The sequence below is a fragment of the Jaculus jaculus genome, chromosome 1, assembly GCF_020740685.1.
Source record: "Jaculus jaculus isolate mJacJac1 chromosome 1, mJacJac1.mat.Y.cur, whole genome shotgun sequence".
Lineage (NCBI taxonomy): Eukaryota > Metazoa > Chordata > Mammalia > Rodentia > Dipodidae > Jaculus > Jaculus jaculus.
The window spans coordinates 116178290-116417559 of NC_059102.1; the positions used below are offsets into that span (position 1 = coordinate 116178290).

The following is a 239270-nucleotide window of genomic DNA, read 5'->3' on the forward strand; positions in this document are numbered from 1 at the left end:
AGCCAATATCTGACATCAACTGACAGACAGATGAGTGAATAAACTCCAAGTTCTGTCCCATCCACTATCAGATGCAGCTCCTTGAGAGCTGTCCAAGTGGAAACTGCCTAGCTCACTGCCTAGCTCCCCAGGATTGTGAGGCATGATAAAAATTATTGTTGTTTTTTTCTATCAACATTTAGTTTGGTCTGTGATACAGTAGATAACTGGAACATCTTAAATAGGTGTTTCTTAGCTTGAATCTTTGCTTAAGTTATTTTGCACCTAAGAGTTCTCTTTTCTACCACTTCTCCATTTTCCCTTTACAAGAGCTACCTGTTGTTGAAGGACCAGCTGAAATGCTACTTCTTCCAAAAGGCTTTTCCTCCTCAGTGAATTCAATTGTGATCTCTTTTTTTCTCTGCTCTCAGGACACTTACACCCCTGCCCATGGTCAATGGGGTGATTCAAGAAGATCTTTTATCTTTCACAGTCATTTTATCAAATACTCTTTATATAGTTTGAAGATACAGCAGATCTTTTGTCAAAAGTATAGTCAAGCTGGGTGTGGTGGCACACGCTTTTAATCCTTGCACTTTGAAGGCAGAGGTAGGAGGAGCGCCATGAGTTTGAGGTCACCCTGAGAATAGAGTGAATTCCAGGTCAGCCTGAACTAGAGTGAGACCCTACCTGGAAAAAAAAAAAAAAGTATTACTACAGAAGTTTATAATTCAGAAAGTATTGGTCTCTCTTCTGTCTTGCTCTACCTTGCTCAAATTTGCACCTATATGCTTTAAAATGTGTCTTCCTAAATTCTCATGCTGGAAATGTAATCCTCAGTGGAACAGAGTTGGGAGATGGGTCTTTTGGGAGTTAGGTCATGAGAGCTGTTGCCTTATGAGTGGATTAATGCCATCACAGACTGGGCCTTGTGGGAGTGGGTTCACCCTCTTTACCATTTTGCCTTCCACCATAGTAAGATACAGCAAGAAAACCCTCACCAGATGCCAGTGTCTTGATCTTGGACATCCTAGAATTTCTGTTTTTTATAAATTAGCCTAATGTTTTGTATTGTGAGTGCAAGCCACACTAATAGAAACCTCATCCCATCTCCAAAGGCACCTGCTAATAAGAGATTGGTATATTCCTTATAACCTCTTCTACACACATGCACTAACATTACAGGATTGCATCCTAATACTGTTTTAAGCTATTTTTTGGTTAATGATATATTGTAATCATATGGTGTACTGTTTTTATGCTTGGTCCATGGCAGTGAATACAGAAAAACTCATTTAAAAAAACAGGTAAAACATCCCCTAGCTTTATAGTATTTCCTATTATTTTAGCAATTACCAATCTTCTATGTATGAAAGTTTAAGGGTTTTTTTCTTCATTGAAAACTATACTGTATTGCTATTGGACATTCCCCAGGGAGCAACTACTTGGTTAAACAAATGCAGCTTTTAAATTTCAATACAGATTCTTAAATTTCTCCCCAGAAAGAAGGAAACTATTTATGGCCCCATCAGTACTGTATAGAGTGCTGTGATCTTCCCCCGATGCTGGTTATTATTAAGCTTTTAAATCGTTGTCAATTCATTACGTGAGGAATGATACCCCCTAATTTTGTAATGTACAGTTTTATGACCAGTGAGGTTGAGCAGCATTTCAAATTTTATGAGTCCTTATATTTTTCTCACTGGGGAGTGCTTTTAAAAAATAGGATCTTCATCTGTATTTTATAAATCTCTTATACAGACCTTGCAAATATTATTTGTTTGTCATTTGCATTGACTTGTGTTATACACTGCATCAAGAGGTCCTTAAATATTGATGCAGTTAATTCTTAACCTGTCTTTAGCTAAAGTGTTGCCCAAAGAAAAATTCCTATTTAAAAACAGACATTATTTTGTCAAACTATTTTTATTGACAACTTCCATAAATATAGACAATAAAGCATAATTCCCTCTCCTCCCCAACTTTCCCCTTTACAAATCCACTCTCTATCATATCACCTCCCCCTCTCAATTAGTCGTTCTTTTATTTTGATGTCTTCTTTTCCTTTGTTATGAGGGTCTTGTGTAGGTTGTACCAGGCCCTCTGAGGTCATGGATATCCAGGCCATTTTGTATCTGGAAGATTGCATTCTAAGTAGTCCTACCCTTTCATTGGCTTTTTACATTCTTTCTGCCACCTCTTCTGCAATAGACCCTGAGCCTTGGAAGGTGCGATAGAGATATAAAAACAGACATATTATTTAAGGATAGGTGTTGTATGTATTTGCATATGTGTAAGTATGTGGAGGCCAGAGACTGACAATGGTGTTCTCCTTAATTGCTTTTCCATCTTTTTTTTCTTCTCTCCTCTCCTCTCTTCTCTTCATTTTTCTTGCTTGCCTGCTTGCTTGCTTGCTTGCTTGCTTCTCTCAAGACAGGGTCTATCACTGAACCAGTAACTCACAGATTTGGCTAGTCAGCGAGTCTTGGGGTCCCTCGCCAGTATAGGGATTACAGGTGTGCACCACCACCCATAGCTTTTATATGGATTCTTGGATCTGAACTCAGGTCCTTATGCTTGTATAACAAGCACTTTATCTACTAAGCCATTTCAGACATTTTATAGCAAAAACAACAATAACAACAAAAATACATTAAATAAGATAATTAAGCCAGGCATGGAGGTATATGCCTTCAATCTCAGCACTTAGGAAGCAGAAGTTGAAGGATCACAGTGAATTCAAGGCCAGCCTGGAACTACAGTGAGTTCCATGAAAGCCTGGGCTAGAATGTGACCCTGCCTCAAAAAAATCAAAACAATAAAATGAAAAGTAATTATGTAACATTTCAGAACACTTTCATTTGAGTCATGTTAGCTATATTCAAATCTATATATTTGTTGAAGAAACTTCCACCAATCTCTTTTCTTGGCATTTGGCACATGGTGATAACTCGTATGGTGAAGGTAAGAACATAAGGGTTGTTGCAGTTTTCTTCTCATTGCTGGGACACTTGACCAGAAGCAGCTTATGGGAGGAGAGAGTTTATATCAGGGTTACAGATTCAAGAGGAAGCTTCATCATGGTGGAAAAAGCTGGCTCATTCCATCATACACTCATAGCAGAAAGAGAAAAAATAATCACCAGCACCAGTTGGTATGAGCTGACTCAAGATCCACTCCCAGTGAGACACATCTTCTCCACCAGAGCTCTGACTACTGAAGACTAAGTAGAAAGCTCAATTTTTATCAAAAATAACTAAGGTTGGGGTGGGAGAGATGGCTTAGCGGTTAAGTGCTTGCCTGTGAAGCCTAAGGACCCCAGTTCGAGGCTCGATTCCCCAGGACACACGTTATCCAGATGCACATGGGGGCACACGCATCTGGAATTCATTTGCCGTGGCTGGAGGCCCTGGCGTGCCCCTTCTCTCTCTTTCTCTATCTGCCTCTTTCTCTGTCTGTCATTCTCAAATAAATAAAGAAAAATAAACAAAGAATTTTTTTTAAATACCTAAGGCTATGGTGACATTACATTCAAGCCACCAAAAGGGTAAAACAGCACAAATAGTAATGTAGCCTTTTGTGTACATGTATGTATAGTATGTGCAGATATATATGTTCATGTGTATGTGGGGGTGTCAGAAGACAACTCAAGTGTCATCCTGCCACCTCTTTTTAAGACCCAGCATTTTTCATGGTTACTGGGAATCACAATTGGGTCCTCATGAATGGCAAATGTTTTACCCATGAGGTATTTCTCCAGTTTTGTACATTTTTAACAAACAAAATCCATCCGGTTCCATGGCCCTTGTTTAAGCATATGTTGCATATGGACTCATTTTATTACATTTAATCTATAATTTTTTAATTTTAAATTTTTATTACATTTAATCTACAATTCTTGGTTTAATTTTTTCCCCTACTATACTAGAATGCAAGTGACTTAAAGGCAAGAATGTGCTTTTCTTATATTTGAATCACTGACTGCTGGATCAGGATTTCACTCATTATATTGGTTCAAGAAATATATTGGGGCTGGAGAGATGGCTTAGCAGATAAGGTGCTTGCCTGTGAAGCCTAAGGACCTGTGTCTGACTCTCCAAATCCCATATAAGCCAGACACACAAGGTGATGCAAGTGCACAAGGTCACACACGCACACAAGGTCACACACACACACACACACACACACACACATCTGGAGTTCGATGGCAGTGGCTGGAGGCCCTGGTGTTCCAATTTTCTCTTCCACTGTCTCTCATAAAAAAAGAAATATACTGACAACTTTATGTTCTTCCCACTTTTCAAACTGCTTCGTTCCTTTTCAACTTACTATTCCTGTCCATTTCCATTTTCTCACAATACCACCGCAAAATAAAACTAAAGGTAGTCCTATGTTGGCAGCAACTCCAGTTTCTGAGGACTAATGCTTGAGCATGTGGTACTTAATCATAATTGATGAAGTTTAGCTCACAGGAAGGAGGCAATTAAAAAATTACAGAATGAACTGAATGACTTAAAAAAAATTAAGTCATTTAGAAAAGTAATAGCGGAAATGCCATAGCCTTCTAAACACAAGTTCACAGCAAGCAGGTTTTAGAGATCTTATTCCTAAGTTATCTGATCTTGCAATAAAAATCCAAGTGAAAAAATAAATAAAAGACTTATTAGTTTCATGTGGAATAAACATCAATTTACAAATGTGGACAGACAGAAAGTTACAGAACTGAGGAATTAAGAATCTCTTAAAGCCTTGCTGGTAACAATGTTGTCTTTTTCTGTGAGCAATTCTGAATTTAGGGCAGGTATTTTCTGGAGGGTCTTTAACTTCTGAGCTTAACTGGGAGGCTGAGATATATTTCTAATTCTCAAATAGAAAACCACTCTTGCCTTTCTGGTAATGAATGAGCAGTTACAGCCCATGGTTACAATTAGTTTTCACATTTGGATCATCTCCCAGGGGTGATCTGTGAATGCTCTATGGAGATTGTGAGACAGATCTGGAAGCTGGGGCTCTGATGAAGTGAATGTGTTCTTTTTGGATGTGGCTGTGAACACAGTATGTGATAAAATGTAAATAACACAGTGATGCACCAAATGCCACATTTTCTTTTAAAATTAGAGGGTTGTTCTGAGCAGTGACTGATACACATAGATGCATTTATATCTCTGTCCCCCCAAAAGCCTGGAATGATATGAGCAATCAGTCAGGCTTTATTAAAACCGCTAGAAAGACCATTAGTTCCATATTTTCCCTCAGTGAGTGACCAGCACCAAGCTCTTTATCGGAAGCTGAAAGCTGTAGAATTCACATGGCCAATTATGCAATACTAGACTACTGGGAAGCATTTCCGGCTGGTTCTGCTGGTGATCTGATTTCACCCTGCAGCACCAAGACTGATAGACCTTATAATTTTATCCTGGATAAAACAGACACTACTCTTACATAATAATAATTTAAAAATACTATTTTTTTGACAAAAGAAAGGCTAAGTCCTTCCTAAAAGTCTTGCCCTGATGACATCTCAAAGTGATTAACATCAGTACCCTAATCATTGGATAGGGTAAAAAAAAAGAATGTTTCATTATTTCTGAATTTGCTACAGGTTAATTTCATTGAATACTGTGTACTTGTTTATGAAAAAGTGAAAAGGAAAAGCAGTAATTTGCCTGGGGGTTGAGAGAGGAGGTAATGGGGATTAAACCTGGACCATGATTGAGCTACACATCCTATAGTGACAGCATTTGGGGGCATGATGGGGATGGGAGATATGTTCTTAGAAGGCACAGAACATCTATTCAGGAGTCGTCAGTTTCTCTCAGGCTAATGATGAGGCATACTTTCAAAACATCACATCCGTACATTACATGATGCACACATGCATAATTAGTATGTTTACAAAGCACCTCACAGAACCTTAGAACTCTTAGTTCTATGAACTCTTAAAGGGAAATCTAGAGAAGATTAAGCACAATGGATGTACTTGGAATGAACTATTCATCCATCATCCACAGCTAGGAAAGAGAACTCAAAAAAAAAATCATTTTTATGAAGCACTGTCACAGCCTGCTACATATTTAACCGTTTCCACAGTTCCAATGACAAAATAAGCACTAGTTACTACATGGAACAACTGTGCTAGCCAAAAAGATTTTTATAATCTGAGAGAAAAGCTCCCATATTGACTCTGCTAAGGGAAACAACTCCTTTCCTTGATTATAAAGAAGGAAGACAGATGGCTTCTTGTTTAAGACTGTAATTTTACTTTCAGCATCCTCCCTCAGTTAAAAACAAGATGTCCTTTTCTGGCTTTGAAAAAAAATCTCAAGGGAATTTTTTTCTTTTTTTCCCTTAATTCGTAGCTGTATTGAATAATTCAACAAATATTCCAGAGAGTACAGGGAGATACAAAGGAGAAATATTTTCTCTTGTTCTCAGGGAGTTTACAATCTTACCGTGGAGTTTATAATCAGAACTGTGACCAGAGCAATGGATGTTTCATTTCTTCACTCCCACTTAATAGTCTAATTGTTACCACTAGGACACACTTTGGATATATTAGCACTGTGATATGTTGGGGACTCTTGTCATTAGAACACAGAAGAATTTCAAGTGGCACTTGCTAAATTTTTACTGACCTATCAGCTGTTCTCCCACGTTGTTTAATCTTCACAACCTTTTGCAGTCCTGGTTATCAGCACTTCACACTGAGGAGAATGAGGCTCAAAGACGCTCTTCCATACTCAACAGACCCAGGACATGGTAACAGAGCACACCAACTAGGAATTCTTCTACCTTGGTCTTGGTTTCCAGGCTCCCATTCCTTTTTTCCTTTCTTTTCTTTTTCCTTTTCTGTGCTTAGATTTTTTCTTTCAATTTACATATTGTCAACTTCTTTACTCTTTTCTTCCAACTAGACTGCGATATCTTGAAACCTGGTTGGTTGTTATTTAGCAAGTCCCCTCCTCTGGTCTACTCCTTGTATCTTTGCAAACAACTCTTTTCTCTTACAAGTGATTCTGCCTTTGAGATACTCTTGGGCAATATGAAATGAGACATGAAGGTTTACAATAGTGTTGCATATCTGGTTCTGTTATAACTATGATCTTTAATTCTAGTCCTGCCACCTTTTAACCGATTTGAAGCCCCTGGGGGATGGGGCATTTTTTTCCCCCCCAAGGTAGGGTCTCATTCTAGCCCAGGCTGACCTGGAATTCACTATGTAGTCTCAGGGTGGCCTTGAACTCACAGTGATCCTCCTACCTCTGCCCCCCAAGTGCTGGGATCAAAGGCGTGCACCACCACTACCGGCATGGAAATTTCTTAGTCTACTCTTGTTTCTACCCACAGCATGTATTAGTTGCAGTGACTTGTATGAGAGCAACTTTGCCTCTTTGGTTCACTTCTTTACGCCCTGTACCTATGTCATTAGAATGTAACTTCTCTGTAGACATTTTAAATAGAAATTGATGCTCTCCCCTTTCTGTGGACTATGTTATATAAGGAACTTTAGTGTAGCTCAAACACAGCTTTGTCATGAGGAACCTGGTATACTTTTTCCTTTCCCCTCATTTTCGGCTCTTTAAGTGCAATGTCCACTTGGGTGCTTATCGTTCTTGGACTTCTTCAAGGCTTAGTTTCCTCATCAGCACAATGGGGGCAGTAGCAACAGATGATGGTTTCTCCTCGTCTTCCATCGCCTACTCTTTCTTCAAGAAATGTAAGCTTTCTTCTGGATAGGAAATGCTGCCTAGCAAGCACTGAAACAAAACAAAACAAAACAAAACAAAAAGAACCACCAGTGACCTCGGCTGCAAGTCCAGCGGGGGGGAAGAGAAAGCCCCGGCGCCCGGCCCGAGCCTCGCGGGTCCGGAAGCGAGCCGGCTCCATTTCGAGGGCGAGCTGGCCGGGCGCTGCGGAGCCTCGGCCCCAGACGGCCTCTCGCCCCGAGGCAGCGCTCGGCTCCGGTGCCACCGCGAAATGGGCCCGGCGCCGCGCAGGCCCCGCCGCGCACCCAAGGGCCCGGCCTCGTTCGGGCTGCCGCCGCCCTGGCGTCCGCGCGGCGCGGCACTGGGGGCGGGGAGTCTGATGGGAGACGCGCGCGGCGCGGAGGAGGAGGAGGAGGAGGAGGAGGAGGCGGAGGCGACGGCAGCCCGGGAGAGGGAGCGGGAGAGGGACTGGGCGCGGGTGGTGGGAGGCGGGGGCCAGGGGGAGGTGCCGCCGCCGCCGCCCGCCCCTTTCCGCTGGGGAGCAGCTGCAGCAGCAGGAGCGGAGCCCGAGCCGCGCAGCCGCCGCCGCCGCCGCCGCCGCCGCCGCCGCCGGGGGATGTGGCCGGCGCCTGCCCCGAGCCGCGCCGCCTCCTGAGGACCGACTCGCCGCCTCCACCGCTGTCGCCGCCGCCGCCGCCCCGGAGTCGTGCGGGGCCAGGCCGCGCCCTCCCCGGGCGCTCGCCGGCTCGCATGCCGAGGGGCTCCGGGGCGTAGCTGCGCGCCCGGCGCCGCCTCCGGGCTCCTCCGGCCCCGCCATGGGCTGCTGCAGCTCCGCCTCCGCCGCGCAGGTGAGGGGCGCCCGCCTCCCGGCCGCCCGCCCGGATGCCTCCCCCGCGTCCCGAGCCGTCCGCAGCCCGCAGCCGCCCCGCACCCGCGGCCGGCCCCGGGGCGCCCGCGCGCTCTCCGTTCCCGTGCCCGACTTGGCCTCTTCTCCTCCTCGGGTCGCACCTGAGCGTCCCGTCCTGCCCGCCTGCAGGTAGACGGCCACGCTGGCGCCTCCCGTGCCCCAGGTGGCATCGTCTTGCTCGCCTCCCGGGCCTTGCTGCTCTTTTCCCACCTCCTTGGAGGTCCCCTCGCCACCCACCGACTCTCTTCCGTGTCACCAGACGGTGCACCCCAGCCCTTCACCTCTCTCCCACCTTCGTCCAGTTTCTGTTCCATTCGCTGTTGCTGTCCTTCCCCCCACCCCCCCTCTTGCCGTCCCCCGGGCCGGGATCTAGTGCTTCCCGCGGGTCGTCCCTGAGCTTTTTCCGTAACCCATTTCCCGGATCCCACTCCCTCGCTTCCCATCCCATCCCCCCCCGTTCGTGCCTTGACCCCGGGCACCGCGGCCTCTTGGCACACCGAGGCCCCTGCGGGAGCGCGGGGACCGGGCTGGCAAGGAGATTGGGCACCTGGTGGGTGACGGGTGCATTACGGAAACTCCCTCTTTGTTGCTAGTGTAACAGGAGGAAGAGGTGCCGAATTTAGTTTTTCTGTGGGCACTGGCTGGATGTTGTCGCTGAGGGCTGAGATGCAGAGATTTCTCGCAGCTGCCACCCTGCCCCCATCCGAATTTCTCCTTCTCGCTTTCCGATCGGAGGAGCCCTTAACCTGGGAGGCAATGTTTGGACAACTGTGTAGGGATCAAACGTAATAGAACTTGACTGTTGGCCACTAATGACTGAGAGGACCTGTTTGTAAATTACCTAATTTAGTGGATTAGTGAGTGTATTTACAAATACGATAAAAAGCAATCAGGAATACTGCATCAAACTGTCTGCTGGTGGTGTATGAAAAATAGGCTCTGACAACGCCTGGGATGTTTCTCTACAGTTTCATTAGCGTAGAATTTAACAGTGGACTGTGATTTGTTTTCTTTGGGGGCGGGAGGGGGAAGAGAAGAACTAGGCTCTTTTAGAAAAAAGGCTGTTTGATTCTTGGTGAAGAAAAATGCTAGTTTTGGGAAAATAATTCCTCCGGAGATGTGGCATCTGTGATACTGCCAGAAGTGTTTTGCTGCTGCTAAACGACTATATATAACTCAGTTTTAAATAACCTACATACTTGTTCCGAAAAAATCTGAGATCTGTCACAGAGAAAAATGACTAGAATTGGAGATGAGTGGAGGACATTTATTGCTTATGTTAGGCATCTGGCCTGTTGGTCCTGTTCATAGGCTGATTGGTTTCTTTAGTTAAACCTTCCTGTTCAGTTAGAATAACAAAGAAAAACTATGTGGTTGGTGTTAAGGAAGGCTTGATTGGGGTTTTCATAAAACCATAAAGAGCTGTAGAAAAATCACATCCTTTTCAACCAGTTAAGGGCTTGGGGGGAGGGGTACATCTAGTTGGATACTGTTTATCTAATATTTAAATTCAGTTTTCACCTGAAAGGTACCTTTCACTTTGCCTTTCTTTTCAGAACTGGATTACTTTACATTCCCTTTTGCTGACGAAATGTCTTTAAGACAGGAAACTATTGATAGTTTATTGATAGTTTATGGATGGCTTGCTCAGTGAATCAAAGACTGAATTTGGTAGGGATGGATTCTGCGCCAGAACTCTGCTAAATAGGCAGTTGGTCAAGCATATATCTAGCTCCACGTTGTAGTGTTCAGAATGCTGTCACACATATATATTCTTTTTAGCTTTTTCTTCCCCTCACAGCCAGTTTTCCTTCATGCTGTGTTCTACAGACAAGATGCATGTCATGCCTCCAAGGGCTGTATGCCCCCCCCCCCTTTCCTATAACCAATCAGTAGTTGTCACCTGCCTTTGAGTTTGGAGCATTAAGGAAGCAGGTTTTATACCACATGGCTCATCATTGCTGGTTTTTTTTTTTCCTTATTTAAGATTTTTGGCATCATTCTGCATTTGTGAAAAGTTCCTAATCTATTGGCTTTTAAAACACTTCTCTTTAGTATACTGTTATACGCATATGAATTGTGCTGAGACAAAATAGAGACACAACTTGAAATCTCTAGATGTAAACCTCCACATTACTGAGCCTCTCCTAGGGGTTCCAGGTGATTTCCATGCAGAATGTTTGATGTATCCTTTCTACTGGATTGTAAGTTTCTTGAGTACAGAAACTGCTTTTGCTTTCCTATCTTTTTATTTACAGTAGTGCCTCACTGAATGGAATGCATGCACACAAAACCTGTGTGTCAGGCTAGCCAGTGACACTGAATATGAACCCATAGTCTGGTAGGCTAATTCCAAGCCATCCTTTTCTCAACAGTGTAAGTTAAGATTCACCTGCCTCTGCTGCCTTCATTCTTGTTCTATCAATAGTGTCACTTGTTTGTAATCCAGAGCAGAACCCCCCTCTTATGGATGCCTCCTGCTCAGTGTCTACTTCAATTGGTGCAGTGGCTATAACATCTTAAAAGAACTTGTCTGCAAACTCTCATAATAACCTGCATAACATATCAAAACTACATGCTTTGAGGTAATCTGCAGCCCAGTTTAGCTTGTCTCAGCGGTATCACCAGCAACTTTGAAGCCCTGGTAGGCTGTAACAATGCATGTAAATTGCATTTTCTTTTTGTACCAGGGGTCATTGTTGAAGTATCATTTATTTCTCCTTTAGTCTCTCACCATGTTGTAGATGCCTCATACAAGAGTTTATGGGCTTCCAAACTTTGATCTTTTGTAATTTATCCTGGTGTTATTTTCCTTTTCTTGGCAGTGTTTGGATATCATTATTTCTCATCAAATAATTATCTTGTTTTGGGATTTAAATTTTAAAAGTGTCATTTTTCTATGCTGGTATTTCATTACTAAAAGTGAAAATTATTGGCAAAACAGTTTGTGCTGTATCAGATATGTACATCTAAGAATGGTGTGTGTGTGTGTGTGTGTGTGTGTGTGTGTGTAGAGGCCAGAAGAGGACCTTACTGGGTGTTCTGTGTCATTCTTCTACCTTATTTCCTTGAGATGGATCTTGAAGCTTACTGTGTTTGTTTGTTTGTTTATTCATTTATTTATTCATTGTCAGACTGGCTGACCAGTGATTCTTCTGTCTCTACCCTTTTTAGCCCCAGGGTTACAAGCATGCAAGATGATGCCTGGCTTTTTATGTGGGAACTGGGATGACTCAAGTCATCATGCTTGTGTAACAAGCACTCTTACCTACACAGTTGTCTCCCAGCCCCTGTGTCTAAGAATCTTGAGTCTACTGAGTCTGACTATTATACCAAATTCTTTGGGTTTTGTTCTTTTTAACTCACCCCTTTAATAACCATTACACAGTGTGTGTAATTACTCAAAGCAAGCCAATATATTATATAGCCCTTGCCTGAAAGTTTTTCTGAAGATGGCATGAAAGTAACAATGTTAAGTTTCTTTTTACAGGATGAACCCTCTTCATAACTCTTAAAATTTATTCTCATCCTTTCATAATTCGTTTCTTCTGCTATAACCTGACATAATTTCTATTCTTGTAATGTTAAACTTCAGAGTTCTCTTGTAAATCTTCAGATTTATTAAATGTTCTTTCCCACTGACAAATCTGTTCAAATGAAGGAGGCCTTTGAAAGATTACTTAGCAAATTGCTGAAAGTCTTTGTCCTTAATGGCTATATCATTATTTCTCACAGCAGCATTTTGCAGGCCAGGACATTTTGCAAGTGCTCTGAAGTTCTGTGTCCTTCAGTTCTAACCCTAAAAATTAACAGAGATATAGGAGAGTCTTTGCAGTTGAACAAACTGCCCCTTGTTAGTTTGAAGACTTGAGACACTATCTTGTCCAAAGGTCTTCAAATTGATGGCTCTATATTTTACTACCTTTTCTTAGCTGTCATATCTTGAGAGTAATGAAAAACAATCAGAAATAGTTCACAAATACTGGTGATCAATTAAATATGTAACAGAATTATACCTGCTGTGTAGAATTTGAAATCAGATGGTAAAATGGCAATTTGAAGAGGATAGTGTGAATCATCAGAAGAGGCAAAGTTGTTCAATTAAAAATATGACCTGTGAAGGTAACTTTGTATAGGAGAAAAAAAAAAAGAAAGAAAGAAAAATCATGGCATAAAAAAGCTTTTCTTCTTTTGAGTACTCTGCTTTTATCATAAAAAGTCTACTCTTTATTTTATTTTATTTTTATTTGAAGGAGAATGGTCATACAAGGCCTTCAACCGCTGCGAACAAACTCCAGATGCATGTGACATCTTGTGCATTTGGCTTACATGGGTGGTGGGGAATCTAACCTGGTTAGACTTCACAGGTAAGCGGTTTAACTGCTAAGCCATCTCTCCTAGCCCATTCTTTCTGTGTGTATCTCTTAAATAAATAAAGTTAAAAAAAAAAAAGAAGTAACTCAAGCTGGGCATGGTGTTTAGACATGTAATCCCAGCACATGGGAGACAGAAGCTAGAGGACCATTATAAATTCAAGGCAAGCCTGATCTACATAGGGAGTTTCAGTCAGTCCTACAAGTTAGTAAGATCTTGTCTCCAGAAAACAAAGACAAATTGACATAAAAGGAAATAAAAACATGTCTAACTGGCTGGGAAATAATATAGAAATGACAATAGTATTATATAGCTACTTTCAGAGACATTTTATGTTTTAATTTCTACAGTAATTTAGGTTGATTTTTTTTGTTTTAAGGATGAAGTTGAGGCTCAGATTAAGAAACTGGGTTGAAAAATTCGGGTGTGGTAGTACACGCCTTAATCCCAGCACTTGGGAGGCAGAGGTAGGAGGAGCGCCATGATTTCGAGGCCACCCTGAGACTACATAGTGAATTCAGGTCAGCCTGAGTTTGAATGAGACCCTACCTCAAAAAAAAAAAAAAAAAGGAAAGAAACCAGTTGAAACCACAGAAGGATTAAACCTGCTCAGGGAGTCTGTATCTTCATTGTGCGCTGCTTTTTCTATGATCACATGCATTGTTGCTAAATCTTAAGTTTCTGCTCACTTAAAAAAAAAAAACCACAACTTTATAGAAGGTCAGTTTTGAACCAAAGATGTTCCAAGTTAAATTTTATGCCACCATTGCTTACCAGCTTCAGGTGAGGTACCATTGTATAATTCAGCAGTTTTTCTAGTTAGAATGCTCCAGGCTTAACAGAAATTATGTGATATGGTCACTTTATTATTTAAAAATGCCATTTACGTGGGAGGAAACTTATAAAAACATATTTGGTCACTGGTGATGGGTTGATAGCTCTTCTTCTGTGCTGTTCTCCCCAAATTACCAAGAAAAGTAAAATATTTCATTTTTGTAGGATTAGACTGTATTCTGGACTCTTCAGGAGACCTTAGAGCTAAACCTATGTTGATCCGAACTACAACTTAGAATATGTGAAGCGGTCAGGTCAAAGATATCTATTCTGAGGCAGCTGGGACTAGAGTCTTCCTACTTAGTTTTATAATCCTACCTTTCCTTTTGCATGTATGTGTATGCCAGGGTCCTCTTGCTGCTGTAAATGAACACCAGATGCTTGCACCACATTTTGTACCTGTCTTACATGGGTGGCTTGGGAATTCTATATGTCTATCAGGTTTTGCAAGCAAGTGCTTTTAATTGCCGAACAATCTTTCTAGCCCTATGGTTGATTTTCAGTATTTTCTTCTCAACCTTGACTACACATTAGAATCACTTGAATGACTTTAAAAGAGCAGGGATTGCCTGGGTCTCACTCTCAGGTTCTGGTGTAATTGGTCCAGTGGAGCTGCCTGGGCATCAGAAGTTTTTAAAAGTTCCACTGTGATTCTCTGAGAAAGCCATTGTTCCTTACCCTTTGTGTAGGTGATTTTATCTCCAGTGGTTTCAATTACAGTCTCTGCTGACAATACCCAAACTGAATCACTGAATTGAAGCAAACCTCTCCCAGCCTCTATACAAGCAACCGATTGACACTAGAACATTGTATTGGTATTCAACTAAGCATGCCTAAAACTGAAATTGAACCCAACATTTGCACCCCATTTCCATCCCCCATGGTTTCCTGACCCTGGAAATATGGCTGGCTTACTGAATGATAGCAATGTCTTGGTTGTGGAAATGTGTATCCTAAATCATGGAGGGAATCTGCCTTCCTGTCTCCCATCCTGGTCCCCATCACATCTTGCCTTCTCAGTGTCTGCCATCTCCACCCAGCACCTTGGTTTGGTTCCAGAGCTCTTTGTATCTATTCATGCTTCCTTCTAATCTTTTTTTAAAAAAAAAATCTTTTTCCATATTGTAGCCTTAATGACCTTTGAAAAGCTGATTAACTGTTGTCTCTACTTCAAGCAGTTTAGTGGTTCAGATTGCTTGGCAGATAAAGACCATCATTCCCTAACCTAGCCAACAAGACCAGGTGGGGCTGGTCCCTTCTCTACACAGTGCCATCTTTCCATGTTTCCCTTCATTCTTTGGGATTCAGCCTCGCCCCATAGTCAATCTTGTGCCTTCCTCATTTTGGGCTTTTCCACAGGCTGCTTACTTGTTTAGAAGGCTGTTTGCTTTTCTCTCTCTGGCCTTTGGCTACTTACCTAAATGTGCAGCCTAAAATTTATTTCCTTGGAAGACTTGTCTGACCCTTCAAACTAGGCCATGTCTTTTCATTGAAGTTCCCATAGTGTTAAGTATTTTCTTTTTGAGCACTTAATAACAATAAGCATATAATTAAGAGTTACTATTGATGTCTAGACAGTCTGCCTACTATACCCATGAATAAAATCTGACCTGCTAACCTGTTTTTATGTGGTTTGCAAGCCAAGAATGTTGTATTTTTAAATGGTTGAGACAAATCAAAAGAAAAATATTATTTCATGAAAATCATATAAAATTTGATTAGCATTATCCATAAGTAAAGCGGACACAGCCATACTACTTCCTGTCCATAGCGGCTCTCCTGTTCCATTGCTTTCCAGGGCAGAGCATAGAGGTTCTGTCAGAGACCTCATGGCCTATAAGCATCAGTGTCTACTCAGTAGCCGTTTATAGAGAATGTGTGCCACCCCTGTTCTAGACTGGGTGGAGGAAGATCAGACCTAGTCTGCATTGCTTACTGTGCTATTTGCTATGCTTAGCTGGCCCTGGCACATACTAATTACTAATGAAGTATTTGAACAAATTAGTAAGTATTTCCTTGCCTTCTACCAGTGGATGTAGGTAAACTATCTTAGCAATTCTGGTGCTTTGAAGTTTAATATAGAATTTCTTCTAAAGGACAAATTGTTATGCAGAATAATCTCAACAAATATTTTAGTTAGTAGCATTCTTAATCAGATTGCAGTTGAATTTTTTTTTTTTTTTTTTTTTTTTTTTTGGTTTTTCGAGGTAGGGTCTCACTGTAGCCCAAGCTGACCTGGAATTCACTATGGAGTCTCAGGGTGGCCTCGAACTCACTGCAATCCTCCTACCTCTGCCTCCCGAGTGCTGGGATTAAAGACATGTGTCACCATGCCCGGCTTGCAGTTGAAGTTTTTAAAAAACACTTTCTTTCTATTTTTTAATTTTCTTTTAAAAAAATTTTTATTTATTTATTTGCAAGCAGAGAGAGAAGAGAGACAGATAGAGAGAGAATAGGCACGCCAGGGCCTCTAGCCACTGGAAACGAATTTAAGACATAATGTGCCCCTTATGCATCTGGATTACGTGAGCCCTGGGGAATTGAAACTGGGTCCTTTGGCTTCACAGGCAAACATTTTAACCACTGAGCCATCTCTCTAGCCCAACACTTTCTTTTTAAAAAAATGTTTTTTGGAGCAAATGAACACAAGATGCTTATACCACTTTGTAAATCTGGCTCTGTGTGTGTGCTGGATAATCGAACTTTGGTTGCCAGGCTTTGCTGGCAAGTGTCTTAACCACTGAGCCCCTGAAACATATTTTATTTTGATGCTTTTTATTTTCTCATTTATTTGAAATAGAACAATTCATTGTGTTCCAAATTTACATTACACTTTGTATCAACTTTAGTATTTTCAAAAAATAGATTGGTATTTTTCATCATGTCTTAATATACTTAATTGGGAGAATGTCAGCTTTTCTTCTCTTGCTAGACTCCTTGCTAGTTTCATAATATAGCAATCATTTAATAGATCTTAACAAACATTTGTTTAATAAACTATTGGAAATCACTGTGTGTTTAGCTAAAACAGTATTGGTACTCCTTTTAGGTAGTCACCATGACAATCCACAACCAAATATTTAGATACTTATTTAGTCAGGAAGATTAAAAATTATATTTATTCTATTTTTTAAGGTTCCTTGGTATGCTAAGAATATGTTAAATAGAAGTGTTTTATTTCTGGATACATTTATGTAGTGTCAAGGAAGGAAAACAGGTAGCAAATTTGACAAAAGATGACCATTTGAGATGTTAAAGTAGCACTGAGGGTATTAGAGTTCATTTTATTATTTATTATGTAGCATTGTGATAATATACAGATGAACAAAATCTTGTAGGATTCTGCCAGCTAGGATGTTGCATCCATACAAAGTAAAACACACTTCAAATACTGGAAACAAGGCAATATTGTTATCTCCTATTAAGTTCTGGAGGTAGGGAGGTTCCAGGTAGCTAACACATGTCTTCATTTCTCTGGTTGTTTTTGTTTCTGCTTTATGCGTGCGTTCATGCTTGCTTGCTTCTTTCTTTCTTTTTTGATGTAGGATTGCATTCTGTACTCCAGACTGGATTGGAACTCACTGTGTAGCCCATGCTGGCCTCAAACTCATAACAATTGTCCTTTCCCAGCCTCCTGAGTTCTTTTTTCTTTTTCTTTCTTTTTTTTTTTTTTGGTGTGGATTTTCCAGGTAGGGTCTCACTCTAGCCCAGGCTGACCTAGAATTCACTGTGTAGTCCCAGGGTGGCCTTGACCTCACAGTGATCCTCCTACCTCCGCCTCCCAAATTCTGGGATTAATGGCATGCGCCATTATGCCCTGTGAGCTCCTGAGTGTGAAATCATTGGCATGAGCCACTAAGCCCTGTGTTCTCACCCCATCTGGGTTTTTCTTCCTGATCCCTAGATAGCTGTGGCTTTTCTGACCTGCTCTTGCTGAACTGACCTGTTCTACTGGTTTTCCTTTAATGTGAAGTAGGGAGGGCTGTATAGACATTGCCTAACAAGGTGAATGCAAAGGACATAGTAACTGGTTTAGATTAACCAGCTTTTCCCTCTGAGTCAGGTATGGGGTGGAGCATACCAGAATCAAAGTGGAACTTTGCCAGTAAGGTACAAATTGTAGGGTTCTATAGAGGGTTGGATGGCTGGGTAGAGCAGCCAAAAGTGTTCCTACTTTTGCTATTTTCTTCTGTCTGTAAAACCAAGCTTCTATAGTATTTACTAATATTGTGCTTATAACCTTTCACAGTTCCTAGTTCATTCACGTGATGATTGTAACCTCCTTACCCAGAGCTTTAGCCACTGCATAAGCCCCTACTTTCTTTGCCACTTGCACTGACCCAATGACAGCTTCAGATAAGAAGCATCCGAGGTTGGAGTAATGAATGATTAAATAGTTAATTAATATTCCTCCCAACAGTGGTCCCCAAAAGATTCTTGACAGTTCAGAGAACCTCTTCCATCTTTGGTTCTCAATTTCCCATTTTTCCTCCTCTAAATAATTCTCACTTCCACTTGTGTTTATCTATTTTACTGATAGCCATTTTCTCTTTACCGCTTCCCTAAATATTTTTATTTTTCTTCCCCTTTTTCTTACCACAGGCTCTTAAGGAGCTACAGCTGTTGAATAAAGTATATTAGAACTGAATGAAGTAAAAGGAGATTGTCTGTATTCTTTTTGTATTTACCTGTTTAATTTTTAGTTTTTTCTCTTCTAAGCAATAATGGAGTGAAGATGCACCTCATTATTTAGACTATTTCTGTTATCAAGCGGTCTTACAGTATGCCAAATGCATCTCTGTAATAAATAGATTTAGAGGAATGGAAATAAACAAGTAATGTGTAAAAGTGGTCAATTTTGTTAAGCATGGAGGCACCCCCTTTATACCATACATTTAGTGAAAGTTAACAGAATATTGCCTCTGTGGTTTTGACTCAAATATGCTTTATTGATTTGCTGAATAAATTGAAATGACCCTCTTGGGATACTGCTTGACAACAGATACTAAAAGGCATTTTTTCAAAAAAAGTTGACATCCTTTATTTAGTACTCTGAAAGTACTAAATAAGTGCTTTATTTAGTACTCTGAAAGTAATGCTATATATAGTAAATTTCATATTATAATATTATTTATAATAGAGTAGTTCAAATTTAAATATTGTATTTCTGGCATAAGACATTCTATTTTAATGCAAAATTTATTTTAATTTAGCCTGTTGCATTTGCCCATCTTCCACTAAATGATACTCTTAATAGGTGAATGATCTTTTTCCTCCTTTGTAAGGGTTGGACACCATTATCTACTGGCAAGAGTAAGGGTTCTAGCCAGACTGAGGGTGTAAATCTCAGTCCTGTCATGTGCTGTGTTATGCCTCAGTTTCACCAGCAGAAATGGAACAAGAATAAACCTACTTCATAGGCTTATATGAACCTGTACAGACCATGACATCTCAGAAATTACCATATTAATTGTGATGGTTAATCTCTGGTTGTCAACTTGACAGGATTTATAATCACCATGAAAACAAATCTGTCATATCTGTGAAGGATTTTCTAGATTGGGTTAGTTGAGGTGGGAGGATCCATCCTAACTCTGTGTGGTACCATCCCATGGGCTGGGTTCTTGGACTGTAGAAAAAGGAGAAAACTAGCAGAGCCAGCATCATTCATTGCTCTGTTTCTCCGCTGCAAAATGTAATGATATGACTGTTTTCCTCTCCTACCATGTTTACCCCATCATGATGGACCAAAGGCTGAGGACCACCAGGTGTTGCAATACATGGGTCTGTGGGGGCCATTTCAGATCCAAACCATAACAGACACCAAGTTTGAGAGCAGACAGCTATGTAGAGAGCATAGGAACCAGTGCTGGTTAGTCATTACTGTGAATTTACTGTTTCAAAGGCCAAGTTAAATGCTTTATGTACATTTCTTGTTCTATTCTCACAGCTCTGAGGTACATATCTGTGCCAGCCAATTTTACAGATGAGAAAACCAAGGCTCAGAAAGGATAAATAACTAGCCCGTTGTCATCCACATTTGTAAAGCCCAAAGTAGTTCTGAGTTAGGGCACTCTTGCTACCCTGTCTTTTCTCTGCTTCACTACTATATTTAGGTTGATGTATTGAATGCACCTTAGATATGTCATTTTTGTTGCTTAACGGTTGTGTGTTCCACTGATTCTCTTTAAAGTGTGTGTATAGTTTGTTCTTTTTCCTCTTTTGAGGCAAGCCAATAGACTGCCCCCCCAACCCCCTGTTTAGTGAGGGAGAGTCAATTGGTGTGCCAGGGCCCCTAGCCACTGAAAATGAACTCTAGATGCACATGCACCCCTTTGTGTATCACTGTACATCTGGCTTACATAGGACCTAGAGAGTCAAACATGGGTGCCTAGGCTTTACAGGCAAGTGCCTTAACTGCTAAGCCATCTCTCCAGCCCGAATACGTTAGTTTTAATGCACTGTAAACTAGTGGCCAGTGTATGATGATTTGGAGTAGAGAGTAAGTTGAGACTCCTGAGAATGCATGCATTTTCTCCCAGGCCTTCCCACATTTTCTTCCAAGAGGGAAATGCAGAAGGTGTCTCATAACTCACTGACTTGTAATAAAAGATTTATTTTTGGTATTTTGAAATAGGATCTCACTGTGTAGCTGAGATTGGCCTAGCTTGAAACTTGCTATACTGCCCAGGCTGGCCTTGAATTTGTGATCTTCTTCCTTCTGCCTCCCGAGTGCTGGGATTACATATCGTATACATGATGCCTGACTGAGAATACAGTGTTCAATGTGGAGTATCCATTGGCAAGCCAGTTACTCTTTGCAGATCCATGACTCTGAAGGGTTAATGTAATTGATGCTTCTGTTATTTAATACTGAGTGTCACCAAGGCTGTGGAGAGCAGTAGAAAGGAACAGGTAAAGAAAATGACCACAATAAAGTTGACTGTAGCACATATGATTAGCATGCTCATTAAAATCAAGTTACAGAGGCAAAAAATATCAAAATCTGAGTATGTTTAAAAAGGTTTTATTCCTGCTTGCTGGGCTCAGAAGTTTTCTCAGCTATTTGTGGTGTTACAACATTTTTGTGACATTTCTGAACATATTGGGTATCAAAAAACAATTTCCAGACAGGTTTTTAATGCCTCTGTGTGTGCATATGAACATGTGTCTGGGTGTGCATGCGTGTGTGTGGGCATGTGCATGGAGGACAGTCTCAGCCTCAGGAACACCATTCAGTGCTTTTATTTATTTATTTTTATTTATTTGAGAGAGAGAGTGAATGAGAGAGAGAGAATGGGTTTACCAGGGCCTCCAGCCACTGCAGATGAACTCCGGATGCATGTACCACCTTGTGTATCTGGCTTATGTGGGTCCTGAGGAAGCAAACCTGGGGCCTTTGGCTTTGCAGGCAAGTGCCTTAACCACTAAGTCATCTCCCCAGACTCCACTCACTGTTTTTTGAGACATGGATGGGGAGCTCACCAATTCAGGTAGCCTGGCTGGCCAGCAAGCCCCAGGAGAAAGGGATCCTCTATTCTTCATCGCCCAGCACTGGGATTGCAGGCCAGTACCACCACGCCCAGCACTTGTACATAGGTACTGGGATCAGGTCCTCTTGCAAGTACTTTACTAACCAAGCTATATTCTGAGTCCCAAGACAAGTTTTAATTAAAGTCTGCCATATTAAGCATTTTTTTCACAAAAAAGCAACATTGTAGAATATATTTTGACAGTTGAAACATTTTTTGTTCTGAAGGAAACAAAGCGCTGGGAAAAGCTTTAATAAAGTACTTCATTTAAAAAGTGAATATGGAGCCGGGTGTGGTGTTGCATGCCTTTAATTCCAGCACTCGAGAGGCAGAGGTAGGAGGATCGCTGTGAGTTCAAGGCCACCCTGAGACTACAGAGTGAATTCCAGGTCAGCCTGGGCTAGAGTGAGACCCTATCTCAAAAAACAAAAAAAAGTGAATACTGTTCTAGTTTTGGTGATACTTTTTAGAAAACTTTACAGTGTATTTTAATTTGAGAAAGTAAATCAAGACTAGATAGGAATGTTTGTTTCTCAAATATCTTTGCAGTTCAAGCAAAACAGGCAGGGAGGCTAGGAGGTCCTTATCTTTCCCACTTAACGATACGATAGGGATGTTTCTTCTGCGAGAACACCTTAATCAGAGTGTCCCCAGGTATGTATGTGCTTGGGAAGCATAGAGCTTGGAAAATGTTTCTCTGTAACAGGGTTCTTTAATCAGCAAAGTTTGAGAACTTACTCTATACCACTTTTCAACCTTCCTACTTTGAATAATCATAATGCCTGTTAGTATTTCCTTTACCTCTACCCCCAAGAAGTAATTTCAACTTTGCTCACCTTGTTTTCATTGGACTTACCCATCCTTTTAATTGGTCGCCATTATATCTTAAAGACTGTAGAAGTCACCTTGAGAAACCTGGTTAAGATGTTGTATCTTGGGCTGGAGAAGATGGCTTAACGGTTAAAGCACCTGTTTGCAAAGCCAAAGGACCCGGTTCAATTCCTCAGGACCCATGTAAGCCTGATGAACAAGGAGGTGCATGTGTCTGAGTTTATTTGCAGTGGCTGGAGGCCCTGGTGCACCATTCTGTCTCTCTCAAATAAATAAAATTTATTTAAAAAATGTTGTTTCTCAATTCCATTATCTCCTCTGACAAGAAAAGTGATGTGGTAAAAGGCACAAGAAGGCTTCTGGGTCAGGGAACTCTTGCCCCTTCCCCTCTCCACACACAAAGATTTTTAAAGTCTGAGCACATTAAACTTTATCATGATTCTAAGTATCTCATAACCTAATTCTCTCCCATTCTCCCTATTTTTAAAAATATTTATGCATGTATGTATGCATACACATATCATGCTCCATTTTTTTGTGTATGCCTTTACTTGCTGAGGAATTGAACCTGGACCAGCAGTCTTTGCTTTGATTGATGCCTCTCTTGTATAGTGCAAGTGGGTCTAGTCCCCATTTCAGCCTCTTGAGCACTTAGATTACTAGCATGGGCCACCGTGCCTGGCCTTTTAAAAGCCTTTGTTTCATGTCATTCTTTCTCATTTGGGTGGCTTGAGATTTCCAACTGTGTTACTTCTTTTTCTTTTTCTTTTTTTTTTAATTAATTATTTATTTATTTGAGAGTGACAGACACAGAGAGAAAGACAGATAGAGGGAGAGAGAGAGAATGGGCGCGCCAGGGCTTCCAGCCTCTGCAAACGAACTCCAGACGCGTGCGCCCCCTTGTGCATCTGGCTAACGTGGGACCTGGGGAACCGAGCCTCGAACCGGGGTCCTTAGGCTTCACAGGCAAGCGCTTAAGCACTAAGCCATCTCTCCAGCCCAACTTATTTTTCTTCATTGTGACCAAAACTTACTGTGCACACATTAATGGAGGAAGGAAGGACTTCTGTTTTAGCTCTTGGTTTAAGAGGATTAGGTCCATCATGGCAAGGAGGGCAAGACTGAAGCAGAGAAGGTTTGGGGTTAGGCTGTCACTCTGCTTTCTCCTTTGCCTCTTTATTGCATCTGGACTCCCAACCCATGTGATGGGGCTATCCTTGTCCATGGTGAGTCTTTTGCATTCAGTTAATCCTCTCTAGAAACACAGACACACCCAGAGCTGTGTCTCACCAAATTCCTGGTGATTCTAGATCCTCCTGAGTTGCCAATGAAGATAAACCATCACATCAGGGAAATTAGAGCAGGGTAAATGGTTTACAGAAAGGCAGCATGAAGCCTCAGAATCTGAGCAGCTATCGGGTAGCTGCCCTGAGGCCCTCACTTAAATCTGAGTTAATTCTTTTGCTTTTCCCTCTCTGTATTCCTGACTTGCTTGTATGGCTAATTCCTTACTCTTCCATTTTCAACACTAATTTCCAGTCTGGAAGATGAACATTGAGCCCTTCTAACACTATGCATTGACCCTACCCTGTGCCTATATTTCCTGTGGGTTGTCTTTGTCTAGAGGTGTGTCATGACTGTGTGAATCAGTGTTCAGATATTTTCATTATGACTGAATCCTGGTATTTTATGGCTTATTGCCCTCAGAGATACAAGTTCATTTTTTCTTCTCTTTACCTAGTTTTCTTGCACTAATCAGTTTCCAGACTCTTCAACTAGTTGATTTAATCCCCCCTAATTAAGCTTAGGTATCAGAGATCTTTCTGTTTCCGTTTCTTCAACATTTCCCATACTTCCAGTCTGAGCTAGCCACTCTGCAGGCCTATGACAAAACTGTCAGAGATCTATCCTCATCTCATACCTGGAATACCCTTAGTCATTTTTGTATTGAAGCACCAAAAGTCTGTATCTATGTACTTTTACACCTTTGTTTTTCAATTCACATACATATTTTATTGTTGCCCATTTTTCTGAGCTTTGAGCAATGAGGTAAGGAGATCTCCACCACCATCAAAATGAAACTGTCACATTTTTCTAGGCTGTCATTTAAATGGAATCATACAATATGATATGCTTTGAGATTGGTTTCTTCTGCATAATGCATTAAGGACACATTCATGTTATCACATGTATCAGACATTTGTCTTTATTGCTGAGTTATATTCTAATATATGAATATGCCACAGGTTATTATCTGTTCATTAGTAGATAGATGTTTTTTTTCTAGTTTGGAGTTATTAGTAAAGTAACTAGAGTTATATGTTAGTTTTTATATCACCCTAAGTTTTATTTCTCTTAACCATCTAGTGTAGCCTAGCTGAGTCATAGGGTAGGTTAGTCAGCTATCTGTCATTATAACCTATGCAAATTGTAACCAAAAAGGAAAAGCAAATTGTAAAATCAATAACAGCAACAACAAAGACATATATTTTGACTTAGAATAGTGTGTTAGAGGTCCAGGCCATGATTGGTTGGCCTTGTTGCTTATAGGCCTGGGATAAGGCATGTTATCATGGCTAAATTGTGTGGTGGAGTAGAACCCCTCATGTCATGGCCCATAAGGAAAAGAGGAGAAGAGGAAGGGACCAAGGTGGGGTGCCACTATTTAAAGGGCACACTCTGAAATGACCTAAAGACTTCCCACTGGATCTATTCTCCTAAAATCACCACTACCCCCTGATAGCACCTAATGCCATTACCACATAGACCTTTATTGCACATTTAAGATACAAATGATGACAGAATAGGGTGTAGGAATATTTAGAAGAAACTGCCAAGCTGTTTTCCAGTGGTTGTACTATTTTGCATTTCCTTGAGCAATGTGTTATGCTGTAGTTGCTCCCCATTCCTGGCCAACACTTGTTGTCAGTTTATTTTTTACGTTGTTAACCATATTGGATTGAATTTGCTTTTTTCTAGTGACCAGTGATATTGAACATTGTTTCCTGTGTTTACTTAATACCTGCGCATTTACCTCATTGTCTTTCAAATCATTTTCTTTTTATTAGGGCTATTCAATTTCTTACTGTTTAGTTTGAGAGTTCTGTATTTATTTTGTATGTAAATCTTATGCACATTTGTACTATGTGTATTATCTTTTCATGCATCTTTCTCTTAACTTTTGCTTGAGTTTGTGGGTATCCTGTGCATGCATATGCACATATGCATGTGGGAACCTGTGTGCATGCATCTGCTTATATGTACATATACATATAGAGGCCAGAGGTTGACATTGGGTGTGTTATTTTTTTTAAAAAAATATTAGAGAGAGAGAGACAGAGGGCATGGCAGGGCCTCCTGCCACTGCAAACAAACTCCGGATGTGTGCACCCTGTTGTGCAATCTGACTTACATGGGTCCCAGAGAATCAATCCAGGATCCTTTGGCTTTGCATGCAAACGTCTTAACTGCTAAGCCATCTCTCCAGCCCTGGGTGTGTTATGTTTTGAGATAGGGTTCTTGCACTGAATTTACAGCTCACCTATTTGTCTGACTAGCCAGGAAGCCTCAGAGATTACCTGAATAAGCCTTGTCAGCTCTGGTATTACAGATCCCTGCCACCATAACTGGCTTTTATGTATATGCTAAGTAACCAAACTCAGGTCCTTATGCACTTTGCTGACTGAGCCACTTCCTCAGTTCTCTTTTCCTTCTTTTCTTAATTAATTAATTTATTTATTTGAGAGAGCATACGTGCTACAGTGTATCCACTGCAAATTAACTCCAGATGAATGTGCCAATTTGTGCATCTGGCTTATGTGGATACTGGGGAATTGAGCCTGGGTCCTTAGGTTTTGCAAGCAAGCACCTTAATCACTAAGCCATCTCTCCAGACCTCTCTCTTCATCCTTTTAACAGCAGTTTTCAATGAGCAAATATTTTAAATTGTGATGAAGTTCATGTTACCACTTTTTGTTCCCAATAAATGCTGAGAATTGAACCTAGGGCCTTGCTCAGGAGATACAAATGCTTTGCCATTAAGTTGCACTCCAGCCCTATGCTAAGAACTTTTTGCTTTTCCCAAGGTCATGCATATTTTCATCTAAAAATTTTTAGTTTGTAGGGCTGGAGAGATGACTCAGCAGTTAAAGGCTCTTGCTTGCCAAGCCTAATGGCCCAGGTCCTATTCCCCAGTACCTATGTAAAACCAGATGCACAAAGTGGTGCATGCATTTGGAGTTTATTTGTATGGTTCCCCATCCCTTTTGCTTACAAATAAATAAATAAAACTTTTCTAGTTTGTAGTTTAGAGTTTATACTTGGGGCTAAGATCCATTTCAAGTTAATTTTTGTACGTGGATGTCTAGTATAGTTTGTTGAAATGGACTAATTTTTACAGTGAATTGATTTGGTAACTTTTTCAAATATCAGCCACATATATGGCTTTATTTCTGAGCTTTCTATCATTGATTTTTGTATGATTTCTGTCTTTGATCTGTTTTTGACTTTACTCTGAACACTATTATCATGTAGGCTTTATTGTGGCTCTGTGGCAATTCAGGTGAGTCTAATGTTCTTCACCTTTTTCAGAGCTATTTTGAGTTTGTCTTTATCTTTATCTTTCCTTATTATTTTAAAGTCAGCTTATCATTATCCACAAAAATTGCACTGGGATTTTGACTTAGCCCATGTGAAACTGAATCACCTAGGGAAGAATTGCCAAAGAATATTCAGTCTGCTAGTCTGAGTGTAGCACTGTTCTCCCTTGAGTTAAGACTCAGCATGTTTCTTGGTGTATTCCTTTATTTTGGTAGAGAACCTCCTCCAGCAGCTTCCTGAGAAAGGGCACATGAAATAGATATCAAAAGATTTCTTCACATTAGCCTGTATTGTATGAAAGAAGGGCTTTTTCTGTGGCATTTTTGTGCATGCATAAGATGTACTTTAAGGATATTCACCTCCTTCTTACCCTCTCTTGGCTCCCACTAGTTCCCTTCTTTCCAAATAATCCTGTTACTTTCATGTCTCTTTCTTTTCTATACTTTTTCTTTTTTTCTTTCATTCTTTCTTCCTTTTAGATCTTGCATATGAAAGAAAACACGTGGTGTTTCTCTGAGTCTCATTTATCTAGTAGTTGGAATACTTTTCATTCTCTCCAGTAATGTAGAAGGGTTCCTTTTTTCCAGCTCTAATCAGTTTTTGTCATTTTTTTAAACATTATAGCCATTTTCATGATTGAGATGGAATCTCCATGTAGTTAGATTGTCTTTTCTCTGATAGCTTAGGATATTTAACATGGTTTCTTGTATATGTTGGCCATTTGTATTTCTTTTGAGATCTATCCAATACACTTACTCATTTATTGATTGGATCATGTGTTCTTTTCCTTTTGTCTTGAGTGCTTATGTATTGTGGATATTAATTAGGTGAGTAGCTAGTGAAGATTTGCTTGCCTTTTGTAGATTGTATCTTCATTCTGATTGTGTTTTTTTGCTGTGAAGAAGCTGTTTTAATTTTTTGCCAACTCATTTGCCCACTCATTATTATTTTCTGAATGATTGGAGTCACATTCAAAAAAGTTGTTACTTGTGGCCATACCTTGAGGTATTTTGCTATAGTAGTTTCAGAGTTTTAGGTCTTGAATATATATTGAATATATTAAGTTCCTGAATCCATTTTGATTTTCAGGGTGAGATATAGAGATCTAGTTTCATTCTTTTATATGTGGCCATCCAGTTTTCCCTGTACATTTGTCAGAGAGGCTGTCTTTTCTTGAATATATCTTTTGTGTGTGTGTGTGTGTGTGTGTGTGTGTGTGTGTGCGGTAAACATGCACATGTGTGTATAGGTGTGTGTATGTAGGCCAGAAGTAGACATAAGGTGTCTTCCTCAATTGCTGTCCACCTAAAGTTAAAAAAATATTTTGAATGTGTATGAATGAGTGCAAGCATGTATGTGCCAGAGCACATGTGGAGATCAGAGGACAATTTTTGGGTGTTAGTCCTTGCATTCCACCTCTTTTGAGGCAGAGTTTTTCATTTTGTTTCACAGCTGCATCTTGCTGACTGTGGGCTTCTGGGAAATTATCCTGTTGTGCCTCCCATCTGACAGAGGGCATGGTGGGATTACAGAAGCTTGTTATCTATGACTTCCAGCTTTTACATGGGTGCTGGGGATCTTAACTCAGGGACAAGCATTTTACCCCTGAGCCATCTTCCCAGCCCCTACCCTATGACAAACATATGTTTTAGCACTGTTGTTGAGAATCAGATGGCTAGAGCTGGAGGGGTTTATTTCTGGGTCCTCTGTTCTATAATGCTATTGTATACATCTGTTCTTGTGCCAGTGCTCTGCTGTTTTTGTTACATGGCTCTGCAGCCTAATATGAAACCAGGTATCATTAGTCCTTTAGTATTACTCTTTTTGCCCAGGATTGATTTGGCTACTCCTGGTATTTTGTTCTTCCATATGACTTTTTAGATTTTTTTCTATATCTTATGAAGATTTTTTGGATTATTTTTCTATATTTTTATAAAGCTTGTTGGAATTTTGATGGGGATTGCACTGAAGCTATAAATTGCTTTTGGTAATACAGCCATTTTCACAATATTAATTCTGAGGATTCATGGCCATGAAAGTCTTTCTATCTTCTAGCATCTGCTTTAGCGTTTTTCTTTAATACCTTAGAGTTTTCATTGTTATGGTTTTTGACGTGTAAGTTTATTCCTAAAATTTATCTTTTCTTTTTGATACTATTGTGAATGGGATAATTTGTCCTCCCGATTTTTTTTTTCTCAGCATGTTTGTTATTGGTGTATCAAAATGACACTGAGTTTTGTGTGTGGACTTTGTATCCTGTTACTTTGCTGAAAGTGATTTCCATATCTAAATGTTTTCTGGTGGGATATTTGGGTCTTTTAAATAGATCATATTTTCTGTTACCAAATAATTCCTTTCATTTCACTCTCTTGCCTTATTCCCTTTAAAAATTCAAGCACCGTAAGAGTGCACAGAATGGATACCCTCTCTCATTCTTTTTTTTTTTTTTTTCTTTTTGGCTTTTTGAAGTAGCCCAGGCTGACCTAGAATTGACTGTGTCCTCTCGGGGTAGCCTTGAATTCATGGAGATCCTCCTGCCTGTGCCTCCAGAGTGCTGGGATTAAAGGCTTGTGTCACTACATGCGACATCTTTTCTTGATTTTAGGCTTTAGGGTGATAACTTTTAAAGTCTTTTTTTTTACCTTTGTTTTTTAGAATTGTTGGAGGTGCCTCAGTGTTTGTTCTCTAGGTTATGGGAAAATTAGCAATGTCCCTGGCCTTTTATTTGTTGGGCGTTTCTCTGTTTTGTTTTTGTTTCTCCTTATTCAGTATCATTGTTCTTGATCATTTAGGCAGCCTTTATCTTTTTATTTCAATTTTGATAATGCCATATGAAATTTATTCTGTTTTCAAAATATTCCCCAATAGTCCTCTAGATTTCTGTGGTATCTGTTAAAGTAATTCCCCCCTTTTTCATTTCTATTAATTAGGTCTTCTCTCTTTTAGTTAGTTTTGTTAAGGGATTATTGATTTTGTTTATTTTCTCAAAAAGTCAACTTTTGTTTTTGGTCCTTGTATTCCTTTAGTTTCTGTTGTGGGATTTTTTTGTTTTTTTTTCTGGTGAAATGTAAAGAAACTTCTATTCACCCCTAATGGGAAGGGCACCATCAGACTAAATAAAGGATTTTGTTCAAGTCCAGATTGCTGAGCCAATGAGTTTATTGATGTGCATGGTTGATGTAAAGATAGCTGTGGCACTAGAAGTCCCTTGGGCAACTTTTGGGCAGGACACTTACAGTACTAAAGAGTACCATACACAACATGGATGTCTCACAAGGAATTACACCACTAAAAAGTCCCACCATATGAGTGATTGGCATTTGTCTAACTATCAAAGACTCCCCTGGGCAGCTGGACAGTCAGTGTCCCACCTAGTCATTTGGGAGGGGAGGGGTCTGCTAACCATCTCTGAAGTCTTGTGAGCTGCCTAAGCCTTGATACCTGTTCTTTCCCTCCTTCAAAGGAGTTTAGTGTGTCTGGGTCGCGTGAGGATTTGAGTCAAGATGGCAATGTGTCTGTCAACTACAGAGGAAACAGCCAGGCACCACTCTCCGTTTCATTAATTTCTGCCCTGATATTTATTATTTCTACCATCTTGGTTTCAGTTTATCCTGTTCTTTTTCTAAGACCTTGAGGTTATATTAGATTACTCTCTTTAACAGGTAAGCATTTATAGCTATAAACCTCTCTTTTAGAATTGTCTTTGTATATTCCAAAGGCCCTGATAATTTTTGTTTTGATTTTCATTTGATTCTAGGAATTACAATATTTCTTTGCTGATTAATGACTGATCTATCATTCAAGAGTGTGTTATTTATTCAATCTTCATGTGATTGTATAATTTCTATTTTTATCTTGCCATTGATTTGTAGTTTTATTTTATGATCAGGTTAAATGTAAGCAGTGATTTTCTTTCAATTTTTCTCTATTTGTTGATACTGCTTTATGGCTTAAAGTATGATTTATTTAGAGAAAGATCCATAGGTTGCTGAGAAGAATGTGTATTCCATAGCTTCTAAATAGAATATTCTGTAATTATCTATTAAGTCCATTTGATCTATGGTTCAGATTAACTCTAAAGTTTCTTTCTTGACTTTTTTTGGGGGGGGGATAATCTATTAATAGTGTGATACTGTAGTAATCCATTATTATTGTATCTGGATCTCTCTGTTCCTATATGTCTAATAGTATTTGTTTTATAATAGTGTGTTTTGAACCTGGGTTGTTAGGCTTTGCAATCAAGTACCTTAATCACTGAACAATCTCTCCAGCCCACTAATGAGTTTTTTTAGACATTCATTCAGTAACCAAAGCTGGCTTTGAACTTACTGTGTGGCCTTGGAGATGTTTCTCCTGAATTGGCTTCAGAGAAGCTGAGATTATAGGCATGTGCCACCATGCCCAGCTTGTTAAACATCTTCTTGATGGGCTGTTCTCTTTGTTGCTATGTAGTGACATTTTTTAAAATCTCTTTGACTAATTTCAGCTTGAAATCTGCTTTGTCTGTTAGACAGGAGTATAGTTATTCCGCTTGCTTAGAATATCATTTCCCAGTCTTCCCCTTTCAGTCTGTATAAGTGTGTCTTTGCCAGTAGAGGTGAGTTTCTTGTAAAGCGCAAGCAGTTGGATCTCAATTCATTTAGCCAGTATTTGTGTTTTAATGGGGGAGTTAAGACCATTTCTATTTAGGTCTGATATTGAGAGATGTGTGCTAATTTCTCCCTTATTTATCTTAGAGGTTTTCTGCTTTACTGAATTAATAATAGTGCTTGATTCTTTCCCAATTCTCATTTGCATATATATTTTTCTCATGTGACTTATTCTTTCTTTATTTTTTCTTGATATTTTGAGGTTGGATGTCTCTCTAGCCCAGGCTGACCGCAAATTCAGTATGTAATCTCAGGCCGGCCTTGAACTCTCAGCAATCCTCCTACTTCTGCCTCCTGAGTACTGAGATTAAAGGCATGCACCACTATACCCAGCTTGAGACTTATTCTGATAATGCAAAAATTGCAACAGCTTGCATGTTTTTATTCTTCTCATAGATACACAATATTTGAGTGGTTATAGAATTCTAGGTTGGAAGTTTTTTTTTCCTCAAAATTTTTATTGATTAAATTTTAGTTCTAGGGATTAAACCTAAGGTTTCACACATGCTAAACAAGCAGTGTACCACTGACCTACATTCTAGTCCTTCCCTCAGAATTTTAAATTTTTATTTCTTTTTTTAATTCTAGGGTGTCTGATGAGGCCTTCCATTCTGATTCTTTATTCTTTGTGCCCAGCTTGTTCTCTCTGAAACCTTGTAGTGTCTGGTTTTGTTACACATGATCTTACATCCTTCATTGATGTGCCCCATGTAACTCTGCTTCATCCATTGTCATGGTCTCTGTATGTGCTCTTTCAATCTGAAAAGCTTATGTTGGGAATTTTTTTACTGACTTCTCATTTGTTTCTGTTCCTTAATTTTCTCATGTTTTCTTTAACTCTTGCATACTTATTTTTTACTCAATATCAAAATAAGATTTTCTCAGTATCTTTGGTGTTCCTATTTCTGCAAGCTTTTCTTAATGTCCTAGGGGTTTTTAAAAGGTTATTGTTTTTAATACTTTTTTTCTGTTCTTAAATCCTCTATTTAAAGTATAACTTCATTATTTTGTTAACCTAGCCATAGTATGGAAAATGAAAAATTAAAAGTGAAGCATTCAGATGGCATAACTATATCATTTCTGATATACAGAGGAGTCAGAATCAGCTTACTCTGAGATACCTGAATACCCATGTATTTATGGTACTGCTCACAGTTGCCATTCAATGCAGTCAGCCTATGTGCTCAGCAATGGATGATTAATAATATAAATGTGGTATGTATACAAAATGGAGTTTTATTTAGCCACAAAAATGAAATTATGTCATCTCTAGGAAAATGGAACTAGAGCCCAGCATGTTAAGTGAAATAATTTATTCCATAAAGACAAGTAGCACATGTTTTCTCTAACATGTGGAATCTAGTCAGTGGATAAAGATCATGAAACTTAAAGAAGGAATGTTAGGGACATGGAAGGGATAAAAGGAAGGGGTGGTAATAAAGGGTAATTGATTGGGTGAGTACAACCACCCAATTATTGTATGTACATTGTATGTATTATGGATATGTCATTATGAAACTCCTTTGTACTATTAAAGTTTTATTTGGGCTGGGCATGGTGACACATGCCTGTAATCTCAGCATTTGGGAGACCAAGGTAGTAGGAGCTCTGTGAGTTCGAGGCCAGCCTGAGACTACAGAATGAATTCCAGGTCAGCCTGGGCTAGAGTGATATCCTACCTCAAAAAAACAATCACACACATACACATATTTGGAAAATTGTAATTATGAGGTGGATAGCAGTGAGTAATTTATGGAGTAAATTGTGTAATATAGGAAAATTAATAAACCTGAGGAAAAAAGAACAAACATGTCTGGTAACCGTATTGTTTACAGCTGAGAAAGCAGATTCTTAGAGGTTGGAGGGCCAAGATTATTTAGTAAGCAGATGAGCTGGAATTATAGTGCAGATCTTATGTGATTTTCTCCTTTTTATATGTTTTTATTTATTTATTTATTTGCAAGGAGAGAGAGAATGACAGTGAGACGGAATGGGCACACCAGGGCCTTTTGGCCACTGCAAATGAAACCAGGTGCAAGTGCCACGTTGTGCATTTTACTTTACATGGGTACTGAGGAATTGAACCCAGGCCATCTGGCTTTGCAAGCAAGTCCTTTTAACCAGCCCAATTTCCTATTATTTTTTAAATATCCCAAGTTCTATTTTGATGAATAGCTTGCTGACCAATTTGGAAAAAAAAAAAAAAAAAAGGAGTTTGTGAAATGAAGTGGGCCTTTTCCATCTGCTGAGAGATAAAAGCAAATTCAAAGCTTCTATATTTTCTTGTGGTGCTTGCATGTAAGTAAATAGTAAAATGAAAAATACTATGTTATCCCACATTACATGGGTTAATTTTGTTTAACTTTTTCAAATTTTCAAGCACTTTCAACAGTGACATTGTTATTCTCAAAGTGGATTTCTCCATGTTGCAGACACTTACTCTTAACTGTTATTGTGATTAGAGTTAGATTTCATTTTGACTGGAGTTACTAAATTTTCTTTCAGAATACACATTGTTGGTAAATTAAGTAGGGTGGCTATAACTCTAATGTGAACTATAGAGATAAATGGAGTGCATTTTGCTTTTATAAATTCTTGTGAGTTGTGTTTCTTCTCTTTTGCTTTTCCAATTCTGACTGAACAGGTGCCCATTAGTTTGAAAAACATCTTTATGTAAATTACACTCATCATTTCATGTAGATGACTGATGGGAAATGACATCTGAGTGATAGATTCATTCAAGCAGTAACTTCAGAGATCTGAGTCCCTTGCTAGTGCAAGTTATGTTCTGAATATATCTAGTTCTTCACCTGTAGTTCCTGAGCAGGGGTAGTCATATCATTATGTACATCCTTACAGTTAGTTACCAGTTGGGCTGATTGCTCTAAAATCACTGCTTTTAGTTTTTCATCAGTAGAATGTGGCTAATTCTTTTGCTCTAAGAAATATTAATAACAAATTACTTTGCTCGCTTCAAAATTATTTAGGGAACAAACACCATATTTATTTATTATTTATTTTTATTTGGCATACAGAGATTTAGGTATCATTCATTTGTCATTTCCAAATATAATTTTTAATTTTGCTAATTCTGCCCCCCATTTCAGTTCCCTACTGTAAGTAATCCTCAGTCCTGTTTTCTCCCACATATTTTCCATACCTGGGCAATTACATAGTAATGACTGTGACAGTTCTGTAAGTTGACATTTCCTTCTGTATGCACACATGTATGTTTCTCTGTACTTTAAAGACAGGTTAGGATAGGAACGCAGACAATGTCAGAATTGCAAATGGTGAATAAGCTAAGAGAAATAAATATAGGTATCAGCAAGATTAGTTTTTCAGTATACCACTAGATAAAATGATGTTCATTTTACTGGATTTTTTTTTCTTAACCAATATGTATTTTCTCCTTTTCCATTTTTGTTCAGTAACATATTTTTTTATTAGTTATGTATACAGTGTGTATATAGTCATGTTGATACCATCATTAGCCTCCTCCGTGTCCTTTCCCCTCTGCAAGGTCCTCCTCATTGGGGAATGTATGTCGTGCATTGTGGGGTTAGCTATCAGTTGTGGGTAAGAGGCAATGTCTCTGTGCATAATACCCAACGTGTGGCTCTAACATTCTTTCTGACCCCTCTTCCACAAATTTCCCTGAGCCATGTTGGGTTCATTTTAGGTCTACTTCAGTGATGAGGTCTTGGAAGCCTCTGTGTCTCTGGATATCTGGTTTGGTAGGAGTTGAGTGTTCTCTGTGTCTATCTCCTTCACCCTTGTACCAGGTTCACCAAGAAAGCAGCTCTCTTGCTCATTTCCCCAATTACTCTATGGTTTCAGCTGGGGCCCTTTTGAGATGTGATGGACTGGTGCTGTCCTTAGGATCTGTGTCCATCTGAAAAAGAGAATTTTATGCTAGCATTGTACTTAAAATTCCCTCTGCATTCTGCCCTCATCTGCCTTTCTTACTGAGCAAGAATTGTTCTGGAGGCACACTGGCCTTTCTGAATAGGCATCAACACCACAGTCATAAGCTTTTAGTTATGTTTGTCCTTATTTCGAATTTTTCTCCCTTCTGTTTAAATGCTATTCTCATGAGTCAGCTCATGTTCCTTCCTTTTAGGAAATCTTTCTGTTTAGTCCACACTGATATTAAACACATGCTTACGCCCAGAATTGAATGACATATTATTACACTGTATAGAATATACTTTAGTAATACTGTGTAGACTACTATATTAGTGTACATAATAAAGTACAGCATTACTATAGCATTTAGCAAATATTTACCTTGCTATATATAGTGCTATGTCTTTATGCATATTATGGTTGTTCTTACAGCTCTTGCAGGTGAGGAAATTAAGGCAGACGTGGATGAAATGAATTGCCTGGTGGTCATGCAGTAGCTTCTTGGTAGTAGAGCTAGGCTTAGTAAGCATGGTTACCAAGCTCCTCTTTGTACTATGCCTCGGTAAGTAATGAAATTCCTTGCATTTCTAGTTCAGACTTTTTTTAAAAAACAATTAGGAAAATTAAGTATCAGCCTGAATTCCCTGAATGTGGTAGTCTTTGTTAACATTCATTTGTACTGTTACCCATGATACCCACAAGGCATTGTCATGGGTCTATATTATACATGGTAATAATTTAGCTTTTCTTGTCCTCAAAACTTTTGAATATAATAGGTAATACGTATATACTGTCACATACATACAAGGATGAAATGAGATCTATAGAAGAAAATTAAATAATCATTTGGTCCATGGAAGAAATGATTATTTCCAAGGAGAGGAATTAGGAATGGTACTAGAGATTAGCATTTCTTCTGAGACTTGATTGAAGGATTGAACTTGGAAAGAAGGTTTAAAGTTTGAATTTTGGAGATTGGAGTTCAAGTTCTTACATCACCATGGGAAATTTGCTAATGTTTCTGATCTTTCCTCAACTAATAGCATGTATTCCTAAGGGTCAGTAAGAAAACTATGGAAAAAATTGCGAACAAATCCTTTGAAATTGTGCCTAAAATTAATCAGTAAATGTTAGCCAAAATGATATTAATGAGGAAAGCATTTAAAGGCATTGAGGGTAGGTATTGTGTTTATGGAAAGGTTTACTTCTTGTGGAGTAGTATGGTGGGCTAAGCCTTGAAAAGTCAATGGGAACTGGCTTCAGTGAATTCTTTCTGCTTTGAGTTATTATTCTCTCATCCTTAGACAATGTAGAGTTCTTTCTTAGACTTAATTTTGTTTTGACAGAAAAGTGATATGTTATAGCCTGAGTTTCAGGAAAAAAACATTAGAAAGGAAAAAATAGAGTGAAAATGAGTGAAGGGTTCTGGGACCCTAGGAGGTGATGCAGTAGGCAGGGAAGAACTGTTCTGAGTCCGACTGGATGGGGACAGGGGGAGGCAAGAGTGTAGAAGCCTGCAGGGACTAGTGACCTCCTGTTAATTCAGTTCGAGGTCTCATACACCAATACCAAAGTATATTTATGTTCAAGCTACAAAGTCTTATATGCTCACCATGAAGTATAAGCAAAATAGTTACTCATAATTCTGACCAATAGAGATAACCACTTTATCCTTTCAATCTCTTTTATGCCCGAATGTGGTAGTTCCCAGCATTTGAGAGATTGAGGAAGAAAAATACCTTGAGTTCAAGGTCAGCCTGGGTTACATAGTGAGTTCCAAGCTTGCCTTGTTATAGAGTGAGACCCTGTCTCAACAAAGTGTAACAAAATCAACCATCTTCTATAGTTCAAAAGTTCCTCATACCCGACATTAGTTGAAATAATGGTTTATTCTAATACTTATCTCGCTTAAAGCCTATGAGATGGGATCATTTTTACAACTTTTAGGTGAGCTTCCTTTATTTATGTTGTGAGTATGTCTATTTTGTTGTGATAGGTAGAAGATTTTGTACTTTAGTTATATCTGTTTTTTTTATTTTTGGCAATTAACATATAAAGAGAATCTTTGTTAACAGATTTTTGCATTCTGTATTTTTTATTTAAAGATTTTTTAAATTTAATTTTATTTATTTGTTTGAGAATGACAGACAGAGAAAGAGGCAGAGAGAGAGGGAGAGAGGGGGCAGATTAGGGCCTCCAGACACTGCAAACAAACTCCAGATGCATGCACTACTTTGTGTATCTGGCTTACATGGGTACTGGGCAGTCAAGCCTCGAACTGGTGTCCTTAGGCTCCACAGGCAAGTGCTTAACTGCTAAGCCATCTCTCCATCCCTCATTCTGTATTTTTTAAAAAATATTTTATTATTTATTTATTTGACAGAGAGAGAAAGTGAGAGAGAGTGGGCACACCAGGACCTCCAGCCATTGCAGACGAACTCCAAATGCATGCACCCCCTTGTGCATCTGGCTTACGTGGGTCCTAGGACATTGAACCTGGATTCTTAGGCTTCCCAGGCAAGCACTTTAGCCACTAAGCCATCCCTCCAGCCCCCACATTCTGTATTTTGTATTAATAACTTTAAATGAACCTTCTGTAACATTGGTTTTGCATTAATGTATCATCCCAAAGACACTTAAAATTTTGTTTCGATTTGAGAATTAGAATCATCTATTAATTTTTGTTTTGAAATAATTTTAGACATACCAAGAAAATGATAGAGTGCACAGTGTTTCTTATATCCTTTCTTGTTGTCTGTGGTATATTTATTAAAAGTAAGAAGTTAACATTGGTAGAATACCTTTCATAAAACTGGCCTGAGCCGGGCATGGTGGCACACACCTTTAATCCCAGCACTCGGGAGGCAGAGGAAGGAGGATCACTGTGAGTTTGAGGCCACCCTGAGAGTACATAGTGAATTCCAGGTCAGCCTGGGCTAGAGTGAGACCCTGCCTCAAAAATAAAAAATTAAAATATATAAAAAATAAACTGGCCTGGAACATGCTATGTAGCTTAGGCTGGTCTCAAACTCATGATATTCCTGCCTTAGGTTCCTGGATGCAGAGATCACAGCAGTATGCCAATGTGCCTGACATTTAATTTCTTTATTTTTTATTTTTTTATTTTTATTTATTTATTTGAGAGCGACAGACAGAGAACGAGGCAGAGAGAAAGAGAGAGAGAGAATGGGTGCACCAGGGCCTCCAGCCACTGCAGACAAATTCCAGATGCTTGCGCCCCCTTGTGCATCTGGCTAACGTGAGTCCTAGGGAATCAAGCCTCGAACCGGGGTCCTTAGGCTTCACAGGCAAGTGCTTAACCGCTAAGCCATCTCTCCAGCCCTAATTTCCTTATAATGATATAAAAATGATTGATGATATTATGGTGTCCAAATTAATTAGAAATTATGGGGCTAGGAAGATAGCTCAGTGGAAAAGTTATAAGTGTGCAAGTGTGAGTGCTCTAGTTCATAAGCTCAGAGCCCACATAAAAGCCAGAGGCCATGCTAGGCTTCTGTAACTCCAGCATCCAGCCAGCAAGAAGGAAGTTGGAGGCAGGAGAATATCCTGGAAGTTTGTAGACCAGCAGTGGGCAACAATGAACACCAATGACTCTGACTCACATGAGGCAGAAGGTGTGGACTAACACCTGAAAGTTGTCCCCTGACCACATGTGCCATGGTGTACATACACCCTCATGTACAAATAGACCAAAAAAATAGAAATCTTAGAAATAGTCTAATCTTGTCCCTCAAAAGTACAAAGTTGAAGGCCTGGGAACTACTCATAAAGCATTATTGGTCTAATGACAGGAAAGTGGCATTTTGTAAAACTTAACATCATCCCAAAATAAACTCAGATAATCATAACTCTAGGTTCATCCTGCAGATGATGTTCCCACTTTGATTTTAGCCCTTTCGTGAAAAAGGATGTGTTCTACAGCATCAAGGAGTATAAACACATTTGAAAGTTGGACACATGTCAGAAGTTTTAGGATAGCTGTGAGCTTCATAAATTCATCTTCAGAATGTCACAAATATTGACTTTTTCTTGGGTAGATTTTACTTTCAGCTCTTGCTTTTTTTTGGTCATGAAAATGTGAGGCATGCCAATGAGGTAAGTGCTTGATAATTCAGCCTGTTCCTTGGAGACATAATGCAGAGGCAAACACTGACAATGAAAGTGTGAGCCTTTTAATAAAAGCTAGGGACCTTTAGAAATTGATTGCTTAGAAATAGTCTCTAAGTTTTAAATTCCATGGGCCCAATGAATCTGGGGGCTGGTCAGCTGTAGAAAGCAAATGCAGTGTCCATTTGCTCCAGTCACATGTCTAGTGTGAATCAGAACACTGCTGTTTCCTTCTTGATCCTTTCCCACAGTGCTCCTGCACCTCCGTCCCCTGCAGCTTCAGTTGTGGTGTGTTCACATGTCTGTCTCATGTGGAAGAACAATCTTGTGAGCCACCAGGGGTCTGTCATCTTGTGCTGCTCAAAGCCCTTTAATTCCAAGTGTCCTTGATTTGAGGAGGCAGCTTCAGACAGCTATTGAACAAGTTTGCAGTACTTAGCCATATGACTGCATTAAAGTCAGCTTCTTGTTCCGCTTCATCTTCTTCCAAATGTTTCTGGAATTTGTGATGATTAAGGTGACAGCCTCAAGAATCACAGTTTCAAGCTGTTGATTCCTTCGTCACCTCATGGTAAACCTGAGTCATTCATTCAGTGAGTAGAAATTGAGCAATTTTATGTGCCAGAAACTATTCTGGGTACTGGGGATACAACAGAGAATATCACGCATGCTTGATAGTAGACCAGAAGGATATACATGTGGGTACAATGCATAGTTTATCTGATGAGATCTGTACTGCTTTGGAGAAAAGTAAAGGAAGGAGGATAAGGAGTGTGTCTTTGTGTTTGTATTTGACAGTAGGCTGTTCTGAAAAAAGTCTCTAACATGAAAGGACAAGCCAGGCTGATATCTAGGAAAGGAACATTACAGGCAGATGGAACAAGTAAAAAATTTAGGAGGTAGAAGTAAGTTTGAGAGGAAGAAAGGGAAGTAAAAAAGTCAGAGTGGCTGGGCAACTGGAAGGAGGGGACTAGATCATAGTGGTGGGTGTCAGGCAACCTAGGATACTATAAATCATTATAAAAATACTGACTTTCGTGGGGCATAGTGGCACATGCCTTTAATCTTAGCTGTTGGGAAGCAGAGCTAAGAGGATTGCTGTGAGTTTGAGGCCAGCCTGGGACTCCTTTATGGGCTCCAGGTCAGCCTTGGCTAGAATGAGACCTTCAAAAAAAAAACAAAACCAACAACACTGAAAACTTTATTGTTATTATTATTTTTGCTCTGAGTGAGGTAGAAAATATTCAACAAGAAAACAACACACTGGCTTCCCGATCATGGACTTGTCAGTTTATTGAAACTAATATTGAAGGGTCCTAGGTATGAGCAAATAGAAGACTATTTCAGTGATCCAGGTTAGAAAATGGAGACTTGCACCAGGGTGGTCATAATGGAGAGGTGGCAAGAAGTGGTCAGGTTCTCATATTTAGAAGATAGAGTCATTTGGGTTTTCTTGTGAATTGGATATTTGCTGTGAGAACATGCTGATAAGATGTTCACTGTGAACATAGCAGTTCACACCTGAAAAGGTCGAGTTACTATTGACCTGATGGAGTAAGCGGTGCAGGAGGATATTGGGGGTTTGGTGGTAGGAAGTTGCATGTGGTTGGCCATGACTGGAATATGCTTCAGCTATTCACACCCCCATCCCTTCACTACATCTACTCCAGCTTGATTGATTGATAATATAAACGTTTTAGTATTTATTTAAATCAAGCACATTAAGTTTCTTGCTGCCAGGTGCTCATGCCTATTACCTAACTGATGCATGTATATATCATATCATATATGTATATATGATCTCAAGCAGACTTACTCTGTTAAGCAGTAGGTGGCAATTTCCCAAATTGGTTCTTTGACAAATACAAATGTTACTGCTGCTTTACCATGTCAGGGAACGTAGAATACTCCCATGTTGGCAGAATCAAGTGGTGGAAATAGTAGGGCTGAGGGGGAATACAGAGTTAGAATAGAGTGCTCAAAACTGAGGAAGCTTAAACAAGTAGTCCAACAGCAGTACTTAAAAAAAAAAAAAAAGCCTCATACAGTTTGTTGGTGTTTTCCAACTCAAACACATACTCATGAAGATCTGGGCAGCCTGGGCCTCCTGCTGCCCCTTTGAACAGGAGGTCCTGCTTCTGATACATCATTTTCATGAGAAGCCAAAGGCTAGTCCAGCATCCAGCCTTGTTTCAATCCAAGGAGGAAGGCTTATGGCCTCTGTTTCACCTGCATTTGCTATCTTGCCTCATAACTTAAAAGAAGGAAAGTATCCTGCCTGAAGCCAATGACTCAGATGCCACTTAGGCTGTCTGCTGTTGTGAAGGCTTTCTCATTAGCAGTCATAAAGAAATTTGGAAACTTGGCTCTGCTTGAAATATTACCCTGCTGGGAAAAATCACATGGGAGCCAACATGACCTCTCCATTATACTGGTACAACTCATATGTGAGGTGGTGTGTGGTCAGGAAACACTGGCAGAGCATATGGCACTGCTGCCCTCTGGCTTCTTAAGTGTCACATGTGACTAGGACCAAGCTCAGATCTACTTCTCTTTTCTTAAATATTTGATTTATTTGCAAGCAGAGAGAAATAAAGAAGAGAGACAGAGATTGAGAATGAGTGTGCCAGGGCCTCAACCCACTGCAAATGAACTCCAGATGCATGCACCACCTTGTGCATCTGGCTTGTATAGGTACTGGAGAATAGAACCTGGGTCTTAGGTTTTGCAGGCAAGTGCATTAACCACTAGACCATCTCTCCAGCCCTCAGATCTACTTGTTTATAAAGAGTGCACTATATTTTGTGTGTATGTGCATGCGTGCACTCAGGCATGTTCATGTGTGTAATGTGGTCTCTCTGTGTGTGTATTGCATATGTACATCTGTGCCCATGTGGCCCCCTGCACTGGTCTGCAGTGGGGCATGCTTGCATGTGGTGGTCAGAATGGAATGTCTGGTGTCCCTTCCACCTGTTCTTAATTGAGCAGGAGTCTCCTAGTGATTCTGGAGCTTGCTGTGTTTTTGTGAGCACCAACAATTTGCAGGTTTCTGCTCCCCACAGGGCTGGGTTTACAGATAATCATGGCAATGCCCAGCACTTAAATGGGTCCTAGGATTCAAATTTGAATGGTCTGTTAGGCCTCCTCAGGCCCTCATGTTTATATAGGAAGTGCTTTCAGCCACTGATCCATCTAACCAGCCCTGAGTTTACTATTTTTGTTGATGTTTAAGATATTCAGGGGCTGTAGTTATACAGTGGTCAAGCACTTGCAAAGTCTTGGGTTTGCTTTTGAGTACTGCATGAATAAATAAGTAAGTCGATAAGTAGAGGCACAGTAAAAAAGACCCTGAAATTTATTTAGTACTATGTTCTAAAACATATGAAGCCAGGTGTGTTGGTTCATACCTCTACTACTACTTCTTGGGAGGCTGAGGCAGGAAGGGTCACATAATGGGGTAGTATCTCAAGAAACAAAAGTGAAAAAAATTCAACATCTACTTTTTAAAATTAAAATATTTTATTTATTTATTTGAGAAAGAGAGAGAATAGATGCACCAGGTCCTGCAACCATTGCAAACAAACTCCGGATGCATGTGCCACCTTGTGCATCTGGCTTATGTGGGTACTGGAGAATCAAACTTGGGTCCTTTGGCTTCACAAGCAAGCTTTTTAACTGCTAAGCCATCTCTCCAGTCCCATCATCTACTTCTTTAAGAAGTCATTTAAAAACTACATTTTTAACAAGACCCGTTTATTGAGAAGCCAATGTCATCCTTGACAATGAAGACTTAGTTTACATCAGAAATTTGCACCTATCTGATCTTGGAACTAAGCAGGGTCAAGGCTTGTTAGTCCTTGGATGGGAGAAATGTACACCTAAGCGTTCTGTCACCACTGACATTGCTCTAGATTGAAGATTAGTTAGCGCAAGAAAATATGAAACCAAGATAATAAATTCCACAATACATATGTCATAATAATAATAATAATAATAAAGTATAAAGATTACAAGGGAAATAAATTATAAATAGATGAGCCAAAATTAATAGGTCTATGAAAAATAGTAGTCTATGCATATAGTATAAATAAAAACTATTAAAGGAGCTATTATGGATCAACTAATCATTTATTATGTTTTACATTTAGTTAAAAGTTTTGAATAACATGCTATGAATCACAATAAATTCTATGCAACTATAAACAAATAGATGAGAACAATATTGCTTAGGTAAAGAGCTTAAAAGCAACAAGAAAAGATTGAAGATCAAATTGATCTGACTCTACAAAACAATATTTCTAGCTAAGTGGAGAACTCACAGCTTGATTGGCAAAGTAAGTCATAAGTAGTGATGTATTGGTGTTTAGCAGTGAAGGCTCCAAGGGAGGAAAATGTACCCAGATTTAAGTGGAGTGTGGTTGCTCATATCTATCATTCTGGCACCCAGGGGATGGAGGCAGGAGGATCAAGAGTTTCAAATCAGCCTGGCTGCACACACTCTTATTGAAAAAAAACAAACCAAGATATGCTGATTTCTGTGAAATTCTGCTGCTACAACTGTATGATTTCAAGGATCAATTTAAAGTCCCCAAGCAGGCATTAGGAGGAGGTGCACCCAGTGGGCACTCAAGATCTAGTTGCCACATGAGTGGTGCAGGCATGGTAGAGCATGCTGGCCAGCTGTCTCGCTATCATCTAGACACACAGGCATGATCTGTCTTCCAGGACACAGCATATTCCTGCATGACACTGCCATCCCCAGAAAGTATGGGTAGAGTTTATTGAGAATGAAAACCTACTGTGTTATGTCATAGAGAGTGCTGACGGAAAGCTAGACCTGTATCTCAGGGTGAAGAGCCCTGTAGAGTGACTTGGACCCACCTTGCTTAGGGACAGAAATCATGTAGTAGCTGAGGATTCAGGGGAGCGGTGTTGCCAGGCAGATGTCTAGCCTAGAAAAAGTGGTGGGATCAGGGTAGAAGGAAGTTCTTCCATGATTTCTGCTGAACCCTGTACTCCTGGCACCTGTGTATGTCTATCTCACTATCTTCCCCATTTTATTTGCATCCCCAATCTCAGTTTTTAACTCTTCTTTAGAAGCAATTCAATTATTTCCTACATTAGTGTTCAGAAGTGTGGCCAGTAGAACTCTCAGTCTTGGGAAGAGTGGTTATGAAGGAGCAGGAAAAAGGGGGGATTGCCTGGTCACTGATGAGGTCGCCAGGTGTTGGCCTGTAGCAAAAGATCCATCTCACAGCAGCAAGGCAGTCATTATATTGTCAGGAGGAGAGATTTCTAGGTTGTTGTGTGTGTTGGCAAAGTGCTTCTGCCAGAGGCTTACACTTTTTGGTGTGTATGTTTGTGTGTTCATAGGTGTGTTGGTGTGTGGGGCTCTGTGTATAGTCCAGAGGTTGACACTGAATGTCTTCTATTGCTCTCCACTATATTTACTGAGACAGGGTATCTCACCTGAAGCCAGAGCTCAGTGATTTGGCTAGTGTACCTAACTGGCTTGTCCTGGGAATCACCTGTCTCTTCCTCCTGAGTGCTGGGATTACAAAAGAATATTTAGGTGGGTGCTGGGGTCCAACATGGGTCCACACTCACATGGCAAGTACTTTACCGACTGAGCCATTTCCTCAGCAAGCCTAGGAAACAACATTTCATGACTGTGAGCTGGCTTTGTGATAATCCTGTCCTGTACATGCCATCTGAGAATGTTTTTTCTTTATTATGTTACCTTTCAATTCTAATGGGAGAGTGTGGTTTTAGGTCAAGAAGGAAGCAAGATACAGTTGAATTTCAGAGAAGTGAAGATTTATGAATATGGGAATGATACCTTTATGTTCTATAATTATTTGAAAGCTGTGACTGGGTATTATTTCTTTGTAGGTGGTAATAAAAAGAACCATCTAACATGGGATGAGATAGACATGCAGAGAAGAAAGAGTAAAAGAAAATGTATTTGTCTTTAAGGGACTAAAGTAGATGAGTCTTATAATACAAAAGTACTTGTAATAGACACAGAGAGGACTGACTGGCAGGTGAGAGGAGCCATTAGAATTGAATATGAAGCAAGCAAGAGCTCTCTGGGCTTGAGAGCTTTGACTTCTCATGAGTGGGCTGGACATTGGGTATAGAGATTTACAGATGCCTGTGTTTTTATTTTATCTATTTGTGTACAAATTTATTGTGTATATCTGTGCATGTGTAGGTGCATGTGTGTACACATACACATGTGTGAATGTGGAGGCCAGAGAACAACCTTGGTTGTCATTTGTCAGGTGCTGTCCACCTTTTGAAACAGAGGCTTTCCTGGTCTACGAGTGACTGGCCAGCAAGCTCCAAGGATCTACCTGGCTTGGCCTCCTGCACACTGGGATTATAAGCATGTGCTAACATGCTCAGCTTTTTTTTTTTTTTTTTACATGAAATATGGGTTCTAGGGATCAAGCAGCGGTCTTCCCGCTTACAAAGCAAGTGCTTTACTGAGTGAGTTATCTTCCCAACCCTAGATGCTTTTGTTTTATATATATATGTTTTTCGAGGTAGGGTCTTACTGTAGCCCAGGCTGACCTGGAACTCACTATGTAGTCTCAGGGTGGCCTTGAACTCAAGGTGAACCTCCTACCTCTGCCTCCCAAGTGCTGGGATTAAAGGCATGTGCCACCATGCCTGGCTTGATGTTTCTGGTTTCAATGCTTCACTTTGGTCCATTAACATTCCTTTGTTATGTGTTGTAAGTTTTCTTTAGTGCTGAGCTCTCTTCATCATCTGAGTTTCTGCTTTGGTGAGTTTTGAGTCTCCACAGCCATCTCCCTAGAGGAGATTTTCAGGCTAGCCATGAAAGAAGCACTCATATTTAATGTGTAACTTATTCTGTAATGTTTCCTGGACCCTGCTAGATGTGATAAAGATCACTCATCTCATGCTAGGAGACAACTTTCTTTTCTTGTTGTACTGATGCTCTTAAATCTCCCTGGCATTTGCCTGTATCTGTAAAAAACAGATTCTCCAACTAAGAGTGAGAGCAGTGTGGATCAAAGGGAATATGCATGGTCATTTAAAAGGTTTTTTAACAGGCATACCCTCCCATCTTATCCAAAGCACAGTAGGAGCTTCTGTCTAGAATCTATGACCTTCCTATCCATAGCCTTTTAACCTAATTCTCAGTAGTAGGTATAAGTTCCCTCTCACTAAGTGGGCTTCATATTCAACTGGAGAGCAGCTGATTACCCCTGTAGTCAGTGTGCCACTATTGCACTGGTATGTACATCTTGTCTGGCTGGTTGATTTTGTAGCTTGCAGGATCCACTGCTTGTTCACAGTGCTGGCAACTGTTATCTCCCAGCAGCTTGCTAGCCAATAGGGAGCTGGCTACCATCTTAGTTCCAGCATGGCCTCTTGATGTCCTGTGGTCACAATCTGGTGTCTTTTCTTCATTAGGGTTTTACTATTTATATCTGGTGGCCAGCCCTAACTTTTCATATTTATTTATTTATTTACTTAAGAGAAGGGGGAGCAGATAGGGAGAGAGAATGGGCAAACTAGGGCCTCTAGTCACTGCCAATGAACTCCAGACACATATGCCACCTTGTGCATCTGGCTTAGGTGGGTACTGGGGAATTGAAGTGCCTTAACCACTAAGCCATCTACCCAGCTCCCAGCCCCCACTTTTAATAACAGATTTAGTATCTATCATTTGCAGGGCTGTTAATTTGATGATTCAGTGCTCCTCCTGACTCATCAGTATGTTTGTAGTCTTTCCTGTTTTGCTTTGTTTTTAAGTCATTTCATAGATTTTTAGCTGGTTTTCATTAATTCAGCTTCTGAATATTTATTTTTCTGGAAACCCTCACTGATTGGAACTGTTGACTCTTGAGATTAGAAAGAACTTTAATAATATTCTAATCAGACTGACAATTTGACATTTGAATCCTGTGTATTTCTTTTCTATTTCAAAGTTAAATAATTGATTGGGTCTGGATTTTTAATAGTTGGGTTTTACCAAGAAGTAGGATTTGCAGGTTTTGACATGCTTTGTCACCCACAAATTCAACAGTTACTTGGGCATAACCAGTAGTTATCTTTTGGGGTGACTGTAGGCTAGATAGCAGGTTATCTTATATTGAAATGTTAGCTTACCAGTCAAACATCCCTGGTGAAGGGCACTCTATCCTTTAGCTCGTACTTGGAAGGTTAGCCCCGCAGCTGGACTTGGATCCAAATGTTAGGGCAGGCTGAGCTCAGCACTTGCTCTTTCCTAGAGGCTTCCTCTCTGCTTCCAGTCTGTTTGCATTCAGGAATGAATATTGAAGGTTGAAGGTTGATGGCTTCTACTTTCAGAGCTAGCCTTCAGGTCAAGGAGCTGCCTCTGTACAGATGCTAGGAGAGGTTTCCAAGTTAGAGATCTGATATTCTCTGCCTCCAGAGTTTGAATAGAAATTACTGCATGAGGTGCACATTTTAGTATGGAAGGCTATCTGATGACTGCCCATAGCTTTGATAGGTATTATGAAGCCCTGGGCATTGGTGGTTTCTGGTTTTACCAGTACATTTCATGTGTGCCTCTTCCTGTCAACAGCAGTAGCTTCTTGTGAGCGAGCATCATACAGCTGTGTCAACACTGAAGGCTAACCTACTAAAGATTTCACTGACATGCAAAATTAGCATGAAATAAGGCCAAATTACTCAAAGAATTGTTTTATTTACTCTTAATTGAAAAGGAATGTATATTTTAAATCCAATAAAATAAAATCCTTTCTAATATCACCTTATATGATAATGAAGATTAATAGCTTATTCCTTCAGATTGTCTGTACATGTAATAACCTATTTCTCTATGGCTTCATTTTTCTGTAGCTTCTAGTTTTGCTGTGCATACCTCTTGTCAACTTGGGGGAAGCCAGAGGGTGGACAGAAGGCTGCTTTACGTGGTATCAGATAAAGGGGAGTATGCTTCATCCTGCCACGCTGCAGCAGCTCAGTGGCCTCATTGTCCAGTAGGCCATCACGACTTGTTGGCACGAGAGCCTGCTGCCTTGTTCTGCCCATCCCAGGCAGTTTGCGAGCACGGCATCTCTCAGGCTTTAGTTTTCAGTATCCCTGACCACGTACAAGTCCCAGCCCTCTGTGGGTACTCATAGTAGCTATTTGTGTAGCATCCTGCTCAGTCCTGCCCCCACCCTTTGTTTTCCATCACTGTTTATACAATATGATTTTGCGCTCGCATTTGTCTTTTCCTCTTAAGATCACCTTTCTAACTATTCTGATTTATTTTATATTTTAGTTCTCTGTAACTTCATTCATGTTTTTCTTTGTCTTGTATACAGAGAGATTGAACTATTTCTATGATAAATTGCAACCGATCTAGTAGTTCCACTTTCTGAGGTTTTAGGAAAAACTGCTTTTGTTCATTAAGTTTCATTATTACCCAACTCTTTAATAAAGCTCTTCTGCTTTTATCTTATGTAACTGATGTTGTAGGTGTCCACATGAAGCTGTCATGAAGTAAGAACTCCAAATGTGACGTGGTAGTGTACCCTTTAAGGGGTTTTATGAAATTTATTTTGTACTTATAATGCTCTACTGAAATGATTCTTGTTCCATACAATTCATTCATCTCAAACTAACCATTCAATAATTCTTAGTACTTCCACATAGTTACATTAATCATCACTATGGCCATTTTTAGAACATTTTTATCACACCCTCTCTGCTTGCAAAGCCCTAGTCCATTAGCTACCACTCCCCATTTCTCTATAACTGCCACTCAGCCCCTAGGCTAGTACTATTCTGTTTGCCATCTCTATAGATACACCTATTTAAAATTTTATATAGACAGAATCATATGATAAGTAGACTTTTATGTCTGGGTTCCTTCACTTACAATGATTTCAAGGTTAGTGTATGTTTCATTCTATATAACTAGCTTCATTTTTGTTGCACAGTTATATTCCCCAACATGGGCTGACCACATCATTTATATCACTCATTGTTGATGGGTATTGGCATGTGATTTCTTCATAGCAAAGTAACTCTTTTCTAAATGCAAACAAGCATTTTATAGTATGTAGGTAGAAGTTACAGATGGTTAGGAGGAAACAGTTTGTTTCTACCTATTAAGCATTATTGTGGTGTTTCTTTCAAATATTAAGAGTAGTATTTTGGCATTTGGAAATTACCTATGAAATCAAAACACAAAATGTGTTATTTTTGATTATAGTATATAATTCTCCTATAAAAACATTGAACATGTAAGAAGGTATTTTCGGTCATTTTTTTTTTCTGTGATTCTTATACATCTCATTCCCACCCCTCATTTGCATTGTGTATCAGATTGTCCACATGGGTAAGACTAGCAATAGTTTTCTCCACTGAACACAGTGATGGTGGGTCCTGGAACCCAGATGCTGACTTCATCTCTGTTGTAGAGTTAACCGGCTGTGTTATCACATAAGCATATTACTTAACCTTTCTTAGGCATAGTTTTCTCATCAGTAAAGTAGGAATAATAGTATAAACTTATGGATTGGTTGTGCAGGTTAAACGTGTTTATATAAGTGAAGTGTCTGGCATGTGGATTATGTTCATCAATACTGGCTATAATCCATATTCTTTTTGGTAATACAAGGCACTTTATATATGTGTATATATAAACATTGTAGTAATGTAATATCCTAGTTACACTTGGTCTATGACTTTTCCCACCTTCAGTAATAATAATGCATTCAGTTCTCAGTACTACAAAAGTAATTTTGTGCAGTTTTGCCTATCATCTCCTGACCTTCATGTGTAAACTCAAATGGATTGCCTCCTAGAAGGGAGAAGAAGATAGAATCCACGGATAAAGAAAGTGGATTAGCAAGAGGAGAATGGGCCAAAAGGTGAAAATAAACTGAGTGAGTCTCTTAAACCTTAACTTACTTCTTATATGGCAATAATTAATTACTGAAGGAATGGAGTTTTAAAAATTAGTTCATTGAGTCTGCACTTCAGAGTTGGAGGGTTCTTCAACTTTCATTAAAAATTTAAGACTTGGGGGCTGGAGAGATGGCTTAGCAGTTAAGCACCTGCCTGTGAAGCCTAAGGACCCTTGTTTGAGGCTCGATTCCCCAGGACCCACTTAACCAGATGCACAAGGGGGCGCACGCGTCTGGAGTTCGTTTGCAATGGCTGGAAGCCCTGGTGCGACCATTCTCTCTCCTTCTCTCTCTTTCTCTCCCTCCCTCTTTCTCTCTCTCTCAAATAAATAAAATAAATAAATAAAATTTAAGACTTGGGCTGGAGGGATGACTTAGCAGTTAAGGTGCTGGCCTGTGAAGCCAAAGGGCTCAGGTTTGATTCCCAGGAGCCACGTAAGCCAGATGCACAAGGGGGCGTGTGTGTCTGGAGTTTGTTTGCAGTGGCTAGAGGCTTGGCTCACCCATCTTCTCTCTCTATCTACACCTCTCTCTTCCTCTCTCTCTCTCTCTCTAATAAGTAATTAAAATAAATTTAAGACTTAATATATACATATATCAGTGTATCACATTGTATACTTGAAATATATACATTCTTTTATTACTCTGTTAACTTTCAGTAAAGATGGAAATTCAAGATAAAAACGGCATTTCAATTGTCCATAGTGACATTTGAGAGATACGGTTTATTTGCTTCTTTACTTGTCTGTATTTGTAGGCACACATCACAGATTATATTGCATTGGGGGACAACTGGAAGGTGTTTGAGTATTTGTGGGAATTCACTTGCTTTCACACATCATAGGAAACTTTCCCTGTAGCTGGAAACATTAGGTCTCTTCATAGGTACAGTTACCTTTATCTAGTGAATAGGGAGGTCAAATTAGCTCATTGCACTCTTAAGAAGAGGATCTCAATTCAAGCCTGTTTTGTTCTTTTTCCTTGTGGTATCAGTGTACTGTCTGTCCTGTATTTTGAACAGAAATTTTGTTTCACCAGTGTTATGCTTAGCATACAGCTTTCTGTGAACTTGAAGCATTCTCATCTCCCATCAATAAATGTCAGGTAGATGGCGTACACACTTTTTTCTGGTAGCTTTTTATTTTTATTTTGAAATATTTTATTTATTTATATATTCATTTCTATGTGTGAGAGAGGGGCAGATAATGAGAGAAACAGAGAATGTGGGCACACCAGGGCCTCTAGCCACTTCAAACAAACTCCAGACACATAAGCCACCTTGCACATCTGGCTTATGTGGGTACTGGGGAATCGAACCTGGGTCCTTAGACTTCACAGTCAAGCACTTTAACCACTAAGACAGCCCTCTAGTAGTTTTAGTGCTGTCTGTCTTTGTAGCTGGTATTTATAGTGAGGAACTATAAAGAGAATAAATCTGAATAAATTAGAGCCAATAGTCTCTCTTTTATATTGCTTTCATGATTAAATAACATTAATAAAAATCAAATGGGGAAAAATGCATTATAAATAAAAATATTTAAAAATTACACCCCATCCAGAACTGTCACATTTGCATGTACTGTTTTATTTAGCTAAATAACCACAGTACAGATATAAGTTCATCCTATTTTTTTTTTTTTTTTCGAGGTAGGGTCTCACTCTGGCTCAGGCTGACCTGGAATTCACTATGTAGTCTCAGGGTGGCCTCGAACTCACGGTGATCCTCCTACCTCTGCCTCCCGAGTGCTGGGATTAAAGGTGTGCGCCACCACACCCGGCTCATCCTATTTTTTATACAACTTTTTATCATCATTTTATATATTACTATGCAGTTTTTATAATTGTTTAACATACCATTCTCATATTTAACAATTTTCTATTACCTAGTTAATTTCTAATTATTTCTAATAACACTGTGTTGAACACATTATGTGCAGCTGTTAATACTGTATATTATTTTCACGGGGTTTTCAAACATATTGCCAAGTTAATTTCCAAAAATGACTATTTTTTATTTAGTTTTAGCATAGTTTTAATGAGTGTCACTAGCTTTTGGTGGTGAATGTTTTCCAGAGGGAGTGTCTACCTAATTGTAAGTCCTTATATCATGGTTATTTGAAATATACTAAGAGAAATTGCATTGTCTACATCTTCCAATGAGTGTATGGCTGTATGACTCATTTTTGGAGAGTCTAAAGAAAAGCTCAAAAACATTGTGCACAAAACACTAGACTTATTAACCAGCATTTCCAAAAATTGGAATTTATTCTCATATAACCCTATTAGTGACAGGAAATGCCATCCTATATTTTATCTGGGAAAAGCAGCAAATTTATGACCTAGCAGAGTACTCCATAGGTGAATTATCTCCTGAAGGAGAGGCAGTAAGGATGTTTGCTCTACCTCATTCCACCTCAGTAGTAAGAGACTTAGATAGATGTTTCATTCATTAAATAGTGACTGAGAGCTTACTATGTGATATTCATTGCTCTACCAATAGGTTTATAGCAGTGAACAAACTCAGAACATTGGAGCTGGGAAATCATTCAGTAAACTGCTCGTTATGTAAATATGAGGTCTTGAGTTCAGATCCTTAGTCCTCCATAAAAGCCAGGTCTGGTAGTATACTCCTGTAATCCTAGCACTGGGGAAACGGATCCCTAGGGCTTGCTGGTTAGTTAGTCTGGCAGAATCAGTGAGTTCCAGATTACAATGAGAGACCCTGTCTCAAAAAAATAAGATGTAGGGAAGGAGAGATGGCTTAGTGGTTAAGGCGCTTTCCTGCAAAGCCAAAGGACCTCAGTTTGATTCCCATAACCCACGTAAGCCAGATGCACAAGGTGGCGCATGCATCTGGAGTTCATTTGCAGTGGCTGGAAGCCATGGTGCACCCATTTTCTCTCTCTCTCTCTTTGTCCCCCCTCTCTCTTTCCCTTTCTCAAATAAATAAATAAAATATTTTTAAAAAGATGTAGATTGAATGAGAATAATACCCTATGATGACCTCCACATGACCCATGTATACTTATGCACACATACCCCTCCAAAAAACAAAATTAGGTAAAACTAGTCCTTGACCCCACTCCCCATTCACCAAGCAATAGGGAAAAATGAATATGGGTGTAGCCATTTAAGAGAAGATTTTATCCACTATTTTGCATAAAATACATAGACTTTTCATTTATATCTATAATAAGTGCTGATCTTTGATTTCAACAAAAAATTAGACACATTGTGTTTACCTTCAACAAGCTCATAATGTATGGGGAAAATATGGAATGTTAGCTACTGTGATGATGTATACAAGTGTGCACAAGGGAACTTAAGTCCATATTCCATGAGTTCACGTGTTTTTCAACTATAAGAGAGACTTGATACACACAAGAACTTGTAGGCCACTATTACAGAACTGAATCATATTTCTGTGTGTGACTACCATGGATTGAAAACAACTTAATTGACTAAGACATCTTCTAACTTTTGTTTAGAATATGAATTTATTCATTTCTAGTCATTTGCCTACTATCCTGTGATCACTGTAATTTTTGTGTAGCCACTTATAGGTGACTGGAGTATTCATACATCAGTTCCATCATGGAAAAGAAGCAAGATTGGAGTAAGAATATTAATGGGCACCCCTGAAATTAAAAGAAAAAAGGTACAGCATAATACAAAAAAAACCAGGATATCCATTAACAGAATGGAAACTGGCTGTGATGTGGCAGCTGGGTGGTGTAGAGCAAAGGTGTCATCCTCTCTGTCTCCCCTGGGAGTTATCAGGTACTGAAGAAGTTCTGACATTTGTAGACTGTGATGAGAAAAAAAAAAAAAGGAGCTCATAAAACATAATTTTAGAAAATTACCAGTAATTTTACATTTAAAAAGATTTCCTAAGATTGATTCAGGAGAAAGACAGACTGGAAATACTACCTAGGGATTATAGCAAGGCTTGTCTATATGATTTTGATGGTGTTTCATTGCTTATGTAAGAAGATGTTATTAGCTTTGTTGCAGAGCAGGATTAACTTGGCTTCTGCCCAGTGATTATCCTGTCCTCATATGCAAGAAAGATAGTCACTGTGAAGCTGAGGAACAGACACACAATTATTTTTGAAGGAGATGGAGGAAGAATGAAGTCACTGGCGACATGTCTTTTTGTAATCCTGTCACTATACAGAAGCCATAAAGCAGCTGTGAGTTGCTTTCCCCCCATTTTCCTTAAATGGATGAGTGTTTTTGATTTAGCATAAAGTTCATGAACTAAGAAAAGTATTGGGACACAGATGCCTGTATCTTTCCACTCAATGTATCTTACTACCTTTAACAGCCTGTTAAAACTGTGCTTTTATTTTCCCCTTCCCAATATAAATTGTCATCACCAGGCTTAGCAAATGAAACGGATTACTTACAGTAACTGTAAGTGGTTATGTACTCTAGGTCTTTGACAGAGCTTTCCCAAAGGACAAGCAATGTCTTTCAAAAAATCCTATTACGGGATTTTATTTGCAGATACAGTGAAGGCAAGGCTGAAAGCCTCCATGTTTTATTATCACCCAACTTCATCATGTCTGCTCACTCTACTGAAAACTGGGAAGAATGATACACATCAGCTCTTTTATTCTTTTGTTACTACTCTGTGCAAATAAAAGCATACTGAGGAGTTTAATGAAGCAGTATGTCCTTGGAGGGAGCTTTGAAGAATTTAAATGTCTTTAATACTGCATGTTTTTGTAAAAAACATAGGCAGGAACAGAATTCAGTTTTGATGGACAGGTCAGTGTTTGCCACACATGTTCTTGAATGTAGCAATGACCTTTGAGGCAGGTGCATTCAGTGACTGTTACAATGTGTTTTTGAATGTGCTGGCCAGTAGTTGGAACAGTGGAAACCATAATAGAGCTGTGGAACAATGAGTGTTAGGAATGACCTGGTTAGCAAAAAAATGGAGACTGTGATGTTCAAGGGACAAATGAATGAGTTGAGGATGTTTGGTGAGAAGCCACGTCTCAACGTGCCTTGGCCTTCGTAAGCAGAAAGGCAAAGCTGTGGATCTGTGCTGCAGGTACTCAGCAAACAGGCAGGATGGATGGCATTCGGGTGTTTGTCACTAGATGTTGGCTTCAGGTTCAGTGTCATTCCTAGCATGAGCTCTCCTTACAGCTGAGCTATGAGAATACAAGTACATGTTGATGATTATCAAAAGGATAATCTTGATTCTGCTTTACACTTCAAAGTCTTGGTGCTTTGTTATCACTTCATGAGCATGTGTATACCTCCTGATTGACCATGACACAGAAGCATGGATAATGCTGGGTTATGGACGATCAGCCCCAGATTAGGTTGGAATCGATGCTGGTGTGCCCTTTACTTCTTTACGGGCTTATCTCTGCTGCACTACTTCTCATCATCCCAGGATGGGTGTTTTCAATGCAGAAGGAAACAATCCTCTAACTTCCTTCGGGGAAGTAACAAGGGAATTGTTTAGCATGTCAGAAAATTCAAATTGCAGAATTCTTGTGTGTATACATATGTACACATGGGTGTTGAGGCTACAGGACAACCTCATGTGTTATCTTCAAGATTGCTACCCACCGTTTTTTTTGTTGTTGTTGTTTTGAGACAGGGTCTCTTACTCGCCTGGAGCTCACCAGTTAGGCTAGACTGGCTGGCCAGTGAGGTCCAGAGATCCTTATGTCTCCATCTCCCCAGCATTGGGATTACAGATGCACACCACTAGATAATGGCATTTTCACATTGGTTCTGAAGATCAGATTCAGGGTCTTATGCTTAGCAAGCACTTTACCAAGTGAGCTATCTTCCAGCCCCACAGCAACTCTTGATAGGTGTGAACAGATAGTACTTAAATAAGGGTTAGTAGGCACCTCACCAATGACACGTGAAAATATTCAGGTAGCTTAGCAAATATATTCCTGAACTGTTAGAAAACAAAGGCAGCTATTTTTCCTCATTTCCATGATCTCTTCCTAAGTGAAACTGTTAAAACGTTCAGTGTGTAACAAAATCTTAAGAAATGGCTGATTTTTTTAAAGCCAATTTTGTATTTCTATTTGTTTACTACTAAACATTTCAGAGTTGAAAAACTCCTCTATTTGGCAGTCACATTTCCCTTACACAGCCAGCAAGGTTTTTAGTGTGTTTGGGGCACGCAGCACATTCTATTTTAGACTCTGAAGGATCGTTTCAGTGTTTGCTTCGGAGTATAAGCTATGGAAGTTTATGAGGTAATTTGCAGCAGATCCACAAATGTTTACTCAGAGGTTCACCATCTCTGTTTCTGCAGTACCTCTTATATATTTATTCTGGCCTCATTCACAATGCCACAGTGCTTGGTTTGTGTCTTTTCCATTAAGCTGGAGCTCAGTAATGACAGAGCCATCACATCTGAATCCCAGGTATTTTGTATAATCCACAGTACTAGTTTGAAGAACTAAGGAAAGGCTGAAGAATATTATTTGTTAATTATGTGACAGTATAACTGACCATCACAAATTTGTAGACATTTTTCATTTTTAATATATTTTAGTTATTTATTTGAGAGAGAAAGAGGCAGAGAGAGGGAGAGGTTGGGTGTGCCAGTGTATCCAGCCATTGCAAACGAACTCCAGACACATGTGCCCCCTTGTGCATCTGGCTTATGTGGGTCCTGGAGAATTGAACCAGGATCCTTTGGCTTTGTAGGCAAGTGCCTTAACTGCTAAGCCATCTCTCCATCCCCTGACAATTTTCCATTTTTGAAACCATGTTCAAAAGCCTGGCATATAAAGGAAAGACTTAGAGCCTAAGGTAATAACATTACCCTAAGAATCTTTAGGGAAGCTTCTCATATCTGTGTCAATGAGGATAAAGTCTACATGCAGTAAGCACATGGAACAAGAAGAGACATGGAGCGTTTGGTCTTTCTCTTCAGGTACAACTTGGGTACTTCTGACTTCTAGGTTTTGTTCCTTCTCTGCCTCCTAATTTGAGAACTAGTTGGCTCTCTTTGCATCCTTAATCTGGATTGTTGTCATTGCCTGTTGATCTTTGTATATCTTCCTAATCCTTTCTGTCCTGCTTAATTCTGTGCTGTAGATTCATATCCACTGGAGCTTTTCCTTGGCATTTGCCTGTCCTGTCACTGCCAGTGCTCTCCAGGGACAGCTGACTTAGTTGCATCCTGCCACTTATCAAAGCTCTGTGTTGGTGTTAGCTACTTATAAACTGACTAAATAACTGTATCTGCATTTGAAATAAGACATAAAAATTTAGGTTGGAACTATTTACTGTAGATATATATATATATATATATTTTAATTTTTATTAACATTTTCCATGATTACAAAATATATCCCATGGTAATTATTTATATATTTATATAAAATCTCCTTACTCGAGCATACTTCTACAGGATGTGTTGCAGGCAATAAAAGTTTGATAACCTCACTGTGTAAAATGTAGAAACTGTTAAGATCTTAAATATGGTTCTTGCCTAACTTTAAGGATATGAATATAATAAAAATAACAGGCGAAAGCCAGTCCTAATCTCATTTAGACGAGCTTTAAAATTGTGTAGTAGTAAACTGGGCATTGTGGTGCACCCCTTTAATCCCAGCACTCGGGAGGCAGAGGTAGGAGGATCAAGGCCACCCTGAGACTACATAATGAATTCCAGGTCAGCCTGGGCTAGAGTAAGACCCTACCTCAAAAAAAAAAAAAAAAAAAAAAAAAATTGTGTTGTAGTAGTGGAGGTTGTGAATCCTGTATCCCAAATCTTTGGATCATACGTGCTTAGGATGTATATGTATGTACATAGTATATGAATGTATGTGTATCCTAAGCATATATATGTATCATATATATATAGATATAGATATAGATACACACACACACACACAATCCCCCAAGACTATTTTACATATTTTAAACAATTTTGTATGTGAAATGAGGTTTTATGATATGAAATTTTTCATTTGCAAAATCATGTCAGTGCTCAAAAAGATTCAGATTTAGGGCTGGAGAGATGGCTTAGCGGTTAAGCGCTTGCCTGTGAAGCCTAAGGACCCCGGTTCGAGGCTCGGTTCCCCAGGTCCCACGTTAGCCAGATGCACAAGGGGGCACACGTGTCTGGAGTTCGTTTGCAGAGGCTGGAGGCCCTGGCATGCCCATTCTCTCCCTCTATCTGTCTTTCTCTCTGTGTCTGTCACTCTCAAATAAATAAATAAATAAATAATTTTAAAAAAGATTCAGATTTAGAGCATTGGGGATTCTTAACCTGTGTCACAGATTATCTGATTTATAGAATATTAACTCTGTATAAGTGTGTGAAAGGACCATGCATTGTGGGTGTTTTATACATAAACTTGCACACCCTTTTAAATATCAAAAACAAGAGAACTTAGTTATAAAAAACTTCAATTTTTTGACTCATTTCTAAAAGTCTTTATTTCTTTTTGAACCTTGACTTTTTTAATGTTGAGTATTTTATGGATTATTTTTAGTTTGAGGGCTCTGATTCTAGACATATTTTCTCTGAACCTTGGCTTCCTCTTAAAAATAGAAAAATTGAGAATATATAATGACACAAACATTTTCATAATGAAAGCTGTTAGGATGATACAAGTACTTCCTTGGACAGGCTCCTTTTCTCTCCTTAGGAAGGTCTTCAACTGCATGGTTACTTTGGTTTGATTTTGTTGCTAAGTTGTAAGACTTTGTGAAGGGAGAGAGCCATAAAATTTATTGACAGTTTGTATTAGTCTCATGTAGAGTCTGTGAAAAGGATAAAATCATATTTTAAAAGTGCCTTTGTGACATATTTTACTTCTGCTCAGTCTGTGGGATTTTAATTGGAAGAAACATAGCATTAAATCCAGTTGTCACTTGGTTAAATCTATTAAAGAATCATTTAAAATTTTCAATGTTGAGTTTCCCGACTCACTTGAGAAATTTCATGGCTCATAACATATCTCACTCAGCTTCTTTGCACTCATGGATTTCAACTTATCAGCTTGGCTTCCATATTTTGTAATGTGAACAAATATTAATGAAGTTTGCTCTTTACCAACTAGTGCAAATATATAACAGTCTTATTGGAGTTGGCTTTGGAGTCAAGTCCTGGGTGCACACTGTGAAACCTTAGGCTGATTATTGAATTACTAGGCCTGGGTTTGTTCCCCTGTGATGCAGGGATGGTACCCATTTTGGAGAGCTGTTTGCTAGGCAGAAGACATTTTATGTAAAGCCTTAGGTCTAATTATGTCTGGTTAATAGCAACCAGTCATTGAAAGCATTACAAATGTAGCTATAATGAAATTTCATGCTATCAAAAGAAAAAAAAAACTTAGTATTTTTTAAAATTTAAATTAAGTTGTGAGCAAAAGCACCTGATCATCAGGTATAGTCTGATCCATAATGATCTAATAGGATGTCATAGCTCCTTTTGAAAGTACTTTCATGCTGTTTATAGGAGACATTCTACATGGAACATCAGCTGAACACGTGTCAAAATAAGAAAAAATAATAAAGCCATCTAAGGAGACTGTGATAAAATATCTGATGACCATGATATAGTAATACTCACTATGTTAGTATTTTAACACATTTTTACAGAAAAGGTCCCCAAGTAAAAAGATACTTTAATGATGAGGACAGGGTCAACACGAAAGTGTATATTGATGCTTAATTATAATAACCAATAATCGAGTGCTTATGAGGTGATGGTTGCCACGTTTTAGTCCTTCAGCACAGCCCTGTGAAGTAAGCCGCTGCTCCTCTGAGAAGCCTTACTGGGTTCCAGGGAAGGGACCACACTTCCCTTTTGCCTGTCCAGTCTGCCTGCATTCTGTCATTATTTTTGAAACGTGACTTCCTTCACCTTATCTTCAGTAGAGATTTTATATGTACTTGGCACAGCAGTGCCCCGCAGCAAGCTAAACAGCATTGTTGAGGTGTTGTGTTTTTGTATTGGTCCTGTGGAGAGTGCAATTCTTCTTTCTACCTTTATGTTATTCATGAAAATTTAACCATTAACAAGCTGAATGTTGGTGTGAGGTAAACGTTCCAACAAAATAGATGTGGGTAATGAAATAGTATCAACCTGAAGCCCCCTCCCTACATACTGATTGTAAAAACAAACAGATTTATTATTTTATAGTAGCTATTGCTTTATAAATTACAGCAGAGTAAATACAATAAACTTCAAAGAGGTGTCCAAATTTTGTGTTCCCAAGTTATCGTAACTGTAATGGACATTTTTCAATACTGAAATTATTTAATACAAAGAAACATTCTTTGGTCCCACTGTGAACATCTATCTGTTAAAATGCAGGCCACAATACAGGTATTCTTATTTGAATAACACAGGGAATAACATCAAGTTATTTTGCAGTCATTTTTCTCATCATCCCAAAAGTTTTACCAATGTACAATCCTAAGCATAGATTTTTTGAGTTGGAAGAACCTAAGAGATCCAATCTAACTCCTTCCTGCCACCCAGCGAGGTGAGGCGATTTATCTGAAGTCTGTGTGTGAATAAGAGAACCAGGGAAAAAAGTCCCCATTCATTATGCCACAGTGCTGCATTCCTCTGGGGGGAAAATGCCTACTCTTTCCTGGGCTTTCATACAAGTTAGAGTCTTGGGATGGTTTTTTTCCATGACTAACTAGTGTTCTTTTGTTTGCTTGTGTGGGTGTCTGGGAATAAGCTGAGTATGTTTGTTGTAACAATTGAACAGTATAAGGTGATAGGGTGACATTTGTCTAGTTAACACTTTAGCAGTCAAAAACTGGTTGTACCCAAAATTCTATGCCCTCATTTTTGATAGCTATTTTGATGGAGCTTCCTAATTTTGAAGTCTGAATTCCCTGAACTTTTATGAAAATTGTATGAATGTGTGTGTGTGTGTGTGTGTGTGTGTGTGTGTGTGTGTGTGTGTGTGTATTCCAAGAAAAGATTTGTAGCTTTCACCAAAGCATACATAGTTATAAAGTACTGTTTGAGAAGACAAGAACTAAGCCTGATTGCACTCAATGTGCGAGTTATATTAGAGGGCTCAATTATCTCCACCATTTTCTGTGGGAGCCCTTCCTACTGAGAAGTCTTCCTGAAGCTTCTTGGATCTTGCCTTGGAAGCCACAGCAGGTGGGGGGAGCTCAGCCTTTTTGTTCCTGGATTTCTTGGGGCTGCCTTCTTCTCTTTTACTGCTCTTTCTTTAGGAGGGATTTTGAAACTTGGGCATGTATATTCATTAGAAAAGCTCAAGAGAGTTATTTCAGTTTTAGCTTGATTGAAAAGGGTGTATGAGCTGACCTGATAACCTAAGACTATTGCAGTAAGAAAAAAGATCGAATTGGAATTCCAATCAATACTAAACAAATTAACTTTTAGAATACCTCTAGTTTTTTACTTAGAAAATCTTTGTGTTTGGTGTTGAAATGTTCACATTTAAGAGCAGAAGGAAAATCCATGGATAGTGGTTTACGATTTGCTCAGCTCTCTCTAGAAAAATTGAATATTTCCGTCTTGATTCTCTTTGACTGAGAAGACTCTATCCTTTCATAAGAATTCATTTTTGATGGGCATCCTTCCCAGAAGAAAACAGATACAAAGCATTTTCTATTTATTGCCTGTTACTTTTTAAATTTTTATTTTTATTTATTTATTTTTTTTTTTGAGGCAGGGTCTCATTCTAGCTCACGCTGACCTAGAACTCATTTTGTAGTCCAGGCTAGCCTTGGAACTCATGGCAATCTTTCTACTTCAGCCTCCTAAGAGTCTGGATTAAAGGCATGAGCCACACTCTGCTCTAGTTGGGGTGTGTGTGGGGGTCACCAACAAACAAAAACTCTAGCATTTAGACATAAAAAAGAGCTAGCACCAAGACTGAGACAGTTCATTTATTTTAAAATATTTTAAACTTTCATTAAAAAATTATTTATTTACTTTTATTTATTTGAGTGAGAGAGAGAAAAGGGGGGAGAGAGAGAATGGGTGCACCAGGACCTCTAGCCACTGCAAACAAACTCCAGATGCATGTGCCACCTTGTGCATCTGGCTTACATGGGTCCTGGAAAATCAAACCTGGGTCCTTTGGCTTTGTAGACAAATGCCTTAGCCATTAAGCCATCTCTCCAGCCCATTTATTTGTTTTTGAGAGCTCTTACTGATATCATATAAACCTTAGGCATCTTCTTAGATAATAGGGAAAGAGACTGGCCTCATCCTTGCAAAACTCACAATCTGCTGGGGACATAGCCTGACAACTAAGAACAATTCAGCATGCTAAATACTCACTGGAGGTACAAGAGAAAAAAAAAAAATCATTGATCTCAGTCTGGAGTCTAGCTAGGAGGAGGAGTGGGTGTGGAGCCAGCAGAGGTTGGGCAAGTGTGCACTTTACCAATGATATAACATATATTTGAGTTAATTCTTAAAGGTTCAACACAAACTTGTCTGGCCAAAAAAAAAGAAAAAAGAAAAAAAGAAAAGGATTGAATTTTAAATAGGAGGTGACATTTCCTGTTCTCTTTGTTTTGAATTAGAGCTCCAAACGAGAGTGGAAGCCCCTGGAGGACCGTAGCTGCACAGATATCCCATGGCTACTGCTCTTCATCCTCTTCTGTGTTGGGATGGTAAGGACAGGCACAGGTGACTGGACCTGAGCTCATGATGCAAGGGGATGATGGATGGGGAGTAGTAATATACATGTGAAAGTATATTTTACCCTCTGTTATTACTCACTTAGACTAATTAGAGGACCTAAGATAACACTGAGGTGTTTTATTTTCCCTTCAGTTCAATTCAGTGTATTTGGTATGCCCTATTATTTTGCTTTCTTCTGTTTTTATGTTTGTTTTTTTTTAACATGGAAATTGAGATGAAAAATTAAGGAACCACTGGAAGTTCTTATTTTGTTTACTAGATCATTTCAGAAACCCAGGTCTTATGATGTGAGTTTTTGTGAACTCTGATCCTGAACTATTAGGAAGCAGAACACTTCCTTGAAGTCCAGAATCCTGAGTAATGACTTGCCAAGTTCACTCAAGCCAGTCAGTTATCTTTGGGCCAGGCAGTTCTCTTAGATAGTTGGTGTCCTTTGTATGGAAGTAAATGTTTTTCTAGCTAGTATCAACCGTACTTCCAGTTCTAACATCTTTTAGTGCTTCCTCCTTGGTAGAAGGGTATTTACCCACTTCATCCTCCTGCCCATAGTAGATGCCTACAGAAGGCTTTCACTGTAATGAGTGGCACTTCTCTGCTGGAGATCATTTCATGGTGTGATTTTCCACACAGTGTAGATGAGGAGCAGAGTTCTTGCACAAGGTGCTAGGTATGTACTAATTCAGAGGTATCCCCACTCTGTCTTGCTAGAGTTTTGGACACAGCTTTGGGGTCATTGCCAGTGTGCTGGGCCCCAAACAGATAGACAGCAGTTTTAGAGATGGCTGATGTTTAGAGCTACAAAGGTCTTAGAAATCCTCATCTCGTCCACCACTCTCGGTTTACACAATAAAACATCTAGCCCAGGGATGGAGATGTCATCCCGTGCCATGCTGCTACTTAGTGGAAGAGCTGCCGCAGCCTCTTCATCTAAGCCAATGTTGCTTCCTACCACACTTTCTACTTTGTCTGGGGAAAGCACAATAGCACCACAATCTCTCTCTCATTCTTTTGCAGTTCAAAAGACAATAACACCACCTTAGGTGGCCTTTGTCTTACTCAGGTATGAGTGGTTGTGTCTTATACTTTTATTGAGGTTCTTTAGGAAAGTCATTATCTGTAGCGCTGTAAGAAAAATCTTTGGAAAATTCTTATTGTATGTCTCTGCCCCCTCATAGATGTTATCTGTGAATCACAAAACAACCATATCTTGGCCTATGGGCATAATTGTAGGTATAAGTTCTATCCCTGAGCCAAAGAAAAGAAATTAATAAATTTTAAGTTTGGTTCTCTTAAAAAAATTTTATTTATTTGAAAGCAACAGACAGAGAGAGAAGGAGATAGAGAGAGAGAATGGGCACGCCAGGGCTTCCAGCCACTGCAAACGAACTCTAGATGCATGTGACCCCTTGTGCATCTGGCTAATGTGGGTCCTGGGGAATTGAGCCTTGAACCGAGGTCCTTATGCTTCACAGGCAAGCTCTTAACCGCTAAGCCATCTCTCCAGCCCAAAATCAATAAATTTTAATGAGATGTAATAAATCCAATAAAATCAGGAATATTTGTTTCAAAAATGAAAGTGCAGCTTTGCCAAAGTTAAGATATTTAGAAAAGGTCAACAATGCCCATTTTCTAACTTAGCCCTTGTAAGATACAGTTACAGAGTTTACCTAATAAAAAGGGAATGGCAGCTGAAAAGTACCACACATGAATATTCATGAAGATTTTGGAAAAGACTGGTAACAGAAGTCGTCCATACCCATTGAGTATAACTCTGGGGCAAATAGCAACTGACCTTTCAAAATTATGTTTATAAAAACATGTGCCATGCCACCCAAGGTGCTTTTGATTTTCTGTGCTAAAATAGCTCAGGAAAGTACAATCATTAATGTTAATAGACTGACCTGGGAGTGACTTGAGCATAAGGAGTTGTTGACTGAAACGTTTTAATGCAGTGGTAATTAATATAATGTTGATTTCAGTGTGTTGGTAATTAAGACCCACTGTGTGTGCTTTTAAATGCAGACTTAGCATTATTTGTTTTGGAATTATTCTTTTAATAGCTAACTGTCATGGTATTGAGCTAATGCCCATCACATTGGCATAGCAGAGGTTCAGTTGATTTTAGTTTGAGTATTTGTTTTTATGTGGACTCTTTTTAACCCCTTTGGATCCCATTCTGTGGCATCTCACATCCCAAGTGTTCAGAATTAGAAGTGCTACGAATCTCAGCTTAAAAAAATTTTTTTGGACTGTTTGCATTTACATGATGAGGTGTCTTGGCAGTGAGACCTGAGTCTAAACATAAAATTCACTTCTGTTTACAGTGTCCTCTATAACATACCCTGAAGGTAACTATATGTACTGTTTTTAGTGCACTTGCATTTGGGCTGCAACTCATCACAGCTCCGTTGTGGGACTTCCCACTTTTGGCTCATCTTGGTGCTCAAAACATTTTGGAGCATTTCACATTTTCAGATTAGGAGTGCTTAGTCTGTACTTTTAAAAAGGAATACTCAGCTAACACTTGTTGAACATCATTATTCTATATTCCACACTTTCCTGTTTCTTGGGAACTCTTGTCTGTGTTCTCTTAAGCTCATTGTATAGACAATTTGTCAGAGTGCTTACAGCCAGTGCTCATACTGCGCTTTCTTCCTGTGTTTCCCAGTGTTCTTGACACCTGTGCTCTAGTTCTTATATATTTTAAGATGTCATTTTTCACTTGTCTTCACCATTAAATCTTTACTTACATGTGTCCATCTCTCTGTCATTATTTATACCTTTCTTTTTTCTCCTCTCATTTCAAGGTTTTATGTGCTTGAATTGTCTACAACCTAACATATTTTCAAAGTAAATTGGTATCAACACTCCTGAAAGCTGTCGTCTGAGTTTGAACTTTTTAAGAGACAGGGTTTTGTGTAGCCCAGCCTGAAAGGCTTGCCCAACTTGACACTTGAGTTTTCTGAGTGTTGGAATTACAGATACATGTCATCGTGCCTGGCTAATGTTGGGCTAGAATTTGGAATCCCCCTGCCTCCACTTTCTAAGTGCTAGGGTCACAGTTGTGTAACCACCATGTCTGGTGTAGCATTATACTTAAATGTTCCATTTTCATAAAGTAGTAGACAAGTAGTTTTCAATGCTAGCTGTACATTACAGTCAGCTGGATTTTAAAATATCATTCCTGAACCCCACTTCAGTGATTATGTTAAAACTCTCAGGGACTCTGATGAACAGCCAAGGTTGACACCCTGTGGTGTGTGCTAATGAACCACAGAAAAGTTTTGAGCAAGAAGTATCATGCCTGGGTTTAGAAAGATGGCCCTAGCAGCCAGTATTGAAGATAGTTTGGAAAAGACTCTAGGCTGACCACTCTGGAGAGGCTGAGGCCACAGAGTAGATAAGTGTTGAGGCTAGGGATATGGCTCAGTGGATAAAGCACACCGCACAAGTGTGAGGACCTGAGCTCAGATCCCTAGCAGCCATGTACATGCCAGGTAGTGATTGGAGCCTGCCCTGTAATCAGGAGGCAGAGACAAACTGGTTATAGACCAAGTCATTATGTAAACTAGCTGTATCAGTGGGCTTTGGGTTTAACAGACCCTGTCTCAGTAAGGTAGAGAGAGATTAAGGAAAAACCCTCTGGTCTCCACATGCTCACAGTGTGTACTATACACACATGTGCACCCATACATATGAACACATATATACATGCTAAAAATAACTTGCAGTCAAATAATGATAAAAGAAAGGAACAAAGAGAGTAAAGTAGGGTCAGTAACATTTAGTAGAGGTTATTCACAGTGTAGGCAGATGAAAAATCAGCAGTGACTTGTTATGGAGGTTCAGGATAGTTTTTCAGCTCAAGTTCCATCTCCTTCTGCTTCTGCATAGAAAGGCAGGACCAACTGGAGACTGGTTGACCCTATCAGAGTTGCCCACCATGGAAGAGAGTTATCCCTGCTTACTGTGAGCTAGGAGCTAGGTACCATGAAAGGCAGACATATAGAAACTTACTGAATTTTTACAATTACTCAAGGAATTATGCACTATAGTTATTATCTTTCTCCTTTTACAGTTAAGAAAACCACACAGAGATATGTTCAATATCTTGTCCAAGATTTCACAGTGGTAGAATTGAGCCATAAGAAGAGAGGAAGAAAGTTTCTAGGGTTAGACTCTACTTTGTTGCCTGGACTCTAGAGCAACAGAAGATTTTATTTAGGACATGTATCTTTGGGACACAGTCATCTCATTTGACAGTAAAACGTGGTCTCAATCAAAGTCTGAGATTGGCCAAACAGATTAGCAATGCTTCTTCATCTAGCGTGAAGACAGAAGCTAGGCAAGGATGGAATGCAGAACAAAGGTCCGAAGACTACCTCCACCCTGTATCTTGTGTGGGCAGTCTGCTAGGCACTGCTGCTCTTGACAGGGATTGAACATAAGTAGGAAAGGGCAATGGCTTGGGGAACTATTGAATAAGAGCATGCACTTTTAGATATGCAGCAATTGGAGAGTGTGCCAAACACTTGCAAGAGGAAGCTGGTTATAACACCCATAAGCCTGCCCCCAACAATACACTGCCTCCAAGAGGTGTTAATTCCCAAATCTCCATCAGCTGAGAACTCTAGCATTTAGAACACCTAAGTTTATGAGGAACACCTGAATCAAACCATCACAGTGTCCCTTTAGACCGCTTTCAAGAACCTTTTATATCTTAAAGCATTATTCTAGCTCCTGGGGCATGTTATTTCTACCTTGTTAACTGTGGTTGAACATACAGCACAAAGTGAGAGGGTCACTGCAGTATTGAGTTACCTGTTTGATCGTCTCTTTTTCCCAGGATCATAGAATAGAAAGAACAGCATGCCAGAAATTATTGGAAGCTCACTTGGCCCAAGTAACTACCATTTGTTAAGTCCATTTAATTTTTTTTCTATTGCTTTTATTTTAAATAATAGCAGTAAAAAGTATATAGCATATATTTTGCTACATTTTTGGTTTTTGGATTTTTGAGGCAAGGTTTTATTAGGTAGTCAGACTGGCCTGGAACTCAGTCTTCCTGCCTCAACTTTCTGAGTGCTGGAACTATAGATTGTGCCATTATGTCAAGTCCCATTTTAATCATCTTCAAGTAAAATAGTTTAATTATACTTGTCTTTAATCTCACTTTTTCTATCATTGTGGTAAATCAAATAATGTATACTTTCTCTCTGCAATTTTACTCATTTTTTTCCTCTGTGTTTGCTTTCCCTTGGAATCAGTATTCTGGACAAAGAACTTAATGGATGAAATTAGTTCAGTCCTTAGACTGGAAAGAAAAAGGGCTCAGAATGTTCAGTTTATTAAGCATGTTAGTGGCAAAGCCAGATTCAGTCCTGTTATATTCTGTCTGTGGTTGGTTGGCTTATTTATTTCTAGGTATCCATGAAACTAAGTTTCAGATTCTGTTCTTTCATGTCCTATTATTTTCTTTTTATGAACTTTCTGGTTCTAGAGTCTCATGATAAACTTTGATTTTTTTTCAGGCTAATAAATCCTTAATGAATAGATGTTTCCTAGACTTCAATTAGCCGTTTTTTCCTGCTTCCTCTTATAGCAGTGTGTTCTTAAACTTTAAAGGAATCTGTGAATTTAGCTACTAGCCAAAGGTGTAAATTTATCATTTATCTATTTTTGTACATTTAATGTACATTTTCAAAGACCATTCTTTATGATTCACAAGACCAAGGAGTTTAGATTTAAGCTCTTTATGAAATCCTCTTCTGTTCCATCATTTATCTATTGATTGGTTTCTTTGCATGAGTTGGTGCCAGTCCTTTAGGTTCTTCCTTCCTCATCTGCTAGAACCTATCCTTCCTGGTCTCAAGATTCTTAGAAGAGGAACAGAGGGCTGGAGAGATGGCTTAGCGGTTAAGGGCTTGCCTGTGAAGCCTAAGGACCCCGGTTCGAGGCTCGGTTCCCCAGGTCCCACGTTAGCCAGATGCACAAGGGGGGCGCATGTGTCTGGAGTTCGTTTGCAGAGGCTGGAGGCCCTGGCGCGCCCATTCTCTCTCTCTCCCTCTATCTGTCTTTCTCTCTGTGTTTGTCGCTCTCAAATAAATAAATAAATAATTTAAAAAAAAAAAAGAAGAGGAACAGAAGCCAAGTATTACTGCTGGTCTTAAAAATCAGTTACTAGGAGACAGAACTCAAGCTATGATTATAATACAGGATATTCTGTACAGGTAAATGACATAGTGTTTGGGAAGGAGCTAGTCTGTGTGTTTTCATTAACTCCCAGGACACAGCTATACCCAACTCATTTTCCCCCATTTATTATTTCACAGTGTTTCAGCATGTCCTTATCTTGCTTCCTGTACCCTCCCCTCATGTTTTGTTGCTTTCTCTCCATCCTCAGCAAGACCATCTGCTCTGCCCAGTTGCTTAGTAAAACGTTCTAGGTGTGAAAGTCAAACAAGCTTGTAAAATAAACATGTATCTCTTTTTTTGACCAATAGTAAATGGCACTAAGCAAAAGTCCTTACTTAAGTAGAGCTAGACCTTATGACATAAAGGGAATTGAGCACAGCTTACCATTAGCAAGTGGCCTTTCTCCACAAAGGCAGTAAACACTGTCAGGTTGCCTGTGCCCACTGTCCCTTTATGCCTTTATCTGATCTGAGTCACCTCAGTTGTGAGCAGGTTTTTCTGCTCCTCTTCTGTCCCTCACAATAGCAACTCAGAAAACAGTAGATCAGTCATTTAAGATTTTAGCCATGTTTCTCTTTCTCAGTAACAGGCTTGCTCTCTCTCTCCAGTGATTGCTTCTTGCTCCATGCTTATAGTGGCTCTCCTCATTCTCTGTATCATTTCCTTCATTAATGTGATTTCCTTCTGCTGAACACCTTTTCTCTCCCCTCCATGAAGCCATTAAATTACTGAATGTATTCTGTAAAATTTCTCTCACCCTGTTTAAATTTCATGTATGATACTTTTTTACTTCTGAAAATGTATTGCTTCCTGCCTTTGGACTTTAGCATTTGTCTTTTTTAAAAAAAACATTTATTTATTTATTTATTTGAGAGTAATAGAGAGAGAAAGAGTCAGATAGAGAAAGATAGTGAATGGGCGCAACAGGGCCTCCAGCCACAACCTCCAGACGCGTGCGCCCCCTTATGCATGTGGCTAATGTGGGTCTTGGGGACTCAGCCTCAAATTGGGGTCCTTAGGCTTCACAGGCAAGTGCTTAACCACTAAGCCATCTCTCCAGCCCAGCATTTTTCTTTTTAAGGAGATTGTGATTCCAGTTAGATTTGGCCTACTTCTGTATTGTCAGTGCTTGTACCATGGGGGAAGTCCCTGGGAAAATAGGCATGGTCTTTTCCTACCTTATTAACTTGCTGTCCTCCCTCTTTCCCTATGGTAGCTTCTTATACTACCCTATAACAATTCTGGAAGTTTAAATGACCTATATGAAAATACATCAATGTCTCATTTTAGCACACATATGTAACATTTGTAATTTAAATCCTTCCACATCCCAGAAGAATTGGAGGTAGTTTAGGATAAAGGAAAATAAATGTTACACCACAGGGCCAGGTATGGTGGCACACACCTTTAATCCCAGCACTTGGGAGACAGTAGTACATGGATTGTCATGAGTTCAAGGACACCCTGAGACTACCTAGAGAATTCCAGGTTAGCCTGGGCTAGAGTGAGACCCTATCAAAAAAAAAAAAAAAAAAGCAAGTGATACCACATATCCAACAGTACTGTTAAAAAACAGTCAGGAAGGGAAATCAAAACTGTTTAAAGGAATCTGTAACACAAACACCAAACATAAGAAAAAAATCCCTATAAACAGTGAAGGAGGAGCATAACCTTTTAATTATGTAACCATTTTGCTCTTCTAAACTAGTAGGGAAAGACGATAACTGTGGCATGAAAATATTTTGGTGTGATAGCAAAATTACTGACATTATTACTCAGCTCTTGCCCCCTAGGAAATTATGTTATGAAGTAGAGAACTGTAGGGGGTTTTGTTAGTTTCCAGTTTCTGTTGTTAACCTCTTTAGAGTGAGTTTCCCATTCCAATTTACTATTAACAGCTGCCATTTATCGATCACCTGCCATGTAGCAGGCTCTTAGCCAGGGATTGGATCAGCATTGTCTCATTTAGTTCTCATCATTATGCTGTGAGATAGGTGGTATTACTCTGCTAGAGAGAAAGAGAAAGCACTTTCTATGTAGGTAATTGGGTCTATTTTGCACAGGTAATAAGTGGTAGAGAGTTTAAATCCAGATCTTTCTGAATACTAATCCCATTCACTCCTTTTATTACTCTATGATGTTTCTTGTTAAAGAAATAGATTGGAACAAGTGTTGGTAAGACTTCTGTTACTATAGTGAGTACCCGGGACAATCAGTTACAAATGAAAAGGTTAATTTCTGCTCATAGTTTTGGATTTTGTAGTCAGTGATTGGTTGGCCCTATTGCTTTGGAGCCTGAGGATATAAGACCATGTAGCAGAGCAAAGCCATTCACTTCAGGCCAAGGGAGTAAAAAACATGAAGAGGAAGGAGCTAGGGTCCTACAGTTCCCTCCAAGGCACACATTCAATGACCTGAAGGCATCCTAGGTTCACTTGTTAAAGACACATTACCCAGTATCATCATGTTCTGGGGAATAGGGCTTTTACCATAGAGAGTCATTCCAGAGGAACCCAGTAATAGCAGAACGATTCATCATGAAACTTTCTATATTTACCCTTCCTTTGGGCGTTTTTGCTCAGTACATGATTTCCTAATCTGGGCTTGAAGGATATTCTTAAAATGGTGTGCTTTTTCTCATGCCTTAGCCTGAGAAAAGATGGGCCTGGTCCTCCGGAGAGAAAGGCAATAGGGAAGTGAGAATGAGTAACTCCTGACCGGCTATGCCTAGGCTTGGTGCTGACTGCTGAGCCATTGCATTAATGTAGCAGAGTACCAACATTTAGTGAGACGTACGTGTTACATGTATTATGTCATAAAACAGCCTTTGGGTTAAGTGGGCTTTAGTCCCAATTTGTAGATGGGTATAAACAGAGACATAGAGTTAAGCAAGTTTGTCCAAGATTGCCCAAGTAGAAAATGGAGTCTCCAGAACCCCATTGATAACAGATTTAAGTGAACCTGAAGCTCACAGTCTCTTCCTTATAGACATTCTTATTTCTAATGTTAACAGTAGCTATTTATTAAGCTCTTACTAGAGTGTCTAGTAGATTTCTCGCCATCAGAAAATTTGTCATATAATCCTTACTACAGCCTCATGAACTATATACTCTTTATCTCCACTTTACAGGTGAATAAATTAAGATAGAAAGTTGAAATCATGTGGCCAGGATTAGTCAGAAAATAGGAAATTGGTCATAGCCTCTTTATTTAGTCATCTTTCTTACAAAATGTAGTGTTTAGAGGTTTCTATTGAATAGAGCTCTGCCCATATGTCTCACCTCTCTACCTCCACAATGAAATGTAAAAAGCTACTTAGAATAATATTTTTGGTAAGTATACTTGAGGAGGAAATACTGTTGCATGTGCATGGAGTATTACCCATGTAGCCCGAGACCCAACAGCATGATTTAGGTTAAGAACTGATGCTAGTTGGCTAGGATGAGCTAAGCAGTGATCATCTTTGCCTCATTCACTACTATAGATAACAAGAGCTCATGTTCTTTTAATAACCAGGTGGCCCATTGTTACTTTTTTTTTTTTAAATATTTTTTGTTCATTTTTTATTTATTTGAGAGCGACAGACACAGGGAGAAAGACAGATAGAGGGAGAGAGATAGAATGGGCACGCCAGGGCTTCCAGCCACTGCAAACGAACTCCAGACGCGTGCGCCCCCTTGTGCATCTGGCTAACGTGGGACCTGGGGAACTGAGCCTTGAACCGGGGTCCTTAGGCTTCACAGGCAAGCACTTAACCGCTAAGCCATCTCTCCAGCCCCCATTGTTTCTTAATCCAAGTCTTGCCCCTATGTACGCAATTTATCAGTGGTGATGTATGGTACTTGGGGTCCTTTTGCCTAGTATAGTACATCTGAGGGTAGACTTTCATGGTTTTGTCAGCCTATGTCTGACTTAGCAAGTGCCATGTGGTCCTGAGGTGCCTTTGGTACTGGAATGAAGAACATTCCCATGAAACAATGGCTTGTGCAGAACATGAAGCCAGCACTTCATTTACTCCCCCCAGTGTCCAGTATTAAGAACATGTCAGAGCCTCCCCATGTAATTCTTTGACTGGTAAACACCTTTATTGCAGGAAAGACACGTGTTGTGTGCACTGAAGGGATGATGATTTGAACACCACATATTTACTCTTCTTGGCTGTTGTTTCCTTTTCTCCTTTGTTGTTTATTTAACAATACCCTTTCCAACCAAATAAAACTCAAGAATGAAGAGAGCTGAGTTTGATTCTATACTTTGCTCTCTTTTAGCTTCAGTGGCCTCAGGTAACTTGTTTAACTTATCTGGGCCTCAGTTTCTACATCATGAAGATTAGAGATAGTGCATGATAAATACCTTGTACACAGCCTGGCACAGAGTAGATGTCTGATACAGAGAAGCTGCTATTATTATTATTATTGGTGGTGGTGGTGGTGGTGGTGGTAGTAGTATTTATTATTATTAAGCACAAAGGCCATCTTATAATGTGGAAGCTTAGGATTGTTTTGTCATGGTAGTAAAAAGTATTTCCCTGTGGATGTCTTTGTGCTCTTCGTAAGCAGTCCAGAGAAAACAGTGGAGTAGTGTTTGCTATAAGGAAAGATAGCTCTTTGTTCCCTTCAGCAGACAAAAAACCTCATTATTGTATCAAGTAGTGACTGTTGCTATTGAAATGGTTTATTTGTGTGTTCTTTTTTTCTGTTTCTTTCCTAGGGATTTATTTGTGGCTTTTCAGTAGCAACAGGTGCAGCAGCAAGACTAGTGTCAGGATACGACAGCTATGGAAATATCTGTGGGCAAAGAAATGCAAAGTTGGAAGCAGTACCAAACAGTGGCATGGACCACACCCACCGGAAGTGAGTAGACTATTGCAATGCTGAACACTGAACACTTTGAAGGAAGCACAGAGAAAATCCTGCTTTTCTTACTGCCTTAAAGATAATACCTATTTTTGCGTACCTTCTGTTGTGGACTTGAATCATTCCTACTTTTTTTGGACAAATGTATTCTCTGGCAATCAGAACTGGCCATGTTAGCTGGGCTACTTTTAGGGTATAGTGGGCACAAAAAGTCATGGATTGAAATGTTCACCCTACATGTTGTCTTCCCATTAGCCTTTAGATTATGTACAAGTTTTTCTCCTGAAAACAACATCATATTTTCTTTCTTACGATTATACTTGCTGGGAGACAGAGGGATGGTAATAGATATTATTAAAGTTATAAAGTAATAGTTTGTAATGCAGCATTTATAAGTATACAGTACTTTTCAGTTTTATAAAAGATACATTTTTCTTCTCAGATTAGAACATTTGTTTTGGGTTCTCAATATTCATCCTTTGGATTTCATGCAATTCCTGATTTAATTGCCTTTTTTCTTCAAAAAAGCTATTCCTAGCCGGGCGTGGTGGCGCACGCCTTTAATCCCAGCACTCGGGAGGCAGAGGTAGGAGGATCACCGTGAGTTCGAGGCCACCCTGAGACTCCGTAGTGAATTCCAGGTCAGTCTGAGCTAGAGTGAGACCCTACCTCGGAAAACTGGGGAAAAACAAAAAGCTATTCCTTCTTAATGTCTGTGTATAAAATACATTTCATCTAAAACCGATTTTATGTATGATGCCAATAGTTCAGATTGCATATTTATACTACATCAAAACTCATTGGATGATTTCAAGTATCAAACCAGGCCTTCAAAATTAACAAAACTAATTTTAAGGTAACAATGCTCATCAGTCTAATATACTCTATAGGAAAAGATAGCAAATAAGAGTAGTTTAGATTATAGGAAGTATCTTTCAGGAAGAAAATTAGCAATAATTATACAGTAGTAATTATATTAGCCTGTTGGTTGAACCTTGGCCCTTCTATATAAGGTTAAGTTGAGGATTTCACAGACTAAGAAATTCAGTCATTTCTCAGAGCCATTCCTCCCTTTAAGGAAGATGAGATAATGCAGATCAAGTAAAGCAGATTTTAAATAGTGAAATTTTAAACAGTGGACTTTTGTTCAGCATGCCACAGTTAACAAGCATCCAGCCCTCCTTGATGCAGGAGTAACAGAGGCTCCAAGATACAGAAGTGGTTCTGTCACAGTCATGGGGCAAGTGGGCAGCCAGGCCTCTGGTGTAGTTGTAGTGCTCTCTTGGAGTGCACCCACATCCTTTACAGAAGGGGAAATTGTACTCTGAGCAATTTGGAACATTGTTACATTCAAGGGCCTTTAAAATTGCCTCATGGAATTAATGCAATTTTAGACCTTATGTTATTACTTATACAAGAGTATCCATCTTTGCTATTTACTTTTTGCTTTGAATTAATTTTGGACTCATGGAGGTTTTAAAACTTATGTTAATTTTGTTTAAGTTTTCCTTTTTAAAAATTTATTATTTTATTTTTATGTATTTGATAGAGAGAGAATATATGTATTATATCTATGGAGAGAGAGAGAGAGATTATATATATGTAGAGAGAGAGAAAAAAGAAACAGCATGCCAGGATCTTCGATCACTGTAGACAAACTCCAGATGCATGTGCCACCTTGTGCATCTGGCTTATGTGGGTCCTTGGGAATCGAACCTGGGTCCTTTGGCTTTGCAGGCAAGTGCTTAACCTCTAAGCTATCTCTTCAGCTCCAAGTTTTCCCTTTTATTTTTTAAGTACCATTTGTGCTGTAAGATGTTGTTTGACTCTGATACAGTTATATACCAAGTGTAATACTGGCATTGAGATAACCAAGGCCACTGGAGGAACAGTGCTGTCCTCCTTCAGGTCCACTGTTTGTAGGGATCTTGATCATTTCATTGCTGTCTCCATCACTTGCTAATGTCTCCAACCATTTACTTATCATAAGGTTTGTGTAAATGCCACTCTCTATACTTCATCTTATGATGGGCTATCAGACTAGTAGGACAGATTTCAGACCCTTGGATTATTCTGTTTATAATGCGTCCACTTGCAAAGAAAAGTTGTAACTTACTCAGAGAAAGAGCCACTACCTCGCATAGTCGAAGATGTATCCATGGTTCCCAGGGACAGCTTATCCTTAACTCATGTACACATATTTATGTTCAACCTCCACTTCGTCTTCTCTGCATTATAACCCTTTCTTTTTATATAACCTTTTTGTGTTAATCCATCTTAAATATTTTTGTGTATAAGTGGTAATTCTTTCTAGTGACTGATAAAGTTTTGAACGTATCTTCTCAGGCAAGTCTACACTGTGTTTGGACTTAGAAAGTGAGAGGAAGGCAGCAGTCTTTGTGTTTGTTAACTGTGCTCCATCTTCTTCTTTTCCTGCCACAAGCATTGGCTTCTTTCCATCTATATTGGCATCATTGTGAATGCCAGGTCCTTCCACAGTTAGTGGAGTGCTTTTATATCTGTGTTGTCTGCTGTTACCTTGATTGCTTTCTCCCTTCCTCATTCACATCCCCTGTTGCAGTACCTAGTCGTCAATTGACACTCATGCATATTTGTTGAATAAGTCAACAAACAAGTCCTTGAAAATCTTGAATACAACTGATTCTCTCTTCTAAGGTTATTGTTGCTTTTGTTAGAAAATAATTCCTCCCAGTTTTCATGTGGCCAAATTCTACTCCTCCTCAGCCACACACAACTTCTTAAGAGAAGTAATTTTTGATCTCACAACGTAAACCAAGCATTTAAAAGAAATTTCTCACTGTGACCTGCAATATATATAATTATACTTCTGTATTTATTAAGTAGAAACTATGTATGTACAAATCATGTGTTGGTACCATTCTCTTCCTCCCTACTCCGTTTTTACTGGGGACCCTCCTCAGTGCGGTTACTGGTACTCACCATGGGGTTGATACTATCATATTTTTTGATAATTATTCGAATGTGTGTCTACCTTAAGTGCCTGGAATGGAGCAGGCACTTCATTCAGTGCTTGTTACATAAGTAAATAAATTAACTCTAAGGAGTGAATTACGGAGGTTGAGGATCTGAATATTTTCAGATTGTTAATGTATTGCAGAATGGCTTTTTGTAAAGATTGCTCCATTTACATCCCCACCAACAGTGCCTGAGATTGCCTTATCTTTGCTAGTATTATTAGTTTTATTCTTTACTAATTTGATAAACTGGAAGAATAGTGCTTTATGGTTTTAATTTGCATGTCTTTGATTATTAATGAATGTGAACCTTTCCCCCACTTGTTTGTTAGCCTCTCTTGAAGACTATTGTGCTTAGCATATCTATTCTTGGTCTCCTTATCTCTAATCACCTCCACCTTTTATGCTGTGATAGGATTAAGTTCTTTAGAAACAGACCTATTAGTTGTCATTTCCCTGTTCAAGAACCTTTGCCATCCTGGTGTGGTATACACTATCAAAGATGAGCCCATTCAGCCCCTGCCCTTCCAGGCTTCTTGAGAACTGGACCCATTTCACCTATCCAGTCTGCTCTCAAAGTTCTTCAATGTGGTGATATTATTGTTCATGACACTCAGTTGATTCCACTTTAGTGCTGGTTCTTCCTCCTGTCTGCTAATCTGAATCTTTGAACACACTGGATCTCATAGTTGACCTTTTTTTGGAGTGTTTGCAAATAACCTTATCCCATACTAAGCTTCCCTTGACTTTGATTGCCTGACCTTTCCTATCTTGTACTCATTATTCTATTGCCTTCATTTCACTCTCTAATCATGTTGTTTCTGTCCACTAATTATCAGTTGCTAGTTAACAATATTACCATAAACTTAGATTTTAAAGCAAGATACACTTGTCAATGTCTGTAGGTTCAGGGATCTAGATGTGAATTGCCTGGTCTGCAGCCTCAGTTGTGCAGAAAGGCTGTGATTCTGCTGTTCATCTGAGGCTCAGGGGTGGGAGGCTTTCCTTCCAGGCTTCTATTGTGGTTCCCTGAGCACTGTTGGACTGAGGGCTCTAGCTCCTTCCTGGTTACCGCTGGAGATGACTCAGGCCACGGAGGTCTTTCCATATAGCAGTCTACTCCTTCAGAATGAATGAGAGAATCAATAGAGAACATCTCAAGTCTCCCAGAAACATGGAAGTTACACCCCTAGTACTAACTGTAATAAAGATGGAAGTTATACACCTAGTAAAAATGGAAGCTGTACCTATTTGTAGTGTAATCATAGAAGTGATGTCCATAATAGTTTCCTAGAAGTATGACACTTATACCTCTATGTAGTACAATCATGAAATTATAGCCATAAGTCTCCTAAAAAGATGGAAACTACGCCAGTGATGTCTCTAGTAGTCATCTGGAAAGATGGGATGTTTCACCCCTAAGTAGTATAATCATGGAGGTGATGTCTGTGTAGTCTCTTAGAAGGATGGAAGTTACATGAATGTTTAAGATGACTATAAGAATTCCATTATTAGTAAAGACAAAAAGCAATGTTATATTTGCTTATTTGTCATGTCTTTCTACAAGTAGTACTTTTGACTCATAATATGTTAGTTGTAGTAATAAGGTTACAAAGGAAACAGACAGTATTTTATGAGATATGGGAAAGCCTCAACTTTACATGGATTAAAATGTTTTAAGTTGTTTCGTTTCTACACTGAGAATAAAGAAAGGTCCAGCCGGGCGTGGTGGCGCACGCCTTTAATCCCAGCACTCGGGAGGCAGAGGTAGGAGGATCGCCGTGAGTTCGAGGCCACCCTGAGACTACATAGTGAATTCCAGGTCAGCTTGAGCCAGAGTGAGACCCTACCTTGAAAAACCAAAAAAAAAAAAAAGAAAGGTCCAGATAAGGGTAGATACAGATACAGATATTTATGGGTAGGTAAGCTGGGTCAACTCAGAAAAGTTCCTTGTCTTAGGACTTTGAAGTGCCAGAGACTAAAGGAACTTAGAATATTTAAACATACTTCCACTGTAAAGCATCCTATCAAATACTGTGAAGGCCAACTAAAGCCCAACCTGGGGAATGACTTGCTTTGTCCTAGCTGAGCAGTAGTAGTAATGATACTACCAAACATGGCTAGGACTTAGAGCCAGATATTTGGTGGTGGGAAAGGGTAGTCATAATATATTTAAACCCTGATTGGCATCTCCCAAATACGATCTCTTCTACGATGGTCTAAATTGTCTGCAATTTCTGATCTATAATATGTAAGCATCTGTAGAATATATGTGTACATTATCACTTTCCTTAATATAAAGAAAAGAACTCACTAGCTCCAAGTTTTGGAAGTCCATGGCCTGAGATCTGGTAGCACTGTTGATTAGGGCTCAGTGAGAGCCTAATGATCGTTGGGGTCACGTAATGGTAGAGTGTATGCTGGGAGCATTCCCATCTCAGAACAGGAGTCTTCAAATTGAGGAGGCAGGCCCCTGTCTTCAGTATCAGTTTGGGCAGAGCAGGGATGTACCTTTTCAGTGCTTAGATACCTGAACTGGCTGAGGAAAATGGGGCAGGAATGGGTGGGGGAGGGGTGGCGTGGGGTGGGGTGGCCTTTGGGGGAAGGGTGGCATGAGGTGCTTCTACTGAGACATGGTGAGGCCTTGTGGACTCATGGGAGAGGCTATGGAGAGGTGGCAATGACTCTTAACCATAAGTGTGGGAGAGTACAGGTAAGAAACTGCTTTTAATTTTTGGGATGTGTGTGTATTTCTGTGATAAATGGGGAGATGTGTTTCTATGGTGTGTGTATGTTTGCATGGCACATGCACAGGTCAGAGGACAATATTGAATTTGAGTCCTCACCTTCTACCTTGTTCATCACTGTGTTCATCTTGCTAGCTGTCCCACAAACTTTGACTTGTTTCTCCTTTCTCTGCCTTCTTTCTTGCCATAGGCACATAGCAATTACAGATGCAGGCCCTATAGTGGCCAGCTTTACCTAGGTTTTTACCAGGCTCAGGTGCTCACACTTGCTTGGCAAACATTTTATCCACCAAACCATCTTCCAGGCTCTTAATTGTTTTGATTTAGGTATTAAATCATTGGAACTCAGTTCTTTTTCCTGCAAATAGTCTTACTTAGTGTCTACTTTCTTTGATACTCCAAGAAAATTTCAAAGTGCATCTTACTTACCAGAATTGATTTTTCATATAGGTTCTGAAGATACGTTGGCACAAGGCTCATTTTCTTTTTAAACTATTTTCTCCCCTCTAAGGAAGTCTTTTAAAGTCCCAGTCAATGATGAAAGCTCCATACCCCCTAACTTGCCTCTCAGACTTGAGATGTTTGTTAATAAGGTGTAAAGGAACTAGAGGGCCAAGGGGCATGATAGCATCCATGTATGAGTAAGGTGTATAAGGGGGAAATCTTACTTGACATCCTTTTTTGCATTTTCTGCATAATCTTAAGCAGGGCATTGAGTAAAAAACAGAACTAGAATGTGTTGCATTTCTTTTCTCTTAATGATGCTCATTAATTTTGTAAGCTAGTGGCTTACAGTATTTACACTGGAAGGAAACTTGAAATCACTGGGTCCCTTTATTATATGAGTAAAGAACTTGGAACCTGAGAAATGTGAGGGACTTGAAGACAAGCACAGTCATCCCTCTGTGTCCTAGGAGGAATGGTTTCAAGACACACACTTACAATGCTCAAGCCCGTATTATAGATGGCATGGTATTTTCATATAACTCATGTACACCCTCCTTTAAATCATCTCTAGATTACTTATGATGCCTTATACAAAGTTAATTATCTACTATACTATAGTCTTTAGGGAATAGTAAGCATTTTTTTTTCCTAATCTTTTCAGCCCTTGGTTAGATAAATGCATGGGTGCAGAAACCTGCTCTGGCATGGTGACTGTGACAGCAGGCTAATTCTCTACTCTCACTCAGTCTAGAGCCCTTTGCATTATGTTCTGATACACACCATCTCTGTTGAGCTATGCAGTGATTCTAGTTTTGTACCTTTTTCATTTTGGGGATTCCTCCCATCATTTAAAAGGGAAAAATGTCCAGGGGAACATGCAGGAGAAAAGACGAGGGTTAAGTAGAAACTAAAAGGAACCAAAGCACCTATCCCATGTAATCTGTGAGGACTTTGAATAATTTGAAGGCAAAAATTTGTCTATTTCTATCTTTCAGATTAAAAAAATGTAAACTGTGATAATGAACTACATTGTTCTCATTTCATAGTTAATTTTTTTAAAAAACTGTGTGTGTTTTCTGTATTTACAGAAACATACCTACTTCCAGACTGATAGCTTTTAAGTAACACTACCCCATGAACAGTGGTCTTATTTTAGAGAAACTCCTTTGTCATAATCTCTTCATGGATACAAAATAGGACATCAGTGGCCACTGATTGATCACCCTTAAAGGTCAGAGTTCTGTGGGTCTGGTGTGTCTGATCCAGTCTATCCACAATCTTCACTTAGCTTATATAGGTTATATAGGTTATATAGGTTAGTGATTAGATTTTATACGTAGTGATACTATACCAATATGAAGAGTCTATTTGCTCTTTAAAATGATTATCAGCTTCCTTATCCCATATTGTCACATAACCATTTATGTTATAGAGAACATTTTCCTTTAATCAATATTAAAACATGCATTTTTATTTTTTTTTGGAGCAGGCCATTCAATTCAGATAAGGCTGGTTTGGATGTCACTGTGTAGCCTAGGTTGTCACTATGTAGCCTAGGTTGGTGTTATACTCATAATCCTCCTGTCTCAGCCTCTTGAGTATGGGTTACCACCCTGCTTGATATAACCTCTATGGAAGACTTTTCAAAGAGTTATCAAGTCTTATTGACTGCATATAGTTGTTCCTGTTTGAAAAAGAACTAGAAAATACAGACAAAGTTTACTAGAATAATTTTTTGAGTGTCCATTTACTTAATTCTTTGTGCCTATGTAAGTAGGACTTCCTCCTCCTCCTTTTGATGTGACTTAAATTGCTGTATACTGAAGGGCTTCTTTCTGTGTCACATCTCTCTGCTAACACCAGTCCATTTCTACACAATGCAACCCTGCTCAAGTTCTCAGGACACGGGCATAACAGCAAGCTTCTCACACAAATTGCTTCTAGCCCAGTGCAGGCAAAGCTCTTCCTCACCCTCACAAGCCAAACCTCACAGTCCATATACTGCATTCATGTCATTCAACTCTGACAAGAATGGCCCATCAAGCTGTACTTACTGAACTGTAAGGAGTCTCTTAGGCCAAGGTTTAAAAATCTACCCACATTCTTCCCACAAATCAGTTCCAAAAGGCTAAAATCCACATAGGTTTCCAGCATCAATGATAACACTTCTCAGTACCAGTTTTACTGTTGCTGTGACAAGCATACAACCAGAAGCAGCGTGTGGAAGGAAAGGGTTTATTTTGGCTTACAGACTTGAGGTAAAGCTCCATGATGACAGGAGAAATTGATGGCATGAGCAGAGGGTGGACATTACCTTCTGGCCAACACTAACCAATATCAGGTCGACAACAGCAGCTGTAGAGTGTGTCAAACTTTGGCAAAGGGAAGCTGGTTATAATACCCATAAGCCTGTCTCCCAAAATTTATCACCTCCAGGAGGCTGCAATTTATAAATGGCCACCAGCTGGGTACCTGGTATTCAGAGCATGTAAGTGTATAGGGGAAACCTGAATCAAACCACCACAGTGTATGTACAATGATTTTATTGACATGTAAAATGTCCATGTAGTAATTAAAATAGAATGAAGTGAAAATCTTAATAGTATTGTTGTTGAACTATGGGTTGATTTTTATCTCCTATCTTTTTTTAAAGTTTTCTACAAGTAATATATAGTACTTATATTAATGAAATATATTGCGAAGAAAAATAGACATTCATGCTTTCTGTCCTTAAAGAGTTTGCATTCTAGTAAGAAAGACAATCTGCAAAGAGAAATGACAGCACATTGTGGAACATCTTATATGTTGTTATCTATTGGATACTGTGTAACTGGTTTCTTAGGTTCCTATCAACATCTGGTAGAGAGAGAAAAAAAATAATGCAATTTAATGGTAGGACTAGAACTACCATTATATTAGCTTTGTACTGCCACTGGAACAAATTACTGTAAACTTAGTGGTTGAAAACAGCACAATTCTATAAATCAGAGGTCTGTAGGTAGAGCATGTTGTAGCTGGTTCTCATGTCCAGGTTTCATAAGGCCACAAGTATTGGCAGGGCTGCAGTACTTTGTTGTGGGGAATGAATAGTTTCCCTAGTGCATTTAAGCTTCAAACTTTTAGTTCCATGGCAGGGAAAATGGCTCAGTAGTTCAATGCTTGCTGCTTAAACCTGGGGGCCTTTTAGACTAGAGACCACCAAGTTCAGTTTGCCAGTACCCATGTAAAAGGGCTGGGCTTGGCCATGAGCGTCTATAACCCCAATTGGTGGGGGCTTTGGGGGAGGAAGAGAAAGAGTCACTAGGGTTCCCTGAAAGGCATTAGCTCTAGGTTCAGAGAGAGACCCTACCTCAAAGAAAGAAATATATGAATGAATGATAAAAGGATACCCAGTTTTCTCCTGGTCTCTGTGCATTTGCACACACATGTGCATGCAGTACATACCACACACACCTGCAAAAACAAGTGAAAAAATTAAGCTTCCTGTGACTTTAGGACTAAGGTGTTTCCTTGCTGACTGACATGTAGTCTGTATCTATGGCTTATGACTCCTTTCCTCCAGTAACACTGGACCAGTCCTTCTCATTATGAATCTCTGAGCAGCCTTTTGAGTCTTAGTTGAGTGTGTCTTTCAAGAGCCTCGTCCAATGACTGAGATCTCAAGGGCTATGTAATTGTTGGCATATTTGAAGTTCCAGGTAGGCAGTTGGGGTTTAGTACAAGACTTGCATTCTACCAGGTTGGAATTGTTGAAGGCTAGCTGGGTGAAGACAGGCACACACAGGCAGGAGCCCTCGACTGTCATGTGGAGTTGGCACTTAGAAGACGAGACATAGTATGCTTATCCATTTAGCTAGTGCATGAGTTCCACAGTGTTGTTCAGAGCAGCCCAGTAGCTCACCACTTATCCCCACACTTCCCACACTTAGGAACAAGTGTGAACAGATGGACATGTTCTCAGTCTGAGGATTTTGGCTTTGCTTTGAGGGAAAACAGTCCTCATTTCCTATGAAACGCTTTCCTTTCTTGACTTAGTTTAGCATATCATGAGAAAGAACAGGGATAGAGACCTCACATGAACCATTATTGATAGACTTGCCATTCACAGATTTATAAGTATTCAGAAATAAATGACATTTGTGGTTAAATTGAAAGTTACCATGTTATGTAATTTTCTAAAACTCTTTTTCTTCATGGAAAGAAGTAGAAATTGTAAAATCTAAATTTTCAGAAGGCATATTTATAGAGACATCTTTAGAAAATGTTTTTGTTACACTTTGTGACTATTACTTCTTAGCTTGAATTTTTTATAACCTCTTCACAGGTAATATCTGTAATTATTGGTGAGATTCTACCTGTCGGATAAATACCTGCTGTGGCTAATACTAAACAGCCGTCTAACTACATACTTTCGAAAATGCAGGAGTTGCAAGTGAAATGTTTTACACATTCTAAATTAGGAAGTGAAAAGCTGCTTAACAGAATTAGACCACATGATTGCAGCTAAGCAAGGACAGGGTGACTGGTTTTTCTTTTTGTTGCGGGACTAGCTGCATATGTTTGTCACATCTAAGCTAGACAGTGGGGACACTTGCCCAGTCTAGAATCTCACTGTGGGAACTGGTTGCAAGTTAACCTTAATAATTTAACAAGTTTTTCTCCTGGTGCATGAGCTCAGAGTTGATGACCTTTGTAATATACTTGAGGTAATTATTAACCACTTGCTGTGAGTTTTGTAGGCAGCCAGTAGTCACCTGTTTGTGTGTATGCCTGGGTGTGTGAGTTGAGGGCACCTGTGAAGTGAAAAGGCTTAGAGTTTGCTTCTGACACAGCTGCAGGTTCAGAGCTTAGTTGTTATTTGCTGGAAGGACTCACAAGGATTGCTGAAAGCTACTGTCCCCAGGTGTGGTATATTTCAGGGAAAGGACAGAAGTTTCAATCAGCCAGCAAAAAAATGTACATTGTTCTTATCCATGAAGAGGGTGAGCAATATACAGTTGGAGACATAACTTGTAGATCAGTTATGTGGAAAAATACAAACAGAATATGGCCAACTAGAGATGCTCACGTGAGCCCCATTGTTCACAATTTTATTGGAACTTTGTCATATGACTGGCTTACTCATTAGCTCCCCACCCCATAAGCCAGACTGATACTACGTGATATGAAACTAGTAGTTTACATGATGTGGTTAACTCCTACCCTGTATATTTTATCTGATGGTACCTGCACTTGCCCTAAATCATATGATGATCTGGATAGGGTTAAGTTCTTACCTAAGAAAGTTAATCTAAATTAAGGTGGATTTTACAAATTGCATTTTCAAGAAGAAAATTTAAGTATTATTTTCATTGTTTTATTGAGATATAACTTTTACATATCATAAAATATTTTCACTTTGAACTGTATCCTATACTCCTTTCACTGCTCAGAACTTGGCTTGTGCCTCTTTGTAGTCAGTCCTTCCCCATTCTTCTCCCCAGGCAACCACTAATTGAATTTTTGTTAATAAAAATTGTTGGGTTTTTTTTTTTTTTGGTAGGGTATCATCTGTAATCACTATGTAGTGTTATGTCTCTGCCTTTTTTTAAACCATTATACCATTTGAATTTTATTACTTTAACATTTCTGATGTAGCATGAAATAGGTAAATATTAATAAATTTGGTTGAGAATTAAGAACAGGACTTAGACATGACCAATATAAAAGAAATTGTCTCTAGGCTGTCTTTTTTATTCACACATCATCAGCATTTAATCCCTTATTGATTCATCCCCTTCATGTGGTCCTTTAGATGCTACCCTAACTAGTTTAGGTGGGAAACAAAGATGCAGATAGTATGAACAAGTCATTGGATTAGAACATGATTTTAATGCTGCATGGCAAAAGATAATATAGCAATATTTCATGTCTATTAAGAATAGCTCATGTGTCACTGCTACCTAGTAAAGAATTATGACATATCCTTGGACCTACACATGACTTTCAATAAAAAGTAAAATACTAAAAATATATAAAAAAAGAAAAAATAAAATTTACCTTTTACATTAACATAATAACCAGAATAAAATCTGCAGGAATATAAAAACTTCTATGAATATAGTCAATATAGTAGTAGTAGTAGCTTTTTATTTCTTCTAATTTAAAAATGATAACTTTGAATTTATTATAAAAGATTATATTCATTTTCTGTTAGTTTTCAATTATCTATAAAATGCTAAATTAAGAGAGCCTTGATTTTTTTTCTTTTTCTTCATTTTTTTGAGTTAAAATGCATCTTTTTAAAAATTAGTTTTGTACTCAGTAAATACAGTCAAGTTGGTACCATTGTTAGCCTCCTTTTCTGTCTTCCCCTTCCTCCTGGCTCCTCCTTGTTGGGGTATATTGGTCATGCATTGTGAGGTTAGCCCTCAGTTATGGGTAGGAGGAAATGTCTCTGTTTATCATGCATGATCCAAAGTGTGGCTCTGACATTCTTTCTGTCTTTACTTACGCAAATTTCCCTGAGCCATGTTGGGTTCATTTTAGGTCTGCTTCAGTGATGAGGTCTTGGGAGCCTCTGTGTCTCTGGATATCTGATTTGGTAGGAGTTGATTGTTCTTTGTGTTGACCTCCTTCACCCTTGTGCTTGTACCAGATTCACCAAGAAAACAGTAGCCTTGCTTATTTCTCCAATTATTCATAGTTTCAGCTGGTACCCTTTTGAGGTATGATGGGGTGGTTCTCTCCTTAGGATCTGTGTCTGTCTGAAAAAGAGAAACAGATTCTCTAATGGAGAGTAAAGTTAGCACCAGATAAACGAGATAACCATTATTTTTTTAGAAAGAATTTACTAGGTGTAGGCCCACTTGTAGCCCACAGTTGGTGGTAGCTTGATAGTGGAGAGTGGGCTCATTTTTGGATCTAGTTCTGACTTGTTTCCCAGCTCCACTGAGCGAATCATTTAGCCAAGTCAAGAGCAGTTGGTTTCCCACCGTGGCTGTGCACCACTGTTGCACTTGTGTGAGCATCATGACAGGTTACTTGCTGCTAAGTAGGGTAGACTGTGAATTGCTTGGACAGATATTGGTCATTTTTCCCCAGTCACCCATATAGCACCTTCTGGCACTAGACACGCTGACTGTCTGGGCACTGACTCTCTTCCAGCTTCAAGCCATGTTACTCCATGTTATGTGTCAAACACATCTGGTGTCTTCAGCAGTAGGGTCTTACTGCTAACCTTTGGTGGGTCATCAAGTATTCTGACAGAAATCTGTCATTCTTTTAGGAAACCTTGTAGGTCTCTCTGATCAAAAGCTCATTGTGGATGATAGCTACCTGCTGGTACTGGGAGTTATAGGTCAGTGCCCATGAAGAGAAGGTAGAAAAAGATAAGTAATGTAAAAGAGTTAGAAAGAAGAGGGAAAGAGAGAGAGAGAGAGAGAGAGAGACAGACAGACAGACAGACAGACAGACAGACAGACAGATAGAGAAGCAGTAGAAGATTAAGGTCAGTCTTCATCATACCCTCTCCAGGGCTTTGTGGCTCAGGTGTTCCCTCTAAGGGCCTGGTGAAGGTTCAACCATTTGGTCTGTGTTTTAGAATGTAGAATTTTACGGTATCATTGCCGTTTGGGTCCAAATTTGTGCCTCCTCCTCTCCTTCCCCTTCTTTCCCTCCCCACTCACTTTATTGTCCAGTCCTCAAGATTCTTGCTGGGTATGTCAGCATCTTGGGTAGATTCAGGTTAGGTGCTGTAGATGAGTGAGACTATGTGGCAATTATCTTTCTGTGATTGGGTGAGTTCACTGAGAATGATCTCTTCCAGGTTCAACCATTTTTCTTCACATTTCATTGTGTCATTTTTTTCTTACTGCTGTGTAGAATTCCATCATGTAGATATACCACATCTTAGTTATCCATCCTTCTAGTGATGGACATCTGGGTTGATTCCAGCTCTTAGGTATTACAAATTGAGCCTCTATAAACAGGGTTGAGCAAATCTCTCTGGACTGAGGCTTGGAGGTTTTAGGCTACATGGCCAGTAAGGGAATTACTGGGCCTGTTGGTAACTCTATAATCAGCTTTTTCAAGAGTCTCCATATTGATTTCCAAAGTGGTTGTACCATCTTACATTCCCACCAGCAGTGGATAAGGGTTCCTATTTCTCCACATCCTTACCAGCATTTATTTTCATTTGATTTTTTCTTAAGGTTTGCTATTTTTACTGGGGTAAGGTGAAATCTCATACTTGTTTTAATTTGCATTTCCCTGATGATTAGGGATGATGGGCATTTTCTTAAGTGTGTGTTTGCTATTTGTATTGCTTCCTCTGTGAACTGCCTTTTCAGCTCTTTGCCCCATTTTGTGAATGGGTTGTTTGACTTTTTATCATTTAGGTTTTTGAGTTCTTTGTAGATTCTAGAGATTAGGCCTCTGTCAGTTGGATATTCTGCAAATACTTTCTCTCATTCTGTGGGTAATCTATTGGCTTTGCTTATTGTATGTTTGTCTGTGAAAAAAACTCTTCACCTTCATGTGATTCCATTGGTTGAATGATTGTTTAGGATCCTATGCTACTGGGGTTTTGTTCAGGAAGTCTTTTTCCATTCCTATATCATGGAATGTTCTTCCTATATTTTCTTCCTATAGTAGCCAAGTTTCTGGTCTTATATTGAGGTCTTTGATCCATTGGGAGCTGAGTGTTGTGCATGCCGAAATGTGTGGATCAAGTTTCAATTTCCTGCATATGGTTATCCAGTTTTGTCCAGCACCATTTGTTGAAGATGCTGTCTTTTTTCCAGCCTCTATTGTTAGGGCCTTTGTCAAATATCAAGTAGCTGTAGTTGCTTGACTCGAAGTCTGGGTCCTCAATTCTATTCCATTGGTCTATACCTGTTTTCATGCCAATACCATGCTTTTTTTTTAATTACTATGGCTTTGTAATACAGCTTTAGATCAGGTATGGTGATGCCTCCAGAGGTATTTCTTTTGCTGAGGATATGCTTCAATATGCGTGGCCTTCTGCCGTGCCATATGAATTTTGAGATCAATTTTTCTGTCTCTGTAAAGAATGATGTTGGGATTTTGATGGGAATTGCATTAAATCTGTAGATTGCCTTTGGTAGGATTTTCATTTTCACAATGTTAATTCTGCCTATCCAGGAGCATGGGAGGTCTTTCCATTTTCTCAAATCCTCATCAATTTCTTTTTTGAGTGTTTTTATGTTTTTGTTGTATACATCTTTCAATTCCTTGGTTATTCCAAGGTATTTTATTTTTTTGTTGCTATTGAAAGTGGGACAATGTCCTTTATTTCTTTCTCTGTAGCTTTGTAATTTGCACATAGAAAAGCTATTGATTTTGTAGCCTGCTTCTTTGCTGAAGGAGTTAATCACCTTCAAGAGTTTTGGGATGGAGTCTCTGGGTCTCTTACATATAGAAACATGTCTACTGCGAATAGAGCTAACTTAACTTCTTCCTTTCCAAATTGTATCTCTTTTATTTCTTTCTCCTGTCTTATTGCTTGAGCTAGGACTTCCAGTAGTATATTGAAAAGCAGAGGTAAAAGAGGACATCTGTGTCTTGTTCCTGATCTCAATGGGAAGTCATCCAGTCTCTCTCCATTAAGTATTATTTGGGCCTTAAGAGCTTTATTATGCTAAGATATGAACTGATCATGCCAGTTCTCTCCAATTTTTTAATCATGATGTGATGTTGTATTTTGTCAAAGGCCTTTTCTGCATCTATTGAAATAATCATGTGGTTTTTGTGTTTAAGCTTGTGTATTACATTGACAGATTTCCATATTTTGAACCACTCCTGAATTCCTGGGATGCATCCTACATGATCAAGGTGGATAATGCTTTTTTAAAATTTTTTGTTTTTATTTTTACTTATTTATTTGAAAGCAACAGACAGAGAGAGAAAGAGGCAGATAGAGAGAGAGAGAGGGAGAATGGGTGCGCCAGGGCCTCCAGCCACTGCAAACGAACTCCAGATGTGTGCGCCTCCTTGTGCATCTGGCTAACATGGGTCCTGGGGAATCGATCCTCGAACCGGGGTCCTTAGGCTTCACAGGCAAGCGCTTAACCGCTAAGCCATCTCTCCAGCCCGCATAATGCTTTTGATGTGGTGTTGGATTTGGTTTGCAAGGATTTTCTTGAGGATGTTTGTGTCTAAGTTCATCAGGAAAATAGGCCGATAGTTTTATTTACTTGTGGCATCTCTGCCTGATTTTGGAATTAGGGTGATACTATCTTCATAGAAGGAGTTGGGGAGCTTTCCCTATTCTACAGTTGTGTGGCACAGTTTGAGAAAGATTCATTTGAGTTCTTCCATAAAGGTTTTATAGAATTCAGCTGAGAAACCATCTGGTCCTGGACTCTTCTTTTGGGGGAGGTTTTAAATTCTCTTTTCAATCTCAATGAGTGGGATAGGTTTGTTTAGGAGATTAATCTGCTCTGAATTTAGCTTAGTTAGGTGGTATGTATCCAGGAATTTATCCATTTCCTCCATATTATCCAGTATGGAGTAGAGGTTTTTGAAATAAGTCCTGATGATTCTGCCAGTTTCACTTATGTCTATTGTGATCTCTCCTTTTTCATTTCTAATTTTGTTAATTTGATGCATCTTTTTTTTTTTCTTGATCAAATTGGCCAGGGGTTTGCCAACCTTTTTTGTTTTTTAAAGAACCAGCTCTTTGTTTCATCAATTTTCTTAATTGTTTTCTTAGTTTCTAATTCATTAATTTCTGCTCTCATATTAATTACTTCTTTCCATCTGGAGCTTTTTGGGTTGGATTCTTCTTGCTTTTCCAGTGCCTTTATGTGGATGGTTAGGTTATTGATTTGGGATCTCTCTGTCTTTGTTATGAAGGCATTTAGTGCTATGAATTTTCCCCTGAGGTCTGCCTTCATTGTGTCCCATAAGTTTTGGTACCATGTGTTCTCACTGTCATTCATTTCTAGAAATTTCACAATTTCATTTTTTATTTCGTGTACTACCCGTTTATTGTTTAAAAGTGTGCTCTTTAGTTTCCAGGAGCTGATGGGATTCTTGGTGGGTCTTTTGTTGGTAATTTCTAGCAATTTAGCATTGTGATCTGATGTCATGCAGGGAATTGTGTCAATCTTCCTAAATATATGGAGGCAGGCTTTGTGACCCAGTATATGGTCTATTTTGGAGAATGTTCCATGGACTGCTGAGAAGAATGTATAATCTGTTGATTTGGGGATGGAATTTCTGTACATGTCCATTAAGGCCAAGTGATCTATGGTTTTGTTGAGCTCTCTTACTTCCCTGTTGCGTTGCTGTGTGGATGGTCTGTCTATTATTGATAATAGTGTATTGAAGTCCCCAAGTATGATGGTGTTGGTGGTTATTTCTGTTTTATTGTCACGTAGGTTTTGTTTTATGAACTGCGGTGCCCCTGTGTTTGGTGCGTAAAGATTTATGATTGTGATAGCCTCTTGATGGATCGTTCCCTTGATAAGTAGGAAGTGGCCTGTGTCTTTTTTGATTATTTTTTTGAAGTCTATTTTATCCGATATTAGTACAGCTATGCCTGCTTGTTTCTTATTCCCATTTGCTTAGAATATCATTTTTTACCCTTTCACCCAAAGGGGGTGTCTGTCTTTAGTGGTGAGGTGGGTTTCTTGAAGACAACAGATTGAGGGGTCTAGTTTTCTGATCCACCCTGTTAGCTTGTGTCTCTGATGGTGAATTAAGGCCATTAATATTTAGGGTAATGACTGTGAGGTTTGATTTGATCCCTGCCATATTGTGTTGGTATATGTGGTTTGGTGTTTTCATGGACTTTGAAGTTTTTTGTGTCTTCTCTGAGTTTGGTTATTATGATCTGCTTCTTGTAGACATTTGAGGTTGATTATTTGGTTCTTCTGTGTGGAGAATTTTCTGACATACTCTCTAGGTTTGGTTTGGTGTTCATATAATTGTAAAGCTGAATTTTGTCATGGAAAGTTTTTCTTTCACCATCTATTATGTCAGGGAAACTTTTGCTGAGTAAAGTAGTTTGGGTTGGAAGCCATAGGTTCTTAGACTTTTCAGTGTTCCTTCTGGCTTTCAGGGTTTCCATTGATAAGTCTGAAGTAATTCTGATGGGCTTACCTTTAAAAGCGATGTGCTGTTTTTCCCTACTGCTTTTAGGATCTTCTCTTTGGTGTCAGTATTTAGAGTCTTAATGACAGTATGTCTTGGAGAGTTTCTCCTTTGGTCCAATCCATTTGGAGTTTTGTTAGCTTCTTGTATCTTGATGGGCTTTTCTTTTGAGAGAGTGGGGAAGTTTTCTTCGATTATTTTGTTAAATAAGTTCTCCATGCCTTTGGTCTGAATTTCTTCTCTTTCTGGTATTCCCATGATCCAGATGTTAGGATGCTTAAGGGTATCCCACAATTCCCTCACAGAAATTCTTGAACTTACTGAAATTTTTGAACTCTCGAATTGTTTCTAGTGTCTTGTCTTCCAGGTTGGAGTTTCTATCATCCACATGGCTGACTCTATTCTTGAGAGCCTCTAAAGAGTTTTGGGTTTGTTTTAGGTTTGCATTTTCTACTACTTTTCTATGTATAGTTTCCATCCCTCTGTCAAGTTCCTTTTTCATATTATTTTCTGATTTTCTTGATGCTTCTTGAAATTCATCCTTGCATTTCTTTATGTCTTCATTTAACATCACCAGCTGATTTTTGAGGTCTTCTTTTTTTCACTCTCCTTCATATCTCTTAACTGTCTTTGAACTCATTCCATTTTCTTATCTATTAGGTCTAGTCTAGTGAAGGCAGCATCCACACGATTATCAGTCCTTTGTTGTTTTTCTGCAAGTTCTACCAGTAGCTTGGTCAGGGTTGCATTGCTCCTAGCTTCATTTTGGTGTTCTGATCCTAATGTCTCTTCTGTGTTTTGATTAGAGGCATTCATTGTAGGACTGGGTGATCTTACTGGATTTACTTGCATTTGATTTTTTCATGTTTTATTTATTTATTTATTTATTTATTTTGTGCTGTGGTCTGCCCATCACAGTTTATGGGCAGGGAGAGTAGGACTGTGGTCTCGATGGACAGGGAAAGTGGTGCCTCTTGGGGGAGCGGGCCTGAGCTCACACTTGGGAAAGCAGATGGGCAGAGTGGTCCTGAGCTCATGCGTGGGTGGGAAGATCAGCTTGAGCTCACTTGCAGGGTGGGCACATGTGGGTGTTGGGTCCGAGCTTGCACGGGCAAACTGGCAAAGCTGGCCTGATCTTGCATGGAGGATGGGCAGAGAGGGCCTGAGCTCATGCATGGGCAAGTGGAAGGGGCCTGAGCTCATGTGTGGGCAGGTGGAAGGGGCATGAGCTCATGTGTGGGTGGGCGGTTGGAGCGTCTGAGCTCATGCACTGCGGGCAGATGGGCAGGCGGCTGCTGCAGCCTGAGCTCGCATGCATGTGGCAGGCAGACAGGAGGTTGGGCCTTCGCTGGCACGTGTGGATGGGCAGAACGAGCCTGAGCTCACACGTGGGCAGGTGGAATGGGCTGAGCTCGCACGTGGATGGGCGGCAGGTGCAGCAAGTGGGCAGGTAGGTGGAGCAGAATGAGCTCACAGGGGTGCATGGGTGGCGTGGGTTGGCAGATGGACAGATCAAGCCTGAGCTTGCGCATGCCAGCAGGTGGAGCTGGCCCGAGGTCATGCGTGGGCAGGGGTAGCTGGGTGATCACCTCTGTGCAGTGAGGCAAGTGGAACTCGGCTGGCCTGGGTTCCCTTTCCTGCAGTAAGTGTGGGAGTATCCTGAGGCTGGGTCTATGGATAGTGCAGCTGCTTGGGAGTATTGGAGGACTGGTGGGCTACCTGAGAGTGAGCAAATCAGCTGATTCCCTTTTTATTCCCCTCTGTGCCCTCTCACTGGTGATCTATTCAAGATTGCTCTCCCCTAAAAGACCTAGTGAACCCTTAATGCCTTGCCTTGCCTTCCCAGGGAGGTGCAGCCCTGTTAGGTGGATGCCATCTTTTTCTGGAAGGCCCCCCTTTTTTTTAACATAGTGTAATAATGTCAGTAGATTTATTCATATTGGTTATATCAGTAGTTCCTTCCTTTTATATTACTGAGTAATAATATCCTTTATGTGACTATACCATTCTATCTGTTTATTTGCTGACTAAAATGTTTGTCATCAAGTTTAACACTTCTTTCAAAACTTATAGACATGATTTTATGTGGACATGAAGTTTGCTATTTGTGGGTGGTGTCCCAGGATTAGTTTTGCTAACAGACAGTGATTGGTGTTTTTCATTTCCAGTAGAAACGTGGAAGGGTCTTCATTGCACTCACTCCTCATAACCTTTTTTGTTGTCTGTCTTGTTATGTTTAGATATTCTGGTGGACTCAGCTTCTCATCATAGTTTTAAGGCACATATTTCTTTATATTATGTGAGAGAATGAAAGAGGAAGGAAAGAGACATTAGTGCCTTTAGCCACTGCAATCAAACTCTAGACTTGTGTACCCTCTTGTGCACATATGCGACCTTGTGTGTTTAGCTAGTGTGGGATCAGGTCCTTAGGCTTTGCTGGCAAGTGTCTTATCTCCTAAGCCACCTCTCTAAATTTTTTTTTAATTTTATTTATTTATTTATTTATTTGAGAACGACAGACACAGAGAGAAAGACAGATAGAGGGAGAGGGAGAGAATGGGCGCGCCAGGGCTTCCAGCCTCTGCAAATGAACTCCAGACGCGTGCGCCCCCTTGTGCATCCGGCTAATGTGGGACCTGGGGAACTGAGCCTCGAACCGGGGTCCTTAGGCTTCACAGGCAAGTGCTTAACCGCTAAGCCATCTCTCCAGCCCCTCTAAATTTTTAATTTAAGCCATCTCAGTAAATTTTTATTTATTTTTATTTATTTATTTTTATTAGTTTTGTATTCAGCAAATACAGGCAGTTTGGTACCATTATTAGGCTCATCCATGACCTACCCCCTCCCCATTGGCCCCTCCTTGTTCAGGTATATGGGTCTTGCATTGTGGGGTTAGCCCACAGTTATTGGTATGATAAATGTCTCTGCATATCATGACCCAACATGTGGCCCTGCCATTTTTTTCCACCCCGTCTTCCTTAAAATTTCCCTGAGCCATGTTGGTCTCATTTTTGGTCTGCTTCAGTGCTGAGGTGTTGGGGGCCTCTGAGGCTCTGGCTCTCTGAGTTGGTAGGAGTTGATTTTTCTCTGTGTTGGTCTCCTTGCCCATTGTGCTGGTATCCGGTTCATCAGGAAAACAGCACCCTTGCTCCTTTCACCAATTTTCAGCCGTGGCCCTTTTGAGGTATGACAGGGTGGCTCTCTCCTTAGGATCTGCATCTATCAGAAAAAGGGAAGCAGATTCTCCAATGGAGAGTAAGTTAGCACCAGGACAAATGAGATAACTTTTGTTTACTTTTTTTATAGAGAGTTTAATAGGTGTAGGCCCTCTTGTAGCCCACGATTGATGGTAGCTTGATATTGGAGAGAGGGCTTATGTTTGGATGTGGTTCTGACTTGTTTCCCAGCTCCAGCTATGGGTCCCGTACCACTGAGGGGATCAGTTAGCCAAATCAAGAGCAGTTGGTTCCCCACCACGACTGTGTGCCACTATTGCACTCGTGTGGGCATCACAACAGGTTATTTGCTGCTAAGTAGGTTAGACAATGAGTTGCTTGGACCTATATTGGTCATTTCCCCCAGTCGCCCATGTAGCACCTTCTGGCACTAGACACGCTGACTGTCTGGGGACTGACTCTCTCGTGGCTTCCAGGCATGCCGTTCCATTTTACATGTCAGCTGAATATGGTGTCTTCAGCAATAGGGTCTTATCACTAACCTTTAGTGAGTCATCAAGTACTCTGACAGAAATCTGTCATTCTTTTAGGAAACCTTGTAGGTTTCTCTGATCAAAAGCTCATTGTGGATGATAGCCCCATGGTGGTACTGGGAGTTACAGCCAACTCAGTAAATTTTTAAATGCCTTCTTCTAGAAGGTTTTTTTTTTTTTTTTTTTTAAATGAAAACGGGAGGCAGTGGGAGAGAATTGGCATGTTAGAGCCTCCAGCCACTGCAGTTGAACTTCAGATGCATGCACCATGATGTGCACATGTGTGACCTTGCACACTTGCATTGACTAATGTTGTCTAGAGAAGGTAAGTGTTTACCTCAAATTAAACCAACAAGAATGTTACCTGCTTTTTGTTTTGTTTTTTTGTAATTTTTTTTTTTTTTTTGAGAGAAAGAGAGACAGAGAGCAAATGAATTGGTGCACCAGGACCTCCAGCCATTGCAATAGAACTCCAGACATGTGCACTACCTTATATGTCTGGCTTACGCTGGACCTGGAAAGTTGAACATGTATCCTTAGGCTTCGCAGGCAAGTGCCTTAACCACTAAGCCATCTGTCTAGCCCACCTGCTTTGTTTTTTGATACAAGGTCTCATATAGCTCATGGTGGCTTCAAACTCACTATGAAGCACATGCTTGCTTTGGCTCATGATTCTCCTATCTCTACCTGTGCTGGGATGACAGGCATGTGCTACTATATCTGGCAGTGTCATCATTGTTTTGAATAATTAATTGTAGCAAATTATATGAAAGACATTATTGGAATGTTCATAGATCATTAGAAAGAAAAATATTACTGTTTGCCAATGACAAGGGACTACAACATGGACTATTTAGGAGATACAACAAAAATATATTTTAAAATGAGGTACTTAAATTATGTCATAAAACTTGTAATTATGTAAGCTTAATCATTTATCACTATACAGAAAATATAATGAAAAAGATACTTAATGTTTGACATAGTAAAATGAACCTGCCTTATCTGTTTACCCATCCATGCATGCTTCCTTGCATGTGTGTGTGTGGGGGGACACTTATTATCAAATGCAGAGAACTATACTATTTTAGTAGAAAGAAAACAAAACAATAATAGAAATATAAAAATATAATCTACTCCTTGGGGAGTCTTGATGTTGTAAATATAACAGTACTAACAAAGTTAACTTATATATATAATACCATACCAATTTAGATCCTAATTGGATGTGGAATTAAATTTGATCGATAGTATAAATCAAGTAAACAAGAATTCTAGAGGGACTTTTTAAAAAAAAAATACTCTTAATCACAAAATAATTTGAAATAATTAAAATTAGATGCATCTGTTATAAGCCAGTGAATATGCACTTCAGCAGGAAAGGTCAAGAGTCACACAATGGATATTCAGAAGAGATTAGAACTCCCTACTAAGTATAGTTACTGGAGTTGAATGCCAAATTAGCTTTAAAGGCAGAACGAGACACTTGAGGGTTTCACCAGAGGGTACAAATTCCAAAGCCTCTAGACAGACACTGTGAAGCACATACATGAGCTAGACGAAGACCACAGAAGACGCTGGACACTTAGACTTGTGTGTTCCTCATACAGCAGTACTTGCATTTAGTTGAAGTCTGAAATATAGTTGGAGGAGTTAATGTTGCTAATTTTTAAGTGAGGCCAGATATCTGTTGGTAGGAAGAAGAGTTTGCATGTATCAGAGTGCAAGGGGCACGTAAAACCTGTGAATCTGATTTGTAAATGTTGGCATTTGAAGAGGTGGGAAGAGATGATTCAGTGATTGAGCACTTGCCTCAGGTATGCAAGGCCCTAAGTTCATCCCCATTACTGTTAAACAAAACAAAATGATGACAAAGACAATAAACTGTTAGTAGTTGGTGTACTGGCCAGACATGACATGTGGGAATTAAGGATTCCTCACTGCCTAAGGTTACTTATTTATAGTTACATGCCATTGCTTTTCTTTGTAGAGAGAAACAAAGGGAGTTTTGCCATTCTCAGCCAAAGCATGTTCAAAAATATGTTAGAAAGATGATATAAGTTAGTGACAGTGATGGAAACAAAATAGAAGTAGAAAAAAATCAATTTAATAAATGAGAAATCAAGAAATTTAGTAAAATCAAAACCTTAACAAAAAATGCTGGGTAAATGATAATATGAAGAAAGCTACATTTAGATCTATTTTATTCTCACACCATACAAACTGAATTCAGGCTGAAATAAATGTTTTGAAGTGAATATTGTACTAATCTTTAGGGGAAGATAATTTATATATTGTTAAAGCAATAAATTAAGTAGAGCGAAGGTTGGCATGTTTGATTATGAAAATTTGATTTTCTAATAAAAATGGTAAAAGCAATATAGTTGAAACAATTTGAATTTTGATATGATAGGTAAGATTTTTCATTCAATTGGGGATATATCTGTAAAGATGGACCCAATAGACAGATAACCAAAAAAATTTTGCATTATGGAATATAGCAGCTGTCAGATTTGGTCCAAAGAGCTTCATTTTGTACTCCGGACAGTTCTTAGGTACTCGAATGCTAGGGTGTTTTGGAAGAATAAAAGTGGTAGTGAGGTGTATTCAGCATAGTACCTGGCCTGTGAGCATGACCTGCTGTTCAGTCATTGTGGTCATCATCTTTCCAAACAAATTTCAGTTACTTGGCAAAGCTTCTTCCTTTTTCAATCTAGAAAACATTGCATGGCAACCAATTTTATATGTATATTGTTTATGCAACATTTTCCCATGTATTCTTTCTCTCTCTCTCTCATTGATTCTGGCTCTGACCCCAGGAAGTATTTGTATTTTTCTCAGTGGAGGCTTCATGACTCTTCAGTAATCACAGGCTGGTCATTGTCATCATGTGCAGTTATTCTGCCTAGAAAATCACCTCTGATAACTGAAATATTCCCCTTTCTGGCTACACACTTATCTTTGCAGCTTGAATGGTTTGCTTTTACTTCTCTTGTTCTTCAATCTCTCACTTTTTGCCTCCTCTTATGACAGTGTCTAGTGCCTCATGTTGTATTTTGCAAAATTTGTAAAAAAAAAAAAAAGTGTGTGTGTGTGTGTGTGTGTGTGTGTGTGTGTGTGTGTGTGTGATAGAAGGTTTGAGTGGTCATTTCCCCAAATGACATACATGAATGATGAGGTACATAGGCATGTGAAAAGATGTTTAACATCATTAGGCATCAAAGAAATGCAAATCAAAACCACTTTCACACCCATTAGAAGAGCAATAATAAAGAGTACCACGTGTTCATATAGAAGTAGGAGCTTCTCCTCCTCTTTGCTGTGGGAATCTAGAATGGTACGGCTGCTGTGGGAAACATTCTGGCTATCATGCGACCTACCAAGTCCATTTCTTGGTGTCAACCTAAAAAAAATAATAAAAATAGCCTGTCAACACAGAGATATGTACATGAAATTTGATAGCAGCATGATTCATAATTCAAAATAGATAGCATAGATGTATATCAACTGATAAACAGATAAGTAAACTCTACTGATGTGTACTACAGCATGCTGAACTTTGAACTCACTTTGCTATATAAAAAAAGCCAGTGGCAAGAAAAAAAAAAAGAAAGGAAAAAGTACAAGCAGTGTCTTTCTATTTTTATGAAATGCCCAGAACAGGCCAATTTATGTATTTTTTTAAAGTATGTCACTAATTGCCTAAGCTATGGGTAAGTAATATAGTAAAATAGGGGATGACTGCTAATAGATATTGTTTTCATTTATTTATTTTTTTTTTTTTGGAGGGATGAAAGTGCTCTAAATTAAATTTTAGAGATGGGTAAGCAATTCAGTAATACATACTCGAGAATGGTTAATTGCTTGGGGACAGTGGCAGATGTGGTACTTGGGCCTACCTGTAGTCCCAGCTGTGATGCTGAGGACAGAGGACGACTTGAGCCTAGGAATTTGAGACCAGCCTGGGCAAGTTAGTGAGAACATGTCAAAACAACAAAAGAAAACACATGTTAAAATACTTGTTGAGGTCTGGAGCGATGGATCAGTGGTTAAAGCATTTGCCTGCCAAGCCTAATGACCCAAGTTCTATTCCCCAGTACTCACGTGTAAGCCAGATGCACAGAGTGGTGCTTGCGTCTGGACTTCCTTTGCAGAGGCTGGATGTCCAGGTACACCCATTCTCTCTCTGTTTGTATCTCTCTGCTTGCCATATATATATATATATAAAATCTCAGTTTGCACAGGCAAATGTTACAGTATTTTAACTGTGTGTCAATAAAATTGTTAAGCTTGGAAGAAAATAAAGTCTTTGTCATTGGCCCATGGAACATACTTCTCAGTGTGGTCAGTTAGGAAGTTGGTTTGGGAATACTCCTGACTATACACTATTGACAGTAGAATTGGTCTGGGTCATTCTCTTCCAGGTAACTTGACTGAATAAACTGTTTATTTTCTTGTAGCTCTTGTGAAATGTTTTTACAAGGTATTTTATTTATTTTCCTGTCTCAGTTTAGTATAAGAAGCACATTTTATAGTCAGTCAGTGACTCTTGGATTTATTCTGGCAAGCATTTCTCCTCTTTTAGTATATGCATTAGGAGAAGACAAGTGTGTAGATTACATAGGAGAGTTGATTCTTCTCCCACACTTGTCCTTGGTTTTTCAACACTAGTATAGAACCTCAAACGCAAAGTTTAACAGCTTCATTACCTTTCCATACTCTACTCTGAATCTCGTGGCTTTTTTTACTTTATTAATTTTATTTTATTTTTTGAACCAGAATCTTGGTGTTTTATTTGGGCTGTTTCTCCTGCTCCCTGGCTTTGTTCTAAAATGTTGTGGGCTGAAAAACTTTCAGGTAATTGGGTTGCCTTAGTTTGGGTTTTACCAAGGTTGGTGTTCTGGCTCCATGGTTCTGTGGCCTGTTGAGTCCCACCCAGGTTGAGATGCCTGGACTTGCCTAGTAGCTTCCTCCACCTCCACCAGGAAAAGGTTTCTTTGGGGCAGCACTGCGTTGTGGGTGGAGTCTAGATCTTCAGGCTCTCTGCAGCCTATGGTTAGTATTAGTCAAGGCTCTCTGCTCAGCTATCATGTTTTTCCTTTTTGTGATTCACTAATGACAACACACCACAGAAAGGGACCTATTAATTGTAAATAGAGACGAGGTAATAATTGAAAAAATGATCAGACTCCATTTTTATTCCTCTATGAGGAAGACACGCGTTGGGAATCATGAAAACAGAAGGCTATGGTGGTGGCAGGATTTTTTAGCTGCTCTCCAGCTTTCATGCTGCAGTGCCTGATTAGGGAGGAGAGAAGCCAAATTTGGCAGGAGGCGGCCAGCAGACCTAGTAGCTGCTTGCCACCCCTTGCTCCAAAAAGCCTTTCTACAGAGAGTTGCTATGGCAGCAGGAGGCAGTTTAATGGCAAAGGCTCATCTTTGGGGTAGCATGCTGTGCCCCAGCCATTCCCTCTGGCCTTCCAACCCAAGGGGCTGGTTAGACCAGGGCCTCACTGTGAGGTGGCTGTGACTGCACGTGGCCTCAAGCAATGGAGTGTAAGCTCCTCCAGACTCAGAGGAGAGCTGTGTCTTATCCCTGCTTCTCCTCGGTGCATTCCTCTTTGATGTCCCATCCTGTAGCCAGCCTTATCCGGTTGTTTGCAGTTCCTTAACTATGTTCTTTCATGCTTTTAGGCGTACCATTTCCTCTGCTCCTTTCTCCATCTGTCTGGAAAATTCCTACTTGGATTGGAAATGTGACTTAAATACTGCTTCCTCCTCAGTGCTTCCTCCAGCCTCTTTCCTTCACACAGAATATGCTTTTCCCCTCACCATGCCTTCCATGACAGTGATGGGACTGGTTGTAGTTTTGTCTTTTGTGGTTTTCTGACTTATTTGCATTAAAAATTGTGTTTTTTGGATTTTGTCCCTAAAAGGCCCACCTCAGAGTTAAATACCTAAGACTGTAGATTGAATGAATTATCTTTTCTATCATATCATTCTGTTTAATCTTTTCACTATTGCTTCTGGTACTCTGCTGTGACTAAACAGACTGTTGTCTGCTGAGAGGATGGGCTAGGTAATACCAGATCTTCCCAGCCAGCATCAGTCTTACTAACTCTCCATGTCTTCTCACTTCCAGCTTAATGGAAAAGAATAGCACTTGCCAGTCTTCCCTGGGTTCACATCAATGTGACCTCAGATTAGCTACCCACCTTCTAGGTCAGTTCCCTTAGTCATTTAATTAGGATATTGTGAGGATCCAGCCTAAGACGCTTTGTGACTTGAACTGAATTCTTGATAAATCTTATTTTCTTTTCTTTGGTGAATAAAGTAAAAGCACAATAGAGATTTAAACTACCTTTAAACCTTCCCTGACATCAGGTAATTAGGTTCTATCTTCTTGCTATGAACATTGCTTTTAAAGTCTTCTTTCCCTCTTTCTTTCTCCTTTTTCTTCTCCCTTTTCCTGACCTTCTGTGATTTAGTGTCTCTCAGGGCTCCATGGCCCTGTTTTCATCTTTGACGCTCCTATCCTCTTATTCGCTGTGAAGACTAGACATTTTACTTAGGTATTCTTCCTTTTCCTGCCTTTTGGACATAATTTGTTATTGTATCTCACAACTTTCAACTTATAGTGAATTTACTTCATATTTTCCTCAAATAATCCCAAAGCCACCAGAATGGTAGTGCATGCATACCTTACTTTCTGGCCTCTCTGATACTTGCTTTGCAACGTGGGCCGAGTGTTATTTTTTTTTCCATTTCATCTCAGTTTTAAGTTCAAAGCTCACTTGTTTTGTAATTGCCTTTGCAACTGTGATCTCTGTGCCTACGATCATGCTGTGTCCATGTGGTATGTGCTCGTGCCTGCAGGGCCCAGGCTGTTTAGGTTCCGGGGTATTTTTCTCATAATATTTCTTAACCTTCTTTCATTCCCATTTTTGGTATTTAATTCATTCCAGTTCCTCTAAAGAGTGTGAAATGTAAAGCTGTTTTGAAGTTATTAATAGAACTGATCCAAGCTTCACTGAGGATAGTGGCACAAAACTTGCTTCTGGGCTACAGTGATGGTAAAGCTCCGGCCCTGCAAGTATGAAGACCTGAGTTTGAGTCCCCAGCACCCACATAAGTGCCATGCAGGTGTGGCAGCCCACCTGTGATTCCAGTACTAGGAAGGTAGAAAGAAGGTTTCCCTGGGGCAAACTGGCTAGCTACTTTAGCTAGGATCAAATGAGAGAACCCATCTCAAAAAATAAAGTGGAGGGTTGGAGAAATGGCTTATCAGTTAAGGTGCATGCCTGTGAAACCTAAGGACCCAAGTTCGATTCTCCAGGTTCCACATAAGCCAGATACACATAGTGGTACAGGCGTTTGGAGTTCATTTGCAATGGCTAGAAGCCCTGGCACGCCCATTCTCTCCCTTCTTCTCCCCCAACCCTGTAATAAATAAACAAAAATAAAATCTTTAAAGAAAATAAATAAAGTGGCAAGTGATTGAGGAAGACTCCTGACATCAACCTCTGGCCTCAACTCATATGTGTTTGGGCACACATGTGCAAGTGCAGGTATGAGTTATTTTTAAAATTTTTCTCCTAATACTTTTCAATTTTGGTTGCTTATGGGTAATTGAAACCACAGAGAGATAAATCACACATATAGGGAGGCTGTGATAAAACTGTACTAACGCTGGGCTTTTTCTGTAGGGAAAGAGAGAGAGGTGTGTGTGTGCGTGTGTGTTTAATAGTAGTAGCAGCAGCAGCAGAATGGGCTGTGAGTGGTGTGTGTGTATGTGCAGATGTATACACTCCTTATGCAAGAGTACAGAGGCCAGAGGAAGACATAGAGTGTCACTGTCATTGTTTCACCTTATTCCTTGAGAGAGAGTGTCTCACTGAACCTAAAGCTTCCCATTTTCTCAACTAGTTCAACGAGGTGAGCAGGGTGCTCTAGAAGTTCTCAATCTCTCCCTCCCTCAGTGCTAGGGTCAGGTATGTGCAGTTATGCCCAGCTTTTTATGTCAGGGCTGGAACTCGAACACAGGTGCTCATACTTGTCCAGCATGTGATTTTACTGGCTAAGCCATTTCTTCTGCCTCTGAGCTTATTCTTAACTTGAGTTGATTACTTATCTCATTATCAAAAGGAGAGGAGACCTGTCATCCAAAAAACATTAAGATCCTTGGGCTTCTAGGTTGCCTTAAAAAATATCTATTTATCTATTTATTTATTTATTTATGAGAGACAGAGAGTGAACATGAGAATGACAGGATCTCCTGCCACTGCAAACAAACTCTAGATACATGTAGCACTCTATGCATCTGGCTTTACATGAGTCCTGGGGAAATGAACCTAGGGCGTTGGACTTTGCAAGCACATGCTTTTACTGAGCCATTTCTCCAGCCCTCTAAGTTGCTTTGCCATTGTGTGTTTGTATGTATGTGCATGTACATGTACAGAGAATTGGATCTACTACATTCTTAAACTGTGGAAGTAGGGAAGGTGTGGACTGTAAGCATACATTGTGAGTATAAATTTCTGAAGATACTACTTAAAATTATATTTTCATTCAGTTGGTTTGATATGCAAGCTAAAACCAGCAGGCCTATTTGGACAGTAATGTGAAGTCATTGTAGAATTTGTCTCACCATCTTGTCTTTATTTTCATTGCGCTAAACTTGTTCTAGAGGCTACCATTGTTCATGTCAAGGCCAATGATCAAACAGTCACAAACATTCCTATGCAGATTTTTCTTCCAAATGAAAAATCAGATATTTGCATTGTGGTCCTATTTTATGCTCACACCAGAAGGCGTTTAGTGCCTACTATTAAATGTAAAATATGAAAGGCACATCATTTTCCTGATGATGTAAATCACTGAGTGCCTATAATGTATGTTAAGTGCTTCATATATGTCATCAGTGGTCGTACCACAAACTGTAGAATAAGTGATATGTAGTTTTATAAAACCTAAAGTTAAGGAAACTGAGGCTCACAATAAGTACGTTCCTTAAAGTCAGAGAACTGTTAGAGAACCAGAAGCTGGGTGTGGTGTACATCCTAGCTACTTGGGAGGCTGACGCAGGATGAGTGTACTTTGGGAGTGAAGGAGATACTGAGTCATAAGAAAAAGACAAGGAACAGGTTCACGTTGGTCTGACTAAAACGCACTGTAAGGTTGCTGTCTAGTCAATGGGTAAATAACAGAAATATGTCTTGAGGTATAAAATAAATACAGTGGGGACACATGGAGTGCAAGAGGCAGAAGGTTGCAGGACAACCCTGCAAGCAAAGCATTGGTTTTCAGGAGGTGGTCCTTGATCCAGCCTGCACCCAGCGGCAAGGCCCTGACAGCCTAAGCCTGTTTTTCACAGTCATGAGATTGCACCACATACTTCTGAACATGTTGCTGGTCGTGAAGAACTGTGCTGTCAGCTTCTCTCCCTCACCCAGTTCCCCTGCTTGCTTCCCATCATTCCAAACAGTATACTGCACTATTGTGAGGATAGAATAAGTTGATCTGTGTAAAAGTCAGTAAGTGTTGGCTCCATTTATCATTGATATTGTTAGCAGTACTAATCATACTGTGGGCAGTGGTAGCAGTAGTTGATTCATACTCTTCCAGGACCTGCCTATTCCCTGTCCAGAATCTGTTTTTGTACCATTCATTGCATGGGGTCCAGGCACATGCATGTTCAGTCAGATGTACAGGACAGATGGAGGGAGGATTAGTAAGGGAGTGCTTGTTTTGTCCCAAAGGTTGCCAGAAACAGTTTTCTCAATGCCTGCCTGTACAAACTGCCTCCTTGTGATCAGCCATGGAAACTGTCTGTGAATCCCATCTTTATCACTTCTGTTTGCTTCTTTGAACTCCTTTTCTCAGAGTGCAGTATTAACGGCTTTGAATTCACTAGGAGGATGACTGTTTGATTAATTTGTACTGTACCTTACACCTCCCTTCCTACCAGTTCCTGGTCCCCTCACTCACTATACTGTAGTGTGCAGCGTTATTCCATCTACAAAGACCTCTCTGCAATGTTCCCCATCTTTTTTCTACTTAATCTTTGTTTTTAAAAAAGAATACTATCTTTTATATGTATTGGCTTTCCTTTTTTTTTTTTTTTCATTTTCATAGTCTATCCCTTGATTAAATCTGAAAGGCTGAGAAGAGATCACCTGATTCTTAAATTTAGTTATATTTCTGGTGTAGATTTGAGTGGCTAGTGAAAAAACTATTGATAGATAAGTGACTTTAAGAAACATAGTTGACGTGAACTCAGAATTACACCGTTCCTTATATTCTCTCTCTCTCACTTCCTCTCTTTCTATAACATTATACTTTGCTTATCACTTGAGAATATTTGGACCTCACTTTCTCTTTGGGCAGGTGATAACATTAGCTGTCTTTGTCCTCTTTTTGATCTTATCACATTGCTTTTTTCTCTTGGTTTTACCTGTTGAAATTTGTGATTTCTAATTAATTTTCCCTCATTAAGAGTATACATATACAAGATACAAAGGGGTAATTTAGGATCTGAGTATTGTTTTATATATCTTTTATGGAAGTTTTTAATAAGTAGTAATTGTTGTGGTTATCTCAATTTAAATGCAACTTCCATTTTTTAGAAAGTAAGTATTCTGAAAATAAAAGAAAATTATTCTAACACCCATAGATGACTGAAATGTTGGTATATTACTAGTTTTCATTCAACTTTCCGTTCATTACAATATATAATTACTCAGATATATATTTATTTTGATAATTATTTATTAACTAAAGTTTATAGCTTACATAAAAGCTATAATACATGCTATTGGGATATTGCAATAAATTTTGGTACCAGTTTAACAAGGCAAGAGGCTAAAACATGATTTTCTGGTGATAAAATCTGCATGCACACATTATAAAATGTAAATATTAGAAAAATATGAAACTGTAGTTTTCAGTTACCCAATTCTCCTTGTTATTATAAATATTTTCTAAAAATTCACTTATAGTTTTACTTGCGAGATGTTTATTTTGAAACTATATAGAATAGCTATTCTTTGCCTTTTGACCTTATTAGATATGCAGTGAACCAGAATGTGTCTTACAAAATAATGTCTCAGTTCTTTTCTTCATGCTTTAGGTATGTATTCTTTTTGGATCCATGCAATCTGGACTTGATAAACCGGAAGATCAAGTCTATAGCACTGTGTGTAGCAGCATGTCCAAGACAAGAACTGAAAACCTTGAGTGATGTCCAGAAGTTTGCAGATATCAATGGTGAGATTTTAGGCTGTCCAAATCCACACACCACACTCTGGTCACCTGTTCTCTCTGTGAAATATTATATGCTTGCATTTTAGTGTAAACTTTTCCTAGCCAAACATGTCAGGAAAAAAAAAAAAAAAAAACCTTAAGGAGGAAAAAGAATTAAATTAATTTTGGATTTTCTAATTTGGAAATACTAGAGTCAACTTGGGGAGCTTGTTAAAGCTCTAGATTTGTTGGGCATTTGGTCCATGCCGGTGATCTCAATCACTTAGGAGGCTGGAGGCCAGCCTGGGCAGCATAGCAAACAACAAAAGCAGATGTTTTTATACCTTTCCTGAGAAACAAAAGAAAAGAATGTAGGTTTTTTTGGCCCTTCCCAGGAAGATTATAACCAAGTTGGTGTTTAGGCTCTGGAAATTTGTATTTTTAATAAATGCCTCAATTGATTTTAATATAGCCAATTGAATATTTGTTTGAAAACATGGTGATTCTTTGTAGCCCAGGCTGGTCTTAAACTTAGTCAGGATCTTCCTAGCTGAGCCTCCTGGTGCTGAGTACTGGGATTAGATACATGTGCTACCATACCTAGTTGTGCTATTGAATATTTACTAGTCTACTCTATGTAAAATTTAGGTTTTTACCCATCTTCCCAAATATTGATTAAAAATATTTGAGGTAGTGTGTGTGTCTTTAATCTGTGGCTAACTGCTTAAAATATATATGTATTACAGGAAACAGTAAAAGTTCAGAAAAAGAAGGAAGTAGGTTAAAAATTGCATCATCAGTTCTTCCTCAGTATATTGTGTGCATATAATTTTATGTTCCACGTTCTACATGGCTGTTTTCCTAAGAATTTTTTAAAATTTATTTATTTGAGAAAGAGGAAGATAGAATAGGTGTACCAGGGCCTACAGCTGCTGCAAACTAACTTGACACATGCATTACCTTGTACGTCTGGCTTACATAGGTCCTGGGGAATTGAACCTTGATCCTTTGGCTTTGCAGGCAAGTGCCTTAACTGCTGAGTCATCTTTCCAGCCCCATAAAAACATTTTTAATATTTTTAAAATATTTTTTAACTTCTTTTTTTGCAAGCTGAGAGATACAGAGAAAGAGAGACAGAGTATGTGTGCATGCGTGTGCATGTGTGCGTGTGTGGGTGGGCATGCCAAGGTCTCTGGCCACCATGAATGAACTCCAGACATATGTGCCACTTTGGGCATCTGACTTACATGGGTACTGGGGAATCAAACTCAGGTCATTAGGCTTTGTAGGCAAGCAACTAACCACTGAGTAATCCCTCCAGCCTAAGGTTTTTTTTTTTCTTTCTTTTTAACACTCATTGAGGAAGGCCACATTCTGATGGTCCCTGAAACCCATGTTTGTAAACTGCCTGAGGTTTCATGTTTATATTTTGTGCATATGACTCCTTGGGCCTACCTCTTTCCTGCCCAAATTCAAGGCTAGTTCTGCTTCATTTGAACTAGTTGATTCAGGTATCCCTTTGGTATAACATCTAGCTAAGGTAGAGAAAAGACTGAGGCATTGCTATCTTCATAGTAGTCTGGATCTAGAGTCTTTCACATGGAGCACTGGTCTTCGGAGGGTAGGAGAAGGCAGTGTCGCTGATCTGCCACTCCATGCACTCCACATAGACAGTGGAGAGATATGACTGATAGGGATCTGGATTCTAGTTTTTAGTCCTTCACTGGATGGCTCAGTAATGAGGGATAAAAGACTTTGTGAACCCAGATTGCCTTCTTTAAATAAATGTGAATTAAAAATAATACCACCTTCATAGATTGTGAAAATTAAATGAGAGAATGCATGAAGAATGCCAGACATGTGGCCACTGAATGAGGAGGTTCCAGGCACCGCTGTCCAAATCCTGTTGTCTATTACCACAGGGTACCCCCATTTGGGCCTTGCTAAGTCTTGTACCATAATCATCAACCTTGTCATTATTATACTTCTTAGGGAGGAGCAAGTTGTTCCTTCAGGCTTTTTCCAATGCCTTAGACATGAGTAGACATGATAGGTGGTTTAGTTCAGTGGTTCAGGGAACAGGCTCTAGGGTGAGTTGTTTGGTTTCAACTGTTGCTTCTACTTAATAGCTATGAGATTCTAGGCAAGTTACCTGACCTCTCCATGCCTCATGTAAATATATAACATACCTTGTTAGGATTTGTGTAAGTCAATACATGAAAAATGCTTAATATAGTGTTTGGGAAAAATAGTTAAATCGCTACACATTAACATTGGCTGCTGCTGTTGTTATTCACCAATGGAATGTGACATAGTCTTCCCATTTCCAATTTCTCTTCTTCTGGTTCCTTTAGGTACAACTGCTGCATAACAACCCTAACAGCTCTCAAAATTTTCAATCAGTACTAAATCTTTGCTCAGAAATTATCAGTGATTATAAAACACAAGTCTCCATGTCTTAGATTGGCATTCAAAGCTATGATGTAGCTTTGGATTATCTTCTAACAGGTCCTCTCAGATGTCTTAGATGTGAGCACTAGTACCTTGAATCTGAGCTGTCATCTGAATGCTTGGTGAAGGTTAAATTCTTGTTTGGTATGTAATATGTTCTCATGATCCTTTGAGGAGAAATAGCCCATGCTTGCTTTCTGGCATGCTATGTTTCTAGACCAGTATTCCTCTAAATGTGTGTGATACTGGGTGTAGTCTATTCAGGTGTAGCTTAAAAAGACCCTTATGGTGTGTTTCATAGCTTTGTGTTTTCCACAGTGCCTTGCACAAGGTAGGTGCTCAAGTATGAATTAATAAATATTTTAGAAAATACTTTTTAAACTGGTGACTAGCTACAACATGTGTGGGCTTTAGATTCAGCTGTGTGTGCATCAGTAAGTCAAAAACAATAAGCTGGGCATGTTGGTGCACACCTATAATGCCAGTACTTGAGGGAATAGGCAAGAAGATGGTGAGTTTGAAGACAGCTTGGGGCACAAAGTGAAGACCTGCCACAAAAGACCCAATATAATGGTAATACATAATATAATAACAATAAAAATGTCTTCAAGAAGTAGAGGAAGGCAAAGTAATGTGTTAAAAGGAAAGCATAAAAACTGTGCTAAAATTTTAATAGGCAGCTTTCAGCATAGGAATCTAAATACCTTTTTGGATAACAAACTTTCACTGGGGTTCCTGAGTTTCTTAGTAGAACTTAGACGGTTCTTCAGGGTGGTGAACTAAACTGAATCTGATAAAACTTATTCCAGTTACCAGTATCAGTGAAAGAACTCTTTCTCCAGTTCTTGCCTTAGCACTCCTCTCAGTTTCTGTCTTTGTAACTTACCCTTTCTAGCTTTTAAAATTCAAATAGATTTAAAAGTACCAGATAATTTTTTGGTGTCTCTGTTAGGATGTAGAGGTTATTTGATGTCAAATATATAGACCTCAGTTATTACTTGTAGAGAGGAAAGTGATGACTCAGGTTTAAGTGAGAAATTTTCAGATTTAGAGAGTAATTAAGAGTCCATGAAGACTCCTAAACAAAAGAACTATAGCTAATGAAACAATTAGAAGAAAACAGAGGAACACTTCATATCATTAGATTGGACAATTTCTTTTTTAAAAAATTCATTTATTTGAGAGTGAGCTAGAAAGAGGCAGAGAGAGCGAGAGAGAATAGGTACACTAGGGCCTTTAGCCACTGCAGATGAACTCCAGATGCATGCGCCTGTGTATCTGGCCTACATGGGTCCTGGGAAGTCGAACCTCTGTCCTTTGGCTTTGCAAGCAACACCTTAACCACTAAACCATCTCTCTAGCCTGTGGACAGTTTCTTGAATGACAATAACACCAGAAGCATAGAAAATGCAACAAAAAGTAGAATTGCATTATGTCAAAACTAAAAAACTTCCATGGCAAAATAAATAAAATATGCATTTAAACCTTTATGTAGCAAATGATAAAATCAAGAGAACAAAAATCAACTCATAGGATGGGAGAAAATATTTGTGAATATTAAATCATGGAAGGAGTTAAATCAAACCACAGGAATATCTAATTTAAAAAAAAATTACAAGTGTTTGTGGGGCTATAGGGAAATTTGAACCTTTGTGTACCATTGATGGGAATGTAAAATAGTGTGGCTGCTATGGAAACACCATGAAAGTTCCTTTACAACCCAGCAATATCCCTTCTAGAAATCTGCTTAAAAGAATTGAAAACATGATCTGAAATAATATCTGCACACTTACGTTTACTGCAGCTTTATTCACAGTCGCCAAGAAGTAGGAAAAGCCTAAATGCCCAAGGACAGACAAATTTTTTTAAAAAAATGCCAGTTAAGCATGATAGCTCATGCCTGTGCCCTTGGGATGCTGAGGCAGGAGAATTACCACAAGTTCAAGGGTAGTTGGCTAGTCTAGACCAGGAGTGAAACCTTGTCTCATTAAAGAGAGAAAGAAAAAAAATGAGAATATGTTATATACACAAATGATATTATTTATCTTTAAAGAATGAAACCTAGTCACGTGCTAAAACATAGGTAAAACTTAGGATATTGTGCTAAGTGAAATAAGTCACATGAAAGGACAAACACTGTAAGAGTCCACATATATGAAGTTCCCAGAGCAGTCATCGAGAGACAAAGTACTTTGGTAGATGGCAGGGGCTATAAGGAGTGTGAAATAAGGAAGTACCATTTAATGGGTCAAGTTTCAGTTTTTCAAGAAGAGATGATGGTATGTTGTAAGCAGTACTTAGTGGCATGGTACTGTACATTTACAAATGATTAACACAGTAACGTGCATATCGTGTGTATTTTATCACAATTTAAAAGAAATTAATTAAAAGACAAGGCTGTTGAGTGAGTTGTTTTCTACATGCTAAATCTAAATAAAAGACAAGGCTCTTGAGTGAGTTGCTTTCTACATGCTAAATCTAAATAAAAGACAAGGCTCTTGAGTGAGTTGCTTTTTACATGCTAAATCTAAATAAAAGACAAAGCTCTTGAGTGAGTTGCTTTCTACATGCTAAATCTAAAGTGCATGGTCAAATATAATGTTTTGTTCCAGAATGAAAAGATAGCATGAATCCTTTTCAAAGAATTTTAAGTTTCCATGACAACATTGGAAAGTACTTTCTAGCCCTTATAGCCATCCATTCACATAAAATTTTATTATCTTTAGAAGTTATTTAAAAATTTTATAAAGGGAAGAGCTTTGGCTCTGAAGTAGTATTTGTAAGAGATACATTTATTAAGCAAATAAAATAATACCTCAAATCTTTCTTTTAGACAAGAAAGAGGAATTGCTTTCTTAGATACTTGTTGAAAGCCTTTGCCTGGCTAAAAGGGAGATTTTCTAGAAATACCTGGGAATTAGACTGGTAATGTGGAGATGTTGCCTTACTAAAAGAGCTTTGAAAGTAGGCAGGAGAATTTAAATGAATGTAAAAGTTTACATACATTCTAATAATGTGAATTGAATGATTGGCTATACTACATACATACATACTTACATATATATGTACTATATTTCACAGTTAATATATGCATGGCTATCATAAATACATGTTACTAGAAAAGAAGACATTTTTAAATATCTTTTACAGTTTGAAGTTGCTAAGTGTCATAAGGACTCAGTATCAAGCTTCTTTCTGTTCTTCATTCATCTTCCTATAGTCATGTGTGAATTTCCTGGGGGCAGGATCAAGCTATGTGTATCTCCAAATATCCAGGCCATAATATAGGAGCTCAGTAGTACATTTCAACTTCAGTAATACTTTGTGAAAGAATAATGGACTGGATTTTCCTCTCCATCTCTATTATATCAACTTAATAATCTGTTATTCTCTTGATACTCCTGGGAATGCTGCACACATTGTAGCTGCCACCAGCAGGTAAATTGTTTAGCTTCCATATATCCACAAGTGCTCTGAAATCAGTTCTTTTTACTCATCTCCAAATAATTTATCTTACTTATTTATCTCTCTTATGCATCACCTCCGAGTGATTATTCATACCTTTTCTTTGCTTATGCTCTCTTGTTCCATCTCTTTTCTAACCTTTATGCCCTACAGAGAAAACTGAAGCCATCTGGTTAGAGCTGCCATCTGAGTTCTTATTTTCAGCAGGGCATGAGTTGCATCTTATTGCCAGTTGCCTTCTCTCCAGTTTCTGATGAACATGTTTCTTTCCTTATTATCATTACTTTTGAAAGCTTAAATAATGCATATATTGTAGGGGGCCCTCCTTCTGAAGCTAACTTTGGTTTTCAGTGAGATTTTCATCTGAATCCAAGCCGACCATGGCAGGTGTTAAAGAAAGGGGATGGCAGTGCCTGCTCAGGCAATTTCAGCTTACTACCTCTGGCTTGTAGTCCATCCCTTACCTGACTGTTTCTTTGTTCAGCATAAGCACCTGCATCTTAGTGGATAACTGAAGCCAAGTTTTGTCACAACATACTTTCATTGGATTCTACTATGAGACCGGTGCTTTGCATATAGTTTTGTTCTTTCCATTTGCTGACTAAATTCCACCCCCAGCAGTTTAAGTGAAGTCTTCTCATATGAGAGAATAAAAAAATCTCATGTAAATACTTACAACCTGTAAATTGCACACAGACATCATGTTCTCAATTGATGCTATTTCAGTGGGAATTTTTTTATTGTTTCCTTTATTTTTCCAAACTATTTTACAATAAATATTTTGTCTTCTCAAACACAATGGTAAACTATGCCAGAAATCTCATTTTGCTTTTGTTTGCATCTTTTTATTAGCACGTGGAAAAACACAATTTCTTCAATGCATTGTATTTCATATAATTCTGAGAGTAGCAGGTCCTGACATTTGGAGCATGTACCTAATCTTAAGTACAGGTGTGTAGTGTGGTATTTTCTCAGTGATCACTCTTTTGCCATTTAAAACTGACAAATTATGTGACCCACTGAGATAAAATTTACTACTTATAAATACTAATAAGCCTTTTGATTATCTCTAGTCACTGGATTTAGAGTCATTACCAGCAGCTCGTTGGTATGATCCCCTTCCAGTCAGTAACAATAGAACATAAGCCACAGTTGGTATGGATACTTTTTTGAAACAGTGAATTAAAAGGTTAGATCTGATTAATAAATTAACAAAATGACCTACTCTAGCAACTGATTTAATTGCTTCCAAGTCAGAGACTAGCAAGGAGATTGTCTAGAAAGGGTAAAAAAATGCTTACATTTGATCATATAATTAAATTACTCAACAATTAACCAGTACCATACACCCTGCAGTCCCTGTGTTAAAACTAGCAACATAGTAGAGTCTCTTTGTTCTCCATAGCATTTCAAAGTCTTGCATATAAATATAAAAATTAATCCACTTAGCACATGGTTTACTGTGTACATCGTATATTTACTAGTGGTTGACAGGTGACAAATTTGTACAGATGGATGCTTCTTGGGAATTATAAATACACCCATAATTTTTAAAAAATGGTTGTCTTTTATTTTTACTTATTTATTCACTTGAGAGAGAGAAAGAGGCAAAGAGAGAGAGAAAGGAAGAGAATGGGCACTCCAAGGCCTCAAGCCACTGCAAATGAACTCCAGACACATGTGCCCCCTTGTGCATCTGGCTTATGTGGGTCCTGGGGAATCAAACCAGGGTCCTTTGGCTTTGCGGGCACATACCTTAACTGCCAAGCCATCTCTCTAGCCCACATCCATAATTTTTATGAGTTATGCAGAATTAAATTTGGAACGATAGCTACCATTTTACTAGGATATAAATATGTTGCACTTTCCTAATTATAAAAAGGAGATTAAATTTGTTGAACTCCATAAAGAAATATTTTTCACATATGTATAATGAAAATAGACCTGCATTGAAAGGATTTTTTTCTGTTTACTACAAATTTCTAAATGATATTTGTTTTTTTATTTTTGAGACAGGGTCTCACTCTAGTCCAGGCTAACCTGGAACTCACTCTATAGTTCAGGACGGCTTCAAACTCACATCAGTTCTCCAACAGTTCAGCCTCCTAAGTGCTGGGATTAAAGGCATGTGCCACCATACCTAAATCATATTTTGAGGTGTCTATTTTTTCTTATTTTTATTGCTTTTTACATGTGTAGTATGTGTACCATATGTTTGATATGTGCACATCTGTGTGCAGATGCACATGCCCTGTGTGCATGTATGTGGAGGCCAGAGGAAATCACTAGATGTCCTTCCATCTTCATGCTTACTTGAGGCAGATTCTTATACTGCTTCTGGAGTTTGCCATTTTCACAAACCCCAGCAATTTTCCATTTCTATGCTACCACAGGACTGGGGTTACAGATGTGCTTTGACATACACAGTTATTATGTGAGTGCTGGGGAATGACTCAAGCCCTCATTCTTGTATGCAAGCACTCTTACAAGCTGAGCCATCTCCCCAGTGTCAATTATTTCTTATTTTTAGTGAATAAATATTACTGTGATGATAAATTAGTTTTAAAGCATTAAAAATTCAGTTCTTAACATAAACTTTGTGTTTTGTATCTTAATTTCAAGTAACTTGGTGTTTTAAACCACTGGGTCCCAACTAAGAGTGCTTTTAGCTAGCAATGTTTGGAGACTTTTGGATTGTTACTGGGCAAGGGCTTAGGGGATGACTGCTACAATCTAATGGGTAACAGCCAGTGATGCTGTCAGACAGTGCATAGAGTAGCCCTTCATAACCCCAATTATCTGTCACAAAATGTCACAATACCAAGACTGAGAAACTTTAGTTCTGTAGTAAATATTGAAAAGCATGTGTGTGATATGGAATACTGAAAAAGATAAATAATAGCTGCTTCATTATTTTCCCAATTTGGATGTCTGTTTCTTTCAACTGAAGGTTTCTAGATATAACTATCTACTAGGAGGTTATAGATATTAATATTTAAAAACCATAAGGTCTCAATTTTCCGAAAGCTTATATTCTAAAAATGGAGATAAGTTAAATTTAAAAATATTATACTATGATTTGTAATAGAGCTAAATTGTGTAAACCTGTGTTGAGTGGGTCAGAAAAAGCTTGACAGAAGGTGAAGTTTGAGTAGTTGGAAGTTATTTGCAAACTCTAGCATACAACTCAGATGCTAGTCTGAAAAAGACAGTTGAACAGAAAAAAAACAGCATGTGGAAAAAGACCCAAAGCTAGTTAAGTAGCATGAATTGATTATTAGTTCATTATGTTGAGATGAGGCTGGAATTACGGGTAGAATCTTGCTTTAGAAGGGCTTCATCCAAGATGTATGAACTTTAAGAATAAAAATGAGGGCTCTGTGTTTTACAAAGACTTCTGAGGTTATTTGTGACGTGGAGATAAGAATCCCTGTGGGAAAGGGTTTAAACCAACCCAGGATAACATGAAGGTCTGTGATAACATAGGAAGGTCTGACTGAAAGGACTTTTTATTTTCTCCATTTCCATCTGTGTGGGGAACAATTGTGTAAAGACAATAATAATGTAAGATGACTTGCGTGTTCTGTCTTGGGGTTTTCATGCATGTTAAAGCCATTCATCAGGACAGAAAATGCACAGGAGTGGACATTAGAAATCATTTTTCTTCCTAGATGTTTTTTGGGGCATCTGTATAATATATATTCCATGTATATGCATATGTGCATATACTTGAATGGATGTGTGTTGAATATTTAACTATTGTTATTAGGAATGACAGGAAAAAAAGCCTAGTGGCTCAAGAGTAGAGAATTTCACCTCAATATACCAGTGATTTTCTTGGAAGTCCTTGGAAGATTTTTTTTTCCACTTTTAACTTTTGCAGTATAGCCATGGGGAAAAAAAGTCTCTTGGCTGATATAACTGATATTGAGCTAAGGAATAAATAATTGATATTATAAGACATTTGAAAAATTATAGGAGTTAAACATTCTGGGGTGATAGCAAACATGTACCATGATGAATGTTTGTATGCCCAGGTTAGGTTTCTAAGATTATTTTGATCATCTTTGAATAACACTGGCAGAGCTTCATGGATTGCCTTGGGTATGCTGTAGATTATATTTGCTTTTAGCTTTTTCTTTTCATTACTCAAATATGATCCCCCCCCCACCCTTGATCTTAATCTGAAGGGAAAGCTGTATGTCTTAGTCTTCAGGCTCAAACTATAAACAGTGGTGGTAATAAATTTTAAATGCCACTGAAATGCTTTCATTATGTTTCATTAAAAACACGAAATGTTATTATCAAATGTTTCATTAATAGTACGAAAAGTGCAACAACTGTAAAATATTTGCTATTCTAGGATTGTTTTCTTGGACTTTATTGAGCCTCCTCTGTCCACCATCTCTGATCAGGATGCAGTATTAAGTTTCTTATGATTGTTCTACTTAAATCTCTGCAGTACTGGATCTACTTAGTACTGGCCCATGTCCCAGAAAAACAACAGAGATAAGGCTATTATCTTCTTGGAGCATTTTTCTGAGAAAGTTCTTAGAAAATTGAATTCTCTTGCACCTGCCAACTTCCTTTTTAGATTCAGCAAGGGAGGGGCAGAGGTTGTGCACTGACTTCAGAGGGAGCAGTTTTCTAAGCAGCAGTGACATCAGGCTTTACTTATGCCTGTTTATGCTGTGTGCATTGATTGCTCGTGTGCTCCAAGGGAATATGTTAAGAGTTCAGATCTTCAAGAAGTACACAGTCATGGTGGGCATTTTACAGTTGTCGGCAGAGTTGCTTTTTTAAGAATTAATTAAAAGGCTGGAGAGATGGCTTAATGGTTAAGGCACTTGCCTGCTAAGCATAAGGACCCAGGTTTGATTCCCCAGTACCCACATGAGCGAGACGCACATGGTGGTTAATGCACCTGAAGTTCATTTGCATTGGCTAGAGGTCCTGGCAGACCCACTTATTTTTTCTCTATCTCCCTTAAAATAAAATAAACAAAATATTTTTTAAAAGCCAAGCGTGGTGGTGCACGCCTTTAATCCCAGCACTTGGGAGGCAGAGGTAGGAGGATTGCTGTGAGTTTGAGGCCACCCTGAGACTCCAGTAATTCTAAATAGGACTTCCAGCTGCTTTAGGATTAATCTAAAATGTTTGATCACTGGCCCTCCAAAGTTACTATAAATAGAATTTTGTGGCATTCTCTTCAAACATAACAAACAGTGCTGTTTATATGCATGATTGTATTCCCCCCCCCCCCCCTTGTACTCAGGATCATTCTAGTACTGCAGACATGCTAGGCAAGTGTACTGTCATTCAGCCTTGGTCTCAGTGTATATACTTAACTTTTTAAATACTTCATTAAGATGAAAAATAATAGTCCCAAATCACATTTAAAATGTAATCCTCTGTTAAGTATCAAAAATGGAAAAAAAATGCTTGGAGAACAGTGTCATATAACTTTCAAGTATCTCTGAAAATATCTTTGCATTATCAAATTACCTGAATTAACTTGACATGGAGTGATGTAGTGCTTATGTTTAGGTAGGCATGCTATTATGGGTCACATATCTAAACATTTAGCAGGTAGCTTGCTTGTTTGGGGCAGCATTGCTATAGTAACTTGTGGTCTGTGGCTTTTCAAAACCTTTTTTGTTTTTGTTTTTGTTTTTTGAGGTAGGGTGTCACTCTAGCTCAGGCTGACCTGGAATTCAGTATGTAGTCTCAGGGTGACCTCGAACTCATGGTGATCCTCCTACCTCTGCCTCCCAAGTGCTGGGATTAAAGGGGTGTGCCACCACGCCCGGCTAAAGCCTTTTTTTTTTTTTTTAATCAATCAGATAAAATACAAAATGAATAAACTGCCAGTTTTCTCCCAAACAAACCAAGGTAGATTTTTTTTATATTTCCCTCCATATCCTTCTCATACAATGATCAAAGGCCTTTTCTGTAGTCAGCCCAGTGTTGAAGTTTGTCAATTTAGCCCCATACTATACTTTTTAACTTTTACCACGGTAGTGTTATGTAAAGCCTGATATCACTGTATCTTAAAAGCAAAGCTGTTGTGTTTACATTTAATAATAAAATACTTTTTCTAAATTAGAAATGTGATAGGAATTTCAGTTAATCAAACATGAGCAGTTCATGAATATTGTACACTGTACTGTGTATAAAGTGAAACTTCTAAGATTTGAGGTACTATATCTTAACTCAGCAGATCAGTAAGATACTATTCCTAGATTTAATAGACTATATACAATCAGCATTATTGAGCTAAGTATTAGTTATATAATCAGAAAAATAGATGGTGCTTTGTATAACCCACCTAAGATTTCAGCTATTTTAAGCTCCCTGAAAATTGAGAATCACTTGTTTCTCTAATTTGTTCAATATATTTGCAGTAGGTAGTTTCTTGCTTTTTAAATAAGGAAAAAGTAATATACTATATGGATGAAACATTATATGCAATATTTTGAATATTTAGTAGTAGAGAATATGGAGAGAAGATGTTCCATAGAGAACAGGCTTTGTGTCAGAGATACAGTGTCTAATCCAGGCTGCTACTGACTACTTCAGTGTTACTGAGAAGGTTATTTAACTGACCTCTTTGCTTGTATTTCTCCTCTGAGGTAAGCTCACTAATGCTTGCCTTGTACAGTAAATGTTGAATACACTCATGTCATTTCGCATAGAACCTGACATACTCAGTAACAGTAGTTTTCTTTTGCTTGATTTTGCATATAAAATGCAATAACATCATTTCAGAGAAGAATTAGTTTTAAATGATTATGGATTCATATATAAATCAAATTCAGATTCTTAAGAATTCCATGTCTGAAAGCTATATATAATAATAACAACATCTCAAACAGCCAGTAAGAGAATTTGTTCCAACTCTGCTCTGCCAAATAACTTTCTTTGCAACTTTTCTTTCATCAGGTTCAGCACTTTGCACCTACAACCTGAAGCCTTCTGAATACACAACATCTTCAAAGTCTTCTGTGCTTTGCCCCAAACTACCAGTTCCAGCAAGGTAAATTTTGCTTTGCCTTTTGTTTTCATAGGTAAACTTTACACTATGTTATTCTGAGAAAATTGTCATTTGATGACACATATTACCAGGTCCAGTACTTTTACAGTAGCTTTTTAAAAATTGGAATAAATGAGACAGCATGTACCTTTTTAATAAAATGCATGCACACAGAACACGCAGCTTTTCTTGTTCTCAGATACCTCGAATTTGTTTTAGGGGCTTATTTTGGGAGTTTTTATTTTCATGTCATAATTTGTAAGTACACAAAAAATGCAGAATCATTGTCATAACTACAACAAATTAGAAAGCTAGTTCTCATGGTCCCATAGATCCTTTGAAGTTGAGCCTAGTAATGCTTACTGGGATTTGCTTTTAATTTACTCCATAAATTTTAAAAGTTTGCCAGTGATTATTCTCTAGTGATTGTTGGAGGTTATTTCCTTTAGCTATATTCTTAGTATTAGGCAATTTTCTATGTCTTATCCAAAGTCTTAATCAACAAATATGTATTATTAATTACTGACTTCACATAAGATACAAAGATAAAACAAATATTCTTTGGCAGGAACTCCCAGTACTTACAAGTAAAGCAAACATTAATATTATTAGTATGCTTCTTAAAATATTAAAATTCTATCCTTAAAATTATGTATATGTATGCATTTGTATGTATTTATGTAGGTGTGTGCACATACATGCATACTTTGGGGTATGTCTTAAGAACCTTGTGTATTGTTAACTATATGACATGGAGAAAACTTCTGAGAAAACTGACTGTAAGCCACTTTTATTATATTGATATGTTATAGTGAGCTATTAGGTAAACTTTTGAGATATGAGAACATGAAACAGATCATGTCTACTTCAGTAATACTTCTGACTATAACATGCTTTATTGATTTGAGTTTGAAATTTTCTGTGGATGGAAGTAGAAAAAGGATGTATCAGTTAAATTGATTTTTAAAGCTTATAAACATAAAAGTAAAAGGACTATTTTCAAAGATTTTCAGTAAGACAGACCTAAAAGTGATAGCCTTAGGACAATTACATTCATGAAAATACTAGGAAAAAGGTAAAGCAAAGGGAGTCCTGTGAATGTAATCTTTGCAGATAGTTCATTAATATATAAAAACCAGTAGCCAGCTTGATGGTGCAGATCTGTAATCTCAGCTGCTCAGGAGGTTGAGGCAGGAAGATCACAAGCTTCGGGCCTGTCTGAGGTTCATAGTGAGTCAAGGCCAACCTGGGCAACTTAGTGAAACACTGCCTCAAACTAACATTTAAAAAGTGCTAGGGGATATAGCTTAGTGGTAAAGCATTTTCCTAGCATGCATGAGGCCATGGGTTTGATCCCCAGTATCACAAACAATAAAGAAAAGGGTTGTGTATTGAGTATATAGTCAGCAATTCAAGACTAAAACATATTATGAAAGATTAGCCAGAGAGTCTTGGTTATGTGAATGAAGTTTCTTGCATCTATATAATTAAGGATGAAGGCTTAGCTCATACCACAGATCCTCTCCCCTCCCACCCTGACTCCACCATATTCAATACTGCCTGTCCCTGGCTATCTTGGGTGCCTCAGCTTTGGCTATGCACACAGACAAAAGACAGAGCATAATATTGAGGACAGTGTTGTAGATGGACAGACCTGGCTCAACACAGTCATCAGCCTCAACAATCTAAGGTGAAATGCAAAACCTCTCCATCAGAAAGCTGACTCTACAGTGGGTTCGACTTTTAAAAGTACCTCCCTATCTAAGAATACTGTCCTTTTTGTCTGAACCAACCCTATTGGAAAGCAAATGAGAAGAAACAATTTATAGAAAGAAGGCCAACGAGAAGCTGGTATCATCCAAAATATATAACATTGGGCAAGCAAAGTGAAAGGTATGAGAACAAGAATAAATCAGCTTAAAAAAATACATGGGTTCACTACCCCATCCACATATCATGTTAGATACTGTCTCCAAAAAGAAAGACCTAGTCTCTGCCCTAAAGCTAATAGTTTACCGTAACTATTTTTTTTTAATATTTCTACTTATTTATTAGACAGAGAGAGAAAGAGAAGGGTACTCCAGGGCCTCCAGTCACTGCAAACAAACTGCAGATGCATGTTGCCACCTTATGCATTTGGATTCTGGGGAGTCAAACCTAGGTCCTTAGACTTTATAGCAAGCATCTTAACCACTAAGCCGTCTCTACAGTCCTGCTGTAACTATTTTTATGTTAACTTTTTTTCAGTGCCGTGAAAAATGTGGTTACAGACCACTTTGACATCTCCTTTTTGTATCCTCCCAGGGACAACCTAGTAGGACATGTGAGCACAAACTTTGAGTTCAGATTAATCTAAGCATGATCGTGTACCATGTTCTCTTTTCCAGCTTGAACAAGTCTCTTGACCTATGTGCAAGCCAAGTTTCTTTTCATATAAAATGGGAATGTTCATACTTACAGAATTTTTTAAGACCTAAGTAAGGTACTAGATACTAAGTTTCCATTATTCTCCTTGGCATCTAGCTTAGGAAGTACTATTTCTCCCTAGAGCCCTTCCCTTTGCCCTAACTTTCCTGGATACCCAGAGACATGTAGCCAAAGCTAGTGCCTTTTTTAGAGACAGCAATTGTAAACAGACTTGCAGTAAAATACTGATGACGTGTAAAAGCCACATGGTTACTGTTCCTGTGAGCTTTTAAATTTTAAAAGCAAATGCCTAGAAAGGGCAGCAATTGATCCAGATTCACAGCTCTGTTGGAGAAATGCCAGGTATGAATGCAACATGGAGAATAGCAATCCTGTGTGCTTACAGTGCTGTTATGTGTAGCCAGAAATAGCAGGAGGTGATAGAAACAGATAATTCACATTCCCTTTACACATTTATTTAGACACTTCTAGTTGCCAGAAAGGTTGGTAGCTGCTAAGGAATTAATAATGTGATAATAGGGTGAAAATAACCAAGTATAGAATTTTCAAGTATAGAATCCAAGGATGAATTATCATTTACAATTATCTACTGGGAATGAGCCAACATACTAAGTCTTCTGTATGTATTATCTCATTTAGTCCTCATAAAGCCTGTTTAGATATAGATATTGCCCCCAGTTTATAGATGAGGAAAATGGAAGATGAGAGAGGATAATTAGTTACCTTCTCATTGCTGGGACGAAGCATCAGACCAAAAGCTGTTTTCTTTTTTTATTTTTATTTTTTATTTTTTTATTGACGATTTCCATAATTGTAAACAATATCCCATGGTAATTCCCTCTCTTCCCCCACTTTCCTCTTTGAAACTCCACTCTCCATCACCCCTCCCCTCTCAATCAGTCTCTCTTTTATTTTGATGTCATGATCTTTTCCTCCAGTTATGGTCTTGTGTAGGTAGTGTCAGGCAGTGTGAGGTCATGGATATCCAGGCCATTTTGTGTCTGGAGGAGCACCTTTTCAATGGGAGGAAAGTTTTTATTTTGTCTCATAGTCTTAAGGGAAAGCTCCAAGATGACAGGGGACAGCATGGCATGAGCAGAGGCTGCACATCACCTCTGCCCCAGCAGATGGAAAACATCAGCAGGAGGGTGAGCCTAACTCTAGCAAGGGGGAGCTGATTACAGCACCCGTAAGCCTGCTCCTCAGTAGCATACCTCCTCTAGCAAGCGTCCATCTCCAAAATTGCCATCAGCTGGGAACCAAGCATTCAAAACATGTAAGTTTATGGGGACATGTAGTTCAAATGTCCACGTACACCTACTTATTGTAAGTCAAAATTTGAATCTAAGCTCTTACAGAATCTATATGCCAGGGTTTTGTTGTTAGGGTTGTTTGGTTTACTTATCTGTTTGTTTCTAAAGGTGTACAGAAATGAAATAAGAGAAAAATATATAAAGAGAGATATGAAAATGGCTCTACATTCTTGTTTTCTTGGCTTACTTTCTTCCTGCCATTTCTAGACTGTAGGGTCCTTACTAGGATTCTTCCTTGGTGTTCTTTTCTGAAGTACAACTTGAAATACAACTAGAAGCTTTACTTTCCGAAGTAAAGCTTGACATCATGTATAGTTGTTTATTTTTAATCTGCAGTTGTAAAATTATATGAGATGTAGATTCCTTTCTTCCTTTTGAAGGCACATGGACAAGGAATATTTTATATTCTATGCTTTGGGGAGCTCATTTACTGTGAATTTCTGGGCTCAAAGGCAAATAGGCAGTGTGTTTGCCAAGCAAACATAGAGTTTGCCTAAGAATAGTTAATGTTTTAGATTCTTTAAAGACTCATCACAGATTCATTTTGTTCTTGTTAACTAATGTTGCAGTTGTGTGAAACTGAATCAGTTTCTAAAGGAACCACATTGACTTCTTTAGAATTCAAGTCTGTGGGTTTTTTTTTATTTTTATTTATTTATTTGAGAGAGAGAGAGAGAGAGAGGCATAGAGAGACTGAGAGAGGGAGAATGGGTGTGCCAGGGCCTTCAGCCACTGCAAACGAACTTGTACTATCTTGTGCATTTGGCTTACATGGGTCCTGGGGAATCGAACCAAGATCCATTGGCTTTGCAGGCAAGCACCTTAACCACTAAGCCATCTCCAGCCCAAGTATGTGGGTTTTGAAGGCACAAAAACATACACTATAAACAGAATAAATACTCTGTGCTTCCCATCTTATAAACACACAGTGTCATTTAGGTTAGACACTAAAGTAGACATGATCACATAGTAGGTTCTCAGAGGCATATGAAATTAGGTAATTTACCTTGAATTTGTTATGTGAAATGGGATTTAAGTATTAAACATAAAGCAAACATTTTAATGTCAGAATTACTCAATTTATTTTTAAAATAAGAAAAGAATTCATAGCTGGGCATGGTGGCCTGCATTGGAATCCCAGTACTGAGGAAGCTCTGGCAGGAGAATTGCCATGAGTTTGAGGCCGGCCTGGGGCCTTAGAATGAGACCCTGTATTATAAAACACTCAAGCAACTACAATAGCGACAACACAAAAGAATTCAAGGGGCTAGGGGTGCAGTTGAGTAGAGTGCATGGTGCAAGGACTTGAGTTCAGCCAGGCAAGTGAATGGATAAATGACGAGTGAAAATTCAAATATTAAAAAACTGGTAAAATTGTTCTTGCTTAGGGATGTTGAAAAAAAATGATAGGCAAGACAATACTTTGACACAGTGTTAACTTTTATTTTTAAATAATGTAATCATATATTATCTCTTATTTGCCTTTTATTTGTGTTATTTAATGTAACTAATTTGACTGTTAACTAGAGAGCACAGGTAATCAGCTTGTGATAACTTGATACCTTTAAACTTAGAGCTGTCAAGACTTTTGTTTTAATTGACAGAGTAAATTATAGGGTAAAAGATTATTATTTTGCCCAAATTCTTTGAAGGATACTTTCAGAAGTACAGAAGTTTCTATGTGGCCAAATGTGTGGAAAGGGTAAGTGAAGAGCAGATCTCACTTGGCATTTGTTCCCAGACATGCAGGAAGGTGTAGGCCTTCCTTCTTTCCTGTTCTAACCAACTACATAAGTTTGGAAGGGAGTGCTGAACATAATGATTGTGCTGCTGCTGCCGCCGCCACCACCGCTGCTGCCGCTCTTGCTACGTGGTTTGGGGTCACTGGCTTCTGGGTGGGTTCTTGGGTGATGGTGTTGGTGTGTTGGATCTGAGGAAGATCATAATTCTTGGCCCTACCCTTAGCTAAAGGACAGAATGAGAAAGACAGTAACATACAGCTGTTCAGTTTCAGGAGCATTAGGCCTTTTACTGACTGATTGCTAGCAGGAAGAAGGGAATGAATGTGTAAGACCAAGAAGATGAGTGGGCACTGTAAACACGGAGCACCTGGTTTATGTTAAGCACAGCCTCCACCAGAAATAAGAGGCTAATACACAGAGAGGTAACTGTGGAACTATGGTCAGAAGAGTACTTCAAGAGAGATGGTAACTTGGCAGAGAAGCATCTCCAGAACATTAAGAAAGAAAACTGTAAGCTACAAGATTTGTCACCATCAAAGACATCTGCTACAAATCAGCCTCCTCTGGCTTAGAAATATATAATTAATCTTTATTGATCTTTGTAATGTTTTTAAAGAAATTCACACTTAAATGTTCTGTAATTTGAGGCCTTTTCCCATCACTAATGACATAATGCTTATTTAGAAAACAATTACTGAGAATGCTTTCACTTCCTGAAACTTAACTAGAATATCAGATTTTTTGGCATTAATTCTAGGGAGTTCATTTAACAAATACGCAAGGAAGTACACACACATTCAGGTATACAGATAATTTTCAAAACACATTCATGTTATATTAGCACACCATTTTGGGTCCATTTGACTGGAAAATAAGTAAGGTAAGCCCACATATTTAAAAGTATTTTGTGTCATATAGTATAGCAGTATGAAGATGTTTCTTACTAACATATAATGACAGCTGGTACACAATTCACTCATTCTTATTTGAAAGGAAATTTTTTTGAGGAAGGAAAACAGTGTTTTACTTCAGGTCATACAAAGTTGTTTTACTGAGATTAAAAACTTTGGAATTTGATGCCTACCTTTGTAATTGTGCCCACTAACAAGACCAAAATACAAGGTTGACAACATATTTACATCCTGCTCATCAAAAATCTCAATGTTAGACTTATGACAGATAATCCCATAAGCAATTCTGACAATGGGAGTTTATGTTAATGATGGTAAATTTTAACAATTAACACATCAGTGCATATTTATATATTGATTTACATACAAGCTCTCTTAAAATCTTAACATGTCCGTGTTCCTTGGTTAGAAGTTAACTGAATATGGTGGTGCATGCCTTTAATCCCAGTACTCAGGAGCTGAGATAGGAGGAATCCTGTGAGTTTGAGGCCATCCTGAGACTACATAGTGAATTCTAGGTGAGCCTAGGCTAGAGTAAGACACTATCTTGAGAAACAAAGCAAAACAAACAAACCAACAAAGAAGAACAGAAAGAAAGAAGGGAGAGAGGTGAGGTGGGAGGGAGGGAGGGAGGGAGGGAGGGAGGGAGGGAGGGAGGGAAGGAAGGAAGGAAGGAAGGAAGGAAGGAAGGAAGGAAGGAAGGAAGGAAGGAAGGAAGGAAGATAGGTCAATCAATCATTGGCTCAATATGCATTGTCCTACACCGTAATACAAGTCAGATTTATGGCACAGCATAAACTCATACATAGCTGTGTTCCTTCACATGTCAAACCTGAAATACATGTAGCATGTATCACGTAATTGGTTTGGGGCATATATAATTTTGGACTGTTAGTAATTATAAAAATAAAAAAGCAGGGGTATAGCTCAATGCACTTGCCTAGAATGCCTAAGGCCCAGGGTTTGATCCTAAGCACTTAAGAAAAAAAAATGAGAATTTTATGACCCTAATAAGTCATATTTTTCACTTATTAAAATCTCTTTGTGCTCCCATTCTTAGCATAATCTTCACAGACACATCACCATTACATTATATATTTTTCCTTCTTTGTATCATTACATTATAACATTTCCATATATTAGTTCTCATGGCTATTATTGTTCTAAGTTACCACATATTATGCAATATGTTGAGGTCTTGTCATGCCTTTGTTTGTAAGAGTGATATTAAGCTTTTACCCTAAACAATTTATTAATCTGAGGTTTCCTGTGCTGTTTTGTTAGAGGAAGCACATTCTATGTAAATGCATGTGTGTTTTTACTTTTAACTTGCTTATGGCAAAAAATTCATTTTCAGTTCAATGGAGTCCTATTTGTAAGCTTTGCCATCTGCCTCTTGACTGGTAGATGTGCATTGAGGAGACTCAAGTATTTGGTTTTGCTTCTGGTAGAGGTGTGTGTGTGTGTGTGTGTGTGTGAGAGAGAGAGAGAGAGAGAGAGAGAGAGAGAGTGTGTGTGTGTGTGTGTGTGTGTGTGTGTGTGTTTCTTTTCAGAAGGGGAGGGTAACATCTTCTGTTTGGGAGCATGCATTCCAACCTCTTTGGTAAGCTTGAAAGATTTGCATCACTACCCATAGCAGTCACCTCCACAGCATTAAGCACACAGCCTTTAGCTCCATAATGACATGTGGAGGGTGGAGTGTATAGCAGCCATATTCACCTTTCATTTGTGTGTTTGATGTGGCATTTATATTAAGTAGGAGTAATTTTTTTTCTGATTTTTTTTTTCTTGTGTCACCAGTGCACCTATTCCATTCTTCCATCGCTGTGCTCCTGTGAACATTTCCTGCTATGCCAAGTTTGCAGAGGCCCTGATCACCTTTGTCAGTGACAATAGTGTCTTACACAGGCTGATTAGTGGAGTAATGACCAGCAAAGAAATTATATTGGGACTTTGCTTGTTATCACTAGGTAATTGTTTTTCTCATTATTAGCTATTGCATCGTACTACAAAAGACTGTTTTGTCTTTAACCAAAATATGAATACAACTGGGGATACTTGTAAAATGTTTAACTTCCCATAGCCAGAATAATTGTTTCAGATTATATATAGTTATATATACATAAGAGTATGTGTGTATATATATATACATATATATCTGAAACTCATTTCCTCCTTTTTTTCTGTCATTGAAGAAAATATTGTTTCCCCAAACCTTGGTTACTAAGTGAATGGTTACCATTAATATGACAGAAGGAGGCTTCTTTTAATTAACAGTTTTCTTGTTTTTAGTTACAATGCCAAAAATATTTTTACATATAAATGAAGTCATGTATTCTCTTATATATTTCTATGTAAGAACATAGATTTCTAGTAGGTTACTTTTGAAGTATGTAATTTTCTTTTCACTGACACAGTTCATAGTACCACTGTCTTGCTGGAAAAACTAGGAAATCTCCACTTGTTAGCCAGTTAACTTTTTAGCTGATAGTTAATCTTATTTTCAAGACGGAAAGAAAATCCCCTTTGTTATTCTAGAATGATATAAGTGCCTGTTATCAGAGTTTACAGGCCTCCTTAGTTGGGAGAAGTAAACCAGTGTGAACAAAACAACTATTTCATGACATAGTGAATTCATTTCTGTGCCTGTTAACAGCAATAGAGTCCTTCGAGAAGACAAGGCTGGTTAGCACCTTTCCTGTCTAATATTCGAGTATTTTCCTTTTGCACAGCTAGTACTTCACTCAAAGGAAGTCATGCTTTCCATACGAAAATGTAGTTTTATGATATTTGACAGGTCCCCATCTGGTTTTTTGCTCCTGCACATTTATTGCACAAGTTAGTACTTTAATAATGCTCCTAAATACAATTTCTAACCATTTATTTGACTTTACAAGTGGCCCAAAGAAACTTTACTACTACTACTTTACTGACCTTATGTAAAAATCACTTGGTTTCTGAAATGCTTGAATGCTTTAACAAAAGTAACTTCCAGACCTTAAGAATAGTAATAATGCTGTAAATTCATTGGAATTCTACTTTCATTAGAATGATTCTCTTTTGAGGCTTGATAATATAAACACAAGATATCTTTGTTCAATCATTTGGAAAAAAGATTTGTAAAACATATTAGAAATCTTTTTCACACAAGGGTAAACTTCTCTCGTTTTTGAGAATTTTACTCATGGTTAAGTCTGGGATATGTAAGTAAGTTGGCTAATAATTCAAACCAATTTTTACTTGGTTTTGAGGAAGAGCTGTTCAGTCAGTTGAGGTCAGGGGATTTGGGCCCTATTATGATTGAGGATATAGACTGGGTTAGACCCTCCCCTGGAGTTCTAGTGTTAATGATAAAATTCTATCTAGATTGTTGAATGCCCATTAAGGAAGTTGGTCCTGAAATGTATAGATTAGATTATTCAAGGAGATATAGCACTAATTGATCTCGTCTGTGTGTGATACTTTTTTTGGTCACCAGCATGACATCATTCCCTCTACATCTCATATGCTAGCATGTATGTCTGCATGTCTGATGTCTTCCTGGTGGTGAATCCACCAGTCTTGGCTGTTTTTGAGTTACCATGCACATTTGCATCTATTCTTATTTGTACTTTACAGACCTGCAGAGTTAAGTGCCCTTTGTTTTAAGAGATACTATTTAAGTGGTCCAAGAACACAATCAGGCTGAAAGAACAGGTTGTTTCTTTTCTTACCTGAATAGTGGCCATAAACTGGTACATAGCAACAAACTATTTCCCTAGGAAAAAACAACAGTAGAAAGGTTTTCTCTTTATATCTGCTGTGTTTTCAAATAATATTCTCTGTGTCCTCTTTTTATCTTTCCTGCAGTTCTGTCCATGATTTTAATGGTGATCATCAGGTATATATCAAGAGTGCTTGTATGGATCCTGACAATTCTTGTCATACTGGGCTCACTTGGTAAGCCATTCTCTTCTTTGTTTTCATGGTATCTGACTAATTCTATGGTGGCTAATAGAAATAAAGTAAAAACAAAAATCATATGCTTGATTTTCTGCTTAAAAAGTGCTTTCTTTTTTTAGCCTTGATGCATGTTTTAAATTTTTTGTTTATTTTTATTTATTTATTTGAGAGTGACAGAGAGAGAGAGAAAAAAAGAAAGAGGCAGATAGAGAGAGAGAGAAAAAGAGAGAGAGAAGGGGTGTGCCAGGGCCTCCAGCCACTGCAAACGAACTCCAGATGTGTGCGCCCCCTTGTGCATCTAGCTAATGTGGGTCCTGAGGAATTGTGCCTCGAACCGAGGTCCTTAGGCTTCACAGGCAAGCGCTTAACCACTAAGTCATCTCTCCAGCCCACCTTGATATTTTTAAAGTTATATTCTCCCTCCTCACATCACCCTGGTTAGTATTTGAAGTCTATACCATTTTTCTATACATGTATATTTATATATTATTCAGTTAAATTTTTACGTTTCTATGAAATTCTTTTAGTAATGGTATCTGTCACCACTTACATTTATAATCCTGATAAGCTTTCTTGTACGGGTGCCTTCTTTATGTCTTCCTGAAATGTATGACTTCAAATTTTGTTTTCTCTGTCTTTCTGTATAAATTGTGTTTTCTCTGAAAACTTCACCATTGGTTTGAATGACATCTGCTATATATTTACTTCTACACTAGTTACTTACATGCATTCATAAATGCTGTTTAATCTGGACTCTATTGATTATAAAAGACAGATGGTATACTTTGGGTTTTCCCTATTTTTTTAAATGTAGTATTAACTTTGATTCCTTTTTGTTCTTTGCTTCATTCTGCTCATTCCTGCTTTTTAGAACTGTTAAATAAACTAAGGTTTTGTGTTCAGGTTATTATTAAAATCAAAATATTATTTTCAAAGCCAGGTGTTGTGGTGCACACCTTTAATCCCAGCTCTTGGGTGGCAGATGTATGAGGATCACTGTGAGGTTGAGGCTACCCTAAGACTACATAGTGAACTCCAGGTCAGCCTGGGCTAGATCGAGACCCTGTCTTCAAAAACCAAAGAAAAATTTTTTTTTTCACATGGTGGCAGTTATATTCTTGGTGCTGGGACAAAATACCCAACCAGAAACAGCTCACAGGAGGAAAGGGTTTGTTTCACCTAACAGTTTTGTGCGGAAATTCCATCATGGCAGAGAAAGTATAGCAGGCCTGAGCAAGAAGCTTTGGTCACATCAGATATCAGTGGGGTGGAAGCAGCAAACGTGAGCTTTCTTTGCACACCATTGGGCTGGACTAATAAACTTCAAGGTCTACCCAGTGACACCTCCTCCAACAAGTGTCCGCTTCGCAAAGGATTCACCAGCTAGGGATTAAGTATGAAGCTTAATTACAAACACTTCAGACTATGGGGGACATTTTACATTCAAACACACACATATTATATATTTTTTAAAGAATTTGTTTGCCTTAAAAAGTTTCAGGCTTATATTTAGGTTTAGGTTTTCTTGAACTAATTGTAGTAGAAATGACTACTAATACTTTGCCCATAAACCTTCATTCTTGAATTCTTTTTTTTTTTTACTTTTTTTTTAATTTAATTTATTATTTTCTTTTCAGTAAATACAGGCAGTTTGGTACCATTATTTAGGCTCATCTGTGATCTACCCCCTCCCATTAGACCCTCCTTGTTAATGAAAATGGGTCGTGCATTGTGGAGTTAGCCCCCAGTTATTGGTATGATAAATGTCTCTGCAAATCATGACCCAACATGTGACTCTGACATTCTTTCCGCCCCTCTTCCGCAAAATTTCCCTGAGCCATGTTGGGTTCATTTTTGGTCTGCTTCAGTGCTGAGGTTCTTAATTTGGCTCACCTTTATATTAACTGTTATTCAAGTGATGTATTCATGAAGGACTTACGACTTGCATATTTTCTAACTTTTGCTTATGGGGAATCATTCTTGCCTTCACTTGGGAGTTTGGGATTCACTAGGTGTAGGTTCATGCAGGCACACTGTGATTCCTTGTGCCTGTACTTTTACTTTGGAGAAGAACTCAAGAAAAATGACTAAGTTTTCATAATCTTCCATTTGCCTTCAGGAAGAGTTCACCAGGTGATACCCATTCAGTGTCAATTTTAGTTTTCCTCACTGTGGGTCTGTGTCTAACTGCTTGAAGAGTGCCATTCCAGTTTCATTGTGTCTGCAGTTTTCCCTTCTCTCGACTATTCTTTCCATTTCAAATTATAAACTTAATGTCTAACTCTGAGATGGGTTGTATAGTTTTTATAGTAAACCTAAATTTGAATCACAGCTCTGCTGCTTTGCTATATATTCTTTAACTTTCCTAATTTCAGATTAATACTTGTGAAGTTTACAACAGCCACTTAATAGTGTTGTCCTATTTAGGTCATGACTGTAAATGAATTCACACAGATTCTAGCACAAATTTGGATGCTTAAGCTCTTAGTTGTTTTATTTATCTTCAACAACATCAAGAAAGTTTTTGCTTGGTATTCATCAACAAACAAGATGTGGAATTTCCCTTTCACCTAGTCACGGAGGTCAGGTTAATATGCATAGATCTTAGTCTACTTTGCTTTTTTTAGTCTCTTAGAGATACTTAATCAGCCCCCAAATATAACTGCACCTGAGTGTCCCTACAGTCCCTTACAGGAGAGTCAGGTGATTCTTTACCCACATCTCTTACCACTTGTGCCTTGCTCACCATCTCTAGAGATGCTGCTGTCTTTCTCTCCTGCTAGGCACAGTCTCAGCTCACTCAGCCTTCTGGAACTTTGCCTAGAGTGCCTCTTCATTCTTTTTATTCTTTTACTAAGACAACATCTCAGTCAGACATCATCATGTGAAATTGGACATGCCTTCATAACCAAGCACTGTTCTTACTAGGTTGCCCTTTAGGTTCAGTGCCTTGCATTTTTACTCAGTGAGTGGAGAAAGTGAGTACTTCGTTTTGCTTTCTGCCCCATTCCTGATGGATGGGTGTTATAGGTAGTCAGAATAGTTCCCGGAAGTATACACTGAGAGAAAATTCAGCTGTTATGTGGAATCAGGCTTATCTCCCTCTTCAGTCGGGTTACTCTCTGAACCAGCTTTAGAAATAAAAGTGGTTCTTTCTAGAACCCACTGATATAAGAGATTTCCTGCCTTTCTTCCCACCATTGTTGAGAATGGCTTCTCTGTATTCCTCATTCATTCATTTATTATAAGTTGTTCAGATATTCAGTCAATTGCATGATGGTGTCAGCATAGGCATCAGGTTACTAATTCTTTTCAGAGGTATGCATTGCTATGGGCTCTCTTTTGGCTTTATAGTCAATAATGAATGCATTTGAAGGAAGTCTTTTTGATATTACTGAAGGATTTCTCAATACTCAATATGAAAGAAGATAATGTAGTAATTTCCCGTTCACTTGCATTATGGTTCCAAAAAATTATACCCACATGCAACTCAGCTAATGAATTATTACTGTTTAAGTTCCGTGGTGATATGAAGTATAGGTCCAGAAAATTGAGTGTTTTTCAATGTCACATATTGTACTGATTTTTGCAAAAACAATTGTTATCTATCTCCAGGTGGCACGGGTGTCTTATGGTGGCTCTATGCAAAGCAAAGAAGGTCTCCCAAAGAAACTGTGATTCCTGAACAGCTTCAGATAGCTGAAGACAATCTCCGGGCCCTTCTCATCTATGCCATTTCAGCTACAGTGTTCACTGTGAGTCCAGGCTCATGGGTTTCTCAGGTCTCTCTGTGTATTTGCAGATCACTAAGGGACTAAACACTTGATTCTGGCTTTTGTTTTCCTCCAACTGATCTACATTAGATACAGTCTCTGTCCCATTACAAAGTCTGCTAGAGGCCTTTCCAGTCATGGGGTGCTCTTTGATGCAATGGTTTATTCTACCATCTACTTTTTGAGAAGATTTTCACCTAGAATATTTATATTATCATTTGCTGACAATATAGTATAATAACATCACTTTTTAAGAAACAGTCTTTCTGGGCTAGAGGGATGGCTTAGTGGTTAATTCGTTTGCCTGCAAAGCCAAAGGACCCAGGTTTGATTCTCCAGGATCCATGTTAGCCAGATGTACAAGGGGGCTCACACATCTGGAGTTTGTCTGCAGTGGCTGGAGGCCCTGGATTATTTTCCATATTTTTCTTTAAACTGTGCCTTTAAACAATATATATTCTATCAAAAATACCGGTGAGATCTACTACATAGGTGTTTTACAGTTTTTTTTTTTTAATTGCTGGTCAGCATATGGTCAGTCTCCTCATATTTTCAATTCTTCACTAGCTCCTCTCTGAAGAAAGAAAGAAAAAAAACATTTCACGGAGTAAACTCAAGCTTTTTTTTTAGCATCAGTGATGATGATTTTGATGATGCCACTGTAAAGCTGTTGACCCCAAAGATACTTGTTAATCATCCTTAAGTACTGGAGGTGGGGAGGGGAAGCAAGGAAGCAAAGGGCAATGTGCCATGGACTTCACTTTTCAGGAGTTCTTGGTCCAACGGAGATGAGATCTCTGCCTCCTATAGAACTGGGGTTACATGGCCATGCCCAGATGTTGACATGAGTGTTATAAAATTGAACTGAGGCCCTCTCAGGCCCTCATGCTTGCACAGCAAGCACAGTCACACACTGAGCCATGTTCCCACCCTAGCCCAAATTCTGTGTCTTAATAAAGAAATTCTCTTAACTTTAAATGACATTTAGTAACCATACTACAATTAAAATGACAAATATTGCAATAAAGGTACAGACTCAAAGCATTATTTATATATAGAACAATGCTTCTAGATATGGGGGGTTGAAGGGCCAAGTTAGAAATTTCTACCACTTTGTAGTTTCTGTTTTCACCACTTAAAAGAAATAACTGGACCCTTTCTTTTCCTCCTCCCTATTCAGGTTATCTTATTCCTGATAATGCTGGTAATGCGCAAACGTGTTGCTCTCACCATCGCGTTGTTCCATGTGGCTGGCAAGGTCTTCATACACTTGCCACTACTGGTCTTCCAACCCTTCTGGACTTTCTTTGCTCTTGTCCTGTTTTGGGTATACTGGATCATGACACTTCTTTTTCTTGGCACCACTGGTAATAAAATACATAGCTTCTTTCTCTTTGTGATAAATCTAATTTGCATTTAAATGTTTTAAGATATCAGAGAGGATCTGGGCATGAAGCTCACTGGCAAAGCATTTGTCTAGCATGTGTGAAGGTTATGAGTTTGATCTCCAACATCATAAACCCCACACCACACACCACACACACACAGTCATTGAGATACATAATTCTTCATACATTTGTTAATAAGGAGCCAGTCACCACCATCAGATCTAACAGTGGAACTGCCTTTTCCATAATTTGCACCCTATTCATAATTTCTAGAGGATCTTAGTGATGTGATCTGTACCATATTAAGACCCAGAATCGCTTGCTAATTTTGAAATAATTTCAAGCAAGTTTTAGACTGATTCAGACATTAGATACATTCTGGAATAACCTGATGATTTTAGAACCTCTCTAGAGCTGTTTTACAGCCCACTTACAGTCTAGGATTAACTTCTCCAGATTTTCTAGTTATGAATATCCTTGACTACTGTCCTATAGACAATGCAGCTTGTTGTTAGGTCTGATTTGCTGATAGTGGACACAACATCAGATGTTAGCCTCAGGCAGTATCTGTGACTAGTGCGTGTAGTGATACTATATGTATGTGAAAATTTTCTGTCCAATCAGCCTATACTTACTTACAGCCTACACTTACAACATTTCTGTGTTTAGCGATACTTTTGATCTATAATTACAGAGTAAATAAACTGAAAAATGCTTGTTTGAAATTTTATGCATAAATAGCTGATAATGTAATTAGAACTGTATTCAAATAAAGTAGCTTAAATGCTTTCTTTGGTGCCTTTGAAGAAATCACAATGCATAATTACATAATGTTTGCTTTCACAGCTTTTTTTCTTTTTAATTTTTAAAATTTTTATTTACTTATTTGAGAGTGACAGACAGACTCAGAGATAAAGAGGCAGATGGAGAGAGAGAGAGAATGGACACACGAGGGCGTCCAGCCACCGCAGATAAACTCCAGATGCGTGCACCACCTTGTGCATCTGGCTTACATGGGTCCTGGGGAATCAAGCCTCAAATCGGGGTCCTTAGGCTTCACAGGCAAGCATTTAACCACTAAGCCATCTCTCCAGCCTTATTTTCACAACTTTTTAAGTCCCATAATGAAATAGTACTAAAATAGCATGGCAAATTTGTGGTTTAGGTGGGAAACTGCCTGCTCTCTTAATGTCTGAAAGCCATATTTCTTGGAGTTTTTACACTGCTTCTTTCTTTTCTTAACATTCTCCTAGGCAGTGCTGTTCAGAATGACCAGGGTTTTGTGGAGTACAAAATTTCTGGGCCTCTGCAGTACATGTGGTGGTACCATGTGGTTGGCCTGATTTGGATCAGTGAATTTATTCTAGCATGTCAGCAGATGACTGTGGCAGGAGCTGTGGTAACGTACTATTTTACTAGGTGAGACTTTGTACCTATGAAAAAATCTGAGTTCACCTAAGTGGTCATATGTTCAGGGTGGAGGGGAAGAGAATAGGACTGAGGCTAGTGGAACTGTTTTATTTCTTGCAAAACAATAGTTACAAATGAATAGGACAAAATGCTATAGTTGATAATTCTGGGAGGGTGCACAATAAGAGGCTATTATTCTTTATACTTTTCTATAATTTTCTCCAAAGTTTTTCAGAACAACAGGCAGTGTTATAATTCAGATTATATTTAGTAAAGAAATAAGGATGTAGAAGTGCCATACATACTTCATTCTACAGACCAGCCCATCAAAGGGCAGCAGCCTTGTTTGCTTGGATCAGAAGAACTATTATGAAACCCTTTTGCTAACTTCTGGTCTCAGTGTTAAAGGAATAAGCTGCATAGTTTTCTGTATATGAGGTACCCTGTGTAGATTAAACATTTATTCAATTTATAGTTGCAGAACATAAGGAAACTATGATGTCACCATAAGAACTGAAATAATTAACCGTATGAAACAGCTCCCTAATATTTGTATTAGTGACCTGTTACTTTGGCATTTTATCATCAAGCTAGAATAAGAACACAATCCCCTTCCCTTTTTTTCTGCATTGTACTCCAAATTGTACTTGTTCTCATCCTGATCTAGGCTTTATTTTAATTACCTTTTTGATCATTTTAAAAATAGGGATAAAAGGAACTTGCCCTTCACACCTATTTTGGCATCTGTGAATCGCCTTATTCGTTATCACCTTGGTACTGTGGCAAAAGGATCTTTCATTATCACGTTAGTCAAGATTCCACGAATGATCCTAATGTACATTCACAGTCAGCTTAAAGGAAAGGTAAGGGGAGATGCTTCGCTGGGCTTCCACTGGGCATAATCCTGGTCTTGTTTCAACATATAGTGAAGCAATGCAAGGTCACAATTGTTTTCTTCAGTCTGAACACAGTGAAATCCAGGCCTTCTTCCCTGTCACTCACTCATACGCTCCATATGCTCTGGCAAGACCTATCTAGTCTCTGGACGCCAACTGTCCTGTACTTCCTGTGCTGACTTAGAACTTCTTCCTGATCCTTTTCTTCTTTGTAATATTTTTCATTGACACATAATAATCATGCATGTGTGGAGTACAGTGTATTGTTTTACTATGTGTATACATTGGACAGTAGTCAAGTACACATCCAAACCCATATGTTCATAATTTCTTTGTGGTGAGAGTATTCAGTCTCCCTATCATGAACCAAAAGTTAGTCATGTCTAACAGGAGCTTGTGAGCCACTAACTGGAAGGTAATGGGAAATGTTTCATGACCTTGATGTGGGAAAGGTTGTTGCCAAGAGCCTGCTTGTGCAGAGAGAGAGAGAGAGAGAGAGAGAGAGAGAGGGAGGGAGGGAGGGATTACATCCACCTAAAAGGTTTCTCTGCAGCAAAGGAAACAATTGACATACTGAAGAGACAAGAAAACACATGTAAACTGTGCTTCTTACAGAGGGCTACCTAAAATATATAAGGAATTTCCTACCCTTGACTGTGGAAAAAGCATGGATTTGAATATAGTTTACCTCTAAGACCACCTCTTCCTACAAACCTTTCCTGTTACCTCCCATTTTCCAAACAGCACTATTTTCATGCTTTTCACTCTGAGCACATAGTAGCTACTCCACATTTTGATTCTAACCTTTTTGGGGCTTAATATTTTTCTCTTTTACACATTGTAAGTTCTTCACTAGTTTTATGTGGCTTCCTATATCCTATATGCATTAGTTACTAAATAGATGTTGATTTGAATAGATTAAAAATAATGTGGCCATTATATTATAAGGAGGAAAGAAGTGGAGGCTTACTTTAAAGCTTGGGTTGTGACTTTTAAATTTTTATTTTTCTGGCATTTGAAGTCTTATATGATTTGATATTTATGTTGATTGTTTTACTCTTTTCTTTTGACCAGGAAAATGCTTGTGCACGCTGTGTGCTGAAATCTTGCATTTGTTGCCTTTGGTGTCTTGAAAAGTGCCTAAATTATTTAAATCAGGTAAAGTATTTCAAAACTACCTATTTCACTTAGAAGCACAGGTTTAGTATTTTTTCAATGAGAAAATAATTGAACTTAATTGAAAGGGTTATATTTTCTATGGCATTACACATTGAATCTTGATCAAATGTGTCTATTTTAATACTTTTCATATATATATATGTGTGTGTGTGTGTGTGTGTATGTATGTATGTATATACACACATACACTCATGCACAAGTGCACGCGCGTGCTCACTAACATCATTATTATGTTACATTTAATTTTAAAACATGGATTAAACATCATTGGGGTCATCTTTTTAGACATTTATTACTTTACTCTTAATTCCCCTTTTTTTTTTTCATTTTCCCTAAAGGTCTATATGCTTTGACTGTCATTCTTGAATTATTTTACATGTTTGAAAGCTTTAATTTAGTACAACCTTGATAATACTTCTTCCATTTTTACTGTTTTCTTACTGTCTGAAATTCTGCTCTATGCAGATGATTTGTTGTTGCTGTTTTGTTTTGCTAAGTACTATGATACTGGCCTGAGACTTCTTATCAAAGGAAATGCTATTTCTCAGTTAGGCCTCTGTCTTTGTCTAGATACTAGGAATTACTGTGAAGTACTCTTCTCATCTTTTTATTTTTTAACTACATTTCCATCCCCTAAAAATCAATGTTAATGCATTGAAGCTCTCATCTAATGGGCCAAAGATGGAATTGACATTCTCTCCATTTACCTCTAAGTGATTGACTTTGTCTATACTTACCTTTGCACATTACACTTTCTATTCACTCCACTAGTGAAAAGATGACAGTCTATGGCCATGGCACTGAGCATGCCTGGAGTTTACTTTATTGGGCTCCATGGCTAGTAACAGAAAGTGGGTATGATATTTTGTTACCAAAATGCAGTTTGTAATATTCTCTCAGTGGATGTATAATTATTTGAAAGCTCATTTCAAGAGAATTAGTAATACCCATAGCAACCAGAAAGTTTTTTTTCTTTAAAATTGGGTTTGGATCTAAGCCACTTTTACATAAAAATGTGAGGAGTGGGTATAAACACCCTAAAGGTCCTTGTCTTTAAGTCTTATACCCATCACCACCTTTCCAGATACCTTTTACATTTGCAATTTCCCACTTTCGCCTGTAATGACTCCCTTCTAGCACTCTGCTAGCTCCCACCAAGCCTTACTGATTCTGTTTGAGCATCACCTTCATGGAGTCTTCCCTGAGCTACCATGACACTTCTTACCTCTGTGAAAACACTCAAGTTGAAACCGTCTGTATCTTCTTTATCATCTTAAGAGCAAGATTCTTGTTTCTCTTTGTCTTTCAAGAGAATAGCAAAGCTCCTGGTACACATTAGGTGGTCTGTCAGTGTTTTCAGAATGAATATCAGTTATATCAGTGATGATTTGACATTTAAAAGACCCATAGGGGAATATGAAGTTACAAGTAAGAATCCCTTCAAGAGCTCTTCAGCTACCGTGAAGGAAGAAATAAGACAGTCAATAAGGTGAAAAGAAGTAATTTTTATTTCCAGCATATCTACACTATTTACTCTTACATCATTGTCATCAAAATGCCTGACAGAAACAACTTCAAAGGGGGAAGATTTATTTTGGCTCAAGGTTTCCATCCATCATAGCAGAGTTTATGATAGTGGTATATGGCAGAAGCTTCATTTCACACAGTGGACCAGGAAGCAGAGAACAAGGCAGGAACTGGGGACTAGGTGTAACCTTCAACTTCCTTCATCTAGCTAAGCCCCACCTCCTGGAGATTCCATAACTTCCCAAAATATCAGACCATCTGAAATTTTCCTTGGAATGTTCAAGTTGCCATGAAAGAGTAACATTGATAAGGCTAAGGAGCATTACCATAGTGCCTAACACAAGGCTTCATACTTTACATATGCAGTATTTCACATGGGGTTCTGTTTTGTCCAGTACTCTTTATTTAGAAAGTAATTAACTGTGAGTCCATTATGCCCCACTGTGTTGATTTTTCCTGTTTCTTCACTCTGTCCTGAGATCTGCATTCAGTCTGTGGAAAACCTTGAGCAGGACTGGAAATCTCAAATGCATCAAGGGCCAGTTTAAGAAGTGTACATGATTGCAGGGAGGGGGGTTCCTCAAGAGTATGGAGGCTATAAATTGGAGAGGTCATGTAAAGAAAGCAGTCACTGTTTATATTTCACAATCTATTGTTGTATAAGTTAACAGACAATTTCTAGCTGTCCAAATTTTCCAAGAAACACAAATTTTTAAAGGTCTGTATTTTTTTTTCCCCCTGCTATGAAATAAAGATACTGCTGAGTGAACTAAGGGTGAATAGATCTTTGGGCTACACCGTGTCAGATGTCCACAGGCCACCAGTTTGCTGGCACTACTGTAGAGAATTTATAGGGCAGTAGTAGAATTGATAAGCCATTTATTATTTATGTCAGGAGTGACAATTTTACAAATAAACAGTGAGCTGTGAACTCTCCTTGTTCTCCAAGTATTTAATGTGACATGAAGGGGATGGTGCATCTAGTCTAACAGAATTCACTTTTGATGGAGAGATTGTTACAAGCAGAACATGTTTTCCTTTGGGCATTGGATCACACAGGTCTTGTTCTTCTCTGAAACCATTTGGAGATAGTTATTTAATACTGTTTGCTGACTGATGAGTTCTTAAAGTCACAAAGCTTTTCTTTACATGTAAACAGTTTAAAGAGAATTTTTTTCAGCATATTTCATTCTTCTGCACATTGTCAATTTATGTCTACAGCATGATACACAGAGGTATTATTTCCCAGGTTTTAGAGATAGGAAAATCAAGACTGACATCTTGTAGTAGATCACATGCCTTAGATTGAGGAAGTTTATAAACATAACTTTTCCCAGCAACTCTTTCCATTATTATCACAGTGCCCTTATTTATAAGTATGTGTACATTTTTGTGTGACTTAAAGAAAACAAAAGCTGGGCTTGGTGGTGCATGCCTTTCCAGCACTTGGGACACAGAGGTAGGAGGATCTCTGTTAGTTCAAGGCCAGCCTGAAACTACATAGTGAATTCCAAGCCAGACTGGGCTAGAGCAAGACCCTACCTTGGGGAAAAAAGAAAACAAAATACAGTTTTATAAAAAACATTCTAATGGCTCACATCTTTAGTTTTAGGCTATAAACTAGGGCAATTAATGATGTTAATTTTTTAAAGCATCATTTTGGTTAAGATTTACCTCACATTAATTCTAATGACCTCTTAAACATCTTTGGGTGGGGGGAACAACTAGATTAAGCCTATTGTGCCAATTTGACATTCTGCTTTGCTCTAATCCATTTGGGATACTCTAACAAAATTGCATAAATTGGGTAGTTATGGACAGAAATTTGTTCAAGAGGCTGAGATGTCTAGGACCAAGGCACTGGTCGTTTTGGGATTTTGGAGGCTTATTTCCTGTTTCACAGATGTTGCTTTCTATGTGTTTATGTGATAGGAGAAATAAAGCAGTTCTTTGGGGCCTCTTTTATAAAGGCTAATATTCCACTCATTTATCTCCCCCTTCTAGTCCTATCATTTTGATAATTAGGTTTTAAACTATAAGTTCGGAGGGAATTGAGCATTCAGACCATAGTGTGGCCCTTTATTCCTCACCTAAAATAAGGAAGCAATAATTATAATTACATTTTTCTTTATTCAGTGTATAAAGGCCCACACATAGTATTGCTCATATCTTATTACATTTCTCCTGCAATTGCTTCCTAGCTTGCCCATGTTGAGTCATTATGTGAGGTACAGGCTAATATTAATTGGTGATGTTCTCTATGGGCAGTTTTGCTTAGCTCAGGATAAGAAAGGCTGACTGCACAGGTGATGGACTCTTCAAATTATCCACTAAGGCCTGGGGAGATGGTTCAATGGGTAAAACTCTTGATATGCAAGCACAAGGACCTCTGTTCAAATCTCCAGCACCTTTTTAAAATGCTGGACATGGCAGCATGGTCCTGTGATTCCAGTGGCGCTCTCTGGCTTCCTACTCTAACCACATTGGTGAACTCCATCTTCAATGAGAGGCATTGTCTCAAAAACTAAGATGGGGGTCTGGAGGAATGGCTTAGCAGATAAGCATTTGCCTCAAAGCCAAAGGACCCAGGTTCCATTCCCCAGCACCCACGTTAGCCATATGCACAAGGGGATGCATGCATTTGGAGTTCATTTGCAGTGGCTGGAGGCCCTTATGTGCCCATTCTCTCTCCTTTCTCTCTCTTCCTCTTTCTCTGTCAAATAAATAAAATATTTTTTTAAAAAACTAAGGTGGGACTGGAGGGGTGAGTTAAAGGTTAAGGCACTTTCCTGCAGAGCCAAAGGACCCAGGTTTGATTCCTCAGGACCCATGTAAGCCAGATATACAAGGTGGTACAGGCATCTGGAGTTTGCAGCAGGTGGAGGCCCTGGTGTGCCCATTTTCTCCCTCCCTCCCTCCCTCTCTCTCTCTCTCTCTCTCTCTCTCTCTCTCTCTCTCCTTATCTCACTTTCTGTTTCTCTCTGTCAAATAAATAAATAAAAATAAAATATTTTAAAAACTAAGGTGGAGCAGGATTGAAGAAGAGAGCTCCCTAACTAACATCAGCTTCTACCCTCCACAGGCATGTGCACCAGCACATCCATGTGTACCCATTCATATATGAACATACAAACATACAAACACACATGTAAAAATATACCAAGTGCAACTAAGGGAAACAACAGAGGACTCAGAACCTCTTTAGAACTCTAGACCAGGAGATACAGAAACAGGTTTCTTTCACCTACTGGAATCCTTTGCACACTTTCTTCATGAAGAGATTGGTCAGCTTGACCTTTGCATACCTCATGCAGGTCCTCTTCTTTCCTGGGATCAGTTGAGAGAGCGTCAGCAAAGTGATTCAGATTAGAAGGACTATTGCCCAGAAGGATGGATTTTTAGGAGGTTATGCAGCTGGGGGATGGAAAATGGGAAATTTTGCTATTTCATCCTTGGCTCCTAATATATAGGCTTCTGTAGGATGGGGCTAGAAGATTCAAGAGGAGTAATCTGAGCTTTGTGGCATTTATAATGTATAATTAAATATAATATAATGTTGGGTTCTCTGCTAGAGGCATGATGATGACAGAGGATAGGGGGGTATGTGGAGCTTCTCTCAATCTGTCTCGAAGACAGGGCTTAAAGCCTATTTGATTTAAATAGGTTGTCTGCCTGGGTGATGTGGCACATGCCTGTTGTCCCAGCCATCTTCATGTGCTGGGATGAACTTCCAAACCAGGCACAAGTTATGGGAGTACAGGAATTTATTGGAACTTGTAGATCAAGGGGAATTTCCATAATGGCAGAAGTTGGCCCCCTTTCACAGATCCAAGAAGAGAATAGCCACCACCACCACCATAAGCAAGCGCTCTCCATGAACTGTATCATGGCAGAGCTCATGCACTCTGCATGTCTTTTTTGCAGAAAACAGATCTGGCCCCAAACACACCTTGGGGCTGGACCCTAGGATCCACCCACAGTGACACCTCCTTCAACCAGGAGGCTGGAGATCTAAATTACAAGCTTTAATAAACTGAATCAATTCAGGGACATCCATTCAAATCACCACAGCTGTAAGCTTAGAACTCAGGAAGCTGAGGCAAAAGGATTACAAGTCCAAGGCTAACTTGATCTGCATAATGAGTGCCTAGCCAACTTGGGATACACAGCAAGAACCTTTTTTTTTTTTTTTCCAAAAATAAAGTTCTTAATAGGTTTCCCAATTTCCTTGATTCTGGACATTATAATGCTTTTGAAATCAGGATGTATCTTATAGTCTCACAGTCAGTATAAGTCATGAGTATAGGAGGGGAGAACGGTGCAGGGACAGGGGAATTCACAGGCTAGCCTAGAGATCCAGCCTCAAAAAAGTAGAAGGTGAAGACCAGGGCTCAGAAGTTATCCTGTCCTCTCCACAAACGCACACACAAACAAACAAAAGAGCTAGACAGGCCTGGTGGCTCACACCTCTATTCCCAACACTAAAAGATGGAGTCAGAAGGACCAGAAGTCCAGAGCTGTCTATCCTCAGCTACATAGTGAATTCCAGGCCAGCCTGAGCTATGAGATTCCCTGTCATTAAAAAATGAAGAGTGGGGGCTATTAGTGAGAGCATTTGTATAGCATGTTTGAGGCCCCTAAGTTTGATCCCCACCAGCATGGAAGGGAGGAATGAATTATAATAAAAGATGCTAAAGACTTGGTATTGTGGACAAAATTCTTAAAACTTGATGTGAGCACATATGGTTTGTGTTTCAACAAGGATAAGTGGACACCACAAACCACATGCAGATTAATGCTGATCTTCAGCAATATAGAGGAACAGAGACAAACAGGTTGGTTTTGTTCTTATTTTGTAAAAGACAAGTAAGAATCTTGGCTTCATGGACCATGGAGTTTCTGTCACAAATGCTCAATTCTGCCAAGTGAGCATGGCTACGTTTCAGTGAAACTTGATTTACAAAAGCAGTCAGCAGGCCAGAGATGGCCATGGCCTTAGGTGGTAATTTAACCATCCCTACTCTGCCATGAAAGGCTAAATGAGTATTTTTGTGAGTACTTGGGGAGTTATTGAGAACTGGGAGCTATTCGGTGTTCTTTGAGAATAGGTCTGACTGGAGATATGCCTGTGTATTGTTTTCCAGCAGAGTTACTGTTACACAAGTTCAAAAGTACAATTCACTGAGGGATTTTACAAAATGTGTCCACAGAATTTTCTGTGGAAGATGGAGGAAAATGTGAAGCACTGCACTGAGGCAGTGAATTCTTTGTTTCCTGCTATGACACTGGCAGATGACAACCTAAGGGGCAAATAATGAAGGAATGGATGCTAACAGAGAAACTTAGTAGTATGCTTTCTTTATATATTAGCTTTTGAGGTAAGCAGGGCAGTAAATTCTGGTAGTAAAGTACCCTAGTTTTTGTAATGAAATTCTATATATCAGAATCATGCTGTGGCTGGGAGATAGCTCAGTGGGCAAGAGTGTTTCCCATGCAAGCATGAGTCCCTCAGGAAAACTGAGACCACCTGAGTCTGATTCCTCAGTGCCCACATGAACAGCTGAATGTGGCAACACACATCTGTAATCTCAGTCTTGAGAGTGGAGCATTGACTGGACACTTGAAGCTGTGAAAAGGGTAAGCCCTGGAGTCATGAGAGACTGTCTCAAGGAAACGTGGGTGAGAGATGGAGGGGGACATTCAATGTTACCCTTCGGTCTCCATACATGCACAGGGTGTTAAGCTTCTCACGTGCGCATGTGCATGCACACATACACACAACATACTACTGAATTCTGACGTATCAAAATTTCCTTTTGATCCATTATTGAAGATAGTTAAGAACTTTGGTAGTGACCTATATCACACAGTTCCTCAGCTCTGCAATGTTAGAAATGATACAGTTAACAATGTATCACTGATCCTCATAGCCATGAATTTGTGACACCTGGGAAAATGTTATGTTATTGAAATTATATAATTCTTGAATTATTACAGATGTTAGAAAAGTTTGCATGTGTATGATAAGTAATAGTCTTTACAGAGCCCAAACTAAGCCAACTGGAAAGTTGTTTTTGTTTTTTAGTATATCAGATTTTTCTTTTCCTTGCCTTTTTTTTTTTTTTTACTGTCTCATATTTCCTGTGCTCAGTCTGTTTGAACTCATAAAAGCCATGGGTCTCACTGATGTCTTCCTAGGAAGCTATGTTACAATCATGCATGGTTGATGCCTTTAAAGAATGCATTTCTAAAATCAACTCCTACCAAATCAGAGAGCCAGAGCCTCAGAGGCCCCCAACACCTCATCACTGAAGCAGACCAAAAATGAACCCAACATAGCTCAGGGAAATTTTGTGGAAGAGGGGGTGGAAAGTATGTCAGAGCCACATGTTGGGTCATGATATGCAGAGACATTTATCATACCAATAACTGTGGGCTAACTCTACAATGCACGACCCATATACATCAACAAGGAGGGGCCATTGGAGAGGGGGTAGGGCACGGATGAGCCTAATAATGGTACCAAACTGCCTGTATTTGCTGAATAGAAAACTAATAAAAAAAATTTTTTTAAGAATGCATTTCTATTCACTGATGGAAATCTGTTTTTCTTTGTCCAGAATGCATACACAGCCACAGCCATCAACAGCACCAACTTCTGCACCTCAGCAAAGGATGCCTTCATCATCCTGGTGGAGAATGCCCTGCGAGTGGCTGCTATCAATACAGTGGGAGACTTCATGTTATTCCTAGGCAAGGTGTGGCCAGTTATATTCTTGAGAAAGTATACTTTATGAGATTTTTTCTTGCAAAATTTTGCTCTTTGTTTTTGAAATTGTCTAGCCTAAAACAAAACTAAAAGTAATTTACAAGCCAAAGAGATTTCTCAGTGGTTACGGTACTTGCCTGCAAAGCCTAACTACCCAGGTTCAATTTCCCAGTATTCACATAAAGCCAGATGCACAAGGTGGCACATTCTTCTGGAATTTTGTTTTCAGCGGTTTAGAGCCCTGGAACGCCCATTCTCTGTCTTTCTCTGTCTCTCTCTGCTTGCAAATAAATAATCTTTTTTTTTTTACAAAAAGTATTTTACAGTGTAGCAGTCACTCATCCCTTTGCCTTTAATGTGCAGTATATCCTTTTTCTGTTTATATGTATTATGTTTATTTCATCCTGACAACCAATTCACCAGGGTGAGTTCTGTTAATCTCACTTAACATATGGAAAACCTGTCGAACAGCAAGACTGAGTTATAACCTATGTTAGCCTTTAACTCTAAGGCATTAGGAGGGGCCTGGAGAGATGGCTCAGCAGTTAAGGAGCTTGTCTGCAAAGCCTAATGACCCAGGTTCAGTACCCATCTAAAACCAGATGCATAAAGGGGCACATGGATCTGAAGTACATTTGTAGCAACTGGAGGCCCTGTCATGCCCATTCTTAATGTCTTGTCTCTCTTCTCTGTATCTCTTTCTGCTTGTAAATAATAAAACATTAGGAGGGCCTAGGATATCAAGGGTATAGCTCAGTAGAGCACTGTCCTATCATGTGCAAGGCCATAGGTTCAATCCCTAGCATCAGACCAAAAAGGAAAGAAAGAAAAAGTCTATGTAGTTTTTTGTTTGGTTCTCTCACCCCCACCCCCACCCCCCAAGGTAGGGTCTCACTCTGGTCCAGGCTGACCTGGAATTAACTATGTAGTCTCAGGGTGGCTTCAAACTCACAGTGACCCTCCTACCTCTGTATCCCAAGTGCTGGGATTAATGGCATGTGCCACCATGCCTGGTTTAAAAGGCTGTGTAGTTCTTAAGAGAGTTGTGTTTGGAGCCTAACTTCCTGAATTGAAATCTGGTTTGATAAGGATTCAAGTGACTAATACACATATGTAGGTTATCCAGAACAATGCCAGACACATTTTAATTTTTGGCTAATACTAGCAGTAATGTTAGTTGTTGATATTATATATAAACTTTTAAAGTAGAGCTATTAGGAAATAAAACCCACTTTCCTCAGAAATGCTTGAGAAGTCAGTGGCCACATCACCCTGAACACGTCTGGTCTCTTATGGTTTCAGCAGTGTTTGTTAAGAGTTTATTCCATTCTATCACAATCTACAAAATACTAAATAGCATTATATGTGAATTTCATTGAGTGTACACTTCAAGTCATAAAATACTGAGAAAATGTGAAAAATGAGGAAAGGAGTAGTTTTAGCATGTTCATTATAATGTACTCCATATTTCTGTGTGGTCCCTCCCAGTGTTGCTTCATAGGCTCTGGTTCTGTAGTACAAGTCACAGCAGGCAGACCTGCTTATTCTGTTCTTTCTACTTGAATGTCATGCACTTTTTCCATCTTGCTTAACAGTCTTCATGAGTCATTATCTCAGTGGTCAATGCCTCACTAAACAACATTCTTAAACTGTCTTTTCCTAATACCACTGACGTTTCTTAAGCCACTGTTTTTTAAATGTCTTTAAAATGAAACTTGTTCTTTGGTATGATAGAAGTATAGCACTGTGTAATTTGGAGATAGGTTTGTAGGCAACTGTCATCTGAAAAAAAATTAGCCATTATAATAAATAGACTCTTGTGTTTTTTATAGGGAAGTGTGTGTGTGTGTGTGTGTGTGTGTGTGTGTGTGTGTGTGTGTGTAGGTACACGTGTATATACACACATGTGAAAGCTAGAGGATGACCTTAGATGTTGTTTCTCAAGAATGCTGCCCACCTTTTGTTTTGAGACAGGGTCTCTCATTGGTCTGAAAGTTACTAATTAGACTACACTGGCTGGCCTGTGAGCTCTTCTTGTCTCCACCTCCCCAGCACTGATATTACAGTAGGCATGCATCATGCCTAACATTTTCATATGGGTTCTGGGGATTATGTAGGTTCATGGGAACTTAGGTCTGTATGCTTACAAGGCAAGTACTTTGCCATCTGAGCCATCTGCTCAGTCTGTAAAGATTTTATATTAAAAGTGGAATGCATTAGACTTCAGTATCTGACACTGTCACTACCTATTGCTGTGTATGCTATATCACTGGTTCAGGAAGACATTCACTTCTGGGTGTGTGTGTGTTACTTTGGTTTATGAGTTTATAACTTATCCCTAGAGCTAAAAAGGAAATGAAGCAATATATAATAAACAGAGAGAGATGGAACAAATTTTAATGAAAAAAAGCCATTTAGAAGAAAAAGGAAGAAAATTATACTAAACAACAATTGTAGTCCTCCCCTGTAAACTGAGATACTACTGGTATCTTCATCATAGCAGTGGAAACCAAAGGGAAGAAAGTTAATTAAGTTGACCATATTTTGAAAGCTAGTACTTGGCAACAGGTAGAGTTCACACTTGGGCCTCCCTGATTGCTAAGAGGAATCAATTTGTGCTGTTGTTTTCTCAACTAACATTAAATTTGTTCTTGGGCCTGTATGTAAAAAGCCTTTTCATTCAGTTCTAATAATGGCAAGCCAACCCTAAGAATAGTTCTAAGTACAACATTCTCTATAAAGTGACCAATTGTATACAGCACAACGCTGAGCAGTAGAGAAGCAGCCAGCCTATGAACCCGTGCTGCTGCTGTTTTAATTTGTGTGTGTGCAGTGTATGGGCACGGATGCCACAGCGGGCACGAGGGTGTCAGAGGATGACCTTGTGCATTCTTTCCACCTTCTTTCTGAGACAGAGTCTCGATATTTTTGCCACTGCATGTGCACCAGTCTGTCTGAACTGTGAACTTCCAGATTCTTTGATTCTAGTCTTCCACTGTCATAGGCACAGTGGGATCACAGACATGTGCCACTTTGTATCCACCTTTTTAAAAAAAATTTTGTTTATTTATTTGTTTTGACAGTGACAGACAAAGAGAGAAGAGAGAGAGAAGGAATGGGTGCACCAGGGCCTCTAGCCACTGCAAACGAACTCCAGACACATGTGCCCCCTTGTGCATCTAGCTAACATGGGTCCTGGGGAATCGGTCTTCAAACCGGGGTCCTTAGGCTTCACAGGCAAGCGCTTAACCGCTAAGCCATCTCTCCAGCTCTGTGTCCACCTTTTGATGTATTTGGGACTTGAACTTGGGCCAGCAAGCTTACAAGCCTGAGCCATCTTCCCAGTCTCTAAACCATGTGTTTAATTGTGAGTTTGTCATATGCTAACTAAATATAAATAATACCATCTAGAAAAGCTCTACCTCCAGAAGAATCCGTTTCCATTTATGTAAAGTTACTGAAATGGCAGCATTATGGAAGATCCATAATGAAAGGGTGTTGTGTTCATCTCATTACAGGTGGGGCTGGGGGAAATGGGGAGACTCATCCTTTGAAGATGGTTATGCTCTGTGTCTTCACTGTCATTCCCTACATCTTGGTTGTGATACTGAACTACAGGTTTTTTGGTTTGTTTTTTTTTTGGTTTTTCGAGGTAGGGTCTCACTCTGGTCCAGGCTGACCTGGAATTAACTCTGTCATCTCAGGGTGGCCTTGAACTCATGGCAATCCTCCTACCTCTGCCTCCCGAGTGCTGGGATTAAAGGCATGCATCACCATGCCCGGCCTGATCTACAGTTTTACAACGTGTTACCTTTGTAGGAAACTGGGTAAAGGGAACATGGATTTGATATGGGTTATTTCTTGCACCTGCATGTACAATTACCTCAAAATTTAAAATTCATTTATAAAACCCTCAAACTTCAAAAGAAAACAAAAAGAAATCTCATCACAGGTTTCATTTCTCTGGAAATTCAATATTGTTTTATTTATAAAATGAGAATAAATAGTATGTATTTGGAAGGAACAGTAGCTTCTCTAGGTTAAGTCTAAAAGTACTGATATTTGCCTCAATAAAAATATGTCCCCCCTTGGGCTGGATAGATTGCTCAGTGGTTAAGGCACTTGCCTTAAAGCCTACCAGCCCATATTTGATTCCCCAGTACTTATGGAAAGCCAGATGTACAAAGTGGCATATGTATCTGGAGTTTGTTTGCAGTGGCTGGATGCCCTGATGTGCCATTTTTTCTGTCTCTTTTCTGTCTTTCTCTGCTGGAAAATATAAAATATCCTCCCTAAAATAACTAAACTTTTAAAATTTATTTTTAAAAAGATTATCTGTAGTAGCCCCTCTCCCCCACCCCTATTCCATTGAGGGCTTTCCTCAGAGGGGCTACTGGTATTCACTGTGGGGTCTTGAAGGCTTCACACATTGTCTCTTGGAGAGGACCAGGTCTCAGCATGTTCTTAACCATGCTGTGGCTCTTAAAATCTTTCTGCACTTTATTTCATAATGTTCCCTGAACCTTACTTAGTAGGCTGTTACAAGGCAGATTTAGTGTTGAGTTCTCTGTGGCCTCTGAATTTTTGCTTGGATAAGTTTTGAGTGACCACAATGTCTGTTGACATCTCCCTGTAGCTGGTTGTCAGGCTAGCAGTAAGACTAGTACTCATGTCACCACAACCTCTGCAGTGACTCCTGGGTCCCCTGTCTCTTCGTAGGCAGCTGACTATTGCTTCTTGTACTGATGGATCCTGGATCTCCCTAGTATTCTCTGTAATCCATAAAGTAAAACAGATTGCCCAGCCAAGACTGGGAACAGCTTGGATTAAAGGTGGTAAGCATAGTTATTTGAGAGACTTTTTGATGTGTCCATCCACTCTTAACCAAAGAGTAGTTGAAGTTCTCTTTGGAGTGTGTGAGTTTCCTATGCGTGAGATTCTGACTTGGCTCCCTATATGGGTTCTCTCCCACTGAACAGGCCTATGTACAATCTGAGAACAGCTGGTCACCCTCATAGGCTGTGTGCAACTATTGCACAGGTGTGTACGTCTTTCCTGGCTGGTTGATTTCATAGCTTACAGGATCTCCTGCTTATTCATGCTGTTGATAACTGTTATCCTCCAGCAGCTCCCATAGCACTTTCCAGTGCAATGAGAGAAGATAGTCAGGAGGGAACTGGTTTCCTTCTCAGTTCACTATGATTTCTCAATTTCCTGTGACCTCACTCTGTGGTGTCTTCAGCAATAATGTCTTACCATTTAGCTCCGGCAAGTAGTTAAGTGCTTTGGCAAAAGCCTGCATTGTTTTGGGAACCTGGTGGGTCTCCCTGACCAACAGCTCACTGTAGTGGGTAACTTAATTCTGACCCTGGGATTTACCAACCAGAGCCCATAGAAGACATTAAGATTTTAATGTTTCTATGAAATTACTTTGCCTCTGAGTAGTAATAACTTTTCTCACATTGGTTATATCCTATAATTGGCAATGTATTTGAAGTTATGTATTACTACTTAAATGCTATTTTAGGGGTGAACAAAATCTCTTAAAATACAGTTTCTAAGGCAAAGGAATATTTTAAATGCATGAGTTAAGATGGCAACAAAGTATGCAAAAGAAAGAAATAAAGAAAGGGAGGAACATAGCCAGGCTTGTATTTCAAAATGCTTATTTTAATATTGTAAAATGCATGAATTTTATGTCTATTTCAGAGAGAAAAATTCTCAGAAAGGCTAAATGAATTCGTTTAGGGTCACAAAGTTAAGTACTAACTGTAATTCTAATCTCCACATTTCTGACTCCAAAACTAGTGTCCTTTACTTCCTTCCTAACTTCTCACATTGCTACCCTATGTTTGAATTTCTTCTACTGTGCTTGAGTCTTATCTTCTAGAATAGAAATATCTAAACTTTTTTTTAAAAAGTTTTGTTTTCATTTATTTATTTACTTGAGAGCGACAGACAGAGAGAGAAAGAGGCAGATAGATAGATAGAGAATGGGCATGTCAGGGCCTCTTGCCACTGCAAAGGCTCCAGACGCATGCGCCCCTTGTGCATCTGGCTAATGTGGGTCCTGAGGAATGGAGCCTCGAACCAGGGTCCTTAGACCTGACAGGCAAGCATTTAACCACTAAGCCGTCTCTCCAGCCCTATCTAAACTTTCAAAAGCATATACACTATTAGAAAGCAAAGGCAGAGTACAATCTCCCAGGATATTTATTCTTTGTTGTTGTTTGTTTTGTTTTTCTTGCAGTGCTAGGAATTGAACCCAAGGCCTTATGCATACTAGGCAAACACTTTACCACTGAGCTCCATTCTAGGCTCCTATACTTACCTTCATTTATTAATGAGTATTATCGCAATTACTTTCTCATTGCTGAGACAAAAGACTTGACCAGAAACAGCTTATGGAAGAAAGGGATTACTTCAGCTTACAGTTCTGAGGGTAAGTTTCATAATGGCAGAGGAAAGGATAACAGGAGCATACAGTAAGGCATCACATCTTCACAGCAGGGGAGAGGTAACAAGAGTGAGCTCAGTGCAGCAACAGGGCAGGGCTGTTACACTCTAAGCCCACCCCTAGTGACACACCTCCTCCAGTAAGGCTGCCCTTCACAAGGGCTCCACAGCCTTCCCAAACAAACACCAGCTGGGGATTAAGCATTCAAACACATGAGACAAAGGGGGGTGGTAGATATATACAGTTTTTAGTAATCTATACACTGCAAAGCATAGTAAAGAAAGAAAATGTCAGTGTATGAGAACTGTAACTAAAAGTCCCAGGTGCTTTTCAGGTGTGTATGTACACCCAGCCTGAAGATCACTGTGGCACACCAATGCTACTTGATGTAGGTTGTGCTCTCATTTGGCACATAGGATATTTTCAGGATGCATTTTGCTGGGCTTCCTGTTTGGTTCAACCAATCAGACAGAGCTCAGTAGTCTGCATTCCTGGCCACTGTATACTTTGAGCACCTTTAATGTTATGTCTGTTTGAATAAATGTATAGTGTACTTTCATTATATTTTGGAGTGGTCATTATACTTGTTAGACATTTTAAGGCAACCATTAGTAGTTCTTGAAGTTATTTCTCATCTGATGTAATAATATCCAGACTTCCATCTCTGTAGTTTTGTTTTTGTTTTTTTTTTTGTCTCAAATCCACATTGTTTGAGTCACACTTTCTTCTTATAATTGACCTTAACATTTCAAAAGTGATTTAATTTTAGGCCTATGGTGAGAGCATAAAGAATCCACAGGATAGAGGGAATATTCAAAATCTCTAGAGCATATAAAAAATAACTCATTCTAAAATTGAATTCCCATAAGTGAAAGAAATAATATAATGAACAACCTATAGGAGTCACCCTAATGTCCTAAAGGTGTGACTGATAAGTCTCTGCCACAGCAGTGGTGTGAGAAGTCGTCTAAGGCTGGACAGACCTAGATTTTCTCTATAAGAGCATCTGAGAGTGATTGATTTATAGATGAACCAGTATGTCATCTCATGCATTATAACTTATGGTTCAGATAATGGTGAAGGAGAGATGCTTTGATGTTGATCTATATGGAGAAGACATAAACATATGTGCAGCCTCAGCAACAGGTAGGAAGAGGCTGCTGTGACCCTTGAGGGCTCTCTTTTTTCTTGAAGGCCTGGTGCTAAGCTAAGCAGAGATCCAAAGAAAAGTGTTTAGAATTCAGTACAGTCTGTGACTGCTGTGTGTTAATACCAAAGGATTTGTTGAGTTTTCACCTGGAAAGAGCCCTGGGTTTGGCATCATGAGGTCATTCTTTAAGTAGACTATTCTTTACTAGGTGACCTTGGGCAGGTTGTTCAACATTTCTGAGTACACTTCCCAATCTATAAAATGACATTGACAATGTCTGCCACAGACTACTCACAGTTTATTATAATAAATATATAAAAATAATTCATTCAAAGTTCAATAGAAGGTGAAATAAAATATATTAAAAGAATCAAAAAATACAAGGTTTTGACTATGAGATGATTAAGCATCCAAGTAGATAGTTCTTTACAATAAAAAAAAATATGCTGTTTCTTTTATTATTTTAGATCAGATATTTTTGACAACCTTCACTTCACAGATAGCCCAAACCTAAACTTCATGGAAAGTACATTGAATTTACCATATATTCTAGATCACAATTTGAAACGTAGGACAAGTTCAAAGATTAGCAATGTTTGTTGCAGTTTCTTTTATATCTGAAAACAATATAAATCTCCAGTAGTAGGAAAACAGATAAGTTTTAAACCATTAATAAGATAACATTATAAAGTTAACTATGATATATTTATAATGTTATGAATTGTAATGCAGAATTTTTCATTATTTGTATATAATATGATTTCAGATATATAAGAATGATTATAAAAAATGTACCAGGGCTGCAGAGATGGTTTATCAGTTAAGGTATTTGCCTGCAAAGCCAAAGGATCCAGGTTCGATTCCCCAGGACCCTATAAACCAGATGTACAAGGGGCACATGTGTCTGGTGTTCGTTTGCAGCAGCTACAGGCCCTGGCACACCCATTCACTCTCTGTCCGTCTCTCTTCACTCTCTCTCTGCTTACAAATAAATAAATAATTTTTTAAAAATATATACCAGTTTCACTGCCAGTAGGGTTTTCCTGAGTGCACAGCATTTGTGAGTTTTTTTCTAAAGTATGCATATGTTATTTTTTAAATTATCAGATTCTGGGCTAGGCATGGTGGCACACATCTTTAATCCCAGTACTTGGGAGGCTGATGTAGGAGGGTTGTCATTCAAGGCCACCCTGATACTATGTAGCAAATTCCAGGTCAGCCTGGGCTAGAGTGATACCCTACCTGGGGGGGGGGGGGGGGAATAAAGAATTAATCAGATTCTAAATGGGTAAAGTTATGGGGACCAACAACCTTTGGAAAACTTGATAATCTTAAAACAAGAAGCACTTTAGGCATGATTTTTAAGTTCTATTCTATGACATATATGTGTAACTGTCTCTGTGAGAATAGATTATACCTCATAATTTGAGATGAAATGGTCTTATACAGCCTGACCACAAGAGAGAGGATGCAAGTCTGCAAGCACAGGTTTCTCATGTGTGTCTGCTCTCTCTCCAGGTGCTGATAGTCTGTAGCACAGGGCTGGCTGGGATCATGCTGCTCAACTACCAGCAGGACTACACGGTGTGGGTGCTGCCTCTGATCATCGTCTGCCTCTTTGCTTTCCTAGTCGCTCATTGCTTCCTGTCCATTTACGAAATGGTAGTGGATGTATTATTCTTATGTTTTGCCATTGATACAAAATACAATGATGGGAGCCCTGGCCGAGAATTCTATATGGATAAAGTACTGATGGTGAGTTTTTCAAATATTCTCTAATGATCATGAGATAAAAGTAATAAGAAAAATATTTTGCAAAATATACTTAGTTAATCCCCATTATATGCAGTGGAGTGATTCAGTATTTAAAGTGAAGCACTCATAAGTGAATGAAGTTCATCTCAGGGAAGTCAAGAGAAGGTGTTCTTGGCATGGAAGAGACTATGTCAGACCCACCTGGAACAGTACTCATAGAGTCCTAAATGCACACTATTCCACTCGGCTGCCTGTCTCTGTAGCTAGACAGATTTGAATGGACTTTTAATAAACATGCCTTGTAGCCCTTGAATTGGAACATTCCAAGTTCCTGAACTGGGTCCAGAATGTCTTGTTCTCAGATCTTAATGCCTGTCTGTCTGTTTCCACTAACACTTTTCCAAATGCAATTGCTGTCAACCCTAGTTAAAACTCATCATTTTAAATGTGGCAGGCTAAATTGAATGAATCCAGAGAGTCAATTCATGACTGGCAGCATTTATATTTTTATATTTGTCAGGATGTGAATCTTTATATGGATAATGCATCCAGATTTTCATAGTCATCTGCCCTCTGTAATTCTCCTGTCTTAGAAACTCAATTAAAATTTTAAACAATTTGAAAGGCAGATTAAAATGCATTTTCAGATATAATTTTCATCAGTGTTAAATGGTACCAAATTAAAGATGCTTTTTAATAATGGCATTTTTCTATTAAGCTGTGAAATAGTCCTATCTAGAAAATGGAAAATATTGAAGATTGGATATTTATAATACATTGAAATACTGTCATTTTCCAAAAGTGTAATTTATCCAGTTAAATCTGAAATAAATATATGAATAAATTATCTAGATTTTTTTCTATAGTAGAAATTCAAGGTAACTTAGCTAGCCTGTTTGTTACTGATTATTGCTTTTTTGAACACTTTCATGATCTCTAAATTAATCCTAACTAATTATTTTCATAATTAAATCCATAAACACTATGTCTCTCATGACCAAAGCAGTTAGTGATTTTGTTTTATAAACCACTGGTCAAAGTATCTCATGACATAGCTCGGGCTGGCTTTGAACTTGTACTTCTCTGGCTTCATCCACTGTGGTGTTAGGATTATAGGCATGAACCACCATGCTCTACAAAAAATAAAAGTTTTTCTCTTTTCAGTTTTTTCTGTAAGAATGATGGGAGAATTTAATGACAACATGCAAGAAGTCCTTTATAAACTTTTAGAAGAATAGAACATTTCCTTTACGGAATATTCCTATTTTAACTACTGCTGACCATAAATTGTTATTGATGCTTTCTGTCTTCCTGCTCTTTGGAGTAATTGGCAAGACTAGATAGACATTTTTTAAATAGTTAAACTTTGGTTTAGTAAGAGAAGTATTTCATACTTAAAAGTGTAATGTTTTTACTTTGTAGGTCACTCTTAAGTGCAAGCTTATAAGGGCAGGCATGGTTGTGATCATTGTAGTCTTAGCACTTGGGAGGTTGATGCAGGAGAATTGTCACTAGTTTGAGACCAACCTGGGCTACAAAGACCTTGTCTCAAGAAACAACAATAATAATAATAACAAATGAACTTCAGGCTTATTAGGTAAATTGTTTGTGTAAAACTTAAGCAATCTTCTAAGTGGGAAGTCTCTTTAAAATGTTTGGTCCTTTTTCTTCTGGAGAGAATTAACATTATTAGAGTCATAGTGAGATTGTCACAATGAGTAAGGAAAGATCAGTGAGTTGCAGTCTGTCCTCAGAGATTTAGCAGATATCATGCTGAGAATATTATAACTATCAAGGTTACCTCAAAGATACACAGGTTTAGAATTCATCTACTGAATAAAATCTGAAAAGACCTAAAAATTAATGTGGTATGGTCTATATTTTGCAGGAATTTGTGGAGAACAGTAGGAAAGCAATGAAAGAAGCTGGTAAGGGAGGCGCTGCTGATGCCCGAGAGCTGAAGCCGATGGTAGGTGGAGATGAGGAGGCGGCCACCCTCCAAGAATTTCACTTTCACTTCTTCTCTCTCTCTGTCTTCACTGACTGCACTTCTTCGGGAGAAGCGTTTGTTATCTGTATCACACAGGACATGCTGCTCTTTCTGTTTGTCTGCTTACCCATCACTTGGATGGCCGAAATCCTGTCACAGCTGAGACCACCTTCTGTGAAAGCAAGCTGAAAGGAACAGCATTTTCAGCAGTGTTCTCAGGGCCAGAACATGAAAGTCTGGTCCCTACATTGAAACTGCTGGTACTCATGATTTCTTTTGAATAGTCAGTGTTTAGTTTTCATCTGACTGATCATTTTATAGTTTGATTTTTATCATTTTAGAAAGTGATAATACAGTTCCTTTCAACTTGCTAAACTTCATATTCCTTAAAAAAAAATAATGTTCTGTTTACATTACTGTCTTTTCCTCTTTGCAGACTTTTTCTTCTGTTGCCTAATTGTACTTTCTTTGTTTTATTATTGTTTTGTTTTGAGCTATTTTTCTCTAGCCAACAAGGCAATTTCCATCAACACTTACATTCCCTCTCAGAAATACTGACACCTTCCCCTTCTCACAAGTTAGTTGTGAAAAGGATTGGTTTCTCGAGTCAGTATAGTAACTAGGAGCTGATAGATGATACACATACATACATAGATGAGAAATGGCATGGAGGTCTTTGTTTGAATAAAAGCAGATTCTTAATCATTGTAGGAGAACCCAAAGTTGCTTCTCCTATAGATATATTCTCACTGCAATATGATAACAGATGTGTCAAGCCCATATTGATCTAATTAGGACAGGAGTGATAATGCTACCCACTCCATGGTGACATGGAGAAACAAGACACACTTCCTTCTGCCTGGTTGTTCTCCTTGCTCAGGAAATAAAGATTTCAAGCCTAAAACTTAAAAGAAAAAAATATATAAGATCTTTAGGTAATAAGCTTGGATTTCCCTCCTTTTCTGTCTTTCCAGTGACTGAAACTTTGATTAAATCAATCTTCAGTAAAAAGCAGTTAAAGAAATGTAGAAATATGTGAAGTTGAGGACTAGCCAATCTAGTCATGCTCTTGGCATGTATTTCCATGTTATTCTTTAGTAAATAATAGGTGAATTGTTGTAGATGAAAATATGAATATCACTTCTTGACCTGAAACCCTAATTTATATACAATAATTTTGTTAAAGAATGAGCCAGGTTATATGTCATTCTGCCAGAAGCCAAGACTTTTAGCGTTGTTTTTTTCCTAATAGTATTTTACATATTGAGTATCTCTTATCATGAACAGGGCCTTAATATCTTTGTCCAGTTTTTGCTTTCATTTCATGCTGTTCATCAATTCATTGCTTCCCGATGAGTGGCAGCCACCTGTGCTCTGTCCCCAGGTACATCTTCTATGGGCATTGCTCTTCTGGAGCTGTAGACATTGTAGCCTTTGGTCACTAAGAATGATGTTTTGAGAGGTTAAAAATTCCCCAGCAGAGAAGTGTGGATTGTTGCTCACTAGTGGCTTTATTTTTAAGCACATTAGTATCTTTGCTTCTGTTTCCCAGTGTGCTTGATTAGAGTTGACTCCTACTGTAACCAATCCCTGCGTCATAAAGAATCATCTGAGGGAATCCCTGCTAGTGCTTGAAGATCCACAGAATCTAGACTTGTTTGTCTGTGTCTGCTGTGTTACTGCTCAGTGGAAGATCTGCACCAAGGCCCTACACCTTTCTGCTGTGTGTCCAGACTACAGATGCTCATGGCCCCTCCTTAATAGGGTATCTTCATCTAAGATTTACTTTTAGCCTACAAAATAATGCCCAGGAAGTGAGCTTTTTAAATTTGCTGTTTGACAGGAGACCATTGAACTGAATAGGAGAACTGTCAGTTTTCCTCTTGAACATTTTAAAAGAGTCTCACAAGTTGAGAAAATGTTTTAAGAGTTATGAGGTCTTTCTATAGTTCTTTGAAAGTCATTTTAGAAAAGTTGAGCCAATGTGATGAAGAGGTTTAGGAAAATCTCATTGTGTACTTATTTGCATAGAGGAAAGAGATTTCAGAGGGAAAGGATGGGAAACCTGATCTCTAGGGACATGGGAGGAAAAGGGTGCTTTTGCGGCTCAGAGGTGATCCAAAAGGAATGCAAGCAGCTTTCCACATTCAGAGAAAATTTGCGCCCCCCCACCCATACAATTCAGGAGAGAAGGAGACTTAATGTGTTCTGCCCTGTTACTGTTTGTGACCATGTGTGTGTTTGTAACATCATTCATGATCTCCTTTTAATGGTAATTGTCTAAGATTATACTCTGTATGACTTTGTTTTCTAGGCTTCGGGAGCAAGTTCTGCTTGAACGTAGCCGACGGTTATGGAACCCATTGACATTCCAAAACAATATATACACATAACTATGTATTTGTGTGTGTGGGTGTGTGTATATATATATGTATGTGTGTATATATATGTATATGTATATATACACACACACACATAATCAGCCAAAATTAGAGAAAAGGAACAGGGATTTAATACCTTTTTTATGCTTATTTTTGTCAAACATGTACTCCTTTCATACGGGTGGCTTTTACAAGGCAACTTCCGTCATTTAATGTTTTCAATTGTAATTGTCTTAATGGAAATGTTAGATTCATATCTGATTAACATTTTTAATAACTAAAGGAAATTTTAACTTTAGTTAAGTAAAATTATTGTACAAATTCTGATCTAAAGTTTTTCAGGGGTGATTTCCCTAATGTGTGTATAAAACCAAGGTCTTATTTTCCTGATGCATAAGACCTAGTACATCAAAACTAGGCATGTGCTGTCAGATAAATAAGAGATTTCTTCAATCAGTTTCCCCCAATCAAAAAAGCCATGTCATTTTGCTTTCCAAAATATATAAGTGGACCCATTATGGGAATTTTCATAATAGCTCATGCATTTGTCAGCCAACATTAAAAAGTAACCAACTCCTCAGGTATTTGTAGTTTACCCTAATGCTTCGATAAAAGAAAGTAGGAAACAAAGGAAGGGGTAGAAAATCTTTCTTATGCAAACTTTTTTCTTCCATTTTGTCTTGCTTTCCTGTTTAACTTCAATAGCATACTCCATACATATGTGTGCCTGATTTGAAAGGAAGCTGGGGCACCCAGCAAGTTTAGCCTTTAAGTTTCTGTGTATTGATTTGCAGCTTAAGTAATGCTTGGAGGAACTTAAAAAGGGACAGAAATGTGAAGCATAAAGCATTGAAAATCCCAGTGCTTGGGCTTCTGTTTCAGAAGAAAGTTAGTAGCTTAGGGTTAAATGGCCATTTTATCCAAATGCTTGCTATAAAATCTGAAAATATACTGGCAGGTGCTCCACTCCTTGGCGATTCATTGAATATCCAGAGTTCTACAATGTTTAACTGAAGAATTGCTTAGTGTGTTGATCCTCAAGTGTGAATGTTCTTTATGTTTGGGGGTAGGTTTGGGGTTTTTTTTTTTAATTTTTTAATTCTTGAAGCTTACCAGATATGAATGGCTAATGTTCCATTGTTCTGCTTATTGTAATGGTGAATGCTTTAAGAAAAAATGTGTAATTTGCTAAGAATAATTCATGATCTGTTTATGCGATAACTTTTTGTTACAATTTTTTTAAAAAAAAGCTATTTTTGTTAATGTAAAGCAAATATTTCAGAGCAAATTTTTTAAACTTATTGCACTAAATACAGGCTCTGTAAAAAGAAAAAAAAAAGCCTCAGCATTTATCATTCCATGGAAGGAGAATCTTTTGAAAGAAAGCATTGCCTCCAACCAGAATTAGATGGTGAATTAGGCTGTGTTATGGAAATGCATACAGTTAGTGTTACTAGGGATTAATAAGCAGCTGTTTGCTAATGTGCTTCCTTTCAAAGGGTTGGACCTTTAAATTGCTGCAAAAGGTAAATTGTATTTTTTTTTAAGTATTGGTGTTCTTTACTCTTGCTAGGCTAAAAATTTGCTAAATGCCTTGGTTTCTTTTCAAAGCTAATGTAATTCTGAATTTTCAGAATACTGCAATAAGAGTTGCAATTCAAAAAGAAAAATACACACACACACAGTTAAGAGTTCATATCTTAGCAAGATCTGGGAAACCAACATTGTGAGCATAGCTACTTTGAAACAGTAATTCTCCAGAAGTTAACATCTGACATCTAGTGTTGCCCAATAGTGTCACTGTACTTTTCTGTCATTTGAAATGGAATATAATCATGTTACTAACAACTGTCCTAATAGGTGAGAAAATCATGCAGCAGAACCCCAAATACCACCTGTTTTGTAGCCATACAGGTTTGGACATTCAGAAACATTGGGAACTAAATTTAAAATTAGCAAAAGGCCTGGAAGATGGGTATCAAACAAGAAGACATTCCAGGAGCTAGCTATTTAAGGAGGTGTGCCTCCAAAGTGATCTGATGGAAGTTTTGGACTTGGAAATCAGGTTCTGCTCACTTGGAGATCCCTACATCATGGACTTTTGCTGCCCCTGCTCCATGTGCTCACAATTTCAACTACTGAAAACACCAGGAATGCTTTCTAATTATCATTTGCCACTAGAACTGTAATCAGAAAAAAAAATTGTATTTTTGTATAACTTGATTGTGTGCCATTTTATATAACAGGTCCTGTTTTACAAATAAATTTTGTTTTACTAACATTGTGTTTAGAAATTATGATCTATGTGTAACCATGTCATTTGAGTTAAATTAATCCCCAGGCTGTTTCCCTAAGTAAGTTGGTGTGCCATATAGATATATGCAAATATGCATATATGCAAGTATGTGTGTATATATGTGTATATATATATTTACATATGTATACACATATATATGATTTAGGCACCCACAGAGAGATAGTTGATATATGAAATATCACTCTCCTGTGAGCTTTATGCCTTAGTTGTTTTGATAAATCCTCCTAGAGGCTTCTTAGCAATATTTAGACATTATGTTTGGTATTCCTGCTGCCTCTTTCATTCATTGCCAGTCATCCTCCAACTAGCTATTGGCTGCCTTACTGCTACTTGCTTACTGCTTTTTTCTCCTTCCAAGTGAGAAGAATAGAGAACAAAACTATCTGGGAAATTTTGGGTCCCTGAATTAGTTTATAAACCATAGTTCTGAATTGTGACGTTTGCCATTTTCTTTGATGGTTCTTCAAAACTATATTGAGGAGTTCCATCTCTACAGTTGGTCTCCTTTTATAAATGGTATTGGTGTCCATAATGTTTTTATAGTTTTTTTCCCATCAGATAATTAAGAGCCTGGTGCATGATTTAGACACTCTGAGGTCCTGCCTCAAGAATAAGCTGTGCTATAATATGAAAGGGCAAGGATTGAATTCATTTCAGTGTAAATCCATGAGCCCCATCTTCATTAAAGAGAGGCTTACCCATGCACTAATAATAAAACATTAATAATTTAGCAAGGGCACTAAGATTGTATAATCCCTGCATGGATGAGCAGAACACAAAGCAGGTTATTCCTCGAGACCCTTTAATGCAGTGGTTAATGTTTAGGATTAAAGTTTTTATCCCTTCCTACACATAATTAAGTCCTAACTCACTACAACAGAAGTAGCTTAGCTGGGTTGGTTTCCAAATGTTTTCCCTATCAGAGGCACTTATCGAGTCCATTTAAAAATTGTTTGAAATAAATTTTCTTTAGTAGAGATGCTCTTTCCCCTTTTTTTCAGTGAAAGAAATTAAGCTGCTAGTTATAATCTCTCCCCAACACCTCTTGGTATCTGCTGAGGGCGGCCTGGCCTCCCCAGTGCAGCTTCAGGTCCACTCCACGAGTGGGTGGTGCTGGTGAGGCCCTGATGCTTTATCATGCTCCTGGGCTGCTTTATCCTCTGTCTCTCTCTTCTGAATAGCTACAAGAAATGCATTCACCCAATGTCTGCAGGGCCAAAGTACCATCCCCCTCCCACCCTCAGCCTCAGACATGTCCACCATACACAAATCACAGAGGCCCTCCTACATGCAAACTACCACCTGGGAATCAGTTCCAAAACCAGATCTATCAGCTATAGTGACTTCAATGTTTCATTGTCTTAATTTTGTTGTCATTTGAAGTTCCAGTTTCCTTCCCACAGCTTCTGAGAAGTTTCCTTCTAAGTGGAATGTAAGCTTTCACCTTCCAGTAAGTTCCTGGGCTGGGGATATAACTCAGCCCAGGAGCTCTTGCCTAACATGCACAGTCCTGGGTTTAATCCCCGATACCATCCTTTTCTCCCAGAAATACCAGTAAGTCAGTTCTCTTCTGCTTTCCTACAGCTAATTTGGAGAGGGGAATCCTCCGATCCAGAGGCTTATCAGAACATCTGACACAGCTCATCTCTGTATTCTTTTCATGCATTCCATCTGACAGATAGAAGTGCTTGCCTACAGTTGTTACGATGTGGTCTGTGAATGTACATTAGAGAGTTGTGGGATCATAAGTAAATGCAAAAAGCAGAGATTTGTGTGTTCTATATTGATGGCTTATAATGCCTTTTGCTTTAAATGCATATTCATGTTGCTCAGCATACTGAGGAATATGTTAAGCCTTTTGCAAAGTGGGCACCTTTCATACAAAGTAGCTGCTTGTGGAATCCGTGCATCTTCACTTAGTGGCATAGCCCAATTTCTGAAAAAGCAGGACCCTTGAGTATGTCAAGAACAAAATCCAAAGCTAGCAAACTTAAAAATCAAACCTAAAGCTAGACATTCTGTATATAGTGATAGATTTAAAATAGCACAGTATTCCCATTTGAATTTCATAAATTTGAGCCAAATTCTTATATTTCATGTTTTAATTAACAGAACAATTTTCATTCCAGATTACAATCTATAAAAATATATTTCTTACAGAAAACTTAAATGCAGTTTTTAAACTTGTGAGTTTCTGTAGAAAACCTTTCTTGTGTGCAGAAAAAAAATAATATCCTTTCCTCCCCATCTTGATTTTTATATGTGTAAAAATAGACAATGATTCAGTTTCAATTTTGCATGAGCAATTACTACTTTTGTAAATTATATAGACAAGACTTAAGTTTGATATTTCCTAGGGGAATTCATTAGTAAATTGGTTCAAAAGAGATAAGACTGTTAGAAACCCAAATATTAGAATGTTGTTTAGTATTCATTTTCACAACCTAAATGGTTTTATCCAGACCAGGAAGCTCAGAATAATAAAGATTTTATTCATGGTCTAGTCAAGATTTAGATGAATATGAGAACCTTAACTTATAAATGTTCTAGATATTTTTCACTCATACTTGCTGAGGTCTGAATTTAATACTTGATATTCAAAAGTAGGCTTATGTCAGTGGTCATGGGTCTCTGTAACTTATGGAAGCTACGGACTGTGTCCCAAACACTCATAGCCCATCAGATACCCCGCAGCGCTCCTAGAAGTGGTGAGAACCCACAGAGGATCCTATGAGGATGATACTTACCACCTGTAACCTGGAATCGTTTTGATAATTTAAAGATAGTCTGTGATTGGGCTGGAGAGATGGTTTAGTGGTTAAGTGCTTGCCTGTGAAGCCTAAGGACCCCCAGTTTGAGGCTCAATTCCCCAGTACCCACGTTAGCCAGATGCACAAGGAAGCGCATGTCTGGAGTTCGTTTGCAGTGGCTAGAAGCCCTGGTGCACCCATTCTCTCTATATATCTGCCTCTTTCTCTGTCTCTCTGTCTGTCACTCTCAACTAAATAAATAAAAATAAACAAAATTTTTAAAAAAGATAGTCTGTGATTTAGTACTAGGTTATAAATAGAAGTCACACTAATCTTAGTGGTCATCATCAAATCTTTGCAATAATAAAATTCCTTTCCTTGGGGATGTGAGGTGATATATTTCCTAGAGAAAACTTCTGACAAAGAGCCAAATTATTTGCACTAGACCACCAAAAGTAAAAAATCCTAAAACAAATGAAAAGAGAATCCTTACAGTTACCAATCTGCCAAGAGGCTTGGTTGTTTTTGATGTAGCTCAGATATGGCATGGTACCAGTGAATTTCTGTTTAAAATTTATCAACAAGTTAAACAATGGAAGATTATGTAAATTAGCTAAGTCAAGTATGTACTTGATTTCTTAAAATAATAGAACATTAAAGGAGCTGATGGTGAGGGTAAAAATTCATAAGGTGTTTACTTCCCACATAAATTAGGGAGGCATTGCCTGTCTTGAATCTTTTCCACCATAGAAAGCAGCCTCGCACCACTCTGGCAATAGCACCCTGCCTCCATTCCCCATGTTCGCTCCACCCTCCTGCTTTTAGGGAGCATGAGCTTGCTTCCACAATATGGTATATGGCATCTTTCAGGGAAGGCTCCCTGGGCCCTTGAAAAACAGGCAGTAATCCTCAGAGGAGTTTTAAGGTTTTTAAAGATTCGATTCTGGCAAATTGTGATTTATATAGTCAAACACAAAGCCACTACCTATATTTCCAGACTGAACAATGTAATGGAAATCTCGTAGTTGGCCAATCAATGAAAAAACAAGACAGATCAGCTCCCTGCCCACTCTAACCCCAAAGAAGGCTCTAGTGAACCTTCCAACATACAATACACATCTCCCAATACAATACAAACCTTCCATCAATACAGTTCTCTATATCAGGAGGACAGGGCCCAACATTCAAGCTAAATTTGCTAGGTCCATTTGTCATAGAAATGTAGGACTTAATGAGAATGTTCTGGTTTGGGGGTATGAATGTAACCTACCCATCCTGCCAGGGAGGAATTTTTAGTTGAGTTCTTGCTTGAGAAATGGATTTTACAGCACTTAATGTGACTAAAAGTGAATGTTGAAAAGACTTGTATAAATGGGCAGATAGATATGATCCCATGTACTATTCTACCTACCACTAAGAAATTGTGAAAGCCCTCATCATTTACTATGTTGATTAACAGGAAGGGCCTCCTGCTCCCCTATAAATCTGTTAAAATGGGAATATATCAATAATAGAATAGTTTTGATGGCTGTTGGTTGGTGACAGGGACTATTAGACAAATTTTCCCTGCCCTTTGAGTTCCAGTACATTATATTCAGAACTTTTTTCTTTAAGGGAGGGCCTCGCTCTATCCCATACTGATCTAGAATTCACACTTTATCCCAAACTGGACCCCAGGCTGGCCTTGAACTCATAGCAATTCTCCTACCTCAGCCTCCCGAGTGCTGGGATTAAAGGTGTGTACCGCCACGCCCGGCCAGTTAACTGTTTTCTATGTTTCCCTAGTACTACTGGATCTGTGATGATGCTTTCTGATTTCTTCTTTCCTCTGTCAGAGTACTGAATCCCACAGTGAAAGGAAGTTTCAACCTGACCATCTCAGAGTATTCATAACCACTATATTTACTTCTAATAGATTTGTGTGTAATGAAATAAGTCCAAGCAGGTTGTTAGTCTGACATGATTATAAAAGGAAAGGACTTTATAGATAGCGTATAAGAAGGCAGGAAGAAAATCATAAAGGGAATCTTAACAAAGTGACAAAGGTTTTGGAAAAACAGACAAAGGCAAAGCCTGTCATTTGAAGACCAAAGGTGCAACTCACTATCCGTACTATCTGACGGTCTTCCTGAGCTTTAGTTTAAGAAACAACTCCTAGAGTAAGACAGCTAAAGTTTGACCTGCTCAGGCACAGACTTCACACTCAGTATCCAGCCTACCCTGTCATACTGGGTGCCAACACAAAACAGCACATCTGTGAGTCTCTGTTTCTCACTGCTGTGTGATCCAGTGAAAAGTATGTTGTACCACGTGTTCCTATTCCATCCATCCTTCCCTCCCTCCACCCTTTCCATTCGCATCTGATTCCAGAGAGTCAAAGTAATTTTTCCATCATGTCTTGTCTTTGTCTATTACAAACTGGAGGATCACGGTTAAGCCTTCCATGAATTCCACAGTCTGGATCCCTTACTGCACTATTCTTTTGGGTTCTTTCTTATGACAGTGTCACTACACTATGCATGTGGGGAAACACATGTAGGTGCTTGAACATGCCCCACAGATGCAACTGTAGCTCTGGTATTGGTGACTGTCATTACTGACATATTGCAGACATTGCAAGAGAGCATTCTGCTCTCAGAGGACATAAGAAATATGTATATTAAGCAATTAACTTTCTGGAGTTATCAAGACTTGCTGGAAAATTAACCTCCAAGAGCTCTGAATTGGATGGCATTCCATCTGGTTTTAAAGTACACAATGGTCTTAAATGAAACGGAGCTTTGAAATGTTTTACCTGTGCCGAAATATGACTAGAAAAAAAAAAGTGCTGAACTAATGCTAAGTTTTCTGTGTACTGACTCAGTTGCCAGAATTATAATGAGAACTGTATTTTAGTCTAAGAAATGTATAGAATTTTTTATGTAATAAATAAAATTTTATAGGAAAGAATGTTATTGTCTACTGTGTCATAAGACTTTTCTGTGTTCACAGTGGTGGTTGACAGAAAGTGATCAGTTTCACATTAGGTCAGGGACCTGCAGGATACCAGAGATCTTCCCAACTATTTATTTCTTTCATCTCAGCAAGTTCCAGGGTGTTGGAGTGTGCATGTACTAAAACCATTTTCTAAAGTACAAAGTTCATCCTCTGCCCAGCCAGATTCATCTTGGAGGCCAAGTGGCCATGCAAATGCTAAGGTGACAACTGAATTAGATCCTCATGGAAAGGCCTCCATGATGCTAAGTTCACTGCAGGGAACACGCATGGCACCAGTGTGGTGTCCTGTGTGAACTGCAGCCTCCGTCTGTACTGTGTTAGTGGGAGTATGTGACAGGTGTGTCAGAGCTGAGCCCAGTGTGAACTGGAGCCTCCATCTGTACTGAGTGTGCAGTGGGTGTGCCATCATTTAGACAGCAGCTGTACTCATTAGTTTGGAAAAACCAAACTTGCTTAAAATTGACCGTTTTAGCCGAGCGTGGTGATGCACGCCTTTAATCCCAGTACTTGGGAGGCAGAGGCAGGAGGAGCATTGTGATTTTGAGGCCACCCTGAGACTACATAGTTAATTCCAGGACAGCCTGGAACAGAGTGAGACCCTACCTCAAAAACAACAACAAAAAAAAAATTGACCATTTTAAGTGATATTAGAAGTTTGTGAGAGAGAGAGGATTCACCAGGGCCTTTTGCTACTCCAAACGAACTGCAGACACATGCACCACTTTGTGCGTTTGGCTTTATTTGGGTACTGGAAAATCAAACCCAGGCTGTCAGGTTTTACAAGCAAGCATTTTTAACCACTGAGCCATCTCTTCAGCCCACCTCTCCTACTTTGTAATTTTGCATTTTTCTTAAAGCCTCATCTGCCGACTGCCCTTCGTTCTTTGATGTGAGCAATGCCCAGTTGATAACCATGATTGAATATCCCCATTCTGCTAAAAGGAATTGATATAGACCACTTGTGAGGAGTCTTCACACACTGTGATAGGGTGGAAACACTGAAGAATCCTAACCCATTGGGACTCTTCAATCTCTTTCAGCATGATTTTGATAACAAAAATTAAATAATTTCTCTCATATAAGCCACCTAGTGATTAAATAGCTTATGGAAAATCTCACATTTCCTGAATAGTACCCAGAAGTCATTCTGTTTGGTGATGAAAAGTATACTCTGTATTTTAACCTGAATTTTTAATTTCAGGGGGGAGAAATAAAGAAAAATCCAAGTGGCTCTTTGCCATATATCACTCATGACCAGCAACCTAGTCGGAAAAGTGAATCGATAGTTTGTCACTGTTGAAGGAATACTTAGAGTATATTTGCACACACATAGATGGCTGCAAAAGTATGACATGGCAGACTCATGAGACCACCGTCATGTATGCAAACCATCACTGACTGAAATGCTATGACTGTCCACGTGAATTCCAGCCAAATGGACAAGTAGGGATTGAGGTTTCAGCAGCCTCACAGAGCTGTACAGCTCAAAGCTCTTGTTGATATTGAATGGCTCTGTAAGAAGCCAATGTCTGATGAGGCTCTTTGGCTCACATCTTTGGTCAGGTGCTACAAAACTAACCCACAGGGTTATACCTCTTCATGTTGATATTTTAGTCATGGCAAGTACTAATAAAAAAGTAAGACATGCCCTGTGCCTTTAGTTACATATCATGCTTTATTTGTTGTCCAGAGTCTGAGAAACAACCTTAGAAGATACAACTTCATTGATTTTAGGATTCAGGATGGGGGGTAGAGTTAGCCATCAAGCCATTTCATGGGCTTATCAAAATTTCAATGGAAATCTTAAAACTGGGACTAGAGAGATGGCTTAGCAATTAAAGGCACTTGCTTGCAATGCTTGTTGGCCTAGGTTTGATGCCCCAGTACTTAACATAAAGCCAGATGCACAAAGTTGGCACATGCATCTGCAGTTTGTTTACAGTGGCAAGAGGCCTTGGTGTACCCATTCATTCATATCTTCTCTCTCTCTCTCTCTCTCTCTCTCTCTCTCTCTCTCTCTCTCTCTCTCTCTCCTCTTCCTCTTGCAAATAAATTTTTAAAAAAACGTAAAGCTTTTACATCTTAAGCATCCCATGGCCAAATCTGTCACTAAAGCAGCCAACAGCTCAGAAGAATTCCCTTTAAGACAAAACAGTTGTTTTCAGTAAGCCTCAACTGAGTTCTATATCCTGCAACATCACAGGATGTCAGGGGGGTTGTAGTTGATCCACTTACTTGGTCTCTCATAAAAGATTCTTGCTGCTTACAGCAACACAATTTAACACACAAAATAATCTCCACCCACCAAAAGAGAGGCCAGTGGAAACTGAGAAAATTAGCTGTAAGAAATCCTAGGCTGGGCATATGGCTAAACTATACTCTTATAGTCCTGGCAAAGAGAAACCAAAACAGGGACATAAATTCCCAATTTTTTTAGAGAGAGGGTTCGAAGGAGGGTTTCACTCTAGCCCAGGCTGACCTGGAATTCACTTTGTAGTTTCAGGGTGGCCTCAAACTCACGGTAATCTTCCTACCTCTGCCTCCCAAATGCTGGGTATAAATTCCCAATTTAATAGGAGGGACTAGCCAGGCATGGTTAGTGATAAAGATAGGAGTTACAGGCTTGGAATAACATTCACAGCATAGTTAGTGAAAAATCAAGGGGATACACCAATCTTTAAACATGACCTTACCTAAAATAAATGGTACATGTCAAATTTAAGGTATAGTAAATGCTTTAACAATTCTGTCAACACTGAATGTTGATACATTAATTGAAAATTTTGGTTATAATAAAATCATTAAAAATGAATTTTTTGAGCTATAAGATGAAAACGTTTAATATCTTCTTTTCGGTTTTGTTTTTGTTTTTTTGTTTTTTTTTTTTTTTTTTTTTTTTTTTGGTTTTTCGAGGTAGGGTCTCACTCTAGCCCAGGCTGACCTGGAATTCACTATGGAGTCTCAGGGTGGCCTCAAACTCACAGCAATCCTCCTACCTCTGCCTCCCGAGTGCTGGGATTAAAGGCGTGCACCACCATGCCCAGCTTATATCTTCATTTTTTGAGACAGTGTCTCATTATGTAGTCCAGGCTGGTCTTGAACTTACGATCCTCCTGCCTTAGCCTTCTTGAATGCTAGGATTATAGGCATGAGTCATTACACATGACAGTTGGTCAGTGTTTATATTGTTTTTACTTTTTTGTTTTTTTTAAGGTAGGGTCTTGCTCTAGCCCAGACTGACCTGGAATTCACTATGGAGTCTCAGGGTTGCTTCAAACTCACAGCAATCCTCCTACCTCTGCCTCCTGAGTGCTGGGATCAAAGGCATGCACCATCGTGCCAGGATTATATTAATTTTTTTTAAGATTCTTGAACTCAGTTGTCTACTGTCTCTTTTTGCATTAGTAATATCAACAATGAAACCATCCAAAGATGTAAAACTATGAAGTATTGAAATGGTTCAGCAGTTAAAGACACTAAGCCCACAGATGGTAGACTCAAAGATTTTTGTAATTCTTCCCCAAGGTTATATTTCTCATACATATCTATGAATATTAATTTTTGCATTTTACCTTTATTGAATCTTTCCAATGCATTTTGTCAAAGCATTAGTTTTCCTACAACTAGTCTCATCATCTTCATTGTTTTTATCAAATACATAATAAAGAAACACACCATTGAGTAACACCTCACCTGGAATACCACACATTAATAAACACTCCTGATTTCTGCCAGGTACAATCCACTGATATTAGAACAGCCACAGGCCCCCTAAATGAGGTCTCTCCCCAGGAACATTGAGCGCCCTCTACCCATCAGCCAGTACCTTCTACACAAGGCCAGAGAATGGTAGAAACCTGGTAAGATGGTTAAGTAGAAGTCAGCTAAGAGAGCCAACCTGTTTAAATCAAAATGATAATTACACATACTGCATGTTAGCAGCTTATGGATAATTTTAGTTGGGTTTTTTTCCCCTCTGCTTATCTGTATATTTGAAATGTTCCTCTGCGGTTTTTTAATATGAATACATTAAGTTATATTAAAAACAAATAGCCAGGTGAGATAATAAAATCACAATAAATAAACTAGTGGGGTGATAGGCCAGTAGAGTAGAAAAGATAAATCCCAAAACACATCCTATTATTGATAAGGATTTAATAAAGTTAAAAATATACCTCAAATGAAAACTGAAGGAAAGAATTTTTAATAAATGGTGTTTGGGACAACTGACTCTCAGTTTAAAAACAAATTTAGTCAGATGCAAATGGATTAGCTATGTTTGGTAATTAGAAAAGTGAGAGGCCAAGAGCAAGAGTGGGGAGGAGTTGAGAGGTTGACAATGATTACAAAATTATAGTGATAGAATGATACACTTTTGGGATCTGATGTGATCTGCATCTCACATTGGTAGAATATGATGGTGAGGTCTATTTCAGATACTTTTCTTAAATCAGCTCCACTTAAATGCTTCAAGTTCAGCTACTTTGTAAACAAGCATTTCCTGAGGCCGCCTCTGTCCAGGCAGTTACATTCCTGGAGCTCAATGATAAATACCCCCTGATCCTAAGGACCTCCCAGTCTGATGAAGAAACAGCAACCCAACTATGAGGAAAGGAGGGTGCTTGGGAGTATGAGGGAGATGCTGAGGTCATGGGAAGAAGAAGCTACCTGAGTCTTGAAGGATGAACAGAAATTACCCGGATGGCAAAGGGGCAGAGCCAACTGCATACTGAGCTGGTATGGTATTAAAAAAAAAAAACAAAAAACAGTGGAACAGAGAAAACAATATTCTGGGCAACTATATTAGTTACTTCACTACAAAAAAATAATAACCTGACTGAAGCAACTTAAGGAAGGATTTATTTTGGCTCACAGTTGCAGGCTTTGGTCCACTGTGGTAGCAGAAGCATCAATCAGCTTGGTCACATTGCATCTGCCATCAGGAAGGAGTGAGACATGTTGCTGGTGCTCCTCCAGCTTCTTTTTATGAAGACCTGGGCCCCCATGGAATGGAACTTCCCACATTTAGGGTGAGACTTCCTACCCCATTTCACTCTAACTAGAAAGTCTCACCCAAAGGTTTATTTCGATTGTGATTCTAAATACCATCTAATTGACAAAATTAACCAGAACACCAATACAACAGTCTATCAGGGCGTGTCTAGAGAAGAGAATGTTTGGATGTCCCACTAGAACTGACTTTGGTGAAGATACAGCAGATGTATGTGGGGGGAGGGATTGTGCTCCAACCTAAAGTGAACTGTGAGATGCCTATGACAGATTATAAGCCGAGGAGTTACCCAGGTGTGTGGAGCTGGGCATGGAGGTGGAAATTTAAAAGGAGATTTGGGAGAAAGAGGCTTGGAGTCAGGACCTGAGGAGAATGGAAGAGGAGGATGCCAGAGGGAAATGCAGTAGGTTGGAAGGCTAATCAAATTTGGGTTGGGGAGACGGAAAATGAATCACAGAGGCATAAATTCAGGATGGTATGTGCCACCTCTGAGTCTAAGTTCAAGGGCTGGACCAGATTGTCAAATTCACCCAGGCTGTGATTGTCTAGCCCACTGGATATTGAATACGTCTAATTTTTCTGCTCAATGCTGTCTGTTATAAAATCTCTGTAATGTGTAGAGGAGCCAGTTTGAGAAGAACTGGAAGACCTATAAATATTTCTGTGGCCAGCACAAAGTTTTTCCACTTTTTTTTTCTTTTTTTGGTTTTTCAAGGTAGGGTCTCACTCTGGCTCAGGCTGACCTGGAATTCACTATGTAGTCTCAGGGTGGCATTGAACTCTTGGTGATCCTCCTACCTCTGCCTCCCAAATGCTGGGATTAAAGGCATGTGCCACCACGCCCAGTTTTCACTTTTTGGTGATAAATAAACCTCCATAATTTCTGGGTTTTAGTTGAGAGTTCCAACACCGCAGTGACTTAGGAGCTGCAGGTAAACGTCCCAATAGGCACTGCTTTGCTCTTGTCACCTTAGCATATAAATATATTAAGATTAAAAATATAAAAGCATGTATAGCTAGAAAGGAACAAGTAGGCTAGACTCCAGACCTTTTATGACCAACTTCCGGTGAATTACTAATACTTTGCACTTCCTAGCAATCTGGAAAAAAAAGAAAAAGAAAAACATTAAGATTTGCAGAATTTAATTCACTGGTGGAAGAAAGTATATGCGTATTCTTCAAAATACTGCAAATGCAAAAGTAGTCTACATATGCTCATTGAAGCAAAGTTTGGAGGTGTGCATGATCCCAACATGAAACCTCTGTAGGCCTTCACAGAATCTGTTCCTCAAGTATGTCACTATTGGTGGTTCCTGAGTAAAGCAGAGTTAATCTTTGTTATTCCAAGACACTTACTTAGTCCTTTATAGCTAAGGATATAGAAATGAGAGATCTGGAGCTGGAGAGATGGCTTAGTGGTTAAAGCACTTGCCTGCAAAACCAGGGGATCCTGGTTTGACTCTCCAGGACATAAGCCAGATGCACAAGGGGGTGCATATATCTGGAGTTTGTTTGCAGTAGCTGGAGGCCCTGGCATGACCATTCTCTGCTTCTTTCTCCCTCTTAATAAAGAAATAAGTAAAGTATATTTTTTTAAAAAAAGAAATGAGAGATCTGATCTCTGCCTTCCAAAATCTCAGTCTCTTTAGGAAGACAGTGGTGTAAGTAGGTGGTTGTAACAGAGTGTACCCGCTGCTCTAGCAGAGCTAGTGCAAGGAGATAATACTTCAGGTGGATATAGGGGTATAATAAGTAAATAAACCTGTTAGAGGTAGTGTATTCCAAGCAAAAGCAATGGTATCTGTGAAGAAACGTGTGAGTTCGTACTGAAGGGTGTGTATAGAGATAACATTTAGAGAAGTCAAAAGAGATCAGAGTTCAAAGATCTTGTAGACCATAGCAAAGGACTTGATTTTAGGCTGAAAACGAAATAGGAACTCACTGAAGGGTTATAAGCAAGGCAGTGTTTGATGGTATTTGCATTTTAGGGGAAGAAATTCCTCTTAGGAGGGAGTATAGTGTAGAATGGGTTGGTCAGGAAAGCCAATGAGGAGACTCATTTTATAGGCCAAATGAGCAAAAGTAGGTAGGTATAAAAGGCCTTAGGCAGCACGCAGCAACAGAAGGGAGGGAAGGGGATATATCCAAGATAATGAATGGGTATAATAATCAGAACTAGATGAATGATTGGTTGATTGATTGATTTAAGGACCAAGGTGAAGATAGCAGTCAAGTGAATCTCCAGGTCCTATTTTACATGCAATACTGCATTGGAAGATGATTTACTTTTCTCCTAGGAAGAGCCACGTTAAATGGAAAGTCCTATTTACACTAGTAGGGAGAGGTGACAGAAAATACAGAACATAACCAAGTAATAAATCCAATGAATGACAGTCGGAACATCTGGATTCATCTCCAGTTACATGTTCATTTTTCTCTGTGTCTAATTTACCTTATGGATGAGATATATTAATTAGTCTGTGCTGTGGGAGTATTGCATTAATTAAGTGAAGTGATATGTATGTGCTTAGAAACAAGTTATATGTGCAAGAGTTGGCATCTCATTGTCTGATGCATGAAGGAGCCTGCACAGTATAAAAAAGAAAAATGTCTTCAGTCAGAAATATGGGTTTGGATATCTTTCTACCATTTGTACAAGCTGCATACTTAGGAAACACTATGAAACCTTTCTGGGACTCAGGACCTTCCTTTGTCAAATGAGAATAATGATGTCTTATAGGGATTTTATAAAGTTAAATGATAATTTTTCCATCTGATCAATAATTACCCAACAGATAGAGTGCCTTGAATCCATTAGAAACTGAGAAAGTAGAACGGAACAAGTTAATGTTGAGTTCGTTTTTCCATAGCAAAGCTAACGGTGATATGGGGTGACCAAGGTGGTCAATGAGGGAAGTCAAAGGTCCCCTCTCCCTTGAAGAAATGGTAAAGGTGGCAGAAACTAGTAAATCAGACTTGGCAGACACTTTATCAAATAATGGACTTATAAACCAAGCATAAGGACAGTCATTTCAATACAAGAACATCGATGCATTTTAACACGTATGCATACCATCCCCATTCACGCATCGGCAGTATCTGTGGAGTTGGCATAGCTCATGTCCCTCATGTGTCTTCAAGAGTATGGATCTGTTTCAAATATTTTATTTTATTATTTACTTGTGTGAGTGAGAGTGGAGTGGGGGTGGAGCATGCCAAGGCCTATGAGGGGAGGTCAGAGGACAACTTTCAGGTTGCTTCTCCACCTTCTCTGAGGCAGGGTTTCTTGCCCTGGACTCTCGCTCTGCTGCGCTTTGCTGCACTTGGCATAAGCTTCCAGGAAATTCCCTGTCTCCGCCTTCCAGCTCACTATCAATGTCGGCATCGCCATTCCTACTGCTCCTGGCTTCTGGCTTTTGATGTAGGGTCTGGGGATGGAACTCAGGCACTCCAGCTCAAGTGGTGAATGCTTTGAAAGCAGAGCCATCTCCCCAGACAAGGTCAGATCTTGCTCTCGAAAACATTGTTTTGACCTATGTGGTGTCTGCTGCGGGGATCAACTCAGCGGTTTGTCTTTGTCTCACTCTCCTTAGAACCTTCTTAAGGCTGATAGAAACCTCTTTACTGATGTCTGTCAAAAACACTGAAAGGCAGATTTTCCAGCCAAAGCAACCTGGGTGTGTAATAAGGACTTTGAAAATCTCCTGCATATGGCCGAAAATTTGCACTGCAGCCTGTCTGCCTAGTCTGGGTGGAGAGAGGATCTTGAATATTCATTCACCTCTGGTGACCTGACCATGAAGCTGCAAGCGGAAAGTGAATACAGACCACAGCAGAATTGGAAACAGCTTTGCCAAGTTAAGGAATGTCCACACACAAAATGAATGAATCTGTAAGAATTGGGAAATAATTTTTTTTATACCAGACACTAAGAAAATTCACCAGCTTACTAGCTGAACAGAGACTTCAATGGCCTAACACAGCAAATATTAGGTAGAATACCACCTTTACCAAAAAAAAAAAAAAAAAAAGTTTAAAAAACTCACTAAGAACTGTAACCTACAACAAACAGCAATTTAAAAAAAAATTAAAGTTTAAAAATAGCCCATTTTAAAAAATAGCCTTGGGGGAAGGAAAAAAAATCTGTTTTCTAAAGTTGCCATTTTATAATATTCAAATTTTCCACCTGTCAGCAACAACAAAAGAATACAAGGCACACACACACATAAAAGTATAAATTATTAAATGGAGAAAGTAATGGAAACTCCCTGACAAAATTTAGCTATTGGACTTAGAGATTTTAAATCAACTGACCTAAATATGACCAAAGGGATAAAGAAAACCATGTACAAAGAATTAAATAAAACTCAGAGAATAAATCTCACCAAATAGACAATATCGTTAGAAATAGAAATTATTATAAAAAGAAACCAAATAGAAATTCTGGAGTAAAAGTAAACTATCATTTTTTTTAAAAAAAATTACTGGAATTAGAGAGATGGCTCAGTGGGTAAAGCATTTGCCATGAAATAGAGGATGCCTGAGTGACCCCACATAAAAACCAGAAACTGCTGTGGCCTTCTGTAATCCCAAAATGCCTATGGCCAGGTGGAGATAGACCAGGAAGTGTAGCAAATAGAGCAGCGAACAACAAAAGTCCCTGCCTCAAATGAGGTGAAAGCAGAAGACCAACACCTGAAGTTGTCACCTGACTTACACACACACACACACACTCTCACACACACACACACACACACACACACACACACACACACCATTACACACAGTTGGTCACATGCACACAGACCAAAAGATCACTAAGGCTTAGTAGAATATTTGAGTAAGTAGAAAAAAAGACTCACTGAATTAAAATTAAAAAAACAAGTCAACAGATGATTCAGCTTCAGGAGAAAGAAAAGTATGAAGGAAAAAAAGAAGCCTTGGAGACAGGTGGGATACCATCAAACATACTAGCATATACATCATGAGAATCCCAGGGAAGAAGGAGAAAAGAGTAGAAGCAAAAAGAGTATTTAAAATAATAAAAACTTCTCAACATTGATGAAAAACTTATGCCTACACATCCAAGAAACTCCATGTAGGATACTTTCAAGGACAGCAACACCAAGACAGCATAATCAAATTGTTGACAGAGATCAAGACAGAGTGTACCGCACACAGCAAGAGGGAAACAACTGATTTCATACAAGCGAATCTTCATAAAACTATTCTCTGCTTCTTATGAAACGATGAATATTATAGGAACAGGAGATGACATATTTGTAGTTCTGAAAGAAAAACTACTATCAAGAGTTCTTCACCATCAAAAGCATTCTTCAGAACTAAAGGAGAAATCAGGATGTTCCCAAATAAACAAAAGCTGAGGACACGTGTTCAGTACATGTCCCCTTCCAAAACCTGCAGAAAGGAAAGGAAAATAGTGAACTGTAGCCATGCCCTCCTCCCCCGCAAAAAAAACAGTAAAGTAACTGTAGGTAAATATAAAAGCTAGTATAATTATATTTTTGTCACACAACTTTTTTCTGATTTAAAAAGCAAACGCATAAACAATAATTATAATCTATGTAAATAGGCATCCAGTGTATAAAGATGTAATATGTGCTGCTTCCAAGGCAGCCTGCAATCCGAGGTCCAAGTTTAACTCAAGTGAGATGCACAACAGTAAGTAGCTAGATGAACTCAAATGCAGTACCTCAGGCACTTCTGGAGCTGAAGATAAACCTCATCCTCCAGTCTTAGCTAGGGGAGCTGAACTTCATAGCAGCTAAGGAAATTAAGTTGTTGGTGATGATAAACATTATCATAATCTTTCTCATATATCATTATCATATATACTAAGTACGGTCACATCTGAAAATTCAAGTCTCTCCAGTATGCAAATTGGGGGAGGACAACTAGGAGAAAGCAAATGGTCTTTATTGTTCAGAGAAGAATTCTGCCCAAACTAATTCAAAAACATCTATAAAAAATGAAGTGTCCTGAGAGCTGCATGCTGAGAGCCATGCACAGTGCCATCCTTGATAATGTGACCTTTCCAAATGACATTAAGGATAAAAGAGTCTGCATGCAACTGGATGGATCCCACTCAAAAGGTTTATTTGGATAAAGCACAACAGTATAATCAGGAACACATTTCCTGACATCTGTAAGAAAGTCATAGATAAAGATGCTATTTTTGGAATTTCCTGAATTTCAGTTGTAGATGAAAAATGACTGTCATCCACAGTTTTAAAAAAGTAACATGAAAACAAAATGGGGGGATGGTAGAGCAGCAAAGGGAGTTTTGTATATTGGCATTAATTTCAAATTAACCTGTTATTAATTTGAGGTCCTCACTGTAACATCCGGGTAGCAAAAAGAAAAGAATTGAGAATATATTCAGAAAAGGAAATGAGAAAAGAACAAAGTAATAATATACAAGAAAAACATTGATCAGTCATTTATGGTAGCACGTGGCAGGAGCCCCAGCACTAGGGAGGGTGAGGCAAGAGGAGTGTGAATTTGAGGCAAGCATGGGCTACATTAGCAAGACCATGTGGCTACACACAAAAGAAGCAGTAATAGAGAAGTTAGGAACATGAAAGATACAGCATATGGAACGGAAGTAGCAGAGAAGCTGGAGGAAAACTTTGTGGTCAGCAATTGCTTCAAATGCAAATGGATCGTGCTTCCAGGTGAAAGGCAAAGTTAGCAGGATGTGTTTAAAAACAAAGTAGCAGCTGGGAAAGGGTTCAACTATTAGAGGCACTTACTTACCAAGCCTGCCAACCCAAATTCAGTCTTCCTCACACCCCTATAAAACCAGACACAGGGCTGGAGAGATGGCTTAGCTGTTAAGGCATTTGCCTACAAAGCCAAAGGCCCCGGGGTTTGATTCCTCAGGACCCATGTTAGCCAGATGTACAAGCAGGCGCATGTGTCTCAAGTTCATTTGCGGCCCTGGCACGTCTGTTGTTTTTTCTCTCTCTCTCCCTCTCCCTCTTTCTCTGCCAAATAAATAAATAAATATAAATAAAATATTAAGGAAATTGAGAAATCTTAAAAAAAAAAAAAACAGACGCAAAGGGGCAATGTGTCTGTGATCCATCAGTAGGCCTCTAACAATGGGAGGCAAGCCAGGACAACCCAAAGCTTTTAAGCCAACCTCATTTGCAGCTGCAAAAAGCCTAAGGAAGAAGATCACAGACACCTTCTGGTTGGCCTCTGACCTTCACATACACGTGCTATGGCATTGCCGTGCCTGTACACACATGTACATACACACATGCATCCAAATAAGGAAGTAAAATTTTTAAACATACTATAATTATATAGCATCTTTAAGTGATTCAATTTACAGCCAAAGACACAACAGATTGAAAGTAAGAGGATGGAAAAGAATATCCTGTGCAAACATTAACCAAAAGCAAACTAGAGTAGCTATGAAAACATCGAGAAAACAAGCATTAAGACCAAAAAAAAAAAAAAAAAATGCTACTAGAGAAGAAGGACATTTTATAATGGCGAAATAAATGACCCATTGAAAATATATAGCAATTATAAACATGTTCACTTAATAAGAGAATCCAAAATAAATAAAACAGAAACTGACAGAATTAAAATTAACAATACTAGTTGGGAGTTCATTATTCCAGTTTCAATGTGGATGAAACACCTAGAGAAGGTCAAGAAGGAAATACAGACTTGACTACCCAGCAGAGGGAGACTACCCAGTAGAGATGTCTGCAGAGGTAGAGTGCTCTACCCTATCCACAACACTTCCTCCATGGCACATGGTGCACTCTCTAGGTTAAGCCATGCATTAAGACATAAAACATAGCTAGGTGTGGTGGCACATACCTTTAATCCCAGCACTTGGGAGGCAGAGGTAGGAGGATTGCTGTGAGTTCAAGGCCACCCTGAAAATACAGAGTTAATTCCAGGTCAGCCTTGGCTAGAGTGAAACCCTACCTCAAAAAAAAAAAAAAAAAAAAAAAAAAAAAAAAAAAAGGACATAAAACAATCCCCAGTACATTTTAAAAGATTTTATTATAGAAGATACACTCTAGGTCAAAATTAAATGGAATTAGAATTCACTAAAAATAAGTCACCCAAATCTGTGGCAATTTAAAAACATACTCTTAAATAAACACTAGGTCATAAATGAATCACAAAGGGGCTGGGGAGATTGCTAAGTGGTTAGGGCACTTGTTAGCAAAGCCTGATGGTCTGGGTTCAATCTCCCAGTGTGCAAGTAAAGACAGATGCACAAAATTATGTGTGCATCTGAAGTTCATTTGCCATGGCAAGAGGCCCTGGTACCCATTCTCATTCTCTCTCTCTCTCTCGTTAATAAGTAAAAATATAAAAAAATGAATCACGGGACTGGAGAGATTGCTTAGTGGTTAAGGCACTTGCCTGTGAAGCCTAAGTAAGTGCCAACATTCAAAAAGAAATACTTCATGGGCTGGAGAGATGGCTTAGTAGTTAAGGCACTCTCTGCAAAGCCTAAGGACCCAAGTTCAATTCCCCCATACCTATGTAAGCCAGATGCATATGGTAGTGCATGCATCTGGAGTTCGTTTGCAGTGGCTAGAGGTCCTGGTATACCTGTTTTTTCTCTCTCTCTAATAATAAAATATTTTTTTAAAAGCATTTTAAAACCTTAACCTAAAGTTCCACCTTAATAAACCAATAGACCCAAAGCAACTTAAATGTAAAGTGAGGAAAAGGAAGAAAATAAAAAGTAAAGTGTGGGGCTGGAGTTCAGTGGTTAAAGGACTTGTCTTCAAGTTAAGGGACTGTTGATTCCTTAGCACCCAGGTAAACCCAGATGGTCAAAGTGGCATATGCATCTGGAGTTTGTTTGCAGCTGCGAGAGGCCCTGATGCACCCTTTCTCTCTCTAAAAGGTCAGTTCTTTAAAAAAGATCAAGAAAACTGACAAATTTTGAAATAAATTGACCAAGAACAATGACAACTGAAATTGTTAAATCAGAAATGAAAGTGGGGACAATATCACTAATTTTAAGAATTTTTTTTCCTTTTCTTATGAGGTTAAGAGAATGCTATCTACAAATAATTTCTCTTTATAAGGTATAAAGTGTAAACCAGATCTAGATGGAACAAACTCCTACACACATCAACTACAGCTGAAACTCAAAGCAGACTTACAGGAAATTAGTGATCCAAATCCCAGCACTGCACAGATGAATCCCATCAAGTGTTTAAAAAAAAAACTAACACCAATATTGTTAGTCTTTCAAAAAAAAAAAAAAAAAAGAACCAGGCATGGTAGCATACATCTTTAATCCCAGCACTCAGATAGCAGAAGTAGGAGGATCTCTGTAAATTTGAGGTCACTTTGAGACTACATAGTGAATTTCAGGTCAACCTGGACCAGAGCAAGACCTTGCCTTGAAAACATATTAGAAGAGGAAGATATACTTTTTAGTTCCTTGTATGAGTTCAACATTATACAGGTAAAGACTACACAAGAAAAGTAACTACAGATCATCTCTTATTAATATAGATAAAAATTTCAATAAAATACAAGCAAACTAAACCTTTTTTTTTTAAAAAAAAAACACTTTTTAGAAAAGTATATACTATACCAAATGAGAATGAGATTTATCCAAGGAAATGCAAAAGTGATACATTACATGAAAATCAGTTAATATGATATACATATATGTAGAGTGGGAAACATCATCTCAATTGATTCAGAAAAAGCTGCTGACAAAATCCAGAACTGTTCATCATTTAAAAAAAAAGCTCCGGGCTGGAGAGATGGCTTAGCGGTTAAGTGCTTGCCTGTGAAGCCTAAGGGCCCCGGTTCGAGGCTCGATTCCCCAGGACCCACGTTAGCACAAGGGGGCGCATGTGTCTGGAGTTCGTTTGCAGTGGCTGGAAGCCCTGGCGCGCCCATTCTCTCTCCATCTGTCTCTCTCCCTCTCTCTGTCACTCTCAAATAAATAAACAAAAATGAACAAAATAAAATAATTTTAAAAAAGGCCCAACAAACTAGGAATTAGTGGAAACTTGGTCAGTCTGTTATAGGGCGTTTGTGAAAAACCCATATGTAGCATTGTATTTAATGATAAAAGGTGAACAGTATTCCCCCTCAGGTCAGAAATGAAAAATTGATGTCTTTTTATACTCTACATTGTATTGAGGGCTCTAGCTAGGACAATTAGATGAAATAGTAAATAAATAAGTTTGAAAATCACTCAAACTTAAAGAATGAATTAATGTTATATAATGTCCTAAAGAATTCACAGAGAAACTATTAAAAATTAATAAATGGATTAAATATTGTTGGAAGAAGCAAGGTCAACACATGTAAACCATCTTTGTTTTTGTATACTACCAATGAACAAAATATAAAAGGAAATGAAAACAGTTTCATTATAAGAGCTTATTGAAAAGAGTAAGGCATGGGTTGCGGAGATGGCTTATAGGATAAAGCTCTCGCTGGGCAGCTCTGAGGACCCAAGTTTCAATCCCAGAGCGCATGTAAACACTGGAAGCTATGATAGGCCTCTGTAATCCCAGTGCACCCATGGAAGATGGGAGGCAAAGACAGAACAGCAGTTTCTATCAAATTCCCATTACTTGTTATAGAAATGAAAATAGTGATTAAAAATTCATGTGAAACTGCATGAGAAATATCACTTTATGATTTCAAAACCCTCTATAAGGCTGAAATAATCAAGCAGTCAGGGGCTGACATAAGAATAGTGATAAAAATCAATAGAATAGAGTCCAAGCATGGAGATAAAGCCATGTGTCAGTGTGTGTCAAGACCATTCAATGGGGAAAGAATAGTCTGTAATGTCAGTAAATGATGCTTGTACAACTTGGTGGCCATATGCAAAAACATCAGGTTGGATCTCTACCTCATAAGACCTACAAATTTTAAGCCAAGTGGTAGTGCACACTTATAATCCTAGCACCTGCGAGGTGGAGGCAGGAGGATCAGGAATTCAAGGACAGCCTCAGCTACATGGCAACTTCAAGACTAGCCTGGGTTACATATGACCCTATCTCAAGAAACAAACAAAAAATAACTAAAACTTAAACAAATATATAACTTTAAGAGTTAAAACTAAAAAACTGTTAGAAGAGAAAAACAGGAGTAATTCTTTAAATTTTGAATTTGGCCATGGTTTCTGGATTCTGAAACCAAAAACATAAGCAACAAAAGAAAAATACATAAGTTAGACTTCATAAAACTGAGTTTCCATTTGAAAAGACAATTAAAAATATGAAAAGACAACCCACATAATGGAAGAAAAATACCTGCTCTTCATGTATCTGTTAAGGGCCTAGTAGCCACATATAAAAAGAACTCTTGCTGCTTGACAGCAAAAAGATAAATAATCTGAAATAAACAAAAGGGCTCAAGTCTACATTTCAACAAAGAAGAATTTTTTTTAATATGGAAGGAAAACTGTCAAGAGATGCTAAATGTCATTAGGCAAATACAGGTCAAAATACTAATGAGATTTACAACTTCATACCAACCAGAATGGGTATAATCAAATAGACCATAACAAGGGCTGACAAGAATGTAAAGCAATTAGAGCTCTCGCAGTGCTGATGGGAATATAGTACTGCAGTCATTGTGGGAAACAGTTTGGCAGTTCTCAGCTACAGTGAATTATCAAGTCACCCGACAATCACATACCTAAGTATAGACACAAGATAGTTAAAACCAGGTGTCCCTCCTTCCCACTCTGGCTATTCCCCTCTCCCTCACCCCCCACATTGTACAGATCTTGACTTTTTGTAATTATCTCACTAATGCCCGTTATGGTGAGAGAATAAGATTGTTCAAGTCAAGAGTCCAATGTGGGATCACACACTGTACTCAGTTTTCATGTCTCACTCATTCCCTTTACTTTGGTCCAATTCCTCACTATTTGTCACACATGACCTCAACATTTTTGAAGAGTTGGGTCACTTATTTTATTAAAAGTTCTTCAATTTGGTTTGTCTTGAGTTTTCTTATAATTAGATTGAAACAATGCATGTTTGGTAGAGGAACATCAGTGCCCATGCTGTCCTCAGGACAGTACCGCTTATTTCCCTCATGGGCTTTTCTACCTCCAATCCTTCACATTTCTTTCTTCTTTGCAGATGCCTGGAGCTCCAACAGTGGGTTGGAATTCCACTGGTCATCATCAAAGCAGTAAAGCGACAGATACCTGCCATGTGCCAGAGTCTGTGCTGTGTGGTGCATGTGTGCGTGGCTTGTCCACACGCATACTTACTTCAGTCCCGCAAGTGCACACAGCAGCCTTGCCTGAGAAAGTTAGAGGTTAAGGCCAGTGTCCAGTGGCTAATGGCTGTTCCACAACTCGGCCTGCAGTCTTCACTGCTGCAAAGCTTTGTCACCTTGCCTATGCTAAGTGCTTCCATGCTTGACCCCTGATGCATTTCCCGTTCTTCTGCAGCTTAAGCCTCCTTCTTGGACTTCACCTTGTTTATTCTGGTTATAAATGATGAGGCTGAGCTGCGAACCAGACCTAAGGAAACAATGCACATCCACAGTCAAACACATGGACATGCACATACATACACATGGGTGGCCATGGCACATGTACATCTACACCCATACACATGAAAGTGCACACACATACACACAAATGACCATGGCACATGCACACTTGTACATGTGACCATGTACACACATACACACATGTGGCCATGGCACATGTACATTCACACTCATACATGAATATGCATACACATGCACATGATACCGTGGTGCATGCATATGTACACTTGTCCACATGAACATGCACATACATACACACATGATGCCATGGTGCATGCACATCCACACTGTACACATGAACATACACATACATTCACACATCTGAACATGGTGAATGCACATCCCACTCATACACATGAATGTGCACAAACATACACATGTGACCATGGTACATGCATTTGTACACATGAATATGCACACACATGCACATTTGTGACCATGGTACATGCACATTCACACTCATACACATGCCCACACATATGCACATATGCGGCCATGGCACTTGCACATCCATATGCATGAACATGCACACACATACATATGTATGCATAACATGCACATCCACACTTGTGCACATGAATGTGCACACACATATACACGTGACCATGGCACATGCACATCCACCCTCATAAACATGAACACACATACACACATGTGACCATGGTGCATGCCTATCTGCACTTGTACACATTCATGTACACACACATATGCACATGATACCACAGCACATCCACACTTGTAGACATGAACATGCACACACATTCACATGAACAGGCATACATTTCTATGGAACATGCCATCCACACTTATGCACATACATGCAAAAGCCAAAAAAATAAGGTGGAGAGCAATTGAGGAAGACAGCCAATATCACATGTATATACATATGTGCATGTGCACTTGTATACACACATGCACATACTCATGAATACATATACACACATATACCAGGCACAGAAAAGAAAGAATTCTATGAGGAGTGACTACATATCACATTCAACATGCCTAGAGCAGAGTTTGGCACATGGTAAATGAATAATAGTTTATAATAAATATATATAAATCCATAAATATAATAATGTATAATAAATATTGTGGATGGAGAAGCAGAGTGGCCAAGACTACAAGCTCTCTCCTGATAGTCTTTCTCCCAGTGTTTGATGGTATAGTCACCTGATTTTTAAGAGGACCCAGTCACCCTGAACAAGGCTACCTTTCTCAGCCCCACCCCCTCTTGCAGGTAAGTGTGATCATGTAACTCGATTCTGGCCAAGAGATGCACGTGACAGTCCTTCCCAGCTGCTGGGATTCCGAGGTAATGGTAGAAACCGAACAGAGCAACAGCAGAGAGGGGGCCTGCTTCTCCTAGTCTGGTCTATGACATCAACTCTGGTCTGCTGACTTCCATCCAGACTTCTGGAAGAAATTTCTGTCTATGGTATCAACTGTTGTTTGTTGAATTTCATTATAGCTGAAAACACAATGCTTACAAATACCCAGAATTTAACCTATTTTTAAGGTGCAGTAGAGATATAAATGCTGGTCATATAGTTCACTAAATGACAAGGTAGGGAGCAATGGACTAAAACTGGCAGTGATTATGTAAAGTGATTCCTTGGATCCATAGAACCAGTGTCATAATGGGCAAATGAAGGTGATATTAATGGGGATATTCTGGATAGGGTATGGTTTCTTTTTTTATTTTTTTTTTTTTGTTTTTATTTATTTATTCGAGATCAACAGATGGAGAGAGAAAAAGGCAGAGAGGGAGAAAATGGGCTCGCCAGGGCCTCCGGCCACTGCAGATGAACTCCAGATGCATGTGCCACCTTGTGCATCTGGCTTATGTGGGTCCTGGGGAATCAAGCTTCGAACCAGGGTGCTTAGGCTTCACAGGCAAGTGCTCAACTGCTATCTCTCCAGCCCCAGGGTATGGTTTTTTAAGGAGAAGACAGAATTATGATCACAGGGTAGGAGCTCAGTGCTGTGTGCCTGTGCTCCCTCCTGCTTTCCTGTCCTCCACTTTTTCCATTAACAATATAAATTCAAGACATACTTTGTATGACTTGACAGTGAGATGTTTTAGCTTGACTTTAAGCTCAGTTAACACGGGGAGATGACTCTGCATTACTTTTTATAGGTCAGTCTGTACCAGGAACCTTAATGAATGGAATGTTTTCAGAGCATGCCTGGGAAAGACATTTAGTTGAGAAAGGAGGCATGTTGAAATGGGAGAAAAGGAAATGACCAGTGCATTTAATAATATTTTTGTTGTTGTTTTCTTTGTTTTTCAAGGTTGGGTCTAACTCTCGCTCAGGCTGACCTAGAATTCACTACGTAGTCTCAGTGTGGCCTCGAACTCTTGGCGATCCTACTACCTCTGCTTCCTGAGTACTGGGATTAAAGGTGTACACCACCACACCTGGCTTAATAGAATTTTTTTTTAAATAGCTGCTGAATCCTGAGTTAGTAAAAGGCTCTTATGGTTGTGAAGATTGCTTTATCTGTTGATTCATGTTGATGATCTCTTGCTATTTGGCTGTGGCCGGGGCTGCTAACTGACCTACTCAATGTCGATTCTACCTTCTTCTTCATGAAAATTACCCAGATGCTATTGTGAACAGCAAAGTGCCCAGCTTAAATCTTACCAGGCTCCCTGAGGCTTGAGGTGGCCATCTGGCCCATAGGATGTAGGCTAAAGTATACTTCTAAGAAAGTTCTGCCCTCTGACATAGGTGCCTCCCATTCTCTTGGGTTTCCCCTTCTTTGGCCTGTCTGGCTTGCAGATGTGATATTGGAGGAACAGCAGTGATTTTACAAGCATGGACGAAATCCAGGCTCTAACAATAACAGAACCAAAAGGCAGAGGAGCTGGTTTCCAGGGGATAGCCTTACAGAGCCTTTCAGATTTGGCCTTGCCTTGTTCTTTTCTGGCTTGTTTCAGGAGGGGAATTATCCTCCTCCTCCTCCTGCTGCTGCTGCTGCTGCTGCTGCTGTTCCTCCTCCTCCTCTTCCTCCTCCTCCTCCTCTTCCTCCTCCTCCTCTTCCTCCTTTTTCTTCTTCTTTTCTCCCTCTCTCTCTCTCTCCATTCATATGTGTGTTAGGTGCATGTTGAGGCCAGAGGTTAGGCTTGGGTGTCATTCCTAGGAATGCTATTCTTCCACCACTTTTCTTTCCTGGAGACATGTTTCTCATTGGCCTGGAATGCACCAATTAGACAGCATGGATTCTGGGGATCAAAGTCAGATCCTCTCACGCATGCACAGTAAGCACTTTACCAACTGAGCCATTGCCCCAGCCTAGCTCCTCCCTTGTTTAAGTCACCATAACAGGATTCTGTTCAACGCAGGCAACATGAAGTCAGAACCCAAGCAGGACCAAGTCCCAAGGAGCAAAGGCTTTCTGATAGAGATACTGGAATTTCCTGTTTATCAGGCCAACTTGGTCCCGGAGAGGCTGTGCAGTCCTGCGTGTAGAGGATGTTGCACAGGCCGGTGATGCTCTTGAGGCTACAATAGGGTGAAGACTCAGAGTGAAAGAAGGGCTGCCTTCGGTGTCTGTGAAGGCCATTTTAATGCAAAAACAAAACATTCTAGTAGAAAAATTTAAGAGGTGGACTCAGGGCATATTAAATTTTGTTCACTGAATGGATATTGTGTTTTTTAACCAGTAGTCAGTATTCAGTTACATGATTTGACTAAAGTTCCTAAAAATGCATTCTCCTCAGCCACCCTCAGTAACCATTCCATGGCAACTTTAAGTTCCTAAAGTAATTCTTTTTGTATTTCATTTGTAGTAATGTCATTTACCTCTTACTTTTTAACGTGGGGTTTATTAAATTCACATGGCCTCAAGAAATAATGGCATTTTGATTTTGGGGTACTAACAAATTTATCATTTTTGTCTGTGTTTAAGGCCATAGCAAAGATTCATTCCCAACTATATTATAAGTACCTTCATGTCTAATAAGCTTTATGTCCATTAAGAATCAACTTGTGGGTGAACTTTCTGTAGATACATGACTGTTGTTGGTGGAGAAACAGGGCCTTCTTCGTCTCGTGGTGGAGTAGTTCTTTCATGGGTCGACATGAAAAAGGCTGTGCCTCCACGGCTTCTGTGACCGTCCGCGATGGTGAGAGAGAGCAGGAGATGGGGAGCGAACACACAGCAGTCCACAGGCTTCTCCTGTATAGAAATGTGGAGAACTGTGGTGCTAATCTAGACCGCTGAACTTTCCTGAACATGTGACCTTAGGAGGAGGCAGGAAGTGCAGCTGCCCCTAATTGCTTTTCTCTGGTGCCACCTGCTGGTTTCTAATAGAAATAAGCAAGCTCAGCAGCAAAAATTACATCTTTGCTGGGGCTTTACAATAGTGTGAAGCATGTTTCTGTTTGAAATCTAACGGAGACACCACATGTGTGCCTAAAGCTACCTGCATCACATTTCTCAGGGTGTACTATAGCTTTTAGGTTTCTATCCCTTCTCTTCTAGCTTTCAGAAAAGAATCAATATGTGCTTGAAGAATATTTTCTTTCAGTCATCTTATTATTTTGTAATAAATATTTCTATTTTTCACTGAAAAAAAATTGCTGAACTTTTCAACTGGGTAATTTATTCCTTGTGGTTGGTTTAGTGAAACAATAGGAAGTCAATTTCGATCTCTCATTGAAGACTCCAAGCAAGATGAAGGAAAACGTTCCTCAATCCTTAGGGGTGCACGGTGTGCTTACTGGAAGAGGCAGCAACAGTTTCTCTCTGGTGAAAGGACGGGCCTAAAGAGCATGGTGGGCCTGGGAAACTTTTGTTCTTACAGATCCTACATGACTAGGACCCTCCCAGAGGAATGGCTGACTTGTGGCCAGACATACAGGTATAAAACTGCATCTGTGGAGTTGGAGAAACCCTTGATTAACTCACTCCTGTGAAGCCGTGGAGCTAGAAGTAATGAGAGATGATCCCTAGAGGAAGGCCAAGCCTCATCCATCTGTCAAGGTTACATTTGACCCTGTGGGCAGTGCCTAACCTCCGAAGAGTTTAAACTGAAGTTTTGCTTTGTATTAGATGACTTATGTGACTGGAATATCAGTGCATAAAGTATAGCACTTCCTATTTACCTGACAGTGGTCCAATCCAGCTGAGTCAGCGCACTTGGCTGGAATTGTGTCTTAGTTGAGAATTTCATGCAGATTCAACACAAAAATTCCCAGTCCCTTTGGCAAGTCTCTTGAATTTGAGTTATTAGATTTGTACTAGAACAAGGGGTCCTTTTATGATAATTAACAAAGCCAAATGGCTGTGCCTTTTGTTTCAGAGTTTCTGTGTTGTCTCTCCTCCCCACTTGTCCTGGCAGGATCCCATACCCACAGTCCCCATCCCACAGACTGCAGGAAATCCTATAGATGTCCTTACTGAGCTCCATTCAAAGCCTGAGACATGGAATAATCCAGTTCAAGCCTGAGGCATGGAATAATACAATTCCTAGTTTTCTACATAATTTTGAACCCTTTAAGAGTGCTAAGTGCTGGGGCTGGAGAGATGGCTTAGCGGTTAAGCACTTGCCTGTGAAGCCTAAGGACCCCGGTTCCAGGCTCGGTTCCCCAGGTCCCACGTTAGCCAGATGCACAAGGGGGCGCATGCGTCTGGAGTTCGTTTGCAGTGGCTGGTAGCCCTGGCACGCCCATTCTCTCTTTCTCCCTCTATCTGTCTTTCTCTCTGTGTCTGTCGCTCTCAAATAAATAAATAAATAAATAAATATTTTTTTTAAAAAAAAGAGTGCTGCTCATACACATAATTCCATGTTATGTTTCACAGCAGGGCGACATGCTCACCTTGTGGATACATACACATGGAGGATAGATAAACAGTCCTTTTTCCTTCCTCCCCTCCTGCTTGATCTTCAGCTATGTAACACATGCCCCTCGCTTATGATGGTCTCTCAGAAGCAGCATGGGGTTAGGAGTCTGATAGATTTGAATTTGGATCTTGCAAGCCTCACCACCCTGGCTAGTCACTTCTCTCTTTGCCTGACTAAAAGGAATTAATGATATCTTGTCCTAAGGATTAAGTGGGGGGGGGGGTGATAAAGTACCAAAACCAGTGCCCAACATGTAACAAGACCTTAATAAATTCTAGCTCTTTCCTTTCTGTTTCCACCCTTCGCTTGATACCAGGACACACCCAGCCTTGAGACTGCAGTGGGGGTGAGAGGTCATCAGTGCATGCTTTTCTGCACTGCCCTGCAGGGCTTGCTTACCTTTAGGACAGGTTAATTAACTAACAACACGCTTTTTAGCTGACAGATTTCCTGTCTCAATGTCTCTGTGAAGATCATAAACTCTCTAAGGGACAGAATCTGATGGCCATTAACTTCTCATCCCCCAAAGAGGACTCCAGTCTGTCAATATTTGCTTATCCAACCTCGGCCACAGCACTGATGTGATCCCCAAAGCCAGGATTTCCTAGCCTATGGGCTGGGCTACCCCATCTGCACAGATAAGTAACTTGTACCTGACTGGCCTGACCCTAAATCAGGAGAGGATCTCTTAGCCACTCTTGCCCATGCATGATCTTCATGTTGGCAGATATTGCCTAATAGACAGTGGCTTCTTGCTCATTTAAGAGCAACAGCCTAAAGTACATTACTCCGGAAGCTTTGGGTCTAAGTTAATCTTTGACTTACAGAGATGACATCTGGGAATGGAAAAGTTCCAATAGTATGTTTTCTATGCTGCTGTATGTATCTTCTCTTATTACCTTATAACGCCAAGAGGTGGATGAATTGGGACTGATGAATTCTTAGCAGTGAACATGACAATGAAATACAGTCAGCAGCAAAAGACTGAAAAGACACAAGAGAAAAGGAGAGGCTGAAGATCTTTAGTGTTTGCAGAAAGACCTGAACTAGGAAGCTGCGAGCTTATGAAGTTTAGCATTTCTGAGCAGCCCAGATGGCAGTGCCTGTCCCAGAGTGGCTGCCTTGCAGAGCTGGTGCCGGGTAGGCAGAAATAGTGAGGAGCCTGAAATACCTGCCTGATGTATTCATACTTGAAGGGTTTCAAAGTATGTTCAAAGTAGTTTTAGTGATTAATAAGCTTTGTGGGCTAGGAAAAGGGATTGTATCTTTATTGGAGTGGCATAAAGAGTATCTTTCAGGTAAGACATGCCAGGAGAAAAAGCCATTGACAAAACCACATGTCCCAAGTGGAGATGTAGGAGGTTTGGATGTCTGACACTCCAGGAACTTCTTGTTTGCTTTGGAACACTCAGTTTACAGGCATCACTGTCATCAGTAGCAATTAACTTAGTAACTTCTTCTATCCACCCCACTCAAGTCCTCCTAGAAGGCAACGAGTTTCCATGCTGCCTGCTCGGAGATGGCCTGCTCCTTTCTGTCTTCCGGAACAGCTGGCTCCTGTGAAGTCCTTCTCTCTGCCCTTTGAGCATTTTACCCCAAGGGCTCTTTTGTCAGCCACTATTCAGAAGGAATGCACAGCCTCCAGGGCCTTCCCTATCCCAGCTCCTGATCTGGACAAGAACACACCCCATGGTTTGGGCAGGAAGAAAGAGAATGTCCTGGTGTCCTGGTTTACTCTTGATTCCATTTCTGGAAGAGAGAAGAGGTTAAGACACTTGATTAAATAGAAATCAAGGTCATTCTGTGATTTTATTGCTTACAAAGGGCTGGCCTGTTGGATGTAGAAAATTAAAATCACACATGCTTTACCTTGCTCCAGAGGCATATGTGCATGGTGGGGTATGAGGTGAGTTAGAATTGGCTCTTTCTTTTCACTAGGAATGACACTTCCCTTTTTCTTAAAAAATATTATTTATTGATTTTCTTTTAATTAAAAGATTATTCTCTTAGACCCTCCTATCCTCCACCCCAGTTCTGCTGCAGGTCTTCAGTGGGGTTATTGGTATTCTTTGTGGGGATCAAGAGGCATCAGTTTCTGCAGGTGGGGGGGGGGGCATGGTGCCTCAGGCTGCTCCTCCCCACCCTGAGCCTTGGTGGGCAAGATAGGGATCTGACTCAGTGCTGCTTTCTCTTCAGACTCTGCATCTGTTTCATGAGGTTAGAGTGACCACAGTGCCTGTCACTGTTCCCTGGAGATGGTTCTCAGACTATCCACGAGAGCAGTATTCATGTCACCACTTCCTCTGTAATAAATTTTGAGCCTGGGCAGATCAGGTGGAGGTGACCCATCTCCTGGTAAACAGTCATATCTCTCTTCCTGATGTATTGCTGTAGCTTGTTTCTCCCTTAGGATCCTCTACCAACTGCCCTAAAGGAGCTGCAGGGGAACCGGGGAGCCAAGGCCTGCCCACCCCACATGTGTTCCACACATTCCTTTCTTATGCATCTCTTTCTTTTCTTCCAAAGAAGGAAGTCTACAAAGTGCCAGGAAGCCCAGGGATGGGGGCTTACTCAGAGATACCTGGCCATCTCTGCTCTGGGGTTGCTTCTGTACCTACTCTGCTGGGCAAGGCCTGGCAAGGGTACACCGAGAAGACATACATACAGAGCACAAAGTGGTGAATAAACTAACAAGTAATTCAAGCTTCAAGAGTTTAACCACATCCTGTCTGGGTTAACTTGACCATGCTTCTCTGAAATGAATGGACCAGATGTATTTAAGATTTCTTTTTTATTTTGGAATATTTGCTTGTACACAATGAAATGAAATATTTTGAAATATGGGCCCTAATCTAAACATAACACTTATTTATGTTCCATGTACACCTCATGCACACAGTCTAAAAAGCTATTTATACAGTGCTTTTGGTGTGACTAGGGTGTGTTTAAGGTCCAGCAGGGATGCTCAACCTTGGAGCCAAGATACTTTAAAAGCAAGATGTTGTGGGCTAGGGAGATGGTTTAGTAGATAAAGTGCTTGCCACACAAGTTTGAAGACCCAAGTTTGGAACCATAGAGAGCTAGAACTGTGCCAGGCATCTGTAATCCCAGCACATCTACACTGAGATGGGAAGCAGAGACAAGAGAATCCCCATAAGCTTATGGGCCAGGAGGCCCAGAAAATACAGTAGCAAACAAGAGACCCTTCAAAGGGTTTTGAGGTACAGGGGGGCTTTTCCTACCCTATGAATCCATACTTTTAGATTCTTGTCTATTTTAATGAAGAATAGAGGAAACTGACACCAAAAAGGGTCAATTATGAATTATGAGATTTATTTAGAAAGAAATGGCATCCAGGGGAAGGTTAGGTTAAAAAGACTCAGAGGAAACAACTTTCTTAGCTGAAAGGGAGATCTAGGGAGTTGAGGGAAGACAGGAAAGGGGAATCCTCAGGAGAGCCAGAACATCAAGGAGGGTAACAATGTAAGGGTGAAGAGAGTCTCTTATACATCTGGGGCCAGGAAGTTCACTCACCAGGAGGAAAATGAACAGCAAGACCCCTTGCCCATGAGGCAAGCCTTTTTCCAGCTCATTGGGATGGGAAGGGAGAAAGCTGATGGCTTCAAGGACTTAAGAGGTTGACCAGGGAGGAGCCAGTCACCCAAGTGAGCTAGACTGGGGAAGAAGTAGGAGGTGATGTTGCCAAGGAATTGTTCATAATTATGGTTTAAGATACTGGATGAGACCCCAAGTTCCAGTTTTGCCAGGGGAGGCAAGGTGGCATACCTTTGCTCTCCTTGGGCCTTTTTGCCCCTAAGTGATTGCTTATATAAAAAAAGACTATCTTGTTCCTACTTTTCTTCAACTTTGCCTCACACAAAGTAGAAGGCAAGGACCAACACCTGAAATTGTCCTCTAACCTCTACATATGCCTTAGCATGTCCACACACACATTCACACATATGCAATCACACCCACATACCCACAGAGGCAGATGTTTGACCTACAAAAGTTATTTCAAGCCAGGCCTGTAGTGCACACCTTTAATCTCAGCACAGGAGGCAGAGGTAGGAGGATTACCATGAGTTTGAGGCCAGCCTGAGACTGCATAGTGAATTGTAGGTCAGCCTGGGCTAGACTGAGACACTACCCTGAAATTTTTTTTTAAAAAAAGTAATTTCAGTTTAAAATTGCTCACTTTTCATTATAGAAAAATCCTTAGAAATAACTTCTCTGTTTCAAGTGTACAATCTGGTAAATGAATTAGATGTGCATCACTTTAGAAACAGCTGTCATTTACTAAGCTACTGTGGGGAGTCTTCATGTGCATATGTCTAAAGATTCTTCTAAGAATCGTGAGACACCATTGTTCCTATATTAAAGATGAATACTCAGTGCTTCAGACCCAAGAAACTACTTAGGTGAGTGTTAGAGCCACAGTAAGTGAACAGAGTTCTGAATCACTTTGCTTGACAGGCCATGCTCAGATAAGAAAGCAGCAGCAAGCATGACCTCCTGGTTATAGCCAGGACAGCCCTGCCTTAGTGACTGGAAGACTGACATGGCTGTTGACTGAGGGACAACATATGCATAATGTTCCAGAAACTCACTGAAAAATGGTGCCTTTTCTATTGTGATTCCCCTGGGCTAAGCCTGACCTCAGTATCCAGCAAATGATCTGCACAAACTTGTTTTTTTTTTCTTCTTCACACTCTGAGTGGTATCATCAACCAAAATAAAGGAATTCTAACTTTTCTGGCCTGGTATCCAGAGCTAATCAAGTTTGTGAGGACGTCATCCAAGCTATCCCTTTCCGCAAACATCTCCCAGCCTCCAGCAAGGAGTGAAGGCCTTGCTAGGGACATTGTAGCTACCTTTTTTTATGTGTAAGCAGAGAGGAGAGAGAGAGAGGGGCAAGGGTATAGAATATGAATGGGAGTGCTAAGGCCTCCAGCTGCTGCAAACAAACTCCAGACATGTGTGCTACTTTGTACATATGCCCTTCTGTGGGTACTGGGGAATCAAACTCTGGTTGTTAGGCTTTGCACACAAGCACCTTACCTGCTGAGCCATCTTTCCAGCCCCACAGGAGCTACTTATTAAAAATTGACTTATTGAATGGGAAAGGGAAATGTATGAGAAAGGTAAACAGAGACTTAGAACTCAAGTATCCAAGTCTAATATTAACAGCATGAAATGACAGAGCTTTTAAAGTCATTTATTTGGAGTGCTAGGGTGGTGGATTAGTGGATAAAGTGGATTAAAAGTTTGCTGCTCAACCCTGAGTACCTGAGTTTCATGCCTCCTAGACACCATATACAAAAACCCAGAAGCCAAGATGTGAGGCCCAGACAGGAGAATTTCCCCAAATGCAACAAAGAATAAAAACAGAGTGAAATCCAGAGAAGAAAACCCTGCCTCAGATGAGGTGAAAAGGAAAAGACGGACCTGAAAGTTGTCCTCTGACCTCCACACATGCACTGTGGCAAATACATGTCCTCACATACACGTAAACACTTGCAAGCACACACATGTGAATTAAATTGGTTAAAAAATTTGGGGACTGGAGAGATAGCTCAGCAGTTAAGGCATTTTTCTGCAAAGGCTAATGACCTGGGTTCGTACCTACATAAAGCCAAATGCACAAAGAGGCACATGCGTCTGGAGTTTGTTTGCAGTGGCTAGAGGCCCTGGTGGCCCCATTCTCTCAGATTGTCTTCTATCTCTCTGCTTGCACATACACAAATAAAAATATTTATAAAAATCATTTGGCCTTTCCCATCTCTGTAAACAGTGCCACTGTTTTACCAATAGCTTAAGCTGGGAACTTAGATTCTTTTTTTGTTTTTGAGGTAGGGTCTCACTCTAGCTCAGGCTGACCTGGAATTCACTATGTAGCCTCACGGTGGCCTCGAACTCACAACGATCCTCCTACCTCTGCCTCCCAAGTGCTGGGATTAAAGACATGCACCACCCCCCATGCCCAACTTTTAGAAGCCTTCTTAAATTTCCCTCCCTTTCAACATTTCCTTCCAAGTCCAATTATTTCCCCAAGCATATAGAAGTCATCTTTCTGATGTATTGTTAACTTGTTAGCACTAGATGGCAGGAAGCTTAAATACCAACGTGTAAAGAAGGTGTGAATGCTGTTCAGGGCTTGCTCACCTGGACACAGAAACAAAACAGTGTTCAAGTAGCCAGGTAAGTGGAAATTGACTCCTCCAACTTTGTGGAACATGAAACTGAGAGCTGGAGTAAGAGATGGACAAAGGAAACAGAAACCCACGCCACAGGACCGTGCACCCAAGACGCATTGCAGTGCAGCGAGAGAACATGTGCAGTGCTGGACTTTTGGAACATGAAACTGAGAGCTGGAGAAAGAGATGAACAAGGGAAACAGAAAACCACGCCACAGAGTTGTACACATAAGACACATTGTGTGCTGGACTTTGTGCATTAGTTAAGGCATTTTTTTAAACTTTCTTTTTCTCTCTTTCTTTCTCTCTTTCTTTCTTTCTTTCTTTCTTTCTTTCTTTCTTTCTTTCTTTCTTTCTTTCTTTCTTTCTTTCTTTCTTTTTTTTAGTGATAGGGGTCTCACTCTAGCTCAGGCTGACCTGGAATTCACCATGCAGTCTCAGAGTGGCCTCAAACCCACGGCGATCCTCGGCCTCCCGAGTGCTGGGAGTAAAGGCATGCGTCACCACACTTAGCTTCGTCAAACTTAATTTTTTAACAAATATTTATTTAGTCATGTATTAGACAGAGAGAGTGAGTATGGGTGTGCCAGGGCCTCCTGCCACTGAAAACAAACTCTAGATGCATATGCAACTCTGTGCATCTGGTTTTATATGGGTTGGGGACTTGAACCCAAGATGTTAGGCTTTGCAAGCAAACACCTTTAACCACTGAGCCATCTCTCCAGAGCATCAAACTTAATTTTTATTAGATAGAGTTAGCATCATCTCTGGACCCTGAACCCTAGCGCTTCTAGTCTTTCCCTCCTGCTGGTCTCCATCTACAGGACACAAGGGCCACGTGGCCAAGGGAACATTATCATCCATAACTCAAGACTACATTCCAGAAACCCAGGACTCTGGAACTCACCCCATTTCCAGACAAGGCGTTGGTGGGTCTCTTTGTCAGGAACTTCCTCCTAAGCACAGGTGTTGGCTATTGTCATAGCAAGTTGCATGGGTGGAGCTTGCACCTGTGAGATTGGCTGCCCACAGATGAGCAAGAGTGAACCCCCACAGCGTGGGCTGGAGCAAGGGATGGGAAGAGGTGGAGCAAGACCTTGTATTTGTTCATTGGCCTTCGACCCCACAAATTTTAGCAGCCATCCAGGTGCAATGTTACTATCAGGACTAGCCTGTTGCTTTGCTCCTACATAAGATATGACTTCATTGTCTCATAAGTACAGGCATTACATCCATTCTACCCAATCCCACATCATAGCATTGGAATTATGCAATTTCCCTCTAACTGGTCTCCCTCCCATCTCGCATGCTAGCTCTCCAACACAAAACAGGAAGAATGAACGGTCTAATTTGTCAGTCATGTTACTCCTACAGATTGAAAATATCACACACCTTACATGCCATGGAAGGTCCCCAGCTTCATCTGTCCTGGTCTCACCAGTTGGGAGTCACAGTGGCCATTTTTCAGCTTTTGACACAGCACTTAGTATGACTCTTTCCATGTTACACAGGCTATGTCCTCTGCCTGGAATGTTCTTTCTTGTTTTTCAGATATCCAATTCTTACCCTTCATGTCTGAACTTTGCCCTCAAGCTGACCTTTCCACAACTAAATTGTGTACTCTGTAATTTTCTTTCATAGTATCTTGTCTTCTTTATGACATCTTATCATAAATTATGCTCGTGTGTTTTTCCCACTTATCATGTCTGTTCTCCCTATCCAATTGTAAGCACCATGTTCAAAGGCATTTACTCCAGGGCTCAATACTGTGTAACATATCAGTGCATATGTACATTACTTAATTTATATAGTGGAATATAATTTAATCAATAAAAATAATTTTTCAATAGGTATTGCTAATATAGAAAATTGCACATGATACAATTTTAAATGAATAAAAGGTTCTATGGTAATATAATCCCATGTTTGTCTTTAAAAATGTCATTATAGGGCTGGAGAGATGACTCAGCATTTAAGGTGCTTGCCTACAAAGCCTAACAGCCTAGGTTCAATTCCCCAGTACGTCTGCAAAGCCAGATGCATAAAGTGGCATATGCATTTGGACTTTGCAGCAGCTGGAGGCCCTGGCACACCCTCCTTTCTCCCTTCTCTCTGTCTTTGCTTGCAGATAAGTAATTTTTTATAAATGTTAATATAGGGATGGAGAGATGGCTTAACAGGAAAGGCCTCTTGCCTGCAAAGTCTATGGACCCATGTTCTCTCCAGATCCCACGTTAGCCAAATGCACAAAGGTGAGGCAAGTGCAATGTCGCACATGCTCATTAGATGGGCAAGTATCTGCAGTTCAATTTCAGTGTCTGAGGCCCTGTTTTGCCAATTCTCTCTCCCTCTCTCTCTCTCTCTCTCTCTGTCTCTCTCTCTTTCTGCCTCTCTCTGTCTCTCTAAAAAAATGTTAATATATACCACATATATATTCCATGTATGTGTGCAGACTGTTCAGAGAGAGTTTAGTAATTAGTTACTTGATGAAACTGCAACCTTTATCTTATTTTCTTAATTTTGGTTATATTTTAAAATTCTAATGTACATTCCTTCATAACAGGACATTTTAATTTATAACTAAGTAAACTGACTAGTATCTACCTAAACATAACATATCACAATAAACTGTCATTTTTACTGGAAGCAATATAGTTGTTCAACATTCACAGAAAGTTGAGCTAGCTGTGGCAGCGCATGCCTTTAATCCCAGAACTTGGGAGGCAGAGGTAGGAAGATCACTGTGACATCGAGGCCACCCTGAGAATACATAGCGAATTCCAGGCCAGCCTGGGCTAGAGTGAGACCCTACCTCGAAAAACCAAAGCAAAAAGTTGAGTCAGGGTTATGGCATGTCTATTCAATATCATATCATGTAATCCTTGAAAATCATTATGAGGGGCTGACGAGATAGATAGCATAGCAGTTATGGCACTTGCCTGAAAAGCCAAAGGACCTTAGCTTGATTCCCCAGGACGCATGTAAGCCAGATGTGCAAGGTGGCACATGCATCTGGAGTTCATTTGCAACAGCTGCAAACTATGGTTTGCTCATGCTCATTCTCTCTCTCTCAAATAAGTAAATATATGTTTAAAATTTTTTTAAAGAAAATCATTATGAGGTCTGGAGAGATAGCTTGGTGGTTAAGAGCACTTTCTGTGCAAGTGTGAGGGTCTGAGGAGGCCTGAGAGACTGCCTGAGTTCCATTCTTAGGACCTATATAAACAGCTGGGCATGGCCACACACATCTGTAACCCTAGCCTTGTGGGGAGCAGAGGCCAGAGATTCACTGGGGCTCATAAACAACAACAGCAAAATCTACAAGCTCCATAATCAGCAAGAGATTCTGACTGAGGAGCACGGGAGGGGTGACAAAAGAGGTGGTGGGAGCGGATTAGGATCAAGGCTTATTGCGTGTGTGTGTGTGTGTGTGTGTGTGTGTGTGTGTGTGTGTGTGTGTGTAGGTTGTCAATTGAAAGTTTTAAAAAAGAGAGAAACTCAAATGCAAGTATGGATGGCTGTAAGAGCAATGGAGGGGTATACTGGACATTCCTCTACCCACTGCAAGTAGATGCGTGGGGTCCTGCCTATGCACATACATGTGCAAATGCCACACACACACCACTGCATTACACACACATGCAAAAATATCACTATGAATAATATGACAACATGAAAAACATTAGTGTTGTAATGTTAACTTTAACTGCATGAAAAATGAGATGAAATTAAAATGATGTCATTCTGTTGTAGCAGAGTGATAGTGATTTTTTTGGTCAAACTTCATATAACATCACTTTCTATATTTATATTTAATTTTGAAATAATTGTGTAACTAATAAATCTATATATTATCTCACCTAGTTGAATACTAATATTTTAAGATAATTATATATAATTTTATAATTAGCTTTTCTTTTTTTGTATTTTGGGTTTAATTTAGCTTTTCAATATATAATTGCTTCAAATTGTCTCCACTTCTGTGATATATGTAATATATCACTATTTCCACCAGGTGGCAGTGTCAGTTATTAATCAGCCTTGTGGAGGTTGTGGCATGAATTGCATTATTCATAATAAATATTTTATATATTTTTGTTTTATCTTTGATATACAGTGACATTTGCATTTACTTTAGGTACAAATAACGTAGTGTATTTTGTAGCTCTTTTTTACCTTTGTATTTAAATAATTCCTCTGACTGGGAAAATGGAAGTTTCTGTCCATAATGTTTTAGTCCCCACTACTTTCTTCCTAAATCTATTTTTCACTTAAAAAAAAAATAACAACAATCAGGAACTGGAGAGATGGATCAGTGGGTAAGGCCCTTGTGCAAGTATCAGTACAAGACCTGAATTCAAATCACCAGCACCCACATAAAATGCCAGGCCTGAGGGCCCACACCATTAAGCTTAGGGCTGTGGAGGCCGAGAGGTGGACTGAGGGTTTGTGGCCTAATGAAATTAGCCAAACTGGTTAGCTCTAGGTTCAGTGAGACACTGGTCTCAAAATATAAGGTGGAGAATGATGGAGAACACCCAACATCAACCTCTGGCTTACACACACACACACACACACGCCAATAAACATATGAACACACACACACATACAAACATAGCAACAACTAAATTATAGCAAGTGTCATTTCTTGAATACATCACATGCGAGAGTCACATACTAATATTTCACACATATTATGCACATTTTTAGTAGAAATTTAAAAAAATATTGACAACTTCTATAACTAGAGTAAACCATGATATTTCTCTCCCTTCCCCCCTTTCCCTTCACAATTCCACTGTCCATCATATCCCCTCCATCTCTCCATTAGTCTCTCTTTTCTTTTGATGTCATTTTCCTTTTATCCAATTATGAGGGTCTTGTGAAGGTATTTCTAGGCACTGCAAGGTCATGGATATCGAGGCCATTGCATTGTAAGGAGTGGTACCCTTCCTTTGGCTCTTACATTCTTTCCACCACCTCTTCCGCAATGGGCTCTGAGCCTTGGAGGGTGTGATAAAGATGTTTCAGTGCTAGACACTCCTCCTTCTCTTCATCTGAGTGCTACGTTGTCTTTTGGGTCATCCCAATGGTCACTGCCATCAGAAAAGAGAAGGTTCTCTAACCAAAAGTGAGAGTTGCATTAACATATGAATATGAACAATAAGTGCTTTCAGGGCAGTTTGGTGAGAATAATATATGGATTTAGCCAGAAAAGAGCAGGTTTTATATCCCTAAGGCTCATAACCTGCCCTGCCATAGGCTTTTGATTAGGTTTTTGGTACCAGGCATGTATTTCCTCCCATAGAGCAGGCCTCCAGTCCAATTAGAGAGCAGTTGGTTCCCCCCCTCCCCCCAGAGCAGACATGCCATTATTGTACCCATTTGGTCATTTGGCCTGTCTGGCCAAACTTGAGGCTTCCTGTGTCCACTGTTTTTGCCACTGATGACTTCTGTCTCCTATAAAGCTGCATGTAGTGCAGCTTTTACCAGTTTTCAGTTGGCTGGTATATAGAGACAAGGTTTTCAGCTCAGCACCAGCTTGATTTCTCAGTGACCTTGCAGCCCACACATGTGAAGTCTTCAGCAATAGTGTCTTACTATCTCTTACTCATGGAAAACTAAGGGCCTTTATAATAGCCTGTAATATTTTGCAGGGAACAGGGACTCCCTGGCCAAAAACTCACTGGAAGGTATCCCATCCCTGGCACTGAAAATTTATTAGTAGCAATCTATGGCTTCTGGATGTGCCATTATCCAAAGAAGTAGGCTTTCATATGTCTTATTCAAAATATCTTGAATTTTGATTGAGCCTCCCCCCACCCTTCTTTTCTCTTACTCAATATCTTCCCCTGACCTCACTTGGGCCTTTTCACTCCCTGTAATCTGTTCTTCTACTTACATATATACAATACCATCCCCTAAAGTCCTTCCCCCTTCTCCCTCCCTTATAGCCTTTTTCTAGCTTATTGGCCTCTGCTACCGATTTTTGGTTCCAGTTCACACACAAGTCTATATATTTGTAACTAGGATCCACATATGAGACACAACATGAAACATTTGGCTTTCTAGGCCTGGTTACCTCACTTAGTATAATCCTTTCCAGATCCATCTATTTCCCTGAAAATTTCATAATTTCATTTTTCTTTACCACTGAATAGAACTCTATTGTTTAAATGAACCACATCTTTATTATCCATTCATCTATTGAGGCACATCTAAGCTGGTTCCATTTCCTAGCTATTGTGAATTGAGCAGCAATTAACATGGTTGTACAAATATCTCTAAGGTAGTAAGAAGAGTCATTAGGATATATGTCTAGGAGTGCTATAGCTGGATCATATGATAAATCTATTTTTAGCTGTCTCAGGAACTTCCACACTGATTTCCACAATGGCTGTACCAAATTACATTCCCACCAACAGTGCAGAAGGGTTCCCCTTTTACCACATCCTTGCCAACATTTATTGTCATTTGTTTTCTTGATGGTAGCCATTCTGACAGGAGTGAGATGGAATCTCAAATTAGTTTTAATTTGCATTTCCCTAATGGCTAATGATGTACAAAACTTTTTTAGATGTTTATATGCCATCTGCATTTCTTCCTTTGAAAACTCTCTATTTAGTTCCATAGTCCATTTTTTAATTAGGTGTTTGATTTCTTATTGTTTTGTTTTTTGAGTTATTTGTATATTCTGGATATTAATCCTCTGTCAAATGTATAGCTGACAAATATTTTCTCCTATTCTGCAAGTTGTCTCTTTGCTCTATTCACAGTGTCCTTTGTTGAACAAAAGCTTTGTAACTTCATGAGATCCCAGTGGCTGATTAGTGGTTTTATTTCCTGAGCAATTGGGGTTATATTCAGAAAGTCATTGCCTATGCCAGTATGTTGAAGAGTTTCCCCTACCTTTTCCTCTAGCAATTTCAGAGTTTCGGGTCTGTTATTAAGGTCCCTGATCCATTTGGACTTGATTCTTGTGCATGAAGAAAGACAAGGATCTATTTTCATCCTTCTACACATAGATATCCAGTTTTCCCAGCACCACTTGTTGAAGAGGCTATCTTTTCTGCAGTGAATATTTTGGGCATTTTTATCAAAAAATCAGATGGCTGTAGCTGCCTGGATTAACAACTGGGTTCTCTATTCTGTTCCATTGATCTACACATCTGTCTTTGTGCCAGTGCCATGCTGTTTTTGTTACTATGACTCTGTAATATAGCTTAAAATTGGGTATGGTGATACCACCAGCCTTATTTTTATTGCTCAAAATTAGCTTGACTTTCTCTTTGTTTGACTGTATTAAATCTGCCACCTGGTCCTCTAGTTTAGCTATTCTATTCTTTTCCTAATCCATTCTACTGGTGACTTTCCACAGAGTTTTTTATTTGACTGGCTGTGTTTTTCAGTGCTAGTATTTCTGCCTGTTTTTTTTTTTTTTTTTCTTCAGCATTTCTATTTCCTTACTCATGTCTTGTAATGACCTCCTTATTTCATTAAGCTGGTTTCCTGTTTTCTCTTTCAGGAGTTTATTTTCTTCTTTAATTCCTTTTCATTCTTTGATTCCTTTGATTTCTTTGAGTATAGATAAAATCATTTTCAAAAATCTTTCTCAAGAATTTCATCTAAAACAGTCTCATTGGGGAGCATTTCTGATGGATTTAAGCAATTTTTGGTGGGATTGTATTGTCTTGATTCTTTGTTTCTTGTATGGTAGCGTAGCAACTTTTGCATCCTGAGTTGATTTTGATGCTTGGGAGTTCTACTCATCTGTAGTGATCTTAGATGTGGAGATCCAACTTTATATACCTTCAGGATATGAGTTTAAGATGCCAAGTGTAGCTCTTGTACCCTAATCCATCCACAGATGTAATCCTATGTGTTGCGTTTGCTTGCTAAGCAAATATTCTCTAGTGGACTAGGTTGACCAATTTACTGGAAAATTCTAAACTTCAACCGAAAAATATACACATTCAATAAAAACCAGCACAGAGTATGCAAGTATGAGGATTAAAACAAACAGATAACCTTATAAAGCCCAAATCCCTAAGGATGTGTGTTGCTCTACACCCTTAATCCTGTCAGCTGGGAGGTTGAGAATTCTGTTCTGAGTTGGGTTCCAGGTCAGCCTGTATCTGAATCAGACTCTGCCCTCAATAATGACAGAAGAAAAAGACAAGGCCCTATAAATCTGAAAGCATCAAAGGCAACAATAGTCAATGCCTGAATATAGATTAATTGAAAATGGTAAAGCTAACCATGAATATGTAACCCATTACCTGCCCTAACATGAAAAGAGAGATAAGAACTTCCAGTGCAGGCCTATATACCTGCTTTTTTGTCAGTTAGCCTCATTACCTTTTAGGGTGGCTTCCAATCTCACCAATGCTGAGTGCCCACCTTGATCCCTTCTTGTTGTGCTGTGAACCTGGTGTTCTGATCAGCTGTGCTGGATACCCTGCCACCAGGGGCTTAATGCATTCTCTGGAAGTTCATGGTTCTGATGATTGGGGGATGGGAGAGTTCTGGAAGCCTGCAGTTGTGCTGGAACTGTTCAGCTGGTCCTACCTGTATCCCTTTCAGCAGCTCCTTAAGTGATCTCCATTGTCTCCCCTTCAGGTTTCTTGACTTTGCAAGGAAGCTGATGAGAGTGTCACATTTTATATTGAAGTCTTTAATCCATTTGTAGTTGATTTCTGTGCATGGTAGTAGGATTGTGTCTAGTTTCATTTTTCTATAATTGGTTATCCAATTTTTAAAGCACCATTTGTTGAAGATGCTATCTTTTCTCCAGTGTATGTTGTTGGCACCTCTGTCAAAGATCAAGTAGCTGTAGTTACTTGAACTAAGGACTGAGTCTTCAGTTCTGTTCTGTTGGTCTATATGCCTGTTTTTATGACAGTACCATTCTATGTTTATTACTATGGCTTTGTAATGCAGCTTTAAATCAAGTATAATGATACCTCCAGAGGTGTTTCTTTTGCTGAGAATATTTTTGGATATAGGAAGCCTTCTGCCATTCCATATGAATCTTGAGATTTTTTTTTTTCTATCTCTGGGAAGAATGATGCTGGTATTTTTATTGGTGTTGCATTGAGTCTATATATTGCTTCTGGAAGAATTTCCATTTTCACAATATTAATTCTACCTATCTAGATGAATAGGAGTTCTTTCCAACTTCTCATGTCCTCCTCAATTTCTTTTGTGAGTGTTTTTATGTGTTCATTATATAGGCTTTCACATCCTTGGTTAGTGTTATTCCAAAGTATTTGATTTTTATGTGGCTATTGAAATTGGAACAGCCTTGCTGATTTCTTTCTTTGTATATTTGTCCTTTCCATGTAAGAAGGCTGGTGATGTTTGTGTGTTTATTTTGTATCCTGCTACTTTGCTGAAAGAATTTATCATTTTATAAGTTGTATGGTAGAGTCCTATACTTATGAATAGGATCATGCTATCTACAAACAGGGCTAGTTTGACTACTTCCTTTCTAATTTGTATCCCTTTTATATCCTTCTTCTGTCTTATTGCTAGGGCTGGGATTTCTACTATGTTGAAGAGCAGTGGGAAGGTGAGCAACCCTGTTGTGCTCCCGATCTCAATGGGAACTCCTTATGCCTTTCCCCCATTAAGTATGATTTGAACTTAGGTACTTTTCATATAGCCTGTATTCTGTTGAGATATAAACCACCCATGTCCATTCTCTCCAGCTTTTTGATAATGAAGTGATTTTGTGTTTTGTTGAAGGCCTTCTATGCATCTATTGAAATGATCCTATGGTTCTTTTGGTTAAGTTTATTTATGTGGTATATTACATTAATTGATTTCCATATAATATCCCTGCGTTCCTGGAATGAAACCTGGTTGATCAAGGTGGATAATACTTTTTTTTTTTTTTTTGAGAGTGATAGACACAGAGAGGAAGACAGATAGAGGGAGAGAGAGAGAGAATGGGCGCGCCAGGGCTTCCAGCCTCTGCAAACGAACTCCAGATGCGTGCGCCCCCTTGTGCATCTGGCCAGCGTGGGACCTGGGGAACCGAGCCTCGAACCAGGGTCCTTAGGCTTCACAGGCAAGCGCCTAACCGCTAAGCCATCTCTCCAGCCCGGATAATACTTTTGATGTATTATTTAATTACATTTGTGAGGATTGTGTTCAGAATTTTTGCATCTAAGTTCATCAGGGATACACCAATAGTTGTCTTTTCTTGTATCTCCATCTGGTTTTGGTTTCAGGGTGATGCTACCTTCATAGAAGGTACATTCTGTGTCTCCAATTAAGTTGAAAGCTTAAGAAGAAGTGATTTCATTTCTCCAATGAAGGCTTGGTAGAATTCAGCTGAGAATCCATCAGGTCCTGGACTTTTCCTTTTGGGGAAGTTTTTGTTTATATTTTCAAGCTCGGTGGATGTAATAGGTTTGTTTAGGAGAGTTATCTGCTCTAAATTTAGTTTTCGTAGATAGTATATATCTAGTAATTTATCCATTTCTCCTAAGTTGTCCAATTTTGTAAAGTAGAGGTTTTGGAAATATGTCCTGGTGATTCTTCCAATTGTATTAATATCTGATGTACCCTCTTCCTTTTAATTTCTAATTTGGTTTGTTTGAGACATCTCTTTTTTTTTTTTAATTTGCTCAAATTGACCAGGTGTTTGTCAATCTTGTTTATTCTTTCAAAGAACAAGCTCTTTGTTTCCTTAATTTTCATAATTGTTTTCAATTCATTAATTTCTGCTCTGATCTTAATTGTTTCTTTCTATCTGGAGCTCTTCGGGTTGGATTGGCCTTGTTTTTCCAGTGCCTTCAAGTGCATGGTTAGGTTTTTAATTTAAGATCTCTCTGTTTTTGTTATGAAGGGATTTAATGCTATGAGTTTTCCCCTTAGGACTTCTTTCATTGTGCCCCATAAGTTGTGGTATGTTGTGTTTCATTATAATTCAGCTCAAGAAATTTGCAATTTCCTTTTTGATTTCTTCCATGACCCCTTCATTGTTTAATAGTATGTTGTTCAGTCTCCAGGTATTGGTGCAATTTATGTTGTTTCACTTGTTGTTAACTTCTAGCTTTAAAGCATTGTGGTCCAATATGATGCAGGAAGTTACATCAACTTTCCTAAATTTATGAAGGCATGTGTTATGCTCTATTATATGATCTATTTTGGAAAAGCTTCCATTGGATACTGATAAGGAATGTGCATTCTGTATAATCAGAGTGGGATGTCCTGTAGATGTCTATTGGGTCTAGTTGATCTATGGTGTTGTTAACATGTATTAGTTTTCCTGTTGATTTTCTGGTTGGATGATGATAGTGGGGTATTGAAGTTCCCTACTATGATGAAATTCGAATTTATTTCCAATTTTTTGTCAAGTAAGTTTTGTTTTATAAACTGTGGTACACCTCTGTTTGGTGAATATAAGTTTATCATTGTGTTATTCTCTTGTTGAATTGTTCCCTTGATGAGTAAAAAGTGGCCTTCTGCTGGGTGTAGTGCACACCTTTAATCACAGCACTAAGGAGGCAGAGGTAGAAGGAGCTCCATGGGTTTGAGTCCATCCTGGGACTACATAGTGAATTCTAGGTCAGCCTGGTGTACAGCAAAACCCTACCTTTGAAAACCAAAAACAAAAGAAAGAAAAACTTACCTTCTTTGTCCTTTTTAATTACTTTTGGTTGGAAATATATTTTGTCCAATATTAATATAGTCACACCCACTTGTTTCTTATTTCCATTTGCTTCGAAATAATTTCCCACCTTCATCCTGAGGAGGTGTTAACTTTTAATGGTGAGGCGTGTTTCTTGAAAGCAGCAGATGGAAGGGTCCAATTTTCTGATCTACCCTATTGTTAGTTTGAATAGATGTTCCCCAATAGATTAGTTTTATTAAAGCTTTAGATCTACAGCTGCCAGGCTAGAGAAGGTGTCACTGTAGGTAATCCTAGTGTCTAGCCCTAAGGTATGTTTGGAGGCAGATCTGAATTCCAGCAAAAGATATGCAGGATGCTTTAGCTCTGCCTGCAGTTCCTGGAACATGCTTGCTTGTGGTGGTAGTGAAGGTCTTTCTCTCTGTGTGGTTTTGTGAAAGCAGGCAAGCCTCTCTTGCTATTATGGAATTTCCCCTGGATTCAAATAAATGTCATTTCTCCCATAAACTGTGTCTGGTCTGGATATTTATCCCTGCAATATGAATCTGACTGCAACAATCCTGTTAACTTAAGTCCATTAATATTTAACATTATAACTATGAGGTTTGATTTAATCCTCACTATGCAGGTGGTTTTTGGAGGTTTGGTGTTTGCTTGGGTTTCTACATTTTCACGCCTCCTCTAGATTTGTTTATCATGTTCATCCTCTTGTAGACCCTTGAGGTTGGCTGTTTGACACTTCTGTGTGGGTTTTACTAAAGTATTCTCTGTAGATTTGGCTTTGTGTTCATATAATCATAGAGCTGGCATTTTTCATGGAAAGAATTCCTTTCTTTTGCTGGGTACAGTAGTTTGGGTTGGAAACCATAGATTTTTAGGCTTTGAAGTGCTTCATTCCAAGCTCTTCTGGGTTTCATAGTTTCCACTGAAAAATCTAAGGTAACCCTGATAGGATTCCCTACGCATGTAATGATGAGTTGTTTCTCTCTTGCTGCTTGTAGCACTTTCTCATTGTTTTCATTGTTTAGAGTTTTAACTATGATGTGCCTTAGAGAGTTTCTTCTTTGGTCCTGTCTGTTTGGTGTTCTCTGGGCTTCTTGTATCTTGATGGGCCTTTCTTTTGCAACACTGGGAAATTTTTCTTCAATAATTTTGTTGGATATGTCTTCTATGCCTTTGGTCTGGATTTATTCCCCTGTTGATATGCCCATAATCCAGATGTTTGGTCATTTTAGGGTATCCTATAATTCCCTCATATTCTGATCACATGATTTTTTTTAACTTATCAACATTTTTGGACTACTTATCAATTTCTTCTGTCTTGTCTTCCAGATCAGAGGCTCTGCCCTCCACATGATTGACTCTGTTGTTGAGGGCTTCTAGCAATGCTTTTGAAAGCTCTATTTGATTTTTGTTTTCTGTTGTGTTTTTCTGCATTATGTCCATCTCTTTTTTGAGGTCCAATTTCAGGTCAAGATTTGATTTCCTTGATGCTTTCTGGAGCTCATTCTTGCATTTAATCATGACTTCATTAAGTTTAATGAGCTGTTGTTGAACTCCTCTATTGGTTAACTAACATTCAATTCATTTATCTCTGTTTTGAGGACTCTCTACACTTCCTCCAATACATTAAGCTTAATGACAAAAGCTGTGTGCATTTCATTTATGTGATTGTTGGGTTTTGATGGTTTGCTTCCAGGTCAGTGATTCACTTGGTCAGTGCCACATAGCTTATTTTGCTTTAATTTTGGCATTCTATTTCTGTTGTCTCCTCTGTGTTTTCATTGGAGACTTCCATTGTGGGATTAGGAAATTTATGTAGAGATTTCTCAGTTTGTTGTCTTGTGTGTTTCTTTCTTTTTTTTTTTTTTTCATTGTTGTCTACCCATCTCTTGGGTAAAGTCTTAATTGTTCTTCAAGGGGGATGCAAGAATTTGCTCTTGTAGGATCTTCAGTGAGTGTTGTGTTTTGGGTTTGAACTGACTCTGAGATATGGTGTTATAGCCACAGATGTACAGGTTGTGGGGGTTGCAAGTGCCCCGACAAGTCTCTGTTGGTGGCTCATACAAGAGCTGAGGTTGTAGACCTGGAATGTCTTCAGCCCAATATCCCAGCAGTGCCTTGCCTGTGGGACTCAGGAGTAGTAGTGCTTGTCCTGTCCCCCAATGTACACCTGCTGAGCAGGTTATGCAGGATACACTGATACCCTCTAGCAGGTAGCTGCCAGATATTTCTGTGCTCCCTGTCCAGGGAAGTAGTAGATGATGCTGGTGGGAGGAAGTGAAGGAGGTAGGGAAGTGGGTGGGAATCAAGAACCAGGCCTGAAGGTGGTCCAAGGAGATGGCTGGTGTGGGGGCTTAGGTATGCAAAGGCAACCAGTGGCATGGCTTGGTGTGATCAGTGGAGGTGGCAGAGGCCAGAAAGAATCCCTTAGCCTGGAAGCTTGGGGATGCTCAGGGCCCAGTGGTGTGGGTTGGGAACCCACGGGAGCTAGTTTCTGGGGTGAGGCAAAAGAAGCATTTTCCCTAGCTCTGACACTGTTGGGACCTGAAGTGACCAGAGATGTAGGGAAAGGCACTATGGAGTGGGGCATAGGTGTGGGTCCTGACCCTGGCACCCTGGGGCATATGCAGAAGCCAATGTCTCTGGAAGGGGCAGAAGCATTGAGGAGGGGGGCAGAGACTAGTTCCTAGCTCTGGCACCATGAAGGCCCAAGGTACCAGTGGTGCAGAGTCACCTTGGCTGGGACTCACAGCCTGAGGCCTCCCAGCCTCTCTTGTGCTGGCCTTATCCTCCCAAGCTGCCACCCAGTGATGACTCTACCTTTGGGGCACTGCCCCCAGCTCAACCCTGACTCACTAATTCATGTACTGTTGAAGAACAAACATTATTCTTCCCATGCTCACATGAGAACACAGAAAGTAGTGAAGACTGATTACCTACCAATGTCACTGTATCTACCACAGTCTTATTTCAAACCCAGTCTATTTATACAAATTATTAAATAGACAATTAAATTAATTAAATAGATTATTAAATAGATACATAGATAAATTGGTAAGTGCACATAAATAAATAGATGGATTAAAGAAATCACATTGCTTATTTACATAACAAAATACCAATTACAGCAATAAAGTTAATAATATAGATCAAAATACACAAGTAGAAAAAGTACCCATAGTCTCATAACCCCAAAACAATAACTTTAATCCTCTGTTACATTTCCTTCATATATATGTCTCTTTCTCTCTCTGATGTGTGTCTATGTGTGTGTGTCTGTCTGTCTGTCTGTCTCATATCTACTTAGTGGTTAGCTCAGGTAATACTAATCATAAATGTTTACGTAAGTGTGGTGACACACACCTTTAATCCCAGCACCTGGCAGAGATAGGTAGGAGGCCACCCTGAGGCTACATAGTGAATTCCAGGTCAGACTGGGCCAGAGAGTGAGACTACCTCAAAAAACAAAAACAAAAAGAGTTTAGAGGAAATAAGATATACATTAATCATTTCATCTTCTGTGTTTCTTTAACAAATATACAAGAATTTTCATCATGTCATTAAAATTTCCTTGTGCAAAGGACTAATAAATTTGTAGAGTAATTTTATTCAAATGTACTTGATTTAGATATTCAATTTTCTTTCAAGATTAAGGAATTATTGACAATGCTACAGCAATCACTTTGAAATCTTCATTTAAATCTCTAACCATTTTATTCAATATATACTCCTAGAACATGAGTGACTCACTGGATAAAAAGAAACTAACATTTAGATGATTTGATTTTGTTATGAGTTGCATGATTATTAATATAACATGTTCATTTTAAATCATTTATAGGTATTTGTATAGAAAAACTATGTTATATTCCTCTTATCAAAATAACGGGCTACCTTTATAATTGTGGTAGATATATTTTCTGGTGGATTTCTATATTTACTTCTTTAATATTTTTATAAATTAAACCATTTTCATAAAATATATATAGGTAGAAACTTTTTCTATCCTGTGCTTATCATTTAACATTATATAAGGTTACATATACATCTGAACATATATGTAGCAACTGTCCCATATCACTAAATACTTTTCAAAAGCATGACCATTTATGGTAGAATTATATTTCCTTATGTTACTGTTTTATTCTTGAGCTTTTAGTTTATTTAAAATCCTTTTATGGTAGAATACCTGCACCTGTTTATGAGCTTTTCAATACTGACTTCTGGGGAAAAAAAAGTTAAGGTACTTATTGAGCATCTGATATATTTTTCCAACTTGCCTTGCAAAAAGGTTCTGCCAGTTGGCATTTGTACTGATTGTCTCTGATTACCCTCATCCCCTGAAGCTTGGCAGATATTCTCCACTCTCACTCACCTTCATTAACTTAAATGATGACAGTTCCTTGTTTTATTCCTGTGTCTTTATTAATGAATTTAATTTTTTAATTAATTTTACCAGCACTTTATATTTCCTCTTATGTAAATTTTCTCTTTAGGTCCTTTGCCAATTTTGCTATTGATATATTTTAACATATAAAAATTTATAAGCGAAGGTGTTAATGCTTTTTCTGTCACATATGGAATAGGGATGAATATAGTCAAAGCACATGACAACCCCAAATAAAAATGCCTTGGGCTGGAGAGATGGCTTAGCGGTTAAGCGCTTGCCTGTGAAGCCTAAGGACCCCGGTTCAAGGCTCGGTTCCCCAGGTCCCACGTTAGCCAGATGCACAAGGGGGCGCACGCGTCTGGAGTTCGGTTGCAGTGGCTGGAAGCCCTGGTGCGCCCATTCTCTCTCTCTCCCTCTACCTGTCTTTCTCTCTCTGTCTGTCGCTCTCAAGTAAATAAATAAATAAAAATATTTTTAAAAAAATGCCTTGGTGAAACACATCACTATGTACAATAAGTTGTCGATGATTTTTAAATACTTTATTTTTATTTATTTATTTATTTATTTATTTATTTGAAAGAGGGAGAGAATGAATGGGTGTTCCAGGGCCTCTGCCACTGCAAACAAACTCCAGATGTGTGTGTACCCTTGTGCATCTGTCTAACATGGGTCCTGGGGAATTGAACCTGGGTCCTTTGTCTTTGCAGGCAAATGCCTTAACCACTAAGCAATCCTTTCAGCTCCATCAATAATCTTTTAAATATTTTATTTTATTTATTCATTTCACAGAGAAAGGAGGAGAGTGAGAGAGAGAGACAGACAGAAAGAGAGAATGGGTGTACCAGGGCCTCCAGCCACTGCAAATGAACTCCATATGCATGCACCCCCTTGTGTATCTGGCTAATGTGGGTCCTAGGGAATTGAACCTGGGTCCTTTGGCTTTGCAGGCAAACACTTAACTGCAAAGACATCCCTCTAGCCTTTTTAAAAAAATATTTTATTTTTTTTATTTATTTATTTAACAGAGAAAGAAGGAGAGAGAGAGAGAATTTTTTTTCAAAAATTTTTATTAACAACTTCCATGATTATAAAAAATATCCCATGGTAATATCCTCCCTCCCTCCACTTTCCCCTTTGAAACTCCATTCTCCATCATATCCCCTCCCCAGAGAGAAATATTTTTCAAAGGAACTAGAGAACTGGCTCAGTGGTTACAGACTGTTGCTAAACTAGTTCATGATTTCCCATTCTTTAACACATCAAACTACTATATTGAGGAGTTGGCATGTGAATGAGTGTAGAGTGGTATGTGGTGGGCTGCGAGTGCACACATGCATGTTCATGCATGTAAGTGCAGGCCCACGTGAACATGAAGGTAAAGGCACAAATGTCAGTCCTCACCGTCCAGCATGTTTGAGGCAGTCTCTCATTTTGTTGTTTACTGCTATTTGCTAGGCTAGCTGACCCATTAGCCTCCAGGCAATTCTCCTGCCTCCACCTCCCATCTTGCCCTAGGTCTGATGGGATTATAGGTGCCAGGCTTTTAGTGGGTTCTGGGGACGGGAATTCAGAGGCTCTCTCACTCATGTATGTACTTCTTACTCACACTTGCATATCAAGAGCTTTGTCCTTTTAGACATCTCCCCAGGCCTATTGACCTGTTCTTGGATTTTAAAAACATTTTTTCAATTTTAATTAGAAAACTATGACGTATATCAATTAATTTGGAAAAAGTTGAAATCATTATTTTTCAGAGCTTTGATACTGCCTCAGTTTTATTCAAACCCTTTGTGTATCTGTATTCCTGCCATGCAGAGCTCAATCACTTCCTATTAAGGTTTGTCAATTATTTTCTCTTACTTTCAAGTTGATATTTAATTCACATATTATAAAACTCACTGCTTTAAAAAAAGTTTGTGAAAAGTTTGTGGGCTTCGGCATATTCACAAGCCAGCCTACCACTCCAGAATATTTTCATCATCTCCCCACCTCTCAGAAGCATGTGTTACTTAGTACATAATGGCTATTCCCTTCAACCAGGCCCTGGCAACCACTGATTTGCCTTGTTTTTCTATGGACATTTTATATAAATGGAACTTTTTGCCTGGCTTCTTGCACTTAACATAAGGCTCAACCATAACTGTAGCTGCCATGATTTGGGTAGAGTGTGTCTCCTAAGAGGTCCTTTGTTGAAATGTGATTGCTGCTGTGAGGGATTGAAAGAGTGAAAATGTGCTGGGCATGGTGGCACACGCCTTTAATCCCAGCACTTGGGAGGCAGAGATAGAAGGATCACCGTGATTTCGAGGCCACCCTGAGACTACAATTGAATTCCAGGTCAGCCTGAGCTAGAGCGAGACCCTGCCTCAAAAAACCAAAATATTAAAAAAGAGAGTAAAAATGTTATTTGACCATGGTGTTTAGGGGTGGGGCATGTGGGAGGTTATTAGGGTTAGATAAGTTCACCAGGGTAGAGAACCCATGAGTGCATATCTGTGATCTTAAAGACAGAGAGAGAGAGAGAGAGAGAGAGAGAGAGAGAGAGAGAGAGAGAGAGAGATCAGAGAAGATGTGGACACATAACCTTATTCCCTGTCTCATGCTAGACAACACCTGGGACTCTGACAGCAAGAAGAGCAGCAACAGATGCAGAATCATGAGCCAAAGTAAACCTCTTTTCATGAAAACTTATCTGGTCTGTGATCATGTGTTAGTAGGAGCAGAAACAGACCAATACAATTTATACATCAGTTTTTCTTCATATTTTATAGGTAAATAATCTTTGATGTTATTTACCACATTCTGCTTATCTATTTGTGATATATATCCACATTGTTTTCACCTTCTCTTATGGATAATACTATACACATCCATGTACAAATTTGCATATGGACACCCAGTTCTCTTGGGAATATAACTAGGAACAGAACTTTTATATCATATGCTTATTCTGTTTAACTTTTTGAGGAACTGCCAAGTTGTTTGACATAGCAGCTATACAATTTTACATCCCAAACAGTAGTGCACAAGGGTCCCAGTTTCTCCACATCAACAAGTTATTTTTCTATCTTTTCTATAATATCCACCCCAGTAGATAAGAAATGGTATTGCAGTCAGGTTCACATTGCTGGCAGAAATCACCTGACCAAGAGCAACTTGTGGGAAAAAGAGTTTATTTTGGTTTGCAGACTTGAGGAGAAACTCGACGATGGCAGGGGAAAACAATAGCATGACCAAAGGGTGGACATCACCCCCTGGCCAACATCAGATGGACAATAGGAACAGGAGGGTGTGCCAAACACTGGCAAAGGGGAAACTGGCTATAATACCCATAAGCCTGTCCCCAACAATACACTGCTTCCAGGAGGCATGAATTCCCAAATCTCCATCAGCTGGGAACCTAGCATTCAGGACACCTTTATGGGGGGACACCTGAATCAAACCACCACATTCTGTTCCTGGCCCCCATAAACTGATAACCATCCATGATATAAAATTCAATGCATTCAGCCAACTTTAAAAGTCCCCATAGATTTTTATCCATTCCAATGGTGTTTATACACCCCCATCCAAAGGTCTTTTAACTGAGCCATAATGCCAAAAATATTCTCCCCCCAAAACCCATAATGGCATAGAATAAACATTCATACTGCAAAAGATGGCACTGGGCATAGCAAAGAAACATTCAACAAATACAAGATTTAAACAGGGCAAACATCAAACTCTGTAAATCCAAGTCCAACAACTCTAGCCAGTTACAAATCTCCAAGTCCAATAATTCTAACCAGCACCAAGTCTCTGGTATTCCAATCCTGACCCTCCAGCTAGGCTACTCACAGTCCAGAAAAATTTCATCAGGTGCCAGAAGCTCTTCTTGGCAGCCATCCTGTGGTCCCAGCATCTTCACTGGGTCTCCACTGGCAGCCATGGTTCATCCTTATGATGCCATTGGGTCTTCATGCAGGCACCCAGCAAACCTGCTTCACACTGCCCATGCCCATTTCCAAAACACAAGACCGTGTTGCAAATTCAATGATCCTCTCTTTCCTGCATTTCTTATACTCCATAATACCAGGTAGAGTGCCAATTTGTTAATCCAGGGAGAATAAAGCAGACTTTAAAGAACAGGACACTCCTTGAGCACTCAGGCCCTTTCAAAAGAGTCTATATTCTTCCTATTGTCCTAATATGGGTCAGCTGGTCTAATCTAAAAGGTTGTAATCTCTCAATTACAGCTGAACAGGCAGGAGTTTGGGCCTAAATGTTTCTTTCTGTGTCTGTTCTCATCACATCAGTCTGCTAACATCAGTACGCGCTGCCTTGAACAAGTTCTCAGGACATGAGCAAACCTCTCACACAAACCACCTCTAGGCCAGTCCAAGAAAAGCTCTTTTCACTCTCATAAGCCAAACCTCACAGTCCATAGTTCTTACTGCATTCATGTCTGAGTTTGACCAGAATAGTCCATCAAGCTGTACTTACAGCACTGAAAGGCATCTCTTAGGCCAACTTTTCAAGTCCTTCCACATTCCTTCTGAAAATCAGCTCCAGAAGGCCAAAGCCACACAGTTGTCTAACAACAATCTCACTCCTCAGTACCACTTTACTGTTGCAGTCAGGTTCGCATTACTGGCAGAAATCACTGAACCAAGAGCCGCTTGTGGGGGAAAAGGGTTTATTTTGTCTTACAGACTAGAGGGAAAGCTCCATGATGGCAGGGGGAAATGATGGCATGAGCAGAGGGTGGATATCACTCCTTACACAACATCAGGTGAACAACAGGAACAGGAGAGTGTGCCAAATACTGGCAAGGGGAAACCGGCTATAATACCCAAAAGCCCGCCCCCGACAATACACTGCTTCCAGGAGGCATTAATTCCCAAATCTCCATCAGCTGGGAACCTAACATTCAAAACATCTAAGTTTATGGGGACACCTGAATCAAACCACCACAAGTGATATTTCATTGTGGTTTTCAGCAACAAGATCATTAAATATGTGCTTTACTACACAAGAGTTCTAAACCTCAGTTTTGGAGAGAAAGATGACAATTTAAAAGGGCACAGAACATTTTAAAGTACCTAAATCTATGTGTTCATTATAAGAGGCTACCTCTTCTAAAAGCTGTGCACATTATTTATTAAACAGCCTAATAAATATTTTTGTACCTAAAAAAAATAATAAAAATATGTGTATTATTTATTTATTTATTTATTTATTTATTTATTTGAGAGAGAGAGAGAAAGAGAAAGAAAGAGGCAGAGAGAAAGAGAAAGAATGGGCATGGCAAACAAACCCCAGATGCACGCATTCCCTTGTGCATCTGGCTTACGTGTGTCCTCGGGAACTGACCTGGGGTCCTTTGGATTTGTAGGCAAATACTTTAGCTCTTAAGCCATCTCTCCAGCCCCTCATGGTGGTTTTGTTTTGCTTTTTCCTAATGACTAATCATGTTGGATACCTTTTTATATGTTTCTTAGTTATGTGTATATATGTTTTGGAGAAAGGTCTATTCAGTTCCTTTCCCTGATTTTCATCAGATTGCGTTTTTGTTGTGGAGATCAATATTTTATATGCTCTAAACACTAGATCCTTGCCAGGCACATGATTTGTAAACATTTTCTCACTTTTATGGTGTCATTTGAAGCATAAAAGTTTTAAATTTTGATTAAAATAAATTATATTTTTCTTGATCCCTTATACCTTTATTGTCATAGCAAGACAATATTATCCAATTCAAAGTTATGGAAAACCTAAATAGCCCTAAATTTTCTTCATGGAATTTCATTGTTATAGCTCATACATTTAAGGATTTATCTGTTTGAGTTAATTTTTATATTGTAGGTATTCAACTGTCTTCTTTTGCATGTAAATACCCAAGTAGTGGGCTGGAGAGATGGCTTAGCAGGTAAGGCACTTGCTTGCAAAGCCTAAGAACTTCTGTTTTAATCTCCAGATCCCATATATAGCTAAATGCAACAGTGACGTAAGCATGCAATGCCACACATGCTTAGTTCATTCACAGCAGCTGAAAGAACCTGGTGCCTCATTTTCTCTCTCTAATTGTTTATCACCCTTTTGATGAAAGACTATTCTTTCCTTCATCAAATGGGTTTGCTTCCCATAGATGAATGGATTTATTTCTAGATGCACAATTGTGTTCCATTGCTTTATAGGGACCAGCAGACCTTTTGATTAAACTATAGCTGTTAGGAAAAATGGGAAAAGAAATGAGAGGGAAGATCCAGCTCAACAGCAGAAAGAGGCTTTATTTGGGGATGATTGAGGACCAGGCAGGTCAAAAAGCCACCTCCCTTACAGACTAGGGAATACTTATTAGGGGGAATTTGAATTCCTTGGTTACTGGTGATCCACCTTGCCTCAGGGCTTGGGCCACTACAGGGAACTATAATCATACAGAGGACAGGTAGTTTGGGCCATTCCAGGAAAGTGACAATGGGTGGTCTGGGTCATTCCAGGAATGTAATCATTAGGAGAGGTGGTTGGGTCACTCCTAGGAAGCAGAGAGGGTTGCAATGAGATGGCAGTCAGAGTCCAAAGATGGTGTCATTTTGGTTCTAACAATAGTTCAGTGAGTACATTTTGTTCTGTAATAAGCACCCACAGTGTAGGGCCCCTTGGTTCATGTCGCTTACCTTTGGTGGTATGGGTAGATTACCTCTTCCTGTGAGATGTGAAGGTCCTAAGAAGTGTGTACACCTGAATGGAAGATCTAACTTTGATGATACCCAAAGTGTCCACAGAGATAAACGAACAAGACCCAAGTCCTAGCCCACATAGCTTAACTAAAAGGATTTTTAAATCTAGTCATTTTAAAGCCAATGTACCCACATACCCATCTCCGTGCTTTAAATTCATCTGAGAAATATTTATTGAGCCCCTATTCTGAGGTGTGCATAAGAAAGCAGCTTGGATCTGAGGATTTTACTTCTCAGCATACTTCGTACATCAACTATTTGCAGCAAGCAATAAAGACAATAAATTAACTATGTGACATAACTGGCTTTTCAGAGGTCAAAAAACAGTTGAATGATCGCTGTAGTATTTGAAAGATGACTTGTAATCCTTCTCTTTGTAAATAAACTGCTAACAGGCCAATTATCTCTTCAGGTCACTCCTCTTAAAGGCCATGAAACCTTACCATTTGTGGATAATAAAATGTCCACACTTTCTGTGTGTTTTCTTGAAGAGAAGCATTTGTAATACTATATAAAACTTATCCAAAGTCACATTGGGTTTCTCATAAGCAAGTTGTAAGGAAAGGTTGTAAAAATAGTGATTCCACCTGCGATCCATGTCTTGGAACCTGTTCTGCAGTGTTTTGAGATGCCATAGCACCTAAGACTCTCCATCCCCCTCTCTCTTCCTGTTTACTAGTGCTAGAGATCCTAGAGTAGCATGGTAAAATCTGGGTCTGATAATGTTCAATGTTGATAACAGCTGGCCCAAGAAGCCCAGCCCTGAACTGTGAAACAAAGATTTCTGCCCAACAGAAGTTCAGTTACAGGGTATTCACCAAGGTCACGAAGGTAGCTCAAACTTTGAAGTTTTTCTTTCTAAATTGCTTAAAATTGAAGCTTCCATTTGATATTATAAAAACTAAGAACTTATATATTTATCAAAAGACTCCATTAAAAGTGGTAAGACATAGGGAAAAGATACTTGTAAAATGTATATTTGATAAAGAACATCTGCAAAAAGGAAAAGGCAGGTAACCCAAATGAAAGATTTGATTAGGTACTTCCTGACAGAGGATAACCAGCACCCAAAGAGCATATGAAGTAATGCTTAGTGTCTTCAGTGTTATGAGGCAGACCAGAGCCACTCATCCCTCCCTGGGAACTAGGCAAATCTTAGAATTTCTTAAATCACTGTTCAAATGCGTTGAACTCGCTGCTGTTGTTATAAGTTATGTGTGTTCATACAGTCAGTGCTCCTTCTAATGTTTACTTTCTTGTAAACAAGAACCCTGGGGGTGTGATAATTTAACTTCCCATTTAGCAGCTACTGGGCTCCCTCTACTGCCTAAGGTGTCTTGAGTGAAAGGATTGTCAGTGAAACAGCCTGTACTTCCTTTATGCCTGCACCAGCAGTCTTGAACACTCATGGATGCCCGAGACAAGCAGGGGAAAGACTGCCGCTGATTGCTCTGGCTCCTGAAGGGCCAATCCCATCCAGGGCTATTTTGTTCCTGCTTTTTCAAGCCATAAAGCTCCATATCAGAGGGCGCACCTCCCATGGGATTGTGGTGATGGCAGCAGAGCCTTAGTGACTGTAATTGGTGCTAGGGGCAAGACAGTGATTGACCAAACAAACAACTGATGTGTACAAATACCCCTCCTTGAGCTGTGGGCAGACTGCTCAGGGCACTTAAGGAGTGAGCTGGAGACACTCCTGTGCTACTTCCCGTGGTGTTGGCATACCAGGTCCAGTGACCTTTCCTTGCCTGCTTTTGGGAGTGGGGACTGAGCTGGCAACACGATGAAACAGGCAGTAGAGAATGGCGACTGTAGGATGGATTTGGCAGCTGAGCAAGTACCTTTCTCAGGCCACAGCCCTGACCCCCGGATGTGATTTTCTATCTCTGAGATCACAATGTGAACCTGATCTTGTGGATATCCTGCCCACTACACTGCAACTTGACAGCTAAAGATGCCAAGTACACCGCAGGACTAAATCCCACATCATCCAGTAATTCAATACCACTTCCCATTACAGGTGCTGAGCTCCTAAACACTCAGTGTGTGTTTAGTGTCCTATCTGCAACTACTGGACAGGTGAAATCCGTGGCTACCTGGCTGGCTGTCGTTTGAGATAACTCTGCCCTGGGCTCTGAAGCTGCCATGGAGACCACCATCCATTTACTGATTCACAGCTAACGGAAGGAAAGGGTTTATTTCCAGTTTATGGTTTTGAGGGGAGGTTTCATCATGGTGGAGAAAGCTTAGTAGGAACACATAGTCGAGTATCACATCTGCACAGCACCAGGGAGGAAGTAGAGAAAGTGAGGTTGCTCTAAACACCAAATGGGGCTAGACTAATAAACTTCAAGGTCCATCCCCAGTGACACACCTCTCAAAAGCTCTACCAGCTGGAGATTAGGTATGAGGCTTAAACACAAGCCTATGAGGCTCTAGGGGCATTCTACAATCAAATCACCAGAGCTGGCTTGGTCTGAAGCAGCAAGAATCTCATGTACCACATGTGGGAGAATAAGGCATTCCAAGCACTATGGAGACATGTGGGTTTTATTGATTAAAGTTGAAAATAAATAGAAGTCCAGCAAGTTCCTCCTTGGTATGTTCCCAAAAGAGATGCATGCACATATCCAACAAAAGACATGTTCAAAATATCCATGGGAGCTGTGAATGGTGGTGCATGCCAATAATCCAAGCACTAGGGAGGCTGAAGCAGAAGAATCTTGAGTTTGAGGCCAGCCTGGGCAATATAGTGAGACACTCAAACACAAAACAAAATTCAATCCCCCCCCCCAAAAAAAATATAGTTAATGGAAAATTGTTTGTAATATCCCCTAACTAGAAGCAACTTTTGAACAAGTATTCAAAAATAGATGGATAAATTATAGTGTGTTCATAAACTAGCATTTTACACAGAAATGAAAAAAAATTAACTGCAGTTAACTTCAAACAACATGAATAAATCTCATTCATAATAATAAGCCAAAAAACAGTGCATTGAGTGTCATTCCATTAAATCAAGTTCAAGATCAGGCAGAATTATCTGTGGTGAGGGAGGTGAGAGTAGTGTTCACTGTGAAGAATGCTTTGACTGGGAGAGGACAGGAGGGTGGGATGGCATTACAGAGGCAGACATAGGCATGTATAAAAACACCTTACATGTATTCTTATGATCTCCTAGCCATCACTCCCTATTCAGTATAACCAGACAACTGTCCTTTCTCAGTCTCATCAGAGTGTGCATTCTACAGAGATGATAATAAAACAGTATTGCTGGAAGTCAGAAATATGAATCAGGGATATTAAGTGGAAATTTGAAAGTAGAGGAAGCCTTCTCCCCTTTCTTAGGTCCCTCCCAAAGTTGTAGCAACCAGGTCTCCACCCACCGCATAGGAGGTCAGAACATCATTCTCCAAGGTAAGAGGCTTCTTTCACTAGATCACAGTGCCATGTCGTGTCACATAAGTCATGAAAAATGTGGCAACAAATAATGTTTCTGAATGTGCAATGGCCAAAAGTTCAAAGTCAGATGTGTAATGACCCCAAGGGTTTCTGACAATGCCTGCCCATGTCGCACCACAAACCTTCCCTGCAGGATGGTTCCCAGCACACAGCAGGTGCACTGTGCACGTTGTCGTGCTACGTAGTGCCCATGCATCCACCCAGGACACCTAGCTTCAGATATGAGACTACATAGTGAGTTATAATTTGACTGCATATACAAAGTTTTCGGCTCTCATAAAAGCATGATGATTTAATGGTGGAAAACAAAGACTATTAATATTTTCCTATTGTCATTCCTCAGCATGTATGAAGTTCGTGTATCTTTGCAGTGTATTGGGTTATACCAACAAGCATATTAATATGCAAGTTTACTTTCACCTTAATAAATAATAAGATATATATTCCAAAATTGTTTTAGAATAAATTTAATCAGGAGTTGTTATATACCTATTTTACATACCAGTGTACCTAAGGCCATATAAAAATTTATGGGGCCAATAGAGGTTGCAAGTGGAAAATGTTTAAGATGTCCTATACTAGTTAATCTGAGTTGGCCAAAGGGGAAAAAAAAACTAAATATGTTAATACACAGGGGTGTGGGGACTCTCCAACTGAAAGACTCAGTCAGGTCACCCTGTAGTGCAGTATTTTAGTAACCTGGTTTAACTATAAATTAAAAATATTTCCATTTAATTTTAGTGTTCTGTTCTTAAATAAGATTTGCAGGTCCTTGAGGCAAGTCTCAATTATGAAAGAAAGAGCAAAACAAAGAGAAAAGTTATAATAACAAAACAACTTGGGTGAACAAACTGTGAGGTGTATAAAAAATCAGTAAGCTCTGATAGGTAATAAAAATGTATCTGTGAACATATTTGGTGATTTTAAAGAGGAAGATTCAAAAGACAAAAGAGAGCTCTTAAAATTAAAAATAGAAGAGAATGCAAAGCTCATGAGGACTGATGTCTCTCAGAAAGTAGGGCAACAGGTGGAAAAAGGTAGTGATCCGTTCTAAGGACATCAACATTAAAACAACAGAAGCTGGAGGGTAGGCAGAGAAAGAAAAAGACGAGTAATGACTTCAGAATTCTGGAGGACGATAATTTTCTTTTTTTTTAAATTTAATTTATTAGTTTTCTTTTCAGTAAATACAGGCAGTTTGGTACCATTATTTAGACTCATCTGTGATCTACCCCCTCCCATTAGACCCTCCTTGTTAATGAAAATGGGTCGTGCATTGTGGAGTTAGCCCCCAGTTATTGGTATGATAAATGTCTCTGCAAATCATGACCCAACATGTGACTCTGACATTCTTTCCGCCCCCTCTTCCGCAAGATTTCCCTGAGCCATGTTGGGTTCATTTTTGGTCTGCTTCAGTGCTGAGGTGTTGGGGGCCTCTGAGGCTCTGGCTCTCTGATTTGGTAGGAGTTGATTTGTCTCTGTGTTGGTCTCCTTCCCCTTTGTGCTGGTATCCGGTTCACAGGAAAACATCACCCTTGCTTGTTTTCAATGTAGAACTCTATCTATTGAAACCATGAAGTAAATGTGAGGGCAGGGTAAAGCCATTTCAGATTTGCAAGGAATCTCAGTGTTTCACACTAATCACATTAAGATCATAATCAATGAAAATCCACCTCTCTTTTTCTTGGTTGTTAAGAATATAATCCTTTAAAGATGATTGGGTGAGAAAAACATAACTGCCTAAAAGAATTTGTGGTGTGGTGTGGTGTGGTGTGGTGTGGTGTGGTGTGGTGTGGTGGTGTAAGCCTATAATCCCAGTACTTGGAACCAAATGAGGCAGGAGGATCATGAGTTTAAGGTCAGTCTGTGCTACACAGTGATCCCTGTCTGAAAAGCAAACACAAGTAGGATACAATAATACTACTAATTAACAGAATAATAGTGAGAATAAGAATTTAAAACCATTTAAATTTTATTTATTAAATATGTTTAAAGTGTGATACTAGCACTGTTTTTAAATACTGTGTGTACAGTATTAAATAAAATAGACACAATATTTTTAGAAAAATTATTTTTATTTATTTATTTGAAGAGAGAGGAGGAGAGATGGAGAGAGAGAGAGAGAGAGAATGGGAGGGTCAGGGCATCCAGCCACTGCAAATGAACTCCAGATGCATGTGCCATCTTGTGCATCTGGCTTACATTGGTCCTGGGGAATCAAACCTGAGTCCTTTGGCTTTGCAGGGAAGTGCCTTAACCACTAAGCAATCTCTCCAGTACTAGACACAGATTTTTTTTTTCCGGTTTTTCGAGATAGGGTCTTGCTATTGCCCAGGCTGACCTGGAATTCACTATGTAGTCACAGGGTGGCCTTGAACTCACAGTGATCCTCCTACCTCCGCTTCCTGAGTGCTGGGATTAAAGGAATGTGCCGTCATGCCCGGCAGACACCGATTTTTACCTTCATATACAAAGTTAGAGAAATGCTTAAATAATGATTGTGCCAAATGAAATGTTATATGGCCATTAAAATACCTTGAATAGTGAAAACAAGATACGTTTACAGTATGTGAGGAAAAAGAAATTAATGCATGAACCAGCCATGGTGTCACTGGCAGCACATAGGAAGTTGATGCTATAGTTTTTATAGAGGATACTGTAATACTTTTGGCCTCAGTCATACTTGCAGTGATGTTACTGAGGTACATTAGAGACTGGCCAACTCTTCTTGATCCTCCTACCCCTAAATTTTGGGATTAAGACATGTGCCACCTACTCATATTTAAAATAACTCTAAGAAGACCAGTAGGTGGAGGCTAACTTGACCTATGTAGTAAGTAAATAAACTTGGAATTTTAAGCAAAACTAAGCCGGGAGTAGTGGCACACGCCTTTAACCCCAGCACTCGGGAGGCAGAGGTAGGAGGACTGCCATGAGTTTGAGGCCACCCTGAGACTACTTAGTGAATCCCAGGTCAGCCTGGGCTACAATACAGTGAGACCCTACCTCGAAAAACCAACTTTCTTAGAACAGCTACTTAGTTTAGCCTTGAACTTTGAGTCTGAAATGGTTGCTTTGTCACCCAAGGTTTCTGGTGCTCTGGAAATCAATATTATTCATCTGCGAGCTAGATCATGTTGGGAAGATTATAATGATAGAGTAATGGGAGAGGCTGGGAGATGGCTCAGTGGGTAAAGTGTGCCTCCCAATTCAATCCCCAGTTCCCACATCAAAGCAGGATGTGGTGGTGCATATCTGGAATCCCAGCACTGGGGAAGCAGAGACAGGGATCCCTGAGGTCCACTAGCTAGTTAGTCTGGACACATTGGTAAGATCTAGACCTGTAAGAGACACTGTCTCAAGAAAAAAAGTAGACAGTGTTCTTTAGGATGACACTGGAGGTTATCCTCTGGTTTCTGCACACACGCACATGCACTGTACTCACATGCAATATGAACACACATACATGACCACACACACATACAATTTTTAAATTTTTTATTTTTACTTTTTATTTGAGAGAGGCAAAGAAAGAGAGAGAATGGGCATGCCAGGGCCTCCAGCCACTGCAAACAAACTGCACGCCACCTTTTGCATCTGGCTTATGTGGGTCCTGGGGAATTGAACCAAGGTCCTTTGGCTTTGCAGGTAAGCGCCTTAAACACTAAGCCATTTCTCCAGCCCAACGTGCAATTTTTTAAAAAAAATATCAATGGGAAAGATATAGCATTAAAGTGCCATATAGTATTTTACTCAATCAGATTACATACTTTTTTTGTTTGTTTGTTTTTTGTTTTCCAAGGTAGAGAGAGTATCACTCTAGCTCAGGCTGACCTGGAATTCACTGTGTAGTCTCAGGGTGGCCTTGAACTCTCAGAGAGCCTCCTACCTCTGCCTCCTGGCTGATATTACACACTATTTTTAAGGATGACATTTGGATTGTTAGGTACTTTATAACTTAAAAATGAGAAAGCTACATGTAGCATAACTTCATGTACAGAATCCTGGAAAAGGACATCAAGCAAAATTGATGAATATGAATAAAGTATGGTATATCATTCATAGCCATCTACCAAGGTTGGCTCGTTAGTTGTGACATATACACCATAGTGTTGTAAGATGTAACAAGAAGAGAAACCAGGTGTGGGGTCGTGGGGACTCTCTGTTATTTTTGTAACTTCTCTGTAAACTTATACTATTCTAGTCAGGTGTAGTGGTGCATTCAGGAGGCTGAGGTGTGAGGATTGTTGTAAGTTCAAGTGTCTCCTGAGACTCCAGGTCAGCCTGGCCTACAGCAAAACCATGCCTCAAACAACAACAGCACACCATTCTAAAGGTTTAAATTTAAAATAATAATATACACAAAAAATCCATGTTCCTTTGATACAAATGCATCATTGTTAAACTGGTATAATCTATATCTATTGATTAACAAAGTATTGTTAATGACTTTCAGAAACCAGGAAGGACTTGATGGATCATAAACTGATGTTAACTTAAACAAAATACAAATAAGAAACTTTAATCTCAATCTCAGGCAAATCACAACCGTGGCATCAGCCTAGTGTCCCTGTCATGTGATCCTATCCAAGTATCAGCCAGCATCCAGTGACAGTCTAATTATAGAAACGGGTTATTTTCAGTGGTAGGGGGAAAGTCATGAAAGTTGAAACTGCAAATCATAATATATAAAATTATAAGCTATGAAACTGATGAGTTGGCAATGTTTAGATGAGGTGTTGTAGGAAATGGGGAGCCCTTTTTCATAGTGGAAAGAGCAGTTTAGAGATTTAGTCAATTTTTCACTGGCTGATTGCATTGAAGCTGGGAAAACATCTGAGGTAGGAGCATCAGCAAAGAGTCAATAACTGCAAAGAGAAACTAAAATCTCAAGACTGAGATGAAATTTATGGTGAGGGTTTTCAGCATCATTACACTCAGTACCTCACAACCTTTGTAGGCACCTGGCTATAGCAGAGTGTGTTATGGAGATGGGCATGGCAGGAGATCATAGCCTGACACCATGACATAGTTCAGTCATGTCTCCTTGTTCTGAGTCTAAGATTCTCAGCACCTTGTGGTCAGGACTTCCCTGTCACTTCTTCTGGTCCAGCCTTGCTTGAAAGACTGGGTCTACAGTTCACTTTTATGAAAACTATCCTAATGGGCTTTTTGTTGTTGTTTTTGAGGTAGGGTCTAACTCTAGCCCAGGCTGACTTGGAACTCACTTTGTAGTCCCAGGCTGGCCTTGAACTCACATTGACTCTCCTACGTCTGTCTCCCAAGTGCTGGGATTAAAGACATGTACTACCATGCCCAGCCTAATGGACTTTGTTTTTTTTTTTTTTTTTTTGGTTTTTTGAGGTAGGGTCTCACTCTAGCCCAGGCTGACCTGGAATTCACTATGTAGTCTCAGGGTGGCCTTGAACTCACGGCAATCCTCCTACCTCTGCCTCCCAAGTGCTAGGACTAAAGGCATGAGCCACCACGCCTGGCTCTAATGGACTTTTGAATACTTTACAGCATTCTGTATCAACTCTAAGATCTTGCACATGCTAGGCAAGTGCTCTACCAGAGTCACATGTCTAGTCCTTCTTGAGAAAGGATCTTAGCCTTGTAGAAAGGCTATAAGAATAACATATAACATATAGAGCATCATGTTACTCACTGTCATTCATACCTAGTGTTAACATTGACTTTACTTCATCAGCATTCCCCCTACCCCTTCTATGTGCACACAGCACATATATCTACATATTTGAATCATTGGAGACTAGTGGGCATTCATCAAGGCCCATTCATCCTACAAACTTCAATGTGTGTTTCCTAAGAATGAGGAGAATAAGGAAGTCCTTTTCCACATCATAGCACCATAATTTTCAGTTTATTTCCTTAGACACAGTGGCATGGAATTGAACTCTGGGAGCACCCATCATCCTGCTTTGGCCTGTCCCATTGCTATCTGAATTACAGAAATGAAAATTCAAAACTTTCACTTGAACTTCAGGCTTGGGTTTTTCAAAGTGTCTTGTTTTTTTTTTTTTTTTCAGATTAGATTTGAACTTGGTTCATGGGTTTGTTTTAGTCCAGCTGTTCTGCACACCTCCTTGTCAAAGAATAATATCAATGCCAAAAATGAAAAATGCAAATAGGACATCCTTTTTCATGCATGAGATCCTGTTCTAATCACCTTGTATATATTAAGGTATTTAATCCTCACAATATGAAAGGAACACACTTTATTATCTTCATTTTGTATTGGGGAAATGAGATCACTCACAAACCATATCTAATAAGGAGGTACAATCAGAATTTGAAGTCAGGATTTCTCTCTCAGATATGTTTTATTTGGTAACCTGAATGGGTCTCTGTGTGTATGCAGCCTTTTTAACAGTCCAATAGATAAATATTATCATGCATCATTTAGTTTATATTTAAAAAATATTTTATTTATTTATTTGAGGGAAAGAGATGAAGAGGGAAATAAAGAGAGAAATAATGGGCACACCAGGACCTCCAGCCACTGTAAACTAGCTCGTGATGCATGTATCACCATGTGCGTCTGGCTTTTGTGGGTACTGGGGAATTGAACCTGGGTCCTTAGGCTTCGAGGCAAGTGCCTTAACCACTAAGTCATCTCTCCAGCCTCTATTTTATATTACTGATTGCTTCATATTGTGTCTCTAGTATAATAATTTAGATTATTGATTGTTTCATACTGTGTCTTGTTTCCACAGGAAAGAAACCCTCATTCTCTTGATCTATTTATTTTTCAGCTGAGGAAAAGGTGACTGGTCTCATGAGGCTGGATGAATGGACTCAGAGGAGGCTGTTTACGTGAGGTCTTCCCACTCACCAGCTGTTGGCTCTGGGAGGAAGAGCAGGATCTTATTACTCCAATGGAAGCCTGTGACAAGGTTCCCCAGCAACCAACAGACAAGTGGATTTGCTGCAGTGGGGATGACTAATAAATGACTAATCAGAAGCATTTGATAGTAATCTGCCCAGCAGCAATGTCTTCAAACTTCGTGTTGCTTTATCTTCCAGCCTTGTTATACTTACGACACTCCCCTGCTTCTCATCTACTGACAGCATTGGCCAGAAGTCAAGACTCACAAGGGGATTCTCTGTTCAGCCTGGTTTTGTCCTCTTTGACTCTGCTATTTATAGAGCTCATGTGGGTTAATAACTACTGTTATTGAAGGCCTGTTGCATGCCAAGCATTAGGGGCTCTACTGATTCTAATTGTGAATCCTCTCAATAGCCCTGAAAATTGGTGCCTGTCATTGCGATTTTGCCCATGAGGAAGTAAAGAGGCTCAGAGAGGCTGTGTGCTCTAGGTAAGACTGCACAGTTGACAGAATTAAAATCTGGATCTAGGTCTAACTCTAGAGCCCCTTCACTTAACACTATGCCTTGCTCATCATTGCTCCAGAGATAACTGCCCTGCAGTATCACTTCCTATCACAAATAGGGGTGGGGTTAGTGGTATATATGCATGGGAAAATGAAATCAGAGAGACTTTAAAAGAATCACAGAATTATTTTCTAATTAACATAACACTGACTATTATCTGCCTCCCCAACCTATTTTTGTAAATAAACTTTTATGGAACACAACCTCATTCTTGTCTATAATTCCTTTCCCTTGATAATGGCAGAGTTATATAACTAACAAAAACAGTATAGCCTTCAAAGCCTAAAATATTGACTACATGGTCCTTGCAGAAAAGTTTTTGACCGTTGCTTGATTTAGATGTCTTTGGAAGAAGGTCTTCAATTTTCATTAATTTATTTCTTTTTTTTTTTTTCTCCTCTGACTGAAAAATTACCTAAAGGTTGCAATACATCATCACTGTATTCTAATGATAATGGTGGTGGTGGATATGGCAATGGTGGAGCTGGTGGGGGAGGCTGCAATGTATGTAGAATCAAACCAGGGAGAAGAGGGAGGCCTGGCTCTGTAGGTCCCCAGTTGACTCCTCAGGTCAGACCCCTCCCACTTATGTTTTTTTCTGCCAAATTATGTCCTAAAATGACTCTTCATAAGCATGGAAGTGTCTTCCCACACATAGCATACCCAAATCCCAGTACCTTGACCTGGAATTCAGAAACCATGACAATCTGACCTCTACTAACCTTTCTTTACATTTCTTCTTGTTTCTCCAAACCATCAGGAAATTATGCCAAATTTGAGCTTATATTTCCAAGCAAATTTACTAAGCAGAAAAATAAATATAAAAGTCTGGTAAGTGATGACCTTAGTCTGTTCAGGCTGCTGGAACAAAATACTGGAGACTATGCTGCTTAGAAACTTAATTCTTAGAGTTTGGAACACTGGGAAATCTGAGATCAAGGTGCTGGCTGTAGCTTCAGAGTCTGGGCAGGAACTATTTCCTGGTTTATAGGCAGCACCTGCTCATAGTGTCCTTGCATATTGGAAGAGACAAAAGGTCCCTGTGGGGCTTCTTTTTTTTCTATCACATCCATGAGGTCATTGCCTTTGTGACCTAATCGCATCCCAAAGGCCCACCTCCTGATACCATCACTTTGGAGAGAAGGGTCTTTAACAGATGGATTTGGTCAGGACATAAATATTTAGGCCATCATAGTGTAGTGTTTTGATAACAGAAAACCAGGCTTAGTTTTCATCTGTGGTATCACTTTTCCTGAGCCAAAAAAAAAGCATAATGGTTAGCTTTCCCGAGACATTATCTAATTACATTTAGAAAAAAAAATCTGTTTTTGAATTGTAATATCATATAATATTTTCACACTGCTATATATTCTTCAGAGATATTTTTCATATTTACAGAATAGTCTCCCTCCTATATGCCATACTCTAGTACTGGGCCATTGAAGGTCCTCTCCCTTCCAGTTTAATCTCCTACTTCTATTCCTTGCAAGTGTTTTCACCATTCCCTGCCTCCCCCAGGCTGTTTCACTGACTTGGGCAGGATCCTGTTTTCCCTTCCTGTCTGCTGTGAGGTCACTGCTATAGTCTATGAAATGTAAAGAAATGTATTTGGTGCTTTTTTTTTTTTTTTTTAGGTTTTTCAAGGTAGAGTCTTGGTCCTGGAATTCACTATGTACTCTCAGACTGGCCTGGATCTCACAGTGATCCTCCTACCTCTGCTTCCTGAGTGAGTACTGGGATTAAAGGTGTGTGCCACCATGCTCAGCTATACTTGGCTTTCTTTTATTATTTATTTACTTATTGATTTATGAGACACAGAGAAAGAGGAAGAGAGAGAGAGAGAGAGAGAGAGAGAGAGAGAGAGAGAGAGAGAGAGAGGGAGAGAGAGAGAGAATGGGCATGCCAGGGCCTCTAGCCACTGCAAAAAAACTCCAGACACATGTGCCACCTTGAGCATCTGGCTTACATGGGCTCGCGGGAATGGAACCTGAGTCCTTTGGCTTTGTAGCTAAGCTATCTCTCCAGCCCTATTCTCAGCTTTCTAGTCAAAATTACACTCTTGTCTTGTGTCCCACTCTCCTTCCAGTTGTTTGTCATGGAAAAGTACAGATTCCCCTCTGAGAGAGGGTTCTCAAGAGGCTTATTTCCCCAGTAAAGCTAACACAAAACCATCATAACTGAGAGCCAGGGCCCTGCAGTAACAGAGACCATTATTTTCTGGCACTGTACCTAGGAGAATGATTCATTTCTTGAAATAATATATAGGTAACATATATTCTGTGTTTTTTTATGTGTCAGCTGTTACTTTAAACACTTGACCTATGTTAATTTACCTTCCTAACAACCCTGTCAAGTGGATTCTGTTAACACTCTCATCTTACAAATGAGAAAAGTGAGGTGCAGAGAAGGTTAGACATTATCCATGGCACTGGAGAGATAAGCCAGTTATGTACTATGACACTGTATGTGGCTTGGTTCAACCCAGCCCATGCCTTTCAGAAAGGTTTGTACCTTCCAGACCCTATGTGTGTCATCAGTGCCTAGCACAAAGCAGGCCATCACACATGGAGAAGGTATGTGACACAGCAAAGTCATAATAGCTAGAGGTTTGTTTCTGGTATTCTCTCTCTCAGGACGAAGTAGGGCCTCTTGCAATGGACTACATAGGGGTGGTGATGGGAAGAAGAAATCTGGACAGCCTTCCAAAAGGGAATACAAATACAAAGTTGAGTCAGAAAGGAAATAAATTATTACTGGCTTGTAGTTCTGGTATTGAAAAAAAAAACTCAGTGTTCACAACAATATTAAAAGTTGTCACTAGCTGGGCATTGTGGTGCATGCCTTTAATCCCTGCACTTGGGAGACCAGCCTGGGACTACAGACTGAGTTTCAGGTCAGCCTGGACTAGCATGAGATCCTGCCTCAAAAAAAACCAAAGAAGAAAAGAAAAAAAAAGTTGTTACTAGCCGGAACCCTTCCAGTGCCTGAATTCCTACCCGCCTTCCCCCCCCCCCCACCTCGCCCCCTCCACAGCTCTGCAAAGCAAATGTCTAGCTCTGCTTGGATACCTGCACTGATGTGATCTTACTATTCCAGCTCTATTGAGGCTCTGATGAAAAGAATTCTGTTGTGTAGAAATCTGTCTTCTTGTAGTTTCCAGCAGCAGAGTCTGATTCTTCCAGTGAGATTCTAGAGAACAACTCATTCCTCTCTTCTGCACAAAGCCTCAGGGAAACTTGAGGCCAATGATTGTATCTTCCATGAGATTTTCCCGTTAGACTAAATAAGATCCGACCCTTGAATTGTGTTTCTTCTCACTTGGTTTCCTGTCCCTTAACTAGTCAGCTTGTGTCCATTGAATGCTTTGAGTCAGAAGGGGACAGGGAGCACAGAACTGGATTTCAGTGTTTGGGAAGAGATGATAATAGCAAGTATTTTAGGATTCTGATTACATGGCAGACACTATGCTAAATATTTGACATAAATTAGTATATTTAAGTTGAGCATGGTGGTGCACACCTTTAACCCCAGCACACTCAGGATGCAGAGGTAGGAAGATAGCTGTGAGTTCAAGGCCGTCCTGAGACCACACAGTGAGTTCCAGGTCAGTCTGGGCTAGAGTGAAACCCTATCTTGAAAAACAAAAAGAAAAGCAAATTAGTATATTTAATCCATAAAATAGACCTTACTGTTGGTACTATGAGCCCTATTTCATAAGTGAAGAAACGGAGGCTTAGATAGACTTGTCTTTCCAAGCCAGGTTTGACCAAGGAGCAATCAACATCTGGGTAGTGATGAGGATCAAGAAAACCAAGCATAGCAGTGGAAAGGGGAGATGAGGTGAGGCAAGTTCCTCTAGAACCCCAGAGACCCAGAGGGATCAAGAGCCATGCAAGAGTGGCTTCCAAGAACCAAAGACACAGTATGGAAGGGAGTAATCACAGTAATAGCTACCACTTGTTAAATGCCTGCTAAGCAGACATCTTACATACAAAGTCTCCTTTTAATCCTCACAACAACCCTAAGAGGGAGTTATGATCGCTATGTCACACTGGGAAGTTTTTGAACCTTAGTGAGGATAAGCAGCTCACTAATGGCTGACTTGGGAGAAGCAGTGTCAGGTTTTAAGTGTAGACAGCTGCCTCTGGGAGAGGAAGATTGTTGGAGACTTGGAAGAGAAGGAACTTTCTGTCCCGCACTCAGGAGGAAGCTTGGGGCTAGAGGCTATGCCTGGCACCCTTCACAGAGGACAGGAAACCTAGTTCTGAATATCAGCACTGTCAACCATAAGGGTACCTGACTTGGGGTTCCCTCAGAAAGCAGTTCATGGAGGCTCAACAATCAAATCATTATTTATGACTAGATGCATCATAATAAAAACATTATCTTTTTATTCCTCTTGTTTCTTTTCCTGATTTTTTTTTTAAAGCAAATTTCTTTTTCTTGGTTCAATAGCTCACAAGTTCAATGTATATCAGAATCTCCTAGAGTGTTGGATAAAACAGATGACTGGATCCTCTTGAGTTTCTGATTCTCCAGGTCTGGGGATGAGGCTGAAGATTCTGCACTTCTTTCAAGTTAGCCAGTGATGCTGATGCAGCAGGTCCTGGGGTCAGGTTTAGTAATGGCTGCTTTATTTTATAGACAAAGCTACTTTTGTAATTTTCTAACCTGGCATGAGAAGATAAGTAAAGGACAGGTAAAGAACTTGCCTGTAGGCCAGGAGCATTGCAAGTGGGTCAGAGTGTAGACATGGCTCTCATCTTGGTGACTGACTGCTGTGACAGAGCCTCCTATGGGCAGAGGAGACAGACATCTGAGCCTGAAGGATGGGAATGAAGGAAGCAAAAGGTTCCAGATGAGCTGTACACGGAAGCCAGTCTGCCCAAAGAGCCAGGATGGTGCTGAGGACAGAAGTCAAATGGGGTAGAGCTGCTGTCCAAATCTGCAGGCTCCTTGCCTGGACTGCAGGGAAAAAACGAGTAGGGCTGGAGGCAGGCATCCAGGAGTGAGCTCCCGGGGTGTGGCCCTGTGACAGTCTGGAGATCACATTTCAGGGTGACTCACTGTTTCCAAAAGCATCTTTCAACTAGAGAGATGGCTTCGAGGTTAAGGCGCTTGCCCAAAAGCATCTTTCTTCCTCCACTTGTGGTGGTACCTAGGAGCTGCCCCTGACAGAAATGACCTGAAGCTCTTGCTGTCAGGACCAAATGCTCCCTGCCCCCACATCTTTTTTTTTTTTTTTGGACTGGGTCCACCTTGGCAAGCAAAAGGTGGCTGATCATCAGGCAGCCTGGTGGTTGACTTCTATGTCCTCCACTCCCCAGGCTGTATTTCTCCCTCAGGGCAAGCTAATTTAGCTTTCTGGTGATGATCAGCTTTGGGGGTCCAAGTGAGAGTCTCTGGTGGCTGGATGACTGGCTGTAGTCACTGATCCTCAAGGAATTGAGGGTAGGAAAGAGTGTTCCCTTCCCTTTGTACCCTAAGAGGGGGCTTCTCTGAAGTACTGCCTGCCACTCTGCCTTTCAGCTGACAGGAGGATAACTGCGCCTAAGTTCTCCCCCAAACCCAGGTTTTCAAAACATTACCTACCTAACCTGAACCAAACTCTTATTTCCCTTTTTTGCCCTTACAAAATTTCTTACATTTTTGTCCAGTTGAAATGATATATTATTTCCGCTGTGTGGCAGGCCTGTGCTGGGAATGCAGATGGGGATAAAAGAAGTTCAAGTCTCAAGCAAACCACACTGTAGTTGGAAAGACTCATGTGTACACACAATCACAGTATTAGAGGATAAACTGTTCCTAAGACATAGAGTTTATGCCTCTTCAGGACCTTTGCTTTTGCTGTTCCTTCTGGGTAGCATGGTCTTCTTAAGAGACTTGTATGATTCTCTGGCAGGTTATTTTTGAGTAATGACTTCCTTGACTTCCGTGTGAGAAACTGACCCTATTAGTTCTCTGAGTTCACTCACATCACACGATTTTTCTTTTTTCTTCCTTCTTTCCTTCCGTTGAGACAGGGTCTCACCATGTAGCCCAATCTGGGAAAATTTGCTATTTAAGTCAGGCTGGCTTGGAACTCACTGAGGTAGGTGCTCCTGCCTCAGCCTATCCAGTGCTGGAATTATACACATAGGTCACCATACCCAGCAAAATTTTCTTTTAAATAGCTTCACAGATTCTTTTTGTTAGCTTCCCACATTAGCTTGTAAGCTCTGTGAGAGCCTTGACATTGCTGAACTCTGTTGGTAGATCTGGTACATAATGCTTAGTACTGTTTCCCTTTTATTAATTCATTGTTCATGTGACTGCCCAGTAGAATTTTTTTGAGCTTCTCCCATCATCCAGGAAAGGACGAGGACTATCTTCTGTAGGAAGAATTTTTTCAAGGCTACTGCCTTCCCAAACTTTCCATGGTCTGCATTCCTCCTCAGGCAGGACAAAGCAGATTCCAAATAGCTGCCTGTCATTTATTCAGTATACATAGTTTTCCATAGCTGCTGGGGTTACAAATCTGGGTAGTCAGGTTTGCAAAGCAAGCGCTTAATCCACTGCGCCTGCTCCCAGCCTCCAAATGCATTGTTTAATCCTTAGGCCTCTGCAAAGTCTGCATTATTTCTGAGATGTACCAGGCTTCTGAGAGTGACTTGCTCAGGATCACACAGGTAG

The 239270-nt window shown here is 39.3% G+C and overlaps 1 protein-coding gene across 4 annotated transcripts; it reads left to right on the plus strand.

Annotated features, from left to right (window-relative positions):
* The first annotated feature begins 8467 nt into the window (after positions 1-8467).
* Positions 8468-232801, plus strand: Slc44a1 (solute carrier family 44 member 1). Of its 4 annotated transcripts, none has more exons than XM_045141828.1 (16): positions 8469-8533; positions 62911-63000; positions 73937-74079; positions 107209-107345; positions 120180-120273; positions 128464-128633; positions 130513-130602; positions 134221-134360; positions 135559-135745; positions 137020-137185; positions 137883-138039; positions 139147-139230; positions 147399-147536; positions 156673-156909; positions 158798-158878; positions 231959-232801. In XM_045141828.1, exons 1-16 carry the CDS (start codon positions 8501-8503, stop codon positions 231971-231973), a joined length of 1962 nt encoding a protein of 653 aa, XP_044997763.1. In that variant the 5' UTR covers positions 8469-8500; the 3' UTR covers positions 231974-232801. The 4 variants fall into 4 exon arrangements, with proteins under 4 accessions (XP_044997761.1, XP_044997763.1, XP_044997762.1 ...); XM_045141827.1 differs by lacking the exon at positions 231959-232801 and adding an exon at positions 161214-163559; XM_045141826.1 differs by lacking the exon at positions 231959-232801 and having other exon boundaries at positions 8468-8533; positions 158798-159103.
* The last annotated feature ends 6469 nt before the right edge of the window (positions 232802-239270 follow it).

What these genes read in the sequence shown, in the direction of transcription:
- Slc44a1 (XM_045141826.1), top strand. Translation starts at nt 8,501, where the DNA reads ATGGGCTGCTGCAGCTCCGCCTCCGCCGCGCAG. An exon ending in GAAGTTTGCAGATATCAATG is followed by an intron (nt 107,346 to 120,179) that starts GTGAGATTTTAG and finishes TTCTTTCATCAG; the next exon opens with GTTCAGCACTTTGCACCTAC. An exon ending in ACTTTGCTTGTTATCACTAG is followed by an intron (nt 128,634 to 130,512) that starts GTAATTGTTTTT and finishes TCTTTCCTGCAG; the next exon opens with TTCTGTCCATGATTTTAATG.